The sequence below is a fragment of the Tympanuchus pallidicinctus genome, unplaced genomic scaffold (genome assembly GCF_026119805.1).
Source record: "Tympanuchus pallidicinctus isolate F22 unplaced genomic scaffold, pur_lepc_1.0 scaffold2, whole genome shotgun sequence".
Lineage (NCBI taxonomy): Eukaryota > Metazoa > Chordata > Aves > Galliformes > Phasianidae > Tympanuchus > Tympanuchus pallidicinctus.
The window spans coordinates 6464670-6753027 of NW_026294721.1; the positions used below are offsets into that span (position 1 = coordinate 6464670).

At 41.0% G+C, this 288358-nt stretch overlaps 5 protein-coding genes and 1 long non-coding RNA gene across 12 annotated transcripts; 1 reads left to right on the forward strand and 5 right to left on the reverse strand.

The window, feature by feature from the left end:
* Positions 1 to 55585: 55585 nt before the first annotated feature.
* LOC128080216 (uncharacterized) lies at positions 55586 to 119148 on the reverse strand. The gene is made up of 10 exons (XR_008206549.1): positions 118906 to 119148; positions 116309 to 116386; positions 113593 to 113742; positions 109617 to 109774; positions 108490 to 109064; positions 100250 to 100316; positions 95642 to 95702; positions 88752 to 88866; positions 68328 to 68433; positions 55586 to 60654 (listed from the first exon to the last, which is right to left on the reverse strand). It is a non-coding gene; the product is annotated as an uncharacterized LOC128080216 (long non-coding RNA).
* A 7321-nt stretch (positions 119149 to 126469) lies between these two features.
* On the reverse strand, positions 126470 to 192199 carry FAM53A (family with sequence similarity 53 member A). Of its 3 annotated transcripts, none has more exons than XM_052682191.1 (5): positions 192108 to 192199; positions 173027 to 173281; positions 164839 to 164893; positions 161792 to 162591; positions 126470 to 127683 (listed from the first exon to the last, which is right to left on the reverse strand). In XM_052682191.1, exons 2-5 carry the CDS (start codon positions 173102 to 173104, stop codon positions 127360 to 127362), a joined length of 1257 nt encoding a protein of 418 aa, XP_052538151.1. In that variant the 5' UTR covers positions 173105 to 173281; positions 192108 to 192199; the 3' UTR covers positions 126470 to 127359. The 3 variants fall into 3 exon arrangements, with proteins under 3 accessions (XP_052538151.1, XP_052538152.1, XP_052538153.1); XM_052682192.1 differs by having other exon boundaries at positions 192062 to 192161; XM_052682193.1 differs by lacking the exon at positions 192108 to 192199 and having other exon boundaries at positions 161792 to 162588.
* Positions 192200 to 227634: 35435 nt separating this feature from the next.
* On the reverse strand, positions 227635 to 234024 carry SLBP (stem-loop binding protein). The gene is made up of 8 exons (XM_052682195.1): positions 233633 to 234024; positions 233374 to 233505; positions 232015 to 232119; positions 231430 to 231489; positions 231047 to 231178; positions 230218 to 230367; positions 229348 to 229432; positions 227635 to 228669 (listed from the first exon to the last, which is right to left on the reverse strand). The coding sequence occupies exons 1-8, from the start codon at positions 234007 to 234009 to the stop codon at positions 228553 to 228555; spliced, it is 1158 nt and encodes a 385-aa protein (XP_052538155.1). The 5' UTR covers positions 234010 to 234024; the 3' UTR covers positions 227635 to 228552.
* A 2313-nt stretch (positions 234025 to 236337) lies between these two features.
* LOC128080213 (histone RNA hairpin-binding protein-like) lies at positions 236338 to 248681 on the reverse strand. Its single transcript, XM_052682196.1, has 11 exons — positions 248347 to 248681; positions 246846 to 246962; positions 246381 to 246485; positions 245605 to 245736; positions 243346 to 243495; positions 242157 to 242294; positions 241438 to 241554; positions 240437 to 240544; positions 239932 to 240039; positions 239533 to 239640; positions 236338 to 238859 (listed from the first exon to the last, which is right to left on the reverse strand). The coding sequence occupies exons 1-10, from the start codon at positions 248400 to 248402 to the stop codon at positions 239541 to 239543; spliced, it is 1131 nt and encodes a 376-aa protein (XP_052538156.1). The 5' UTR covers positions 248403 to 248681; the 3' UTR covers positions 236338 to 238859; positions 239533 to 239540.
* A 1875-nt stretch (positions 248682 to 250556) lies between these two features.
* On the reverse strand, positions 250557 to 257524 carry TMEM129 (transmembrane protein 129, E3 ubiquitin ligase). The gene is made up of 4 exons (XM_052682194.1): positions 257253 to 257524; positions 255948 to 256422; positions 253476 to 253635; positions 250557 to 252723 (listed from the first exon to the last, which is right to left on the reverse strand). Exons 1-4 carry the CDS (start codon positions 257455 to 257457, stop codon positions 252475 to 252477), a joined length of 1089 nt encoding a protein of 362 aa, XP_052538154.1. The 5' UTR covers positions 257458 to 257524; the 3' UTR covers positions 250557 to 252474.
* Positions 257525 to 260503: 2979 nt separating this feature from the next.
* TACC3 (transforming acidic coiled-coil containing protein 3) lies at positions 260504 to 279856 on the forward strand. 5 transcript variants are annotated; one of them, XM_052682171.1, is made up of 16 exons: positions 260504 to 260654; positions 264334 to 264505; positions 264652 to 264794; positions 267144 to 268187; positions 269479 to 269575; positions 270019 to 270211; positions 271410 to 271456; positions 272283 to 272419; positions 272510 to 272621; positions 273335 to 273487; positions 276255 to 276331; positions 276418 to 276461; positions 277453 to 277613; positions 278407 to 278513; positions 278687 to 278807; positions 279686 to 279856. In XM_052682171.1, the coding sequence occupies exons 2-16, from the start codon at positions 264335 to 264337 to the stop codon at positions 279752 to 279754; spliced, it is 2676 nt and encodes an 891-aa protein (XP_052538131.1). In that variant the 5' UTR covers positions 260504 to 260654; position 264334; the 3' UTR covers positions 279755 to 279856. The 5 variants fall into 5 exon arrangements, with proteins under 5 accessions (XP_052538131.1, XP_052538132.1, XP_052538134.1 ...); XM_052682172.1 differs by having other exon boundaries at positions 267147 to 268187; XM_052682174.1 differs by lacking the exons at positions 260504 to 260654; positions 264334 to 264505 and adding an exon at positions 265224 to 265279 and having other exon boundaries at positions 264682 to 264794.
* The last annotated feature ends 8502 nt before the right edge of the window (positions 279857 to 288358 follow it).

Genomic DNA, 288358 nt, shown 5'->3' on the forward strand with positions numbered 1-288358 from the left:
TATATGTTCCAGTCAATTGTTTTAATCACCGTGGTCTTGTTAGGTTATTTCCTTGAGAAAACGGCTGCTCCCTTTTTTCCCCTGTAGAATTCTTAGAATAAAAACATCATTTTACTGTCAGCAGTGTGATGTGTTTCAGGGGAAGGAAATAATGACAGGTCACAACTCTCTTCCAGAAGGAAAAACATGCCTTCTTTAAAACACTAAAAGGCAAGTTGATTGCCTATTCACTATCTGGGGGTATTTGCTAAACCCAAAGGAAACGTGGTATGATTGTCATGTTCCTGCAGTCATGGAAATGTAGAGTGTCTTAAAAACAGCGACCTTTTGCTCTCCACCTCCCTCTGAAACAAGCTATAGTAGAGAGCCAAACTGAAGGAAATCAGTGCAGAATTCTCTGTGCCTGATCACTCTCTGCAGTGCTTTAAAGTTGGCTGTTCTACATCTCAGGGATCAAATTGTTCAGATACAATGCTGTGTTTTTTGGCTAATGTTACTTTCGAAGAACAACATTTGCAGCAGCTCCTCTCCCCTACAAACGCACACACATATCAAAATTACCAAGTGCCCAGCACAATCTGACACAACTCATCACACATTTGGCCATCGGAATCAATATATATTTTTTTAAAATGTCACAGCACCTGCATGGTAAAATAACTGAACAAGAGCAGTGACATTTAGACCTGGCTGAAATGCTGATCAGAGATGGTTCTCTGGCCAGTCTAAGTGTAGACTGTTACAGTGCAGGACTCTCATCATGCCAACAGTCCAAACACCTAGATGAAACACAGTCAAATTCTTCCAATAATGTATTTTTGCAATTGGCAGAAGCTGCTGTGAGAAGAGACAGTATGTCTTCCATCTTCCATCTGTTTCTTCTCCCATGGCCACGTGAGTACCAAGGAAGTTCTTTCCTACCTCATTTCACCTCAGAGGCAACAAGCTTGCTCTTGGTGATCTCGTGGCTTCCATCATTGCAGGAGGGAATTTGCTAGGGCTTGGTGGAACAAATGTGAATTGCTCTTATAAAATGCATCCTGCAGATCCAACTTTGAAAAATATGTTCAGATCCAAGTAGCAAGAGGTGATTATAAAAGAATTGCTGCAGTTCAAAAGTGTTTCTGTTATTCTTGGTCCATCTTCAGAAGAAAGCACCTTGTTCAGATTAGAACGGTGTTTGTGTTTAAAAGCTTGACATTATAATTTGATGAGTACACTGTTTCCTCTCATTGAAGAAAATAATGTATGTCTTAGACTGTTAGAGAGTGGAAACACATAACTCAGTTACTTCCAGTCCCTGGTCTCACAGGCAGCGTAAGAGGAGAAATCTCTTCATAACTGGCTAGCTTAGGGAGTGAAAGGGGCAAGCAACCTAGTTTCAACTAGGTGAAACTGGCTTCCGTTGTGCCACCAGGACCCATGTTGTCCCCATGGCAGGCATCCAGTCATCTTGATGTCATCTGCATGTCTGCTGGCCAAGATACTGAGATGAATGCAGAAAGTCCTTACATTCTCCTAGTTCTCACCTTCTTTCCTAAGGGACCCACAGCTGCCCACACACTGCACCCCTGGTGCAAAGGCAAGTCCTGCAGGGATTCTCATGGTGAGAAGCCTGTGGCTTGCAGGGGACAACATCCATCCCTAAAATAGCCTTGATGCAGAACTTGCTGGTGTGATACTGAGCAAGGCAATTTTTTTTTTTCTCGCAGAGCAGTGCAATGAGTTGGGAATACCTCTGACAGCTGTTTGTAAACTCATTCATGCTGGTCAGACTTTCCACTGTGTGACAGAAGGACAGTGTGGATTTTCTTTCTGCTCAAATTCATTTTTTTCTTTTTTTCCTTTCTAATGCTAGAAGTCCTGATCCCTATTACCTAATGTCACATAGCAGGAAATACCTCACGATAATTTATTCATCGTCTTCTTTTGTTTAATATGTATTGACTATTCCATTTTCAGCTGTTGCTGATTTTTTTTTACTGGAGGACTGACCTAAATTTTTCTAAGAAGAAGTTAGATTTAGTGAGTGTGGTAAAAATCATTTTGAAAACAAACAAGCAAACAAACAAAAAAACCCCCAAAAACACAAATAAAGCTCCATTAGTCCAAGGCAGAATTGTCATGAGTTACCACAAACTGGTAAACTTTATCTCCCAATCTAAAGTCTGATTGCTCCATTATCTTAGTATGCAGAAATAAATGAAATTCAAAAGAGAAGAACATTCAGCTCAGATGTTTTTCTGAGTTTCCCAGACTATGCAATTTTCTTACACTCTGCCTTTATGTCTAGCCGAGGCTCAAGTTTTAGTTGATCCTAATCTGTTAATTATTCCAGATTACATGATGGTTATGGATTACGTAATAGAAAAGCAACACATTTCTTCTTGCTAGCTTTGATCTGAACTCAAGTTTCTAGAGGGCATAAATAAGACCAGAGGTAGTCACCTGTTCTCCAAGTTATTATTTTCCTAATTTAGCTATGTATAAAGTATGAGTCTATATCCATGTCTTCTTGGCAATAACATGATAACCTAGAGAAAGCAAACAACCTTCTGTCTGAACAGCTTTTTTGATACAGACATCATTTCTGCAGAAAAATTATATTGATATCCTCTTTGGAAAGGGAAACTCTGTGCATTTTCTTTATGACTTTTCCAAGATTGATTTCTTCCGACTGGCCAGACAGATTGACAAGAAGTCTTGTCCAAAGCTAGCAACCTATCTGTCCCACCGTTAGAAAAGGAAAATGCAGTGACTCAGAAAACCTGCTTTGTTTGGGGGTAATGCAATGGACGTGAAATTCAGATTACACTTTCTGAAGTACTGGCAGAGAAGGCAACCATTTTATTTAATCTAATCTGTTTTGAGCAACTTGGGGGTCACTGAAATGGGAACTTTGAGATTTTGTGTCATCCCAGTTGACATTGAGCAGTTTCTTTGAGGTAGAATTTGAGGGTCAAATCCATCTCTGATTTAACTGCACATTCTTAGCCCACATTCAGGTATTTCGTTATTGAACTCTACCGAAGAGGAAACACTCAGACACACACATGGCAAAATGTAGTGACATGAATGTGTCCCAAAGGCCCTCTGGATATGCCCCATCCTCTAGCTGTCCATCAAGTTGAAAATTTGCCTGAGTAATTTACTCAGAGCAGAGATAGCTAGGGGCCTTCAGCTCGGTGTACTGCAATCCCTCATAACTTCAGTGAATGTTCATAACGTCAGTCTACTTTGTTAGAACAAATGTTGCTGTCCAAAGAATTTTTAATAATGTACATAGCAATGTCTAAGAAAGTATAGCAAGTAGACATGTTTAAACATGTTGGAAGTCTGCTTAAATGAAGTGTTTATATTTCTGTGTGTTCAGTATTGCTGTTCTAAAAAAGATTATATAGAGAAAAAATTGGGGAAAAAATTACCAAATACATGCCTAATATTATTCTTTCTGGAGGAATTACTTTGAAAATATGTTTCTTGTTATGACATCAGGTTTATATAGTGCTTTATAGATTTCTGTGCCTGTCCAACAAACATTTAACTCTGAGGCACTTCCACAGAAGTTGTGTGGATTTCTTCTCTCGTTTTGACAGGACATCTGGTAATATAAAGTCCTTGCCATTTATCCAACATAAAAACATCAACTTTAAAAATACAGACATGCTTCCAAATCCCTGTTGAGAATCATGTTTCTTAGAATGGTTCTCAGAAGCAGGTTTTTTTTCTTTTTCTAAGAATCAAGTTAAAGCTAATTGCAAAAATTCAAGGATAACATTCTAAATGTCCCCAAATTTTTGGTTTTGCTCCCATTCATTTCTCAATTCCCTTTATTTTGTATGATGGCTTTTGGGGGCTCACTCTGTTTTACAGTGTTTCTTCGAAACAAATACTTGATAGTTTGGAAAATAGCAATAGTTATAATAAGTAATGCCTTTTTTGCAAAGTACCACCAGTTCCCACATAAAAAATCTGGCCTTAATGTATGTTTAGAAGAGAATAGTTTAGTTTGGCTAACAGCGTAAATCTTTCTCTTCCAGCATTTATTCCACACACAGAATTTCTCCTTGCTGTTCCTATAAGTTTGCTGATTTCTAGACAAGTCTTGAGGGCTGATGTGACTGGTACATAAACCGTCTGCTCTCTTGTTCACCTACCTTGCAGTTGAAAAATTGGGCCTGCTCTTTTTCATTTCCTCTCTTCTTCTGCACTCTGGGCCCTAGCCTCATAGCCAGCATACATTAATGGAAATAAATAGACAAAGGAACAATAACGGCAGAAGCCAGAGCTGTCGTTTTGTTGCCTGATGTGATTTTGTGCCTTCAGGCTCCTCCCTGCTGCTGCTGTGCATGTGTGTGGCTTGCTCCATCTGTCGGGGACCTGCATCTCCTTTGCTTGGACTTTGTGACAGCAGCAGCCTTAATGATTCAGGTAGGTTTACCTTCATTAGTTGCTACACATGGACGTCAAGGGAGATGGCCTCCCTGTTGCCTTGACCTTGAGGTGGCTGTTTGCAAGAGTGACATTCAGTCCTATGTAAAAGATCATGCCATGACTTACCTCATTCAGATAGCAAACTGATGGATTGTCCAGCTTGTGTGCAAGCTGGTTAAATACCCAAAAGTATTGGTTGAATTACAGGAAATCAAAGCAAAATTTTTATCTCATTCGTATCTTGGGCCTGGTCAGAGCAATAAAAGCTTTTGTTTAATACCATATAATAAGTAACAGCTTATTCTGCTAAGGTTTTTGTACTACATTCAAAAACCTAAGATCTGGAGGGTCTTTATTTAAAACCACTTCAAATTGTTGGCAGAAAACTTTGCATTATTGATTTTAAACATATTTTTGTCTTCTGATAAACACGATGTTTTATTCTTAATGAAGCTTAAAAGCCCAACTAAGCAGACACGCTGCAAACAAATGTTGCTAAAATCATTAAGGAACACACAGATGGCTTATATGTTCCCGTGTCAAAGAGACAGCTTTGAAAATGAAGCATATGTAATAATCATTTATGATTTATTAAAAAAAATGCTCAGGAAACATGCTTACAAAGAAAAACATTGACCAACTCAATTGAGAAATTTAACATCCAAAAAAGCAGTCTAGCCCATATGCTCGGTAGCAGCTGTAACCTTGTGAAAATTGACCTATAACATAGCCACAGGGTTTTTGATTCCAAGAAGAATCTTCCCTTTAAGAAAATTGATTTGCTTTACAAACCTTGACCCTTCACTATTTTTCATCCTCCATCAACCCCTGGGGCCCACTGACCTCACTGCAAGAAGTCACATGTATGAGACAACCCCCTCCAACCAAGTGGAAAGCTTTCCATGTAGGGTTTGTTGGGCCAATGTTCATAGCAACAAATCTTTCCTTGTTCTGCTCCAAGATTAAGTCAAGATGACTGACATAATTGGCAAAACAGTTTTCTAACTGGCTTTTTACTTTTGAGATGACCTCTGTTTCTACCATTCATCTGCTGATTACAGGTCAATAATACTGTCAAGGAGAGATAAAATAATTTTGTCACTTAGAAATATGATAATGGGATAAAACCCCTGGCTTGTCATATCACTAAATTTGAAAAGATAATTGAGCTGTCAATTTAAATATCAACTGAATGTCTCCATGCAAACAATGTTAATAAAACCTGAGGCAGGTAGGTATGAGCTCAGCTGGCAGGTGAAGGGAAAGGGGAGCAAATTTTGGTGCCAGAGAGCTCAGGAGATAGGATAATTCTCTAAATTTGCTCTAAAGTAACCTGATCTTCTTAGTTCTACAAGGCTACACTGGGTGCATTTATTTTTTGCATATCCTTTCATGCAGTCCTTGAACCAGCCATAAGTAGGAGATGATCTTTATTAAGAATGTCGTTTCAGCCTGCCAGCTTCTTCACCTATTAGAAAGTGTGGAGACATTAAAAATAAATTTATGGCCTACTTCTTGTTACCTCTGTCTAGTGAATATTCCTCTCAAAGGTTGCTTGCTTGTTCAGATGTCATTGAGACAGCAATCAGCACATGAATCATAGAATCATAGAATTACAAGGTTGAAAATGACCTGTAAGATCATCTAGTCCAACTGTACTCCCATTACCATTGCTACCACAAGCTACTAAACCATATCTAAAAGCTCCTCGTCCAGACACCTCTTGAACACAGCCAGGGACGGCGACTCCACCACCTCCATTCCCCAGAAGAATACTGTGAGAGACCATGTCAAAGGCTTTGCTGAAATCTAGGTAGACTACATCAGCAGCCTTTCCCTCATCTACCAGTCTGGTCACCCACTTGTAGAAGGAGATGAAGTTGATCAAGTACAACCTGCCATGCTAGCTGGGCCTCATCCTCTGGATGCCACGCACATGCCATATGATCTCACTCAAGATGATTTGCTCCATGACTTTCCCTGGTATCAAGGTCAGGCTGAGAGGCCTGTAGTTCCCCTGATCTTCCTTATGGCTCTTCTTGTAGATGGGAGTCACATTGGCAAGCCTCCAATCCTCTGGGACCCCTCCAGATAACCAGGAGTGCTGGTAGATGCTGAGAGCACCTCAGCAATCACCCCCGCCAGCTCCCTCAGCACCCTAGGATGAAGCCTCTCCGGTCCCAGGGATTTGTGACAGTAATATGTTTTCTTTGTTGCCTACTGTGACGTTTGTATAAGTCAAATTTTTTACCTACTCCTATAGAAATAATTACTGTCAATGGACTAAAGTGACTGCGGTACTGAAGGCCTGAAGAAAAATTTTTGCATTAGGTTTCAGTGGCTGTTTGCTATATTTGCCTTTTTTTTTTGCATTTACTAACTGAATTCTGTGATGTGCTTAGCTCACATTTCTGCTTTTGAATTGCTCTCAGTTCTCTCTGGTAGATCTTGAGAGTTTCACTGGTATAAGTGAGAAAGAATTAACTCAGCTGAGAACATCCTACTGCAGTGAGATCACACAGGGAGCACTCAGATCTTTTTGGATCCAAAGCACCTAGTCTCCACTGGGAAAAAGCACTGCTAGTATCAACCACAATTAATACTGTTCAAAAGTAGGAGCTGTAGGATGAGAACCAGGCTGGCATATTTGAAAATTTTTGTGGCTGCACCCCAAAAGTTTCATAAAAAATAGGAGTGATGGGCTGGCCACAGAGGTAGCAACATAAGCTGGGAAAGAGAGACCAATATGTTTGTCTGTGTGCAGTTGAGGGAGAAGAAGAAGAAATTTACATCAAAGGATAGACAACATTTATAAAGCCAGCAACCAAGTCATAGTTCATATGAATGAGTTATAGCCCATCTGAAGAACAACGTCATTGTGCAGAGCCATGAAAGAAGAGGCTTTTTTTCTTTTCTTTTTTTTTTTTTTTGTGGAAATGGTATCAGGATCTACAACTATGGAGGAACAGATGAAGTCTACGGCATTCGTTTAGGGTTAGTGATGTAGAAATGAGTAAACTCTATAAATCTACATTGTACAAGGTGACTGCAGGCCAAAAATATTCCTGATTAATATTTAATCAAAAGCAGGTTCCTGGGTGTCTTTACATTTGTGAAAATAATCAAATTGGACATTTTCATTGTCAAATTTATCTTCTTCACTTTCATGTTCAATTTTTGATGCTGGCGAAGATTTTAATCAGTGGTTTTACAGGTCTTTGGGTTTTACAGCTCTTTGCAACATAGAGGCTTTTCTATCTGCTCATGGATTTTGTTACACAAAGTTTTCTTTGTACATTGGAAAGCTGGAGAACTGGCTCCATGTGAGCCTTTGAGTTTATAAAACCTGAAAGCACTAAACTCTGTTGGCTTTCCCTGTGAAAATAAATGTGAGTCTGGAAACTCATGATCCTGACTGATACAGAACCCACAGATATATAAAATCTTCTTGACACAGGACTGCCCCCACCAGTGTTCCTTCATGTAACTTAGTGGCAAATACTAAGCATTCAGAAGTCTTAAGTCAGCCCCCAAAATCTTGAAATTATCCTTAAAGTCATGCTGGGCTAAGTAAATAAATAAATAGATGTTTGATTTCTTTGATTGCTTTCTGTTTCTGGGATATGTGTGGCCAGCAGTTTCAAATTCTTATCTTTGGTGAAGAAATATATTCTTTTACAAATGATAGTTGAGTATCTTATAATCAGATGACTCAAGAAGCTGAGGATTTCAAAACCCATGGCATGCCAAGCCTTGCATCTATTCAGATTCACTTACAAAATTTACTCAGGGTGGATGAAAAGCAAATCCTGATCTGCTCAGTCAAATAAATAATCATCTCTTCCTCTCCAGACATAGCTGCTAGTTGGAACAGAGAGCATACACTCTGATGTATGGAGCAGCTTTTGGGCCTGTAATGGTTACCCTTGTAACATATGAAGCTGTTCATCACTGAATCACTCTCAGTGTCTCTGAGAGTTTAAATCTTCTTGAGTGCAGCCGTAGCTGAGGGAGCTGATTAAAACACTTAAAAATTAAAACAGAACTGAAATAGCATTGGTTTTCCATTGTTTCTGCTCATACGTATTTGTGCTCCTTTCATCTACCGGTATATTGATACTGTCATACGATTGGAGGCATTAGAAAGGCTGCAAGGGTGAGGGGTAGAGGGCTGGGCTGTGTCCTGTCATCAGTTCAACAGTAGCATGGGCCTAATATGGCTTCTCAGTAGCCTGACCACTGCAGTTGTGTTGATTTCCTCACTGAAATCAATCCCTCCCTGCTGCTATTTGTGTGCTACTCCCCTCCTGCCCCAACCACCGTTTCAGCCTTTCCAGGGGAGGTTCTAGTTGGATATTAGGAAAAAATTAATCTCAGAAAGAGTGGTGAGACATTGGCACAGGCTCCCCAGGGAGGTGGTGGAGTCACTGTCTCCAGACATGTTCAGGAGCCATGGAGATGTGGCACTGAGGGGCATGGGTTAGTGGGCATGGTGGGCATAGCTCAGGGTTGGACTAGATGATGTTAGAGATCTTTTCCAATCTTAACAATTCTATTATTCTGAGATTGACCAAAACAAGAATGCTTCATTTTATTTTATTTTTCAGTAAATAAAGTATATACAGCCCAGACCCTTTCCCCCTCACCAAGCTTTGTGAATATCTATTTCTAGTCATCTTCTGATCCTTCTGATTTAAGCTGGTTTGTGTGCAGCCAACATAACTGCAAATTTGGCCTCAGAATAGGTGGTAATGGTTTCAAACTTCTGCCTTCCATCTTACGGTTTCTCTTGTACTTCAGTGTGTAGTCACATCTGCCCTACCTTAGAAGAGAAGCCTTTTACCAAGCAAACCACAGAGAAAATTAATTAAATCTAAAAGTCAATCCCCCTATTTTTTTTTTTATTTCAAACCCACTCACATCTTAAAGCTGTGCAGTGAAGTAATTAAATGTTATAGGAGTTGCAGCTTCTTAAATGAAGATTTATCGTATTAAATACAGCAGGGATAAGCATTAATAAGGTATTAGCTTGGCCTGAAGGAGCCATGGGAACCAGCAACCCCTAAATAATTAGCTTGGTTCTAATACTGATGTATTTTGCAGCTGCAGACAAATGTTTTACCTTCTTTGCCTTCATTTTCTCCTCTGTATTATGAATATTGTATCTTCAATATTGCAATGATGGTGTCACATTTTCTTGCCTGCTGTAAGACAGCAGGTTTTAGTGTCTTGGGAAAATTGAAATAATGGTCTGGGAAATAATGAGAAAGATTATTCTTCTAGTGTCAGCTGCTTTTCTGGTGTGGGAAGCTCTTCTGTCACCTCTTCTTCTTACTGTTATTTATTTCCTGCATGTGATCATATGCTGGCCACACTGACTGGAGTCGCTTAACTTTAACCAACTAAAAATGAACTGTCCATCTCAAGTAGATCTCCCAAGCTTTCTTTAATCAAAGGAAAGTGAGAGAGAACTGTGGAAGTTCTGTCTGTTTTAAACACCTCCGGATGAACTGCCCTCTGGAGGTGTTTTTATTTCTCCCTTGGTTTTAGGGGAGATAGACACAACGCCTAGTTTTTAGATGGCCAAAGATCTCATTCTTCGAGTCTATTTGGGAGTTTTTTTGAAGTCTCTAAGCACGGAGCACAATATGTTGCTTTGCCAGAGATGTGAGTGTCTGATCAGGGTCCCTAGTTTCTTTGCTGTGATAAGATACCATTACCTACTCCCAAAGAGCTCGCACTAGTCTGAGGCAGTGCAGAGGGTGTTCCTGGCTTTCTGCACAGGAGCAAGTTTCTTTCACCACAAAATTCAAGTCAAGAATCGATCACATACCCTCGCAAACAAAAACATACCAGCAGAAATAGCCACTACTTTTGCTTTTCTACTGATGAACATTAAGGAGGACTCAGGACAGGGAAAGTCCACAGAGTTGAAGCTCATAACCCATATATCTCAAAGTCAGCAGTTAGTACACACAGCTAAGCTGAGAGGTGGTGACAACTCCCACCAGCTGACAGCTGCTTGGCAGGTTTTGAGAACTGACTCATCAGCCTTGACCCAATTTCTAGCAGACAGGTGCTCTGACCACAAAACCACCATCACAGGTGTCACTGCTGTCAGTAGTTTCAGCAGACAGACCACTGACTGATTGTGTAGCAGTTAAAAAGGTCATGGAGACAAACCCATCTACCAAATATTCCTCTTGAGTAGTTTTACTTACAATTTGCTATGGTTGAGTCTAGTGATTTGTACATCCTTCCTGGCATTTAGCCTGATCCGTTGTCTGTTTCCATAAAGATATTTACTGGATTGTTGGTGTAAACAGTCCTGGAAGGAAACCCCATACTTAGACAAGGAGCCTGTAAGCTTTAGCCTATCAAACTAAGAAAACAGCCTCCATCTTTGGACTACAGTAAGGAGTTGTTTTTCACAGCTCCAGAAATGGATTTTAGGGCTGTTGTATTACTCCCTGAAATGAAGACTTTAATGGTAAGAGCTTTATCTGTGCCTGAGTGCTGGGAATTAAATGACATTTACTCAGAACTCATCTGAAATCTTTGCTTAATGAAAAGCTATTTATCATCACATATTCATCTGCCTGTAGTTGGTCCAGGTTTAATTGCTGTCCGAGCTAGCACAGTCCTACTGAAATCAGTGCCCTTAGTTACAGCCAAAAGTCGAATCCCAAAGTTTTAATGCACAGAGGGACTCTGGCTCTGCTGTCTGAGCTGCCTGGGACTTCACACACAATGAGTACACAGACTACCTTTTCAAAGACAGGCTTTCTAATAAAACAGCCACTGTTGACACAAATTACCCACATCTCTGATTTGCATAACCTTTAGGAAGCTGGATAGCAGAGGAAATAAGCAATAATAGCAATGTAAATGGCCTTAATGAGAGCATATCAGTTACAATGTACCACTTCAGTCTACGAAGTTAGTTTATGCTAGTGGAAAAAATAAGGGGGGACATTATGTCTTCATGAAAGCTTGACCTCAGGTGCTTTGAAAGATAGAAGAGACTGCATTCAAGGCAAAACATGCTTTCTGTGCACAGTTACTCTTCAAGAGGCTTTGCTAGGGTTCACTTACACACACCTCTTGCTTATGGAATGAGAGAGGAAAGGAGCACCTAACAAATGAATGTATGTAGCTCAGCAGCTCCAGCTGGACCAGCTCCCAGTATATTTTGCTTGATAAACAGCTAATCCCCAAGCATAGTGTGCCTTGCATTCCTCCAAACTTATCATTAATCATGGAAAAACCCAAGTTGTCCTTGCACGGTGTTTGCGCCTATGAACAGCTCCTTTGATAAGAGTGTTTTTACATGCCTAGAGGGATTTAGCTTTTTGGACCTCCATCTATAAGTAATAGGCAGACCTTCCTTTGCATGTGAGTCTGCTTTCATTGCTGGGTTTCAAGCCACAGAAACTTAGCAAGGATGTTTAAATGAGAAGTTGTACTGTGCCTCTTTTTCTCCATTGTATTTGTGCTGTTTCATATCTTTGTTGCATGGTGTGGTATTATAACTATGCATTTTCAGCAGCTAGAGAGGCAACAGGGGAACAGAAAGAAAAAGAAATTTCTAAATGGAAAAAGGACAACATTAAATACTGGCTTTCAAGTGGCAAAACACTTAGTCAAAAAATTATGTTTTTTGTTAATACATGAGGTGACTAGATCAAAGTAATAAACTATTTACTGTTTATAGCTGCCCAAGCAATGGGAAAGATAGCTGTGAGTCTTTTCTCCATGTCCATAACAGATGGATTGTCTTTGTAATAGGTAGAATTGAACATAGGCATAAAGTATATCTCTTTTCTCTCCATGACAGTAGTTAATAGCACATATCTATATGGTCTATCAGACATTTTTGAACACTCTGGACTGTGGGCCAGGCTGCTTTATTTCTGCTACCTGGCCTGACCTTGGGCATAGGAAAGAGAAAAATCCTGTCTATGTGATGGAAGGCCAGTGACTTTCAGCTGATACAGCACCTCGTGCCTTGTACAAAGGTGAGTCAGTCCTCATCTGAAATGAGAAAGCATTCACAATCTTAAGTGTGTTCTTTATTAAAAAAAAAAAGCAACAACAACATGAAACTAATTTCTGTTTTGCATTATTTTAACCTCATCTTTCAGTCTGTGATACCTAACCATGACTGAAACAAACAGCTCTCAACAAAGAGATAGTTTTACTTTCGTTGCCTTCCATCTTTCACTTTCTTCACGTTAAACATTTCAGTTCAGATGAATGGTTTAACACATACAACTGCAATAAGCAGTGGTAGACCTGAAGAAAGGACTCTAAGAACTTTAGTAAAATATAGTCAGGTAAGAGTCTTAAATACAGGCAGATTTTGTTTTAAAGATACATACCAGTATCAGAAAACTGACATGCTGATTGCCCAACCTTTACTTGCACAGATGCAAGGAAGAACAGTGAAGTGGCAACTCAGGAAAAGAAGACTCAGGGCATGTTCCCAGTGAACAGCTGCCCCTTCCTGTGCCCTCACACACATGCATGCACTCCTCCATGGGCTATTTGACTTGTGAGCCATGGAGATGTGACAGTACAGCCACAGCTCCCAGCTCCATTCCCACAGTGAGCCTGGAGCAGGACATGAGTGTATCAAGTGAAGTACCAGCGTAACTTTATCCCTCATTGGAAAGGGAGGGAAGCAAACATGATACTGCAGTTGTCTGAGGTCCAAGAGCTACAGCAGTTCCTGAGCAGTGCGAATACAGGCCGACCCTTTCACACGGTCATTCTCTAACAGCACCAGAGGTCTTGGCTGCACATAGACTGTTTAAATAAGAAAACAAGGCTTCTGATTTGCATCTTTTGGAGTCAAAGCAGAGCAGTAGAAGGCAAGGGAATAGGTAGTAAACAGGAAATGGTCACAGAAAAAAAGGTAACATGCTGCATTTCTCCACTGATTATTTCCATATATATAAATATTTGAGGATATTTTTCTTACTGGATTTCTGCAATGAAATTTACATACAGCTTAATGTTTACTGGTGTCATAAATACTGTCCTCTTATCTTTACTTCCTTCTGAATAATTTAAATATAGTTTTATCTCATTTCTTTTAATTTGAGTAAAGAATGTAAAGGGAATTTTGTCAGGTAATGTATGGATAGACCAGAAAAATACTATTTTAGTGAAGCTATAATTGAAACAATCTTTCTAAAAAGGAATATTGAATTGAAAAGAAAATGGATTTTTCAATGCATAATTTCATGTGCTAATTGTAATGGATTTAGTCATTAAAACTGGATGAAAAAAGAAACAAAGTATTCAGAACACCACACTGTAATTTTGAAGCATTTTCCAAATGAGAACTCAGTTATATAGGGAGAAAAGGTCTACAAAGGCTCTGGTGACAGAGACAGACATCCATTTCCAGGCCAACTATCTCTCTGCTCATCTCTCATAAGGTCAATTTCTTCTACTATTGAACTATAGTGACTCCCCTCCTGCCTGGCAGAGTGATGGCTAATGATATTTTCCTAAGATGCTGAAATTCAGGAGGACTTTTTACTCTGATAATTGGTGACACAAACAGAAATGTTTGAGACTATTTATTAACTGTAGTGTTTTCTAATTTGCAGAGCATAAGCCCATATCTATGATAATGGAATGCAAAACTTCACACTCCTTCACTGAGCCACATAATGTAATTATTCCTTCATAATACCAATGTAAATAACAGAGCTGCATTCTTTGCCACAAGAACCATCACTTGCATAAGATAAATCATTTTGAAAAAAAAAAATCTCAACCAAGATGAGAGTCCACTTTGTGCACAACAACAAGCAGATGTGGGCTAATCCCTACTCTCAGTTTCATGGGTTTTGGGCAGTGTTGTCTGCCCTTTTGGAATGAAGTGGACCAGAGTACGTATTTGTTCCTGGGTATCTTGGAAGAAAATAAAGGCACTCTCAGAAGTATCCATTTCCTCTGGATTAATTCCTGAGTCGTGGTAGGCTCCTGTCAGCCAGTTCCAGGCTGGAATGCCATTTAAATTTCTCGTTAATTTTAGAAAGTGCTGGAAGCTAGGACTTGGATAAAACCAGGCCATTTCTTTGATTTGATGTCCAGCAAGTTAGCAAACTTGTTTGGTATTTGTTTGGCTACTTAACAGCTTACTGAGGATAGTTCAGGTACTATTTGTGCTCCTGAAATGTCTGAGAAACAAATGGAAATTCCCACTGCTCACAGTCCTCAGACTCTGGTCTGTGATGGACCAAGAATGACAATCACAGCAAACGCAGGCTCGGATTTGCTGTTGGTGAGCAACTGTCAAGAAGTCCCTATAATATACCACTATTTTTTATCCCAGAGTTCTGCAGGAGAGACTGCAGCACTCCCAGCAGTGCAGAGATATCTTTGGGGGAGGATAAAGGCCTCAAATCATCAGAGTTTATTGACATATCCCTCTTTCCAAGGATAGCTTAAATAGTCTGGATGTGGTTTTATTGTGGTAAGGAAAAGTACTTTTCTTAGCGTTTTATCAAAGCAGTTTCTTTTCCCATATATTTCCACCCACACACAATAAGTTACATGTATATTTTTCATATGTGTGTGTACTCACACATTTTTATGAATGCCCAGAGAAGTGGTGGAGTCACTGTCCCTGGAGGTGTTCAAGAAACATGGAGATGTGGCACTGAGAGGCATGGTCTGTGGGCCTGGTGATGATGGGTTGATGGTTGGACTTGATGATCTTGGAGATCTTTTCCAACCTTAATAACTCTATGCTATGTGTGTATAACACTTGCTTATTGTATCCACAAGCATGTGTGCATGTTCAGTTTGGCTTTCCTCTTAAATATTATCCTTTTAAAAGGTGTCATCAGAAGCAGGTCATACATGAGAAAATTAAATTAATGCAAGTAAACTAGTTAAAATAAAAACACTCAGAACAAATTCTGACTTGGATACTGGAATGGAAATGCAGGCTGAAGTTTAATTGGTGTGCACTAAATTAGTGCCCATATTTCCAAACAGAGGCAGAAGAGAAGCTAATCAAAGGGAACTATGAACAACTGCTTTAGAATGAATTAAATTAATCCAGAAAATAAGTGTATGTTTAAATTAACTGAATTTGCAGAATTTTTTCAGTATTTCATGTTGAAAGGAAATAAATATCAGAAACAATCCCATAGTATATCACTTAATGAACACTCGTATTCCAAATGTCCTTGTAAGTTCAGAAGCTTAGTGTTTATGCTCAGTATTCCAACTATCTACTGTGCATACGGTACATATTAAACTGTGGGACTTGTTGCCATAAGGCATAGCAGGAAATAAACAGTCTCCCAAAAAGGGTTATACAGCCATACAGAGAAACATTCTTAAAATCAGTGAAGCATCCTGTTCCCAGCTGAGGTGCCCTTAAACTCCTATCAACAGAAAATCACTATCTGAAGAGGGTATTGGTGGATATTTAAAATAGTTTCGGATATACAGTTATTTTTGAGTGTATTCTTACTAGCTTTTGTATTTTCACTTTTTCTTCTCTCACTGCTAAATTAAACAGGTCTTTGTAGCATATTTTACCCTTGGCTCCTTTTAGCTGTTGGATGCTGTTGGAGTGCCCCATGTTTACATCTTGTCTCCTACCTGCGTCTAAACTCATGATCAATATTTCATAAATAAATAGCCATGATTGGAAGTTAAAATAAATAATTTATTAAATAAATAGGTGTCTAAATTGAGGCTTCCAAACCTGAATGTTAGCATCCAGATACATGGCCAGCTTTCCAAAAGCCAAGCCCCTGGAAATTTCCAGTAATCACAGTTACCATACCAACGGCTGTCAGCACTCCTGCAAAAACAGGTCATGTATGTAGGTGCCAAAATGCAGCAAGAGGGGTCTAATTTCAGTCTTCACCCCCTTCAGAAAGATCTGGCCAAGAACACTGATAATAACCGAGCACAGTTTCACCTCTGCTGCCACTGTCCAACTGGAGTCATACAACTGCTTTGAGTTAACAGAGATACCCCCCAGTTTGATTTGAGGGCCAGCAGCCAAAGCAGTGCAGAGATCAGTGCAGGCTCATTTCTTTGGACTCTGAAAGCTGGGTGTCACCCAAATCCCTGGATGGGGAAAGGTTTGGTGGCTTTGTGTTGCAATGGGGAGTATGGTGGAGCTGCCACATGAGTGGGTACACAGTTGAATGTTCACCCCTACCTTTATACAATGGTGGACACTTTCCACTTGCAATCCTTCCGCTTTGTTGGGATCATGTACTGCTCTACTTGCTGCTTGCAGCTCCTCTGTGTAGGCACCACTCAAGATGTTAAGATGGCAAGGAGAGGTGTGCCCCAATTTGGCCCTCTGTCTCCCAAGGGCTTTGGGCACAGACCCTGTGCTCCCTCTGCCTCAAGCAAATCATTTAACCTCTCTGTCTTCAAGAGAGAATTAAAGATACTTCCTCCTGCCTGCATTTGTCTTCTTCAGCTCAGGTGTAAGCTCCTAAGGGCAAGATTTGTCTCCTCAGCGAGTTCAATGCCTATCAAAACAGAGCCTTGATCTCAGCTGAAACCTTGAGGCATGACTGCAGCACTATTATTATCATTAATAATGATAATAACAAATGCAATCAGATCAAAGACAGTGACTGTATGAGTCATTTTGAGGGTAAAGTAGTCATTCCAAAGACCAATAGGTATATGTAAACTTCAGCCAATGCCAAGGTTTCTGCTTTTTCCCAGCATTTAAAAATTTGCTCTTGGGAGTATGGGTGAGCAATATGATCCAAAAGGTCTCAGCCCTGCCGGATAGGCACTTGTGCTCACATGTCGACAGTTGCAAGGTTAATGGTGTAACTTGGCTCTGTGTAATTCAGCTACGTAAATACCCTGTGTGGGATTTTTGGATCATAGGTGAAACTGCTTTTCACATCAAGCCTTCCCTGCACACAACGCAATCTTTGTCACTGATTATTATTTGTCACTGATTGCTTTCATCTGGAACTGGACCTTATGAAAACCAGTAGAACTAAATGCCAGAATTATATTTTTCCTGTTTTTTGTTTAATTTTTCAGTTGTTTGGTGTGTTTTTATTTTATTTTATTTTGGTTTTAAGACAATACATTTATCTTGAAAAGAAAAAGAGAACTGATAAGAATGAGTTACTTATTGAAAGCATTAAAGAGGTTTTTCACCCAAGAACAAAAGGCCTGCTGCCAAACAATAGTATTACACAGGTGCAAAATGGGACACAAGAGGGAGCTCATATAATAAATAATAGTGATAAATAAATAACATTTTGAAAACAGTCAAAAACCTATACAGAAATGGAAAAATAATTTAATACATTCTACTTTCCTTCTTTGCTGTTGGTCTTCTCATTATCTCTGCAACTATTGTCACAGGCTACAGGAATATAGTCACAGAAAAGGATCTCAGCACACCAGATTTTGACCACATAGCACAACAGCAGTGCCTGGTTCAAAGAGCCTGGCCCAACTTGGGAGGAGCATAGAAAAGGGATAACCAGGTAGAAAATGACCTGAGTTTAGAGGTGTTCCATGGGTTATTGTTAGATATTCAGTGCACTTTGTCATTTAAAAATGCATTTAAATATATACATCATTTTTGTTTTTCTGAAAATGACTGTTCATATTAGAGACAACCAAGTCTACAGAAAGCCAGAGGGTTTGAAGCTGAGCCAGTAATCTAACAGTTACATTTTATATGTGGGATCAGGAGTTGCATTTCAATGCCTGCAATTTTAGTTCAGCAACTGAATTCCAGATGTCTCATAACTTAAAGAAACCGTTATCTTGTGACAAACTCATCTTCATTTTTAATTCTGATCTGTCAAAACCTTTTGATTCATAAAAATCTTATAAAAATAAGAAAATATGTATTAGTAGCTATATTGATCTTGATATGTTTTCAGAGATGCATGCCCACAGCTGTTGCAATCGGGAGTGTCAGACATATTTCCACTGTGCTGGGCCCTAGACCTTCCATCTTCCTAAGGCTGCAACTGCATGCCCTCAGCACCTTTCCAATAAACTCACATATAAATAGAAGAGCTGGATGCCTGCCCACTAAATTAAGGCCTCCCTATTGCAGCAGATGTGGGCATGCATCTTGAATACCAACTGACAGGATGTTGGATAGTCATCAGAGGACCACTAGTTTGTGGGGATCCACACACAGATATAGAAGATGGACATTATCCTCTGAAATTTATCACCTCTGGACAGGCAAGTGTACCTTTTCCATTACATTGCAAGGGACACAGTCCATATGCTGGTTTTGGTAGAGATCATATAGCTATCTCAAGCATCTCCCTCCAAAATTACAGAGGCAAGTTATGTATTTCTGTCCAGTTCATTTACAGAGATCTGTAATTAACATAATTACAAAGAATGTACCTTCCTTCACACTGCAACTACTCTCTGGTCTTCAGCATCAGTACAGCAGCAGCAAGCCTTAAAGCATGGGTGTCCAACTTTTTGACTGCATATAAAATATGTAACATAGTAAGTGTATATAAGTAACAGAATTTATTTTAAAATACTTCTTTGTTAAAACGTGAAAAATGAGCAACAAATCATATAACTAGTGGGATATTTGAACTTGTTTTTGTGAAACTAATGGATCAGGCTGGTTTGACTGAAGTGGTTGCAATTCTTACTGAGTTCTCAAGGTGCTTGTTAGAGATTTTTGATGTCATTTTACTCTTCCTCTGCTTTGTCCTAGAATTTCATGTTCAAATGTACATGCTGCCAAAAAGCCGTGACATGAATAAGATGTGATTGTGAAGTTAGGGATATCTTTCATTGGTTAAGAGAGGCTTGTAAAAATCTAGTAAAGAGCCATGATCCAATTTTTGAGTTGGATATCTGATTGCAGCTCTATACATTCCACTTGAAAATTTGCAAGTGATGTATTTATGTTGACTGAAAATGAAGTAACAAATATAAATTAAAAAAAAAAAAGTTATTTTTTCAGCAATCTTGAAACATATTCTCAAGTTCATTTATAAAAACAGAAAGCATGGCTGCATATTTTTTTCTGTTTTCAGGATCATGTTTAGCAGTGTATCAAAAAGTATAAAATTATTTGCCATAACTTGATTTAGCACTGCACTGCACCCTCCCCATGTCCAGGTTTCAACCCTGACAGCGCCAACTGCACACCAATGTTTGGTGGCTGCTGAGTGACGGCTGTGTGTCTGAGGCTGGGCTGGGCCACAGTACGAGCTGTGCTGGGCCATGTGCAGTCAGAGGGCTGTCGGTTGGACTTATTTGTCTTACAGGGACAATCTATACCCTTCAACCAAGAGGAAAGATAATTCTTATGCTGTAACCTCTGAATCCATGATGTGAATGTATCCACCCATATCTGCAGTAGCTCCCTTTCGTTCCTCTGCTCCTGTAGTACAAATAGGCTTTTCCAATCAATAGTGCCACTCATGGAGAACTTTGCAACATGTTCAGTTCCTGACAGATGTTTGTCAAACTGCCCACTGAATAGCTCAAGACCAACTGGTGCTGCTTGCAGCGCTGTGTTAGCCTTTGACCATGGATTGTTGTTGACTTTGCAGTGTGGTACCCCTCAAAGACCATCCAGGCACATGCATCAGGAGCACCATAGACAAGAGGGGGGCAAAAGTGAATGTGCAAGGTCTGACAATGGAGTGCTAGCCCTTTAAGTGTAGCCAGTTGGAAGGGACAGTGCTATTGTAGGCATCCTATGTCTACAGAGACCTGTCATATGCACACTGCAGAAGGGAATAAAAGTTTCAGCAATCCAAATAACCAGTTTATACTGACAAGTCTAAATCCTGAGACTCTTCGTTATCATGAGAGTCCAATATACAGTGTTCAGTCTGTAAGGCCACCTTAATCCTGGATACCCCGGGTCTCAACACTGTGAGTTATCTTTCCATTCCTTTGAGCAAAATTGATGAATTCTTCAGCAGGAAGGCTATTCTGCAGCCAGATTCCACAGCTGTGGAATTGTCGAAAGCTGGGCCCTGGATCCTGGGCTGGCAGAGACCTCTCGCACAGTGAACTTGATGCATTTGATCTCTGGAGAGGAAGGAGTACATACCCAGCATGGCATCCTGGCCAGCTGGCTTGGGAGAAGCAATGCTGGCTTTGACTATGTAAGCAGGTGTTTTCTTCCCTTCCCCATCAGATGTAGAGAGTGAAGGAACAGCTGTAAAAGGAGCAAGTTTTTTTTTAAAATGAAATATTTAAGGATTTTTTTTTTTTTTTTTTTAAAGAAAAAACATGTTTTTCAGCTCAATTAAAGAGAAAGTTGTGCAAGTATTTCTGTAGTAAAACAATTGCCTAGTACCAGAGCCACACATTTTTGAGAAGTGAGAATGAGCCATATGTCTCCCATAAAAACACACTGATACAGTTCAGCCTGTTCTTTATACTTTCTGGTTCTTTTTTTAAACAGGCCATGCTTAAAGCAAGCAATATTATTTCTTTGTCAGAGTATTTACAGTGCTGTGTTATCCTCTGTGTCTACCAGTTTTCATTTGTTCTCATTGACACATGGTAAAATAGCTTGAATTATCTCCAGGCTCAAGTACAAGGAGTTTTTATCATTCAATTGGTCCTATTTTACTAGCAGTTTCTAAGCTGTCATAATGAAAATGTTACTCAAGGTTTCTTCTTCCATCCTCCCCCCCCCAACTTTAGATTATAATGAAGACAGCTCACTTGAGTAAATAGTTCCTTTGAAATGTTAATCCACCTCAGATGTGTTTTTTGTTAGATCAGCTGCACTGTTAAAATACTTTCTATTTTCCCATTAGTTTGAATGCAGAATAACACTTATTAGCCATATGGACACAAAGTAGCTCACTGATGAAGACAACTGAATTAAAGCCTCACATTAAACAATGAATTAACTGTGATATAGAATGCAAAAACCACAGTTACACAAAACTGTGTGATTTATCCTTCTCTTACTCTACACAGTGTTTCCTTAAAAGAAGAAATGTATTCCAGACACTGCCCCCAGTGAAAACTAAAATCCATACAAAAGCATACAAAGGAGGGTGAATGTAATAACCTACAGCAAAGGGGCTTATTAAAACATTCTTATTGAACATGTTGTTTTAAGCTAGTCTTTATTTAGCACTTAAAGAATGAAATCCCCAATGAGCAAAACCTTTCCTTCAGAACTGCATGTGGAAGCACATCCTCACTGCAGGGCTGGCTTTGTGATTGCTCTCTGCCTTGGCTCAGGTGTGATCCAGCCCAGCATGAGACCTCACACTTGAGGCTGTTCCTCCCTCCTTCTCTGCCCACAAACATAGTCCGATGAGCTGCTGTGCTCAAATAAAGTAAGCAGGGCTGTGACTATTTCTTGTGGATGAATGTGTAAGTTATCCCTGCAGTGTAGATAAAAATTTAGTTGTAGGCTTTTGTTGTTTAGTTGTTTAGGCTTTCAAATATTACATTACTTGTGCAGGTTGTGTAAGGTTAGTGGAGTGAAAGAAGTGGAGCCAAGGGATGCTAACTCAAACCTCCATGTAAATCTAGTGGCAAGGAGAAAAGCTTTGCTAGATTCAGGTGAGAAGAATCTGCTCTGGAAGACATTCAGGATAATATTAGGTGAGAAATTCAGCTAGTTCTTAGTGAAGATATACCTATATTTCAGTGGACTTCAGTAAATGCACTTTCATTTTGAAACTGCCTGTAATCTCACAACAGGAGACATCATAGAATCACAGAGTCATTAAGGTTGGAAAGACCTCCAAGGTCTTCTGGTCCAACCACCAATACAACCCACCATGCCCACTGACCATGTCCCTCAGTACTACATCTCCATGGCTCTTGAACACCTCTGGAGATGGTGACTCCACCACCTCTGTCAAGATCCTTGGAAAATTTTGAGTCCTAGACTGTAATTCAGTGAAAGCTCAGCACTTCTGAAAATACACCCCTCATTACTGTTTCTTGATTTAAACAATCTGTGTGTCTGAACACGTACGTACAAACAATTAGGCAGTAAAAGCTGGGGTGCGTGAAGCATCAGTTTACACGTACAGCTTTCAGAGTTTCAGGAAGCTGGTATTATTTGCTTAACCAGAACAATGGATCAGTTGCAGCCAGTTGCTTTTCAGCTGGTGTTTCCATTGCTGGCATGGATGGGCTCATCCGCCTTCTCACAGCCTCAACTGCACCCCTACCTGCTCCCTCCTTTTGGCACTCAGTGATGCCTTTTGCAGCAATCAGACAGATTTCCAGATTCCAGCAACTGACAGTGAACAAATTTGCAAATGTGCTGTGCTAACATGATTAGGCCTGCAAACGTGCAAATCCTTTAAATGAATTTTGGTTTTATGCAACTGACGTAAATAAAAAGGATCCTGTTTATATACTGTCTAAACAGCCACTGTACAAACCAGACTGCCAGAGATGATTTCATTCACCTCTTTAGTGAAACATTCATAGAACTACAGTGCTGATGACCCCAGGGTATAATTTTCATGATAATCAAAACACAGACACACTATACAATAGTTCACAACAGTACTGAAGGCAAATATCTAATTCCATGGAAGTAGGGAAGTTTTCATGTGCAGAACATTGTAGTTGCTCACCATACCCCCACAACTACTGCTAAAATAGGCTTTTGGGGAGCAATAGAAGGTCCTTTTCAGATAGATCCAACAGTACTTCCAACACACTGAGGCTGTGACTGAGTTTTGCATTCATACAACTAGGCATACATTGCTCTTGATCTTGTGTTTTGGCTAGGATCAGCACCTGGAAAATTTATCTTTTCATGTATCTTCACTATTTGTTTGACTGATGCATTCTCCATGAGATTTTTCTTTCAGCATCCCATCATGCCTTTGATTTGGGAGCATGGTGTCCTGAGCAGAATGGCTCTTAGACAAACTTGTCCCAGAGAGCACCCCACAAATTACCTTGCTTTGCAGCTTGCTGCAGTGGAAAACAACCAGAGCTTCATTCAGCAAAACCTCACACAGAGATCAATCAGGTTACTCTGGTTAATCCTGACTCTCTCACTTGGCAGCAGATTATAACCTCTCACAAGGCAATTTTTAATTCCTCCTGGAGAAAGTAAGGTGGATTCCAACCACACTTTTGGCACTGGCAACAGCAAACAGAGGACAATGTGCTCAAGTTTTCTGCTGAAAGGCCAAAATATTGTGCTGAAAGTATACTAGGCTATCTACACCACACCATTAATGTGGGCTTGTGACCATTTTACTCGGGAAAAGAGAATGGGGAAGAGGTGTCTTTGAGTGGATGGATACTCTCAGCAATTATGTTATGGATGATGACACGTGGGCCTTATCTAGAAAGCCCTTGATTACACGACAGGGCATTCAAAGAAGTCCTTGGGTAAGTGAGTATTAGCTCTTGATGGTGATAATATAGCTGTTTCTTAGAAATATTTAAGATAAGCTGAGCTAAATTTTTATGGGAGAATAAGAAGCCCAACTTTTCTTTGAAAACCAGGATATCATGAAAACTGAGAGAGATTTAAGCAATAAGAGATTCAGATACCTGAAAATTCTTTTATTCTCACAGTTTACTTTTTCCCCTTGTACTTTTTATTTCCCTCCTTCTTCTGTAGTAGTAGAATGAAAATAGAGGGGAAATAAAAACACTGGGATGGGATAGAAAACCCACATTCAGAATTTTCAGCAAGCAAAATGACAACAGGCCAGCTCACTTCTTAAATCATTTCTTCTCCCTTCTGTGCTTTTGGTGAAGCTCAGGAAGATGTCGTGAACTAACAATGCCCACATATAGAGTCAGATGATTGCACTGATATATCCAAATAAGTATAGCTGAGGTTGAAAGGGACCTTCTGGAGATTGTCTTCTCCAAATCTGGACTGTTCAGAGGAGGGTCAGCTGAAACAGATTGCTCCAACCTCTTTTAAAGTTTTCCTTTAGCTCCTTCTGTCAATCCATGCTTCCATCCCTGGAGGTGCTCAAGGCCAGGTTGCATGGGCCCTGGCAGCTTGATCTGGTGTGGGGCACCCAGCCCATGGCAGGGGTTGGGGCTGGGTGGGCTTTAAGATCCCCTTCAACCCAAACCATTCTATGATTCTATGAACTTTAGCTGGCTTTCTTGTATTTAAAGTACTTTGGTTATGGCCAACAATATTATGTCTTTCATTAGTTCTACATTCTAAGGTAGAAACAGCTGTCTTTTTTTTTTTTACTCTCCGGAGCAAAATACAGCTTTTAAATATCTCGAAATGGCCATTAGAATTTAACATACTTTCTCTCTGAGAGTTCAGCCGTTTCTAAAGGCAAATCTTCAGTTCTGAGCTGATTTAACTGTACAGTTCTTTTGTTGGTTCCAGTGGGATACTTTGAAATTTCCCTAATTTATATTTTAATGTACTGGGCATACTGGTCATTCTTTCAGAGGAGAATAAAGTAGTTATTGTTAATACATAGATCCTGGGTAACAGCAAATGTTTCTGGAGTACTGAGCTTACTGTAATGACATTAAATGAAGAAAAAAATAGGAGATGAAGTAATACTGATCTCTGTGACAGCCTCTGTCTGCAGGACAAGGATTTAATTCAGAATTAAGCCACATTAGTGTTAAAGAAGCCATTACTCATTTGCAAATTCCCACCCCCCAAAACCATTTCATTGCTCAGTGCAATAAGCTGGTACATTTATCCACAAACATTTGATGACTGATGCTTTATTTTGCCTTTGAATGTTTCTTTAATGAAATCTGGATGCTTAAAAATATCCAGTAACATAGTTAACCATTCTGCCTTTACATTAACAGAGCAGTTATTCTATTGGCATTTCTCATTGACTTAGCTTTGAATTGTGACCCTTTTAACAGGAGAAAAAATAATCAGGTTTCAACAAAGATAAAAATCATTTATAGAATTTTACTGAATATAAATAGCTGTGTCTTTTTGTGTAGCTTTTTTGTCCTTTGCTAACAGGCATAAATTTGGTTATGTTTTACATTAGCTACAGAAAACTTCCCTTGAGGTTTATCAAACTGCCTTGTTCTTAGTACGGAGAAACATCTTCCTTCCAAGCTTAGGATGTGCTTTGTTCTCTTTTAAAAGTTATGGTGTAAATTTGCTGAGGGACAGTTAGGCCAGTAATGCTGAGAGTCCAGCAAAACTATTTCTGGGCTAAATGGTTCTCCTCGTCTCCAAGGAGCTTCTGCAGCTGCCAGAAATCCCTGGGACATGTGCACAACCCTTTTTCCCAGGCTGGGCTGTGTTCTAGACCTGCAATGTGTGTATGTGTTGATAAAAGGGAAGATTAATACTACACCAGCTGAACATTGCCTGGCACTAACTGAACCACCCATTCGTGGGTATTAATGCAAAGTGAAACCACCATAACCAGGAGTTCGATTTATGCATCAAACAGACTCAGCAGGCTCTTTCTGAGTTAAAAAGGAGGAAATTTTGTGTGCTGAGCTCCTTCCTTCTGCCCGCCCCCAGAGTGGGGTCACACCTGTCTATCGGGGAGAAATCTGACATGAAGAAAGCTGGAAGAAAAGAAAGGTGCAAGAGAAGAGAGCTGCAGGGCTTTTCCCAGAGGAGCCAAGCAGGCTGATGGAGGGCGGCTGCCACCCGCAGCTCACCTCCCTGCAGCTCTGAGCTCCTGCACCAATGCCTTTCACTATCACCATCGTAGTCCTATTGCATTTGGAGTCCTAGGCCCCAAACCTAGAAGATTTTATTTCCTTGACTCTGATTTCTCCAGAGTACAAACAAGCCAACAATATGTTTCTAAGGAAAAGGTTGCTGCTGTCTTTTAAAAACTATTTTCTACTGATTACTGTCTTCCTCTATAACATTGGCTTCTGCCACCCCCAGTGTTTGTGAGCTCTCTCTCCTCCTGGCACTGAGCAAAAGCCTCACCAAAAAGGCAGAAAGTTTCAGTCCTGGCTCAGCTTGACATCAGGTATCCAGACTCTAGGATTAAATGCTGGAGACTGAGATTTTTTGAGACCTTAGCTAGTTTAGCACTTGGAAATGGGTTCCAAGCACAGTGGAGAATCTGGTTATCTAGATGGGTGTGTGAGAAATGCCATAGGATGGGCAAGATGAGTCATTCACAGGATTCTATTTTCTCAGAACAAGCCCTGGTGGAACTGCACTTTAACCCTTAGTTTTCCATTTCTTAAAGCTCTTTCCTTCCTTAAAGCCTGTTCCTTTCATTTCCCTTAAAGAGGCCCTTTTGTTGTTTCCTTTCCATACATACCATTGGCTTGTTTTTGACTCATGCAGTTCCCTTCCGAGAAACTCCTTCTGGTTTTTAAGGGTTCTTTGCCCTTTGCAGCAACTATGCTCTCTCTGTTGACATGAGCCTTGCAGAGAATTATCACTTGGACATGCACACTGGTGCCAAATGGAGATAATGCCATTTTTTCATAGTGAAGCCTGCCTGTAGGAGTGTTTCCAGTATGATTTTCACAGTCATTACTGCAATTAATCTTATGCTTGGCCTACCCTCCTCTTTATGTAACGTTTCAATAACTCTTTTGGGGTAGGAGAATGCTCAGGGTTTTGCAGTGCTGCATTCACCTTCTTATTCCTTCTTGCCATATTGAGGCTTTTGACCAATGTCCAGGTTAATAGGCAATTTCACCATTTCTGTTATAGTGAAGGAAGTTATCTGACTTTTCCAGCTAAAGAACACTGAGAGAAGGAGGAAACAAGCAGGAGGTGCTGTGTAACACAATGGTCAGTAAGTATGTGGATGTAATTTAGAGGGTTTATTTTTAATCCAGGACCTACGTTGAGAGAATGACATAAATTGAGTGAATCAATCAGGCTGTTGCAAAGCAAGCTTGAAATGAAAGGGCAGTCAAGGAGGAAGCGGTAAATAACATAAAGGACTGATTGCTCCTGGGCACAGCTAGGGCTTTGGGTTTAAAGAGTAATTACCTGGTTACACCTCACCTCTTGCTTGTGTGGGATGTGCAAACTACATGTGGAAAGCCCACAGACGTCAACTGAGAGATTGCCCTTGGCTTTTGACAGCAATTATTTCCTTAGTGAGAGTCAGTTTGCGCCTGATTTCAATGAAGAAACTGGAAAGTATGCAAGTTTTCCCAAGTGTTGTCCACCTGTGAGTTCTAGTCTCCTTGTACCATCAGTGTCCAAGTGCTTCTGATGAAATGAGGGGACAAAGAAAAAGTATCTGGAGAGGTGATGTTATGCTCCTAGATAACCAGGCTCTGTTGGGAGATGAATGTGCTTTGAATATCAGCATCTTTTGAGGCAGAGGTCTTCAGAGATGAGCCAGGAGAGCTGTGCTCTGGTTTTACATTTCCTGTGAATTTTCTCTTTGTTATTAAGCAAACTCATAGCCTGTAATTTTCAAATGAAGCTTCCTTTGGGAAAGCTTCTGATTGTCTTTGTGTTTCTAGCAGGCAACAAATACCAAAATCTCTGTCTCAAACCATCCATAGTGCAGACTGCCCCACCATGACTCTCCTCTATTTCTTTTCCCTTCATCTTCATTATCTGTAGACAATGGGATAGATGTACAGCCTACAGATAGATGCTGCTAGGTCAGCTTATGTATCATCACTCTTGAGAGCACAGTAAATTCTTTTCTTCACTTTCTTTGTTCTCCTTGTTTCAGTGATCATCATAATAATTCTTCACCTGATATTCCTCCATACTCTGTTACAATTCTGCTCATGCAATGTAATGCTGCTACTTGGTTTGGGCCACCTCTATGTGTACGTGCAGGTGGTTGTGCATCTAGAATTACCTCATCTTTAATGTGCATGGTGATTCTGAATAGCTAACTGCACATTGGGCCAAAAGGACTGGATGCCTCACTGAATGCTTGATTGATTGTACATGGGGACATTTGCTTTCATCACACGCAACCGTTTCCTATCTCCTCTGCAAGGCAAGGGACAGGCTGGATGCACACGTCTGGTCCACTGGTTGGGATCAGACTGTCCTCTGGGATGAAAAGCACATCATGACTACAGCCAGTCTCTTTTTTTCCTTTGTATCTCAAAGGAAAAAAAAAAAATTCAAGACAATGGCATTTAAGGGTGAAGGAGAACCATAAAATAACACACATTGGTATATAATAAACAAGGTATTACGTGTACAGAGCATTCTGAGGATCAAACCTAGACCGTTCAGGCTTACTGCTTGTCCTGAAACACCTAAAGATGAAATACAGATTGACCTAAGCATCTCCTGGGGCCACGTAGCAACTATCAGGCAGAATCAGTCTTGGGCACACAGCGAGTAAATGATGATTTCACATCATCCACGTATGTGTGTGATGCATGGATCACATTCACTTTGCTTCTAACTACACTGGGCAATGGGATTTGAATTTGTATTAGGGCTCTCTACTCTGGTATTTGAATCAGTTTTCATCTGCTTTTAATATCACATACCTGGCAAGTGGACTGCAAATGACCTGCACTCTAATTACCCTGCATCAGCATGAGCCTTTCCATATAGAGGTTGACTCATGCCAACCAAGGAAAAGACAAAGTATACATGTTTTCTTAATAAATTTTTCTTAATAAATTCCCCAACTTTCCTTGAGCCTGAGCTAAACCTTCTTATCTAATATCAAGTAGTTTAAGCATTTTTAACATTCTAAAGACAAGTTAATCCTTTTGTATGGTAAAGTCAGAAAATGGGCTTAGAATGACATTTTAACAATGTAGATGGTATTTTAAGCCTATGAAAAATTCTAACAGTGGTCTCAAATGTTTTTGGCTAAAACATAACTGTGATCTTAAAGCACAGGAAAATACAAGCATCATACCAAATTTCTTTGGCCAGTGAGATAAAATATTGCTTATTCTATACAAATTTCTTTTTTTTTTTTCCCCAGTAATTTCAGTTCTCAGACAGGATTTCAGTGACGTGACACGTAGTATGACTCTTAATGTTTATATTGTCTTAGACTTGCATCTGTTTTTCAGCTGTGATCTCTCTTTTTCCCAAGTAAGGTTTGCTGCCAAGTAATGCTTGATTTCTGTATGGTTTTAGAGCCTATATTTCCTTAATTTATTTCTGGTTTTGTGAGAGTGTGTTGATATCAGTGTTTTATACAAAAGATGATTAATGAACAGTCCTGAGTTCCTCTGTTTGTCCAGAGACGAAATAACATAAGGGTTGATTTGTCCAACACATTCCTCAGAAGTTAGAAACATATCTTTCAGGCCTTATTGGAGATGATAACAAAATATAAGAAAAGTTTCCTCATTTTCTATTACTACTTTTACTCAGTGTCCAGAGAGGTATGTAGATTAATATATTTAACAAAGCACTCAAAGAGTGACAAGATGACCTACAGAGCCACCACACAAGCCACCATAGTTTGAGAACAAAGCTGTCCTGGTCATTATTAAACCCATCAAATGATCCAACTTTTAAACATATCTGCTATTTAAACATCCACCAGCATGCATCTATTGTCTGTGCTTGGGAACCACTGATGTGTTTATCAGAATGCTGAGCCTATTCCCAAAAGCCCTCAAGCACCCGCTGGATCATTACCCACACCCTGAGTGCCTCTCCCAAAAGTGCACACCCAAGAGTTCACTATACTTGAATCTGGGTTTGTTTGCTTTCTCCAAGCCTGGTTTGCTTTCTAAGTCTGTCAATGGAAGGAACGTCCTCATGGAGGGATGCAAATGTATGTTCTTCTATGTTCAAACTGAATACAACCTAAGACACCCTGAGATGGACACATGCCTAGGTCAGGCCCTGTAGGAGAACTGTGCCTTCCTAGATATGCTCCATGGGATCTCAACTGGCTCCAACGGCCTGCCTGGTGAAACTGAATGGAGCCCTGGAGTACAGCTTCTGAGTGAAAACAAGCTGTGTGTATCCACTGGATGTAAATGAAAGATGGAGCTAATTCATGTTTGGAAATGAGCAGCTAGCAGTTTACAAGCCTCAAACACAGTCCGTGTTGCTGTCTGGGAACTGATCTTTGCTGTCCTTAAGAGCACAGTCTCTGACCTTGTGGCATGGCAACTTGCAATTGTGGCCTCACTGAAGCTAAAAGGCCGCTTTGGTACATGGGAGAAACCTATGCTGAGTGCTCTTCACACTACTAATAGAATCGTAGAATCACAGAATCATTAAGGTTGGAAAAGACTTCTAACATCATCCAGTCCAACTCCAACCCATCCCCACTAACCCATATCCCTCAGTGCCACATCTCTTCTTGAGCACCTGAAGAGACAGCGATTCCACCACCTCCCTGGGCAGCCTGTGCCAATGTCTCACCATCCTTTCAGAGAACTTTTTCCTCATTTCCAACATGAACCTCCCCTGGTCAGATCTAGCACATCACCCTTATAACCCAAAAGAAGAGAGTAAAAAGGTGAATTAAGTTTGGAGCTGAATATTGCAGCTATGAAATAGAAGTCCCGGTATCTATTCCTTGCTCAGCCAGACTCCTCCTGCAAGATCTGCAGCGGGAGTAACTGAATATATTCCCATTTCAATCTGTCAGAAGTATAGCTCACACTTCCCAATCCTCTGAAGGATCTGTGGAGGAAAAAAATCCTTTCATGATGGAGGGGGGATACTGATGGGAAAGAGGCTAAATAACATGATAAAAAATAGATGACTTCTCAGATCTTCATCTCTTGCAGGAGCACTACCCTAGACTCTCGTGCCTTAGTTTTATGATCAACACATGAGTTCTGGTTTGTGGCATCATGTTTTTCTTATTTTAAATCAAGCAGATAGGATATTCCTAGTTGACAGTTGCAGAAGGGGTAAAAGCATGTCTTAGCACCTTCTACATCACCCACAGGAAAAAGGCAAGAAAACAGCATACAGCAACCCTTCTGCCCAGTGCAGAAATAGCCTGTGGCAATGTGCAGAACAGAGAAATATCTTACATTCAGTCTGTATCATAAACTGCCTTCGGTTTATAAATGATCCTTTCTTTACCATCAAACATGCTGGTAAAAAGTTTGAAGCTCGAGTTCACCTCTTAGTCCCTAAAATTTCAAAGGAGGAGCAGAAAATTGCGGTTATCTACTGAGACCTTTGGTGATTGGCAATGAAAAGCGTTTGATCTCCACCTGACAGTAGCTGAACAGAAGCCATGCTCAGTCTGAACTGCTTAATGAAGGCAGAATTGCAGATCTTTCATTCCCCCACGGTTCAAGATTAGTAGCAGCAAACAGCATTTTCTGTTTGTTTTAACAATAATATCCTGTTTTGTAATCCACAGGAAAAGGAATATGAAAGTCACAGCCTTGGCAGGGAGTGGGGGCCAAGGGCCTGCTGCTAAAATCTCAAAGCTCAGGAACACAAAGGCTGGGAGGAATTTCCACTATAGCAAATGCCAAATGGTAGAGAATGTGTCATGACAATGAGAGTGCAATTACTTATTCACTGTGTAAATGCATCCTTTTTCCAGAGTCATTTTTTTTCTTCTTTGGTGACCAATTGACAGATGGTTACTTCTAACTGCTCTTAAGTTAGCACCTACTGGGTGTTTAAGGATTGATATTATTTTGTTTTTCCCCAAGATGAAACAACTTACTATAATAATGATAGTAATAATAACAATAAAAAATGTGAGACTGTTATTTCAGCCCCAAAAAATGAACAGCTGAAAAATCTGTGAAACGCTAATAGCCAAGCTAAGAGTGATATTGAAGAGGCTAATCTTTAACACATCTGTTCAAGATTTGCATGGTAAACTGATGATTATATGTTTCTTAACAAAAAGTAAATGAGTGAACATATCCTTGCAGTTCTGGTTCAAAGACTGGAAAGAAAAGCAAATTAGGACTAGAGAAGACAATGAAAAAAAAATCCCATTTCTGTCAGAGCACTTTCAAAGGGCTATAAGCTAGAATAAATACTGACACAGTAAGGAAAAAATATACAACAATAGCAATTGTTCAGAGTGGTAACAAGTTCGAAGCCAACAGATCAACACTGACCTAAATAAACCTGGCCAGGGGCCAAGGCCCCAAATTTGAAGTTACTTTCGGATTTTAACTTCCCCTGATTTCAGTATGAACTAGACACAGAAATCCCTTTGTGAATCCTGCTCTGAACTGCTTCTTTTCGACCCACTTCCCAACCACAGTCCTTTCTGCTATGGCAAGGAGAAGCTGAGCAATGAAGGAGATGAGTATTGGCACAGAAGATGTCACAGAGTTTCTCTGGCTCTTCTGTTTGGGGTCTGCGCTCAAGTCCTCGACCTGCATTTGTTTTCTTTTAAGCTCATTACTCCTAATTATGCCCTTTCACGCTTTTCTGAATAGCTTCTGTTAGTTCTTTCTCTGCTCTCTGATCATTTTCTTCTAACAGTTCTCTAAGCATCACCGCTCAGGCAGCATGGAAGCACTGTCCAAGCACATCACCATGGTGGTCCACAGTATTGCTCAGGTTTCACCGGATAGAAATGTGGTCATATACGCAGACTCAAATGCTCAGCAATGATTTTCATTTCAGGTCATTCCCTACACAAAATCTCACTGGTTTTCTCCGTGTCTCCAGCTTTTTTCACTTTCAATTCTCATTAGCCCAATAAACAACTTAATTAATTAATTAGTTAACTTTGGAAACTATTTCAGCCACATTTCTTTGGAATTAAGGTTTCTGACAAAGCACAAAGCAATGAATGCTTCTTTTCTTTGTTCTTTTTTACAAATTTGGTTGAAATAAAAAACCTTCAGTATTTCACTGATGTACTTTTAATGGACTTTATTGGAGCTACTTCTGATTCTCTGTTGATTGTAGGGGAGTTGGACTGAATAACCCTGAAGGGTGTCCTCCAACTCAAACTTTTCCATGATTTTATGAGTCTATGATTCACATAGCCATGTTCACCAGAAGGATCTGGTAAATTTGCCTTAGAAGCAACCCAGTAAAGATCACAAAATGTGGCTAGTTTCTGTTAACATCATGAGATAAGAATTTATGTGGGGTTTTTTTGTTTGTTTGTTTTTAATAAAGTGCTGATTATAATCTGCTGCAATATTAACAATCTGGGCCTAAAATACAGTCACATCAATGGACTTTTAAACTGACACTCATTTCAAAAGCAAATAGATAAACTAGTGGCACAGAAAAATATTTTTAAAAATTATACTATTTTTTCTTATACATTCAAGCAGCTTGATGCAATGAAACAGTATTTACATTTTAAAAGGTTCAAAAGTCTATGACACATTTTGCATTCTGCAGATAAAATGTGTCACCATGATTTTTGATCAACATCTATTGGTCACAGTGCTCAGAGCAAATTCATCAATGTCCTTCTTCAGCAGTGAGGTCGTTTTAATTGTGTTCGTTTAATTGAAGAGAGGAGGAGACAGCATTTCAGATCACTTTGATACTTTTACTGCCAAGCCAAAATGCAAATATGCTTTGGTAGCTGCTAAAAAAGGAGAGGTTTAAGAGTGATGGCGTCACCCAAATGCCTTTTTTACAGCTCAGAGAGGCAGTTCAAGCTATCTTACCAGGACCATATTCTTGTAAAAACCCACTTTTCAAAGGAAAGATTAAGGTGGCAAAAACCTGCCTTCCTTTTCTTGTTTTTACTGACAAAGCTCTTTAAGCGAATTCTTAAGTACCTCTGCAGTCTCACTTTCAGGGATGATTGGGACACTTCAGTGTTTGTTAAGGCCGGATCTACACATAAACATTGTGCAAATAGATAAACTAGTGCACACTCAACTTTGCATGCAGTTACAGTGCTGGCAGACCAGCTTTATTTTAAGAAGAAGCTGCAGTGAACATTTTTAGTACAAATTTGCCCAACTCCAGAGAATAAACTTTACTGATTGAAAAACAAAATTACTGTTTCCCAGAATTGATGCTGCTGTGACAAACCTGTGTGTAGATCTGACGTCTATCCCACCGAAAACTGTTTTTGAGAACGGAACTCAGCAGTAGGTATTAGGTGCCTAAAGATAAATGCTGTCAGATGGGATCCTCAGAGGTGCTTTAGAAGTCATCCAGCAGTTACCCACAATCAGTGTCATTCAGCATGGAGGGTACACTCCAAAATCAAGATTGCAATACACAGGAAAGCAGCAGAAAATAAACAGCGTTCAGGAAAAAGGGGACTTTAAAATCTCCCTCTGTCACAGTGAATAAAAATGCTAGGTTTTTTTCCCTTAATATGTGCCTATCATGGTGTTCATGGTGTCAACTATCCACAGTGTACATGTCAGAGCTGCAGTGAGAAAAACACCAGGCCGGCAGTGCTGGTGACATTTCAACAAAGCTGCATTGTACTGCGTTAGGAAGGGTGGCTTCTTATCTTTCACACACTGCATTCCATGTTCAGATGAGGAGGTACAAACATTGAAATTGAGATTCCTGATAGCCCTCCCTTAAGGGATGTTTTATCCCCTTACCTCTCCCTCCTCCTTACAGGAAAATCTCTGGAGACCAGGAACAAAGTAACACCAAAAAAAAAACAACCAAAAACAAAAACAAAAACCCACAAATAAGTCCACAAGTAACTTTTGTTAAAGGAAATTTCTATTTTTGACACAGGAACATGCCAAGGAATGGCAAAAGAAGGAGGAAACCATCAAGTGTTCATTGATTTTCAAGTGGAAAAGCAGAGGTGCAAATGAGAAGGATGACATGCAAAAGAAACCCTGGCTTAGGGCTGTGTTAGAGTCCTGACCACAAACACAGCACCTGGGGAGAACAGGCTGGTTGTCTCATGGCTCTGTGGTCATGTTGCACCAAGAAGGCTTCCTCAGGGGCAAGGCTGGCTATGTAGGGTGTGTAGTGGTGTGCTTCATAGCAGGTCCAGCACAGGCTGGCAGTCTGACTATGAGTCACAGACATTTAGCAAGGAGCACCCAACACCATCCTACTGCAGTGGTTTGGAAAAGGGAGGTAGAGATTCAAGCAACAGTCTTTACTAATGTTCTGGCCCCACTGTGCCTTTCAAGTTGTCCTGTCATCCCTCACTCTGCAGTGACTGTGCTGAAAAGCAGAATGTTAATTTGAAACCAAAAATATTAATTTATGTTTTTCCTGTTAGGTTCCCTCACTTGAAAATATGGGGCTAAGTATTCTCAGGAACACTGAAGGAATGGTCTGTGTGGACAAGAAAGAGGCCTTGGGATCATGTGTAGCATGGCTGGATATAGCCTAAAAAAACCCCTTCCAACTTTAAATATTATTGTTTTCCTAAATTAACTCTGGGAGATTTTAATCTAGATCTTGAGTCTTTGCCAGGGAACACACACCGCTCCCCACATCCCTGAGAACATTGTGGAGTCCTGTACAGTCAGCTGGCTCAATAATGAAATAGCAGGCAGTTAACCCTATCACTTCTTCATAACGTCGTCTTCTCCAATGTGTTCTTCCTTTAAATCACTGTAGTTCCCCCATTAGCACCCTATGCTGGGAGACATAGGTCCTGTGTTGTCTTTTGAAAGATTTTAAGGAAGGTCACAATACTATTTAGAGAAACTAAAAGGAGGCCTTCATACACCAGATCACTTCCTACAGTTCAAAGGAGTATTCTTTCTTTTGATAATAGTGATCAGCAGCTCAGGCTGGATCAGGAAGGGTTGCTGGGATGTCTTGAGATGCTGCCTAAGAAAGACCCTCAGTGGTGGAAGCAGCAGGGATTTATGGTGACTGGAAAGCTCTAAAAGCACATTGTTTGGGCCTGAATTCAAACAGGGCCACAGCGAAAGGAGACTGGCCAAATACAAAGCGAGTGGAGCGCAAACAAGATGGCCTTCGGGGTATACTCTTGCATTGCATAAAATGAATCCTTGAGTTTCCTTTTTGTCCTGCCCAATTAAAGAAAATGGAGATGTTGCTCATTGCTTATAGATCGCTGTTTTCAGTCCTTGTAAGGGAAAATTGTCCCATGGGATGTAATCTGAATAGAGGAGGGAAGGTAGAGCATGGAGTTTTGCCAGCACCTGGATTAGTTTCCAATGAATCATTGCAGCCATGTAGGGGAAGACAGAGGAATTCCCTCACTTCTTAATCAGTCTATCTGCATTGTAAAACGGGAATATTTTTCACTAAATGCACTGTGCATATCTGGCACTCAGCCTCTTGTTCCTGCCAGCTGTCACTCTGATAATGTGTTATAAATGATGGCACAGCAAGCACACAGGGCTGCAAGCCCATGTGATTGTATTGCATTATCAAAGTGACAACCAGAAAGAAAAAGAGCTCAGACTGCTGAATTGGTCCATAAGTGGATTTTGTGTTGTTGATATTAGTATTTACACACAAAAATAAGGACATAAATGTTTTTAGTATTTTCCCAGCAGGAGCCATAACACTGTTATGGCTTCATTTATGGAGAAATCCAGGATAAGGCACAACATAAAACTTGTTTAAAATTCTGTTTTCATCGACAAATCAGACAAAACAATGATTGCTAATGACAACTTCCTCAAGTATATACTTCTGACTTCACATTTGTAAGCACAGGAATCTTAAGTGATTTAATTCTTAAGTTAACGGGCATCATTCCCTCAGTGAATCTGTGCTCACATTATCAAATGCCTTGAAGATACCCCTATGACCTACAGGTGTTACACAAAGCCATGACTCTTAGGCAATGTATTCATTAGAAGCAATGCATATATATCCACATGTATCCACACATGGAACAAAGTGTTAAAATCTATTGCAGAATCTGATTCAGCGATTCATTCTTGGATTAGTACGGGAAAAATCTTTTTGCCAACTATGGAGAAAGACTTTTGGCTAGTACCAGGAGATTCTGTCACTTTCTAATGCCACAGCCATGTGTGTGATTGTGCACTTCCAGAATGTGTGAATTTTTGATGTGAGTTTTTGTACACGTGGATGAGAGAAAGCCTTTACCAAGCATAACCTGATTCAGCACAAGCTGAAGACTCAAGCCCGCTCTGGTCATGGTCATGTTTTCACACTCTACTGATTTCATCTGCATTTGGAGGAGAAAGTAATAAAGTACTAAAGGAAAGGCTGTTCTTAGGATTTCTCTGTTTGGTTTGCCATGATTGCATATAAAGATATATACATAACGGTATCTCTGGTCTTTTATAGGAAGTCTAAACATAATTACTCTGAATCTTGGGAACTCCTGCAGTTTCTGAGCATTTCACAAGATAAAACAGTCACAGTTTCTTCTGAGAGATATCTACAAGTAACAAAACTGTGGCTTATATGCAACTCTCACAACAGACATTTCTGTATAAAGTTCAAAAAGCCTCAAAGACAAACTCAGAGATATTTATTGCTTTAGCACATAATTCCAGTGATATGTGCAGGATTTGATTATGAGGGATGGAGGAGGAGAATACATAACAGAGGGAAAAAAAAAAATCATAGAGGCAACAATGATCTTAATCCACTCAGAAATGTATTGATGGATGGTAAGACCAGATCACACTACAGGAAGTTCTAGTCTAAAAAAAAAAAAAAAAAAAAAAAAAAAAAGGAAGCAAGCCATGCACTTTTGCCATAGATTAGAGCCATGAACATATTCAACACAATCTATGAACAGAAACTTCTACAAGCTGAATTGACATATTTCCAGGAATTAACACTGCTCATGTCATTTGAAGTAATCACTCTAGAGACAGCTGGAAACAATATTTCAAAACAAATTAATCCTAAGGTTATTAAATGATGCAAATATGTCAAGAGATATAGGCATATCATTGATGTAATTATACCAACAGGGACATTTCTACTGATGAAAATTTACGTAAACTGTAAAGTATCTGTAAGAAAATTTCACAGAAGTTGTTCTGTGAATAAATACTCCCTGCTTCATATCTTTATATGACATTATTGTTATCAGACAATACATTAATTGCTTCTAGTCACTAGATTTGTACTTGGGTATCTGGCTTTGCTGCTTTGGACTTGCACAGGAATGTTGTTTAGTCAATGAATTCAAATAGATTTAGAAATCTTTAGGCTCAGAAGGAGAGGTGATAACCTGTGCTATGAAGTAACTGTAGAAAGCTATTTAGTTATTTTCACAGTGAAAGCAATGATGCTTTTCTATATAATGCATGTAAACTATACTGAGACCACAGTTAAAGGGTGAGGTTGGATGAGTGGATGGTTTGAACTGATCCATGGAGCAATTAACAGTCATGGTTAATTCTGCTAGACAAAAGGAGGTGCAAAGTGCTCCATTATGTTTCAGTGACACAAAGGTGTATCATGTACAAATCAGCTTGTTCTGGTTGTCATTACAGACACTGTTCTAATCCTGAAGCAGTTGTGCAAGTCAAGCATCCCATTCACCTTCAACAAGAAATGCTAAATACTGTCCTTTAGGATCAGCACTGAAAAAAGCACTGAAGAAAGGCATTTAATATGGAAATCTGAGCGAAGAAAAATTCCACTTGATATATAGTCATCAATAGTATCCAGAAGCTTAGGAAAAAAATGGTGCATCATAGAATAACCTAGGTTGAAAAGGATCTTAAAGATCATCTAGTTTCAACTGCCTTGCCTTAGGCAGGGTCACCAACCACCAGACCAGGCTGCCCAGAGCCACATCCATCCTGGCATTGAATGCTTCCAGGATGGGGCATCCACAACCTCTGTGCAACCTGTTCTAGTGTGTCACCACCCTTTGAATATTCATAAAAGCAAAAGCACCTTGCTCCAGTCCTTCATGTAACATACTTCAGTGCTATATGCAATAGTTATCTGGAAGAGCTGTTGACTTCAGCCTCTTCATACTTCTTCTCTAATGCACAGACCACATAGCAACCCATACTTCTGTATCATCACAGATCAGTGCACTGACTAGCAAACACATAATTAATCTGGAAATTACTCTGCCTTAGTCTCGCTGCTTGGATTTTGCGTGAGGCTGTAAGGTGGAGTAAGTCAAGGAACAAATCTTTCCAAGATTAGAAAGACCACTAAGATCATCTACTCCAACGATCAAACTATTAGCACCATACCATTAAATCATGTTGTTCGGTGCCATATCTCCATGTTCCTTGAGCATCTTCTCACAATGCAGCTACTTTGTTTTTCCCAGCTTTTTATTGCTACCCTTATAGCCATACTTGTCATCAACTTATTTTCATAGCAAAATCCACTCTCTGATTTTAGGAGCAACATGTAAGCGCTCAGGCTACAGCAAGTAAAGGCTTGCTCAAATGCAACACCTGTGAGCATAGAAACAAAGAAAATAAATTTCTCACCTTTGGAAGGTCTCAGGTAGAGAGGGATCTCCAGTAAGATATCTTTGCCTCCACTGCCAACCCTTAAATGAGATCTGGGAAGGGGTGGAGATGGATCCTGGCTTCTTCCCTTCCAGTCACTCAGGTGCTTTGCATGCATCGGAGCTCCCCTGGGTTGGTGCTGTCTTCACACCAGGTGCACAATCACTGGTTCAAGCTGTGACTCAGCATTTCTGCTATGCTACCACATATAGCAAATGCTGTTGCCAAGCTATAGCGAAGCCTTGGGATATATTTTTACTCCCAGGATTTTTTTTTTCTCTCTTCTAAATATCTCACCCCTTTCATCCGTAATGATTTTCAAAGTTAAGTAGTTATGCAGAAGTGAATTAGTTTCACAAGTCTTGAGTACCTTAAACACTGTTTATTTAACTGGGATGAACACTGGTGGTGCTCAGTACTTTGAAATATCACCTTTAGAGAAGAGAAGGAATATGCCTTGTACTCAAAGATTGAAAGCATAGGCTTTTCTTAATGCATACATAAATTTGAGATAAATTGTTATATCTTCAATTTAGGTTGTCTACCATTTTTCCTTCTATAGGCCTAGTTTTAGCTACACAGATTTGAAAATGCTAGCATTAACTATAACCTATACTCCCAATCGGTTGATTTTTAACACTAAAGTGATTTTTTTTAGATTTTTTTTAACAGTAAAGTGATTTACTTAGAAAGTACACAGTTGTCAGGGAGAAAACTCATTTTTGGGGAGTAAAAAAAAAAAGCCTTTCTATCTCTGAAAATAATTTAAATGGATTTTTTTCTGCTAAGCTAATCATTTGTAAAAGGTAATAGAGAATGAAGGGTGTGCCTCTATGAAAACATAGGCAAGCTATATAAATTTACTTAGCATCGAAGTCTATTTCATAGTACATAGTCTTTGATACATTAAGCTCTTATTAATTTGTTTGATAAACAAAGGAACAGTATTTTCATTTTTATTGGTCACACTGATTTTTCTCCATGGTCCCCAGATTACCAGCTGGAAACCTCATCAGATTTTTTTTCCAATTGCCAGTTGAAAGTTAGAGGCAACATCATCTCTCTGTTTTCACCTTTTCTTAGGCAGTGTTCAGCATTTCTGATGCCTTTGGGAAGACAGTTGGGATTCAGAGGAACTCTGGATCTTCTGCAAGAGACAGACTCTGGTGGCTTGTGCAGGCTTCTACACACTGGTGCTGGTGGTGGTAAACAGACAATCCCCCGACAATATTTGAAAATTTTCCCTGTGGTTGGATGGCAGCCTCCATGCGTGTGGTTTGCTGATGTTTGGCATCAGGCTTTGCACATTGGATATACCCACACAGGAGGTCTGAAAGCTAGAGAGAAGAGACAATTTGAGGTATGTTACCCAAATAGAATCAATCGGAATGAAAAAAAAATATCTTCAGTCAACAGATTCAGTATCATAAAAATATAATCTGATTTGGGTTAAAATCTAAGGAAAAGAAATATTAAACTTCCCCTCAAGACTACTGATAGTGAGATGATGAGTACTCAGAAAAAAATGAGCAAAAGAGAAACCCTAGATAAGAAGAGCAATGAGTTTTATAACTAGCAGCAAACCATGTCTAGACCTATGATGCATGATTCAGACATGTTCACTGAACTCCTGTGCCTTCACTGGGTGATTTTACTCTTTACTCTGGCTCAGGCCTCCAAATGAAGCAAATCAAATTACTTTAAAGAAAAATGTGGTTCTTACATAAAAGTCAGAGTAGGGTAGTGTGAACTGTCACGCAGTGTTTGCACACACTGCTTTTGCCAAGAGATTATAAGTTCATAGTAACAGTCAGTGCCTTTACAGTTTTCCTGGGGCTTAGTGAGGCAAGTCACAGCTGCATTAAAAATTAAATGGAAAGAACATTTGCAACTTGTAGGCAAACACAATGAGCAATAATGGACTCGCCAAGTCTTTGAGGACATAAATCTTTCCATCTGAGGCAGCTGAAGGACTTTGTAACCGTATGATTAGCGCTGTGTTTTGGTTGGATTGGAATGCAGTTAAGGATGTTGCGGGTTCATGTCCACTTGCTGCAGGTGGTAAAAACCAGAAGGAGCTGGATCCTATGCAGCTCAGAAGCTCTTCTGATAACCACAAAATGGTTACCAGGCTCCTACACTATTACACAAGAAACAAAAGGAGACACAGCTTATAGCTGGAGGCTCAAGTGAAATGGCAGCAAAGGTATTTCTGTATCCACCAGGCTCTGTTTGTATTTCTTCATGTATTCTTGATGTATAATATCCCCCAGCTCACGCTGTGGCTCTTTCTTTAAAATTTGTTTATGGTTGGAAGTATCCCACCAGAGCCAGTATAGGTCCAGCTTGGCTGTAATCCACACAGGAAGTCAGGGGCTGAGGAAAGCAGAACTGGTTTACATCCAGTTTGCTCTTCATGGCTCCAGTTCAATGGCCTGAGGACAACTCTGAACAGCAGTAGCAGGCATGTTAATAAGATCATTGCTAAGAGCTGAGGTAGTGAATGAGAAAGTATAAGTTCTCTTAGGAGGCTTGTAACCAGTTCTTCCTTTGCTCCTTTAATGAGGAGGTGTTTGGTACATCACTAAGTGGATGAATGAGATGGACTTTTCTTATCCTTCTAAGGCACACACTTTAATTTTCAAGTCCTTAAAGATCTAAAACTCTCTATATAAACATGGACAAATTGTGGCCACCAGCATTTCCAGATTAAATTTTCTATGGAGAAAGATATTGTCTACTGTCAACAGAAATTCATAACTAACTGAAAGAAAGCTGTTAAGAAAGTACATAAACTTAAAAATTAATGTTCTGACCAATAGCAGCTGACTGGTATACAACAAGTCATAGCTATCTTCATGCTCTAGGTTAGTAACATATTTTTTTCAAGACTATTTCATGAAATTAGTGTAAGAAAATTTTAACTTACCAGTTAGAAAAATACTATCCCTGCATGTCTATCCCCCATTAAAACCCCAGTCAGAAGATCTGGTAAGAGAATCAGTAGGGATTCTGCTACAGCCAAAGCTGCAGAATAGCAGTTAGCTCATGTCATCTAGAGGCTTCTTTTTCATTTACTTTCCATAATTGCTCCTGGGCATTAGATGACTTGCGGTGCCAGAATTGTATGTGTCCAGACTTATTTAAGACTGAAGATGCTTCAATTCCCAGTTTGACTCAAACCAATATGGTAAGACCTGCAGTGCTTAAGGTACATGAGCTTCCTAGCCAATAGCCCAGTAGGAAGTCTGGAACTAGTATCACCCTTGACTGCCTGCATCTTCCTATCTTGAAGATACATATTTATATGTGGATTGACTGAAGGCGGCCTTCCTTCAGTGGGGGTCTAGAATAAGGCTCAAATTCAGTGTCAAACTGTATTTACACACAACTCTTGTGGGAACCTTTCTTTCATTGAGAGAAATTGCATTTTCTGAGGGTAATTTTATCAGTTGCTTTACCCCAGTCTAATACAGGAAAATATTTTTTCATTAGCGCCTTCATTGCAATAGGTGAAGAGATTCTTAAAACATTCACGTCCCAAGAGTGAGGAGAGATGGGAATTTTATTTCCTCAAAAAGCAAAATGTCATAACACAAAGAGCACAGAGCTCTTTATCTGATCATGCAATCCTGATCTGTCTGTCCAATCTGTCACCCTCAAAGCTCAGTACCACTCCCCACAAGAATCTCTGGCAAGTCTTTGATGTCCAGTATTTCACTAGGTACTGAAAAAATATAGATTGACATCGTAAATTTCCCTAACTCTCTTAATGCTGAAAACCCATCCTATTATATCTGCAGTTGCATGAGAGAGAACTGCAAATGGTTATTGGAGCTCTTTATTGACTGCGTAGCATTCAGATAATGGCAGAAACCAGCCACTTTATCTTCTGAGCTTCAGTGGCTTGACCTCTGGCAGTAGCTTTTATAATCTGGTTATGTTTAGACCTGTTTTTTTCCTCCCTATCTATAAGCTAATGCAGACTCTCCCATGAACTCTGAGTCTCCTTCCAGCTTGACCTCAGGTTCAGAAGCACCTACTCTCCCTGGAGCCATGGGCTCTGGTCTCTGCACACATAAGTTATTATGTTCTTTTGATATTCATCTGACCTCCATGCTTTCTGAGAATCATAGAATCGTCTGAGTTGGAAGGGACCTTTAAAAGCCACCTAATACTATTCTCCAGCAAAGAACAGGGCCACCTACAGCTGAAGATGCACTCAAAGCCCCATCCAGCCTGACCTTGAATGTCTCCTTAGAGAGCAAGACACCACAGCAAGAAAGAGACCACTATTTACCCCACAACCTGTCCTTTCCCATATAATAAAAGGCATCCAATTATCTATGCCTTTTGTCTGTGGTAAGCCAATTCATCCTCCATGGGCAGCACAGAGATATGGGGCTCAACGTCTCCCGTCTCAGCTCTCCAGGGACTTGCTCTAGGGGGTGATAAGGGAGCGTGGGTACTTCCTGGGTGTGGGGAAAGTTGCTGGGTTTGGTCTTTTCATGCAGGTGCTAGAAAGGAGATTCTTGTCTTCTTTGGAGCATAGTGTAGCTGCAGGCACAATGCAACCACTTGTGTGGGGAGTAGTGGGCGATGATCACACGGGCCCTTCACATGGGATGTCCTCTTGCAGTGCAAACAAGTTAGGAGTCAGTTATGCGTAGGGGCTTTCCCTGTACCCTATCAGGAACCATTCCCCCTCCCTCCCAGCTTTGCATGCCTCCTGCTGTGCTGCCTTTCATCCTCCAGCCTCCAGGTAGCTGGATTCCAGCGGTCTTGCCTCTGATACACTTGGAGATGAGAGTCTCTGTGAGATACGGAGACTGATACTGGAATTCACTGCTTCTAGGGAGTCAGTCCAGGTACAGGCTGCTGTGTGTGACAGCAGAATTAGATAATGGTGCTAAAAAGCTTAGGTAGAGAACATCAAGTTCCTGCAGCTTCCTTGAGCAAAAACATTTTGCAAAAGAAAATCTTGCATTTATTATCCTCTCTGGCATGCTCTTGTTTCCTTTTTCATGTGGTACCTGTCAAAAAGTATTTCTGAATGGCTGCTATAACATGCCAAATTTTTTCATATCAGATGCCTTAAGTTTAACTATATTTATCTTGTTTACGAAAGCTGACAAGTGATACAGCCATAATAATGCCAGCAGAAATTGCACACCAATTTTACTCCGGTTCTTTTCAAGTCAGTGGAACTGTTAAATGAGATTAACACACTAGAAGGGTTTATTGTGGCCATGAGAAACCAGATAGACACATATCACAGAGAACCAGTGATAGACTAAGAGGATCACATACAGAGACATTGTGCCAAGGGGGGATTGGCAGGATAATATGAGTGCATCTCTGAGCTCTTCGGGGCTGTGTCTTACTGTATTTCTGATATGGTTCCCCATTCATCCCAACAGCTGTCTTTTCCTTCTCCAACACTTTGTGTATCTTTCCGTACCTTATTCTAACACTGGTCCTCCTTGTTTGGTGAGGTTTGTTAGGAGTTCTGAGGACCTGGGAAGAATGGCCTTTATATTCCCTTTAGAGTAGCCCTGGAAAACCTGTGTTGGTGGCTATTGTTTTCATTTGTAACTTTCCCTTGTAAAGTGCTGTTGTTACATATGTTATGACATACATATTTTTATATACGTGTTTTTATATATACAAGTCCATGTGGCTGCCATCGGGCATTGAACCAGAGACCTCTGGAGCAAAGAGCATTTTGTTCATACTTGCAATCTTAGCAGCAGATGGAAACATAAGCTCCCTTTCTCTCTGGAGCGGACATAACTAACAGAAGATCACATAAGGAATCATTGAGATGTTGCTATGCGGTTCCAGCTGGGATGCAGTGCTTTTGTCCCAAACTGGGTAGGAGCCCAGCTCCTGCTCAGCGTATTTCCTAAAAGCCACTTCCTATGTGTCGTGAAAGTCTATTCACATTTCAGCCCTGGCAAGAGGCAAAGAGCAAAATCCAGAAGTGTGTCCAGCTACCAGGTGGAGCATTCAACTATTCAGCAGAAGAGTACAGACCAATAGATCCCACAATGAAGATGTAAGGAAGGGAGGAGCAGCTGGGCAGTGGACAAGGCTGTGAGCTTTCCAGCTCTCTGGAACATGGCTTGAATTTGTTCCAGCCATTCAAGATGCTCTTTCACTTCTTGGCAGAAGCTCACAAAGTTTTTTAGCTAAGCAAAGAAAGCACAAGTCTTCATTGTGCATGGATAGAGACAGACACTGGTCATTTGATTATTGTTGTTGAGAATATAAATGAGTGCAATGTTGCAAATGCCACTGGAGGAAGTAAGAGACTCCCTCACGAGGCAGCCTTGGATGCTATTTGTATCCAGAAGCATCCTGAGATGAAATCATAATTCTTTGGTGGTGACCGTTCCCGCACTCTTTTGTGTTGTCTTTTAAATGCACTCTGGAGGCTACTGATGAAAGCTAAGCATTTCCTTGCCTCCCTACCAATATGCTTTCCTTCTCTATCTTCAGGGTTTCCTTATGGATATATGTGCTTTCCAATGATCTTGCAAACTTTTCTTTACAGACAAGGTCTGCACCCACACCTAATAAGTTGCTTTCCATACCTCAAATAGCTAACAAACCAAACAGAAGGGGGATTATCCTCCAGACTTTGCAGATGGGGAACAGAGGCACAGATAAACTACACAACTTGCTTGTGGTTATTCTGGAAATCTGTAACAGAGCCAGGCCTTGAACCAAAATTTCTGGTGTCCCTGTTCCAGACTGCAACCACAGTCTGGTCTTTCTCTCTGAATGTACATATTTGTGGAGTTTTAAGGTCAGAGGAATGATCACCTTATCTGGTCTGACCTCCTCAGTGTCAAGTCCAAGAATTTCTTTGATCAAAGCATACATTACAGGATAGTATACAATCTGGATTTGACACCAGGACATAGGGAATAATTTTACAACTTCCTTCTGTACTTTGTTCCAATGGTTAATCATCTTAGCTGCTAACTTATTTTTCATATGAATGGGTCTGGATTTAATTTGGTTCCTGTGATGTTTCTTTTCTGATAGATTAAAGGACCCCCACTATCCATGTTTTCTTCCTCTCCTTTTTTCATGTGTCTGGAAGAAGCGGTCGGGTTGATAAGTTACTTGCTGCTGAATCCCGGGCATGTTTTTCTTTCACCTTGTGTCTGACTACAGTATTTCCCTCTCCTTTCACAATACAAAAATTGGAAACTTTTAAAGAAAACAGAAAGGAGTTGAATGGAGGACATAAGCAAGCAATATTCTTCACTCTTCTTACAGGTGTGGTGTCAAAGCAACAGGATTGACAGCTCTGATGCCAAACAGCGTCCTCACTCATATTTAGAATTGGAGAGTCACAGAGTGGCTTTGCTTCAAAAACTTTAAAGATTACTTAGTCCCAACCCTCTGCTATGGGCAGATCATGTTGATTTAGAGTGATATAATTTGAAATTTGCTTCAGTTTGGTATTGCTACCTGACATTAAGAGGGAATCCCAGCAGAATACATACTACAGAACACTGATTTTGTGGGACTCCAATCCCAGTATTAAAAGCCAGTATTGCAGTGAGGCTTCCCATTCTGTGGCCTAGAATATGCTATGGACTATGTTGGATAAGAAGAAAGTCTCAGGACCACAATTCTCATCCTTTTACTATTTACTGAAGCCTAGATTTGACAACAAACATTGAGTATTACATGGCTAGGCATTTTCTTGTGGGTGTAGTGGTGACCAGATTGGTGGCACTGAAATGATGTGAAACACACAGTTGGGAAAATGCACAGGAAGACTTGTGGAGGTGAAAAAATGTAGAGACTGAATAATAAGTCAAATCTTTTCTTATAAAGAGTGTGTAAAAGTGTCTAGAGCATTAAAGGAATACATTTTCCAACATGAATGTTACTTAGATTGAGGTGATAATCTGTGGTTTGTGTCCATGGAGTTTAACATCTTTTGCTCTGTTCAGAAGTGGATTCTGATCTATAGCTTTCAAGCTCTTCCGCTTTCCTTGTCATACAGAGGCCACCAGTCTGGTGGACTAACAGACCACTAATGCATATAAGGTGTGAATGCAGAGCACAATGGTGAAAGATGAGTCAAAACTGATTGACCACTTTTTTTTTTTTATTTAAAAAGGCATGATGTCATCAAACCTTCAAAGAAAAACATTAGCGGACAGGAAACTCTGGTAGAGTGCTGGTGGAGTGGAGTAGAGTATTGGCCCCTACCTTGACCTTGACATTTTATCTTTCATGTGACTGGCTTCAGCAACACTTCCTGCAGAGGCTGACTGCTTGCACTGAGTAGTCATCATCTCTCCTTTGTCTTATTCTGTTCCACCAAATTGCATGGAGAGCCCTGAACATCAGCCTTCTCCAGAGAATCATCAAGCGCAGGGAGAACAGTGTAGCCACAAAGGAGGCTAATGCTTTTACTTTACACTTATCTAGTGTGCAGCTCTACTTTCATCAGACTTATATTTTCTCCACCATATTTAGCAGAAACATCAGTTATCATTAGACTTTACTAGTGATGTATTTTTAGCCAGGATCTCACCCCAGGAACTCAACTGCTTTCAGCCTCCACCAGCTAACTCATTTCCCCCAGTGGATTGATTCCAGTTTGCTGAGTACATAAGTCAACCCAATATCATCCTCTCAAAAATAAAGGATTTTGTAGCAGCTTCATGCCAGCAACAGAAGGACACAGTTTACAGAGAGTGGGTTGGAACTTGATGATGAGGGCTGGAGCTCAATTATCTTTAAGGTCCCTTTCAACTTAAGCTGTTTTATGATTCTGTGAAGGAACAATACAAAATGCTTGGGAGATGAGTTTTCCTTGTGTTCACTCATCTCCTTGATTTTGCTTCTAAATTGTTTGTAGTATGTTATTCTCAGTGCCAACAATCATCGAGGTTCAAGGTGACACGAACGGTGAGTTTTATGTGCTGCATAAGAACAAGATAAGATCTCTTTTAGGCTATTCAGAACGTTAATGCATTTTATTTTCATCCTGCTGCACTTTCTGATCTCTTTGCTGTTTGCAGGTTGTGGCAAGAAATGCATGTGTGGCAGTTATGAATCTGGATCAAGATTCAGACTGCTGGGCAGGTTTCTTAGAAGACATCTACCCTATGTTACAGCTGTGAGTGCAAGAAGTGAGTGACAGACAAAGCAGGCTTGAAAGCCAAATTTAGCCTCTTGTTTCATTGAGGAAACAGCACAACCATTGGCTGCAGCACTACGGCATCACTCTTGTGATTTTAGTTTGAAAACTTCAATGTTTTAACTTGGTACTTCATGAAACGTGAGCTAATAAACATTCCAAATCAGATTTAGGAACAGATAAGCCAATACCTCGCTGCACAGGAGCTTCTGCAGAGTATGTGACAGTTACAAAAATTGTCACTGTAATGCTGTAATGTGACAGAAAGCACAGCAACGATAGCTGAGTAGGAAAGTCCTAGGCTGCAACAAGTGAGGATATGCCCAAATGCAACAGCCACATATACAGAAACAAAGGAAAAAACTGCATACCCTTAGAAGACCTCAAGTAGGAAGAGATGACTAACAAAATCTACTTGCCTCCACTGCCAACCTTTAAATGAGGTCTGGGAAGGGCTGGATCCTGGTTCCACCCATTCCAGACACTCAGGCACACTGCATGCAGCTGAGCTCCCCTTGGTTGGCCCTGCTTTCCCACCAGGTGCTCAATCACTGTTTCAAGATGTGACTCAGCATTTCTATTGCAGTCACCATTCAGTAATTATTCTTAAATACCAAATTTACTTCTTACAGGCTTAGGTGAGGCTTTTCTTTTTCTATATTGTGTACTTATATAGAAATGACATTTAGAATTCAGGTATCCCAAATGATATACAACCTCTATTTCAAGCACCAAAACAGAAGACCCTCTGCAGAACATACATTGCTGAGAAATCCTTCCATACATTAAGAGACATTACTAATTCAGCTTTTTTTTTTTTTTTCTTCTTCTTCTCTTTTTTTTTTTTTCTCAGAAATTTCAAATCAAATTTGGGTAAAAGTGAGAGTCAAAAGGGAAGATAAACAGAGTACCTTGAAACATTAATGTGAAAACAGTGAAACTATCCACAGCTCTAGAGTGCTCCCAAAGCCCTTAATTTGTTGTATTCTCTAGAAGAACTGTAACCAACAAGAATTTTATTGGCTGAAAATAGGAAAATCATGTCAGGAAAGTCATTATACTGATGGGAGAAATACAAAACAAAATTGAAAGGATACCAGAAAAAAATTCCACTAAAAATGCATTTCTAATCCCATTTCTGCTTCTGTGGTTACTGTGTTATCAGGTAGATGAAATCTCTAATCTGCAGAAACCTGTTTTTTCTTCAGGGGGGAAGTAGATCTCTCCTGATTAGTGTTTTTCAGATATCAAGTGGAAAATACAGTAGGTGCTGCTGTCCTACACTGAAAAACAGGAATTGAGGAGGCATTTCCAGTGTGCGAGAGGAGGCAAAGACACTGGGGACTTTTGGCTTAGATTCAGCAAGATATGTCTTATACTTCAAGCAGAACTTTGACTTCAGTAAGACAACCTCCATGCTTAACACTGGACATACAAAGTCCTCTCTACAGACACTGGAGCTACAGTTTTACCAACCCAGAATTTCAGTATGAAGGCCAAAGGTAAAAATTTAGGATTAAGAGAAGATAGCTATGTGTTCTACTGCAGAAGAAGTAGGGATTACTGGAGACAATAATCTAATAATCCACATTTCTGTAACAGAAACTCAGATCTCGTGCACTTCAGAGCATCTTCCAAGAGTGCAAATGTTTTTTGAAACTTGATTTCACTGCTCCCTGTGAGAAAGAAAGTTTATGGCCATGACCTCACAAATTATAAATAGATTTCAATGCAAGAAGAGGGCTAAGCACAGAGTTGCCATCTAAGGTGTAATTTAAACTTTTGCTGATGCTGACAGAAACTGCTTCTGTTGGGACTTCTTTGGGTGGCACCAATTTGTTCATCCATATGGGAACAGCAGGGAGGGAGGGGAATGCTTCACTGTAACTTATACAAGGCAAAATGGAAAGATGTTTGAGTGTGATAATGGGGGTGAATTTATTATATATATTTACTGAATATTTACCTCTTTGTGAAACTCGTGTCAGTGTCAGCTCTTTCAGATATGGAGGAAATTTACACAAAGAAGATGCTTCCTTCTATCGCAAGTTCACTCTGTTCTGGCAACTCTGCTTTCACTTGGTGAAAGTAGATCAGAATTTACCATGTTAATCAAAAATATATTAGAATCTGACCCACTATCTGCATTGAAGAAACCAACAGTAATAGCCTGTGCGACAGCAGATTCTTAATTAGGCTTCTTATTAATTGCTGTAGTTTTGCTGGGGAGCACAAAATCACATCACAAAATCCTCTAGATAACAAGGCCTTGCAACTCTGTCTGAAGCAGGAAAGGTGAGGTTACAGGAGGACATGGTAAAGCCAAAGGAGGTCATGGAATGAGTCATTCTCTGTCTCAGGTATGTGCAGCTACCATTTCCTGGTTCCCATTACTAGACAACACTTATCTTAATACATTATTCCCAGGTTTCTAAGATTTTATTTTAAAAACCAGAGCACAGACTTCGGATGATCACAGGCTACGAATCATGCTCTCAGAGGCAAAGACTCACACAAGCAGGTGAGCTCACTGCGCACATCCTCTGCCTCCATTCTTTCTCCTTGCTATTAATATGAGTGTGACAGGACACAATGTTAAATGAGATCAGAGTAACAACAGCCATGGGAGGTCAATACATTTGTATAGTATATCATCAAATCTGTGCTTTGAGCAGGTAGAATCTCGCTTTATGAGATCGTGGGAGTTAACTTTCATTTAGCAGAAATAAGTATTCAGCCAACTGAAGCCCTTCTTTTTTACATACAGATAGGCTCCTCTGTAAATCTGCATTCTATAAAGCCTTGTTATTCTTCCATGTTTATCAGATCTGTGCTATCAGGAAGAACAGAAAACGTGTGTGATATCCGCCAGCTGGATTCCATCTGTCTTTTCTCTGCGGAGATGGAGTTTCAAAGGCTACATCCTATCTGCTGTCACACCCTCTCCCAACATGAGAAGCTAAGTGTAAAGTTTGGCCAAAGTGATGGAAAAAAACAATATCTCTTTTGTACATCACAACTATTTCCCTACCTACACAAAAGTGGCATTCTCTTGTTCTGGCATGCATGATGTATTGTTGCGCTGTATTACAACTTTCCTATTAAATAAAAAGAGTCTGGCCAAAGGGATTTCAGAGAAAGTAAGCTTTTTTAAAAATTTAGGACTCTGGGGATCTGTGTGAGCGTGCTGGTTTGTCTACCAGAGCCAGTGCAGGGAAATTATGATTGACAAGTATAAAAAACACTGTTTGATTGCAATAGAGGATATGGCTCCATAGCATTTCTGGAAGGGGAAAAAAAACACCTACCTGAATAATTTTGTTTCTCTTGAAGTGATTGAGGCTTTGCCATTCACCTCACCACAAGCCCTGCAGGTCCGAGGAATTTCAGTTTCTCAGGATAACACCCAGGATGGAGCAAAATTGCAAATCAGCAAGACTCATGTTTTCTTGCCTTAAAATCTAGAGTTCTCTGTTCTTTGAGTCCAGCAGCTTCAACATTTCTGGTAAAGTCCAAACCACATCATACGGGCGCATGAGACATCCCAGTTTTCACCAAGGAGCTGGAGGTGTTGCTCTGACATCCTTTCTTTTCCCAGTGAGCAGTCCAGAATAGCCATCTGTTCCCACTAGATCGACAGAATGCTGTAACATATGAAAGGCTGGAGCTGCTTCCTGAGTTCTCCTTGAGCCTCGTGTTCCTCCTTGCTGTGAGGCAGAGTTATGTGCCCCACAGCTCATGAAGCAGGAAAGCAGCAGGAAGGACAACATGGACATTTGTCTCCAGTCCTCCCCAGCAACTCATATTTCATCATGCTGGAGGATTTTCTAAATATTTTTGAAAAGCTTTTGTTAATTTACCTGCCTATCATTCTTCTATATACTTCAGGGATTAAGGTACTTGTCTTGTGGCTTAGAGGAACAAGGAGTACTCTGACTTTGGTCAGCACATCCGTCTCATTTTAGTGGAAGAATAATTTCATCAGATTATTCTGGGGCACTTGCATTCTTTGACGATTAACTAGGTAGTATGAGGTACATGTCCAGACAAATCTCACAGGAAGCCACTGGACTACATAAAAACACAAAGGCCTCTAGTACCTGTATGCTAGTTATGCATCTATTGACACTGCAAACTCTGTGTTCTGATCTATAACTATAGGAGGTAGCATCTTAGAATATACACCTGGGAAAGTGATGACTGAAGACTGTGAGTGACATTCATTGACTTTTCTACCAACTGCCTGTGCCATTACAGGTTCTTACTGAAAAACCAGGCTTAATTACTAGTGTGAGTGCAAACACAGACATATGGCTTACTTTGAGACCTCAGATAAATCGAAATTACTTTGGCTTTGTTGAATATTGGTTAGGAATTTCTATGCATGCATTTTTCGATCCACAAGCACTTTCTGAAAGGATACACAGGGCTTTCATAGCCTGCCCTTCTATAGTTAGAGTGGGACTGAAATAATTTCAGCCAAGTAGAAATAAACAACAATTCTAAGTGAGCTCCTGGGGTTCCTCATGGAGCCAGAAGCAAGCTATAGCAATACCTTCAGAAGAAATTTCACCCCATCCTGTTATCCTTCTGTGAGGTGTTCATCTCTCTAGACTACTAGATAAGATGAGATGATTTTAGATAGTATTGAGCTAGGTAAATGACTGGGACTAAGCTAACATCTGTAGCTAACTGCATGATCATTTAACTCAAGAGTTGGTTAAGCTTTATCACAATGCTCCTCTGATCTCTCCAGTCCTACTATAACACACTGACATGATATCTGATATATCTCTTGGTGTTAGCCAGACAGCCTGAAGGAATCTTCCAATACCAAGAGAAACCAGAAGTTATTTACTTGTTACTGATCTCAACTTGCTCCATGTGCATAGGAAAGAACTTGCAGTTCTCTAGGCAAATCATTTTTTTTGCTGTGACCCTCATGTAGTCCCAAAAGCAAAGTAAATGTGTCTTGAGTCTTCTGTGGTCAAATGAAGTCTTCAAAGATGCTGGGTTTGGTGTAATTTGTATTCTCCTCCAGTACAGAACTCATGTAGTCCTCTGACACCTAAAAGTAAACTGTCTGATCCTGAAGTCGATTAGACTTGAACCATGAATTGAACTGTGTTGTCAAAAGCAAAGCTTTCTACAAATCTTTTAGGGGAGAGAAATTAAAACAAAAGTCCCAAAAAAGCATAAGGTGTTGAATCATGTATTTGTGGTGGAGGATCAAATGACCTCTTTTGAGGGTTATGTACTGGAAGTACAGGAGGTCAACATAGAGTGTTTGGGAAGGATTCCCACGGGAGCTAGTCTTAGAGGCATAAAAATGCAAACAATCTTTGAAATAAAAGATGAGTCAGACAAGGATGGAAATCAAGCTGACGAGCTCAGATAGCTCATGAGTAGTTTAAGCACATGCCAGGCCCAGAGGCAACTCCTAAGTTGCCAGCACTGTTGCCTGCAGATTTTGCAATAGATCCTACATTTCAGGATGGTTAGAACTCTACCTTGGATATGGATCCTAGGAGAATTACTACCAAAGGAGACTAACTTACAGCAGCCTGAGGCGTAGAAGTGGCATCCAGTCTCCATCAGAATTTGTTCTTAAGTAGATACGCCCTGGCCTGCCAGCCCTAGAGCATGGTATAACAATCTTCTGTGAACAAGCAGAGTGTGAGCACTGGCAAGGCAAGCTCCCAATCTCCCCTTATTTTCTTAAGGCAGCACATCTCAGCGTGCTGAGTTTAGTCTTCCTGCTCATTCAGGCTTTCTCTGCTTGCCAAAGGTTATGATTCTGGTTATGACATCTTTGAGCTCACTCCCCAGAAGTTCCTCGCCTGACAGTGGCCTTTTGATGCAAGCCAAGGCACATCACAAAGATGTTTCCCACCTCAGAGACTTGATAAACGCAATAGGCAACACAAAGAATAGGAGGATAGAAGGATTATTATGAAATGGTGAAGCAGTTTACCCCAAGACTGGCAGATTCTCTCCCAGACTGTGCAGGTAGAATGCAAACAGCTGTGAGCAATGTCCAGAATTTCTGCATCTCTCTCTTGCTCTTTGAACACAAATTACATATTTTCAGTAAAACTAATGGAGCTTCACTAGCAAGGGTTATTAAGGGTATTAAACAGACAACTGACCATTGAATATCAATCAAACAACATTTTTCAGTCATTATAGAACCAAGTTTAATCTCTCATAGCAAACTAGAATAACTAACTGAAGACTGCAGATCCCATTAGGTGGGAAGTGCTGAAGTTTTCCCATTCAAGGCAGTGCTGTACTACCTGAACTAACAAGGAATGGAAGCACAGGCTGACCCAGTTGAATTCCTGAGTGCCTTTTGATACTAGTATACAGTACAAATTAGGTACCACATTAATGGCATTTAAATCTACCATGGGATCTAAAAAAAAATCTATCATGGGTTTCCAAAAAAGGACAATCCTTTAAATACACAGACCATAACTGTTTCTTTTTTTTTTTTTCTTTTTTTTTCTTCTGTGTGTATGTTTAAGTACCCTCAAAACCTTAACCTTTAGGTTAGAGTGACTATAGGCACACAAGACACTTGCAATATAGCCAGGCATGGAGGCCTGATCTTACAAGGTCTGTAGGAAGCTAGAATCACAGGTGTAACCAACCTGTCCTAAACGTTTTTGTATTTGAAATCAAGACAACACCTGTCCCACACTCAAACCCTTACACAGCAGTTTTCCCAATGCAAACTGGATCTCTGTATCCTTAGTTGCTTCTCTAATATAAATAACAATGACTTAAATTTCTAGTCTAGCTACAAGTTAATGGATTGAAGACTTGGGGAAATACATCATCTTATTTATTCCATTATTTTCTTCAAACCACTTTTGTAAACAGTCATAAAACATGCAATAAACAATTACCTTTAGATCCAGAGCCAAATGTTGCATCTTGTAACTCAAACACACCCAGCTCATACAAACAGGCTCTTACAAATTCATGATGCTCTCATTTGACATGCAGTGCCCTTCACCCTTTGCTCATATGGCATTCACCAGCCCCTCAGGTAGCACAAGTCCTTCTCTTAGTTCATGTCTTAGTTCAGTTCAGTTCTAAATAAATTTTCTTTCAGAATATATACAGGTCATGTCACAGCTCAGTCACGTCTTTCTGGAACCCTAGACCATGGTGAGTATCAGTTATTGTAGTGGGTATCACCATTCAACACACCTCAGGAGAAGATCTTGTAGAAACAGTCTATCCTCAACATAAGAGTAAGCCCCTCCAGTTAAAATACCCTAACACAAAGAATGAACTTTTTCAGTTTATTTAGTCTTATTTTGAATAAATGCATACACTGATTTCGTTAAGAGACATCTCTCTCTTGTATTTTGAACATACACAGCAGTCAGTATTTCCTGAGGGATTTCTGTTTTACATTTCTCATTTCCTTACCACTTTTATTTTGTAATGCAGATCCAGTGTTGATCAATGTGATGTCCATAAAGGCATGGAGTACAACATTCCGGTAACATTGGCCATTTTTCTTATATTCCTACACATTAAATTGCTGAGCTCTATCCAAGCATCCCCCAAACAGAAAGGATGTTGAGGTGGGTCCCAGACTTAGGTTACACTTCCCATACAAAGTCAGTAATGGCAATGTTGAAATAATCAACCATAAAGGCAAAGTTAAAATCTGCGTGGTTAATGGCAAGTGTGACCAGTACATGAAAGAATCTTAGGAGTTCAAGTCTGTCCGGTCTTTCCTCAGGAGTGACAATGTCCCTTTTGCTGTGTCCCCAGGAGGATCCAGAATCCTCCACTCCCTTTCTGTCACATTCCCCCATAAGCAGCCTTTCATCCCTCTCCTTGCAAGTGACTGTTCTCTTCTGAAAATCTGGTTTTGCACTATGAAATCCATGGCCTGAACATCAGTGCATAGGCGCAGCCAGAAAAGTACTCCTTCAGAGTGCCTGGCATAGTACTGAAGTTGTTATCATGAGTTAATGTCTCTGTCAGAGTATTTTCATTGCTGGTCTTAACCTGTGCAGTGTGGGTTAAACCAGGAGCAACAAGCCCACATCACTTTTGTTGTGCCAACACTTGTTTAGGAGTCTTTCCAGGAGTCAGGTGTTATACCATTAGGGCACTCCTCTTCCAAATAGGAATAATGAAAAGGAATACTAGAAGAGTTTGGACTGGAGTTTAATTCAGGATAAAAATGCAAATGTTGAAGCTGCAGGGCGAGCTGCCAAGGCCTGTTATAATTGGGTGGGTACGGTGATGTATGTGGGAAGAATGGCATGCCTCAGTTGTAATGCAATGCAGAGCACATTCAGCACACTATTGGCATGGCACTACCCTATGGCTGACATTGTTCCCAGCTCCAGGGTCAGATACAGTGCAGGCGATGTCCTCTGTCTTTAGCCCCAAAGAGTGGGCAATCATGGATTGCAGATGTGCTCAGTTTGTGTCACTGTGTGCTGGGGCGTTGGTTGGTTGCCCTTTGATGTGACTGTCCAAGCAGGTGGCTGCGATGGCTCCTGGCCTGCATTCCTTGCTTCCTTCCTGCTCACAAATGCTCTCCATGACAAAACCTTTCCATGCACAACATAATGGGAGGGGAAAGGAAGAGGGAGAAGGTATTTGGAGAGTTGCAGAGATGGCTGTGGGTCAGCTCTCCATGCACTGGGTTACAACTTCACCTCCAGTTCAGCTGTGAACTACATGCAAAAGTGCCACATCAGGGCACTGGGATTTGAATGGTGCAAACAACAAAATAGGAGGTGGGGGAGAGGCAGGAATGCTATTTAAGGCCAGTAGAAAACTAGAGGGCTGAAGGCACTCACATGGGAAAGTTATTTTATACACAGTACAGGAGTACAGAACACAATGATCCCTCATAGCCTTATGGCCCACATTACTTTTTCTATAACTTTCTTGATCCTGCATGCAAAAGCTTGTTTTCACTGGACCTTGATCCTTCAAGTAAACTCTCATTAGAAGTGACTCCTAGGTTTTGCATAGCAATGACTTGAAAAGCATGGTTTCAGAAGGTCCAAATTACATAAAGTTAGAAGGACCAAACAGATGTAAAGCTTATATAAGGAGGAAAAGTATCTATAACAGGCAGTATAGACTTTATGATTGTTTGGTATTACTTCCTTCATGAACTATAGAATTTTACTCAGTAATTTGTGAGGCCATGGAACACTCTGATAACAAGGATCAGACCATTCCCAGCCCTGACAGCACCAGGTGCCAAAAGAGAGCGAGGCACACCTTCTCCATAAACCTCTTCCCCAGTAACATAGCCCAGAAAATGAGAATTATGGCATCTCATAACCAAAAGTACAGTCGCTCCACTGTTTGTGGCAGAAATGGAAAGCTGGAATAGCAGCCTTGGATATAGCCTTCTCATCTAAAAGTTGCTTCATCTCAGAGAACTAGAAGCACATCTCATAGCTATCCAGAAAGCAGTCACAAGTATTCAGTGCACATGTGTGCTGTTTTCACCTAGCCAAAGCAGCTTTGGTGGGAAGACTAAAAATCTGTGGCTTAAGCTAGGATTTAGTTCAGTCATCCTTAGCTTTCTAGCCTGAACCAGTTATCCAATCTATCTGCAGCCCATGGGAAAGACTGGCAGCAGCTAAAATATTTCTTTTAGGTTAGGATGATTTGTCATCTGGGGGTGTCTGCCCTCATATAACAGGATTATATACGACTAGCTTAGGTTGAAGGCAAATACTTAAATGTGGATAAAGACAGTGAGACAATTTCCTATGGCTGTACCAGTATAAGTTCACACCAGGACCATCAGTGAGATGCATGATATTTTTGAGATTTCAAGTAAGCTAGAGACTAACATAAGACTCCACTCCAGAATGGAATCCTTAGGGCCACAGGTTTCCCTTGAAATCTTGGGAAAGTCAGAAAGTCACGCTATTGAAAATTTTAGGAGGACATCAGATAGGGTCATAACGACATTGTAGTGCAGTTAGTATCAGTCAGCTGCAGAGTACTGCTGTTCCTCTGAGTCAATTCTTCATGGCTGGAGACATCCTGTAGCACTGGGTTTGGGGAATTGCTCTGGAGAGCAACGTCTGTGTCCAGCAGGTTACCCACACATTCAGGGGACTAGGGTCAAGAGAGCACCCCAGCTACGTGCCAGCCAGATTGCCTTTGAGCTAGACCTCATGATCTTGATTGACAGAAGAGAATGGAAGCTGGACTACCTGTCTGGAACACCTATCACAAGGACTATGTACTTTAGACGACTCAATAAACTTACAGGTGGCTCATCACCCTTATTACATTATTTCACTACCTTCTTTTCTGCATATACATTATTTTAATGAGTATTTGGCCTTTGTACTATTTAGAAAGAAAGATTTTCTCAGTCTTCAGCCCATTTAAGTCTGATTTCCCATGTAGATCGCTAATCTGTGATAGAAAACTACACAGACTTTCAGTCTATGTGTCAAAGAACTGAGCTCAAAATGAGACATCTTCAAAGACAGGGGCAGTGTGGGGATAGGAAAATCCCCTTAGGTCTTTGAGCTTACACAGTGTAAGAGAAACTAACTCTATGAAGCCTACCAAATGCATCATACAGAATCTGCATTCCATCTTTAGTTATAGTGTCCGGTTATTTTAGTACTAAGTTCTTTAACTTCATTTGCTACAAGCAACACAGGGTCTCTTTGCTTGCACTGTTTGAAATATATGAAACAAAATGTTCAGCAGGAAATGGAACTAAAATAGCAGAATTAACTTCACAGGTGCTGTGAGCTGTGGGAAGAACACTTTGAATCAAAAAAGCACCAGTAATTCCTGAGTTAGGGCATAAGAAGAGCTCACTGAAAGAAAATACTGATTATTTCCTCTTTTAAAATTATTGTTTCTATCAAAATACATTAAAGTTTTTTGTGTGCTTTAAAAGAGGCAGAATAAGTTAACCTCCTCTGTTTCAGTCTAAGTGGATTTGACACTTGTGGGAGGGGGATCATCGGACGTTTCTAAAACTTTCAGTCTCCCCTGATTATAAATTAAAGATAATACTTCTTCCCTCCCTCCTCTTTTCCTTGATTGCCCCATGCATTTCTCTTTCACCATGTCTGATTTTTGTCATTTGGTGGCTTTCTGTGTTGTCAGTAGCATTTCATTCCACATACATTCAAACAGGTCTAATAATACTGGAGGGTGTTTGTGTCTGCTTTTGAATGCTTTCTTCCCCTCTAAAAGGCCCCGTCTCTGTGATTACCTTCTGCCTGGTCACTGTGTGTAAGCCAAGAGCTCAGCAGTGTGGGAGTGTGACAGTCTTGAGACATTTCCACAGCACCCCAGGGCAGTAAATTAATGCTGACATGACCCACCAAGCACATGGCAGCTCCATTGTCAGGGCTCGTCTAACAGGAGAGATTGAATTTCACACTGCGTTTGATATTAAATCTCTCAATGCACAAGCTGACCTGAACAGATATCCAAGTATCAGCAGTGAGAACTTCAGCAAGGGAAGGTGCTAAATATTAGCTGCCCTCATTCGAAGCATTGCACTGCAATCACTGCCTGATCTCATTGCACAGCTGATATTATGACTATGTCTGCCCTGTCCTTTGCAACCATCCCACAGCAGAACCAGCAGCTCTACCATGTCACTTATCATGTTCCACCTCTTCTCACTGCTGTCTGCATGTCCCTGGGATACCTCCAGCTCCACCAGCCCGACTCTGATCTCCAGTGTTTCCTCACCTTCTACAATCTCCCATTTGTTTTACTTGTTGCTAAGCCAGGAGAAGCACATGCTGTTTTGCTGGCCATCCTGGGCTACATGATCAGCCAGAAGATGCCTGGAAAGCAAGGAGAGGTCACCTTTGAATCAAGTAAACAGTCTAAAATAAGCAAGTTATTCAAAGTCTTCACTGATAATCCAGATAATACTCTTTGGAGTGGATCAGGAGAGTCTTCATATGAGACTGTAAAAGTCAGTGCCCAAAACATTAGACTCAAATCATCCTTTTTAAAACTGAAAGGAAAACTAGACTGAAACTGTCCAATCAGGAACCAGTAGAAAACAATATAAACACATTAATTCACCTTGCACTCTCCTTACAGTCCTCATGAAGGCTACTTTGTAGCCTCTCACATCTCTTCTTAGAAATCCAGAGCTTGATGAGCAGGTTACCTAAATTACATTTAATTAGTAGTTGCTTGATTAGCGGTTTACACTGGATATCAGTCAGTGATTACATCTGGAGATGTGGGGAGCCAGGACACTTGGAAAGCATTTGATGGGTATATGCAGGGTTTCTCTTTCCACTGAATTTGTTGTGCTCTGGCAAGCCAGAAACCAAATCAACCTTTCATAGACATCTTCTTCTATCTGAAGAGATAGATGTGCACTTAGATTCTTTCATGGTTTTCGCCATTGTCAAAGATGATGGAATTTGGGAAAACTCACTAGCCCAAAATGTTCAGACTTGGAACTCAAATGGCTCAGCCTGAAATAGCACAATGTACAATTTTGCTTATAATCTACTAAGGTAAAAAAGACGTGGAGTCAATCTGTATAACCTTTTTCTTTTTTACTTTTTTTCTTTAATCGCAGGACAAGACATTTCTCCCAGTGATCTGATTCCAGGTAAAGAATTTTCATTTGTGCAATACCAAAGTACATCTTTTTTTTTTTAAGAAAGGCCACCAACCTTTGTCTGAAGACAATATGGGATGGAGAAATGGCTGTTTCTCTTGACGTTTTTTTTTCAAAGGTTAAAACTCTTATTTCCTTCTTGGTTTCAAATTGTCTGGCTATTCTCCACAAGCCAAAAGAACATTTTGATGGTACTCTCCCCATGTGGAGGTATGTAGATGTTGTAACCCATTCATTTATATCATTTCCTCTGGATTGGCTGGAGACATAGTACTCTTTCCTGGAAAAGTTCTGCTTCACTACAGCCTATAGATGTCTGGGACCCTCCTTTCCTTGGGTACCGAAAGCAGTCTCTGGTCTATTCACCCCAGACCACCTGAAAAATCATCAAAGAAAGGAAGCTGCAGATGTTCCAGCCCTCTACAGTCTGAGTCTACCTGTCTGCTCAGAGAGCAAATCAAACTCACAGAAGGATAAAATTAGTTGCATATATGGTTTATATGAGCAAAATAACTGCACATAAGTATAAAGAGAAAGAAAAGTGCACATACAAGTATGTACATAGTCTGGCTTAATTCTGTCCTTAAGGGACATTGTCTTCTGATTACTTGCCAAATAGAGGCTATGCTATTCAGTGATTCATTTTTCTACATTTGCAAGTCGTAATCTAGTCTGAATCTCCCCAAGGGTCATACACGAGCACCAGATCATTCGCATTTGCTCAGACAGCAGAAAGTCTTTAGCACACTATGCACAAGAGAACATGCTGAACTGAGGGATCAGAAAGGTTTTCAATAGCTTCCACACTGGGAAGACCAGCATAAAATAGTTACATTTGCTTAAAGCTGATGGAATAAACTACTTGTCATATCTTCATTTGACAGAAATCTGTGGATGTTTGTTGACTTGAAGTAGTTGACTTCGATCAAATTATGCTGATCCAACTGGAGATCTGATCTCTCAAAATAAGAAGATGATTTTTTTCTAGGTTTTTCATATAAGAGCTTAAAGACTCTTAGATCTACTGCAGATCTTAAAGTGTGGTATTGCCTATAGTACAAGATGCAACTCTGACCAGAGATGTAACAAGAAAAGATATGCTTTTTCCAACTGCTAATGCCCAGACATAGCCTAAGAAACTATCAGCAAGTAGAGAATCAGGCAGTTCTATTGCATATGAAGGTAGGTCTACCACATCACTTTCAGGTTCACATTTTACCTGACTGTCAGTAACCCTCTCTGTAAAAACAGTACGGATTTCAAACAACCAATAACAGAGCAATACAGCCATTACTAGTGTAAGTCATAACAATGGGAATATGTTTGCTTGTAAATGGAGTAGGAAGTCTTTGGCTATCTGAATTGATCTGTTTCATTATCTTTCTTGAACAATATTGAGGATCAAAAAGTTTAAAAATCAAGTCTACAAAGTTTTGCTGAGACAGCCTTTGCTTCTCATCTGTAAATTACATCTCCACAAATAAGAAATAGATGCCATTAACTCTGAAAAAGAAGGGGGGAAAAAAAAAAGAAAGCATGAAGGAAAAAAGAAAGAGAAGCTCTTCAGCTAAGAAATCTAGTTTAAGAAATCCAAAATTGCAAGAACAAAAAGTGCTTGGATGAGTGTTTTAGTTCAAGGCAAAGCTGACATGCCAGGTCTAGACTGGGACAAAATTCAGACATTAGTTATTAGCAGTGCCAGTATTCAAGGATGCTAGAATCAGCGTTTTGCTGAGATTTCATTCACAGAAATGCATTTCAAAGTAAGTACCCAGACAACGTGCTGTTGAAAATCAGTGGGCCCACTGTAGATTTTTCACTGAAAGAAGTGAATAACAAAGTACTTGGACAACTGATGAAAATTACTAGAAGCAGTGCAGTTCATGAAGTATCTGACCAAAAAGAAATATTACTGGCAGGAGAAGGTCTTTTAATTTCTAACTGGACTCCTTCAGGCTGGCAGCTCTGTCTGGCTGGGCTTCGTGCAGGTGTTTTTCCACTTCTGGCTGTTCTTTTCCCCATGAAGACAAGGGCCAGAGCTCTTCAACATCACTGGGCACCAGATCAGATCTGAGGGAGCGCATGAGGATGCAGGGGGAGACTTTTATGCAGCCAAGCAAGTTTCTGGACTCCAGCTCTTGAAAAAAAGTTTCCACGCTCTGCCAAGCCCTCCAAACTGCCCAAACACTTCGGAAATTACAACATCCCTTTTTGCTGCCAACTGGGAAATCTGCTTCACTCCATCAACTGGCAGAAAACAAAACACACCTTTTGGGAGGAAGAATATTTTTGCCTCATTATTGCTAAAAGGGCAGTATATGTCTCTTAGTGGCTCGCTTATGTTTCAAAATGGAGCACAGACACCATGATTTTCACATTGGTGTGGTGTGTTGAGGGCAAGGAAATTGTTTTTTCTGCTATTGTTGAAGTGCAGTGACAGACTTAGCCACTGAGCACAGGTGTGGTGTTCCACACAGTATTCCTCATGAGGGTCCTATACCCAGAGGCAGCACGAAGGCACTTCTGTATTTTTGTTTAGGCTGAACATCTATACTTATACCAGCTGTAGGGCTCTGGCTTGTGTCTCCTACCTAAAGCTAGCATTTCCCCCTGATTAGTGTTCTCCTACCAGGGTTATTAATGCAGTCACATTAGGACAGCTGGTTGTCCCATGGCCTGGAGAGCCTATATGCGTCCCAGAATTAAAGCCTTGCAGGCGATAAAATAGTTGGGACCTATGGGATTTCTTGGAAATGTGCTGTGAATGAGCAAACAGAAAAGAAATTAATGCTGTGTTGATACTCTTGGCTCTAAGATCACCTCTGGTTCATTAAAAACTAGCATGAACTAATGGGAAGTTAAACCAGCTATTAAAATGCTTGTGTCACATAATTTCTTCTAATATATCCAGTTAATATTTCCAAGACGATTGTCACAACCAGTGGCTGCCACAATGAGTGTTCTAGGAAGGGAATGAACTGTCACAGACACACTAAAGACACACTGAAGGACATAAAGGACCCATTCTAAGGGAGCAGACTAATTTAAAAGCACTGTTGCTACATGCTGGCCCTTTAGCTAGAGTAGAATGATGGTAAAAATATTTGGACATTAATAAAAGCATCAATAAAACCTTCCCTCCTAAGAGTTGACTGCATGGAGAAGAAGATAGTTATACATACCAAAGATAAGAACCAGCTCTCTAGCCCAGATTCATCTGATCTTGACTTAGGTGTATGCAATACATATGCATCACAATGCACACCCCAGTACAAACCTATCCTCCAAACAAAGCAAATATTTCTCTCTCTAGATGGTAGTTTAGGTCACAAAGGTCTGTGTCGTAGATTTGTCTGTAACTCCATTTATCATAGAGACCCTATGGCAATTTTTTTCCTAACTTACACATTAGCAAGGTGCTAATGTTTATATGGGCATGTATATGGGTTGAAATTATGTTTGGACTATAGCCATGACTCTCAGCCATATAACTGTTTTTCTTGTTCTGAAGAAACAACCAGCAACAATGAAGGTCCTTATCAAAATAAGTTGCAGTTTTCTAAACAAATCACAGTATCTTTTTGCTAACATAACTCTTGAAATGTATAGCCATAACTTTACTCTTTTTTAAATCAATTACAAAATATACAGATTACTTTCTTGGAGGCTAGATGTCACCCATAAACTGCTACACACATGCAACTCCTAGGAGACCATCTCAGTTCAATCATTTCTACTCCTTGGTTTGCAAGTGCTGCTAAGCTCAGAGAAGTCTTTAACAAGCTAACACCTCTGAATGCACATTCCTTCTTCCCTTGCCAAGAGGCTGCTCCCTATCCTTTGGTCCTGTGAAGATAATTTAAGAAACGTGAAGGAAATGGGAGAGAACATCTAGGCCCTGAATGTACCAGTGGATATTTATGTTTTACCCAGGCTCTCCTGGTCCCTTCTTCATACCTCTGCCTGTGGCCCAAGAACCCATTTCAGCTCAGCTTGGTGCCATTAGACCCAGCCCCAGATGCACTGTAAGTAGTTCTTTCTCCAGTCTCATCTCCTTTTGCTCCTGACCGGGCTTTTGAGTGGACAATGGTCTTTGATCCTCTCAGACACCCTCTCCCCAAATGGAGAAGTTGCTTATTTCTCTCCAAGTACATGCAAATGCTGGCAGATCAAGATATGACTCTACAGTTCTATGTTTAGAGTCTTCTGGGATTATAACATGTTACCTAAAATCTGAAATGAATTTGTTTAATTTTGAATTGTTTCTGTGTATTGGCCATTGTATCACTGAAGAACAGAGTAGCAAGAAATTCCTGTTCAGAAATCACTTTGAAGAGAGATCATTCAGTGAATAGAGGGAAGATAGAGAGGGGCTGGCCTCAATCCTTTCCTAAAATTTAGGAATAATGTTGACCTTATGACTGGTTCAATTCTTGGGATCTGAACCAACTACAAGCTGCTGGGTTTATTCTGCTTGATCGTTTGCATGTGTAGGAAGCTTTGTTTCTGGGTTGTATAGGTGAACAAGTATGGGGTATAACATTCTCTGGGAACAGTGATTACCCATTCATCTAGGTACTCAGCCTTGTTCTGATCTGCAGTTCCTTACTGCTGTGTTCTTTGCAGAGAATAGGAGACAAATTCCAAGTTAAGGCAGAAACTGGGTTCCAGAAGGCAATGAAGAGAGAGCTAAAATATGATACCCAGCTCAAAGCCCGTGTCTGTTCTATGAATAATACCATAATATGTCTATGAACTACTGAGTAGGCTGTGCAACCTCGAGAGATACTAACACCTCCCACTATACCATGACCACATTCAAATATTTCCTGTAATTTCTCAGTGTCAGCAGTAAAGTATCTAGTATACACCACCTGAAGTGATTAAACGTGCCTTATAAATGTCAAAACACTTTCCAGCATAAATCTTCAAAGGTCTGCATGAACTCTTGTTCAAAACTGGCTCCCCTCTCTTTTTTTTGCCTGTTGCAGCAGGAAAGGAAAACGGCAGTAGATATTATAGAATTTCAGGCATTTATTTCCACAAATGGTAGAGTACAAAACTACACTGAGATCCTATTTTTTGATATTTTATTTTATATTATATATTTATATATATGATATTTTTATATATTAAAATATTAATATTTTAATATTTGATACATCAAATATTAGTTTCTAATCAGCTCTTGAACATCTATCTGTTAGTAATAACTACTCTGGTAAAAACATCCTGTGGCCTCTGTCAGCTTGGAAAATCCATCTTACTTCTAAAGTCAATTGGAAATTGTATCTGGTAATTCTTGGATGAATTAATCTTAGGTTAATATTTTTCTGCATACAAATAGTCCATCTAGGAAAATATTCTACTCTCCATAGGGCCATTTTCTCCTACAGGTATGAAATATAACTCATTCTTTTATGGGAACAATTGCCTCTCAAAATGTGGATCATTTAAGGGTGATGCCTACAACTTCAGACTTGAGAACATTTACAAGTGTGAAAAGGCCCTGTACTGATAGGTAGTAGCGTGTAATTAAAACAAAGCATATCAAGTCATGCCACCTGTTCCAGCTGAACATGTATTGTGCATGCAGCCCCACTAGCACTGCCTTGTCCTACCCAAGTAACCCATAGAAGTTTGCGTCCTCACAGAGAAGGTGCACGCAGTTCAACCATCAAGCACCAAGCTGTTCGTGATAACCTATCATTTAGTCTAAACTACTCTGCTTTCTCTTCCTTATCATGAAAGGATATAATTTGCACTCCATACTACCCATCCAATTAAGAAAAGACTAGCTTAAATTTTAAAGTTCTTTATAGTTTTCCAAAACTATAAGCAGAGTAAGTTGGTTTACTTGAAGCCTTTTGCAGATTAAGTTGCAGGCAACTCCTCTCACTCAGTCAACCCTTTCCCAGACTAAAGACAAACATTTGGGACTGTTGGTTCAGATGTACCTCTGGCACTGGGTCTGTACATGCTGTGGAAATACATTTGGGTGGGATCAAACACCATACCCTGAGTTGTAATGGAAGTGAACCCGTGTCCAAATAATTTATCATGAAATGTAGATATAACACAGACTGAGAGGGAAAAATCTGTGCTAATAGAGATCTAAACTGCCTTTGGACATAGTTCTGGAGAATATATGTTATGGAAATGACACAAGCAGCTGTAAGAAAGTCTTGAAATAAGTGGTTTCCAACATAGAGTGGCTTCATTTGTACTTTGCAACTCTATGCACATGCAGAAATGGCCATGGAGCCAACATATAACTGCACAGTGAGAGAGACCAGAGAGCTCACTTCCGCCTTCTTCAGGAGTTCACCTTGGATAAGTCAAAAATGTCGATCTACCATCAAAGACTTCAGGGCTTTCCAGCAGCCAGTATATATAATAGCTAACAGTACCAAAGACAAGCCTTGCCTTCAGTGCATGCTTTGTGTTTCAGTTGGTTCATTCTATAGATGTGCCCATATCCAGTTCAGTTTCCACTGAGACGCTGTTGCAATCCCTCAATCATAGAGCATTTGTACAGAAACCTGCTTTCTATAATCAGGAGCCATAAGGAGAGCGAGTTTCACTTTATCACTCTCTGCCTAAATATATAAATAATCCAAAATCTGAAGTGTATGTTGGACAGCACCCTCGGGCTATCATTTTACACCCAGCTGTTATTCTCAGAGGTTTCTCAGTAAATCCAGGAATAGACCCAGCCAGGAGTCGGGAACAGGCTCAGAGGAGAATGTCACCATATGGCAGCTCCTGACTGTTGCATAAATATATTGATTAGTTGAACCAGCTTCAGGATGTCTCTATTGAGGAAAGAAAACTAAAGAAGAGATATAAATTCTCAGAAAGATGAAAAAGTACCTGAATTAGCCACTCCTTTCCACTCAAGTATCTTGTCCAAACTGTGACATCAATCGCTTGAGAAAATTGTCAATTTCAGTTTAAATATGAAGACTGAATTCAATTTCTGAATAAAAATTGAACAGAATAGTCATATATTATTGCTATGACAACCTGGAATAGCACATTAGCAATCCAAATGACAATATTCTTCCCCCCATTGGTGAGAAAAGAAATAACACTGTAGTTTTTAATATGCATTTTCAAAAGGGAAAGATATGATCATATATTAAAACTCACCTTGAAATCCTTGAAGACCATTTTCCTCACATTTTTAAACAGCTAGTGAGTGGGTCTTGAACTCTGTGCATTAAAGCTGAGGGGAAATGGTAATAACTGCTCTCCCATTCACTTTCTATGTGACCTCCAGCAAATCATTTTAACCTCACTGCTTTTAGCATCAGCCCAAAGGGGAAGAAAGCTGAAGACTTCAGCTTTGTCTGGGACCCAGAGGGCTTATTGTGTCCATTTTGATAGCAGGTGGCGTACCTGGAGCAGTGGCTGATACTAGGGGAGGGCTGTGGTGGGTCAAGTGACAGGGACAGAGAACTGGGGTTAAAGCACTGTGCAGCTTTGTACCATGAAGCGACCCCACTTTGCTCTAACAGCAGCACCCGATCGCATGCTGGTCAGGGTGTGAAAAATAGATGCCAGACAATGAAAGCCAAGTGCTTAGAGGGGGCTTGGATGGGGCTGAGATGGTAGAGAGGTAAGAAGGAATGACAGTTCATTATTTTAAAAATGAAACAAACATCAGGCTGTTGGGCATTCCCCAGTCTCTACTAACACAGTTTTCAAGGATCACCAGATACAACTTCCTTTCTCAAAAGGAAGTAGTGCCCTCATCATTACTGCTGTTCCTACCTCATCTGACTGTATAAATCCTGATGGCACTATGCAAAACTGAATTTATCCCTCAGCATTCACAGAGGCAAAGAAAAAAACATTCCACGTATCTATAGCCATGTACCCATCCCTGGCATAGGCCATACTCCACAGGAAAGCTTTAGTATGGTGCCCAGGAATGTACTCACTCAGCTTCCCAATAACAGCAAAATGGTACGTTTTTTCTCCATTTTCAGTGTGCCTGAGTAGTATGCTCATGATAACTTTCTGAGCGTGATGTAGGAAGTTGTTTTTAGGGGTTAGTTTGGGTTGGCCTTCCCTTTTCTGGCACACAGAATGAATATTACAGCATGGCACCAGGGACCTCTATGGTGTGATCAACAACATGCTCCAGATAAGGAGAAAATCCAGATGAAAACCCAGGTTTTCAATAGCTTATGGCTTTAGTTGTTTTGCATTTCTGAAAAGACTGAAGCTAGTTACCAAGAGGCCAAGCCAAATTCATATCTGGATGACAAGTGAAGAAGGATAAAACAGAAAACAAACTCATCCTGAAAAGTTTTCTGTACTGCTTTTTTGGGTTCAAAATGTTTTCAAAGAAAGTTCTGTTAGTTTAGAGCAGTGTTGGCCAAAATGGATACATTTTCCAGGGAAATCAGCCAGTTTTTAAAGGAGGCCAAATCTGTTTCCACATGGAAATTGGCTCATTTTCTGAGTATAGATGAATTCTGCACAAAAATATATTAAATTCCTTTCCCCACCCCAAACTGTATACACTTTCACATATCCTGATGGGAGAACTGCTGTTCCATCAGCAACAGAGAACTGCAATTCAAACAATTGCAGTATTATTCAATTAGAATGACAATCATGTCAACATAGATGAGACAGGGAAAAAACTCTAAAAAACAAAATGTACCCATTTCAGTCAGCTCTTGAAAATGCCTTTTCAATCTGTGCACTCCTAGAAGCTGCACATGGATACAGACAGCTTCCAATTTTTGTTTTAAAAAAATAATAATCAAAGACTAATCAATAGAAAATAGAATTTAAAAAAATGACAGAACTATTAACTAATAAGTGATATATATTGACATTAATTAACAAGAGGCCAATTATACGGGTTGGACAATTGTATTAGCCTTCATCCTGAGTGCATTTGGATAGCAAAAAGGACCATAAAAGGACCAAAAAAGTCCATTAAGGTCCACGCCCTCTTTAAAAAGTGTTGTAGAGAGAAATGTTTTTTAATACATAATGTACCAAAGAACCGAGATGTGTCAAAAAACACATGGCATGTACCACTGAGTGTCTCTGAAGTGTCTGCCATTTGGAATACTGTAATTTAAATACTTTGCCTGTTTAGTCTATTTTGAATGGCTTCATTATAGAACTGGTGGGAAATTCTCCAATGAAACAAAACAAAAAAAAAAAGTGTTTTGGAAATAATTTCAGATTCAAGATTGTCAGAATACCCCTTTTTTACCTTTCTTATAAAAGAAAACGCTCTACTTTCTAACACTACTTCTTTCTGCAACCTGCGATTACTAAAATACACAGTAAATACACAGAATGCATGTGAATATGTATTCTACAGCATGTATCCATCAGATACATGCAAATTAATTGAGATTCTTAGAAATAATAAAAGTAGAAGATTTAAACCAGCGTGCTTTAAATGCTAAAGGATTCAAGTAAAAAAATGTCAAAATCTTAGCAGTTTGCATGGGCTGGAAAACCAAGGCTTGCCCTCCTTTAATCCTACACATCTCAGATCAGTGGTATCTTTAGTAAAGGGCATCCTTCTGCTGTCCATAACTGATTGACAGAAGGGCTTTTACACTACAAGGATGTGTAACCATGGCTCTTGTGACCAGGCTGGGTATCTGGAAGAAAGCTGTGCACACATGTAGGAAGCTTAGTTCAGTTGCCAGCTCATCTCTTATAGTGAAAGGTCATCGTTTCATTCAGGTATTTGCTAAATATAGGAAATGCTCAGGAAGCTGAATGCTTTGATCTTGAAATACTTGTAAGCTTGGTGTGATGAAAGGATGAGGGAAACATTTAAAACAGATCGAGGGAAACAGATGTTTGGCTTCTTCCATCCACTACCACTAAATCAGTCACTGACCCAAACCTGTATTTAGCACAGGTGATTTTCCACAAAGCTAATCCTGCTTTCACTCAGGACATTCTTCTTCCATAAAAATCCATCTGCTTGCATAGCTTCAGAGATCGGCATAAATTGTAGCTCACCCTAATGGGTTTTGCAAGGGGGTCCCTGCACCAAATCTGAGAGCCACATGTTTCTTGGTGAGAAATAGCAGAGATTCTCTCAGTTTGGGCTTTCTGAGTCACCAGCTGATGAGAAACCTGATTTTTTTCTTGATATTTCCTGCTCTTTTTAAAGCAAAACTTAAAAAAAAAACAAAAACAAAAAAAACCCCATAACAATAAATAAAACCTACTGGCAAGCATTTTTTTTTCATTTCAGAGGTACTCACCCCCCCAGTCATGGTTAAATACACCACAAAATCCATTTTCTACTGGATTTTTTTCATTTATTTCTTGTCTGCCTCCTTTCGTGGTTTTTTTTTCCCCACACACTTTAGCATTATCTTCTCCACTTGTGGGTGGCCTGTGAGCACTTAGCTCAACCCCTATAACACCCACAGCAGAGAACTAACAATCACCGCATGCCTCAGCACTTGCACGCACAGCCCCTTAGCCAATGGGATGCTACAGCAAGGTGGCTTTTTCTAAAGGTTGGTGACAGTAGGAGGGTTGGCTTATGAAGTTTCACAACAAAGGCACAATTGGAAATTAAGTCAACTAGGTCACAGAATCATTTGAATTGGAAGGGACCCTGAACAGCCACCTTGTTCAACTCCTCAGCAATGACCAGGGACACCTACAGCTCCCTCAGGTACTCAGCGCTCTGTCCAGCCTGACCTTGAGTGTCTCCAGAGATGTGGCACCATCCCTCTGGGCAACATGTGCCAGTGCCTCACCACTCTGTCATAAGAAACTTTTTCCTTATATGTAAGGCCTTCACCTTGCAATCTCACAGGGTGACCTCAGCCGTAAGTCAGGGCTCAGTGAAGCCTTCTTTGGTCAGTCCATCCTGAATCCCATTTTCATGGCTTTCAGCAGCCTCCTTTTTCTTGATTTCTCAGCAATTTTTCATCTGGCTGGTAAAGCCTGGCAAGCCGTAGAAGCAGATGTTTATGGACCAGTCAATAAGCACAGATAATTGCTTGAACCTCTTAACTCCGTGCAACTGTCCAGACAATTATCTGCTTACGTATTTACATCATTCTTATTAACATTATGTTTCACCAGCATTTTATCCTCTTCATTTTATCCTCTGCAAAACCCCTGCAAATGTCTACCATGATAGAACAATAAGTAATGCTTAAGTTAGCATTTGATCCTCATTTTCTTATAAGTGGCAGATTCTTCTGATCGTCAAAATAGATCTTATCTTGAAAATGCTGGGGAAAAAAACAAACAAACAAACAAAAAAGCTCCCATATTGTCAACAAAAGCAAGTCTGCACTGGAAAGTTTACAAGTTCAACAAAAGTAATTCTGCTGCTTAACAAAACTGTGACTGCAAAAGAACTCAAAACATTTATTCTGCCACAAGTGTAATTTAAGGCTATTTAGTTTTTGCTCAACCTTTTACAAACGAAGTGTTGTTTCACCCTGTGCATCACATCAACCTTCACACTGCAAAATCTAATGAGGGATAAGCAGTCATGAACATTGAAGTTGTACAATACAGCAGTTTTGCAAATAAATGAATACTTTATAGACAGACTTCTGTAATTTTTTTTTCATAAGGGTTTTTTCATAAGGGTTTGCTGTAAGATGTGACAGCAACAGAATGTAAAGTAACTCTTTAAACAATGCAATTCGCCTCAAAGGTCTTTTTACCAGTGTGCCCTATGGTAACATATACTACAGCAAATTAAGCAATAACAAAATAGAACCTCACAGTTGGTGTTTTATTACACAATTCTGAGTTAGACCCAGATTTTCTGTAGCAGCTTAAAGCACTTCTTGTACATGAGGAACCGTATAGAGCATAAACTTCTGCAAGCTCAGTTCGTCAAAGCTTTGTCAGCATGAGAACCTTCAAGCATGTTTCATTTCTATCCAATTCTGAAAGAATTGGTAGATGTAATTCTCCCCACAGATAAGAAAACTCACATCCAATTCGGAGCTTTTCACAGCCCCAGTTAATATATATATATGTATATCAGAGGTCTATAAAATACTTATTTTTGAAATAATGTCTAAATAAAAATCAGCATTGTGATATATGACTGGAACCCAAGTGCTTTCTCAGCTCTGGCTTTCCTTTAGGAAATTCTCTGTTATGTGATCAGTGGCAAAACCAACTGAAATCTTTTCCTTTACCTTATGAATAATACGTGCTGTTCTGTTCCTGGCCTTATGGACTGAAATTGGAGGTGAAAGCTGTTTTGGGTAACAGGAGTATAGGGCTGATGTATTGCTTCCATTTATTATTTGATCTCATTCTATTATGTGTTTCATTATGGCACACTCAATAGGCTGTAATCATGGGGAACAAGATAGAAAGGGTAGGGCAAGTATTTTATTTCCTGCCTTGGCTGCTGCATAATTTTCATTAGAGCTTATTTTGAATCACAACTTTGAGTTAAGTATCAAACAAGAAGGATTACAGATACAGTGTACTGGGATTAAAACTCCATGGTTTTGTGTGTGTGTGTGTGTGTGTTTGTAAGCAGTGTAAAGAGTTAATACACTGTCTTCATTTTTATAGGTGAAATATTTTGAACTTTTGTTTTTTAAAAAAAAAGGAAATGGTACAGTGGTGCTTAAAAAAATTGTTTTTCCAGCTACTTTGGTACAACAATTGTTTGATATAAACTTGCATGACACTGTGAGCTTCCTCTCCCTAATAGCCTAGGCGTTCTTTTTCCAGCAGGAGGAAAATGATTGTGTCCGGGATGAGATCACATCAACTGCTCCATTGCAAGATGCCCCGCTATGGTGCCAAAGAAAGACATGCCCAGTGGAGGGCTGATGGCAAAGACAGAGCCAGCAAGAAGTGTGGGGACAGGCATTCCTGCTCTATTCCCAAGAAAGACTGTTCCCACTGCTGAGACGGACACCCCCAGACACAGACATCCCACCCCTGGCCCTGGGGCTGGGCAAGGCAGAGGGCTGCACATCCCAGCAGTAGGTTCCCAGAGGCCAGAGCTACGCTTTGATCAAGTTGTCTCTGCTGACTTTTGGGAATTAAGCCTGGGGAAGTGAAATAAAACTTTCAGTACAGCCACATGGCTCTTGAAATAATAGAAACCGCTTGAGAAGCAGCAGGTTAGGACAGGTCTGAAGATTTCAAAAGTTTTTGGTGAAATCTTCAACTGCTTATTCAGGCAGCTAGTTGAAGTGGAGATCTTGCCAGGCTGTTACTCACAAAAAAAGCTGAAAGATCCCAGAAAATTCTTGCCTAGAATAGCAGGTTGCATAAACTCAGGCCACCCAACAGCCTCACAGTTTCATCTGATCAGACTGGGGGGTTCCATTACAAGGCCTCAGCTGCACCCTTTACATACATAACATCATAAGTGTAGAACAACAAAATGGACCCAAATCCAAACAAAATCCAGGTCTCTTCAATTACTGTGGTCCAACAGCTCAGGTGGAAACAGGCGTCCTTCCCATCATGGGGACACTGGCAAAGATTTTGCCTGCAAGATTCCTTTTCCAACCTCAGACACTTAATGGCAACCTGCAGCAGGTCCCTCAGGACCCAGAGTCACGACCCTGAGCTCCTTGGGACCAGTCCCACAGCTGGGCTCTGAAGAGCTCTAACACACAGGCCAAGACTCTCTGCTTTCCTCCATGGATAAGCACACCAGTGCTTATCCTGCCTCACAGATGTCCTACAACACCCTGATTTGCCTTCAGTATACCATTATACCACCCCCTGGATTTCTCACTGTGGATGTTATCTAAGACATTTGAAATTTTGCATGCTTTGTCTCAGACCTTTAGCTTCAGTAGCCCTCCGTGGGCTTGTCAGTGCTGATGGGATGGCATAGATAATGCAGAAGCTTTTCTATGCCAGTTGTGCAGCAGTTAATTTAGATGGCAAGAAGCCCACAGTGTCCTGTTCCTGTGTCCTGTCCAAGAGGCGATGACATTTTCTGATTGCAAACATGATCCTACGCACCTCAGAGTCAATTTTAGTCAGAGACGAAATTGTATAAATCTGCTTTCATAGAAGATAAAATCTTCCTCTGTACTTTTCTTTTTTCCATTGCTCAACTAACTATTGTTTTGCTCAGCATGTTTTAATCATAAGTAAGTTCATTAATAAATGTGCTCTTTGGAGCCATGAGGGACTCTGTGATATGATGGCATTAATATTTTTGAATAACATCATTAATATCATTTACTCTAAAAGGCACCCACAGTGGCCTCGAGGCAATTATAAAACTTTGTTTCATGGTACTGGATGAGCTCATCCAAGTAAAATGACTACAATGCATGCCTACATAATATTGCTGCTAGTTGCATCCTATTTATTTATGAGACTCATCAGCCACTATGAGAACTTGTTGTGAGCATATTTGTCCTTTCACTGTAAAGTCCCCATCTCAGCTAGCTCCAACCATTTGGATCTCAGGAGAGCTGTCCTTGAGAAGGGTCAAGAAGAAATAAGAAGCTCCCTTAAATTTGGAAATTTCAGTGGTGGTCTCCAGGGCAAGCTAGGGGTTGTTCTACAGCTAATGGCTTCTCTGGTGGGAAAGCTTCCCACTGAGTTCAACAGGGATGGAGATGCTGTTGAACCCCACTGACATGCCTAACATCATACTGAAACCAAGTCTCTGGGTGAACACGCAGTAGCTAGAAAAGTGAAGGTGCAGTGTCTTGCACTCAGTGAGAAGCCAGATCATGTCTGTTAAGATCCCATATCTTTACATATATCAATACATATCTTCGTATTCTCCATCCTTCCTTCCTGGAGTCAATATTCAAAGAATTTGAGTTTATTTTTTGATCATCTTACTTCCACATAAGTAGAAGAGGTTTTCTCTCCTTTATGAAGCAGGCTGAGAACTATAGATAAAAGTTTCTATACAGAGGCGAGATACCTTGCTTTCTCCATGTGTGCACTGGATAGCTGCTGTATGCTTTGAGCAGAGCAGCAAAGTCTGTGGGTTTGTTTTGTTTGTTCTGACCATATTTGGATGGGAAGAGGCATAGGCAGGAGATGAAAATGGTTCGTATAATAAAACTGGTCTTGGATGAAGCTCAGTAGTATATTACTGTTTCATTTTAGCACTCCTGAAATAGTAAGGCCTTGTCAGATTCAGTCCCAGGGGAGTACATCAGACAGATTTCAGTTTCAGCTTGTGCCATATAGTTGCACTTTGCCATATTTACTCACATTATGGCATATATGTGGGGAGGAAAAGGAGAAGAATTTCCCTGTTTCTAAGCTGTAAAACATCTTTCAACACCTCTGTTCCATATTGAAGCAGCAATATATCATTGCTGGTCACAGAGCAAAGCAATTACATGAGTACAGGTACTCTATCTGCAAACGTGGCAATCCAAAATGTGGATCCAGCTCAAATTTAGGCAGGAGGAATTAATGTTTTATTCTTAAATTCCCACTTGTTTCTCAAGAGAGGGGAAGGAGAAGGGGAAGGGGAAAGGGAAGGGGAAGGGGAAGGGGAAGGGGAAGGGGAAGGGAGAGGGAGAGGGAGAGGGAGAGGGAGAGGGAGAGGGAGAGGGAGAGGGAGAGGGAGAGGGAGAGGGAGAGGGAGAGGGAGAGGGAGAGGAGAGGGAGAGGGAGAGGGAGAGGGAGAGAGAAAGGGAAAGGGAAAGGGAAAGGGAAAGGGAAAGGGAAAGGGAAAGGGAAAGGGAAAGGGAAAGGGAAAGGGAAAGGGAAAGGGAAAGGGAAAGGGAAAGGGAAAGGGAAAGGGAAAGGGAGAGGGAAAGGGAAAGGGAAAGGGAAAGGGAAAGTTTTTTCTGGGAAAACCTCTGTGCTATAAATGCCTCCTCTGTAAAGAGGGAATATTTCCTTTCTCCCATGCCAGGACTGTCCAAGCTAGTTAACTGTTTGGGCTGGATTTCATCTGGCTGCAGCTCTGCAGATAAGTGCACCCAGTGGGAGCTCTGACCTCAGCCAGGCCAACAGGCACAACAACATGACCAAGCAGCAGCAGTGAGCTCACACCCTATGCTCCCAAACAGCTTTCCTAGGGGTTGTTACAGAGTTGTCAGAGTCAGGGATGCTGCTGGACCAGCAAAAGGAGGATGAGTTGGGATTGCATCATGCCTCTTTCCTTGCACACTGCATGGAACGTTACAGAAATAATCCCTCTGCTGCATCTCAGAGCAAATTGCTGATTGCAGATTTGTTGCAGAGAAAGTCGTCTCCTGGCTCTTGAACAGTATATCTTCTTTAAACTTAAATTCTGTGCCATCACCCAAAACTTCCTGCCAAAGCACGGCTCTCTCTGCATATCCAACTCCTCTGTTCCCTCCATCTTTCTTTCCAAAGCCGTGGGAACGGGCTTCATCACTTGAGAAAAATGCCCTGCTCATACCCCCCGCTGTTGCTTGAAGCAGACAAAAAAACTTAGTCTTTTGAGCAGAGAATCTTTGTCAGGACAAGAAATAATACTGACCTCTGTGAAGATGGCATGTGCCGCCAGAGAGGTGGTTCAGGCTGTGTTCCACAACCAGCTGTCTGCCGGACTACAATGCAGGGTAGAGTATATGGAATATAATTTCCCTCCCCATTTGCATTTAATACAATGGCTTTGGACCACACATTATTTAAAAAAAAAAAAAAAAAAAAGAAGTAGTCCAGGCACTTGGCTTTCGCTAATGGCTTGTTACTCCTCAAGCACTGTCTCTTCAGTGCAGAATGACAGCGTGATTTGTGTCTCTCCCAAAGCTTCTATTTGCCTTCCTCCTTATCCTCCCTGAAATTTGCTATTTTTAATAATAATAATACCTCTATGTAACAGTGGGAGGACTGGACCCACATGGGTGGTCTCTTATAATGAAGATAAGGTATCTGGGAACAATATTTTAATGTATTTTGCTTTTAATTGAGTTTTTCCAGTGTTTGGGATAATTATTTCTACCAATTAGCCCACTGGTATTGTTAGCTGGAGGCAACCAGTCCTCCTTCAGGCCTCTGACAGAGGTTTACAGTATGCACAATGGTGCATAGTCCCATTTATGAGAAAAAAATTGCCCCTCTGCTCCCAAAACTATGGGAAAGGACTCCATTGTGAGACAAATATTTCCCATGGAAATTGTTCTGAGAAGCCTGACGAGCGTTCATGTTTCAGATAAAAGCAAGTAGTTGGAGATTCTAAAATGAGGCTCAGAATGAACACAGGGTAGGGGAGGCAGCAGAGACCTGACCAGGCAACTGACAGCGTTGACCATACAGAGATGATAGGCACCAAGCCTCCAAGACCAAGTATATCCCCAACAATGAAGAAACAGATCAAATTTAGTGAAAGTAAATTTGGAGTATATACACTTCAAGACTTTCTTTGCAAACAAGCTGGATGTCAGATGTTTGCTTTTTGTAATAAACTGTATCTGAATGGTGATGCAGCTGTATGAGTGCTGGAGCAGTGGCCCTGGGCATGAGCATGTGGTGTGTTTTTCCTTACATCAGCCTTGAGCAGGAAAGTTTCTAGCATTGTGCAGCAGGAAGCTGTTCATGCTGGGGAGAGAGGACTGGCAAGACTTAAGTGAAAAGATCCTGTGGCAAAAATATGTAATTGTTGTACAGGCAAAGAACAATAAAGAGTAGGATATGACCTGGTAGCACATAAGCACAACATTAAGGAATTACAAGACAAGTCCTGTGGCACCATAATCTATGCCTGGGCAGAATTCAGTGAAGAGAAGCAAGGAAATTTTCAAGTCAAAGATGAATGAGGCCTTTACTTAGCTCAAAATGCAAATGACTTGATGATGGTGGCCATGTAAATATAATTTTTAACCTGCACTAAAAAAAATCTCCCCGGCTTTTTAAGAAAGCAGAACAGAAATTGTGATTATAGATCAGGAATTTATCAGTGAAATCCTTTCCATCAGAAATATCAGAATATGCTCATTCCTGTTTGCCACAGCAGATGAGTCTCAGCAAAAAAAGATTCAGTGTTTAGGATGGAACTCATGGGCTGCCCAAGGTGTTTCACCCTAGGACACCCACAGTCTGCTGGAAATCTCTTGTTTTTAGGCACATTTTTCCATTCCATGAAAACCTAAAATGCCCACTGCTGCATCTGTACAAAGTGGAGCTGCTTCTCTCCAGTGCAGCCCCAAAATGCGATGGAGCTAACAGGGTGCTCAACGGTGGACACTGCCAGAGGGCATCCCAAAGAGACATTTTGCTGGCTTAGGATCTGACACTAATCATTCAACTGCAATCTAATAGTAACATCTTACTAGTTTAGGATCATGGCCCCAGTCATGCAACTGTAGTCTAACAAATCTTATTGCAACATCTGCTGCTGGTAGAGGAAACGTGGAGAGAACACTGACAGAAGCTTGTTGTGAAATCCAGTTATTGGGAAGATTTTTACAAATGTGAACAAAACACTTAATGCTCCTACACCAGAAAAGTAGGTACAGTACAGTGGAAAGGGATTTTGAAGATAAATCCTCCAGAGACAGCACATTTTATGTTAAGCCAAAGCTTTTAAAAATATATATATATTTTTTTCCCTTTTTTTCCTCTCTTTGCCTCTTCACTTTGCTGGGATGGTTTCTGAGTTGTTGGCAGCAGTTTCAGAGCTTTAGCAAAGAAGCAGAGAATCTATTACTGAGATGAAAGTCCCAACCAACCTTTTTAGCATGTGCCAGAAGCCTTGGCAGTGAGTCCTGTACACAGTAAATACCTCCACACAGAGTTAGGAAGGCTGAAACTTCAGCAAGGTCACTCACCTGATGGCTAGGGAGGTGAGGCACACAGATTGCACTGACCTCACTTAGGATTACACAGCTAATTCAAGAAAGTATCAGAAATACAAGTTATTCATACCTACTACCTTTACCATGTCACCTCTTACTTTACTGAAAATTTTATTAAAATGTGTAAAAATTGTACCTTAAAAGACTTTCATCTCTGTTCTATAAAATCTGCAGTGATGGAGATTCTGCAGTACCCCTTGTTAATCATTGTTTCATTTGAAATGTGAGAAAGAAAGGGTAAGTATTGTTAAGGAAGAGCTGGATAAAAAGGAGGTTTTCTAACATGAAAAAAATAGTGCTTGATCTTTCACTCACATTGCTCCTTATCCTATACAGATCAACACTATCTAGTTCTTGGATCTCAGTTTTAACTACCTCTGACCAGCTTGTACTGGCTTTTACAAAAGATAAGAAAGTTCTATTATGACTCCAGGTAGGAGAGGTTTTTACTGAGACCACACTGTAATAAATTGTCTGGTGTCTGTTCTAGCAGAGATTTAGTAACCTTGAAAGATGTAAAAAAGATTAAATCCCAACTACAAAATCTTGAAGCATTTCCTTAAGAAGAGAGGTCTGTCTCAGATTAGAAGAAAGTCCCACTGTGATTTTCCACTAGCTCCTAGAGAGAGACTTAAAATAGTGAATCAGGCAGTAGCCAACAGGGACACCCTGGATCAGTCCTAATGCGCATCCATGCATGCAAGACATTTTTTAACATATAAGCCAGCATCAGAAATCCATGCAGCTGTGGGATAATCTCCCTGCCAGGACAATTTCATCCTAAATCTTTATACTTAAAGACTTAAAACCTAAAGAATGAGTTTTGATAATATTTCCAAATCTCCAGTTTTTGTTAGCTTTAGAATTATAGTTCCCTGTGCACTTACTATCAATTTAAAATGTCCAATTCCTATTTGAACCTAAATCCTTTGCTTCAAAGAGCCTTGGTTTCTACGGTCTATCTATAATTCGTCAGGAAAAGGAAAGAAAAAGAAAAATCTTTGCAAGTGCCTTGGTTATCAGAACCAGCTCCAGGAGAATACAACTCTGGGAAACATAAAGAAGTATAACTTCAAAGGGTCAGAGAACAAATGAATGAAACAGCAGAAGAAAAGCCATCTCTCATCTCATTTAAGATAATCAGCAGAAGAAGAAAAGGTTACCTGCCTCTGCCATGCAAAAGCAGGTTTCCATTGGTAGACATGTTAAACCAAAGCTGTTTAAAAGCACTTCTGCAGCAGATGTTGCCTACATTTGCACACAGGAACTTCAGGAAATGCTTGAGGTGAATGCAAAGAGTCATGAATGTACCTGGAAACACTTTATAAAGTGCTGTAACTTTCCTGCAGGCAATGGAGCTCCATCAGTTGCGCAAGACAAGAATCTGTCCTATTCATTAAAGCTTTCAGATCTCCAGAAAATGAGGTATGTGTTTTGAGTTGGTCTTCATGGCTTCAAATCCCAAGGAGACAGCAGCAGAATGGAGCAGTGCGCGTGAAAATCCTCCAGGTAACAACAGGTGATAGTTCAGAGACATTGTTACAATAACATTCAGTTTTATCAAAGGATAGAACTGTAAAGGGACCTTAATTTTGCACATCTTTTTAGGAGGCAAAGAAGGGCACTGCTGATGAGATATGGGAGCACAGAATCTGCTAAAGATGTGAAATCAATCCTAAATATCTTGGTATAGTAGAAGTTGGTCTAAAGTAGTTAAAATTTTGTTTCGGGAAGTACTGAGATATTTTTAGATTAAACTACACACATTTACTCATTTCTATCTCTGTGCAGAAAATTCTGGGCAAAAATATGGAACAAGACTAAAGGAGATCACCGTAAGCCAGGGCAATGCCTCACTTAGCCCTATGCTCACTAGTATCAGTGCCTTACGGGAACAACATAAAGCACATGTAGGGCAAAGTATTTCTATGATGTACCCTCCCAACCAGCAGTCATCCGGGGATTTGCACAGATGAAGAGCATTACATTTAATAATGGTTCATGGACTCTTCATCCTTGAAAATGCCTTTTTGAACTAATTTATAATTTCAGCCTCCATATTATCCCTAGCAAAGATTTCAGCAATTCCACTGGGTGAAAAATTAGTGCTTTGGTATAATTTATTTTAAAACCTGACAGTTTGGCTGAGTGCCCTTGAGTTTTTGGGTTGTATTCACCTTCTCTTTATTGTTCAAGATTTTCTATGTCTTTACTGTACTACCTTCAGCCGTCTCACTTCTAAGCTGAAGGGTCACAGCTTATGCATGGAAGTTGTTCCATTCTTCTCTGTCCTTTTTGCCTTCCTTTTAATGCTTCTCCTATATTTTTTTTCTGAACACAAGGGTGGCTAGGATTACACTTTATATCCAAACAAGAAAGGCACAGCATTGCATAAATGTCCTCTCTTTTCCACAGAAAAATGCCTTCTAAAATAAGAGAACATAGGATTTGCTGAGATCTCTGTAAAGCCTCATTAATTTTATTGTTTCTTCTCATATGCTCTGCACACTAAACCAATTTTTCAGGAGTGTATCCTCAGATCCTATAGACTTGGCTCTTTTTCTAATAAACTTCAAATCAAAGCCCTCACTTTAGCAAGCCTTCTTGCTTTTGCACTTGAGTTGTATAATTGTTCAGCCAAAACATCCTGCCTCAATGATGCCAGGCACTTTAAAATGAAAATATGCAGAAACTTGGGACAGTTATACAAGTTATTCCAATAATTGTTGGCCTGCCATGCTATGTTTGATACAGTTTTGTGTTGCAGTGAACATCTGGTGTGCCCCTGGATAACTCAGTGCTTTGGTAGGAGCTCTGATTTTGGGCTATGTAGCAGGTTCTGGAGCTGACTGTGACTTGAGACAAAGCTCCCAGGAAATCAGCATTCTGTAGTCACTACTGGAACAGGACTTGTAGGAAAACTGTCATGCAGAGGCACATTTTTCACAGTATTCTTTCCAATGCATTCTCTATGACAGAAGGTCATGCTGGCTCTGAGTTAGTTCATAGAATCATAGAATCATTAAGGTTGGAAACAACCTCATCTCATCAAAGCATCTACCTACCACCAATATTTCCCCATTAACTATGTCCCTCAGTGCCAGATCTTGAACACCTCCAGGGATGATGACTCCACCACCTCCCTGGGCAGCCTCTTCTAATGTATTATTACTCTTTCAGAGAAGTTTCTAATATTCAGACTCATATCCAGCTCATTTCATTCCTAATCTGCCTCATTTCTCCTCACATTGTGTGTTTGGGTTTCAGGATGTAAAGTCTCATGCTGTGTGTGTGACATGCAGCCTTGCTGCCTCGTGGTGGGTGACCTTCCCTTCTTCCCTGCCTGTATCCCACTGGGTTGCTCTGGGCAGATGACTATTTTGCAGTTGTTTTGGGAGCCACTGAGGAAGGACCCAGCCACTGTCCAGGAGATGGTCTGAAACAGGAAACACTGAAAGGTCCTTTGCTAGAGACTTTACAACAGATGCAAAGTGGTGAAAATGATTTCACAGAACCAAAGGTTTGTAGTGTCAATTGTTTTCACAAAACAGAATGGATGGGTTGCATGTGTTCTGCTCCTCTTTATCTGCCCAGCCTCAGGGATTGCGTGGTGAACTCTGGGAGATCCTTAAAATAATTTCAGAGTGATAATTAAGAATTAATTACTGGATATTTACTAACACATCAAGTTGCCATGTTCAACACACCTGGCAAACAACCACCTTCAATTTATGCAGGGTCAAACTTGCTTAATCCATTAATCCTTAAAACGTGTTGAAGCAGCCAGGTTTTATTGTCATTTTTCTGCAGAAGAGAAGAGCTCATGAAGCAAAGCTGGATGACTTTCTTTAGTCACAGAGAAGACCTTTCTTTTAGCTCTTCTTCCTGTTGCCAAAAATCCTACCTTTTCTAAAATAAAAGGCTTAGTTGGAAATGCACTTAAGTCAATGGGAAGACAGGCTGCCTTTGCATCTGTCTGGGTTGAGGAAATGGGGATTTACACCACGAGCTGTGCTGGGATGCCTCTCTGCACCTCTCACATGACAGTCAGTTCTCACGCTCACACCCTTGTTTCATGTCTTTCAGGCAGATTCAACTCCCTCCAAATAACTCCTGGATTAAAAGTGCAAGCTCATGCTCATCCAGTGCTAAATGCCTGTTGTTCCTGCTGCAAGAGGAATGAAGAGTACTCAGCTCAATAAACTGCATAAATTTAGTATAATCTAAAATAGCATTATTCAAAAATAGTTTCAGAGTAATGAGAACCAGCATTTCTTGTAATTGTAATTGCATGTGCACACTACAGAACACCTTTCTTTATAACATCCAGGCTGTAGAGCTTTCTGTTTTGAAGAACACTTATATTTTCAGAAAAATAGGAGATCAATAAAAAGCATTAAACACGGTTCATGGTAACAAGAAACCAATGGAAGTTTATGACCAATCAATCCATTTAATTCTGCCAAAGCAATAAACCATCAGTGTAGTTATGAATTGTTATGCCAAGCTTGGAGGTTTAAAATGTCATCCAAAATCAATTGCTCCCCCAATTAGACCATTAGTTGTCAACAACTTAGTTGAATAATAAGCCAGTGGTTCACATCTGCTTGGGAACAGAGTCAGGGTTCCACTGTTTCCCTGGCTACTTGAGCTGAATTCAGGTCTGTTGGCATTAACATGAGTGTGGGTAGGAAAGCAAAAACTATGCTGGAAATGAAATCAAGTTCTCCTCCCACTGCCCTAATCACATAAATCTTCTAAGTTAATGGTGCCACAGAATAGCTCTGATTGACTTCAGTGGGGGTTGGGGATGCACAAGGAATGTGAGGTCAAGCCCCATGTACTGCTGACCTCTCTTAGGAGGTGTGTTATTGCAGCCTCCACCAAAACTGCTTCCCAATGCCCATCTGACATCATTAGTGTCTATGTATATACAGTGCTGACAGCTACTATAGACCCCCTGCTTTGCTTCATGTCTATGCAAGTAGCAAAGGGAGGAGCTGTGCTGTTAAGAGGGCCTAGAAGGATGTGAAAACCAGCTACTGCCCTTGGCTTTTGGGGTCAGTGGATACCAAACATCAGAGTGGAGACTGCTCCTACACAGGATCAGCTTCATCCTTTCTCATCATGAAGTGAAGTTAGAGACACCACATGGAAGTGGGAAGATGAGACATGAAGTACAGAATCATAGAATCATTAAGGTTGGGGAAGACCATTAAGATCATTTAGTCCAATCATCAAATCATCACCATGCCCACTAAACCATGTCACTCAGTTTGATATCTATCATTTTCTTGAAAATCTCCAGGGATGATGACTACACCAACTCTCTGGGTGGGGAGGTGTAGCGAGACAGAACAAAAATACAAAGAGGAGGAGAGTATTTGGGGGTTCACCAATCCTATGACAGTGGGCCACCACCTAGCATGGCCCACATCAAAGAGAGCCCAATCTACTGGGCATCTTCCTGCAGTATTAGCACCAGTGCTACAACATTCTGGTGCAGCTTGCAACATGCATGGCATCCCACTGTGGTGTCTACTTTCACGGGACAGACAAGAGGACAGACACTGCTATAGGCTGATGTCAACCAATATCTTGTTTTTTCCAGAGGGATCAATAGGAATCAGGCTATTGGCAGAAGGTAAACTTTAAAAATTAAAACTAATAAATACAATCACCATGCCTAATGGAAGTTATTCTCACACAAATTGTATGTCCTGCCATTTTGCTGCTTTTCCCTATGAAGCACATCCTGTCTTCCTGTATGCAGTTATTTATATTTCTGGCAAGCTGTTCTACTTAGCACCCTCCCAGCAGGACCTCTTTGCAGCAACACTGTTTTTAACCCTAGTATTATAATGACCATAATTTAATGCCATTGTATTTCTCCTCTCTTCAGTGTTAAACATTAACATTGGGCCCACCACTGACCGCTGAAGGCATCTGCTGCAATCACATGGGAAATATTGGGCATTATTTGGCTCCTCAGGAGATGAATGCATAGAGTGGTTTGTGCACTGCTGGTTTGGGAATTCTCTGTGGAATTAGTTTTAAAATCAGCCTTTAAATTGGACTTTCATAACTTCTGCTTCCAAAGGTTGGCTCAGCAAAGCACTAAATCTTTTTCACAGCCCTGAGATTCAGAAAGCTCTCCTTGATGATCAGCCTTGTTAGATCCAAGGCCCCATTCTTTTGCAGCCCTTATTGTGTGGCAAGAAGAAAGAAAAAATGAGTTCTTGGAAGTGAAGACCTTCCTTCTGTTCAGGTTTAAATAAAGAAAGGGTCATTGCCCCCGGCGATTGCCTCTCTCTTTTCCTTTTCTTAGACCACATAAATAGTGAAGTAACACCAGCCCATAAGCTGAATACATCAGGTTGTGATCAGTACACTAAAGCTTTTACAACACGTGAAACTCATATATGCTGTCATGTGCACAGTGTGTCACAAGCACTTCAATTCTACATTGGATTAAATGAGCAGAATCTTGTCTTTCTGTGGTGTCTCTTGATGCATAATCCCTGAAAAGCACCATGTCTCTGGAATAAAATCTGAGAATGTTTTGAACATTTTTAAGATCTGAATAGAAGGCTGATGGTAGGATTAGTAGCACAAATGGAGAAAGGACTAGCATTGCAAGTGGGAATTCTAAAGCACACGTCCTTTTCCTTTATTATCTCCTTTATTATCAGAGCTACCTCAGTCCCTTGTTCCTTCTAACTTCATATTGCCTACAAAGTGCTACTCACCAAGTCAGCTGTGGCTTTCAGCATTCCTTTACTTTTTCAGTATTTTGAAAAATTACCATGCTTGAAAACAAGATAAATCCAACCTAGCTATCCTCTGATGCTCCCTCGCACAATTTGCAGCATATTAGAAGCATCCCACAACAAGGTCCTTCAAATGGGTGCATCCAGCTACACGGGGACAGCATCTCTAGATGCAGTTGGGGCCATCTAAGGATCTAATGATGGTCCTGGTTGCAGGCACAGGGCAGCCCAGGACTCAAGCTGTTTATAGACAATGGCGACAAAATCTCTTGTTCTCTGATGTAAAGTGGGATGCATAATGCCAATAGTCACTCCATAGTGAATACAGTGGGTTATCACCATATTGATCCCTAGGTAGGTACAGATACATATATATGTATCTTCTTTATTTCAATGCCTTTGCCATAGGGTGCTGAGGATAAATGCTCTACATAACCCCAGTTACACCCTTCTCTGTTCTCTGAAGACAGAGATATTATCTGCGCCCGTCTTTCTTTGTACTCTGTGGAATATATTCAACAGAGTATGTTTAAGTATGTTCTCCCTTGCTTGTTGTTTTCTTCTTTAGCCTTGTGCCTTACAAAACACAAAAGAATCACAAAGAAACTTTTTTTCTTTTTTCTTTTTTCTTTTTTTTCTTGAAAAAAAAATAAAGCCAAAAGTCATTAAATATGTCGGTCTTCTCTAGGTCATCTGTACCTCTCCTGTTCCTCATTAGGTAATGGGTTTATGCCCGCTGCTGTCTTCACTGTATTTATAGCACCTTTCTCCTTGTTTCCTAACACTCCTCAGTGGTTGTAATTCATTTAGCACAGCAACCTTTCTGCCCTACATGCTTATTTTATTCCTTGATCTCATCCTCAGTAATGTGACCTCATTCTCTTTTTTTAAATTATTCTTCTGGGACTCTTCTATCCTTATCCTACCCTCTGGCTATCTGCAGAGGGTAGAGGTGGCTCTTCCACCATGGGCTTTGTAGCCTGGCTGAAGCGCTTACCACCAATGAATGCAGCTCCTTCTTTCCACTCATGCCAAACAAACCTTCCAGGATGCAGAAACTTGCTCAAATGGGGACAACACAAGTCTTTATCAGTAACATAGCACCTACATCACCCACAGGTAGGGCTCTTCTCCAAATTTAAGCCATACCTGGGATATGACAGATGAAAACCTCTTATCCACATCCCATGTATCTGACATGTTGTGACAGCAATGGGTGGGAAATTGTGGGCTCATTCTTCCCCATTCTCCATTTTTACTAGAAGCTACAGGGAAGAGAAGGGGCACTACAGAAACATCTCAGCCCCTGAGATGTTGTTAGTGAGGGCAAGTCATGGCAATCTGCCCTCAGTTTCAAAGTCTGTTGGACCCCTTAGAGTCAGTTAGAGCCTTATTTAGTCTTATTCCTCAGCAGAGATGAGCATTTGCATTTGCAGAGCCACTGTGGCAAGTTTTAAAAGTTTAAAAGGAAACCGTCTGTTCTCCCCACTTCCTGCTGAACACAGGAACTGGCACCTCCCAAAACCACCTCTAGAAGGTCTGCAGTGAATTAATGAGGCCCTGATAAAATTAAAGCTCCTTTGGCAAAAACATCTGACAGAAAAAAAAAAGCAATTGCGTGGTAAGGATAACCTGAACAGAAGCACAGAGAGTGTTTAGTCTGTCCCACCAGTCCCTGACAAAAAGGAGTTCATGTACATTTGAAGATGAAGATAACATATGAAGACAATAAGTGGTGGTCAGAGCCTTACCTGTTCCTTCCATGACTCAAGCACTGGACCCGCTGCAAGAAAATCCCTATGTTCTTCTGTACCACAATGGGCAGAAATGTCTGTGGAATGATGGGGGAGTCCAGTCCCAGTCACCCTGCCCAAAACAAATCAGACAAAGAGTTGATGGCAACTCCTGTCCAGGTAGGACACCAAGAAAAGCTAATCACCACCCAAATACAGGTAGGACATCAATGACTTTCTGTGTCCAAGTAAAAATAAGAGTAAATCTGCTAAAACCTGACTTGATGTCACCAGGAAGCTTTTCTTATTGGTATCAGATACCAGATAATTTACAACATTCTTGCAATTGCACTGATGCAGGCTGTCTCCTCTGGCTGAGCATTATTTTGTGTGCATTACCTAAATCCCAGAATGCGCCTGCCCAGAATCTTTCCTCTCTGGGATTACAAGAACTTGGCATTACGAAACTGTAGAAATGGAAAGCTATTGTGATTTTGGAACAAGCAGGCCAGAGTATTTCATTCCAATGTACCTGGAAGCCAGCATAGAATCATAGAACTACTTGAGTTGAAAGAAACCCATAAAGGCCATCTAGTCCAACTCCCCTGCAATGAACAGAGACACATACAGCTCCATCAGGTGCTCAGAGCCCCTCCAGCCTAACCTGGAGTGTCTCTAGGGACGGGGCATCCACCACTTCTCTGGGCAAACTGTTCCACTATTTCACTACCTTTACTGTAAAAAACTTTTTTTCTGATATCCAGCCTAAATCAAAACAGCTATGGAAAGGAACATTTCCTTCATTAAAGGCCATAAACAGGGCTGAAAGCAGAAGTCAAGAAGCCTCACAGTTCACTCTTCCAAACTTCCTAGATAAAAATCTGATTTTTAATTATTATGAAGTTCTCTTTTTAGCACTCATTTACCCATATGCCTGGTGCACAAAAACATTGGTTATAATATCAGAGAAGCATTCTCCTGCTGACACGTCTCTAAATGATCCCAAACTTAATCACAGAACAGCATGGGTTGGAAGGGACCTTAAAGATCACCTCACTCCAACACTTGCTGTGGGCAGGGCTGCCACCCACTAGATCAAACTGCCCAGGGTTCCATCCAATCTTTTATCCTTGAGAGGATTTTTTTGTTTAAACCTTAGTAATTTAAATTCATGTAGATTACAAGGAGTTTCCCAAAGCCATCCTGGAACTACCTGCAGTCAGCCTAGGCAGCAGGTGAGTGAGGTTGCTTTGTTTTCCAGGCCTGTCTCACTCCCTGTGACCCCAGCTGAACCAGCAGGACACAGCAGCTTCATATCAGGCTGTGTGAATGCAAACTAAATGCAGTAAGCAGCCCTAATTAATGTTCTTCATGTTTAGTTGAGTCACCAAAGATACACATCAATCTAAATAGTGAATTTCATCGTTGCGTGGGGACCATAGGGCTCAGTTCATTCCCAAATGTGTCCTGGATAGAGCCCAAGATATCTAATACTGTGGGGAAAACACATATTGAGTGTCAAATTAAAGCAACAGCAGCTCTGCTACAAATGGCAACTTCCTTCTGGAGGAGTCAAAGATGCCTGAATGTGCTGCTGCTTTTAAATGTACTTTCAGAGTATTAATAGAGCTGATTTGTTTAGAATAGTTCCTCTCACTCCAGTTCCTGCTTTAACTCATACCCAACTGCTAAGCAGACTGTGGCTGTTCTTTTGTTAATGCACTCCCTCACAAATCACAGCCGTGCACAGGTCCCCTCTCAGTATTTTCAATTTAATGGTTGACAAATGTGTCTGTTTTGCTGACTGCTTAATGAGTCTTAAAGACTTTCCAGGCATGCAATGGGATGCTGCTTATTAGAGCTGCTTATACATTGTTGCATTTGCTTACAGGCTGGGGCAAATCTAACATGTGCATCAGTATATTAGGTTAAAAAAATAGAAACTGCAGTGGGAGTAGTCCCATTTACACTTGACAAGAGTCAGAAACCAGCACATCAAACTGACAAGATGTATACGTAAACAACTGCTTCACTTGCGTAGTTATAGGACAGCTATTGCTCTCTGGCTTCACATTGTGAGCCTCCTCTAGAAACATCAAGACTCCAACCCTGCTAACTTCAGATCTGCTTAATTTCATGCACCTGGGGTTTATTAATGGCTATACATAGAGACTTCCTGTTTTGGTGGCCATGCAAAGGAAATATATCTCTTTGTGGATTTGTACACACATTTTGGGGTTGGATATATTTATTATTTAATTACTTTTAGGGGAACAACACCAACAGCTGCCACCAGCACATAAATGTGGATATTATCACCTGCCTTTCCACCTGCTCTTAGCCACTGGTGGAAAGTGTGGTTTGAGGGACAAAGGAGAATGCAGTAGGGGAGCCCAGGGTAAGGATGTTCAGCGTATGAGAGCAGCTGGAGGAGATGAGGGACAGTCAGGGATGGAGGCATGGGTGGGAGTCGAAGGGCTGTAAACATACAACAAAATTTTGTCTATGGCGTGAGCTGGTTTTCACTGGCAAATCTATTGCCATCTCTCCCTCCATTTCTTCACAAAGGGATGTGTGAGGTGCTGGGATTTGTATGAGCTGTGGGTACGTGGCTGTGCAAAGCGCTTTCAGCAACAAAGAGCCAGATGCAGTGAGATGTACCAGTCAGATGGGGTTTGGGGAAATAAAGCACCCCAAAATAGATGGTCACTGGAATAGAAACAAAAAGAGAAATTGTACATTGACCCTGAGCTCATCTGACCAAGAAAAGGAATAAATCCCTCATTTTTCCAGCATAAAAACCTATGCCATTTTCTAGAGACTCAGAGGCCTTAGATCTCACTGCTTTGTCTTTTCTACTGCTAGTAGGGCATTCAGCCTTAAGAAAACCATTAAGAATATGTTTTCCCAGGGTATCCCAGGCTTTTTACTATTCAATAGCAGGGGGAAAAAATGAATTAATATTATCCTGTTGATTTCACAAACTGAGAGAGGACTAAAGGATTTTCCCCTTTTAGAAGTCTTATTTTGCAAGTCTCAACTGTACTAATATTAGCCACGTTTGCTGCAGAATGACCCCTTTAGAGTTTAGCATGGGTTTGAAATACACGAGCACGCCAGATGAAAACCGTCAGTCTGAAATTAGAGCATCAAGAGAGAAAAACACTAATCTGAGGATCTGAGCCGATCTTCTTGGGCTGGCTACCGTGTGTGCATGCTCTCTGCTTTACTCACAGTGCCCTTGATTTCTCAAGCTGTTTTGAAAGACAAAAAGAAAGTTGGTAATCATACACCAACAGATGGTTCCTGGTTAGCTGCTCTTTATTTAGAGGGAAGCAACTGCGATTCATCAGCTTTTTTTTTTTTTAATATAGCTACATGATGATGAACTTCCAACTCCAAATCTATTTCTAAGAAATACTGAGCAGCAAAAGATCTATTAATAACAAACATTGGGCTGACTGGAGATTTATGTTTTCAACGCACATATTCCATTGTTCATAATGTTCCTAAAGTTTTCCAATTAATGCCATATTACATATATTGCTTTCATGCCTGTAACTAGAAATTAGATATTTCTTACTTTTCTTTAACTTCACCTTAATTGGTAATTGTTAGCAAGTGAGCTATTCTGTGTTTATTTTGATCCTAACCATTTTAGGGGTAAACATTATTTTTGTAACACCTACCCCCATGTGTGTCAAAGTGAAGCTGCATCAGCTAACAGTCTCTTGAATGACAATGTACCACACTCCACACACACTTAAAGTTAAGAATTTCCCCTAGTAACCTAAGTAGTTACTAACCTAACTTGATGGTGGTTTGAACTGAAAATTTAACCCACTGCCTTAAAGATGGGAGAATGTCTCTCTATAGTAAATTATGTTTTACAGTGCAGCTTACGCCTAAGGATGCATTTTCCTTTTGATCTTTTTGTATTGATACCTTTTTTTGCACAGCTTAAACCAACAAGAAAAGCAGTTTTCCCAAGATATTCTAATTAGAGGTAAACTTTAAAAAAAGCAACAAGATGCTTTTCTGGAGCTTCTGTTTCATGTTTCATATTTGTACCTTAGCAGACATCAGCACAGGCCAGCACCAGAATTTGTGAGTGTAAATAAGTGCACAGATGGAGCAGTGTCCAAGTTTTTTTTTAAGAGATGTGGAGGATGCTTTCACTGATATATGTATTTTTCCAACAGCACAAATTGCTCTGAATTGAACTCAGAACTACTCGTTTTTTCATGTACTGAAGTGGGTTGAAATAAAAAGAAAGGTTGCTTGACTTTTTAAAAATTTATCTTAAAGAAAGCATTTGAGACTTGTGAAATAGGGGACTATCTTTATAATTAGTTACCTTAAAGAATTTAATACAGTTGTCATGATTTGTTTTAAAGATTTCCTCTGATTTTTGTGAGGAATAATACCAAAGAGCTCTAACAGCCAAATGCATTTCTTTTGTTCTAAAATATCCCCATCCAAGCCTCCTCCAATTTATTTTTTTTTATATATTTGGGCTAGGTTACTCTCTTACATATCTGTGAAATTCAGGTTTACCTTAAAACCAGTCCCTAGCTGGAAGGATTGGGCCTCAATTCAATACTATTTCCAGGTCTCTGCACTGTGCAAGTTTAAAATTGGAAATTCTTCACTTTTTTCCCAGGTTATTACCATTACAAAATATCTCCCTCAAAGTTCTTACAAGGGAAAACAAAATGAAGAATATATCTTTTGCAGGTTTTTCATGGATGTACCACATTCCTGGCCTTCTCGCCAAAACAGGAGTCTACCAATTTCCTCTGAGGAACACTATGTTGCCAGTATATGCCACTCACTGCTTTGCAAACTGTTGCTTTCTTCATCTTCCTTTTGCAAAAAGCTCTCTTTATTCTTTTTATTTTTCTTCTGTAAGTCAGCAGACAGCTGGGCACTTCTTCTGGTGTTGTATTCCCAGTTGACCAGTCAGGATGTAAGCAAGCCCAAGTGCAGCTGAAATGCACCAGCATGATGCCATGTGTTAAGATGCCACAAGGAGACACAATGACAGGTCCCTTAGACACATTTATCCAAAAGCCTGAACCAGTGATTCCAAAGATGCTTTCCGGGGACATCCTCCCTGCAGGGAAGCTCAAGGTAGGCCCTTTGGCTCAGCCAGGAGCAAAGTCCATCCCTGCATCCCTGCCACGAAGCTAGGCCCATCCTCAGCACCTGGCTGAGATGCACTGCACTGGGGGCACCTCCATCTTCTGCCCTGGCTCTTAGGGTGCCCAGCTGCTACTGTGCTCCTCCTCCTCTCCTCTTTGCCACTGACCTGAAACCCCCCCAGGTCACACAGTGGGCAATGAGATTAGGAGTGGGATTTGTAAAGACGATGCCTTTTTAGACAGCTTAACAAGCCAGATGCTCAACTGAGGATCAGGCCATCTGCTCAAGCCCTACCTGTACCCAACAGGTTATTGTCAGCAGTGCAGTTAGGAGGGGGAGATGATCATAAAACCCAAATCCACATACCCTTGTATGCAGAAGGACCTCTTGACACAGAGCATGTGGAAGAAAAAAACGGGAGATGATGCTCATAACTGATATAGCAAAAGAGAGAAGATCCCAGCTGCTCACACACTGAAGGAATTCTTTCAGCACATATAAAGGAGCCCAAGTGTCAGTAAAAAGCAAGATTATAATAACTTTGAAACACTGCTGGAGTAGTGTGAACTAAGCCTCCCCTATAAATGAGAGTCAGGGCTGGTCTCCAAAGCCAGCTGTTCCTTTAGTGCAATGATCTGTCTCCAGGCTCACTGATAAGCAGTCTGTGCCCCGTGACTTATAATAAAAGGGAATGATGGTCCCTGAACAAACCCAGAGAAGAAGTATTGATTTGCAAATAGTTTAAAAGAATATTCAAGGGTCATGAGTTGACCCTTTTTCAGCACTGACATTTTATATCAGGGAGGATCCTATTGAGATGGGAATTCATATCCTAGACATTGTTTTGTCTTGTTTCATAAATAAGTTGAATAGCTTAATTGATTGACACCCGCTGCACTTTCCCAGCTTCCTCAAGCTCAAAAGTACACTGCTGTTTTCTGCCATAAATAATATGAACTTTCAATCAGCTGCCAGACACAAAAAGGAACTGAAAATTCTTCATACAATAGCTGCAATCTGGCACATGAGGCCCTGCAAATTTAAAAAGGAGAACAATATTTGATATCACCAGGTATTCATTTTCTTGTAGCAGCAATAGCATTTTTCAAACCAAATGACTTAAAGCCTAAACAAGAAATACCCAGGAGCCCCTGCAGTGAAGAAGGCCATTTTGTCTCAGCATTTGTGTGTTCCCAGAGTGGTTGGGGAACTGATTTGCAATTCTGTGAATACAACACAGGAATGGACATACAGATCACCAAATTCAGTCCAGAGGTGCTGGTGCTGCCTCTATCCCCTCTGCCCTCCTCGTCTCTGCTCCCACTCCATCTCAACTCAAGCAATGGTATTTATCCTCAGAATCCATCCTCATCCTCATTTCTCTCAGATTTCAGTCCTGCGGTAGTGATAAACTTCTGAATTTCCAGTCCATGCTAATACATGGTAAAATGAGATCAACATGTTCTCATGGCAGGTTTATTCTTTTAATTGCATATATCTTTTTCTCCCTGAGTATTTATCCTCCATGACAGATTTAGTGTTCATTTCCTCTCCTCAGCCTTGGTTTCACAAAGGGAAATAAAAAAGCTTTAACTTTGACTTTTTGAAAGGCAATTGAATGATCACATCAGCAATCCTGATGACTCTTGCCAAGCTCTTAGGTAAGCTAAAAGCTTAACTTTTCAAAAACTTGGTGCAAAAGTGAGTTTGAAAGTGTCAAAAATTTCCTGTTAAGGGAGAAAGACATGGATGTAAGAGCTTACCTTCAACTGCCCAACTTGGATGAAGTTGGCTTCTAACCTTCCTGCGCTTTAATTTCCTCAACTGTAAAACAGAAAGGACAGCACAGACCTCAAAGGGTAGTAATTAAGGTTTCTAAAGTGCTTCAAGATCTCCAAATGAAAGATTCAGTTCTAAATGCAAAATTATTTAGTCTGTAGTTCTTTCCTTGCTACTTCTTAAGGACTGCAAACCATTGTGACATAATGATGGCACAGAGGTGGAGAGGTGGCACAGAGCCAGATTAAAGCCAGGGGAATTCCTCCCTATTGATTACAGTGGAAACCTTTTGTGCAAGGAGTTTCAGATTGAGTGACTGTCATCAGTGGCTAAGACAGAGAAATAAAAACTGGGAGAGAAGGAATACTGGTGGAAACTATTGCAAAGCCAAATGCTAATGTTAGTATTTTTCTTCTTTGGAAGCAGCAGCAAAAATTTAAGCCTGTTTTTCCTGCTTTCAGATGAAATGTCTCCAAGGACGACCACCATACGCATCCTCATCTGTAATTAATAAACGTTTGGAAGGACACTTTCCCACTCAACATATGAAATTATAGATGATCCCTTAATTCCCTAGACGTTTGCAAGCCTTCTCTTGTCAGAATTGAATTTACTACAGCTGATTACCCTGAGAATGCACTGACCTTCTTAGCTCCTGCTGTGGTCTTTATTTTTTTCCATGGCAGATAATATGGGGACCAGAAACCAGGGACTTGGTAGTAGGGATTATTTGATACTAATGAGACAAAGCGTATTGTTGATGTTAACTGTTATTACCACTAAAAAAAAGTACACGGCTACAGACAGATGGACTTCACTTTGTTACACCAGGAGGGAGCGAATGAATGTTGACAGTAGCAGCATCTATTTAAAATCTGGATCACATCTGGTGCCTCTCCAAGGCAGACCATAACTGATCAATCAGAATTATGGCTTTTCGGTCTCCAGACGAGTTAGAAGAAATTCATTATCTGTTTTGAAGCCTGCTTCTCTTTCATCTATTAAAAGTGAAATAAGATTCATTGTCACTGGATCCATTTAGCTACTGATAAGAAAAAAGAAAAAAAAAAAAGGACAGTAATTAAACTAATTAGCGGGCTCCACATCTGAAGACACGATTAATTCTTTGAAACACTGTGCATGTAGGTACTTGGCCTGCACCAGCCTTCAGCTTCTTAGCTGACAAAATAAATAGCTTAGGATTGTATTTGAGTATCTGATTATTTGGTGATGTATTGGGAACACCCAAACGAATTTCTTCAGGCTCCATCAAAGGTTGGTATCTGCCTTTCAGTCACATTTAGTCCTTGCACTGAACATGGCACATGGGAGATACCATCTTGTGGACAGCAGTGCCCCCGTGGTGCCTCCTGCATCATCCTATGCAGCCCCTCCTAGACCAGCAGTTCCAAATGATGAAAACTGACACTGAAATGCTGGAAATTCTATACACATGAGGGCTGTTGGATTAATACATTCAAAAAGATGAAGAGAGCCTTGGCTTATGAATGTCTAAAAGCACAATACAAAAAGATCTGGTCTGGACCACTTAAATTTCTTCACGTGATTTTTCTGATTACAGAGGGAGTTTTTTCTTATGATTACAACAGTCACATAATCATGAATTAGCCTCTGAAATTCTTGTTGTTGATTCCTTCTTTACTGTGTGCTGTCTGCGAGATCTGCAAGAGCATAGCTCAGAGATGCATTTAAAAAGCAGTGGAGTTTTATTTCTCTCATGCATAACACTTAATAGAAAATGCTGAAAAAATGAGGTGTCATATAGTTACCAAACTTGGAGTTGGTAAAAGAATAAAATAGGATTTCAGGGACAGTGAAATTCAGAGTTCAGTTTCTAGACTATTACTTGTGAAGAACAGCTTAAAATGCTTATCAACAACTGTGAAATACCTCTCAAAACTCAGTCAAAAGTCAGTTTGCTATTTTTGATCTATCTGTGCTAATGAAACCCAGAGAAAACATCTACATTCCTGTGCGGAGTGGAAGCAGTGACCATAAGCTTTCAGCAGGGAATCAGTTGTGCAAAAACGACCTGCACTGTCATTTCCTGTCCAAATACGCATTAGTTTCTTCTGTGGCAGAGACAGCTCAAAAGCAAATGCGTGTGGATCATGTCCAAATGAGTAATGTGCAAAGGGAGTTTATAATAGCCAGCCACCCCAAACTGTTAAACTACCCTCGAAATCAGGTGGGGCAGATTCAAAACCACTTACCTATCATGTACATGAGAATGTTGTGGAAACTTTACTCTGAATGACATATCAGTGATCTCCATCCAGCAGTACTAACTTCTCTGAAATTGCTACAAATTGTGGATGACAATGTTCTAACCAAGAAGTAAAGATTAATGGTAACGAAGGTGGAGATTGGTTTGTATGATTCCCATACAAGTAAGTTAAAAACACAAAGTGTTTCAAGACAGCAAGTCTCAAGAAGCTGTACTCTAGTACAAGCAAGCTATAAGGAAGGACTGAGGACTTAAAATAAGTTGTTTGCATTAAGAACAAGAGTATCCCTGCCTGTACTATTAGCCCATCAACAATATCAGGAGATTCAAAAATAATGAAGAAATCAGAAGTGTTCATAACACATATTCATTCTTTGTCAGGGAGAAAACCACCGGTTGTATTCACATCACAAGGAAAGAAAGGGTATTTTTTCTCTAGTCATAATCAACCAATGTAAAACAGTCACCACTGGATTAATGCTTTAATATCAGTACATCCAAATACTTTCCAGCAGGATTGTCAAAAGAGCAGGTTAGGAAGCTCTTCTAGAGGCTGATTTTAATAACTCAGAAAATAAATATTTGGGGGCTAGGAAGAATTGACACAAAATTCAGTATTATGCTCCTTGAAAAAGCATTTCTTATCAAATTTTGAAGGATGGAGGAGGTCCATTGAAGATTGCGAGCTCTAATCTGTAAATTAGTGGTTGGCTTTGGTGATGCAGTAATAGTTTTTTATCAGTTTTGTGCTACAGTACAAAGGACAAAGCCTTGAAGCAGAGTGGTCCAGAGCAGCTGCAGAAACCCATATTTAATATGAGATATTCTTCTCCCCTCTACTTTTATGCACGCTTAGGTAATTAACCTCCAAAACAAAAAAATAAAGCATCTGTGAAAAAGTAGAAAAGAAGTAGCCAACCTCATCTAATCTTTACCCAAGTCAGGAACAGCCATGAAGTACGGGCACTGTAAATCACTGAACTATCCTTTTCTTTTCCTCCTTTTTTTTTAATCTGTAATTTCTTTGTGAAATAAAGGGTGTTGAATTCCTGGTGAAGAGGTGAAGAGACAAATTCCCATGTTGCCCTAAATTCTCTGAAATACTCAGCACACACTTCCAATCTCCAAACCACCAGTCCTGCTTTAAAACTGTCCCTGTTGGGTTGGGTGGGGTTGAACTCACAGATCAGGACATGGGAATGTAGAGAGGTATCCAAATTCCTGCTGCAGTTGCTGGAAACACAGTCAACACCATCAGTGAAATCTGACCTCCCCACTTCTAAGATGCGTCTCTTGACTCTTTTTAAAAAGGAAGGAAAATGAGAGCATTCCCTCAAATGCTGCATGTGCTTTTCTAGCTCCAGACGGGAAATAGCATTGCATCTGAGCCAGGTTAGCAGGGGATATGGAGCATGACTGTTTTCCCCCGAAATCCACATTATAGCCATCTTAATCTTTCAGCATGGAACTAAGAAATGATCCGCAGGTTTGCTCGGTCTAAGCCTTAACCTTTGGCAGAAATTCCCCCACCTGACAAACAGAGTAGGAACCACACGTGCAGCTTGAGAAACAAAGGTATAAAAGTACATTTTCATCAGATCATAGATGATCAAGATATGCTGCCAAGTGACTATTTATAGGTACTTGCTTGTTGCACATGCTTTGCAGTATTCCAGAATGTACTAAAAACAGACCCCAAATGGAGGCAATACCCTGCAGCACCACCTCTGATAATATTTTCCAGGCTGCCAATTTCACACCCAAACCAGTGCCCGTTAAATAAACACCACGAGGAGAAACAAGGTACTGGCCCTGGAGTTTCATCCACAATTAAAGAAAAGCTGCCAGTTTCTCAGCAATCAGCTATTTTTGTTGGAGGTCCGTCAAACACTTCTGGATGATATATGTTTCTCAGCTGTTCTCATTTGGAACAAGGGTATAATGCAGGTGTACAGTAATTTTAAAAAGCAAGAGAACCTGAGATGTTGGCTGAATTAGGTGGAATCCCATGGTGGAACTCAGGCTCAATATTATCTAGTTTGTACTCACAGTCTAAGTACATTTCCATCCCAGTTTGTCCTTGGGTTTTAGTACAAATGATTTACGGTTAGACAAGACAAGGAGATTTTTAAAGACTGTGTTGACGGTCTTTTTGTTTTGCAAGCCATGCCGTTGTCAGTTATGCCCCTCACAATTTTCAGATCTCCACTCCTGACATTTTTTCTTCAAAGCCTTTTATTTCACATTCCTTGGGTATTCCTCAGAACCCTGCCCAATCCTCCCCCTTGAACGTCACTCACTCACCTTCCCCACATGTCAAGCATTACACCACTTGTTGACTTACTTAACAACACAGCCTTGCAAGATCCCAAGATGCTTGTCATCACAATGTTTGGTAATGTAAATACTCTCTGTCAGAAAAATGAAAGTTTTTATAAATTATTTTTTCGGTTCCCTTTTCTATTGTGCTCTTATGGACATTTTTCCCAAATAAAATTATTAAAACTGAAAGTTATTTTTTTAGCACTTTTATGACTTTCAAAAGAAGCTAGAAAGCTGAAATATATTAAAAAAAAAAAAAAAAAAAAGAAGAAAGAAATAAGTACACTGAACTAGACAGAAAGTGCAAAAAGCCAGTCAAAATTGAGGATCTTGGCATGAGTCAAGGTTCCTCCAGCTGAATTGCAGTAAACTGAGAACTTTTATAAAGCTAATCTGAAATCTTCAGCAGCCAAATCAGCCTAGCAAAGTAGAGCCCCCTCCCCATGGTCCTCCTTGCAGCACTATTTGCCAGCAGCCAAAGACCCAAAAACGCTTCCTGCTCCATCCCAGCCCCTCTGGGAGGTTGTCTGCTTTTTCCCAGCCAGCCAAGTCTACTTGCATTTCCACGCTGACTGCCCAGGGCCATCCCCTTTTAGCCCATGTGCCCACTTGGCATGCCCCCAGCCCTTTCCCCCTGCCTATTTCTCTGTTACTACTGTCTACACATATACAGATTGCAGCCTGATCACCACGTTGGCACTTCAAATGCTCAGCACCTGTTTTGAAGGTTAACAGATAGTGACAAGTATACTCACAGCTTCTGCTAAGTTTTAGCCTGCCAGCCAGTCAATTATTTTAGTATTTCTGGTAGTTTGTTTCTCCTCCCACACAGATACCCCATCACTCTGTAAGCCAGATCAGTAGGCAGTTGCAACACAATCCATTTTGGGAAGATGCCACCTTTTCTTTCTCTTTTCTTTCTTTCCTGGTGGTTGACAGTTTTCAATGCTGTCCTTCACCATGCCTAAGCACTACACCATGACACAGCTCCTAGGTTGATGCTCCTAGGCTTTGTCCACCTGTTGTTGGTAGGTACCACCTCATGAGGAGTGGTTACCCCTGAGGTTCCAGAGTCACTTTTCACTTCCATGTGAGGTGAAATCCATTTGGCTCGATGGCCAAAAGGATTAATAAGCCATACAACTCATGGTTGCACGTTGTAGGCTTGGAGATTTGAGCTGAGGTTACTGAGGGCAAGAAAGGAAGAGATGAGCCATGATGCTAGCTCACATACCCTCATCTAAATGTACCTGTGACCAGAAAATTTGACAGAGGTCTTTGCCCCAGGCAACCTAGGCAAAAGTATTTCTGCAGGGAGGAAAATAGGGAAAAGGGTACTATTTTGCTTTCATTTTAGACCAGAAAGGAGAAACAAGGTCTTCTCCCTTCCTGAAAGATGTAAGCAGGAATATGGTTGTTCAAAGTCCATCTCTGTTACCAAACCTGATGACCCAAGCTAAGCAGCACTGACGTCAAATGACAGTCCTCTTTTCAGGATGCAACGCACTGCAATTGATTAAAGAGGGTAGAAAGCAAACGTCAAACCTGGTGGACACAAACTGGATGGGCAGAGGCAAAAAATGCCAGGTTGTTGCTTCATGAAACAGTCAGCTTTTTAAAAGATACATCATTTTTCCCCTATTAAACTGCGGGGAAAAAAAAAAAAAAAGAAAAAGAAAAAAAAAAGCAGCTGGAAATGCTAAATTAAAGGGTCATCAAGTCTGGACATCCATTGCTCACTTCCCCTGCAGCAAGTATGTGTCCTAAGGTTGCACTACAGCCAATTGAAGGCACATTCCTGCAGATGAATGGTAGGGTTTGATGTGACAGGGACAAGCCTGGAAGTGATGCCAAGATGAGGACAGAGAGAACAAGCCCAGATCCCACCTGCCTTTCCCATGGAGAGGGCTGGCAGAGACCGAGGAGAAGGTGAAGGTGGGACTCGCTCCTGGGCATCACAGAGTGCCTTTGTAGCACTGAAGGTACTGGTTTAGCAGAAGGCAGATCAACCCAACTGGTTTCATCTGTTACCTGGAGTGTAACATGGAGTGTGAAGATACAAATACAGATGATAACAGCTCAGCCAGGGCAGCTCACACAGGTTCATCATCCACTTAGTGGGACATAATCTCCTCCATTTCTCTAGAGCACTGGTACATAAAGGCTGCTCTGGATGCTAAGAAATGACTTACCAAAACAGTTTACAGAAGCAAAAATGTAGTTTAAAGGGTGCTTGCTCAGGCTACACACCAGCAGTGCTCTGTTTGGAGGCGAACAACCCTTATGTGGAAGGAGACAGGCTGAGGTGAGGAGGTGAGTGCCAAGTTCTCATCAGCCCTTTCCAGCCACAACACTGCTGCTAAATTTAAATGAAATCATTTTCAGTCACACCAGGCAACCTGAATTTGATCCACAGCCCAGACTTATTTCTGTTCCCCTGGTGACCACACATCTCTCCAGAACATCCCATGACTTCAAGGTCTGCTGGGGACCCCAGCCATCACTGCATGGAAAAGGCCAGAAAAATGCATGGAAGTTGCTAATGGAGTGAATCCAACATTCCCAGGAAGAACAGGGATTTGCATGCTGTCTAATTATTGCATAACACAAGACAATGTAATTCCTCCAGTACAAATAAGAGCTGAGTTAAAAAAAAAGTTGTTCTCAAAGAGACCTAACTTTACAAACACCTTTTTTTTTTTTCCTGAAAGAAAGCAAATGCTTTTCCCTTCTTGAGACAGGAGAGGAGGACATAGTTGCTCAGAGCTCCTGTGTCCTCAACTACATGACAGATTGAGAGCAATGAAGCAGCCCATTGACCAAGCTTGTACTGTTAAATTCAAACTAATGATGCCACAAGAGTTTTCCCAGTATCATATAATCAAATGAAACCAAAATTTCCATTCCAACTGCACTAATGCCATTGGAATGATGAGTCGGGAAGCACCAGGAAAGGTCATGCTGTAAAATAAGCACTTGGTGCTTAGTTTGCAGATGAGCTTGGATTTCTACATGGCAGTGATCGGGTGTTATTATTCATTTTGATATACTTTTTTTTGGTCATGTTTTAGAAGCAGAGCTTTTAGAAGCCTGAGAAACAATATTTTTGCATAGTGCCTGTAAAAAACACCAAAGTGCCTTTAAAAAATCAAAATACTCTGCAGTATGTTGTTAATCTGATACAAAAAATATCCCAAAAGAGAACAAAGCCATTAGCAAAAAATCATAGGATATATCCTCAGAAAAAGGAAGTGACACAACACACCTATATTCCACAATGACATCCAAAAGTTTCCCATTTGTCAAAGCCAAAATATTGTCATGAGCACAGCATGTCTGAATGTAATCCAAGATGGGTGGGTGAGTGGGAAAATGCCAGAACCTTTCATTTTTTTCCTCAAAAACTTATGAAAGGAAATAGTAATTTCATTTACAACAGCTTTCTCTTTGGAAACATCTATTTAAAAAAAGGAAAAGGAGAAAACACCAACAGCCAATTCTAGCTACATACGATCTTGCCAAAGCAGTCTTTGTAATAATTACTCAAGAGAGATCTGGGCTGAGACTTAAGTTCCCCAGTGTTTATGTGATTAAATACATAACAACATGAAAGAATTTGTTGTTTTTGCCATGGTCAGTTGTGGCCTGGGCTGGAAGCTGTGGTCAAACTACCAGGGTCAGGCCCTGTAACTTTGTTTTTCCGTAAGTAATTCTCTGTAGACTGCATGTGGTCTCCAAACAAAGATATGGCTGATAGCACCCAGCGTCACTGAGCACGACCCACCCCAAAAGCTCCCAGACATGCATCTTGTGCTGTTCATTCCCATTGATGATTCCACCACAGGATTCATCAGTTTCAGCTACTATGTAAAAACAGATACAAAAGAGAGGAAATCTATTGACTTAACATGTTGATGTTGAATTACTCTTTGTGAACCAGCAAATAATATAAAGCAACTATATAAGGCACTTGACCAAAGCCATTAACCCAGAATAATTTAGAAGTAGGCTCAGATTTCTGTTTCAGTATTTGTTTTTACCATAGAGGACTTTTGTCATACAGATTTGGAGACATCCCTGTTTATGATAACTTGTCAATGGGAAAGAAGAGAGCCAAATGAATTAGTCTTTTAGTCCCTGTGTATGAAAATGGGCTGTTGATTTTTAGCCTAAATATCAGCTCAGCATCACATGCATTTTGGACTCTGGAAAATAAAGCCATCTTACCACTTATGCATAACAGAAAACAGTGGACCACATGAAAAACCTCCTTTAAATTTCAGTGGAAGGTCTTATTTGATCTACAAGCAAAGACCTACTCCCTGACATGTGGCTGAGGGGAGTCGCATGCCACTGAGTCATTCCCCATCATCAGCAAAGCTCTGTCCAGGTTTGGTCACCAGGGCTGAAAAAAAGCTGACCCTAGCACAGAAGGCAAAACAGGCAGATCATCTTCTGTCTCAACTCATCCCAACATAGCACTTCACATCTTGAGCACCACAGAGCAACAGTATGGGAGACACCAGCCTTGTGCTGAGTGATTCATCTTCCTTGGTTTTCAGCCATGACTCAGCAGTTGGCAGCACGAGGCACCCCTGCTCTCCCACCTCAAGGACATCATATATATGTTCATTTTAAATATAGGAAGGTGATCCACTGCTCTAGCACTGGTGCTTAGCCAATTAGATTGGTCTGAGCATCCTCAGCATTTAAGCAGATCACTGACAAAAATAGAAAATCAGAAGGACTTGGGAGCTATTTTGGTCTAGGCTTTGACTGTAAAAGGTATGGCTGATAACTGAGACTACTGGCTCCATTACAAATAAATGCTCCATTTAGAGTAGACAGATGAACTGAATCGAATAGATGAGCTTCTGTTTTTACATCTTGATAAATGTTTTACTATGAGAAATACTCTTCACTTGGTCTACATTGCCTTATCACAGTGTCCCCTACAAAGAAAGAAATTATCCCCTACTGTCCCCAAATATCTTCTCTCTTTCACAGATATCCAACTACCACTGCACACAAATATTTTCAGATATTGTCTTTTGATTCAGAGTACCACAATCCACATATGAAAATGCAGCTCATATCTTGCAGCAACTTGAGAGGACTTCAGTTTCCAGTAGATAAGATTGCTGCACTAAACCACATCTCGGAATGCAATATCCAGCCTCTGATCTCCATGTGACCCAATATTTTCCTCCCACTTTAGCATGTGAGAAATGTTAATGATCTTTTTTTTTTCCCAGCTAACACCTGTGAGAGGGAGGGAAGTATCATTATCTGAGTTCTACAGAGGATCATCATTAGCAGAAACAAGCTAAGGTCAAGGTTATCTGAAACGTCTACAACCCAGCCAGAAATAGTTCTTCTGAGGCTTTGACCACACACTGAAAAAGGTAAGAAAGCTGGTCAAAATTGCTCTTGGAAGCCAAACTTCCTGATAGTAGAAAAGCACATAATTCAGCAAAAAGCATCACAAATGCCAGTGGATGAAAGCTGAAACAAAGCACTGAAATAGACTGTATTTTTCATAACTGTCAGGATAACTAATCTTACCATCATCTCCCAAAGATAGGGTGGAATCTTCATCACTGTCAGTACTTCAGTCAAGAGTGGATGCCTTTTTCAAGCTCATTTGGAAGATAAGAGCTTGATGTGAAATGATATCTTATGGTCTGAATTATGTAGGAGGTTAGAGTGAAAGATCATCATAATCTCTTCTAGCTTTAAAATCTATGACAGATTAGTGTCTTTTATGTGGATAGTTCTTGCTCTCAGCAGATGCTGAATTATTTCAGCATTTAAATGTTTTGCTGCTGGCTCTAATAGGATTCACTGTTTCTACCATGCTGCCTTCCAGCTCTTTACCTTCAAAAGAATGCTCTGCTGGTAAGGGCTGACATGAGCTTTGTTTTCCAGTCACCATTTTATTCTTACAAGCACTGAATCCGAAAATGGACTAACAACTCAAGACAGCGGCAGAATATCAGTTCACAACCTCTTTCTTAAGACTGGCATGTCAATTGAACGCTTGGAGGAAATGCTTGAATAGCACTTCCTGTGCTGTTTTGCTCACTTTGCTCCATTATCCATTATTATTATTTTGAGTATCCAAGGATACTTAAAAATACACCTTGGAAATTTTCAAACCATATCTGGAGTGCCAAGATATAGTGGATGATACCTACTGACACGTCACCTTGGACTTCCCTTGAGGAGAAACTTACTAATGGAGTCCAGCCTGACTGCAAAATTATGGAATAACTCAGGTTGGAAGGGGTTTCTGGACACCCCCACTCTAACCTCTGCTCAGAATAGAGGAGACTCAACTTCAGAGCAGTTTGCTCCAGTTGTCAATATTGTCAAGGGTAGTTAGTCTCCAAAAATCAAACTACTTGAAGAAGAGCAATAAATAGTGGAATCAAATTCTTGTTGGCAGTGGTGAAAAGTCAAGAGAGGAACAGTAACAAAGGGTAGAAGAAGAGGTTGCCAGATTGCACTCAGGAAGCTCAGATTGGCCATCAGCACACATTTTTTTTTCAGGAGGTGGATGGTGCAGCTCTGGGACACGTTTCTGGAGGGGAGGTAAAAACTCCACCCTTGGGGGTTTTCAAGACTCAGCCAGACAACAGTAGAGTTGGTCTGGTCTGCTATTGCAACAGTAGTGCTTTCAGTGTGGGACTGGACCAGAAGCCCTGTTCAACAAGTGTATCTGTGTGAAGTAGATAGCTCAATGGATCAGTTGGTCAGTGGAAGTCAACACAGCTTTTATAAAGACAAGCCATACCTCACAAATCCATCAGATATTTCTGGAGAGTTGCCAGACATGAGGGCCAGAGCTGTTTTATTGATTCACTGCACCCAGTTTTTGAAAAACACAGACGGCTGAATTCTCTCTCCCAGTAAAAGTTCTTAAAGAACTTACTGTCATGAAGTATAATAAACTCATTAGAATGAAATACAGGAAGTTACAAATCGGTATAAATAATTATATGTATGCACACATAAATATAATAATGCAGGTACATATGCATGCATATGTTTCTATGTGTACATTTCTCTGTGTGTGTACATGTATAACACATATATAATTAGCTTCTGCGAGAAGAGAGCTCCTGAGAATTTATGCTGGATTTCTTCTGTTTACTACCATCACAGTGATCTGGAAAAGGGATGAGCAATGAAATGATCGAGTGACCAGCTGCCTAAAGTTATCCAGGATTTTCAGATCTAAGTCTGAATATGAGTGACTGTGACATGACGCTGAGTGACCAGGCAATAAAACCACTGGTAAAATGAAAGTGTTAATAAGCACAGGTTAATCTATCTGGGATAAACCACATTAGCCATACATAGAAAGGAAAAGAACTAGAGTCATTGTGAGTAATCGTCTGAAAATTCCAGCTCAATCACTTTGAAAAAGAGAATGACAGGAATAATCAGAGCAGGGCAAAGAAAATAAAAAAGAAATTGGAAATTTTAGACAGCCCTACTCAATTTTCTCAATAAGAAGATAGCAAAAGGCTTGAAATGGCACCCCACTGCCAAGTAGCTGAATCAACAATTCAGGTTAAAAGAAAAAGCTAAGGGATAGATGGGTCTCTGGTTGCAGTGGCACCAGAAATACACTCTTCTATCCGTAGATTTCATTTCCTCCAGTTCTGGCTTAGTTCTTTGCCAAAAGCATGACTGTTCACAACTTCACTACCAATGTGCCCAGATGTCACCTGTAACAAGCACAGAGGACAGGGCAATTAGCAGCCTAAGTATTTCATTCTGAAATGGCCAAATTACATAGAAGTGACAGGATCTACCAGAAACCCACCATTTTGGACTGTAAAGGTAGACTGAGAGAAGGGAAAAAAAAACAGACATACCTCTGACTCACAGGTGTTCAAGTATGATAAGAATAAACAAGAAATGGTTCAAAATGAGCTGCACCATTCACACCCACTGGACCTGTAATGGGACAGTGACAATCATGTATTCTTTGAGTAGCATCAGGAACAGCAGGGATTCTAGTTTAATGCTGTTACTACTTGCTTATAAATAGTATCAGTGGGTGGAAACTCATTTCCAGTTTTGTATGGGAACAAATCATTCTAGAAGCCTCTAGTTTCTCCTAAAATATCAGCATCAAGGGGATGTGACAGGTTCAATAGCTTGTAGAACAAAGTCTGGGTACTGAGAACAGCAGACAGCAAACCGTATTGCATGTGCTGTGTTGGATGTGGTGCACAAAATCTATCTTACCTGTTAGTATCCTCAGGAAATGAGTCCACTGAGGTAATAGCAGTCCACTTCTCTGACCTAGAAGAGATTTCTCCAGGTCTTGACCATATGTGGCTGCAAAGAATAACTGAATCATTTAGGTTGGAAAAGACCACTAAAGTAGTCTAATCCAACTGTCAACCCATCCCCACCATACCCACTAACCATGTCCCTCAGTGCCACATTTACATGTTTCTCCAGGGCACCTGCCAGAGGCTGCAAATGCATTTTCAGAGACAGAAGACAGTACTTTCTAGAGAGACTTTCACACAAGTTACTAAATGCACTGTAGGAGTTACGATGTAGGACATCGAAAACTAGGGTGTAAAAATGGCCTATTTAGTTCCTACACATATTCAAGCCCAGCTTTCCAGACACTGTATATAGACCATAGACCTTGACCATAGAGATCTTTGATGAGCAACATCTAAATGGATTTAGGCTTCTCCTCCTGGCATAATCAGTGTTTATATTACAAATTGGTGCTTCTTAGCAGTAGTAGATTCATTTCATCATCTGACAGAGTTCTAGAACGCTGGTATTCACAATGATGAATCCTGCAAAACAAAGCAAGCTCTGAAATAATACTAAAAGCTTTCAGTTTTTCAAGTTTTCAGCTTTTGACTTTCATTTGTACCTGACGGATTTCAAAAACCAAAACTCAATCACACAAAGTTTTGCAAACAGAGAGTGACAGGAAAGTTGGCCAGCACCCAAGCCCATCCTGACAGGGGAAACTGGCACAGCTGTTTCTGAAAACACCTACACAGTTCACCCATGCACAGAGCAGTTTTACAAGTCAGTCATTAACCACTTCACACCCACTGAGGAGCACACAGGCTATAATAACTTTGTGATGAGCCTGTTGAGTGCCTTTTAGGTGTGTAACAAATGTAAGTCCTCACACACCTCTGTTGGGGTCATGGGGAGGTGTGGAAGGAAGGAGACTTCCATGCTGTTTTCGTTGATGTTTTAGCTGCCAAGGAATCAGGAGGAATGCACCCCATGTGTCAAAGATAAGTTACAAAAAGTCAGCTGAGGCATTAAAGTACCTGAAAATAGCCACTAGAAACTGCACTGCACAGTACTGCTCACTAGCAGCAGCTCACCATGATAGGAGAAATAAAAGTTCCTCCTCCACCTGGAAAGGATTTAACTCCCCATGCTGCAGGAAGGTGACTTAAACAGGGGGATACTGGTGTTATTGGGTCCAGGCTTGTCTTGTGATGTTGACTCAACAGGCAGCACAAAAGCAAGACTCATGGAGCTAGAGAGAAGTGGAGAAAAGTGAATTTTCATAATCTGGGAATACAACAGAGACCTGGCTCCTACTTCTTGCTCCAGCTGGGTGTCCTTATCACTAGGCCATGCCTCCTTTACACAGGACAAAGTGCGTCACACCAGCTCAGTCATCCCTATTTGCAATGGATGTTAAATCCTGAATTAAATGCAATGGGATGTTAAACCCAGGCAAAGAGCCCAAGGTCCTTGTCACTGGCTGGCATCTCTAGGACCTCCCCTTCAGCATGCAGCCCTCCTCAAGTACAGCGGCTGCAGGCCAGGAGCAGGCCCAATAGGTGTCATTTCCACAGCTGCAGGCAGGATGAGGCCATGACCACCCCACTGAGGGCTGCCACCCTCTTGAAGGACAGTTTTACTTCCATATGGCAGTTGTCCGTGCAACAAATCAAACAAGCCATTGTTAGTCTTAAGACAAAAGAGAAGGGGAAGAACAAAAGACAGAGCAGAACTGATTGCTGTCTTGTCATCCTCCCCACAGTGCTCTTTCCTGTTTATGAGAAGTTTGCTGAGGGCTACAAATGACTCTCAGGTCCAACCTCTGTTCCAGACAGCCTCGAGCACCAGGAGGAGGAAATGAGTCTGGGTTTGGTGACACCAGGCCTGACTTTTCTTGCACATCCTGCCTCTCACTTGAGAGCAGACAGCAGACCCTCTCTGGAGGCAGGCAGAGCATTGGTTTTTGTCTGAAGACAAGCACACCCTCAGAGGATGGAGGGCATGCACCAGCCTAGTCAAGGATGTTGTGGTGTCAGCAGCATGTCTAGAAGCACAGTTCTGCTGTTCTGCAGCACAGTGGCCTAGCATGGTGTGGCGACGAGCTGCCAGCCAGGCAGTAACCACATGAGGGGTTTCTTGCACAAGAGGTTCAAAGGGAGCAAGAAGCTGACACTTCTCAGCTGCTGAGCTGCTCGCCATGTTCGCACGTGAAAGCTTTTGGCCTACAAACATCAAACATGCTCCTCAAGAGTCATAGGAAGACTCTCCCCTTTTCACTTGCTGAGGTGCTGGTAGAGCCCTTGTTTCTGCAATATAGGCAAGTGTGTAGGGTGCTGGGTTTGGATTTCTAGAAGTAGGATCAGCTTTAGACACAATCCTAGAACAGCTTAGGTTGGAAGGGACCTTAAAGCTCATTCAGTCCCAACCCCCCTTCCATAGTCTGGATGCCCCCACCAGCTCAGGCTGCCCAAATCCCCATCCAACCTGGCCTTGTGCATCTCCAGGGATGGAGCACCTCCAGTTCTTTAAGCAGCCTGTGCCAGGGCCTCACTACCCCTTGAGTAAAGAATTTCTTCTTAACTTCTAACCTAAATTTCCCTTCTTTTCGTTTAAAGCCGTCCCCCCTTTTTCTGTCACTATCAGACTATCAGTAAAAAGTCAGTTTCCCTCCTGCTTTTAAAGCTCCCCTCAAGAATTGGAAGGCCACAGTGATGTCTCCCTGGAGCCTTTTCTTCTCCAGGCTGAATAAGCCCAACTTCCTCAATCTATCTTCATAAGAGATCCAGCCCTTTGATCATCCCTATGGCCCTCCTCTGGATCCAAATAACCTGCAGAGTTAGATGCACATTCAACAGAGCTTCTGAAAGAACTCTGCTCCATGAGTAGCTCCTTTATTTACTCATCTAGGGAAAGGAGTATGATTTTCTGCTGCTACAGTGAGCAGCCTCACTTCCTGCTTGTCCTCCTACTTGTAAGCTTCTTTTAAGTTCTAGAAGACTGCAGTGAGGTCTCCCCAGAGCCTTCTCTTCTCTGGACTGAACAAGCCCAGCTTCCTCATCCTTTCTTCATAGGAGAGGCACTCCAGTTCTCTGATCAACCTTCCCTATGGCACAATATGGAGAACATCTGTGAGCATCAGTGTTGCTCATTTGACCAACAAGACAACATTTTCCTCCCAGTTGCCCTACAAATGCAGGCTGTGGTCTGAAACCCTTAGTGTGGGCACCTGGTCTATGCCTGGTGCCATTTCAGCTGTAGCTGTGACCCATGCAGGCTGTAGTCCTCCAGTACTCTGCTACCTCTGTTGATGGACACCCTGACAGACATTTCTCCAAGGTTTGCAGTAAACCACCATCCTATTTTCAGCAAATAGGGTGCACGTGACCACAAAGACAGTAAGGCAGCAGAAGGCTGGAGGATTTTGCAAGTCAGTTGTGATTTGTACAGAGATGGCTCCAGGTTTGCACTTAAGCCAGACACAAATAGCCCTATTGTCCATATGCAGGATGTTTTACAAGCTAAGATAAGGAACTGGAGGGGAAGGAATCGGGGCTGCATACTCAAAGGATCTTGCAAAGGCTAGGACAACATGCAAGCTTGCAACCCTGGTACAGGGTTGTCCCTCAGAAAGTGAGTCACAGTTCCATCTCATGAAAGATGACTTTTCCCTTTGCTGCTTTTCAGGCTATTTAAATTAATCTTTTCTCAGCCAGGGGAGTCCAGGGGTTGTTGCTGTGCAGGTTTGTCAGGATCATCCATGCTTGGATCCCGCTCTGGTGGCTGCAGCAGCCTCCATCCAGATCAGCCACATGTGGGGTGCTCTTCATCCCAGTGTTACGCTGTCAGCCACAGGAGGGCTGTTGTTCTCCATAGCAAAGCCCATACACGTCCTCCCCTAAGGGCAATCTGTACCAAAGGACATGCTTGAGCCGGGGTGACACGTCCCACACGGTCAGTGGCCTACACCCCTGCCAGTGCACTGCAGGTGGCCACAACAACTGCAGGCTGTCTTGAAATTGGAGCCTTTTTGACTTGTTAGATAACATATATGGTCCATTAGTTTGGCAGGCCGACAGGCCCTGTTGCCAAAAAGCCCATCTTTACTCAAAAGCGACACTGTTAATGGTAACTCAAGAGGATGCAACAGAAGAAAATAAACAACAGTTGAGGCAGTTGGTGTAATTGGCCAGCAGACAAAAATAAATTTGTGCCAGCTTGTGAATACGGCTGCTGAGCATGATTCAGTGCATAAATCATGTGGTATGGAGCACAGGGCAGGCAGGAATAAAATTAAGTAAAAGACAAAGGCCAGGCTGCCTCTTGGTGAATATCGCAGCCCCAGATGCCTGAGTTTTCCCTTTTAGGCCTGTTTAACTCACATGTGTCTCCTGATGTCATCAATGCATGGGTTTCCCAGCCAGCCATAATGTATTTCTGCTCCTGAGTCACAAACACCAAAATGCCCCAAAACCCAAGAAGAATTTAAAAAAAATAAAGAAAATGTCCACCGAAAATCCCAACCATTTCAAGTGCTCTTTGAGTGCCATACATGAATAACAAAGAGGCGCCTGCCATTTATTCCTTTGCAGATCACTTTTAAGATCAGCTTTTGTTCTGTGCTTTTTAGAGCAGCTCAAGTCCAATGGGCAAAAATTCCATTCCCAGGAGCACACAAGAAAGAACCCAGAGCCCTGGGCTGCACATTTCACCTTTACTTTTTCATTCTATGCTATAGATGTTCAGCGTGGTCTTAACACGCTGAGCCAGCGTCTCCCTTTGTGCAGTCAGCCCAACAGCTTGGAAATTGGGATTCTGCAAGGAGAAAAGTAGGATGGAGGCTAAAGTTGATGTGAAAAAGGCAGACCTTGGCCAGGCCAGATGGGACCCTACTGAATATGAACATAACCAGTGATTTGTAGATGCTGCCTCTGGACCTTACAGGCATCAGTGGAGAAAATCTCCTTTTCCCATCCTGACCTGGATATGCAGAAAACAATTCAGACACCTACTCATCTCCTAGTTTAGCTGCAAACTGCATGCTCTCATCTCTGCTAAGCACCAACCTACCTCTTCAGAACAGCTCCAGTTCTTGCTCACACAAAGGGGGTTTCAAAGGCCGAGGAGCCCCAATGCTCCAATTTTCTCCCACCTTCACAAGATGTTCTGACTCGATGCCAGCTCATGCCCATCCTTCACAGAGAGCTGGGGGTCTCCTTCCTACAGAAAGAGCACAGAAACATCAACAGGCTGTCAGCAAGATCAGGCTTTCATGCTTTTTTTTTCTCTTGAACGGGTGGGCTGTTTGTTTCCCTCACAAATCCTGATTTGTATCACTCCATGTTTTTCAAAAAACAGACAGCTAAGTCACAGTGCAAAGCAGCGAGGTCACTATAAACTCTGAGAAGATCTTATCACTGCAGTCTTAAAATTCCCTCCATCTTTGCTTTGACTGCCTTGTTTTCCTGAGCCATATGGAATGATGCTCTCACTGCTTCTCAGCAAAATATAGATGTGAGAATTCTCAAGGGCTGTGTCTCAGATAACAAAGACATCAGAGCTTCCTCAAAGAGTTGGGATTTTTCCTTTCTTTCAATGACAGAAGAAATATTTGGGCCAGATTTTCAAGGATTAGTTCAAATCTCATTTAGGCACAGCAAATAAATGGCACATTTTCCCCCCAGAACTTAGAAGCAGAGTGCTGAGCTCTTTGAAAAAATCAGGTCATGACAGTCAGAGGGGAGACACTGAAGGCAGAGCTCTCCTACCAAACCTTGCTCCATACAGCTTCCCCTGCCTGCAGCATTACTCCTTTGTGAAGGAGTCCAAGAGAGCTTGAGTAACATCACACTGTCAGCATCAGACAGCTGGAGGAGGTAGGGCCCTCTGACGATGGTGTTGTTGGGTTTGCACTTAAGCAAACACATTTCCAAACTGTGAAAGGATGCACAGATTCACTGAAACTGAGGCCAAGAAGATCCACAGTAGTAATCTACCATGATATCTCATGGCCAATACAGACATCATTTCCTTGTTTGAATATGACAAACGCATCCATAGCATGAACACATCTCCTAGGCATAAGGCAATTCAGTGTAAGTTTAACTATCCATAAATTGTGTTTCTTTCCTATTCGAAACCATGCTGTTCATTTGAGAAAGCTGATTATGACCACATGTGCAGACATGTGGCCGCGCTTGCTGTTGCGTTATGTCTGACAGTGAGAAAACTCCAACGGATATCTCTGTACCTGCAAAGTCATTCATCCCAAGACCTCCAGCTGCCTTGTAAATATTAATTAATGACTCACATGCCAGAGACATGGATAAATATCAACTACCCTATTTGATGGACAGGCCAACTGTTGCATAATGAAAGTTGATTTCATTCAGAAACTAAAACCAAAAGGTCATTTTCTGCTCTAAGTGCTATATCCCATTCCCTGTGTTGCATAATGCTACTTCATGTTATGCAACAATTTTTTCCCAGTATTTAGTGTATTGCTATCTTAAATTTGGCTGGCTTCTCTGATTGTTTGTTCTGCAGCCATAGATAAGTATTCTGCTTCTTTATGAGAGATCTCCCTCACATGCAGGCTCATGTTTTGAGGCCCCCAAAAGTTCGCATCCCTACAAAACAGCATTAATACACAGGTACTAGTGGGGATCAAACGTCAAGACTGCATCTCTTGGACAAGCTGTGAACCACTCAGACTGCTAGTGATTGAACAGACACATCTGAAGTCCTGCAGCAAGGCCAGGTGGCTGGCATAACTGTTCAGGTAACAGCTGGCAAATGTAAGCCATCACTTGAGGTCCATTTTCAGCATTTGACACACAACATCCTCCTCTGTTTGGAGAAACATCATTGATTTTTAACTCGTCAGATTGTCCTGGAGCAGGGGGTGTGTTAAATCACACCTCATACAGTGTGAGAGAAAAGGTGTGATCTCAGGACAGACTGTTACTGGAGTGTGACACAATGGCTGTGGCACATATCTCAGCTACAGGAAAATTTCTGCTCTTAATTTTGGGACTTTCTGCTGCTGCCGCATGTAGTTCCAGATTTCTTATCTCCATGTTCATCTTCTGTTTGCTTTTCTCTTTCTGGCCAAATTTGTGGTAGAGCTGTGCTTGTGATGACAACACTGACTTAAAAAGGCTGGGGAGATAAGCAGCAGGAGATGTATTTCTCTGATGGATAAAAATTAAATACCAAGATATTAACATCAAGCATAAGTTGCAGATTTTTTTCAGTGAGTTCTTTCCCTTTCTTTTCTTTTTTTTTTTTTTTTTTTTTTTTTGAAGGAGGTTCTTGACACAGCTACAATGTAGTAGTGGTGCTACAGGCTGTCCCTTGGCTCTCCTCATTCTGCTCCATTGTCCAAAGAAGGAATGTTTTGGGGAAAGGAAGCAGCTTTGACAAGACTGAGACAAAACATACGACCCAGGAAGATCACCACAGCAGTAGCCAGAAGCAAGTTTTGGCATCAGTACAGGGAGAGCAATGGTTGGCCACCATTCAACCTTCCACCTGCTTCCTTGTCTTGTTCCTCTTGGATACAGAACAGCCTTCACATTGCCTGTGCATCCACAATGCACAATCATGAGCTGGCCTTTCAAATAGCAAGACAAGACACCAAGCAATCTTTAAAAACGTATCATCTTAGTATTTGTTGTTAAAGTACCACGTTCATGACAGTAATACCTGCATTTTTACCTCTGTCTATCAGTCCCACAGCTATGCTGCTGCTTATTGCTCAAACAACATCCTTAGGGCAGCTTACCTTGAGCTTCAATCTGGTTCCCTTTCCTGTGTCTGTCTCAGATCTCCTTTCTAACCCAGTGATGCTGGAGGACTTGACCTAGGAAAAACCACAGTTCAGTTTCACAGAATCACAGAATCTCAGGGGTTGGAAGGGATTTCAAGAGATCACTGAGTCCAGCCCCCCAGCTAGAGCAGGTTCGCACAGGTAGGCTTCCAGCCAGGTCTTCAATATCTCCAAAGATGGAGACTCCACAACCTCTCTGGGCAACCTGTTCCAGTCACCCTCACCATAAAGAAGTTCTACCTCCCTGTAGATATTTATAAATGTTTATCAGATCAGATCCCCTCTTGGTCTTTTTTTCCCCAGGCTGAACAGACCCAGCTTACTCAGCCTTTCCTCACATGGGAGATGCTCCAGGAACCCGATTGGCTCAGAAAGATAAAGAATAAACATCACTTTCCAAAGAATCAGAATATCCTGAGTTGGAAGGGATTCACAAGGACCACTGAGTCCAAATCCTGGCTCCACAAAGAACCACTCTAAATCCAAACCCTATGGCAGAGAGCACTGTCGAAACACTTCTTGAACTCCAGTATGCTTAATGCTGTGACCACTGCCCTTGGGAGCCTGTTCCAGGCCTGCCTCCAGGTCTGAAGTTAAAATACATCTTCCAGGTTCAAAAAAGGACCATCTTACTCTTAGGCAGGCTCTTTAAGTTTCTTTCTTTCTCTTTTTGTAGCACAGAAGGGGAAATGCTAGTTGCTGATTGCTGATTTTTTTCATGGAGTGAAAACCAGTACAGAGGTGAAATAGAAACTTGAAAAAGAATCATGCTCAAACGAATGCCCTATTGTGAAATAAGTTTTTCTTTCAGTGACAAATCAACATAATAATCCATCTGTAACGTTAGATGCATCTGCCTGTATTACAGCAAAGGGCCATCTGCCCATCTGCATATTAGTTCAAAACACTGCTGGGACGACCACGACGGTCTCTTAATGAAAGGCATTCAGCAATTAGTACTTAAGTGAAATAATACCCATGTGTTTCTGAGCCCTCATTTGCCCTTCTAACGCAACAAGTGTCAGTAACTTCTTGTTTGTTTGTTTTGATTCCAGCAATTTTTTTAGAGAGCAGGTGGGCAGAAGTAAGCAAGTTCTGATTGCTGTGACAGCAGGATCCAACCAGAGCTGTTATTGACATATGTCCGGTGTGAGCCTGCATGGCTGCTAACTAAGGGAGTAAACTGCTCATCACTTCCAAAATACCCACCTGCTCAGGGGCCATGCTGCAGCACAGCCATTTGCTGCGTGGCTCCATCTGTCCCACAAACAGGCTGTGGATTTCCTGAGAGCTGAATCGTTTTGCCTCTGTTTACTCCCCTCTCTCTTCCTCTCCTCTCCCCCCTCTTCTAATTGGAGCTTGCTTGAAAGGTGCAGACACCCACAAAAACAATGCAGCACAATGGGGCCCATTAAAACGCTTCAACTGAAATCCATGGCCAGCTCTGTTGTAGGCTCCATTAGTGACTTCAAGGTGCAGCTCTAATGATTAGATGGAGCAGGGGACTCCAGTGCTGACCCTGGGGTGGAAATTGAGCCTCAGAGCAAAGCATAAGTTGTGGAAACTGTGTGCATTGCATAGTACCCAGTCAGGAATCAACAGGAAACACGTCATCTTGGAAGAGGTCTTCCCTTGCCATCCACAGCCCAGAACCATCCTGGCAGTCCTATCATTGGAAAAATGGATATTTCTGTCCCCTGTGTAAGAAAATGATGGCTGGCTTACTCCCAGACTGGACAGCACAGACTGCTGCATGGAGGGTCAAGTCTGGGACATATTATGGTTATCATTAATTTTCTTCATTTGGTCACTTCATTAGGAAAATACTAGATTTCTTCTTTAATGAGACCTCCCATTTTACTATCAAAAGTGAGGGGAAAAAAAAAAAAAAAGGAGAGAACTAATTGTATTTCTAGATATTTTTACCAAAACCTGTGAATAACTTCTACTAGACAGTGAAGACATCCTAGGGAGGCGTATGGTATTTTCCTACTAGCCTGGACCTTCTCCACAGGAATCAGATAAACATTTAGAGGGTATTAAAATTAGACAGTAAGAGCTCTTTGCAAGTTATTATCAGAAGCACCAGCTTTCCAGTGATAGAGTGACAAGTGGAAGATGAGTGTCCAAACACGTGACAAGTTAAGAGCAGCTCACTTCCCTGGGAAAAGCCCTCCTCCCTGCAGTGGCACAGGCTTTCTCTCTGCAGTCACTCCCCAACAGTATCTCTAGGGTGGATGGGAGAAGACTAAGATGTGAGAGAGGCATTCAGTTAACTCAAGTGTTTAGGATGGGAAGAAGATGGGGGAATACACTGCACACCTGCAAGTGCCATCATAACCCACCAGTACTGCTGTTGCCAAATGTGCTAAATTCCTTCACAGGTTATACACAGCTCAAATCTGGTGCAACATCTTAAAAAACAGTTCTCTTTCATTTATTTTTATCCATGATCTGCTGTTTTATTTTGCCACTGAAGATCTATTCACCAATCTGCCCATCCAAGACCATTCCCTCCCCAGCAAACATCTCACTACCACAAGCATACCTACCATGAACCCACACACCTTTTCTCATTTCCCTCCATCTCTCCAAACTGCATAAACGAAGTCCTGAGCTCCACAATTAATACATGTGCTCACAGTTCAAGGTTTACAGGACTTCAATACCCCAGCCTCAGGAACAGCTTCAGGAATGGTCTTCAACTGGATGCGCTGCCAGTCATACTCCTCCCACATCCACCCCAAGGAAGGGCTGTTTTTGCCATTGGCTCCAAAGTGCCAAAGGACACCAGCAGCTGTCTGGAGAGGATAAGAAACTCAACAGATGCCCCAGCTGTGTCTGGCAGTGAGCCTGCAGCAGCTCCAAGACACACAGGCACAGCCAAGGGATGAGCAGTGCTATCGGAGAGCTGCAGGTGCTGCTCTTACCCATCTTCCCTAGCAGCACAACATGCTCCCTCCTGGCCCCTTGTTTTATCATGGTCACTCCTGCTGCTGCTCTACCTCTCTCTCTGCACAGTTGAGGAAGCTCTGGGAATAGCTGTGGAGAAGATAGATGCACTTACGTGAATAGTCTATGGGGCATCTTGAAAAATTTTATGGGGTGTAGGAAGCTGGGGAAATATTCTAAACTCACCTGCTCTGGGATGGGCTTCCAGGTAACTCTAAAAGGTATTTTACTTACTTGTGGTGAGGTATTGGAACAGGCTACTCAAGGAGATGGTGGAGTCACTATCCCTGGAGGCATTCAAGAAAAGAGTGGATGTCACACTGAACAACATGGTCTAGAGCAGTCAGGGGCTTGGGTTGATGTTTAGACTAGAAGATCGATTGCTGTTTCCAACCTTAATGATTCCATGACTCTGTGAAAAGCCTTCAGCTTGAACACTCTGCCTTGATGGCCCCAAGGGACTCACCTGGGACACTTCATCCTCCTCGCAGCCCATGACCTAAGTTCAGCCCAGTCTCAGGCCACCTGTCTCTGCTCCAGCAGTGCTGCTATACAGCTCTACCCAGTTTTGGACAAATCCATCCTTGTTGCAGTGAAGAGATGAAGACTGGGTGCAAGGGGACAGCGTAATGCAAGGGGGGAGATGTTCAGATGGCTTTACAAAGGTCACTTGCACTGACCTTGGGGACTAAGCATTCCCACTACTTTAAATACCATCAAGACTTTGCGTACACCCAAAGTTGAAGTTTCATCTGACAAAGGCAAAGTGCTGCCCCAACAAACTTGGCTATATGCAGCAGCTCATCAAGCAGCCCAGCTAATGAGCCAGCCCCAGTTACAAAGCCCAGCTCACTGCTTGGCTGGGGGCCCAGCTGCCCTGCTGCAGCCCCCCTGCTTGCATAAGCATCCATGGGGAGAGCAGGGCAGCTCAACAGCTGGCCAGTTACAAAATGGATTAAGAAATCTTTTGTCCCCAGGCTTGCTCCACTTGCATATTCAAGCTTTTCCCTAGCCCTAGTGCCTTCTTTGCTGGAGAGCCGTACTTCTGGCTCCAGTTACGTAATGTCAAGTCTACAAGAGACTGGGTGGAAAAATTATATCATATGTGCTAGGGAAGAACTCTTTGAGTGAGAGGAGTTAATCTGAATCCGTAAAAATGAAGTTTGATGCCATGATGGCAACTGACTTTGGAAGAGGCTTAGGTCTGGATGCTGGAGTTCATGAAAACACAGCATTAGATAAATTAGCCAAGAAAAAAAATGTAAAGAGCAGCTCCTTTCCTGTCTGAGAGATGCCAGTGTCACTGCCACCGCTTTAATAGCTCTCACTGTGCAAGGACAGCACGAGCCTGAAGGAGTTCAAGATCTAAGTAGCTTTGGGCATGCACAAACAAGTCTTGCATCTCCAGTCCTTTCCTGCTTATAGATTAAAATTACATTATTTTCTCAAGTTTTAAGAAATTCTTCTTGGCAAATAGGATACAAAGATTCACAGCAGTTCCCACTAGCCCTAAAGTAAACTGGTGGAAATGCTCTCCTTTAGAAGGAATGTCACAGAATCACAGATATGCACAAAAATATATGCAGAGCAGGACAGCTTGCATTTGCTCCAGTTCTGACACTGTGCCATAAACTTTCTGGTTTAAATGATGATATGTATTGAATTTCCTTTTTCCTATTCAAATTTATCTCTATTTCTGTTGATTTCTGTTTCCCCCTCTTGTTTCTCTCCCCATTTTCTCATTCATCCAAGACAGACTCTAATATGACATTTGGAATCAAAAAGAGCCCTGCCCCAGATGACAGTGATCTAAGAACATTTGCCCAACTCTTCAGATTAACCAGCTCTGGACAGGATTGTCCAAATAAGAAGAGCTGGTGGATATAACTCAACAGCATATGTGCTTGGGGAACAGTATGGTCTTGACAGAGGGAAGCAGAAATAACCATATTAAAAAAAAAAAACAAAACAAAAACAGAGTAGAACCTATTTACTGAGACATGACCATTGCTTTCTTGGCAAGTAAAAAAAAACTATAAAGACACATGCAAAGCACGCATCCTATTCCCCTCTGGTGGACCCATGTTACCAGACAGTAAATGAAGTACAAACGCTGTTAGCTTACAGTGGGAATGACTTTGTTGTGCGTCTCCAGATCCCAACAGTGCTGATGATCAAATTAATATGTTTTCACATTTTTTTCCAAGGGAGGAGTTGTACCACAATGTTTTTAAAAATGTATGCTAAAAGGAAATGAAAATTGTGAAGTCTGAATTAGCAAATAGCAGATGTAACGCTGCCTGCAGAATTATAGCTCATTCTCATGCACTATTCAAGATTATCCATTTACATAACCATGTACTCTGTCTTCCAGAGGAACACGTCTTGTTTAGTGAATGGAAAGAACCACTGGGAGGATGAAGCAAGGTCATGCAGCAAAATGGGGTCATCGTGGAGACTGCAGTCTCAAGAGCCACAGAAAAGCAAAAATGGGCATTGCCATAGCTGTTAGCCATGAGTCAGAGCTCTGACACTTTGGGAAATCCATTTAGACCGTGTCTCAGAAACCCCACCTGACATGCAGCAGTAGCAAGTTGAATCAAGGTCAAGAGGAAAGGCAAAAGAAGGCAGCTAGGACAGACAGATGACGCCTCAGCCCATCACTGTTCTGGGATTACTTTCTCCTTCCACATGACTGCAAGGAGGAGCTCAGCCACATCTGCTGTGGTGTGTGGGACACGTGTTCAGGGCTCAACAGAATAACCCCGACTTCAAATTCCCATCATTGCTCCCATCAGATGGGCTTACCAAAATCAGAGCTCTTAGCAAACTGGTAATTGCTGTGCTGACCAGATGGTGGTGGGAGCAGCAGTTTGGATGATGTTCATTACACACAAACTCCAAAACAACTGGTGGCAAAACTCACTTGGAAAACGCACCACCAGAATGGACTGCTAAACATATGGCAGCAACACTCCTCTGAAACCATATTTTGTGTGTGTTAAACAAGATATAAGCTCTACCAAAGGGGCAAGGATAAGCACCTGAAGGTCCCAGGCTGTCTGGCTCTCTGATGCAGGTCTGTTCATTTTGATTCACAGATTGGTGGTGTAAACACCCACAGCTTCAAAAGCAGGTCCTTTGCAGGCTGAAAACATGCAACATGTGCTACCTGCCCAGTCAGCTTTGTCTCATCCAAGGACGAGGCAGAAGCCTTCAAGGAAGTGCCCCAGGCAATCTGAGCTGCAGATATAACTGTATTTAGGTGCACGTAATGTTTTATAATATACAGAATGCACAGTGAAAACAATAGAATGTCCTGAATTGGAAGGATCATCAAGACTGAGAAAAGTTAGGAGATCTGCCAATCAGCACCAGGGACTTCTTGTCAAATCTGTGCGTTTTCAGATGTACTACTGGGGCTACCTTTACACCAACAGCTGATCAGTATCTTTAGATTTATTGCAGATGGTGGCAGCACTCTGCCAGAGTGGACTTGGACACAGTCGGGTACAGATGTAGGCAGTGGTTTCATAAAGATCATTTAGGCCAAGCTGACAAGATAGGGGTAGATTTTCTGGCAAGGGGCAGCTCCTAATAGTATTTCATATTATAGTTTGACCATGCACTGGAAACTCCAGAGTACTTTTCTCACCATGTTACTCTCAGCTCCTCTTCCTCCTGTAGTTATTTACCTTCAGCTTTTAGCCGTGCTTAGAAATACAAGTTGTACAGCTCCAAAAGAAGAAGGATAGCAAAGAGCTGTGGGAAGTCAGCCAGCTTAATCATCTCACTTTGAGGCAAGGAAAACATAGCTATCACTCCTGACAGATGCTCTTTACAGGTCTCCATTTGTAGAAGAGAAGACATCTCTCCATACATCTGCTCCTTAATTTCCTACCTTCATTTTTTATACTAGGTGCCACTTAAGCCCAGTCTACCAAAAGATTTCAATCTCCATTCTTTCTGTGCTCCCTCAAGTGCATTTTCCCATGTCTCAGTACATCACTCACACCACTCTCTCCTGGACTTTGCACAGTGCAGCAAAGAACATCTCAAGTTGTGTACTTAATCCTGTGCTTCCCAGGAGCACCTGCAGCTCGCGAGCCTTATGAAATAAATTGTCGTTTGTGAACCTTAGCCTGAAGCTCATTTTTCTTCTACTAACAGGACCAACTCCCAGCTTCCTTATCAGAAGCACTGTTAACTACGTGGCTCAACGCCGAGCTTAAACCTGTCTAAATTTAGTGCCTTGTTGAAAAGGATCTTGTCTTCCCCCCCAATCTCCTCCCTGTTGCAACCATTTCTACAAGTTGCCAAGACTATTTTAAATTCTAATGCTATCTTATCGTTCACATCTGTCCAACATCCTGTTGACTGCAAATGTAACATGCATACTACTTTGTTAGCCTGGTTGCTAATAAAAATGAGAGATAAGTGACCTAAAACAACTCCCACAGTGCCACGCAGCGCAGCCTTCTGTTCTGACATTGGCTGCAAGACGGAAGGAAACCACTCCCAGCCCAGCACAGCCACTACCAAATACAATTCACACTCAGAAGCATGTTTTCTCTTTTTGTAAACTTGCCCAAAACAGCCACCAGATTTTATTCTATAATCAAGTGTAACAGAAGTGCCAAATTTATCACCCGTGAATTTCTTTTAAGCACATCTCAATATCTTGTGCATGATGCAAGGTCAAAGCCTGCCCCAGCTGAAATAACCTCACACCAGTAATTCCTTTTACTCTTGGTTCGCATGTGGGATTACATGAGGGTCTGTAGACAGAGTGCACAGATTCCTTTCAGTCAATTTCTTCATTCACTGTGTCACTGCACAGCTGTTCAACCACTCATTTTTCTGTCACCAACTAATAAGACTCAGAACTAGATAATTACTACTTCCTACTTTCATGAAGCTTGCTCTTCAGTATCTAAAACCACTCCTGTCTGTCTGTGTCTATGAAAGAGCTATTTAGAGTTTTAACAGCTGGCTGCCATGGGGCTGGAGTCCAGAGCTACCATAAGCAAACATCTGTACCATAACTTGGGAAACCTCTTCCTACCCCAAATACGTGGGTAGGAATGTGACTTTGTGTTGAGTCAAAACAATGCCCCTACAGAAAGAAACTGCAGAACCCTTTGAGACTTGAGATGTAAATTTAAAATCACAGCCAGCCCGTATTTCAGAGCTGGAATATTACCTGCTCTATTCTTGCCTTTTCCCTATTGCTTATTAATAGTTGGAGTTCCTTCTAAAGTGTTTTTTTTCTTGACAAAGCACATCTTACCTCCTTTTATTTGTGTCCTCTGAGGTATTTTCTTCTTTCACTTCTTCCAGAAGCCAGTTTTCCTTGGGAGAGGAAGAGCTAAAATGGATTGCCACATTAGCTTTCTCATTCCATGCCATTACAGTTCTAATCAGAGTGCTTTCAAATAGGCAAATTGGCCTTTAAGTGATCCCAGTAGTACTACAGGTCTTTGCTACAATCCTGCATTAAAGTTTATTCAATTTTACTTACCTCTATTGCTCAGTTAAAAAAAATACACGAAGAGAAATGTGGTTCTGCCACTAGTAATTAAAGTGCAGGAAGCAGCTTTGTTGTCCCATTATCCATGATGACTGATGGCCTGCTACAGTGCAATTCCCATTTATCCACAAGGAAAAATGGCTAGAATTCATTTGATATTTCTTGGAACTTAATTTTCAGTGCAAAAATAGTGACATTCAGTCGCAGAATATTATTTCCAATAGCTTGTGCATGTATGTGGCACTACCTGCAAGCTCTTTGCTACATAGGAGCAAATATCATAGAACAGCTAGGGTTGGAGGGGACCTTTAAGGTCGTCCAGTTCCGACCTCCCCCATGAGCAAAGTTGCCAGCCACTAAAATATGCAGCCCAGGGCCCCATCCAACTTGGTCTTGAGCACCTGCAGGGACAGGACATCTACAGCCTCTTTGGGCAGCCTGTACCAGGGCCTCACCACCCTCTGAGCAAAAAACTTCTTCCTAACTTCTAACCTAAATCTCCCCTCTTTTTGTTTAAATCCATTCCCCCTTCTCCTGTCACTACACGATAGCATAAAAAGTCCCTGTCCTGTTTTTAAAGCTTCCCTCAAGAACTGGAAGGCTGCAATAGAGTCTCCCCAGAGCCTTCTCCAGGCTGAATAAGCCCAACTTCCTCAATCTATCTTCATAGGAGAGGTGCTCCAGCCCTTTGATCATCTTCATGGCCCTCCTCTGGATCCAAATAACCTGCAGAGCGAGATGCACATTTAACAGAGCTTCCGAAAGAACTCTCCTCCATGAGCAGCTCCTTTATTTACTCATCTAGGAAAAGGAGGATGATTTTCTGCTGCTACAATGAGCATGATATATATTAACACTATATATATTAACACATCAAGAGCCTAACAAGTCTTTTCAGTGATCTCACACCTCCATACGCACGTATATTGGTATTGGTATTGCAGACCACTGCTGCCGTTAGTTACATGTGCAGTAGGAGTCATAAAAGCATGAAGAACACTACAGCTTTTTAGTGGCTACCCCAAGCTCAGTTTTGTACAGACAGTAAGCCATGCAAGCTACTTCAGTAATTAAAAGCCTGTTCTTTTTATGCCCAAAGGCTGACCCTAACCACAAGGCTGCAGCCCGAGTCACACCTTATTCTGCCTCTTGTCACATGCCTCCAGATATTAATTTCTCACTTCAATCACATTCCATTAGGTGACTTGGAATGATACTGGATTTTGGTTTTATAGCACAGACTATCATAGGAGTTGGCTCACTTAAGCAGACTAATGAGATGCAATGAAATGCCATAATCTAAGCCTCTCCAGTTCTATCCAATTTAAAATCTCTATTTTGAGATTATTTTCCCTCTTCATCAGGCAAATCCCTATTCCAGCTGAACTAACAAAATATGTGTTGCAATAGTCTGCAGTGAATAGACTATTATATTAAGATTATTATGGTGTATGTAATCACTGCGACACTTCTGGGATCTAGCAGGAATTACTCCTCAGCTCCTCAAACCAATCTGACTTTCTTTTTAGATGACCAGAAGTCTGCCCTCCACCCAACTCTGTACATAAATACCATATTACAGAACATGACCCAGACTGTATTTTCCTCCAACAAAATTCATAAACAGACACAAGTGCAAAGCAAAATGTCATTTTATTTAATTCAAGGACTATTTTCCTTCTAGTATTGCTGAAGGGATCACCTCCTGGGGAACTGATCATTACAAAGTCCCTGTCTAAAAGTTCAAGTGCTCTTGTTGTACATTCTTTTGAACCACAGAAAACATAATGACCAAGTAGGTGGGCAGCTACTTGCAGTTTTATCCCACCTAAATAGCATTGCTTCAGGCTAGAAAACAATTCAAGTAGTAAAATCATGGAAAATGTTAACCTTTAAGGTCACTACCATATTTTGATCAAAAAGTCCTGAATGTATGAAAAGAACATTTGTACATGTTATGAAGTTGTGTTGTTTTTTTTTTTTAATCCAGACACGGTCAGAGATGGCAGTTAAATATTTTGGACCAGTTGCCAACCAGGTATTTAAGAGTTCTATCTGAAGGTTTATTACCAATTTCATTATGCAATTCACTTTTCACATTAAGCTCTTTAACAAAAGCAACATATACCCGCACCAGAATCACTGTAGACAGATTTAGTTTTATAGAATGCCCTTCTGAAAATTCATTTCAAAATAGAGATGCTTTTTCTCCAGAACTGTAAAAGCCATAAAAATGCAAAATATCTGTTAGGAAATTTTTTAATCAAAATTATTCCTTAATGTTCAAAATAACATTTAACCTCCTACTTTTCTGTTGTTGTTGTTGTCATTGTCATCCACATACTGATCAATAGACTAAACAGGTAACAATGGTTCACATTTTTCCCCCACCTGAAACATTTCTTCTAACACAGGCCCAAGATAGGCAATACAGAGATTCAGGGACATGGATTATGCATGGCAAAGGTAATCCTCTATCATTTTAATTTAGAACAACTCTGATTCTAGCACACAACTTTGAGACTCAGTTGTTTTCAATCTGCTCTAAGTCCAAGTCCCCACAGTCTAGAGGAAAGATGCCTTCTTCAGTGCTCTCACAATCACTTGTGTCCTCATCACTTTCACACACTGCAGCTGCTTTCTTATAATCCCTTGTTTTGAAGCTACCTTGGCATGACCCGTGATGCCTTACTTCATCCAGCTGTTCTTTCATTGGACTGGAACCAGGGGTGATGATGTTCATAAGATCATTTGAGTCACATGGGGATGACACAATTGTCTTCATTTGTGTGTCATCATCATCGTCTTCATAATCAAGGGAGCAAAGACTTTTGGAATTTTTTAAAGTCTGTAATTGAAAAAAATATGAATATATTAATGATGAATGTACAGGATGAGCAGAATTGATTCTCGTAAGTATTTCAATGAGGTGAGGAAATGTACTCAAGTTTACAGAAGCATTTATCCAAAGCACAGCTGGAAACAACGTGGGACATGAGGAAAAAGGAAGAAGGGCATTTGTTTACTACTCAACCTGATCGTGCACAGACTTTTTGCCTATGTAGATTCCAGTTAGTGACAAAAATCTAGTAGACTCCTTTTGTATGCAGAAAAGTCTAAAAATCTTACTTAATAGGGAACTACAAGCATCTAGGCTGGTATATTCACCTTCTGGCAAACCCAGAGCACAGCAGTTAGTAACATCAGCATTTAGGTTAGACAGCTGCACTGCAGCCTAGTCAACAACTAATTCTTCCAAGTTCCCAAGCACGTAGATAATAAGCTCTCCAGTCCCACAGGAGTCTGCAGCAAGACAACTGGCACGTTTGGGTAACCTCAAAGCAGCAAGCAGCCAAGCTGTAAGTATCTTTTTCAGAGTCAGCTTAGTTTGTCTTACTTTTGGTACCATTTGAACAAGAGCTCAGGAATTTCAGGGCTATTTAAATGAAAAGTATATTAAAAGGAGAGGGGTGCTAACCCTGATTTAAAAAAGAAATCCTCAGTATCCTAAATAAAGGGAAAAATGCCTGAGTTCCTCATGCAGCTGTAAGGGATCTTTAACTAGAAATCAAAAGCAGCATCTAACAACAGGGCCATACAGACAATGGAAGTTTGATTTTGATAAATGTGAAATTTCTAATCTCTGTCTCTTACAAGCACACAGTGAGCCGAAAGGGTTTCTCTTTGCAGTGGTGAGAATCCAGAGAGTAACACTGTGGTGGCTGCTCTTGATATCTGACTGCAACCTCACATATACATGGCCACAGCTTATTACAAGTAGATCCACAAGGAACAAAACACTTTCACACCCATTTTCAGCTTTCCCCCTCAATTTGTCATTTCTTAAGTATTTCACATTAGTTGATACATGCGCATGGAATACAAACATAGCAACATTCATACTACATCATGTTCCAGATGCTTTCCCAGAGCACTGGACAAATCTTCCTACTCTGCCACTGCATGCTAGCAGCCACATGAACAGTTTACCAGATCTGTTAAGTGGCTTTCAAGCAAAACTTCACAAGTTCAGAGGAAATCTAAGCATGAGCTCATCGTCTGTACAAAATTGGGTAAGTGGGGAGAGTGAAGCCACCCAGTGGTAAAGCTGACCCCTGAGGTCAGTGCTATGTAGAACATCTTGCAGTAAGCCTACTGCCACTCTTCAAGTTGCTACTTGGATATTCTTACATCTAGCCTACACAGAAAAATTACTTGAATTACTTTCTTTACAAGGAGAGTGGTTAGGCCCTGGAACGGGCTGCCCAGGGAGGTTGTGGATGCCCCGTCCTTGGACGTGTTCAAGGCCAGGTTGGACGGGGTCCTGGGCAACCTGATCTGAATGTGTTCGTTTGGTGGCCCTGCTAGGCAGGGGGGTTGGAACTGCATGATCCTTGAGGTCCCTTCCAACCCGGGTGATTCTGTGATTCTGTGTGAAGGAAAACCAAGAAAATAATGCTTTAGTGCTACACCTTCCATTACCTACCAGAGATTTCTTACGCTTATATGGAGCTTTTGCTCAAAATTCCTTTAATATAATATAAAGTAGATCATTAATTAGCAAGTCATAAGTTTAAAGTCAGAAGGATACAATCATAGAACAGTTTGGGTTAGAAGGGATCTTTAAGCACAAGTAGCTCCAACGCCCCTGCTGTAGGCAGGGACATCTCCCACCACACCAGGTTGCTCACAGCCCCATCCAGCCTGGCCTTGAATGCCCCCAGGGAGGACCCATCCACAACCTCTCTGGGCGACCTGTTCCAGTGTCTCACCACCCTCACAGTAAAGCATTTCTTCCTAATATCTAGCATAAATCTACCCATTTGCAGTTTAAAAGCCATTTCCCCTTGCCCTATCACTACATGGCCTTATAAAAGTCCCTCCCCTGCGTTTCTGTAGGCCCCTTCAGGTACTGGAAGGCAACTATATGGTCCCCCCAGAACCTTCTCTTCTCCAGGCTGAAGACCCCAACTCTCTGTCTGTCCTTGTAAGGGAGGCTCCAGCCCTCTGATCATCTTCACTGCCCTCCTCTGGACCCACTCCAACCTGTCCTTGCGTTAGGGGCCTCAGAACTGGATGCAATACCCCAGGTGGGTCTCATGAGAGCAGAGAGGCAGAATCAACCTCCCTCAACCTGCTGGTCACACTTCTCTTGGTGCAATCCGAGATACAGTTGGTCTTCTGAGCTGCAAGTGCACATTGCTGGCTCATGTTGAATCTTTCACCAAATGACTCCCAAATCCTTCTCCTTAGAGCTGTCTTCAAACCATTCTCTGTCCAAACTGTATCTGTTATCACAGTTTACTTGAACAGAATCAAGACTTAATTTAGGAGCTAATTTATAATGCCAAAATAGTATTTGAAGATCAACCTTTAAAATAGAAGCCCGTGACCACCATTTTATCAGTAGGAGTTCACTGAAATCTTTGTTAGCCTTGATTAAAACCCACATCCTATTTCAACACGTAACTAGCTTCAACAAAACTGATAACCTTGCATAATCAAAAAGCTTTCTACTACCAAGTTCCTTTCCCCAGTGAAAAACAGTTTGGGTATAAAACACATTCCTGTTTTCAGAACACATTTCTACATTGCTCACTTACAGCTTACACAAGCACAAACATTTGAGCTCCTTTTTATGACTAAGAGGTGTGAATTTCCCATTTACTTAAAAGCAAATCAGCATATTTTGAAGTAGAAAGTGTTAGAGGATATTTTAATAGCATCCCTTTGCTTCAAAAAAAAGAGCACATTTCCTGTTGTATACCTCCACATAGAGGACACTATTTCCAGTCCTTTAAATCTTACAGTAGACATTGGGAAGGCAAGGGATTAAATAAAAGAAAGCTTTGAAAGATCTGCTTTCATTGTTTAGAAAGGAATTCCCGAGACCTCCTTCAATTTTCTTTTATTCAATTTACTGCTAGAAATTAATCCAACTGCACAGCTGTCTTTCTAGATGGTTTGTATACATAAATGGAAAATTGCCTGTTAGCTGTACTGTGCTGAAACTCCTTGAATAGGAACTTTTAGCTGGTTTCAACACAACAGCAAGTGCATTCAACTGGTTCTTTGTTCGCCCACTTGTCGCAACTGCACCAAACTAAAAATAGGTGGATTTATTATCTCACAGCACAATCCCACTTCTTTCACAAAGCAAAAAGGTAAAAATTGCAATGCATTCAGGCCCTCCAAACTGCAGCTTTCCATGTTCCGTGGTACAGTACCACACCTTGCACGCACAATTGTGCTCAGCAGGGAGCCAACAAGTACTCGCTCAATGGTCCTCATTCCATAAAGGATGCTGGACAACAAGACAAAAGAGTCTGCAGTTGGCAATGGATAGAACTCAATCAGCTAAAAGTACTCTTTTGTATAATGGGGAAAAAAGAAAAAAAAGAAACTTAGAGTTCTAAAAGAAGTGAGGCGATAAAATGTCTGAATATTAAGAAAAAAACTTTGTACTGAAAACAATGGTGGGGAAGGAAATAAAAGAAATCTCTCTAGACCCTTGCCATACAAAGCAAGCACGAAAGCCCAGAGTAGCTTGAAAGGAAGCTAATGCCTGTAGCTCACTAAACCTCAAGTTCAGAAACTGATAATATATCACTTTCCAAATATAAAGAGCAATAGAAAGGTCGGTTTTGTTTTAGTAACAAAACTAGAGCATTTGCTACAGTAGTCAAAAGAAACCCACATCATTTATGTGCACTGAAACTCAGTGCATAACTGGAGCAGCCGTTCTCAAGCTTCTTCCCATGTCCCAGTTCTACCTATTTCCCCCCAGTTTATGCAGAGTGGAGGATGCAGCTGCTCCCAGAGGTACAGCTGCAGCAGCCAACAGAAGGCAGGGCCTGGAGCCACCAGAAGCCCTGAGTCCACCCCTCTGCTTCTCAGGAATGGCAGGCCCCTGAAGCCCCAGACCGAGGGAAAAAGGCAATTTGTCAGACTGATCAGACTAGTGACCTGGTTTGCTTTCTGGCCCATCCTGAGACTTCTGCCTATGGCTGCACAGTGCAAGAGATGCTGCTCTAAGAGATACTGGCACCTTGGGTTTCTTGTTGAGTTCTCCAATAGTGAGAGGAAAGATCTGAGTGACATAAGTTCTCATGCTGAGTCAACTCTGGAATTTCATGGAATATCAGCAACTGATCCAAGTGCAGAGCACAGCAGAGACAGCTTAAGAACAGCAACACAGCTTTTTCTGCTGCTTCTCCACATCTTGCTAACTGATGAAGCTAGACTGGCTTCACACTTTGAGGGCTACGCTCATCCTTGCTTAATTTTCTCAACTTCCAGCTCCTACAGCTGCATCAGATTGGCTCAAAAGCAAATGCCCTGACTGCTGGCCAATCATTTTTAGCTCAGAAGCACCACATATAGCTTTATGTGTTAGCACCTCAGACATCAGCCTATCCCCAAAAAGGTGACAGGTCAGCCCCAGCAATAATGAAACTCAATTACGTTACAAATTCATTACATTCAAGAGACTCAGGAAGATGTAGACTTAAGGACTTCAAATTACAGAAGCTATCACAAAATGCTCCATCCTGTTGAAAACTGCCTTTCAAATACATAATCACCACCATCACACCCTCTCATCACAAATAGGTACAAACAGAGGAGTTTCCCTCCCTAAAGAAGTGCATTTTCCACTTATCCAATTGCTTGTATAGACAGTGCTCAAGTCATAGGCACATACAATGTTGTAAGCCACTGAATTTTGTTAGGAAATATCACTTCATCTTCTACATAAGACGAAGGCCAGAAAGAGAAATGCTTGATTGATATAACAAACCCTACTGTAGAGTATAGCTCTTGTGGTCTGACCAGCTCTTCCGTCTTGCATGGCACTGAGCATTTTGTGAATAGTTATCTTTGAGAACCTGAAGTAAGCCAAGTACATGAAACTGGAGCTATATGATCAAATCCCTTTATGATTCCAGCAAAAACAAAGGTGACAAGGAAAGATTTCTTCCCTGTGCAAATGAGAAATCAAGGTGTAGAAATACATTATGTGTTTGAATTAAAGCATCTAAAAAGTACTCAGAGTGAAGAAAACACTGCAGACTTCTAAGCAAAATGTTTGAAATAAATTAGAAGCATTTTTTCCCTCATTAAGCCATAAAGCCAAGTAGTCAAAAATATTTCTATTTTTGTATTCCACTGAAACAGAACCAAATCCCAAGAAGGTTTCTGACACTTTCATAGGCTGAATCTAATCCTTAACTGGATTCAGTCTGGGGACCAAATATAGAGTTAGCTTTTTGTAGCTCTGCAGTTACTCATTTTCTTGAAAATCTGATGTGTATTCGTATATTCCATTTTGAGTATTTGGAATACTCAAGATCATACCTATTTCACTGTCTATACAAAGGAAGTAGGACAAACAATACCGGATCCGAACAGGGAAGAGAACAAACTACCTCTATCATTTTGCCATGCTATCCAACAACTAAAATAACCATTCTTTTACATTTAAAAAAAATTATTGCTGCAGGTTTCTGTACTCAAAAGCCAGGGACCTAGTTAAGAATCAATACAAACTGACACACAGCAACGTGGCTATGACTTGAAAATGAAAGTTGTTCAGTACTTTGTCTCTGCTGTATCTTCAAAGGTAATTTTAATTTTTTAGATGTAGGTGCCCAGGAAGAGAGTAAACTGACATCAACTCAGTTTCAAATTTCACATCAGATGCTAAATAGCATTGTGAAGTAACAGGCTTTCATCTTCCACTAGCTAGACTGTTCTAGATTTACACATGCTGCTTTCTGGTATAGTCTACCATGAAAGCTGATCTATTTATTGGCCTAGATTTTTATGCTTATTCGAAATTGTGCCATGGTATCCCTGTAAATTTTGTTTATGAGCTGTAATAACTTGTGATTTAATTTGGCCTTTTTATTTAGCATCATGAGTTGGAAAAATATTCTGTTCCAATGAAATAGAAATACTTCTCTGAAATGCCAAGTCTGTCTAATTATACCTGCATCTACAAGGACACAAGGTTACTTATCACACAAAATATCTCACCCAAACCACTGGAATAGTTAAAGGTCTACCAAATGGACAAAGAGTCAGGGAGGAAACATGCTCAATTAACTTTCAACAGATTAAAGAATAGTTTGAGTATGTCAGCCTAAAGGTGTTACTCTGTATCGGATTTAAGCATACAAAGCACTGCTGCCATTTTACATTGTTTTTTATATTGAGTTTTGGGACAGATAAGGACAGTTTAGCAGAGACCTAACAGATGCTTACAGGGAACTCAGGCACAAGAGGTTTGCAGTTGCAACAAGTCCAAGACCTGTCACCATTGATCAACATTTGTTAGGTTTTTTTAAAAGGCAAATTAGAATGAGTTAATGCAATACTTGAATACCTTGATTATATATATACTTGATTATATATACTTGAAATATATAATATACTTATATATACTTGAAATATATAATTCAATAGCAATACTAACATGTAGGAGGTGAATATATATGGCAATGTTCCTCTCATATAAAACCTAGGGCAACATTAAACTGCATTTTTTAAAGTTTACTGTATGGAATTTTGATTAAGATGTTGGCATCTTATGTTTTCCAAGTCTGTGGATTTGTGAACTGCAACCTTTTACCTCTGCTCTTTCACTAAGTATAAATCATGCAGCCTTTTATTATGGGAATGTGGAATTATGTTCTACAAACAGGCATACCTATTTCACCTGCTTGTAATTAAGAAGGGTTGAAACTTTTTTAGTACCAGACCAGCAAGAATAAATATCTACAGATGCTACAAATTATTCCATTAACTAGCATAAAGAGGTTCACACAGTAGGTTTAACTGTTCTAAACTGGCTGATAGTCAATTTGGTGTCAAGCAAAGTGGAACATGACGACATTCACTTTGTTCAGTTGAATAAAGCAGCACAAGACTTTGGCTGGGGAGAAAGAAGATCAAGCCAAACACGACAGCTACTAGATACAGCAGCAGTGTTCATCTGAAACACACCAGTGCTTTAGAACAGAGGTTTCCTCAAAGGGATAAGCTCAAAGGGCAATTGAAGTGGCCAGAACAGGGTTCTAGCTCTTCTTGCAGAGCAGAGCTGCACTCTGGGCTCTCTCACAGCATCAAAGCAAAAGCTCTGCATTAAGGGAAAGTCCCACCTTTGCACTTCTTTACCCAGTTATTTTCCTGCTCCTTGCATGACCCTAAGTACATCCCTAATAGGGGTGGAGCAGAAGAGACAGGCGTTGTGGGATTGGGCCTCAACTGTGTTCAAGCTGCACAGGCCTCAGTTTGGTCAGTTCACATCAAAATGCTTTAATGAGGGATGGGGTGAGGAACAAACAGCTGCACTGTTTGTATTCATGAGGACAAACATCTGGTTTTGTGGTAGAGCAGCACAGAGGGAAACTGTGCAACCATGTGCTCTCTCCATCAGAAGTGATGCATTTTTTGCCAAGGCTTTTTCACCTTTTCTGATTCAAACCTTTATCTTTCACAAAAGAAACACAGAAACAATTTATACTGCATACCACCATCTTTGTTATTAAAACCAAGTCTCTAGAAAGAGATTCTTTCATATCTTCAGTAATGTCCAGTTCATACACAGACTTCAGAGATGCTTTTCGTTTTCTGCAGTATAAGGAAACATGTATCTGCTTATATAGACATGCATCTACACATCTCACTGTTGTACCAGTCAGAGATAACATTCTGAACAAGAATGCTGCTTAAAGAGTACAATTGCTTGCATTATGTTCTCATTCAGTATCCAACTAAAAGACTGCTCTTGGCAGCCAAAGCTTTCCAAATTAGTCCTCTGACAGAGGAATTAAGACTTCACGGCATCAGCTCTGAAACAGAAAATTGCCTAAAAAAACCCAAAAAAAACAAAAAAACCACCAACAACAACCAGGAGTTTTACTGAACATCAGGAATTCTAACTAAATACGTTCCAATGAGAAGATCAAAAGCTGTCTTATGGAAGCACAACTATTCAATCACACAGTGAAGTTACCTTTACCATGCCAAAGCATTCTCAAGTAACTGGGTTTAAGCTGACAGCTAATACCACAGTGTAGCACAGGACAGGATTTGACCCTCCCAGCTTCAAAACATGATGATATTGGCTTCATTTCCTGCCCTTTATGTGTCATCTATTTTTACAGAGACCTTCCATCCTAAGCACTCCAGCCAAGCTCTCATTCCTTCAAGACTTTGCTATGAGCTGCAAACAATTACTCTCACAATTGAATCATACATGCACTAATTTTGAGTACACCCATGCACCCCCTCTCCAAGTTCTGGCACATTCATTTTTCATCCTCAAGTCAAATATTTAAGTTGATACGATGGGTCAAATTTTAAGAAATTAGAGAAGTAAGACTTCAGCCCTAATTTTAAGGCTGCCCTCATTAGTTACTGACAGATGTCAGCCTCACCTATATTATTGGGTTATGCTGGCACTCCATCATAACCAGCATTTTAAGGGATTCTATAATTGGGCCATAAAGCTCACTTCTGGCAGGGAGGGGAGAGAGGGAAGGGGAAACAATCTCAGCTTGGGAACGGTTCCCCCTTCTTCCCATCAGTTTTTCACTACAGAAGTATTTGTCCTAAACAAAGCTTTAAGATCTTGTTACGCAAGGGCACTCAAGGAAACACACATCCAGACAAAATACAAATACTATTTTGTATATATGTATATATAGCATAAGTGCCATTAGGAATATTTAACTCTAGGCAAATCCACAGTTTAACACTGAACTCTCACAGGAACACTGATTCAAATTATAGGTAGACTCTTGCCACTAATTATTTCCAGAGATGAGTTAAGTTGAACACAATGCATTTGTTTAGAAGTTACACAATTAGCACTGCTCATCTTCAATTCCTAGCACATATCGTAATTTCCCTGCTTAGCATCTGATTTTGAACACTTCGAACATTTCTGAAACTGCATGGCTCAAAAGCTGCTCTTGATATTAAGTCTGCTATAGATTTTTAATACTCAGTCTACTTGTGCTAAAACCTCAGTCTGGTAAAGAGTAATACAACTTAGACATTCACTGGATCACATACCACATTGGAAACCGCAGCACTTCAGCAGTGGATGCTCAGCAATTGATATTTTTGTTTGCTTTTTTAAAAAAAATGTTAAGTCTGAAAACACTGCATTCCTTAATCCTTCAGCTGTACAACAAAAGAAAGCAACAAAGTTTGTTTTAAAGTACACAGTACAGATTCAAGGGTAGGAAAGCAACTAATGCAGGAGAATTGACATTCAAAATCCTAAAGCATCATGGTTACACTAAAACTGAGCTCAACCTCTTACTTATTTGACTGCAGAAGCATGTGTCATCTGCAGCACATAAAGAAATGTATAGCTCCAAGGATGTGGAAAGATCAGCTCTGTGGTTATCTGCAGCTAACACCAAGCAATCATCTCTCTGGTCACTTAGACAACATCCAACTGTAGTCCACGAGAGGCTGCTTTTAAACACATTAAACCATCTCTTCAGTTGCATGTACTTGAAAAAGAGAAAGTTAACAAGTAAGGATTTCCTATCCTAAAAATCCAATGGAAGAACAAATTGGTGTCATTAATTAATGGAGATAAATCAGTTTGTTTTCACATGCTTGAGACATCTGTTGGTCACACCTGTGTCCCACTATATACCCACAGCAAGAACCGATCTTTTTAATGAGAGAGTAACAAAAGACAAAGTGACAGTTAAACTTAAGGCTTCCCAAAGTGCTTTTAAGAAACGTCTGAGAAAACCTCAGTTCCAACAATGAGTTTCAAACCTCTTTCAGGAGATGATACACCATGTCAGAAAGTGACTGTCAAGAGCAAGGGAAGCACATCCACCTTATGGTCACGTTTCACAATAGACAGCATTCAGTATTTGAAACACCAAGGCTCAGTTTCAGAATGAAAGTTGTTGTTTCATTCTGCTTTACAGAGATGCACCACGTTATCACAAAAAAAAACAACCCTGGATATTAAGAGGACTGATCTCCTCTCCTAGAATTATCTTAAGTTCAACTCAGAGTTCTCTAATAAATCACGTTACATTGAGATTTATTATTATTGTTATTATTTAAACAGCCCAGCTCCCCAAGATGGAAAAATGTTCCATATCAATGATGAAACACCACTGAGCTCTTCTGCTTGCCACCGTTTTCTTGCAATTTAGAGCAGGGGAAAAATCCTAATCCCCTGACACAACCCAGATGGCAAAAACTGAGAAAAGTGCTCTTACCTCTTTACACCCTCTGATGCAGCTTGGGCACTCTAACTGTGAATATCCTATATACAACACTGAACTCAATATTGTATTGTATTCCAAACACCACCACCAATAGTTTTAGCATAATCCAATTTTATGACAAGCTAAGTAATAATTAAAAAAGAAACTATCCACAGCTGGCCAAAACCTCGCCTGTGAGTTAATAAGATGGCCCCTTTGCTCATGATGTCAAATGCAGCTGGTCTGGTCCTCATTAGCTCTTTCAACAATGAACCCTTACTTGCACATACAGGAACTTGCCAGAAAGGAAAAGTAAATCTGCAGCAGATATTGACCTCCATCCTCTTATTCACACATGGCTTACAGTGGAGCACTGTAAACATAAAGCTAGCTGCAGGTCTGATAAACAGCAACAGCATAGAACAGCTTTGGGAACAGCCAGCTTATTTTTAAGACATTTGTTACAGGATGCCATTTACAAAAGAGTGGGAGAAAACCTTTATCCCTAATGAGATTTCCTTCCCTTCACTAACCCCAAGGCTTATACTTGCTCACTGTCAGCACAGGGAACCTCCAGCACGAGGGCTCACTTTGTTAAGGGCCAGTTCAGGCGTAATTTTGCATTGTGACCCACTCCACTGATGCAAAGCAAGCAAAATGCCAGATGCTCCCTGTGCCTGCTACCTCTGCAGCATTTCATTCACAGCTCCCAAAACCTCCCAGCATCCATTCAACACAAGTACCCCCAGCCCAGGCTGTCCTGTCGCAGCACAAAGTGCTGGCTTGTCTTCAGCTCACTTGATGCTTGACTATCTCCCAGCCCAGCCTACTCCTATCTCCTTTCCTTCTTCCCAAGCATGCTGGAATTTGAACTTTAAATGGATGCCCTCCATGGCAACAATAGATAAAAAAGGAGCCTTTGATTGTTCATGCGTTTCAGAAAAGAAAGGAGGAGATTCATCCTGACTGTGACCTAGCAGGAACTCATCAAGCACAGCTCCCCTTCCATTGCAATGGGATGCCTTTGGCTGTAGCTACTCATTCAAGCTCCCTGTATCTATGCTTCCATTCAAAGAGGATGAATTCTCAGGTTTTCCCCTGTTAAGAAATTAAATGTTGATCCTATGAATGAAGGGCAACACCATGCTTGGAAAGCTGCCAAAGGCTTCTGTAACACTCCACAGTTTGGAGTTAATTCAATATTTATTGATATCTAGTGGGATTTATAGCTGCATTATTTATAAGGAAAGCCATATTTAGACCCCTGCAATAAACTATTTTTACCACCATCTGTTTTTCTAGTTTTCTCCCTTGTTTAGGCAGGAACATGCTTTTACCCAATTCCCTCCTCCTCATCCATTTAAAAGAATCCACAGAGCCTACACCAAAGCATAAGGAATGACTGTGCTGAACATTTACTGTGCAGTGATCCTTCTAATCACGTTTTTGGAAGTGAAAGCTGCTGACTAAGGACAGTCTTGAACTGATGCAACAGGGTATGCTAAGTTACAAAACAGCAGTTTTGTTTTTTGTTTTTTTTTTTTAATTATATAATGCAAGGGGCAATGCTTTTCCCCACAAGGAGGTTACTACCAGGAAAAAAAAAAAGCAACTGATCATTAACCACACTAAACCATCTGAAAAACGCTCCTACTCCTGGCACTGCTTTTCTGGGCAGTAGTTGCCAAGTTTCACCCTCATTAAACCCACAGATACTTTATCACAGGAACATTCAGCCAGGCCCCTGTTAGAGAGGGAAACATGAAGTGCAAGCAGCTGCTGCCAGCACCTTGCCTCTGCAAGATGAGGTGTTTGAGCTGCAGCTGCCACCCAGTCAAAGGCTGCCCCAGACCTCAAATTAACTCTTCAAACTCACATTTACATTCTGCTCCAGGCATAGCACACAACAGCGATGGCCTCTGCAGCACAACTGAAGGGGCTGAGCAGAAGGATTGCTGGCTCCCTCCCTGAATGCTGAGCAAGGCTATGGATCCCTGCATACTGATTGAGTTCTCAGAAACATCTTATAACAGCAATACATTCATCTTATCTTCCTGTCCTACGTAAGTTTGCATTTTAGCTAAAATAGTAACTACTATCTGAAAGTTTTACTATGATAACAGGTTAAGATTTTTTTTCCCCACTCTGGAATAAGGCAGAAAACTCACCTGAAATACAAGCTCATGTAGTTCTCACCCTTTGCAAAGGACAGTAAAGGCTACAAAAACTGGTTTACTAGGTTTGCATTATGAGCCAGGCACTCCTAGCAGGTAGAAGAGATATAGCTGCACTTGGGGATGCCTCCTTCCACTCTACTACTTTATTTCAATGGATGAAATGGAGCACAGCATTTCTAACACACGCAGACTGCCTGGCAGATGGGAAGGCTATGTGGGTACGTAGGACAGTGCCAGGGTGGTGAGGTCTGAGACTCTGCACTCCACAGCAGCACCCATCACATCCCACCTGGCAGACAGTGCTCAGCTGCCTACCCTCTCCCAGAGGGATCTGTCCCCCTCCAGGGGAAAAGCTCCACATGAGCTGTTTGGACAGGACACATTTCAAAGGGCAGCCTGTCTCAACTGAGAGAAGTTTGATAAAACTTGTTCAAAGAAAAGAATCAAGGTCTGCAGTACTTTCAGCGGCCATATAAAACACATGGACAAAAGCCAACTTATACAGTAACTGTCGCAGTAAATTTAGGAGCCATTGCCAAGTATGTTTCAGAATAAAAACTGAGCTCACAACTTGCAATTGAATTCCCTAAGGCAGTTGCATAACCTGCAAATGTTACAACACGAGAACAAATTAACACTGGTGATGTACCAGGAATGTAATCAGAGGGTCTGGAAGTATTCAAAATGCAGCTTGCTGCAAGCATTGTACCAGAGCATCCAAATTTCATGTGGGCAAGGACACTCACTTGTGTACTTGATATCCACCTCTTATATAATCATGCACTTCTACTGACTTGGAAGGCAGGATTTACCTTACTTCTCCTGCAGAGGCTATACTCCATTAGATAGCACTTGCGTGCTTAGTACAATTATTCAGTAAGATATGACTATAGGGACTCATGAATTACAGAGTTGCAGAAAGCAAGTGGTTAAGAAGATAACAAAAGAGCTTGTTGAAAACTGCTCATCCACCCCACCCTTATAAGCCAGATGGCCAATGGAAAGAAAAATCATCCACCCTTAAAACCCAGTTATCAGAAAGAAAGGACTTTGCGATTAGCTCTCAAGTCCATACTTACTTGAGACATGGCCCAAGGGCAGAGAAATGAACAGTGTCAAGTCAGAGAAGTTTATACAAGTTCCATTTTATGTCCTAATCCACATAGGGATCTCTCTCCTTTGTTATCTTTAACCAAATATGTGACTTAAGTTGCATAAAGAAGAGGGTTTTTCTGGTGGTTTTTGTTGTTTTGTGGCTGTTGGTTAAAAAAAAAAAAAAAAACTTAATTGAGTTTGTTACCCCACTTTTCTTTTGAATAGTATTACTCTAGACTTGACAGTGATCACCATTCAGCAACATGCTTCTATGTCGAGGCCTCCAGCAGCAGAGCACGGAGAAAAGGTACAGAAGTCATGTAACATTTGTATGTTAAATTCGTATCTAATGCTCTCTAAGCAGCCACAAACCACTGTCCCTCAATGTGTTCATCCTAGCTCGTTTCAAATCTAGCCTAAAAGGTCACTTTAATTTGTTCAGTGTTAACTCCTAATTTCCAATTCTCACCCTTGACAAAATGCTTCTATTAGGAAAACAGTATCCATGCAAACCATCTTGAGAGTTTCCAATAGTTTCTCTTGTCCTACAGTTGATTTTCAAGAATGTGCTTGTTTACATCCATTCCAAAACTACTGGCAGACACTTTGAACAAGAGTATTGTACTTCAGACAAGCTGTATGTAGAATTCAAAGTCTTTACTTGTTGAGATTTAACAAGTGGATGCAAACTTCAGGTATTGCTAGTATTTACATAAAGATATATCCCCAAACAGAGGAGAACATAACACTTACTAGACCTAAATCTACCTTAAAGTTGATTAAATTTGGTATTGAATCAGACTGCTTCTGGACCAGATAAAACCAAATCACTGTTTCATGAGCAGGTATCCTTTTCACTGAAAGAGGCCAGTTCTGCCTATAAAACTGAAATCTTCCTGCTGGCCACATTTCTAGGGTGAGGACTCCTCCCAAAGAGCTTGAACATCACAATAAAGACATAAGCAAATGTGGATTGAGAACATCAACATTTTATCCCTCCAGAGAGAAGGCGGAAATGAATTACTTTGGAATTCAAAGAACAATTTAATAACTCCTCAAAGAATGGGAACTGGCTAAGTTTTCCAGTTTATTCCACTTAGTATCATCAATTGATCCTTGACTATCTAGGGTCTACTCTCTGCAGTTAAAAACAGCTTGGCTTACTAACAGACAGGAAGGAAAATCCTCACTTCATATAGCGAAGGAATTGAAGGACAGGAGGTATGTCCTCTCTCTAGGAGATAAGGAAGAAGGAATTCAGTTACTTAAATATTATATTCTGCTTTTCATATTTTTCAGCAGAAAGCATACATACTCTTCAGTTATCTATTTGAGGTGAAACTGGAAGTTAAACAGTCCTCTGCAAAGTCGATTATTTCTGTATCATTTTAAATCTCACTAATCCATTCCTACTCACTTGACCTAAAACACCCCACACGTACTAAGTATTAAATTTAACAAGCTTAAGATCAATTTACCAATCCAACTGCTGGCTTGCATGGCCTGAAAACATACCCTTCTATGTCAACGACATGAGCTTTGCAAGGCTTAAGACAACAATATTTTTGCTCTGTGTCATGAAATTTTCAAAAGCCTTGAAAATTTAAACTTTAAGAGATTTCTGGTTCTACAGTAATGCATGCACAAGTTAGCAGAGCTAGCCTATTCAAGCAGTAATTACTTTTTAAATGTTTAACGCATGAGCACCAAACCCTGAACATTTACAGCAGTACACAAATCACTTCAACATCTTGGAGCCCATATTTTGGATTCAGGTTAGTACCTATAACCAGAGTATAGTTAAGTGCCTTCTCAAGAAAAGAAAAACAACCTGCTTTGGCAAGCTTCCATACAAAAGTCAACTCTAACTAAAAACTGAAAGGAAGAAGGGGGAGAAAAAGATTTTAGAGACACAGATAACATCAGGAATCTGTCTCTGGATTGATTTTTATCATTGCGCAGTAATGAAGAACTACCAGTGAGGCTCTGTGCCAACTACACTTCAAGCACAGCTGATCTCTGCCACTCCAAGCAGACAAGACTGCAGTTACTAGTAACCTTGAAACACTACAAAATAGGACATGACAGTTAAGCCACAAGGCACCTGTCATATGCTTTGTAAGATCTTCAGATCTTTCGTACTACTTATAAATCATAACACTACTTCCTACCGCTTATTTTTAACCTACTAATTACATCTAAACATCCTTACAACATACATCATTTAAAAAAGGACAAGTTTAACATAACTAAAAATGCATTTGTCCAGCATTACCCAATTCAGACTTTTCCTCCAACTAAACCACAGCTGACAACATAATATTCTTGTTCAACTACTGCAAAGATGGCAAAGTCCTCCTGTTACTTACAGCCAACCTGCCTTGGTGGATACTGATGAATGTGAAACAAAACTGAAAGATGAGATAGTTAAAATATAACTAAAAAACAACAAAAAGGCAGCTTTATACATTATCAAAAATGAAGCATACTTGCAACCTGCAAAAGCATTTCCCAGAAGGAAAGTACATTTGTAGAGGTCAAGCAGGTTGAGCCCTATCTTAAAGGCATATTGTGCTTACAGAACAAATAAGTGTATTCCATGGTTAAGCAATCACATGCATTTTTTGAGCTATGGCCCTTCAGAGTAAGGCAAGACAATTCCTTTAGACAATTGGAAGCTACAACAGCAATTGAGTGTATTACCAGAAACTCTTGCTTATTTACATTCTTCTGGGTAAGGACAGGACGGAAGAAGGCAAAGAAGAGAATTCCAAGCACAATCCAGAGCAGATATCACCTCACAGAATCATTAAGGTTGGAGAAGACCACTAGGACCATCTAGTCCAAGCCATCACCACTATGCTTGCTAACATTATCCTCCCACTAGAAAAGTACTCCAGCATTCAGCTGAGAGAACAGTGAGCCATGCCCCAGTATCACTGGGAACCCAAGTACCTACTGTAGTGAGACTTACCATTCCCTACTGCCATTTATGCCAACATACACAGCTGGTTGTTGTTCTACTACCCCAAATCCCATGCAAGAAGCATCGTGCCCTTACAAAAATAAACTAAAAGCAAATCCTTTCAGCTGATAAAGCAACTGATGTCAACTTGAAGGCGTTGCTTCCTCTCTCTTATGGCTAGGGGCAGGCAGGCTTCAGAGATGGCAGTTTCTTTACTTTCCAGGTTACATGCGACAGAATCAATCTATATCTGCATCAAAAAATAAAGATTAATAGCTTCTTTAGCTCATCCTTCCAAATTTTCTAACATTGTTCTCTTCCATGTCTTAGACAGTTTAGACTTCCCAATCTTAAAAGTCTAGAAATACTAACATCCAATCATGACACTGCTCTGCTAAGAACAGTTTGTTCCTACAAAATCTTATTATAAATAAATATGAGAGGTCAATAGTTGTAGAATCTATTTTGAGAAGTGAAAGGGTACTAGCCAAGTTATTCAAAACCAACACCTTGCAGAGACCATTAACACTTCCAAGTTTTTCTAGACTTTCATACTCTAATCACAAAAACTTAGTCATCCTAAATGATGTATACTTGTGCAAAAGAGCCAACACAAGAAAATGTGTTTAAAGCCCTCAACACCTTAGTATTTCCAATCAAGACAAACAGTACTTTTTGTGTACAACAAAAAAGAAATGTTTTCAATAGGTCTCAAGAATTTTACATACTCAACATTTACTTAACAATATTCAACATTTTATCTCACAGCATTAAGAAAACAAAGAATAGATTCATCTTTGTGCTAGGAGTGCTTCACATTCAGACACTAGCAGCTGTAACCAAGAATACCCCTTCCCCTTTTTTTTTTTTTTAAACCCATAGGATACTAAGACATACAGCTTCATAAGTTTTACAGGAAAATGGAAATTACTGAGAATTTGCACTTACAGAAGAGCTGATTAAAATGGTCAAATTGAATAAAGGTACCAGGAGCTGAGTATTGCAATCACAGTTATTCCACAGTCATTATGCTTCAAAACCCACAGCCTTTCTCACAAGGTAACTGTGCTATAGAGGCAAGCCTTGACTTACTTGTACACATGCAGGGCCTTGCTACAGTCTGTCCACTTAAAATAGTGGTTGTCAAACTGACAGTATGATTATGGAAAAACAATTTTAAAGACCAAGTTTCCTTTGGCAATGCTGCAAAATCATTCATGTGAAAGAATGTTAATGATGTTTTTAAGTTAAAACTAGAGGGTGTTGCCCTCTTACAAGAGACATTTAACAGTCTAGAGTTATCCTTTATCAAGTTGTCCAGTGTACCCTGTGCTAATTAATCATAACACAACTTAACACACTTAAACACTGAACTCCATGATCCCTGTGGGTCTCTTCCAACTCAGGATACTCTGCAATTGAGTTCACCAGCATTCAAGCATGTAGAAGCTATGGTGCTAGGGCAGAGGAAAACATCTGTCCAAGAAGTAGCAGAAAGTATTCTTCCCCTACTTCTCAAGGTTTGCTTCTCAACATTATAAAAAGAGAGGATGTGAGAATTTTTTTTAAAAAAAACAATTCAAGTGAACTGACAAGAACATCAGCTCCAAAATGTTTTAGTTACATTTAACCAAAATATCACTGAAATCAGGTCTTAGTTCAGATCTACTTAACAGTTTCTATACATGATTTGAGCACTTCGCTATTCAGACACTTAAAGTCTACAAGCTTACAACATTAACCCCAATGCTGGCTGTTTCACATGGAGTTCCACAAGTCAAAACTGTTCCATCTGAAGAACTGAAGCAGCTTAATAATTCTGTTTTTTTTCAGCAACGTGCAGACTGGTGGAAAGACCATTTTGAAAACATCAAGTCAGCTTCTCTAACTATCTTGAAACTGCTACAATTTTAATCAAGCGTAGGTAGATGCAGTGTGTGATACAGTATTGCAACTCTGAAAAATGTAATGCAAAGCAACCTTAGGCTTATGTTTCCTAACAGGTGCTGCACATGAGACTCCAAAAAGCTTGGGCTAAGAAATAAGCTTTTCAAAAATTCAGTCCAAGTACTAGTCATTAGTTGCTAAAATTTCTCAAAAGTCAGTCAGTAAGATGCATCTTTTGACCTAGCAAAACAAAGCTGAATACAGAAGGAAACATGCCACCTACTACTCATCTTGTTGAATTTTTCTGCCTAGAAAATATATTTCATCTCAGATTACCTTCTGCTACACTTCAGAATTAACTGCTTTCCAGGAGCTCCATTTCGTTCTCCATCACTTCGCTATGACAACAGACCTAAACTCCAAAGTACCATCTTTTTTTGCTAGTTAATGCAAATATTTACTTGAGCTATTTAATTGCATATTTAAGCTAGATAGGTGATGCCTGATCAAAGTATTTTCTTGAAAGTCAGACACACAGCATAGCAAATGTGTTCACGTGACAAAGCAACAGCAAAATCTATGGCGTGCTCTCTAGTGCTAGGAACCGTTAAAACCTAGGAGCACCTCAGCTTCTCTCTATGTGAACTGATCTCACAGGAAGTTTCTTGGGTGGGGACATGAAAAAGTTTTAAGATGTCTCTAAGCAGTAGTTGAATCACAAGCATTTGTTCAGTTTTCTGTACATGCCTATTTCTGCTGTCCAAAGCATCAAAGCTAGACCAGAAACAGTTCCTGAGAAAAGCCACTCTCCTGGCACACCTTCAGCCCCTCTGAGTCCATATGATCGCACACAACGCTTAGCACAGCAATGATCTGCAACTCTGCGCATACTTTTTACCCTTGTAGACATAATTAAAGCATATTAATACACTTTTCCATGAATTAGATATGCAAAGCAGCTAAATAATCAGACTTTGGTCCAGGAAGCTCAGAAATGTGTGACTAGTCTTGGAAATGTCTTATCCCAAAAGGAAATGGGTAATTCTTCATAACCACACTGACTTAGCGCTTGGCAGAAAACCTCAAGATATAACCTGTAATAATAATATTAAACAGCAACTAATAACTCATCTACAGAAGACAAACTTACCACTGAACCTTAACTGCTCACTGTACAAAAAACAGAAAAGTTCAGAGCCTAGTGATTGTTTAAACTTTCTCCTTAGCATCTTCCCATTGGACCGAAGCATTGGCATGTTTACCAGCTCAACTCTTATGCCATCTACCTCAATAACCGGTATGGCAAAGGCTGCTGTGATCATCTAGACCAGTCATCAACCCATTCCCACCATATCCTCTAACCATGTCCCTCAGTGTCACCTCTCCATGATTCTTGAACACCTCCAAGGATGGTGACTCCGCCACTTCCCTGGACAGCCTGCTCCAATGCATTACCAACTCCTGCTGAGAATAAATTTTTTCTAATATCCAACCTGAAGTTCCTCAGGAGCAACTAGAGGCCATTCCCTCTCACCCTAAAAACAGATCGTTTTTCCATACACACACACACACACACACACACACACAGTAGCAAGACTAAGAATTTCATAAAGAAGCGAGACCTGATAATAAACAAACTCACAACAATGAGAGTGAACACACATGATCTATCTGAAGACTGGTTAAAAGGCAAGAGATCGCCCAAAAGAGTACATCACACTAGCACAGTTACTGAGCTTAGCTGCATCAGCCACATAAGGGAAGGCTGGAATATTCAAGAACTGGATTCAAATGATCTCATGGGCACATTTATAGAAAAGCACAAGGTCACGCTATCAAACTGCATTATGAAGAATTCATCAGATGGAAGGGTCAGAGCAGGACAAAATACAAGTGACTACAGTCTGCAACACAATCCAGCCTTAAAAGGAGACAGAACAAAGCAAAAGCAGACCAAGGCGGAAGAAAACAGCAGTGTTTCGAGAGCAGAATTTGAAGTAGGAGAGGTTCATGGGAAGACTGCGTCAGAAGAGCTGATTACTTACTCTAGGGGACAAAGGGGCAACGTAACTCTTCTTCTAAATATGCAATAGTTAAAGGATCAATTGGAACTCTAGAGAACATGTTCACGTAAGAGCAAGTGGTACAGAAAGTGCTATAACAACATGAATAAGTTTAAGGGATTTCTCTCCTCATCTGTTTTTTAAGAGTCAACCACAATGGGAACAAACAATGAAATCCAACATCAGTTAGAGCCCACCATTAGCTGGCACTCATGTGCTGTTCTTAAAGAAAAACAGAAGGCATCAGCTTCTGCTTTATATGTGCCTGCTGCAGTGCACTGAAGCCTAAAAAATTGAAATTACTTTCAGCATAATTCGAGTAAGTTTAGCTATAAAGCAGCTCTTACTTTTTTGGAGATTTTGCTGTTGCTACAGCATGCAAGACTAACACAGGAAGTTGCAGAACAGAAACTGTGGTGGAGGGAGAGTTACACAAGAACAACCTTATCACAAATTTCAAAACACATTTAAATTGATCACAAAAATGTTTTGAACGCAAATTGTTCAGTGAAGGGTGAAAGCGGTCTATTACAGAATAAAATAGTCTGAGAGCTGCATTTTAAATACAGTAAAATAAAAAGGAACCAATACTTGAATGGCCTTCGTTGCAGACTAGCACCTCTAGGCAACTTTCCTGTTGAGGGAAAAAAATAAATTGAATCTTAAAAAGGAACCTGTCCAAAAGTTCTCAGAAGCTAACCTTCAAGTGCCTGGAAAGGAACAAGAAGAGAAGAATAACTTAAATAGCTAGGAGCTTGTATATTTTGCTGAGAAATTAGTTTCCTAAAGAACAATAAATCCACGCTAAAACTAGAAAAAACATGGAAGCGAGTGTGAAGCAAAGATATGCAACAGAACTCCTTCACTGGGGAAAAAATTGCACCTATTGACATTCATCCACATTTGATGAACATCTACTGAGACCAAAACAGCAGACACGAGCACAGTGAGACAGCCACGTGAAAGACAAGCTACATTGCAGATGACCATGCACAGCTGTCACAGCATGAAATAAAGAACATCTTGATCAGCTCATACATGCTGATCAGATAATTGTGGTGACTCTGCTGAAAAATAGCATAACGTAGCTGAGAAGGTGCTCTATCAAATAATATTATTACACTCTTTGTGTCTGTTGTAGCTTCCATTGAAATAAATAGAAGGAATTACTTTCAGAGCAACCTACATAAACACTGCTCAGGAGCAAAATCAACAAAAAACATTGCAGGTACAAGTCACAGAACAACATCAGCTCCTTTTATACATCAACTCCCACTTTAACACAGAAGGAATTAATAGAACTCATAGCTTGCAAACAGTTCCAACATGGTTTGTTCTGACAGATTGGAGACTACAAATATGACTCTTTGTCAAAAGAGCATTTCAACACCCTGCCATTCCTCTTTACTTCCTTCTCTGTAACCCTCAGTTTTAGTTTCCAAGCATGAAATTCAAGGATGGTTATTTCTGCTGCATAAAAGATAACACTATTAAGATGTGTTGCAGAGTATTTTCATCACTGAATTGCACTGGAGCCTTTCTCTGAATGAATACCCATCAAATGATCCCCATGGAATGCATGATATTGGATCTGTTCTACGGGAAAGACTTCGCAACAGAAAAACAGTGAGCAAAGAAGATGAAGAAGGCAAGTAGTAGTATTCACAGCACTTCCCATAAGATATCAAAGAAAAAAAGGTTTCTTTTTAATAAACACAGGAGAAATTCATAGCATCCCAAACCTGTCGCTCATTATATTCTACAGACAATGCACTGTAACACTAGATTGAATCCATTCCCTGCATAAGTCAAAATTCCTGCTACCCTCTCAAGTTACTGTGTGGTGTTGTGACATCAGAGGAGTACTTCAAATTGCCACTATTAGATGGAATAGATAAGACAGTTTGTTCATTTTGCTTAGCATGACTGACAACTGCTTCCATCACTGTGTAAGACAACAAGAGTCTGAACTGAAATTACTTCACAGGTGTGCAAGGAACTTCCAAGGCAGATGACATGGCACATATCAGTTACACCTAAAGAAGATCCTTCTGGATGGAAATATGATGGAGGGGCATTTAGCCATACTCAAAACTGGGAGGCACAAACAGTTTTATGTTGTGGGAATCTAGCATTTTGACAGTAAACCACAGTGCCCGTAAAATCCTCAGAGAAAGCAGTAAAGCAAGGCAGAGCAGCAAAGCTCTGTGTAACACAAAGCACACAGCAAAGAGGGACTTCCCCAACAGTAATGTTTGAGAAACAGAATCTGAGGAGTGGTATGCTGTCTGAACTATTTAACTCAGCACATTCATTCTACATCATAAAAAAACCTCATGTGCCCCAGGCTGTACTTGCTCAAGGCCCCTTGCCCAAAAGTGTTCAAAAAAGTTCAAGCACATACTATTTAAAAATGACTAGGCAGAAGAACTGGAAAGAAAATGAACAAAATGCTCTTTTTGGTCAGAAAACTACACCAGCACTTGTTAACAAACTTTATGACCTGTACAACTCTGATCTGGAGAACAGTTATCAGTTCTACTTCAGTGCAGAGAACTTCAAACTGCTCATTTAAAGTGCAAGACTGAAAAACTTTTAGGTTGAGAAATATTAGATTTTAAAAATATTTCTAACTAAATTAAGAACTTGGTTAATCAGCAATTACAGCTTCAAGTTCTCATAATGAAAGAAAACAGGAAACAATCTGGATTATCCAAGCTACGACGCTTCTAAAATGAAGCCTTGGAAGAACTGCATCCCCACACTTATATATTTTATTCTGGTTCATGGCAGGAAAAAGCAGCCAATTTAACCCGTGCATTATTTCTGAAGGTATTGAGACAGCATCTTCTGGTTCCACCCAGAGGTTGCCATTGATACCAACGCTTGCTCCCACAAGTCTGCAACTACACGGCACGACTTGGATGCACCGTAAGGGTTCTTTTTGGAGACGCTTCCTGCTTTAAAACACAGAAATTAATTCTTAGAAGGAAGGCCATTCAGAATGCACAGGAGGTCTATTCCTTGGAAGAATACTGAAATTAACAGCTTCAATGCCAAAATATCATCAGTAGCAAAAAACAAAAACACCACGGAGTTCTTCCTCATTTTACACAGCTCTACATGAACAGCATGAGTTGCCTTAAAACAGTACAGACTCAGAAAACCATTCATGTTTAAGTGCTGAGAGCAAGACTCTCCTATTTAAACAGAGAGAAAAGGCGCTGACTGTGTGCTGCAGACTACTCAAAATAAGGCCAATGCAGCCAACTGAAGACCTCCAACTTGCTGATGCAATTCTTTGTAATGCTTATAAATTAAGTGAAAGCTAATTATCTCAAAAATAATTAGGTGACCCTAACTCTACTTTAGCTTTAAGATGATCCTTAATATAAAGGATATTTTTCCTGCTCTTCTAAATGAAATACGAAACTTGCACTATATGCACAAGAGTAGTTTAGACAAATTTATCGTTTTGTAACCTACAATAATGGCAATTTTTTTCTACATTATTAAACTTTATTCTTCACTGTCTGAGAATAACTGCAAGTTATTCTTTCAAGGTGAAAAAAAGCAATTCCCATTGCTTTTGTATCAATATATAAAGAGGTGGTGTTTAAAACTTCATGTTAGATCAAACTGTATATCAAGTGGTAAAGAGCTGTCCTAAACCATTCCGTAACAAGGCAAAATCCCTATCAGACAGTGAAGCTTAGCAGGAGTGAGACACTATTTACTTTCTACTCTTTATCAATGTCACAAACCCATTATTGCCTCATATGGACAGTTCTTCAGGACTCTTCTTCTGAGAGCTGGCTGCCCAAAAATGATTCACTTGCTTTGAGACAAAATGTTATTAGCAAAATACAGCATCTGTTTCATGCAGACATTGTAATCACTGTTGTATTTTCAAAAGGAAAACAAGGAAAAGGAATTCAGCTTCCTTTCCTTTGAGTTGTATTATACAAAACTCAAACCACAGGGGTGGCAAAGGGAAGGGAGCGAGGAAGGAGAAAAACAAATACTGAATTGCTTTCTATAACTAAAAAAACCTCATTTCAGTGCAGACTGGATGACTGGCTAACACCAACATATGAAGTGACCACGAGGAAGCACACCTTCAGAGAAGATGATGTATCATCACCAATGCCTGCTTGAGAAAGACTCTCTGAAAAAGAAATCGCTGTTCCACTAAGACCATTGCCATTAGAAATACAGCAACTAAGATGCACAAAAAGCATCCTAAAGAGTTTTTATGAACTCAGTGAAACACTAGCAAGCATTTTATATAGCATCCAAAACCTCCATGACTGTTCATCCACTAGCAGAACGAAACTGAACATGCAGCAAAAGGCTTCAGGTGGAAGCTGCTTTTCAGCTGTGAGCAAATCAACTTGCACAATGGCATTTGCTTAAGAATACCACTGAAATACCACCATAAGAATTGGAAGGTTTGGAGAACCTAAACTAAGCATTACACAACAGTGGGTGTGAAAAGAACAAAGTGTTTTACAGTTGACATCTTCTAAGCAACAACACTGATCAACTGAACTAATGCTAATGATAAGGGAGGAGTTGTATTTCAGAAAATGGAAAAACAGCTTTACTCTACAGAACTTGACTTTTTCCAAACAAGTTCGCAATATGAATTGCAGGAGAAGAAAATTACTCAATCTCACCTATAGCTCAAGCTTAAAGAGCATTGGAAAGGAAAGCTGACAAGAACTACAGCTTCACCACCTTTTGTTCTTGAAAAAGGATGTGCTTTCATATAACTATCAGAAAGTTACAGAAATTTATAAAGACATACTAGCAAGGTTTTACTCTGTGAAAGCAGTCACTTTGAGGGTAAAGAAGAAATGCTGAAAATCTCAAAATCCAGATGTGCTTCCTAGTGCAATTTGCTGGACTTGACACACTGTCAAGCAGTGAGGATCCAATCTCAACATCTCTGTCCACCCCTTAACAAGGTCCCCTCTACCACGCTTTTGTAATAACTGCATGCTTCCACTAGCATTACTCTGACAGGAAACCCCTACATCTTACATAGTCTGCTATATTTATTACAAGCATAAAGAAGGGTTCATGAAAACTGTTCGAAAGGAAAGTTAGTTCTACTGGACAGAGACTTGCAGTCACTTCCACAGCACCCTTCTCCCATTTTGAGCTGAGCTGCATTACCTACACGCACTTGGATGGAGGCCTCAATTTTGACACGAGGAGTTTGTTAGGCAAGTCAGTTTGGTAGCTCCATAAGATGCTAAAAGGTATTCTTATGAAATTTACAAAAGCCTTATGAAATTAGTTGTCAAGATGAGCTACAACTTCACTTATCATTCTTATGGCCATGTTTTAGAATGGTTTATACAATGTTTTCCCTCCCTCTGAAAGGAATGATGCAATATAGCTTGCCTCATTTCAGGAACCTAGACTCCTTTCTCACTTCCACAACAATTCATCACAGTACAGTGAAGAACTAAAAATCACACTTAAGCCTACTATTCTACAGCTGCAGAAAAGCTCCCAGTGGGTCACAGCACAAAGGACTAAAGAGACAGTGCTGCTACATAAGTTTTGGTGCTTTGGTACATGAGTAATTTGGATTTCACCTGGTACAGTGCTTAGATGTAACAAGAAGTTAAGTCAATTAGATTGTCATGTTAGTTACTATGCATATACCCAAATAAAAGAAACTCCATTGTTTTTAAGCACTTCATTTAAAAGCCATCTGGAAGGGGACTAGGGAATCTTGTGTTATTCCTAATAACTTGCTTATAAAATAACTTGCTTACAGAGAACTTAAACACCCAAGTCATAAGAACTGCATATAATTACAGATAAGCTCTTTCATTAATGTGTTAACAAAGTTAGTCTTGAAATGGAAAACAATTAGAGGCCTTTCCTACAGTGCTTACACGCAACACGTAGTTCATTTATTTTGATTTAGAAGGATGAAAGAAAGCCATACAACATGTCCAAAATGACAAAATCCAAACTTACCCCTCAGCAAGGATTGTTAGATAGTAACAAAGCCCAGTGGAACAGTTTTTCTAACAATATAAATAAACTCTCTTTAAACTTAAGTGAGCTTCTCAGCTAAAGCGTATGCATTTGTGGCTTTTAAGAACAGTCCATACCTCCCTTAAAGTACCATTGCTTAAACCATAGTTCCTGCTCAAGCAATAGACACAGCAAGAGACATGCCCTAGATGTCACACATCACTACTAAAGAAGTTTAGAAGAATGTTAACAAGTATATTCAAGCTATGCGAATTCAAGCTCAGGAATGAATTCCATGGCTCACAAGATCCAGCATATCACACCCAGAGAAGCAGCACCACAACTAGCAAAAGTAATGAACTGCTTTTCCCAGGTCAGAAACAAACACTGGCTTTTCTGTGTCAAGTTACAGCTAGTTCCACTTGTAGAGAATTTTGTTCAAGAAAACCCACTGCCTCAATCACACACACCTGGTAGCGAGCCCCAACCCCACCCCTCTGCTAATTTGACAGAATAAGATTACTTTTATTTTTAAAGAGCCTTTGTGGAGTTTAAGCCCACTTATTAGCTACACACATCCTCAGTGCAAATAACAGAAACACAGGCTTTATTTTCCTGATGCAACACAGGTTAAGGAATAATATTTTTGCTTTAAGGTTTGAAGACAGCAGATTTGGGTGGTTGGTTTGTTGTGTTTTCTTAAGTTTGGTGGTTTTTTTTTTGTGGGTTTTTTTCTTTTTCTTTTTACATAACTTCAACACAAAGCACCATCTGTATAACACTTCACAAAGAAGAGTAAACAAAACTTAAAAAGACAGAAAATGTTCAAAATAAATATTTTGTGTAAAGTGATGATCAACCTATTTTCCTCGAGTATTTTGAACAGCTTTAAATTATTAAGAAGCAGCTACTAGTGAAATAAATAGTCTCAGTTTTTGACTGGAAACAGAAGTCTACCTGAATATTACCCGTGTCCTCAGAAGACTCCAAGAACTTTCAGTCTTTGACCATTATTTCTTATTGCAAAAACTATGGTATGGCTCTCATGAGAGCATATTCATACCTGACATTATCACTGAACAGAAAAGAATAAATGGACATTGACACCTACTCCCTAGATGCCATATTTAGTGTCTGCTCTCCCGCCTCCTGCAGAAGTTGCTTTCAAATAGACACAAAAGGAGTTCCCATGTTTTTGTTAGCGAGAGGCCCAGGGAACTTAATATTATTTTCATAAAAGGTTATTTGTTATCATGACAGTAGGCAAGAGATCCAAAAATACATGCCATTATTTAAAATGAATCAGATATGTTTCAGAGCTTAAGTAAAACTGCATTTGCTTCCCACAAAATAGTTCTTTATTTGCTATGGAAATCGCATCCCTGGAGGCATTTAAAATGCTAGAGTGGACAGAATACCAGGAAAAGATACTGCAAGAAGTTACTATGCATCAACAGGAGATTATATATGATGATTTAAGACATCTTTCCTCACCCATAATTCCCACATCTGGTTTCTAGAGATTGATAGTAAGCCAAACATAAATACGCGCCCACACAGACTTCAACTTAACTACTGTGCGTTACTTTCCATTTAATTTGAGAGCATGGGAGGCATAGTCAAAATAGATGCGCACTGCTTAACTTCAAAGGAGCCAAAGCAACCTAGAATCCAACTCAAAATATTTGAAGTTTACCAGACATCTGTTATCCAGAGACAGATGCAAAGATTTCAAGAATCTCCACTGTTTTCCCAGTGAGATTGGTGCTGTGACCATCACTGATATTGCCTCAAGGTGTTTTGTTTTTTTTTGTTTTAATTAACGTAGGAGAGTAGCAGCCTGGAAGAACAGTTCCAATCTTTTACATCCCTGTTCCTTTCCAAAGGTCTTCTCCATTTTAGTAATTCTCTAGCTTCCAAGCAATAAATAAAATGGCTCACCAACCTCTAGCAGATTGAGGTTGGCTTGCATTTCATTATTCAAAACCCTGCAGGCATAGCAGTAGTCATATTTCTACTCTACTGAAACTTAGAAAACCTACAAGTACTTTACTGCATCTATTCTCATTTAGACATTAGTCCTCCAAGTCATCAGGTTGCCCTTAAAGACAAAGGCTTCAACATCTCAAAAGCAAATTTGGTCCCTTGCACTTAAGTGAATATTGTACATTCAAATCACATTTTCCTACAGGTCCATTGCTGCATATTTCTTTTCAGTTATAAATTAAACTTATGCATAGAATTACACAATGTGGATTTAACCTGATTTACTTAGCTGGACAATTTTAACATCTCATCTCTTTCCCTTAAATAGGACTACTGACCTCTGAGCTTAGATTCCTTCATGCCTTTTGGAAAATGATAGCTGTTTTCTTCTCTCAAATGTGAAGTTAAAGGCACCTCTAGGAACAAGTACTAAGTTTTCAAGTGACAAACAATTGCATCCCTAGGCTCAATTGTTTCATCCAAAGCTGTTTTCAGGTCTTTTATCTTACACAAATGGAAACCACTAACAAATTAACTAACACGGCATACTTACAGACAGTACCATTCCATTGACCCCAATCAGCCCCAGTCCAATCCCTTACTATACAAAGCTCATCTTGATCCATAAAACATTTTGCAAAAGTAAGGCTGTCTGAGTCAAAAGACGCATCCCATACAGCGCACCCATTTTGTATGGCCACCAGTGGTGTATACCATCATCTCACTGAACTGCAGAGTGCTGCCAGCAGGAAGAATGAGCGAGACATACATTCTGAGCATGAGTGCTTAGACAAGGGTTGCACACATGACACATCTTCCTAAGTCATGCTATGTGGATGCAGCACACCAGGCAGAGAATAGCCTTTGCTGACGTAACTGTATCTAGAAGTAGAAACTACACCCACCCCAGATGATTTTTGTTCCCATTTTGACAGGAGGCTAAAAGAGATGAGCTTTCTGTAAGCAATTCAAACTATTTAAAGCAGCATGCTTGCTACTTTACAAACACAATCTGAATGAATTTAGGTTAAGCCAATACTTAACCTACTTGAGCTGATACAGGCTTGACTTAATGGATAACCTGCTAGCTGTTATGACAACACATTCATGAATAAGATACTGTATTTTCCATGTGTACACTTGAATTCTACTTGTAGCTACTTGTGCAGTCTGACTACAGAGATTATGCTATGACAAAGTGAACTGAACAAGTCCAGAGTAAACATGGCAACAGTGCATACCTGAAAATTTTCTAGATGACAAAAACTAAAAGAATTAAAGAGAAAGTTTCAGATTTTTACTTTTGCTTTTTCAATTTAGCGAAGGGTCAGAACATGGATAATTTATCTACCTGTTCATTTACTGATCATTAGGATGACATTAAAGAGCAATGGAAAACAAAACTAACTGGAAATACTCAGTAACAACCAAAAGTATCTTAACCAAGTAAAATATTTAGTACTACACTTCACTCTTGTGCTTATTCACAATGACTTCTTTAAAACAGCCCACAAAAAGTTCAACGCAAGGAGGTAGATGAAATGCTTCCACAAGAAATATTAAGAATTCAAAAACACGCTGCAGAAAAAGTAGTGGTTACCTCCTATGGTCCCAGCACTCCTGATACATTTTGTCCTTTTTTAAAATAAATATTATCTCCTCATCACTCCCCTTCAAGGAAAGTTATCCACCCCAACCATTTGCCCATACTATACGCACAGTTTTAAGTTGATACAGAAATCACTATGAACCAGTCTTTCTGCTCAGCCTCATAATTCTGGTCTTCAAGTGATACTGGTCTTGTTGCGTTGTTGCTACAGTGGACACATCTTTATGACTTCTCTACTACCTTCTATGAGTCCTCCTTGTTTTGTAGGTCCACAAAGCCACTACATCACTATAGAGTGAAGCACTGATGTGAATAAGCGCAAAATAGATACAATTCAACCTTTAAGAATAAAAATTTATCCAGGAGTTTTGCAGATTCAGAATCATGTTCTCCAAGAAAAAGAAAAACATTAAGTTCCATCTATTCTAATCTTCCCAAGCCCTTCCAAAACAATACTGCTCCCTGTATAAGGAGCTGTAGAAGGGCAGCGAAAAAGTATAGATGCAATTTATCTAAAAACAGTCTTCAAGCAGAACAAACATTCCCAACTGCTACTAAAAAAAAAAAAAGCACATACAATTTCTTAACAGCAGGAGCATAAGCATCTTTGTACTCCTAGCTTGCAGGGCCTGGATTAATTCATGCATGTAAGGAGTGGCCTATGCGTCTGAAATCTTTTAAGGATGAAGCTTGCTTCTAAGTAACTCTAGACCTTAGAGAATTTTAAAACCATCTTCACTCATGTTTGTCAGCAGCTGTTATTTCAACACAGTTACTTAAAAGAAGTAGCACCAATTTCAGCCTGAAGATATTGCCAGAAAACTAACAAAATCAAAACATCAACATTTTACCATACATGAACACATTGTAACTTAACCCTTTACTATTTAATTAGTATCCAGTGTTAATGAATCAGATGCCACCTAACTGAACTGCTGAAACAAGTCCTTAATGCAAAGCAGCTGTTTCTATCCAAGTAACAATTAACACAAACTGAAGACCACTTCAGACAACTCATTAGAAAGGCTTTAAGCAGTATATTTACTTTTTTTTTTTTTTTTGCAACTTCATGCCTATGAATTGGGAAAAGAGGTTACGGGAATGCTGAACACCAGAAAGGCTTCAAATTACAGCGTGTTATTTGATCTGAAACAGAATAAACATCACTATCACAAGAAAACTTGTTTATACACAGAAAAAAATCTGACTGTTCTTTGTCACACCTCTTTCTGTTACTGCTAAAAGGATCAACTGATGCATATCTACATGAAGCTGAACATTTAAGGGCTTAACAGTTTCCTGGGGATGGAAGATATCCTCAGTAAAAAAAAGTTTCTACTTTCCAGCTGCAGCTACCAATCCAAGTACCATCTTAACTTCTTCATGGCAAGAAGCTATTGGCAGCACAAAAGTGAGATTCCAAAGTAGCTCCTCTTTACCTTGTCCAGACATCTGGAAATACCAGGATGATCAGATTCCTGCTGGAGAAAGAAAGGACCAAAAGGAGCCAGTTCCTCATGTAGACTATTGTGAACAAATGCTGAACAGGAATAGATTCAGCACTGAACTTCTACAACCATATAACTGCTATGGCAGGAGACTGAACGAATGCAAAGTCATTTAGAGTCCTCAGGGACTGAAAACAGCTATCACATTTTGTTATCATTTACTACAGTCTTCTCCACTTGTTTTCACAGCTGTCTTCACGTTCTAGCAAGCCTGAAATTGCACAAGTTTTTATTTTCAGCTTTAAATACAGAAGATTATTCCAGAAGTTGGCACCAAGACACGCACAACACCATTCAGGAGCCTGTCTGCTCATATTTTAATCTACTTCTGCATACATGAGTTACTCATTTTACTGAGGGTTTTTTCCCCATGAGAAATTAAGACATCACAGTCTTTTCTAAGAAACAAAAACAGAGGAGATAGTGAAGTGCAGAGGTGTTTGGACAAAATTATCCACGAACACAAAGAGAAGCTGCTTCTAATGCTAAGAGTTGCCTGATTTTTTCTTCTTTTATTTAAAAACACAGAACTGAATGTTAAAGAGGCAATGGTAGAAATAAAAGCACAAACAGGTCTAGAAACTTGTGATGGGTGAACAAACACATCAATAATCTATGAACTGTATTTGGACTAATTTTCTATCACTTATATTTTGCAAGTCAGTAGGGACTGAAGCATCATTAACAGTCTCTTTGCCAGTCAAAGCAAATAAATCCTTTTGTTTTGATAAATACTATTTGAGCAAACTAAAACCTTAGCAATTTTGCTCTCAGAACTAAAAGTGCACCAGGAGAAACAGCTGTGGACCCAAATTCTGCTCTTCGCACAGATGTGACTTCAGAATAGCACTGCTACATTAAGCAGGAGTCTTTCCCCTGGAACATCAACTGTATCATAGCATGGGAAAAATATTCACTGATCTGTTCTTGAAGCAATGTTTGAAAATTTTTAATTTATGAATTTAAGGATTTTTTGTAGAATCACATAATCCTTAGAGTTGGAAGGGGCCTTTAAAGGCCACCTACTCCAATTCTTCTGCAGTGAACAGGGGCATGCAAGATCAGGTTGCCTAGGGCCCCATACAGCTTCACCACAAAAGTCAAAAGATGAGGATGGGGCATCCACATCTCTGGGCAACCTGCGCCAGTGCCTCACCACCCTCAATGTAAAAGACATTTTCCTTATATCCAACCCAAATCTACCCCCTTTTAAGCTTGAAACCATTTCCCCTCATCCTATCACCACAGACCCTGATAAAAAGCCTGTCTCCTCCTTTCCTGTAGTTCCCCTTTAGATACTGAAAGGCTGCTATTAGGTCACCTCAGAGCCTTTTTTCTTTTTTTTTTTTTTTTTTTTTTTTTTTTTTTTTTTTTTAAGCTTAGAGATAAATGTTTAGGACCACAATATAAGTTCCAAAGTATAGACATTTGCTAGGACTTTGGGCACAAGGAGAACACGGGTTATGAAGAAATGTTACGCTTTTATCAATGTAATAGGTTAATAAACTACCATTCTAGAACATATCATTGATTGAAAACTTGATTCAAATTTTACTTCAAGCATTTTCAGCCCTTTCCTAGTTTTAAAACAGATGTATAATCTTTTAAATGAGCTGAACTTCAATGGGGACATTTCCTAACTATATTTTCTTCCCTTCATTTAATACACAGTGTGGAAAGATTATACTGAAACAGTAAGAAATTACTATCAGGTCCTTTCCAGTTGATTCTTTCTTAAGTATAACATATGGACAATATAATATAACACATGAAAGGGTCTCTAGAGCTTGAAGAATGCAAGCAGCTAATGTAGCCTTGAGAAGAGCAACTTCTAAATTTTATACTTAGTTTAAGTGAAGAAATCCTTTTTAGACCACACATGCAATTGAAAAGTAAATCCACTAGTATTTCTGAAATACAGCAATCCCAATCTCAGCAGTGATTAACGCAGCTAATTTAGTCTTATTTAAGTAAGTAAAGTGCATCTTAAACAAAACCTGGAACATTGTCTAGTCATACCGAGAACTCAGCTCGTTACCAAACTTGCCAATGAATACGTCATCCTCTGCAGCTTGACACCTGACTACTTACCCTACAGCTTTATCAAGTCATATTTCTAAAAGAGAACATCCTCTAAGCTATTAAGTAAACTGTCTCACAAAGGTAGATGGACCAATGCTGTCAAACAGACTTTCAGCTAAGTGAAGTGGAAGCAAACCTGCTTGCTCAGCGAGTATTCCACAGAACGTAGTTCAATATTTTACTAGTACTTTTCCTGAAATTTCCCACTGAACTGGGGAAGTTAGTACAGATCAGTATTAAAGACAACTACAAATTAGTTTGATTTATCAAGAAATTACATGTCTGCAACTGTTCCCTTCACACACACTAACTGAGGAAAGTAAAATCTCACCCGTGTCATTTTAAAAAAGTCTAAAGACGGCCTGTTCCATCGTACATCCTCCTCCCGTCTGCGCTTTAGCCGGCTTTTCTTTTCATTCAGAACACAAGGCTGAGAGCGGCACCTCAACAAGCCCTGGCGTCGGCTGAGCTCGGGTGTGGAGGTGGGAGTGCTGTTGGCTGAAGGCAAAAGATTCCCAGTCTCCGTGATGTGCTCCTGGGAGAGGGAGAGGCGACGCCTTGGGTTAAAGTCACAGGGCCCTCCAGAATTCCAGCGCGTACTGGAGCTTGTGCTTCCCTCGCTGCTGTCCACAAACCCGCTGCTGGCAGAGGAAGGTCTGGGTACTGGCGATGTGTTGAAGCTGGTGACGGTGAAGACGTTATTGAGGGACAGTATGTTTTGTGGCAGGCTGATGCTTGTGCTTCTCTGCAAGGTTGCACTTCCATGACTGTTGCAGCGTTGCAAGGTCGCGCTGCCACCGCTGTTGCATCGTCTCTTTGACACGGGAGTCCAAACCTTCGAATTGCCAGGTTTCCAGGGTGAGCGACAGCGAGCCAGCTCATCTGGCTCCGAGAGGGACCTGCAGTGGCGTTTTGTGGGTGGTGCCAAGGGCTGACCCGAGTTTTCGTTGAGGTTTAACTCACTGATCCATCCTGACACCATGGACGTGCTGGAGGGCTCCTGCTGCCACTGCAAAGTGCCATTGGTGGCAGGGCCGGTGCTGAAGGGGCACACTGGGAAAGGGTAGGCAGAATTCCTGGCATCAGTCTGGATTGGACATCCCCCATTTAGAGCTTTCCAAGGACTGTCTTCTAGGAAAAAAAAAAAGAGATAGAGGTGATACATAGGAAGGAAAAGGTTTCTTGCTTTATGTCTGGCTTAATGTAAAGCCATTACTCAACTTAGGCTTAGAAGAGAGCCATAGATACCCAGCTCCACATCAACATTTAAAAATACAATTACAAGGTAGATAGCTCCAAAACCATGAAGACCAAGTATTTCAGGGACAACTCCAGGCATTCCAGTACAAATGTGAGTACCTAGTTAAGTCTTCTTGCTGTATATTGAAAGATAAGAGCTCTATTTCTTCTCTGTGAGCAACAGTAACAGATTCGTTATCTGCTTTTCTAGTGCACACCATACAACAGAAATTAAATCCTGCAGCAGTGAACCAAAAGTATAAAAGTGGATTAACAACCCTTGTGAAACCCTACCAAGGATTTCTATGTTATTTTTTATTTAAAAGAACAAGATAATCTGTTCATAGACAGCTGTCTCTCATTTGGCTGTAATATTTCTCCATTAAGAACACCTTACTATAGGAAAGTTTCAAAGAGATGGGTGTTCGCATTCCATGCTGCGAATAGCTTTAATTTAAATTGGAAACAGTATAAAGTTATTTTAGACTGCATCGTGTTTCCCTTTTTTTTTCGCTCAAATTTCAAGTATCAGAAAAAAAAAAAGTCTTAATTCAATGCATTAAAATAGTGAGGATGCCTTCAGAACCTCCTACAAGTTTTACTGTGAATACAGACATAACGCATAGTGCACAACTTCTCATCTGAAGTGGCAATGCTGGGTTAAAAGAAGTCTGCCAGTGAAGGCTCTCACTCTTTTGTAAAGCATTTCTTTGAGAACATTCTGCACATTTTACAGCTGTTCCTCCACATTATACAATGAAATGTAAGAAGAACTACAGCAGACTTTGGAATTGCAAATTGAAAAGCAGTAAAACTGTTGGCCAGTTAGCAGTGCTTCATGCTTGGTTAGAAAATTTGCTAATTTAAACCAATTAGCCAAGGAAGCTTCACTTATCCTGGACTTAAAAGAATTATTTAAAATATCAAGGGTTTTTGTTTTTTTTTTTTTCATCTCTTTTAAGAGTCTAGAATATAGCCTAAATATTAAATACCTGTGTTTTCTTACAGTTAATTGTCCAAAAAGTTTTTTAGAAGTTTTGCAGAGTAGCTTTAAAAATCCAAATACTTGTACATGTTCCATGCCCAAACTATGTCATGGATTATCCTGCTTATTTGGATCTTATTTAAAGAACACCCTATTGTCTCAAAATCATTTAACTGTGCAGACAGCTGGCCTATTCAAACAACATGTTTTATTAGAATTCCTCTGTCCTTCCTCCTCCATTCTTTCAAATGGGTACAACCACATACTGTGCTTTGCCTTGAGCACGTAAGCTCTTCAAGGCAGAGACCATCCATAATTCAATGCAAGTAAAATAGCCAGCACAATGGGATCCAGATACTGTTTGAAACTCCTTGCATCTATTGTAGGACAAATTTTTAGCTTGGTCTGGCTTGATTTAAAGAAAAAATAAAATAAAATCTTTAGGAAGCCTACTCCTACAATAGAAGATATTTTAAAGTTCGCTGTGAAAAGAAAGTCAAAAGTTGCATATGTACTTTAATCATTCATATGCTATCAAAAAATACTGAGATAAAGTATTATTTCCCTTTGGAACCTCATACAAACCGTGCACCACGATTTAAGGGGAATCACTGAGCAAGTAAGAACTACCCATGCTTTAAAACAACAGAACACTCAACGTTTCAAATCCATCCCTTAATCAAGCAGCATGACATTTCCCTATCAGTTAGCATGCTTTTGATTTTTGGTGATATCTTACTCTTAACAGGATCAAGGGAATATTGATTAGGGAGGGGGAGCTAATGCACTCAAAGCACTGGACATGACTTATGGTTTGCACTGTATATTCTGTGTGGCAAAGCCTGCAAAAAGGTGTGTAAAGAGGTTAGAGATTTCCTCCAACAGAGGAGATGTGCAGGATGAAAACCAGCATTGCTGAGCTTCTGTACACCGTAGCAGATAACATAAAAAGTGTTACCAGGGCTTTTACTATGCAAAGCAGATCACACGTACAAAACTAACAACCAGCTATTCCCAGTATGTTCACAGACCAGCTTAAACCAGCAAGCTCTGCAACTGCATGCTCCATCCCCCTCACCTTATTTACAAAAGAAAGGCTGCTTGCTACACCAATTACCTCAGTAAAACACAGCTAAGGCTTCTGAAGAACTTACCGTTGATTTCGAAAGAGAACAAGCTGCCACTTTTGTTCAACTTCTCAGATGAGTACTGAAATCAATCAGAAAAACAGTTTTAACTGTGTGAAAGAACCAGCATACACCCCAAGGAAAACACATGCAATTTTCAGTTTCCCTCTATGTGCCCCTAACAACCTCCTTAAAGGAATTGGTTTTGCTGGGTATCTTGAAGAAATTCCTGAACAGCAGATCTTCCCGAATGAAAACTCTGAAGCTTAACTATTGGCAATATTAACTGATACACTGTTAAGTATCAAACTGTTGCAACGTCAGCTCATGCAAGCAAACTTCAGAATTAAGAACGATCATTCCCTCAATGAATAAGCTTTGGTTCAATTCTCATTTCAGTGGCGACTGATTTACAATGTGACAACCACATTTCCATGCTCAATCTTAAGGCTAAATAGCAAAATACTTCAACTTGAATGAGGAATAGCTTTAGATACATTAAGCATACAAAGGTCTCCACTAGAAACCTCATATCCAAGACAGGCTTTATTATTTTACATGTTCTTAAATACCAGCACAGCAAAATGTTTCCTTATTTCTTAAGGTATACGAGTCATTAAAAAGTAAATCACGTCCAAAACTCATCTTTTGCATAGTTTTTGAATTCATACAGTTTATTGGCAATAGTTTATTAGTCTGAAACAATGTAAAACCCCTACTTAAAGTTTGTGTGTAAAACCCCTCAGAATTTAAGATTAAGCTTTGTCAGTAGCAACTGCGCAGTAATACAGGCCTATCTATAAGTAAGGCAGTTCCTATTTCTTTAGTGAATTTCACCTAGGAAGAAATATCACTCCATGGCATTGTTAGAGTACAAGTTTCTCAGGCATATAGGATGCTGAACAGCAAGCTGCAAAGAGAGTACTTGCAAATAAAATGGCTTCAGGCCCAGCAGATCCCAAGGATCATTCTTTATTCCTCTACGACAACATCTCAGGATGGAGAGGAAGATTATTTTATATAAGAAGTGTAGCTCTTTTAAACTTGTTTTAGGGTACAGGCAAAAGACATCTGTACTGTACACAGACTTCCTTACCAGACAATTTTTTAAACAAACATCACTGGTCTACAAAGCTTTTGTTTCTTGCTTTATAGCAACACAACTGAATATCGCTGATGCACTTCAATCCTTCAATTCCTCATGTGACATAAATACTAAGCTATGGTAGTATTCCCTTGGTGACTTTGTTTTGGACGTAGGGAATGGATGAACTGCTGGAAAGGACAGACCACAATCAGATTATTAACCTTACTTCATATCAAGGTCAGCATATGAGAGAAGCTATTTGCATCACCTATTTCCTTGCATCTACAAATGCATTTATAGCTTCCTATTCAAGGGAAAACTTTTTAAGCAGAAGAAGTTTGAAACTCCATCCAGCTTGCAACTGATGAGTCCTTCTCAGAAGATTTAAGCCAAACTTAAGAGCAAGAGCTACCACTCTCAATAGCTTGCCTTTCATAATTGTAGTTGTCAGATACATCAAACACACTAATAAAGCTAGTATCAATAATCAATAATTTACTAAACAACTACTAAGATAACATACAGAACACAAGAGTACATTGAGATAACAGCAGTGGCTGTGTTTTATCCATCTCTGAAGGACAAAAAACTTAAACATAAGGTTACCCAAACTCCTTCCTCTCCAGTTTTCTCCAAATCCGATAACAGCATCAATTTATTAACTACCAATTTATAACTAAGGAAAATATATATTGGAATCAAGAGCCACATTGAAGTCTTAAAGCTAATTCATCTCAAGCCACATGCAAAAGGATAGTAATTATTATGGTTGTTTAAGAGATTATATACACAGGCTAAGATCTTGGATACGTAGAAGGATCAGAACCTCAAGGACAATCTAAATCACTAGGTTGCTATTTAGTTTTTGCAAACATTTGACCAAATGCATCTTTCGTAGGGTGCTCTGCACACATGCCTGTTTCATCTGTTACAGTCTAACCACCTTAGGAAGCCTTGCCCATAAAACAGAAACCACTCTACTGCATCTCTGACAGTTGAAAAGAGCATTTTTGAAAGGGACTTGAAAAAACTGGACTACACATACATAGATTATCTGCACTACAGGGAATGGCTGCAGTGTTCTTAACAGCCATCAGTTCTATCCTCAGAGCTATTTCTGAGCAGCTTCTAGGAAAGTCAGTGCTCAGTTCTGTGAGATAAGCACATTACAGCTACAATTCATTCTCTGAAGTGATCATTTATACAGAATCCTGTAAAAATAACAAAAAGTGTCAAATCTTTGGAGATTGAAACCAAAGGGCTCCAAGTGTGACATCTGATACTGAATGCAAGAGAAAGGAAAAAGGGCATCGTTTTCAGTAAAATGCTTGATGCAGTGAAATAAGGGGGTGAAGAACCTCTCTTACATGTACTTGGGATTTCTGTAACTGAAACTAAAAGTATGTGGATGATTTACCTGTTAGTGTATTATAATGATGTCTGTAAGTTCAAACTTGAGTAGAACTTGTAAAGCTGTAAATTGTTTATTGCAGTTAGGATCCTTTTTATCTATAGAGAACATGGCAGATGTCCCACTAGGTTTACTGCAACAAAGCCCTGAACCAGTTTATCAGCTCTCCTGTACTGCCTACATACACTGCTTTCCTCCAGTCAGCCCTTTCATAGGAAGAACTACTTGAAGCTTCCTGAACAAAGAGTCTTGTTATTATTTTATGATTTTACTGGAAAAAAGATAAGCAGAGTTTACAAAACAATGGGGAAGTCTGCTAAGTTCTGTGTGAAGGACGTTTTCTTTAAATAAGGTCAAGTTATTCAATCAGGTCTTTTTCCTGATAGACTCCAGACCTCAAGCATGTCCATCTTCCAACTACTGCTTTTTGAACAAATGCTTAAAGAAAAACAAGAAAACATGTATTTTTACCCTAAAAAGCACATTTCTTAATCCTCACAATCTTAAAATTAACTTGTCAATGCATTTTTTCCAATTCTTAAGCACATTTGGAACTCCTCCAATTAGTTGGCTCTCTTCCCAAACCACAGGAAAGCCAGAGTTTACTATTCTAGTCCTAATTTAACTACCACCATGTAAGTGTGACGTCCATAGTTTGAATAAGTCCCCAAATCAGACTTTCATTTCTACCAAACACCTTCTAATTATGACTAGCTAGAAAACAGCATGGAAAAGTGTTTCATCTGTTATCAGCACATGAAGAAGTGATCAAGCCACATTTTAGACTTGGCCCTCAAGTCTTTCTACCAGTGGCTTTTCATCCAAAGCCAAGACATTCTCAACTATATTTGAAATGTCATGGGAGAAAGCTCAAGTCCCTGCTGACTGGAAAAAGGCAGTATAGCACATATTTTTAAGAAGGGTAGAAAGGGTAATCCAAGGAACTACTGACCAAGCTAGCCTCACCACAGTGCCAGGGTAGAACATGAAGCAGATCCTCCTGGCAGATATGCTAAGGCATATGGAAGAAAGGGGAATGTTACAGGATAACTAGCACAGCTTCACCAAGGGCCGATACTACATGACCAACCTTGTAGTTTAATGCTGGTGTGACTGCATCAGTGAACAAGAGAAGAGCTGTTTATATCATCTACGTGGACCTGAGTACAGCTTTTGACACAGTTCTCTATAACATCCCTCACTCCAAACTGTACAAATATGAATTTGAAGGGTGGATTGTTTGATGGACAAAGAGCTGGTTGTGAGATCATACCCAGTGAGGGATGGTCAATGGCTGAATGTCAGGATGAAGACCAGCAATAAGTGGTGTCCCTCAAGAGTCAGTATTGACTCTGGTGCTCTTTAACATCTTCATCAGTGACATCAACAGTGGAATCAAGCACACCCTCAGCAAGTTTGCAGATGATACCAAGCTGTGCTGTGCAATTCACATGCTCAAGGGATGAGATGCTATTCAGAGAGACTTACAGTCTCGAGCAGCAAGCCCAGTTGTCTTGCACCTGGATTGCCACAACCCCCACTGAGATGGAAGAACATAAGGCTCAACCACAGCTCTACCAAAAAGGGCTTGCGGAGTAGTAGTGAAAGCTGGACATGAGACAGCAATGTGCCCCTGAAGATCAGAAAGCCAACTCTGTCTTGAGTTACACTACTCCCAGAAGAATAGTGGTCAGGGAGACCTCAGAACACTGCTTGAAGAACACCTCGCTTCTGAGATAGCCAACAAAGTATTCTACTGTTCTACTTTGAGCTACAATGGTCACCTGAGATAAAAGTTCAGGATAACCTAACGCCCTAATCAAATCCCTTTCTGCTTCTACAGAAGGAAAAACAATCATGTTTCTTTCAACTCCCACAAAGGCAGGTGTGACATAACTGATAAAATGTGTTATAGTAGCTTGAAAAATTACTATGTTGGTTAACAGAGCAGTAAGAGAAGCTACAGATGATGTACTACAACATACTTAGACAAAAGCAAAGAAATATAATTTGTCATTGTACAGGTTTCACAAATGAAGAAGTACATTATATCCTGTATATGTTATCTTCATACAGAATGGTAGCCATAAGGTAAACCTTAAGTTCTTTACTATGAGAGTGGTGAGGTGCTGGAACAGCTGCCCAGAGAGGCTGTGGATGCCCCATCCCTGGAGGCGTTCAAGGCCAGGTTGGATGGGGCCCTGGGCAGCCTGGTCTGGTATTAAATGGGGAGGTTGGTGGCCCAGTCTATGGTGGGGGGGTTGGAGATTCATGATCCTTGAGGTCCCTTCCAACCAAGGCCATTCTGCAATTCTACAAACGGCTTTCAAAGAGCCATTCCTTTTTCTTTTACAGCCCTAACGTATGATCTGTATGACTTTTCTTTTTTCCCTGCTGGCTGAACAAATGTGGATTTGTTCTTCAGGCTGGTAGATACCTGGGAAAGGCAAGTTTTTATTCTCTGCATGAGCTAGTAAAATATTTTATACAACTAGAAGAGAATTATTCTCTCACAAAGTCTTAACTCATAATGAAAATTCATCTGTAACAGTACCTTTTTCTTCCCTCAAAAATATATGGGAAGAGAGCCATGCCAGAGCCTGAGAAGTCACTCTGATGAGGATGAACAAGAACATGTTCAAATGAAACAACCCCCTTCCTCCAAAACACACTGCTCACTTCCACCCAAGTCAAAGTAGTCCTAATGGCTCTTTCTTGATATTAGCTCTCTACAGAATCATTTTCATGTTCTTCATATTGTGGAGAAAAAAATACAATAAATTCATTGAGTTCTAACTGCTCAAACTGTAACAAATTCTGATTAGCTACCCACAAAAATCTAGAAACTGCTCAAAAAACTACCCACGAATGAAGTAATTCCTCCAGAAAGAAAGAAGTAAAAGCAAAATGGTAAGAAAATCACTCTTGATATCTATAGGAAAAAAACAAAAAAAGTAATTGAAAAGCTTGAATAAAGGAAATTAAGAGAGCTTTTCAAAAAGCATATTTCACACTGCTACATGGGTTCAACAATTAAGCAGGTGTTTTATAAAATATATTTTCTTGTTGACTACACTGACCAACTCAAACTTGTACTTTTATGGAATTGTAATCCAACTCAGACGCCAGCAAACATTGCTTTGCTTAGGAAAACTTAAACAGGACAAGCTTCCTGAACAGCTTCTACACTCCTATGTTTATGATTGAAAAAGCCTGAAGTCTTCTGGGGGGTATTTAAAGGTCTCTGAAACCACTAGAAGCTAAGTGCTTGAAGAAATCCTAGCAGGCTCCCAAAGTTCATGTCTAGACTTCGCTTCAGGGTCAGCATAAAATAGCTAGGGAAAAGAGGAAATGTTGGTTTATCTACTTATGCCAAGACATGCAATTATGCAGATGCACTGTGAGCAGGATCATGAAACCAATAAGACAACATTAATCCAGGCAAGAGAGGTTAGTTGTGATCCTGTCAGCTCATGAGATGATTCACTGCATGGTCCCACAAACTTCTGTCAGCACATGTGAAGGAAAGTGCAGGCAAGACTAAGAACTGTTTCTGCTATTAACAACAGCAATTTGAAAACAGAACATTAAAATGAACTTACCAAAAAGTCTACAAAATATGCTACAGTTGAGTTATGGTGGAGGGAGTTGAATCACTCTTTTCCCTTACTAAAATTTTTAACCCTTGAAAGTGAAAAAGTGTACTCTGACCATTATTAGATTCAAATTTTATTCAGGAAGCCATCACTGATTCTATGAATCCTTTTAAGGGACGGAGCAAGCTAGTTAGTACCTTTCTTCCCACTTGCTTATTCTTCATTTCTACACCTCACCCCATCATTTCCACACTTCAAGCTGTCACTGTCCATAGACAGAACTTATCCCTGATCTCAGAACCCATCTTCCTTCAAGGAGTAGAACATTAACGTAACCAATTACTTGATGGTTCAAAAGGGGGAGGAAGGAAGGAGATCTATGCCCTGACAGGACATCATTTGTCATTTTTATTTTCACACCAGTAATTCTTCTCCTTGTTTCACTTTAAAGACAGATAAGTAAAAGAATAAGAAAACAACAGGAGAGTGGTGGAATCACATTGTGAAACTATTCTTGCATAAAGTCCACGCAGTGTAAAAATAGCAGTACATCCTCCTCTGCTCTAAGAAGTCCATGGTCCAAAAGCTACAGTGACCACCAGTAAAAGGAGGTCTCAATTCCTAAAGTTCTGCAAATTTAAGTGGCTCAAACTACGAATTATAAGCTGCCCACTACATTTTAGCAGCACTACTATTAACTGCAGGTCATCATTTTCCCACATCTAGGCCTACAGTTTAACTAGAAGTGACACAAGATTGCCACTTCATGATGAAAGCAGATTCCCCTACAAAATGCCCATCCCAAGTGCTTCAACATGCTAGCTGAAATAAATGCAAACTAAGTATTTCTATTTTGAGATATCCTATTTCCCACATTTTACATACGCCTTTCAAGAACTGCACATATTTCAGGTGGGGATTCAAAACCATGCAAATTATTAGAAGACCTCTAAAGGGGGCTGTTCAAGTTTAAAAAATAAATATTAAAAATAGTGCACACTACTAGGTATCTTTTTTATCAGGTTGCATGTGTGTAAAACACCTGTGATTGCAAAGAAATGTGGAGGAGTAAAGCACTTCACATATAAGAATTAGAGGTATTTATGCACAAGCTCCACTGTCTGTGACTGACCAGGTTCGTACTTGTGAAGTATATAAGGAAGCTGTTCTGTTACTGAAGTACAGGTTACAACACAGGAAAAAGTCTTACTGCTAAAAGTAACTGAACATGCCTCAGGTTCAATGCTTGCATTACTTAATAATTAAATAACAGAAGCAGAGTTTAACAGTACTTTGACATTTAGTCATTAATTTCCCCTCCCACCCCCTGCTCCATTAGTATCCTAGAATTTCATCTGTAGAATTGCAATTAAAGTCAATGAAACAAAGCTGCGGCGGTGCTATATTGCTTTGCATTAAAGCACAGTATGTATCAGGTCGGCACCCAAGATCAACAGGAGATTAACATGAGACCACTTATCTTTAACTCTCTCTGGAGTAAAGTGAATCTAATCTCACAAATCAGATGTGAAGATAATAGATTCCTTAGTCTGAATATCACACCTGAATTGCCCACAGGCAATAAACAGAAATAAACACTAAATATTACAGAGCTTTTCCAAGCACACCAAACACCTGACACATTGATAAAGCAAGGATCTACTGACATAGATCAATAAGCCAATGATCAGGAATCTTACTTTCAGTTCAGTAGATGGTTATCTTCTTTTCCTCATGCTGACAGCTACCAACAAGTGGCTACTGATATTTATAACTAAACAGCAGTCAGATATCTAGCACATACAAAGCAAAGAAAGTTTCAGATACCAGCATCTGAGATTTCATTGGAGAAAAAAAGAATATTAAGAAGCCTTGATAGTTCTTTTTCTGTCATTAGTATATAGGCTTTCAACTATTTAAGTGAAAACAGAAGGTTAAACGATAATTGCAATAAGAAATTATCTTCTTAAATCAACCACACAAAATTCGCATTGCTTTCCCCCTTAGAACCTCAATCCACATGACAAGGCAGTCTGGCTGACCTACACTCTTGAACACGGTTTTACATTGCTTTTGATTACAAGGTATTTTCATATTTACACAGTTTTGATATATCCTTACCAGATTAATATTGTACGTTTTACACGTCAGATCATCCAAGCTCTGGTTCTGCAGCTTTTCTGTTATTAGTGTTACCATTGTAGTTGTTCCTTTTCTACTGCTCACACAGAAGTGTTGGAGGCTCTTAGGTGTCTTGTTTCAACAATCACAAGCCATTTCTGTTTTGGTTTAAAGTCTTGAGATTTATGCTTCCATCTTACTGCCAAAGTTTATTTCCAAATGCTGTCAGTGTTTCATGTCTGCTTTTCTGTAAAACTGAGACAGAAAAAGGAAGAAGTCAGAAACATTATTGCATACATCATGGTTAGTATTGTCATAACATGACTTGTTTGGACCAGGAAGATGTGAGCACTCCTGCATTTAAACTGCTATACTGAAAATGTATCCAGGTGTACTACAACAGCCTATGAAACATGCAGCTACATGCCATACTCCTGTATGTTCAGCAACAGTTACACCATTTTGTTTCATCGCTAAACCCTTTTTAAAAGAAGAGTGGACCAGTGGAGAGCACTAACCACTTTCCAAACCCTCAGCTACTTTTAATGCATTCCTGTGGTTGTTGGTTTTTTTTTTGTTTTTGTTTTTTTTTTTTTTTTTCTTGAAGGCTATGTAATTGCTGTCTGTCAGCAAACATCAGATCTTAACCTGGTAAGCAGGGGATAACCATACATGTAAAAACATCACTGACAAAAGCTTAGATGTTTGTATTCTGTGAGCAATCATTTGGATCAAGGGCAGATTTGCTCTCTGCCTCCTCTCCTAAGTGTAGAATCATAGGATCTCTAGCTTTCTTCCCTTAACATCAGTAAGCTTTAACTGCTATAGTTCATTCCTTACTGTCTTTCCAACACTCTATATTGGCTTGTTGCTTATACCACAGCAAGTCACTTTCTTCCTTAATTTCACCTAACTCCTCAACAATTCGCAGAGAAAAATGTAACTATTTTCCTTCTTCTATCACAAAGTCATTTAGGTTCAACATGATTCTCAAATCAGCTTCCAATTTTCAAAAGCAAGTTTGCATCAACAGCAATCACAGTTTCTCCATACTACTTCCAAGGAACTTCTTTCAGTAACTCTGCCATACTGGCTTAACCAAAACATCCTTACTAAACTCCTGCTGATGATCCACTACTGTGTGCACTAACCACACTCTTGCTTTTATAACTGAGAAGTGCTGAGTATATATTCCACGACTGTAGTTACCCTTCACAGAATTAAAAATTAAAGTCAAGACATAAGCACTACCAAATTCAAACAAAGCAAAACAAAAACAAAAAACAAACAAACAAAAAAACTTGAGGAAAGAACACAGCCAACTTTTATACCAGAATTTTGTTTTCATTTGCTAGATTTTAAAATTCATGGTGAAAACAAGAGGCAGAAAAACCACCGAAAATTTGTTTGCGTGAAATACTCCATCCTTTCCACAATGTTCCTTATCAGCTGTTTAAGTAACCAGCAGTAGCAAGAGAAAAGTCACTTGAGTCCATGACCAAAGTTAAACCCACTTAAAACTTTAAGGTATTAATTGCCTTGTGCAATTACCTTTGAAACCTGTTACCTATTTGTTAGCTCAAATACGATTTCATATGCTGGTTATGCACTATGTCACCTTCACAGACACCCGTTTTGCCAGTCTCCTAATTAGGCTGAGAGGTGCCAAAAACCCTAACTTCTGACCATCCCTTCATCCCCATCCTCCTATCTAGTTTTATTTGCAACAAGGCAATGCTTACATCAATATATAGTGTTACACAGGTATCTGGATACGTGGAGACATTTCACTGTGTGCCCTATCTTCCAGGAAAGCACCCAAAGATTTGAAATATTTACCATTTCTTGTTCTGAAATCACACCGAGTCAAATATCAATAGTGTTCAAGTTCATATGTTCACTGTAAAGGTTACAGAAACCCTTTCCAAAGTAAGCATCTGCCATGGAAAGAGTGATTCATGAAATAGTGAGCAAGTTTAAGGGCAAACGTGAACTAAGTATTATGTGAAGTAGCATGTTCAAGTGTACTGTAAAGAGACATCTACATCCCTTCTAGCCCTGGCGAAGTTGGAACTAGATCTAGAAAACCAGAACACAAGTAAAAAAACTGACTGGATGGTGTAAGTCATCCGTACTCTGCCTAAAAACATTATGAAAACGAAGGACCTACTAACCAGCACAAAGACTTTCAGATTATTTTGAGGACTAAGATTTCTGCAGCTAAGAGGCTACTATTAAGAAACAGCAGAAAAGTTCAGCAGGTGCTTAATTACTAAGCTAAAGGCTTTTGAGTTTTTGTTTTTTTTTTCTCCCACAAATAGAAGAAAACAAATCCAATAAGGTTATGGGGGGAAAAAAAAAGATGAGCTGCAAGGTTCTAATCTGTAATCATTTAGCTATAGAATGTATTTGTATTTTGCTTAGTCTTCTAATCTTCAAATGCTTCAATGGAAAATTTTAAGTGCACCTAGCACAAAGAAGAAACTAGAAAGGCATTCGTTTTTAGTTAATGGACCGACACATTCAGTTACAGGAGAGGATAATGGGGAGGCACAGCACTTTCACAATCAAACTGAACCACACAACAACCATCCATTTAAACCTTACCTGAAGTTGAAAGTAATACTTCAGTTACAACCATTTAAGCAGTCTCTAATCACGTGCAACTCAAATCTATCTGGTACCACAAGCAAAGTGGAAATTCCAAGAGAATGTTTCTCATGTTGCCAATACAGCTATTAGCAGTTTATTTCAGATGAGACATCAAAAAGCTCTGCTGCTCCCCACATCAGCAAATTCCATTTCTTAGAACCAAGCATGAAGAATGAGTTTTAGTTCAGACTAGAAGGATGCTTTGGGAGGGAATTCCCTCATCCTCTTTTAGCAAACTTTACCTCACATCACAGACCAGCCTCACTCAGAAGTAATTCACTCTGACAATCTGCCATGTAGATTCTCCTCTAATTAGGAATTAGATCCCCCACCCCGTTCCAAAGCAAGGCCTGAACATGCCTAGCTCCTCTTCTCCAATCCATACTCCTATGCTACTAAAATCCAGCAGCACACAGCCAGCTGAAATCAGTCCTGCATCTCAGCACCTTCACTCAGTGACAGAAGTCCCAGCTGCCATGAGCTGAGCTACTCATGCTCTGCAAGGAATTACTTCTCTTGTCTTTCCTAATTCACACTGGCCAATAGAAAATGGGAGGTTTCTAGGAGTCACTCCAGCTTCTCTGTGCAGTTGTCATTTTAAGACTGTAAGGACCAATATGTCCATACTACAGAATTTTTTTTAAGTCTTACAAGATCTTGTCTCTCAACATCACCTAAAAGGAAGTTTCACAGGTTACAAAAACTCTCCATGATATTTTCACTTTTTTTTGTAGTCTTCATTTGCTTCATGATCCTCTGCTGCAGTATGTGCTTAAGGTACCCATATAAATGTTAAAGTCTATGTACTTCTTCCTAATACCTTCTTTCTAGAGTTGTTTCAAGGCAAGTGACTTTCTCTTCCAATCACTCTTCACTCTCATCAAGCTGAATGCCCCTCTTACTGCTTGGTGCTTCAGTCACAGGAGCCCTTTGGCCATCCTTGTTAGGATGGATTCTGCTGCATTTGCATGATTTCAGCAGCCTCACAGTAGGGCTCTTCGTGCCACTAAGTTCTGCCTACTGCTGCAACCACATGCCCTATGCAAGCCACAAGCATATCCCAAAGATACACACCTTTGTTGTCACGAAGGCTCCACGGTCTGTCTGAACTTGCCTTGCTCAGCTGCTGAGATCTCCAAACCTGAAGAAAACAATATCTCTTGGAGATCCAAGTTTGGTGAGGTACTAAAAGATTAGGGCCATCTTTCCCTTAGCACACCATCCTTTATGAAGCCTGATAAGGTCCAAGTGAGAAAGCTGAGGCATCCAAGATAAACACGCATAACAAAAGATGTTAGAGTCTTTGTGCTGGGAGAGGCTTAATCTTGCTAGGATCTCCTTGAACTAGGAGGTGGGGGGTAAAGAAGCTATTTTTATTGCTGAAAGACAGACTAATGAAAAGGAATAACATAAGTGGGATACAAAAAAACCTCCAAGGAACTCCAAACGCAACAGCAAGCCAAAGCTAACATTCCTCACTGATGGAGAATACGCTGTGATGGATATCAGTCTCACCATCATTTCCAAATTTAAACTTTTGTTGTACAACAAATATCCTGAAATTTGAGTATAGGTTTGTAGTTCTACAGTACTAAAGAAAGAGGTTTTACTACAGTATTTGTATACTAAGACTAATGAAAATTCTTATTTCTTAAGAATTTTAGCCACAAGTAGTAATGTCTGTTAACACCTCTGCCAAAACTACGAGTGGAGAAGTGCTCATGTCACAAATTCTGCATCTTCTCTGTGATGTCATTGGGGTTTTTTTGAGAAGACTACTAAAAATATGGATCCTCCTTCCCAGGCAGCGGATGCCAGAGGCTCATCTCATTTGACAACCTGCTTTCAAAGCGATGAAAAGTCTTGATGAAGAATATAAAGCCAATTCAAAAATCTCTTCTTGGCTCCTAGAGAGTAAGGCAGCCAAATTCATTTCCAACACACTCCTACTACTCTGCATCCTGCAGGACACAATGTTCCAGCAACAGTTCTCTTGCTGGGAAAATTTACATTTGTTTGAAACACTTCTAACAATTTCTCCTCTGTCCCTGAAGTTCCATCTTGGATAAAGAAGAAGAGATCACAAGATTTTAGATTATTTGCCCGTAACACTAATGCAGGTGTTTCTGATGATTGCAATTCCACAGTTCTACCTATGGGACTAATACTGCCCACTGAGAAGATTCAAAGTTGTTCTCTTTCCTCTTTCATACTATTTCCTACTCTTTGCTCAGCTAACTACATGCAGCCCTTATTACCAACAATCCCACAAAGACATACTTAGCCAGCTCCCAGCAGAAGAAAAGGATTAGCTAGAGTCAAAATTCCAATTCGGATAAGTAGGTCCTTTAAAATATTATCTCTGCTTCAGCAAGCCAAAGCAGCTAATCACCCCAGCAATACTAACTCCAGATCTAGGTGATTTTGCTACTAGACTTCAGATGAAAGAGGCTGTGATTTTTGCCTCTTGGCACTTCCCGCAGCAACCAGGAAGCATTTCAAAACTGAAACACCATGCAAAACCAATTAAGTTTTAACAAAGCATTGTCCATTCCATCCCAACTTTGCCTTGCTTCAAGCACAACTAGAAGACCAGGCACGGTCTTTTAGTTTTTTTTTGTTTGTTTTGTTTTTAAAAACTTCTAAACTAATACTTTATGACATCTGAAAGAAACGACATAATATCTAGTTTCTCACAACACACAAGTCCAGCTTCCAAATGGAAAGAGAACATGGAAATAGAACACTATTTACCACAGTGCTAAGAAGTTCACAGGGAGGCTAAGCATTCCTTGCAACATAAGACTATTATTACCAACTTTTAGCCCAGAAAGGTTATCAACAGCATGCATTTTAAGAAAATTTGAACTTTCAGTGCTTTTCAGCACTAATCTCCAGAGCAGTTATTTTGAAACATTCCAAAATTCCACATCAAGCCTAAATTGAAGCATTAATTATGAAGTTCTCTGCCACTACAGAACTATTCACCAGTGTTTCACGAGACAGGTATCAGAAGTAGACAGACCCGTGTGTCACACTGTGGGAGCCCTCTCCTTGTACTTAGCTAGTAACTTGTTGTGCTGTTTTCTAAGGTTCTCTGCATTCAGAAAAACATACTGTATTAGAATGACAAAGTTGCTAATCCAAACAGGGTTAAGAAAGTACGGTTAATAACCAGTTCCACAGCTTTAAAGAGTAGTTCTTCACCCTGAAGAGATGCAACACAAAAGGCAAGGCTTAACAAAACCCTCCCTACTGAAAATGAAGCCAGAGAAACTAGCTCCAACATCTGCAGTTGAGAGAGTTTTAAAGACTGGAAAGGTATTTCTTGAGCTACAGACTCTCTCAGCTTTCTCCATGCAATTCTTTCATAAGCCAGTTTTTATTAGAAGAAAGCCTCAACATTATGAGGTGTTCTAGCCTGGATTATGGTTGCCACAACTCCAGCAGAAAATTGCAAGAAAAAGAGACAAGAAAAATGCTGGAAGGCATCTTTTATATTAACTGATGGACACTAGAATCAAGTTTCTCAGATATTCCACTGATTCAGGAAGCGTAAGCAATATAAAGAGCTCAAAACAGTCCACAGAAGAACATACCTCACCTACCATGCAAATAGGACTACATTTCACCATACTAAGTGGAAAAGAAAAAAAAAAGAAAAAAAAGATTTGGGTTGTTATCGCCTCCAGCGATAGAAGAGAACAAATAGAAGATCCACACGCCTCAAATGCAGAGAAATGTCAATGGAGCCCTGAATTTCCCTACATTTTGACCCTAAAGCATCACTAAAGCAGCACCATCTGGTCACTGAGGCAGCTCTGACAAAATATAAACTGTTCACAAAGATAGCATCCTATACATTCCTTTATACTCTAACCCCTACACTTCAGATGCAGAAGCTCCTGCAAAAAAGGAGCAAAGTCTGAACCATCAAACACTTTGGACTATTCCTTAAAATGCAACATGCTTTGGCAAATCCTCTGAACTCAAAGGGAACAAGAAGTACTCCGTTTTCTGATTGAAGAAACAGACCTTGTTCAAAGCCTCCCATGTGAAATGGAAGCTGCAAGCAGAAGAACCAGAATTAAACTAAAACGAATATCCTGGCTGAAGTCTGTGGTTTCCAGTTTGCAAAATTCACAGCCAGATGATGTGCTGGAAAGAACTTAAAGGTGATACTTCAGCATAGAGGTTCTCCTTCATATGCAGAATCCACCCAGCTTGGCTGAAGAACACATACAGAGCAAAAACCTAAACCTGTTTTCATAAAATCTGAATTTAGAAAATGGAAGATTTTAATCTTTTACAGAATTAACTGTTATAAGAAATACTACCCTTAATCTCTAAGGCGGTTTGGGTTCATTTTTAAATCAGGAAGAAAATCTCCTTCCAAAAAGCAGAAGGAAGGGTGAACATAAGGGGTGTTATGAAATACATTTCTTGAAACAATGGAAGCAGTGGTGGAATAAGCTCATGAGACATTTTCCAGGTCATACCCAAATAGGTAATGTATCACCACAGAAATTTAAAGTGAAGAGCTCAACCCAATGCCAAAGGTTAAAGCTTTTATTATTGCCAGCTTTCATCACTATGAAGTCTCAACCCATCTTTCAGACTTGAGGAAAAGTTACCATTCACATCATGGACAAGTCATCCTGCATCTTCTGAAGTATCTGTTCTCCTGTCTGACACAGACGATCTGTGTCTTGTGTCTCATCCTGTATCAGGATACTTTTGTTATTAGTGCTCCTTCCTAAAATAATCCACCACTACTTCAATCACAGGTAAGGATTTCATTAATTTTGCCAAAGGATATAAATATCTACTATGCTCAGACTAGTGCTGATAGCTAACTCTATGATCAGTCACTTCCCCACAATGTGGGAACCTGATTTTTTCCTCCTTCTTCTCAGCATGATTGCAGAAAGTGCAGAAATGCTCCTGTACAGAGTTGAGGAACACAAGTCTGTTCTACTGAGGCTTTTACACACAAACTCCATGCTTTAGCTACACTCATAAACAAAGTGTGCTAACGCTCTATTTCAAGACAGTGCTAGCTTAAGATTAGGTACTCTGGCCCATTTAAATAGTTCAGACCAAAATCTAGCAGGCAATCGTCACTCGAGAGTATTACTTCCACTTGTAGTCTATGACATCACTGACAGACTGAAGACTTACTTTCCCTCTCCACATACTGAGATACAAAATTCACATTCACTGCGAAGTAACTTATACAGGGAATATTTGCTTATGGAGAAACATGTGTACCACCAACCTAAAACTAAAGCAAATGATTCACTTTATACAACACTCACAAGATATTACTTTAAGGCTGTAAAATGTACAAAGATGAACTGGCTCTATTACTGGGACATTTGCCTCACTCCAATTAAAGAAAAGGCAGGAGGAAAACTGAACATAAGCAATAGCGCTTTCCCTTAGTGATTGCACTTAAAATAAGAAGCCATACAGACATGAGCTTTAAAAATAATCAGGGCTGAAAGACACATAGCACTGACCCCTAACTTATATGTGCAGTGAACACTGTCACTAACACACACCCTTACCCCTGTGAAAGGCTGAAACCAGTAGCAGTGCTGTTGTGTTGCCAAACCCTATGGGCCCAGTGTTAAGAGATTATACAAATCCCCCCTATACACCTCATTCCCCAAATACAGCTATTAAGCCTCCTCCTATTTGCCTTCAGGTTCATTCTGAAGAGTTTCAGACATCTGACTGGCTCACTTAGAACAAGAAGTCTAACTAGTAAATTTGTTTTTATGATCCCTAGTGTGAATGTTCAAGCTGTAGGCTTCAAGCCAGGTGAAAAGCATTTGTGTTAAGATGCTACTTCGTGGCATTTCAGAGACCTAACGAGCTGTATAATCTGCACACAGGGAAGTCTCCCAAACTTTAGGCTGTGTATAGGCATGGATGTTAAAAACAAGGAACCTATGGCAGACCAAATATTTTTTCAATAAATAGTACAGCTGGTGAATTAAAGACACCGCTAAATTTAGAACTCAAGAGCTTAGCAGTGTTCTGTAAATATCCAAGCATCGCAGTGCTTGTAATAACACCGAGTACACTCCCCCAGCCTTACTGCCCTAATTCTCCATATTGAGAGCAACATTTCCCTCAGGACACACAGAGCTGCACCCAATTTAGGAAAGTTTCTACCTCTATCTAAAAATTGTAACTCTCCAGAAGATCATTTTGTAATTGTATCAAATGAGCAATTGAGTATACCCTTATTTTAGCCACTTCATTGTTTGGGTATTTCTATATAAAACCCAAAAACTTCAGAAAAGAAAGTTACAGGTAGAACTATGCAATGAAGTCCTCTTCAGACTCGCATGCAGTAGTCCAAGCTTTCTGCTATATCATATCTTGAAAAAGCACAGAACGGCATCGAGCAGATACAAGATATCGTATGTAACAGATGAAACAAATACCCTTTCACAGCCCTAAGATCGTTCGCAATCATGGCTGACCATATGCAATTTCCTACCCAAGAAACTTCAATCTCTCTGGCAGGAGACAACACCTCCAGGACTTCAGGAGGCAACATTCAAGTTTCCTAACACCAATCCAGCTACCTCTTCCATTAGAATTCAGAAGTCTACAGGCCACACAGCTTTGAAGTAGCATAATTTTTTTTAATAACATTGCATTACGATTGCATACTTTGCATTACAAATAGCAAAACCAAATACTAGCTTGAAGCTGTCACTGGTGCTCCTTCTTCTTCTGAACTGCTGTTTGGTGGCTTCCAAGTTCTGTTTCACACACCCCCTAGGTTTTCAAATGTCAAAAATTTCTGAACAGGTCCACACTACACATATACTGCTCTACTATACAGGAACCCACAGAAACAATCCATCAATTCTCAAAGTATGAGTGGACTGTAACTAAAGTTCCCTATAGCAATGGAAAGAAATAAAGAGGACAGCAGTACATACACTGATATCGTGTGGACTTTCAACATTCAACTCAGATGTTGCTCTATGTGTCATCAGGGGCATTCCTCTCACCAGACTTATTCAGCTACTTCAATAAATTCCTTTGAGATACACAGCTTAGGTTCTCCTAGTTCACTAAATCATTCCAGAAGCATGCAACTGCTTTGCTTGCCTGAGCATTCAGCCTATACTAAACAGCTTGATCAGGAAATGCTCTCTTAAAGAACTCAAGACACAAAGTAAGGTGGGTACACAACTGCAGCAGGCATTTAGGAAAAGTTTTTGTAACAATTACAACTAATGGAAAACTCACATGGCAGCAGAAGTTACACCACAAGAGAAGATGACTATGCTACACCAGGAAAAAACAGTTTAAGATGAACTCCCCCAAATTACATTGGTGTTCCTTGCTTTTGAATGCTGAAAATGGATCTTCAGCTTGAAAGAAAATCTCAGCATTTTCAGTGTGCACTACCACAACCCTATCAGATGTTTAATGAATGAGTCACTAAATCTACAAGAAAGGTCTGTGGAGAGATTCATTTGCCGAAGTGGATTATTGAAGTCACCAGGACTCCAAGCCATATTTACTCTCGCCCAGTATAGGGTACATAACCTTAACGCAAAACCATTCTGCTGGATGGGAAGCAAGTGGACACCAGGTGCCAACCAGCACACACGTATCGCAGACTGTGTGTCAGCGCAGTTTTACCTGTGCCCCAAGAACGCCTGACAAGAACTGAAAGTTGGGATGGAGGAAGCTTTTTGTTTTAAATCTTTACTGATCAGAACGTAAGGCTGGGGCTTCAAATGGCGGCAGGTAAATTGCTTGACTAGGAGGTCAAGCACATACACCTGCAGACAAAAATAGTGCAAGAGAGCACAGGACCATGAATGCTTAGACGAGAAATCTGCGCCCCCCCTCCCCCCCTCCCCCCCCCAACTGCGGCAATTATGCTCACAGATGACTGCGTTCTGACAAGATCAGCTCCTGGTAACCAAGTTGAAGGACAAAACAATAAAGATTTTAATCAGATAATGTCAACAGAAAGAGAGATGCAAGCTTGTCCTTTCAGCTCTTCACTTGAAAACTCTCAGCCCTTCAAGAGAAAGATTTCAAATGAAATCTTTCAATACCAATAATAGCGTGCTTTATCTAAACACTCCAAAATAAGCCTCTGAGATTACATCTGAGATTCTGGCATCTTCACTCTAGCAAAGGTTAAACATAGCCTGTAAAGAGCAATAATATGTTTCCTGCTGAAGTTCTGAAACACCAAACCACTGCATTCAAGGGAAGTCAATGGCTCAGCACCTGAACCCAAAGAGAACTTCAGTGATAAACAAGCTTCTGACAACAGCAGGTGCAAAAAGCATTTGCTTCAGTTGGGTTCTGTTTAACAGTTCACCAAGTTTGAAACTTAGAAACTGGTTCTGCGTTATTTGATCCTGCTCAAGCAAGAAATGGGGAGCAGGGAAAGGAAGGTTCAAGCCCCCCACCTTCTCTCACTAGCTCTGCAGTCCTGCTGGAAGCACTGTTCTTAGGGCAGTCAAGATCATTAGTCATATATTATTTTCAAGTAAGTTTATTTGAAATGCTGCTTTGAAGCTTCTCAATAAATCCAATTTATTTAATATAGTCTTATTTAATAAAGACTTTGACAAGCAAGGTACATTAAATTCAATCTCATTTTCAATCCAAGAGCAACTGAAGTATAATGTACGTCTTACTATGACAGAAAAGTGCCATTTGATCTATTTCTAGATCTGGACATCTACCTGTGCAACCTACTGTAGGGAGCCTGCTTTAGCAGAGGGTGGGACTTGATCTTCTGAAGTCCCTTCCAGCCCCTGTGATTCTTCAATATACATTTCATCACCCATCACCATTACGTTTGGCAACACACTGGAGGTCAGAAGTAACCATTAAAGTGCTCTCAGGATTCTACAGACCAACATTAAATGTTTTAAGAAGAGGATTACCACACTTTCTAAGCCTCTACTGAATTTAAGACTGCAGCATGATTGCCAAGGGTAGATGCCTGTCCCCTTGGAGCACACAATGGAAATAAATGGTTACAAGAAATTACACATTGTAGCCAACAGCATTAAAACAGTACTTGACTGCATCTGGGTGATGAGGATCAACTGCTAGATTTGTGTAGATCGTGCACAGTGCAACGATTAGAGCAAAACTGAGGAAATTGCTGGAAAGTGGAGATAAAAGTTTACAGGAGCAGAGGCTGAAAGAACAACAATGAAAAGTATTTCCAGAACTCTGTCAAACAATTCTACCAGAGACAGGGCTTGCAGAAACTCTTCGCTAGAAAGTTCAAGATTTCTTATGTTAATTTAGTTAGTATTTCACCAGGCTGTTACGTGACAGGTTGGAGCCCAGGCAGCAACACACCACTTAAAAGTTTTGGACATGAGTTCCAGAAGTTTCCCTTCCATATCAAAAAGAGTCCGATTCATGTTATTGATGCCCCAAATCTCAGTTTTAAACACTAAAAGATAACAAGGAGATAACACAGGGTTTGGGGACAGGAGAGAAGCCACTGAGGTCACACAATCAAGGTCAATGACTTCTGATGGTGGCAAGCAAGTAAAGGCTCTACAGTGAGAGCAGTTCTTGTTGGATAACCATACCCAGAGAGCAGCTATCAGTGGCACACAGGAGAATACACCAAGCAAGAATCCAGTTCAATTCACCAATTAAATTGTCAGTAACAAATGATGGGAGAAATAGCAGAGAAGTAGAAAAATGCAAAACAATTAAAACTTTGGCATGCTGCAAAACTGTTCTGAATGATATCAGATACAATTCAACCGTGAAAGGTGTGCTTGGGCGGCATTAACCAAGCAAACAGCAAGGTGAGGGCCTCAACAGAAAGCTGCTGGCTGCATTGGAGCAACAAGCTGACCTTGAAACAAGGGTTGAACCCTTGTGGGCAAGTCAAATGTTTGGAGATGCACAAACAAGAACACACAACAACAGCCTTCACTCGATCAGCACAGGAAAGTCAGCTAGAATACAAAGGCTTCAAGCACCACACCTGAAGATCCATGCAAGCTAACTTCGGGATTATAAAAAATAAAAAGGACAATTAGAGCTGAAAACACGACTTCCCATGAAGATACAAATACACTGGCTTTATATAGTCCAAAATCATCACAGGGCTCATGGGGAGGGGCAGGGAAGACATGGAGAGACAAAACATGAGAAAACATGAAGATGACAAAAAACCAGTTCAAATATTTTCTGAAAGATTACTACAGGGATAAGAATAGACATCCCTCGTGCCCACGGGATTAGACAGTAAGCTTGCACTGCAGAAAGGAACATGTCTAGCTCTGTATTCAAAATGAGTTCTAATGCCAAGGACAAGCAAAATGCTGAACTGGGAAAAAGCAGAGCTAGTCAAACTTCTTATGAATCACATTAGATGCACAAATACAGCTGGCCATGAGGCTTACAACCAGCCCACATCCTTTCCAGCCATTTTGGGGGGCTATCTCAATTTGAAGTTACTGTAGTAACTTTGTCTTAGTCTTTGTCTTAGCCTTTGCCCATCATCCAATCAGATATTTTTATTCTGAACGAGCTAGAAATCAGTCTTTTCATCTTTCAGAAAACAACTTCACAATTTCTAGCTTAATGTTTGCTTGCCCAGATGCCTTTGGTGTATGACAACAGAAAACTCATACCTGCCTCATATTTTGCTCATGCAGAAATAAATCAAGTCCAATTATATCTCACAGCAATATGAGAATTTCAGCAGCACTGTTGTATGCTGTTGGCATCCTTCTGCTCTGACCAACAAATTCCAGAATCAGATGCCTTCTAATAACCAAGAAGCACCATTCCAATGATGTAATGGCTTTCACTCTGGTGTCACAAGAGCACATGCACACACCTTTTACTGCAGTTATAGCCTTAGGCATGGCCATAGGAAAACACTGCATGCAAACCAAATACTCCTAAATAAAAACTGACAGATACAGAACCTTGAAGATATGGAGCCAAAGCAGACAGCATTAGCTACAGCCAGTTGAGGAAGTCTGTGCCCAAAATAAGTTATATGTTCACACAGAAAGTGCAAACTTTGAAGTCATTAAACTGGGGAAAAATGAACTAAGAGCTTAAGCATAAATGAGACACCTCAGAAGCATACAATGGACAAAACACTACATATTTTGCCTCCTCTGTAATAGTTCTGGTAATATAAATGGCTTGCCAGATACAAATCTGATCTATAGGTCATCATTCTGAACAGATTTGCAAAAAAAAACAAAAACAAAAACTGGAGTAAGAGCAATAAGCATCCTGTCTCACCTCCAGAGCGCAGCGATTTCTTATTCAAACACTGAAGTGAACAAGCCTGGTCAGGATGCAGTGTTGATGGAAGAAGACATGGCAAACAAGCACACACCCAGCTAAGTTCAAGTGGAAAACGACATCTAGAGAGGTGAGCAGCCCTGAGCTTCAGCTTCATGCCCAGGTTTCAGTGACAGAAATATTCTCTTCTAACCAGGAGCTCTGCTGTTGTTATCTTACCTTTCCAAGCCCTTAGAGCAAGCCACAGCACTTCAGTTCAGCCCAAATTACCCACACTCCTCAAATTCATCAACTTCATTTTATTTCTAACTGTATTTTAAAAAAGCAAATATGAGGTTCTAAGTACTCACTCCTTTGTCCCTTCCCATTAGAAGAAATATGTACCACATTTAGCAAGTTCACTGATTAGCTACTTACCAAATGCTGTTGTCATTACTCCTCTCTCCTCCTCCTCACTAAATATCATGGAACAAATGATGCTGTGATACAGCAGTAGTCTTAGGGCATGCTTACGCAGCACTGTGCTCCATTCCAAGCAGGACATAACAAGTAATTATTTGCCACTGCTATTAAGACTGTGAAAAATTAGCAAGAAAAGTTCTGTTCCAGAGTCATTTGGTCAAGCACATTTCCACTATCCCATGTTTGATTCACATCCTACACCACAGCAGACTCCAAACACACCGGGCTTTTTCACATTCTGCATGTGATTTCTGGAGTCTGGAAGCTGATAAAAGCAGCAGGGTTCGACAGATCCAAATGACATACAACTTCTTTTTTCTTCCTTCAAGTTTTCACCCCTCTAAAATCAGAAGAGGTCAAATCAGAACCCTCAAAGGAATACATCTGTCAGTGGGAAAGTAGGGGGAGTTAAAGGAAGCAGACAAGAATTTGCCCTGTGAGCAAGCTTTGACAAGTAGAATAAAGAACCCAAGTATCCACTAGTAACTGCATGAAGTGCAAAACAGGAATACTGCAAAACGTAAAGCCACAAACAAGATAGCAAGACATAATATGGGTGCAGAGTAGGTGAAGGAAGAACATAGTACCATTTACCTCAACACAAACTGCACAGAAAAGAATTAAACATGCCATAATAATATGAGCTGCCCAATTAGACTGAAAAGCACACATACCATACAAATTTTAAAAACCTCCCAAACCCCTCAAAGGCATTAAAGCTGTTCACAACGTTATTTGAGATGCAAATTAGAGACCTAAAGTTAATATAGCACCAACAGAAGCTCCTATTATTCCTGTTCTTAGCTCTAGGGAAGGTGACAGCAGAAGAGGAGCCACAGCCCTGTCCTATGAGGTCCCATTAGGACAATAATGGTTCTTGTTTGGTTTTAAGAAGTTAACTCACTCTGGCATTAATATAGAAATCTCTGAATTATAGTTGTGATGTTCCACAAACCTGTAAGTTTTAAATGCACTAAGAAGTAGCAGCAAGCCAACTGCCTGGGCTAACAAGGAGAAACAAGTTTTCTTCAGGAAAGAGGAACTCATGTCCCGTCTTCCCAAATCACAAACATCAGCACAAAAGTAAAGGTGCAGACACTGCTGCTGCTGCAGTCATTCCACCAACCCTTTCCCGAACCAGCTGGGTTCCAATTTTAAAGCTCAGCAAAAGCTGCTTTCTTCCATCTCAGATGCCTTTCCTGCAACAACATGCGTTTCCGACTGCTATGAGACAGTTCTGCAAACACTTCTAATGACAGCTCTAGCAAAAGGCAGCTTGGTTTCACACCCTTAGCTCTATCTGTACCCACACACACATCGAAGGGCAATCACCACCTCTGGCATTGGGTGAGGTTCTTTGTGTGCCCCAAAGCTCTGGGCCTGCAATCTGACATACCATGGCAAGTATTCTTCCCTGCACTTAAATACTGGAGGTTCATTTTCACAGGTCTTCAGTCAACGTTGCCATGCCAAATTCAGAGCAATGATGCTAACATTAGGTAATCAGAACCCTTGCTCTTACCACTAGCACCAATAAGCATTACACATGTGACGGACAGGGTTTCAACAACGTAACACAAATACAAGCAGTGCAAAGCCAGCTGCATTATTCTGGTTTTGCAATTCAGTAAGTCTTCTTTACATACAGTAAAGAAACTTTCTGTATATTCTAAAGCGAGATCTTCAGCTGCTTGCATGAAAGAATACTGCTGTCAGGAAACCAAGAGCCATAACCCAGATAACGTATTTAGCAACAGCCCTGCCTGCTGCCTCACCCCAAGCAAGCGATTCACAGAAACACGGCCTTCACAAGTTATTTCTGCCCACTACAGAACACTGACAGTTGTGACTTCCTTGCCAGCTTGTTGATGACATTACTTGCATGAACTGATTGACTCAAGAAAAAAAAAACAACAGTAGAGAAGATTAATATTAGAGTGCTGACAATTCTCTTGATTTTAGGTTTTACACTTGCATAGCCCATGAACAACAGATGACAAATGTAGTAATTTAAAAATAGCCCAAATTTACTTTAGAGAAATAAAAATTTCAAGCAAACAAAGTTTCCTGCTAAAATAAAATGACTTGTATGCTTGCAGGGAAGTGCCTCAGTGCTGCCAAAAGGCAAAATTGCTGTGTATATTATCACCTCCCAACTATGCAAAAAGAAATGTAAACAACAATATAAGAACTAATACTTTCCATTAGAGGTTTAACAAGATTTCTCACTGCTATTTATGCAAATTCAAAGCAAAAACAGAAAGGTCGAATTCTACAAACAAAACTCAAAACCATCATCAAAAAAGTGTGGGAGCAGAAAAAAAGAATCATGTTTGGAAAGTTTTAAGTACACATGTTTCTAAAGGGAATAATCTATCAAACCACAGGAGGTGACTAGAACTGCCATCATCACTGCTAGCACAAAGGAATGCAGATTGGGGGAGGCAATAGAGGAAGGGGGAGAAGGGAGAGAGAAGGGAAAAGGGGTCAGGACTAAAACAAGGGAGCCACAATAATGGTTACCAGACTCTCAAGGAATTCTTATAGGAAAGAATCAGCCCCACATACCATTTTAAAATAAAACAATCAATGTAATAAACTAAAGTAACCTGAAAGCTCAACTTTCCAATTCTCAGCCCAGTGTATTTTCATAAATTCAGCTTTATGCCACGCATTAAGCTTCTAAAGATTTTAACACAAATGTTGCAAATAAAGATATTTCTTCTTTCAGCCTCCTCATTCTTCCTAATCACAGTACCCTGCATTAAACAGCTTTCAAGAGGAAATACTGAAATTTACAATGCCCAATCTAAGACACTTCTTTACAGTCACTTAACTAACTTTAATTTTCAAGTTAAGATACAATAACAGTGAGTTGCACATCGGCAGATACAGGCTGCTGGAGGACAGGCAGATGGCCACAGCACAAGGTGGCCTGGAAGAGTATCATTAGGGAAGAAACTCGTAGATCATTTTCAGTTTGTATCTAATAGCCAGCATGCACTTCCATGTGCCAAAGAGCCTTGCTACTGACTAAAATGAGGGATGATTAAGAATACTGACATTAATAGCATTTCTCAGAAATTCAAAATAAATGAGTAGCAAACATTTTTTAGTTAGCAATTCCACGTTAACCACATGGAAACCACCTGATGTAAAGCTGATCTGGATGCATGCTTTAGCTCCCCAAAAAATTGTTTTTCTGCCTCAGAATGTGCATCTCACAGGCATTTCACAAGCACAATAATTGTAAAGATTCAAGCTCTTATATCACATTCATTGCACCTCCAATAAAGCCAGATCTCAAGTCACATGCTCTGCTTGGAAGTTTCTGCCATTCAGCACACATTGTGCTCCAGATTCCCCAAGCCTGACCCGAAGCAATCAGCCCATTCACAATTAAAACCTATCCAGAAATATTTCAGCTCACCACAGCAGGCAGAAACCTTCTACTTCTTGCCAAAAATGGCCTGGATGGAAACATTTCCTAGCAGTTAGGATATGAATCGGAGGCAGCGTAACCATAAGGGCTGTAACCAGTGTTCTCAGGAGCTAAATTTAATGTAAGCACAGCGAAGCAGAACAGAGCTCAGCTCTGCCTCAGGCCTGAGCTCAGGGCTGAAAGCAGCCTCTTACCCCTACATAACAGCACTGCTACAAAGCACGTGAACTTTCTAAGCACTTATGGGAGACGTGGGCCTCACCTAAAGAGAAAGGCACTCAACTTCCAGTTGTCTGGAATGCCCCATCCCTAGAGGTGTTCAAGGCCAGATTGGATGAGGCCCTGGGCAGCCTGGTCTAGTATTAAATGTGGAGGTTGGTGGCTCTGCATGTGGCAGGGGAGTTGGAGATTCGTCACCCTTGAGATCCCTTCCAACCCTGGCCATTCTGTGATTCTGTCTGCTAAAAGAGAAGTGACGCAATGCCAACCCGGAGGGCTACCTCAAATCCCCAGAAACCACTCTTATGGAATCCTGCGTGCAGGCTGCAGGAGCGTTTGGCAAGCCAAACAACCAGAACAAAGCCCTGAGAAAAGCTGGCACAGCACAAAGAGCCCGTTTAGGAGCGGGTCTGACGCTTCAGCCCGTTACGCTGAGGCCGTCATTCGGAACCGAGCTGCCCGAGGCTGCTTGGGGATGGAAGCAACCCCAGGGAGCAGCCCCACGCCTGCACAAAGGCCTGGAGAGCTCCTAAATACCCGGCCCGCGACCTGATGATTTTAAGCGCCTGCCAAATCCTTGTAGAGATTCCGAACGCCAATGAAGTATTTTAATGAGGATGCTTTTTAAAAAAAAAAATAAAAAAAAAAATTGTTATTACGTATGTTTGCTTGATTTTTTTTTTCTGCTCTTTGCAGGGCTGCTGCCATCCCAACTCTCCCTGTAACGGCGGAAAATGGAGCCAGGCTCAGCTCGAGCCGCAGCCCCACCGCCACACGCGTCCTCACGCAGGAGGCCGCCGCAGGGAAGGGCAGCCCCGGGTGCCCTCCCCGCACACACACAGCCGTTACCGCAGCTCCACGAAGGAGCCTCAGCCTCACCGCCCGCCCCGCTCCCACCGCACGGCAGCTCCCAATCGCTATCGCCGAGGACCGCCGTTTACCCACTGCCCTCTCACCCGGGCCCGCGGCCTCCCCGCCGCCGCCGAACCCAACAGTCGGTACCTGAGCCCGCACGGGCCGCCTCCCCTCCGCGTATGGACTAGGCTTCTCAATGGCAATTGAACAAAACACAGCTGGCTCCGCCCCCGCCCGGCTCCCACACGCTCCCATTGGTTGTAGCACCCGCCCGCCGACCTTTCACCCGCTCTGCTATTGGGCCGCGATGCGCGCTGGCCCCGCCCACAAGAGGCTGGAGGCGGACCCGTGCCCCGCAGGGCCGTACAGCCGTGGGGTCGGGGGGGACGCGGCAGACTACAGCCCCCAGGAGGCGTAGCGCCCGCCTGCTCTCATTGGCGAGCCTGGGGAGCGTACGGAGGCGCGCTTGTGCAGAGAGAGGGTCGCGCTCCTCGCCCGGGGGCGATGACGTCATCGCGTTCCCGGATGGGGCTGCAAGGAGAACGCGGGGCCGTGCGGCCTCGGCCAGTCCCTTCTGGGCGTGCGCAGTAGCGGCAATGAGGGGATTACCTCAGGACGGGCGGAAGGCGCTGTTCTTGCCTAGGCTGTTTGCGGCGGCGGCACGGGGGTCTCACTAAATTGAGAGTTCCTGGGTGCCGGAGTAGGACGCGAACGTGCCACTTAAAGTTCCTCCAGCCCGCCGCCGCGGTTTCCCCTCGCCGGATCCGGCTCTTTTCTTGCCTTCCTCGCAGCCGGCTCTTCCTGGCCGCTCAGGCAGCACAGCGCTGGGGCTGCACTGCCCTCTGTCTGCTCCCCGCCTCGCGCAGGGAGCGCCTCAGGTGCGGCTCCCCGGGGGTCTCGCCTGGCTGGGGCCATCTTCTGCCGTCTCTCAAGATGGAAGCCAGAAAAATAAAATAAAAAAATCAAGCCGCTTGTTATCCTGCAAGAAATATTCCTATGGGAGTTTTTCAAAAGCAGTTATGAGTCAATCGCAGCAAGGAAGTGGGATGTGTTTGGACAGCAATTACGCTGTGCGCTTGTCAGGGCAGAGGCTGCTTTATGTGGGTGCATAATCCTTACCATTCTGAGAAACCAAACCCTGATTTACTGTTGCCTACAGGCCTAACATTGCTGGCTTACGGGTATTTTTTATTAACGGTGACTACTAACGAGCTCTTGGCATCCCTATAACAAGCATCTGTTATTTCAGCCTTCTGCAACCTTGTCCTTTAGATTTTTCATGTCATGTTTCATTTCAACACCTTTCCTATGACACAAAAGGTGGTGTTTTGTTTTTTTTTTTTCAAATGACTTTACCCCGTTATCCTGTAGGGTTTTTTTATAAAGTATGAGACCACATTGCAGTAGGTATCTGAAGCTAGGAATGCAGAATTCAAATCAAAACTGTACTTGTGACATTCTTATTTCAGAGTCATAGAATTGAGTTGGAAGGGACCCATAAAGGCCACCTAGTCCAACTCCCCTGCAATGAACAGGGACACCTGCAGCTCCATCAGGTGCTCAGAGCGCCTCCAGCCTGACCTTGAGTGTCTGCAGGGATGGGGCATCCACCACCTCTCTGGGCAATCTGTGCCAGAGCCTTACCACCCTTGTAGAATTTTAAGTCTAGGAGACCATTACATTACAACCAATTCCACTTGAAACAGCATTGCCAAGTTGTGCTCCTTATTATCCATTATTTTTCTTTTTTCACAACCTCCTTCAATACCCCCTTTTCTTGAGAGCATTTGCAATTTTATTTCGGTGAGCCTTAGTCTGAAATCTTTTCAGATAGTTTTCCAAGATACCTTTCACAAATTATAAAGTGAATATTTAAATTAGCATACTAGTTCTCTGGAATATCAACGCTTACCTCTCTTTGGAAAGATCTTTCAAGAGATTAAAGGTTCGCAGAGAAAGGCACAGCTTTCTCCCATAGTTCAGTCCTGGCTCTTGAAATACTTTCTGCTTGTGCTCATTTTGCTTCTGGCCTTGTTGTGAATTCTAGTGCATGGGAAATTGTAGCTCATCTGCTTTCGCGATCCTACCCGTATCTTTGGCAGAGATTTGGCTCCATTCTGTAATCAGTTTTGTACACAGAATTCACCATGGAAAACAAATTATCCTCCAAGTATTTCATTGCTAAATCCTTATCCAAACTTAGAATTAACAATTTATTATTTTCTTTAAAAAAAAATAAAATCAAGTCACAACAGTTTCATCTTTCACAACTATTATATCTAACTATTCCACTTTTAGTTTAACAGCTGAGGTGAGAGATTTTGATGTAAAATTGGTTTTCCCTTACCTACAAGTTTAACGATTTTCATAGTTGCCCTTACTTAAGACACTTTCCCACAGCCTCCTGTGGTATTTCTGCTGTAAGTAAGGTAAAACCAGACGGATCTTTTGCTTCTGAAACTGAACTGCTTCTTGATTGCAACAGTTTACTTACAGCCAATCATGTGGCCATGGGGGAGGCATGTGAAAGGGGCTACAGCTGCTTTCCCCCAGCAGTCAGCTGGAGACTTTCAACTTAGATAAACCACACAGTAATTAAATTACCTTACAGACTCCAGTATTCTATCCCATCTTCCATAATGCTTTACTGTAATTTGTCCCCTCATTTTTTTTTAATCACCTTCTTTTTTCATTTTTTTCTCCAGCTTCATCAACTGTTCTTCCATTGTGACAATGGCTGATACTCTGTTCTTTTGGGGTGGAGCTGCATTCAGCTCCAACTGTAAAACAGGTGGGAAGTTGAGCCCTAAACTGGTGATATTACAGGGGTGCTAATTACTCTGATCAGTTGGTTGCATCCCAAAACTTACTTCGTGTGCTATTTACATACAACTACAAGGGTCAACAAAACTAGTGGGCTAGCATGGAAGACAGGAGTGGATGATCTTCTCTGAGAGAAGACAGGTGGGAGCTTTAATCAACATCATTCAGTATGAAACTGTAGTCTTTTATACTCAAGAGTAAAGCTCTGTCAAGGATCCAAATCGTCCTTCAGATCGTGGTAAATACTACCTAAATTTCCTTCTCAAGAAGTTCTAATAGTGAGTGTCTTTAGCACTTTAGCACTTTAGAATATCTAATTACAAACATGTTACTACATGTTAAAGTGGCCAGTGTCTGTTCAATCAACTGTGTGTCTCCAGGAAGTGCCATCTGTTTCTAACACAACAGTGGGACACGAATGTAGACATGTTTCTAAATTTAAGAAAACAAAACACCTAAAGCGGTAGTGACACAAAAATAACTTTACAATAAAGTATGGGCCAAAATAAGTGCAGCAAGACAATCAGAATGACCCTTGGGAGAAAGTTTTCACTTGGGGAAACAGATGTGTGGTATGATTGCTCAAGATATCAGTCTGGTGGTTACTTCATGCACCTAAGTGCTAAAGTAAGCATATACAAGTCTTCAGCATATGTACAGATAATAGGTTGAGTTTGGTCCTTTGTGACTTCTATATAGAAATAGGAATAGCAGTTCCTCTTAAGCCCCCATCTTCTAGATCCATCTAGCTTGTAGGACCTGTTATTCAGGAACAAAGGGGAATGTTTTTCCTTTCTTAGTCATAATACACGGGTAGGCACGTGTGGCCCGTTGACTTTGCCTCTCAGGCAAAAACAACTAGACCTTAATGCTATGTATATGTGGTAGTAAGCTCATGCCAATCTAGACAAATTACCATTTGAGTTCAAGAATGGAAATGGAGGAGACTATGCAGCTTAGTTCTTTTTTAAAAATTATTTTTGTTTTGTAATTAGTTGTAGATGAAGAGCCAAGCAACTATTTGGTCTAGATATTGCTTTAAAGAATTAAAGTATGAAAAGTATCTAACACCCTACAGTGCAGAGCTGCTCATAAGGTTAAAATAAACACTTCCAACGCTCTGGTTCAAGTTGGTTGAAAGGTGCTTTGTAAACCAATTTTTACTTAGCGCACCATTACTAAGCCAAAAGTTGGTTTCTTTACTATGTATAGTGATCTTACAAAGAGTTTTAAAAGCAACGCAAAGAAGTAAGTTGGGATACTGATATCAAGTCTCAGGTAAATTTACCCCAAGTCGTGATATTTGTCTTCCTTTAGTAATCACTCTTAGTTATTCATCTGTTTCCACATAAACTATGTAAAACGGAAAAGGGGCCTCTGTCTCAGAATACAAATTTATGAAGGCCTCTCAGAAACATTCCAGATCTAATAAAATCCTTCACTGATCCTGTTTCTATCAGGGTCACTTTCCGTTGACCTCAGGAGCAAGCAGGCAATGTGAATTCCATTTCTCAGCCCATGACATTCCCACACAAGGGAGTAAAGAAGAAAAAACTGGTCTGACTCCAGAGTCCTATGTGGAATAGTTACAGGAGTCGAGGTTCTGAGGTGTCTTGTATGTTTAAAGAGGGTGCTTGAGCATGGCTGATTTTCATCAAAGGTGGAAATACACTTCTCCATTCTCTCTGTTTATGAGTTTCACAGCTGAGCGTACAGATTCTGGGCACAAGAGGAAGTTCAGCCACTAATTGCATGTATCAGTTGGTGGTTTTCACGTTAATCTTGCTCAGACTGCTCTAACAGATCAGTTTTCCGTGTAAGAAACTTTTCCTTATTTATGTTTGTGGGTTCATTATAAATGAGATAAAGCAGTAAGGATGCTAAATAAATAAGCTGGAACTGAGAAGGAAAGGAGTGTTCAGCATCAAAATCGGAAACAAGCAGAGAGCTGACATCCTGGGACATTGGAATCAGGGGTCTCATATACCGCTACAAGTTGGCTAGACATTATGTTCTTTGTGAACTCTTAAAAGGATTTTTAAAATGCTGAGTTAATCATGACCAGATCAGGTTTTATTGGATTTCATGGAAGGGTGACTCCATCCTATGCCCCGTGTATACAGCCGACTTTTCCTATACCAGCCTTTCAGCTCTATTACCTGCTATTGCAGCTACACAGTTGCCTTCCTTTTCTTAAACTGAGCCATCTGGCCAGGATATACTCCATTTTCCAGGGTCTGAATTAGCCGTAGGATTTCAGAAAAGGCAAATCAAGCTCCAAGTACTGAGCTAATATAGCACTGTTTTGCTTTTCACTTCAGTCTCCGAGGAATGGTCCCACTCATGAGAACTCTAAATTGCTAAGAGTTCAGCCAAAGCATCTTCTGCCTACTCAGGTTTCTAGTTCCTCCTACATGAATTTCCAAATGCCTTGTTCTTTTCTTGCAAAACCAATACATGACACTTCCTTCATAGACCTTCCAAGACCATATACTTGCTTGCTTTACAAAATGTCTTACTCACCTCTTGACTGCACCTTTTCTCAGCCCAAAACTTTCCCCCAACTCATTTCTCCTTGAGCAAAGCCAGGGACAGCTAAAATGCAGAAGTTACATGTATCTTGGTGCATATCTGAGAACTGCTAGTGTTCTCTCATACAATTAGAGTATGTTCTGTCAGGGCAGGGTTTACAAATCTGTTGCATACTCTTGTGATTTCCAATATGATGCATAAAGAATGCCAATTGCCAGCACACAAATACGATTACTGAGCATTGTTAGTTAAAGCATACTCTGTGCAACGTATCATACAACATATATAGACATACAGAATTTCTGTAGGAGCCTTTTCCACATTTTTAATGAGTGCATTTGTTTTTGGTGTTTCTATTGCTGTTTTGTTTAGAAGAAGACAGTAGTAAGCACAGTTCTCGTACTTAACTTTTTTTCATTATAACTTATCCAGAAATCTAAGGCAGCAAGTAACAAAGTCATGATCCTTCAGAAACATGCTGGATGACCACTTGCTTAGTGTAAGAATTGTTTATACTTGCATAGTTTTGCATGTTTTGCATGGTTTTCTTATCTTCTACCTCAAAATCTGCCAAGGAGCGGTGGAAGATGTACAGAGGTAGGTAGCATTGTGACAGGCCTTAGTGCCTCTGAGCTGAGACCTTCCAAACATGAAACCTTACTGGAAGACAAAGTGGTCTCAAAACAGTATTTCACTTTATCTCATTCTTCAATCTGTTGTGGTTAAATAAAGAAGGAGTTGTTTTAAGCACCAAATCGAACTAGGGATTTAGGGATACATTTTCATATGCATTTAGCATAGAGCAAAGTGATATATGCCTAGGATTTTAAACATGGATTCTTCACATGAATTTGTGCATGCTAATCATCAGGTATATGGGTTTTCTTCTACATCGTGTATTTCTAGATAATTTCCCTTGCAGATGACAATTCAAATGTGACGTTTCTACTCATACTCCCAGACCTGCCTCCGCTACTCAAACTGAAACTGTAGCCTGTCTCTCAGAAATCCCATCCCCAGTACATAGCTGACAGATTGAGCTCACTGTGACTCAAACAGAACTTTTCATTTTCTCTCCGTTTTTACTTGGCTAATACAATCTTATCATTCATATCCATTCAAAATGGTTCTGCAGTGGTTGTCTGACCACGTCCTTTGGCCACACCAACTTTCTCCTTCCAACTGTCTGTTGTCTTTGTTTTTCTTGTGTCAAATGCATGCTGTCTGTCTTCCATTCAAAGCCCTTTGTAGCCCGTACCACCTCTGTCTATCTTTTACTAAAGCAAAGGCAGCTTTTGCCCCTCAGGCCCCCCAGTCACTGCTCCATGCGATCACCTCGTGTGACCTCTGCTCACCTCAGATCTTTATATTTTAGCAAATAAGCCCATTTATTAAACCTAAAGGTTTCAATTAAACTGAAGTATTTTAATTCTCAGGAGACTAACCTGTGTTTCACAAGCAGAAAACAAGAGTTATCGCTTTTGCCTGAGGCTTTTACGATGGTCTGAATGATTCAGAAGGTCAGCCAGGCCGATGGCTGTAGAGAAAGGGCAGAAAAGAAAAGACAAATGAACCTTCGTGTCTCTGTTCCTCCAGCTGGGAGGGAAATCTCATCCTGACCCACAATGAACCCTGTGCAGGGAAGCAACATACATCCATCAGTCCTGTTGAAAGAGGGGTTTCCCCATCACTTCAAAGCACCCACTTTAACTGTTCTTTGTTTCAAGCTGTGAGCCATCTAGGATGCCTCTGAAGAAGGGAGCAGATAATATTTGAGCTAGTAAACAGGCCTGTTTTAATGAAACCTGGTGTCTTTGGATGTGTTTCAAGGCTGACTGATGAAGATGCAAGTCCTGACTGAATCTTTTTCTGCAGCTGGGATTGGTATAAAACCTCACAAGCTTTTTTTCTGTGTTCTCTATGTCTAATACTGTGGGAGCTGATTATGTAGGTTTATCTTCAGTGGGAACACTTGTGGGGTGTCTTCTGTTCGGTTGGCTACTTCCATAAATTTTCTACAACCTTAATCCTGTTTGAGGCCTCTACCTCTTTACCAAATTCAGATGAAGTTGTCCAACTGGTTTTAAATGTATTACTGTGAATACAGATATGCATGGACAGACACAGATGGTATGCACTGGTGTCTGTACATTGAGAATAGGAAACTGGGAAGCTATTATTTCTCCCTCTTCTCTGATACTATTGGCTAAGGACAGGAGATTTGATTATAGGCATTATTTTAGTGCTGACCCAGGATCATTGCAGGTGTATTGAAGGCTGTGCATAGAGCCTTACTTGCAGAAAGGACTGAGCAGGAAGATTCCTATATAGATACTGGATTGAGGAAGAGCAAAGTGAGATCTTCCAGTCCCAAACATGGAAACCACAGAAGCTCCATGGTGTCTTGAAGCTAATGAAGCTTCTCATGACTTATCTTAAATTGATAGTGAGCACAATGCATTGCTAAATCAGCAGCAATGCATGTTTACAATCACAACTGAAAGAAATGTCTGTGATTTCAAATTGTAATTTATCTAACACAATGAGGGCCACCAGAACCCATAACAAGGATCAGCCACTGAACCTCTGTCTCTTTATTAAGCAATGATTGCACATCTCTTGGCTTTCTCCTGTGGCAGTCTTAGGGCTTCAGAACAACTCCTCTAACCCTGAGGTTAGGGATTTATCTCCTCCCATAACCCCTCCAACTTTGCTCTGACAGAAGCTCGGTGAAGCCTGCAGTGATGTGCTGAAGACACTTCTAACCAAGCTGACCACCATGCACAGTCTTTCCAGTTCTCTGGTGGATGCCTGCCTCATCTTTATTTTGGCACTTCTTCAGGCAAGGACTGTATGTTTAACCTATGCTGTACAGTGTCTAGCATAACTATCCCTGTATTTCCTATACACTGTGATTAGACTGCAAGAAATTGCTTTAGGAGCTTGGAGATGGGGGGAGGGAGACGGGGATGTATTTTCTGTAAACTAAAGATTTTTGCTTGCCAAAAAAAATCAGTTAAAATATTCCACATACAGATCTGCAGATCCAAAATGCAGAGAGGTCACTGTAAACAGCTGAAAGAATTTCCCTCTCCCCAAGAGAGCAATCATCAAGTATGTTCTCTGAGGAAGAAGAAGTGCAGTTTTAGAATCTGTTTCCTGTTTCAGATCATTTTTAATGTTCTGAAGGCAGCAGGTACTTCATTTAAAACGAGTATTTCAAACTTTGTAATTAGGATAGCTGCTCTAATTATTTTTAACAAGTGGTGCATTTTAAAACTAATTATATATATATGTATGTTAAGGCCTCATGTGAAAAAAGAAATGCAAAGCAAACCTCACAACATCAATGTTAAGTCTATGCCTGTTTTTCTCCTGGTTACCAACCTTGTACAAATTAAAAGCACATTAGCCACTTTGAAAGTAAATCTGACTGCAGTTCAACCTTTTCTCTTTGGAGTTTTAGTTTGAAGATAGCAGTGCCATTTCACTGCCTAAGCCACTTGAGTGAATTTCCTGATTTTGCTTGGTCGCTTAATTTCCTGTTGGGCTCATATTTTGCTTAATTCAAGACAAAAAGACCCCTATAAATTGGATGAATGATTGAAAGTGCAGAGCTGGATGTAGTAATTCGATTGCAGTTCAGTATGTGCCTGTCTGAAGAGAGGTAGGATTTCTGAGACATGCATGTAGCTCTAAAAATGTCTTTAATTCAGCATTTTCTCTCATTCTTGAATTACCCCTCTAAATATCCAAATATTTGTTATCAAAGGTCTTCTCTTTGTGTTCAGCTTTTAATGTGTGTCCATGACAAGTTTTACCCTGTTATGACATCGTTCTGAAGTCTCTAAAACAGGACCAAAATAAAACAATAGGAAGTGCCACGGTCTGTTATTCGTAACAGCTCCCCAGCAGTACTTGAGAGTACATTTGAAACAGATCTACTTCTCTGCATTCTCTGCATGATTTTTCCAGTGCTAGGCTTTTCATCTTTTAAATACTCAAGATTGTGAATAGGGCTAAATAATGCTTCAACAAAAGCCTATAAATAATGGATATACAAAATACATACAATATAAATCTCTCATCTGTTTGTTCTACACGTAGTACCTTTATTTATATTGCCTCTCATGCTCTACAAAATTACTCAACTATGATAGCTAAAAGTAAAACTGAGCTTTTTTTTCTGATGTTCCTTCCTCACCCAGAATCACAGAATCATTAAGGGTGGCCACTAAGATCACCAATCCAGCCCCCACCCATCCCCACCATGCCCACTGACCACATCCCTCAGTGCCACATCTCCACAGCTCTTGAACACCTCCAGGGACAGTGACTCCACCACTTCCAAAGAATATTTCCTGTATTCATTTATTTAGAGGTCAGATGAGCGGAAGATGTTATGAACTAAGATACGCACTTTTACAGTGCTTCTGCTGTATCTGAGCACCATCAGCCTGGGCTCCACCTGATCTTTTTTTGGAAGGATTTCCAGATTACTTCCATCTGAGAAGGGAGTTTTTCCACAGCACAAGCAATGCTCCAGGAATTACTCAGCATATCTCCTGCATGGGGCTGGAAGCTTCAGAATTCAAACTCTGCAGTGACTGGATCATAGAATCGTAGGATCACAGAACAGAGTCATATAATATTCTGAGTTGGAAGGGACCAATGAGGATCACTGAGTCTAACTGCTGGCTCCATATGGGACCATCCAAAATTGAGGCTACATGAAAGCTGTGACAACACCCTGTTACAGAATCTACATCTGAAATATCTGTAATTCAAGTTTATTCTCAATCAAGAACTTGATGGGTACCAAATTATCAATTTAAGTGAGCTGAACACTTGTTAAAATAAAAAGCTAGCGTGGCTGTGGATGCCTGGACCGTGATTCGGAAAGGGTGATGTGAACCACATTTCCAGCAGTCTGATTTGCTTCAGACATGGCAGATGGATCCTGCAGGAAATGAAAGTGCTGTGCCTTCTTTTCTGGGAAATATTGTTGTTATTCTTAAGCATAACTCTTGTGTCTTTTTTTTCAGATGGTCTATTAGTAGCAGGGATCTCCCTTGCTTGTACATCTGGTTAATGGCCTAGAACATCACCACTGTTTACAGTTATTTCTAACAGGAACTGAGATCAAAGATCAAGTTAATGGAAGAAAGAACAATGCAAGATGAGAGCCAGTCCTCTGGTAGGAGGGACTATGTTCAGCCCTTGAAGAGCCCTATTTGTTTTTTTTCCATCTCTGACTTCTATAAGCCAGATACTCTGATCTTTATATTGACAAGCTTTGTATTTAAAACTACATCGACTGCATTAAATTGGGGCACATTTTTAACCAACCATCCTTTCGGTTCATCAAAACCCCATTCTACCTGGTGAGGGCTGTAACACTGCCCCCCAAACACTGTGCTTAGGCATCCTTCAGCCGTGAGCTTGGACTTGAGCTGAAGGTTGCATTACCTTCTGTGTTCCTGCAGACAAACAAATAGAGGTTGAAGCAGGGGAAATAATTTCTCATAGGGATCTAACAGCTTCTTGAATCCTTACAGGCTAGGTAGGCTTAGCACTGAGCTCATATTTCTGACTATATGGCAGCAAATTAAAAAATGTGTATCTAACATAAACAGGGCTGAGGTGCAATGACTGATTTGGGTTCTTCTATTTTGCTTTTCTTTTCTTTTACACCAGCCAGGGTTTTAAATTAAACCCATCACTTCCACATATTTGAAGATGGATTTATGGAAGATGCACTTTTCATGACAATTGTGCATGCGCCCATTGAGAATCAACAGTTACAATTAATTTCTGAGCCTACACTGCACCAGTGAAGCAGCACCGTGTCAACACAAATGCATAGAGATACGGTTTTCTATACATTTTTTCAGTGATGTCAAATCCTGGGTGTTGTGAAATGCCTCAGATTTCATTTGCATGCATTTGTCCATGCCAGCGTGAAGGTGCAGGGGACGGCAACGGGTCCAGCAGCACTGGAGACTGTACCCAGAAGTCAGAGCAAACAGAAGCAGCCACTGCTACATTCCACCTGTTATCTCTGGGAGTCAGCATGCTGTCTTCCCCCTCCAGCCTGCCCGCAAGTCCTGGGCAGCACCAAGATAACATTCTGCTTCAGATCTGCTCACACCAGGTTATCGATGAAGTTAGGAGAACGAATACCTTGAAGGGAGTGAGGCTAGATTTCAGTTTGCTTAATTTATGGGCCAAGTCTGGTCTGGCACAGTGCAAGTCCAGCTGTTGGTGTTCTTTGTCATCCAGCTTCAGACAGTGCCATTTTGCTAGGGCAAGCATGAAAGAGGGGGGTAGGAAGACTTTGCAGGCAGGCAACAGTGGCTGACTGCCGCCTTCTCTGGTTACAGCTAACAGCACATTCTCACCAACTCTCTCTGATTCTGTTTGTTCACAGGCCCGGGGCAACCAGAATACCTCTCTTTTGTTCCACACTCCTTCATCACCACAGCAACAAACGGGCAAATATTATTATTTTTTTTTTTCAAGTTTTCAAGACCACACACACACAGAATGCAGATAGTTCAAGTTGCAGGTTGGGCACATTAAAACTCTGGGATTAAGCTGTAACCTTCACCATGGCCCAAGTCCATCCAATGCCCATTGGAAAATATCTCATAGAGTTACATCTGGGGCTGCCCGAGAAGGTGAGTGAGACCAAACATAGAACTATGGAAAGGCTTAGCTTGAAAGAGACCTGAAAGCTCACCCAGTTCCAACCTCCTGCCATGGGCCGGTTGCCTCCCATCATACCAGGCAGCCCAGGGCCCCCTACAACATGGCCTTGAGCACCTCCAGGGATTAGGCACCTGCAGCCCCTCTGGGCAGCCTGTGCCAGGGCCTCATTACAGAGGGTAAAGAATTTCTTCCTAACATCTAACCCGAATCTCCCCTCTTTTAGTTTAAAGCCATTCCTCGTTTTCCTATTAGACCATGTAAAAAGTTGGTCCCCTTCTGCTTATAAGTTCCCTTTAGGTAATGGAAGGCCACAATGAAGTCTCCCTGGAGCCTTCTCTTCTCCATACTGAACAAGCCCATCCCCTCAGCCTTTCTGTATAGGAGAAGTTCTCCATCCCTTTGATACCTTCATGCTCCCCCTCTGTACCCACTCCACAGCTCCACATCCCTCCTTGTAGTGGGAGCCCCAGGCATGGATGCATTACTCCAGAGTAGAGGAGGACAATCTCCTCCCTGTCTCACCGCCACCTTTCTTTTGATTCAACCCAATTGGCCTTTTGAGCTGCAAGAGCACACTGCTGGTTAATGTCCAGCTCTTCTTCCATCAGGACCCCCAAATCCTCTACAGAGCTGTTCTCAGTGAATTCTACTCCCAGTCAGTGGCTATGAAAGTCATGGAAGGAATATTGAGGTCTCTCAAGGACGACCCTGATCTCATCCTAACTGTGCCACTGGTGGAAACAAAGGTCAGCCCTTGTGCAAGAGATTAATAATTGAATGTGCACCCCATGGGGACACACTAACCCACCGTCCCTAAAGACACTGCAGTCAGCAGCAGAAGCAAGTTTCCCAACCCCTTTAATAAAGGTTGGCACCAAATGGGGAGCAAAAAAAGCAACATCAGTGACTCCTATCCTGAGTTCTGCAGGAGGGGATTCACCTCAGACAAGGTGTCTGTGCAAACCAACATCTTTGCATCACTGCTGAGCCCCACTGTGCAGCAGCAACTGCAGCATCAGAGCTACAGACAAACATGGACTACTTGTTGTTGGTTCCAAGTCTGGGAAGGGATCCTTGCCAGCTGCAGCTGCTGGAAGGTACAGCAACTTGGCATGGTTTGTGGGCTGATAGATCATCTGTCTTCGGAGCCAAGGAAGCTTGGACACTCTTATCCACAGCCTCTGGTTCCCGGAGCTCGGCAGAAGGTCTTCAGTTTTTCCTTAATCTGAGATTCGTGAGGCACCCTGAAACATCCGTATCACCAGGGTATTTCATGGGAAAGTTCTTTTTGTTGGTTACGTGTTGCTGCTTGCACATGTTTTTTGTTGTTTTTTTTTTTCCCCTGTATCTCCACCATCTATTCTTTTCAAGTGACAGATACTAAAAGTAGTAATCTGCAAAAACATGTACCACCGGGGTTACAAAGAAAATCTCTTGGGAGACAGTGAAACAAACCGAGCCCCAAACACCCTCCCCATCCCCACGGTGCCAAACCACCTCCTCCCCTTCCTCCCTGCCAACAGCTCCATTCTTCCCCAGTACCCACAGGGAGGTGGTAGCAGATCCAGATCCCAGAACGCCGAGTTCCTCCCTCCTCAAAGCCTCCCGGAGCACATGGAAGGGGAAAGGCTGGCGGTGCCCTGTGCAGGGACAAGCACCTTTTCAGCAGTATAAAATATATTAAATTCCCATCGCCGGAGCCAGTGTTGAAAGATTTCAGCAAGGCCAACACTTGACCTTTAGCAGACAATAGCCACGGCCCTAATTGGCAAGTGCTCATTGTGCATTCTTGTGTGTTGTGAACAGGCGGGTTTCATGCTTATTCCCCTCCAGGCTCAGGTCTGGGGCTGTAAGCGGGACGCAGGGAAGGTTTGGTGGTTTCCGATTGTTCCGGCGGTGCCACCTGCTGACTCGTGGGCGACAGTAGCCAGTGTATCAAAAGTCCTTTCACACAGCCCCGCTTTAAACTTCAGCCCTATTTATATTAATGGGATCATTCAATGCATTTCACTCACGTTTTGATTTAGAGCCGGAGGACAGACCTGAGTTACAAATCCCAAGTGAACACCATGAGAGGTATTGGACGCTGGCTGTACCCGCTCATTGTGCTCCAGCTGCTCTGCAGCTACAGAATGCAGCTACAAAACAGCTCTGAAAAGGTCTTCAGACTCAAAGTACAGAAGTGCCACGTTTAAGGCACCCTGTGCTTTCTCATGCCTGCTCCACACTATGCACCAGCACCACAGTGCATCTACATGCAGTACCCCATAATTAATATCCAATAATTAAATACCCAGCACCCAGAGCAAATCTGGCTGAGGAGCTCCAAGCTGACATGCAGGGGGTGCTTTTCAGAGCAGGAGGAGTTCAATACTCTGCAGCACCGTACAGGCACTGCAAAGTCTTTGCACCACTTTCTTCCTTCTGGCTCTTAAACGGGGTCTAATTTTTGCTCTGGACTCCCACACATTTAATGAAAGATGCACATCCAGGCAGGCTTTGTGCCCAGAACGCAATTAAGCATCCAACTGTCCAATCTGTGTGGCCAAATCCTCAGCGTTCCCGGGGGTTCTCAGGTGCAGGTTCACACTGGTTCATCAGGTTTCCATAGGGGGGAGGAAATGTAATTTAGCTCTTTCAGTCTTAGTCATTGAGAATAAAAGGGGAGTAAGTGAAGCTTGTCTTTGGCGGTAGGAATGGCAAACAAACCAGGCATGATCTTTTATCTTAAAGTGAAATTTGCAAGTGAACAAGGCATTATAATTGATGCAGATTTCAAGATACAAGGTGAGGCTATTCTGTGTTTAGGTTTAAATGACAAACCTTATCTGACTTTTCCCATCCCCTCCCTTCTTCTTCCCTTACACAGCAGAATGCTTTACCATGATTTCTTGAGACCCAGTCCTCAGAGCTGCCATTCTCCAGCAATTTCTGGAGCAGCCCTGAGAAAATTTCCCCCTTCAAACATTCTTCTCGACACCAGCTGACTGCAGACATGCCACAATACCTGACATGAGCAGTTTCCATGTGCTGGGTCATTCTGCAGAGCTAACAAAAATCTTACTTGTGATGAAAAACATAGAAAAACCCCCAGACCTAAAGTCACGACAGAAAATTACTGATGCATTAGCCCACATCAACATGTGGAAGGATATAAAGATATATTTAATGAAGATATATTGAGTCTGTTTAATTTAGGACCTACTTTTAGTGTTCTCTGATGCCAGTTAAGAGGGGAATTCAGAAGACTTTTTGGAAAGGACCTTTCAGGTCCTCAAAGGGGAACTACTGGGGCCTCTGCTGCTGATGTGCTGCTCTGCAAGGGACCTCTGAATGCAAAAAACCACTGAGCTCAAGAACAGGCTGCCCAGAGACTATGGGTGCCCCATTCCTGGAAGCTCTCAAGGCCAGGTTGCATGGGGCCATGAAGCTTGAACTTTAGGGGGCAGCCAGCCCATGGCAGCGAGCTGGGACTGGATGGGCTTTAAAGGTTCCTCTAACCCAAACCATTCTGTGATTCTGTGATTCTATGATTCTGTGACTCTACAATAGCTGTGGTCTGTGCCCAGAAGAACCCTCCCACAGGGTGACTGGCAGGACTTAGGGGATAGCAGGTATTTCTAAGGCTTCACCACCCCAGCTGTTGTATTGCTTTGGATACCTCAAAGTGGAGTGTCTTAGGCCTACAAGGCAAGCAGATGCTCCCAGAAAGGACCACAGTGCCACACAGTCTACATGAGACAGGTTGTATCACCTTCCTTCATGCCAGAAAACAATACCTGCTCCTGTTTTATTTAGCGACATAGATATTGCTAAGGAAGCAAACGTTTTCACCTCCTAAGACTTACCAGGGCAAACTCTTGGGTTCTTCCATTAGTTTAATTAACCCCAAAACACTTAAAAATATAATGGAAGACTTGGTCTCTTCTGTGCACTTAGGAAGTGGGAATTTCCTAAGAAGTTGAAGATGACATGAAATGATTAATGCCAGAAAAAGGTCTAAGATGAATGAAAATGTAAAGCAAAATAGTTTATAATTCCATTACTAAATTACAGAGATTCTTTAGTACCCTAATGCATCATATATTTACTGTGTGAAAGAGGATATTCATCCATCCAGAGATGGATCTGTCCAAAAACAGATTGTAACCTTGATCTCTCTCTACTCTTTTGCTTGGTTTGGACATGGCATTGATTTTGCCCTTCAGCTGTAACTGAGTAAGAAAACATAAATCAGAGGAATAAAATCTGCATGAACACCCAGACTTCAATGCAAAGCAATATATTGGAGCTATAGGTTCTAACATTTTGCTTTGCATTTTCCAACAATTACAGAGCTGTCATTTGACTGAAGGCAATGCTGTCCACTCAAATATTTGACTGCAAAGAGAGACGGATGACCCTTTGGTGAATTAGCCAAGGTGAGAAAGTGGTGCACAAAGCAGGAAATGACACGATGCAGAACATATGGAAGCTAAGCACACCTCTGGCTTAATTCTTAACATTGCTAGATTCATGCAGGAAGAGAAGTAATACTGTGGTCCAGGGAACTCACCCAAGCCACAGCCTTATCTACTCCTCCCCAGCCTACCCTGCTCCTCAATATTGTGCCTGCAACAGAGATCCCAAAACAACCTCAGCCCCACTGTGAGGTTTATTTGGGATAAGAACATTCAGCTTTTCGTGAAAACACAGCTCTAAGCACATCTGCATTGCTGAGAAGCTGAGAAGCCTCAGTGCTCAGCTGAACATTGGCTGTCAAGACTTCCACTTCCTTTAGGACTGCATCCCAAAGAATGAATAGAGCTGTGAATGGCAAGAACTATTTATGAAGGCAGAGCCCATGAAACTTCTTGGCTTCACTTTGGAAGCAAAGAAACAGCAGGCCTGATGTCTGAAGGGTTACAGGGTTATCTTCAATAAATTAAAATATAAGTATTTATATATATATAAGATTTAAAGTAATTCATAAGTGAAAAGTTACCTTTCAAAACTCATAAAAGCTTCTGTGGAGTTATATAGTATTAATTGCCAATCTGTGTGGTACATACTAAGAAGGAACATTTGCTTTAGTCAGCAGATCTCTTCTGAGCAAACCAGAAGGTTGTAGATCTAATGAGGAGTTAGTGCTTAATTATATATTGTTTATTTTATTAGTTATATAGTAGTTATGTCTCAATGTATGAAATGAGAATGAGAAAGAGCAAGAGTAGTTAGCTGAGGAAACTGAATTCTCAAAACACTTTGAAAAAGCAACTGCAGGCATTCTGCCCAGTATTTTTGTTGCTTTCTAAGGTTATTGGTGCAAATTAGAGTAATGCTGATGTTTTCGTTCCAGTTTGGAAATAAACACTGGATGACAAATCTCATTAGAGACTGAAAGTAATTGACTATTTGCTGCAAAAGTGAGATGGGATATCTTTCGAAGAAAATGGGAAGCTTTTAAGGGACAGACTGCTTATTTGTCTGGAGCCTTTGGTTCTGATAATCTTCCCAGCTCCAGATGTGAAGTCTGGCTGGAGCAGAGGGAGGAAGGAATGGGGTCATCAGCAAGGAAACCCAACTGGCTGGTAAAGTTAGAAGGAGCGTGAGGAGGTCACTCCTTCTAGATCGGACTATTGAATTCGGTGCTACAATGCAAAGGAATAAAACTGAACTAAGTGAATTCAGGCACAGCTCCCTCTATTTTCCCCATGATATTTATGTAATATAAATGCTATATAACATATAATACATGCTTAATTGTAATTATTTAATTCAGGCTTCATATGCCTTGGGTATAGGGGCCAATATTTAACATATATGTTATGCCATGATCAGAATAAATGTTGTAACCCAGCGTGGAACAAAGGAAAGAACACTTCTGCAACCAGTGGTCTTTGGTATAATTTTTTTAAATACCTTAATTGCATTCTATTTCTGTTTTAATTCCTGTTACACAAGAAAGAGGAAAAACGTAGATTGGATTGGTCAGCCAGAAGACCAGTGGATACAGCAGTTTCTTGGATGGCTGACAACAAACTCAGGAGTTGTAACAGGAAAGGAAGCATAGCCTTATATCAAACAATCTAGACTTTGGGAGGTTTTCGGTGCTTTGACTCTGATGGCAGTGAACTACCATTATTTGCCAATAAAACTGTGGAAATGATGAGCAAAATGCCTGTCTTTGAAGCCACGTCTTAATGCTGAATGATGCATTATTTGATGGGAATTATGAAAACAGAGCTGGTCCAAGAAGTTGGAAGGAGATAGAATCACCTGTCTATGGACCCACAGCCAGTGCAGCACTACAGGCACTGCTGTGCCTTGGCACAGACGCTGAACTGCAGTCCAGAGAGCCACTCTGAACTTGTCCCATGGATCACTGCCTAACAGCTGCGTGCATCACGTAGTCCAGAACAACAGATGTGGCACCGAGGATGATCGACATAACTCAACAGGAGATGTTGCTTCATTTACAAACATGAGATTTCTATCTCCTTTAAATTAACAATATAGGCCACTGAGAGCAGCAGAATGAGACAATTGACCTTCCTGGAATGTTCATAACAAGCCTTGCTTGATTTTCTTTTTTTTTGAGTTTCAATTGCAATACTGGCTAGAGCTCAAAAGAATTCTAAAACCCTTATATCCTGATATTATTTAACAGGACCAGGACAACGGACGCTGCGTCTTCAGTTCCTTCAGCTATCTTTAAATGTTATCTGAAATGCTTCCCAGATGACTGGGTTTCTGAAAACAGATGTCTTAGGAAGAGTCATAGCAAATGTCCCATTGCATCATTAATGGTGAGGAGAAAAAACAATGTTCCAGCCACTCCAGAGCCATGCTATTCACATCTAGCAGGAAAAAAATATCTGTGGTACAAGTTAAAATACTCCTTTGTTCACACTGCAGTATTAAACAAAGCTTCTGAATTAGTTGAGTATTTAGTTATTGCCCAAAGTAGAGGGCTGGATTTGTCCTATAAGTTACAGGGCAGAACTGAAGCATGGAAAATAGGCCCCGCTATGCCTCTGAACTCCTATGTGACATTGGGCAAACCCATTTCTCTTCTGTGCTGCAGTTTCCCTATCTGTAGTTGGGCCTGATGATAACACCTTCTTGGGGAAGCACTGCTATGTAAAACCACAAATGACCATCACATCGATTTTCTCTGTATCGTAAAAGTTTCTTAAGTCTGTCTATTGGTTGGCCAGGTTCTGCATTTTTCCAAACATCTCCAAAAAGAAGGAGAGCCTTGAGCCTTCGTCCACTTGCACTAGTCCTGCTCGTTTTGCAGGCAGCTCTGGCTGATGCTGTCTGCTGGGATCTTGCACCACAAGTTGCACTTTGATGTGGCATTGGCACAAGGATGTTCCCCTCCAGCAATGCACCCAGCAAAGCCACAAAGTGAAGTGCTGAGCCCAGGCAGGGTCAGGGTGGATTCCACAGCTTTTGTGTTGCTGCCTCTGCCTCCGCTTCAGTTTTCCCTTCCTGTAGCAATTATTGCTCATCAGCACAGATTAACAATTGCACAAGCCAACCCTTGGAACAAATGAATTCAGGGCCAAGGGCCAATCTTAGTGGAGCTGTGCCACTGACTTTAAATGGGCCGGGGATTTAGCCCTGCAGCCTCCCCTGTACTTCCTCCCTTCTCCCATTCATGTGCTGCACATGTGCAGCTTGCTGGCTGCAGGGTGAGGCACTCCCAGGTATGAGCTCCAGAAATTGCTCTCACAATCTCCTGGCATTTCTCCCCACCGCTCCCTGGCCCCATCTTCCTGCTTAGAGCTGTTCCAGCCATTTTATGGTTTCTTTTAAAAGGTAAGACAAAAATAGATCACAAATTCATTCCTACAGGTTTCTGATGGGCTGTGTAGAACTCAGAGGTCCTCTCACCTCATCTCTGGTTTATCTGGTAGCCTCAGGCCTCATCTACATGAAAGAGTTGCACCAATTCAACTCGATGTTAATTTAAACCAATTCATTAAACTAACACTAACCCTGGAGCAAAGCAAAGGAATGGACATTCCTGCAGCGTATTAAAACCAGACTCCTATCGGTTTACTTTAATCTGGTGAGAAACTAAGCCAAAGCAAGGAGCACCCATGGACAGGTTTGCTCTGGTTTTAATGAACATATGGAAAAGAGCAATGCAAATCACTCCATGGAGTTCTCACTCAGCTGAGCTCTGCTTCTCGTTGGCCTGCAGGGACCGTGTTATGACTTGAAACGAATGCATTCCCCTCCAACCCAGCTGCAGTTCTTTGCTTTCCTTTCTTGCAGAAAAGCAGCAATCTGTCACTGTTTTAAGTCTTTACAGAGGATTGTTCGGGGCATTTGAAGTTTTCAAGAACCATGCAGATGTGGCACTGATGGACATGGATTAGTGGGCATGGTGGTGTTGGGTTGATTGTTGGACTAGATGGCTTTAGAGGTCTTTTCCAACTAATGATTCTATGATTCCATAATTTGGGTTTTGCAGGAGGTGGATTGGAAAGTCAGCACAGTGCTGCTGGATGTGTAATAATCTTCTGCGCTACAGGAAACCAACAGGGAGTAGAAGCTTCTTTTACCACACCAGTGAGGTTCTCCAGGGCTTATCTGTCAGTTCCTGGATCCTGGCCTCAAGCTAGGTGAGCTCTGGAAGCACGAAAATATGGCCAGGAACCTTCAACATTCATGACTGCCATAAGCACGTCTCTTGCGATGATATGCATTGTTGAGGTCTTACATGTCTTACCCAACCCAAGGAGCTCTGTTCCAGACCACCTCCTGGCTCCACAAACAACCATCCAAAATTCAAATTCTGTGTCTGAGAGCAGTGTCCAAGTGCTCCTTGAGCTCTGGCTGCTTGTCTAATGTTGAGGTTATCTGTTGTTTGAGTGGGGAGGTATTACCTAGGTGGTCAGTCATCTGGAAGAGAAGGTAAGCAGAAAACTGGGAGACTCTGCAGAGCGGTGCCAGTCAGTGGTGTATAATTCCATAAAGTAACACCAAAGGTTTCCCATCAGGAAAATGCAAGTGGGAAAGTGGAAACCTACCGCGAACATTCCTTGGCAGCCACCTACCTGCTGAGCGGGCCCCACCGAGATGTTTTTACTCCAGGGGACCCATCTAGGCTAGGGAAGCATGTGAAAATGTTTCCTGATGTTGATAATATCAGTTGGCTTTCTCCTGCATTGGTAAGTACTGGGAGTCTGAGTGTAGGTGGCTGCTGGCTGGTCCTGGCACTTTGAGCTACATCAGTGAGACATGTTCTGAGCAGCACTACAGCACGCTGCAGGGACTCTAAGTCATCAGTACATTTCCATCATTGTGAGTATTCGAGGCAGGAAGAGAAACAGAATCTGTGTTCATGTGGGCAAAAGCCATTAGCATGCATAGGGGTAGTGTAAGTATAACAAAGCTCTCAGTATTTAAGGGGAAGAGGAAAAAAAATGAGGGATTGCTTTTCAAGAGATATACAGCTTTTACTGTATTTACAATATTAATTGAATATTTTTACTTTTGGTTATGTTTCAAAATGTATGTTGGCAACCCTGCCCATGGAAGAGGGGGTTGAAACTAGATAATCTTTGAGGTCCTTTTCAACCCAGGCCATTCTATGATTCTATGATTCTATATTTAAGAAGGTTTGAAACTTGTCTTTACAGGAGATTTTCATCATACTGGAGAAATCCTGGTGTTTTCTGCTAGACATGTTTGTGTTCCTGTGGGTCTTTTCATCCAAGGATTTCAAATTATCACTCCAAAGTTTTCATGCATTCAAACGCACAATTAAATAAATTTGCAAGAGGAAAATATGCCAGGTGCTGTGAAAAACAGAAGCATGATCTCTAACTCAGGAAGCCCTTAAGCCACAGCTAGCTGGAAGCTAGTGAACACACCAGAGAAACCTTGGATTGTATGCCTGTTATTACCTTATTTTCTAGCATCCAACAGACGTTACTGGCTACGTGCTGTTTTCATGTTCCTAACTGGTTCCTTATATCTTTGGTCAGAGGAATGTGATGTTGCATCTTCCAGTGGTTTCACTCATCCTCTTATATTCACAGTTATCCCTAACTCACAGAATCACAGAATCACAGAACTCCTTCCTCCCATAAAACAAGACTTGGCAGCCCATCACCTCACAGCCGGGCACATCCCAGAGATGCACACAGGCAGCAAGCAGAGTCCCATTTGATACCACGATAAGGAGTGGGGACAGAGGGACAGGCTGTGTATGCAGTGGCCTAATGCACACCCAGAGCCAATAGGCGACAGGAGGTTACCTCCGCCGTTCTCAGCACCCCTCCCTCACTGACCCTGTGCTAATGTAGATCCCTTTGAGATGCAAACTCTCTTTTGTTCCTTTTGTGGTTTTCTGCCTTCTTGGGAATTGATTCAACATGTGCCAGAACTGGCCAAAGGGAGAGGAAGGGAAAGCACAGCTGGAAGCAGAAGGAAGAAAAGCAAGCTTTTCCCTCTCCATAAACAAGCTGTTAAATTCGTTCTTGCCATAAGAACTTCTGCCTTCAGGCACAGCTCCACCTATCTGAAGATCTTCGGAGCGTCCCTCTTACTTTCTTGGTCCCCTTACATTCTTACACTCTCTGACTCTCTTAGCGATTTTCACAGTGCTAAATCAATGGACTGAACTAGCAGTTGGTTTGGCTTACAGAGGGGTCTGACAACTACAGGAGGTCGCACAAAGTAAGTGGAAGGACCATGTGGCTGGCTGGAGATAAAAGCAGAGCAGAAATAGTAGGAGAAAGCAGGCTCCTCATTTTTGGCAGCAGTTGAACAGCACAAACTCTGGTACACGACTTCATCCTCCCTTACAGGGGTCAGGACTGCAGCAAAGCAGCCCCCTCAAAGCTCTTGCCATTAACAAAGCAGCACTAATTCTTCCAGAAAAATTTGTCTTGAAAACTCCTCACACAAGCTGCATTAAGAGACCAGATGCAATTCCTTCAGACACGTGGTTGGCATGGGTACCATTTAACACTTCCTCATTTGTTCAGGATAGTGGAAACTGACCTACCCTAAGCCTAACAGTATGTGGACCAAAGATGGACAGACTTTGGTCTGTATTAAACCTCCAAACATCATGGACTAACGTGCTACTCATTGAGAGCAACAGAAATCAGCCTGGCTCTAAGCGTAGAAACTCAGTGCAAGAAGTTTGTCAGTAGAAAGATTCTTGTTGCACTTCACCTCATCGGCCTCAGCCCAGCGATCCAGCCTGTCCAGATCCCTCTGTAAGGCCTTCCTATTCCCAGGCAGATCAACACTTCCTCCCAGTTTGATGCCATCAATAAACTTACTGAGGGTAAACTCAATCCCCTCGTCCAGGTCATCAATAAAGATATTGAACAGGACAGGTTCCAGTACCAAACCCTGGGGAACACTTGTGTCTAGTCTCCAGTGCACCCACTGATGCATTTGGGATTAGGAAGAGGTCTGGCAATACCTGCCAGCAATGTGAGGGGTGAAGCTGATCCTACTGGAGGTAAGAGCACATTCTTAAGGACTTCTCCTGTATTGATGCTTGGCATTAACTAGAACTTTTTTCCACTGTTAAATTTGACTCATGTCTTCCACCCCACTCCATAAAACAGATGTTGTTATAAATCAGAGACAGAGTGTAAGTATCAGTGAAGAATAAGAATGCATGAGCAGATAACAGAGTTTAAATTGTTGAGTTGTGACTTATGACAACAATTTTCAAGTTGCTGTGACCTTTGTGTCCTAAGTGGCTGTGCAATGTCTGCTCTGCTGCATTTCTGTGGCAATACAACTGCAAAAGATGAAGGAATGAGTTCCCATTGATGTCACACAGCCTACTAAAAGTCTTTGGATAACTGCTGGGTGAAGCCTCACGGACACCTGATCTTGCCTCTGGCTGTTCGTGGAAGATAATATGGACAATCAGAGCACAGTTGTAGATGAAACAACTCACATCTCACCATCCAGATGACCCAGCTGGGTGTCTGGTTAAGGCTCTGTTTTCAAAAACCATAATCAGTAAGTCCACAACAGAAGCCAACATGAACACATGGTTGTAGATGAGAACTGAGAAATCAGATGAAGGCAGAAAACCTGATGTAATATAATTGGAGCTCCTTATCTATCGCAGGCTGTATTCTGTGGCCTTCCCAAATATCCAGTCTGGGTCATCTACTGTCAGACAGAGGATTTACTGCAACAGATCTCATATCAAACAAGTTATCTCAAGTGTTTATACATTTTGTCAGGCACTGAAGCCCACTGAACTACCTACCAGTTCAAATTTATGCAAGTGCTGAAATTGTTTTCTAAGTAAGATGTCCAGACGTAGCTGAGGGGAGAGGGTGCTTAGAGAAGAAATCTTTCAATGAAATTATTTCTAAAAGTACAAAAATAATCTTTCTATTGCCAGAGAAGGTTCACAATTTATCATATTTTGCTGCACTGAAGGCCAGTTTCTATTTGATTTAAAGTGTTGCATAAAGTTGACAGGAGCTTTAAGAAATTGTACAGAAAGTGGTAGCATAGTTTTTACTGGGCTCATCTTTTGTTTTGTTAAAGAGATTAAGGCTGTGGCAATAGTAAGCTTTTGAAGGTGAAGAAAGTAAATCCTTGGCCACAGGAGATAAAATATCTTTCAGTCATATTTAACACATGCTGTAGTTTTTGCACATTCACAGCTGTGAAATAAAGACAACAAGTGAGAATATGAACAGCCAACAAATGCTGAGCAAAGAAACAAGAACCTGCATCTCATCTTGTTCGGACAGCATGGGAAAAAGGGAGGGGACAGCCAGAGCAGCTGCAAATATCTATGTCTGTTTCAAATTCAGAACAAATCATCTCCTTGCTGTAATTCCTGACAAATAATTTTCTTGTCCAGCAATTTTTATGTTGATCCCACAGGACTGCTAGGATAATCATCCTGACACTGCAGATAACAGGATTGCAATCATAAATCTTAAGATTCAAGTACATTCACCATGGTCGAGTGACCTCCAGCATTTTAAGGGAATGAGAATATTTTTCCTCTGAAAAGACGACAGCGCGAAGGGCACATAAGCAGAAAGTGGAGTCTCTGAATTTGAGAACAATGCATCACTTTTATTTTCAATTTGCCATGCACTCCTTATCGTTTCACCCACGTTCTGCCCACTAATCAAGGCAAGAGGGCTTGGCTGGTGCAACTGGTTCTGGACGGGTCTGTTTGTGGCTGTTGCCATTGGAGCAACAGCAAAACCGCTTTTTTTTTACAGAAGAATCTAGGCTCTGTCCCAGGATACAAGAGACTTTATCTGAGAACAATTATTTTTGTCTACAGAGTGAAAGAACCTTTACTGCAGAGTAGCCCTGTGTGGAGCTTTTCCAGGCAGGCATGTGTAAACAATGAGGGAAGGCATGTCTGTTCTCATTAGTTGGCCCTGCCTGCTGAAACCCTGCCTTTTCCATAAGAAGAGAAATCAGGTATTCAAGAGATATCAATATTATAGAACTGCAGAGCTGTATTTTTCCTTAGGAATAATGAACTTTGCCTTTGAGGCTGGCTGATCTTCTGCAGGCAAAGTGAGGAAAATACAAACTATGAGCAAGTTGTTTATCACCATGAAACACTCCGCTGATAAAAAAGCACTAATCCACAGCCAAACCCTGGTAACAGCCAGCTGACTCATATAAACCACCACCTTACTCTCACTAAAGGGCTTTATGTGTCAATACAGTCAAATCCTGGCCATACCTACCATTGGAGCCAATGGTTAACCGCAGCCCTACGTGTCCACAACAACCAGAAAAACGATCACTTTCCAAAATGTGAGGAGTGTGACGTTAATAAAGGCGTGCATGCCACACCTTGCTGGGCAATATACTAACCTAGCAGGCATGCCACATTGTGCTTCTTGCTAACTAGCTGCAGCATATGGCAAACACACTCACTGGGAAACCAATGAGGGGGCTGCAAGTCTGGATATGCTTTCTTCCCCAAGGACCTCCCTCTCCAGCAGCCAGCATCTTCTTGAATTGCTGTCATGCATTGTGCACAGGTCTTTACCAGTCATACCTGCTACGTCCTGCAATTTCTGTCCTAATGTTGCGAAGTGCTCTCCTCTTCCACACTCTACATTCTCATGTCACTGGTTGTCATTCCCGGGCCACACAAGATACCCTTTTAAAGAGAACACAAACACAGCTAAAACGCAGACGGGGTGGAAGTAAATGGCTCTGAAAAAAAGTAGAACAGGGATAAAGGCTGAACTGCAGCCTTAGCTAACAGGGTCTTACAAAGGGTCCCCTTTGCTTCCATTTTCCCTGTGCTGCAGGCAGCCTTGTAAAGCAAACAGACCTTACAAACAAAGCGCCGCCGCCTCACAAGATGCCCAGGCATTTCTGGAAAAAGTTGGTTAAGTCAATGAGTAAACAGTTTTGTTCGGGTTGCAATGAAAGTGACTTGGAGTGCAGTGAAAGCAAAGCTTCTTACCTTCTTTCTTTGCAATTGCAAAGCTCACGCGACAGGACCCTCACGCTCCTGCTGCATGGTTCATATATTCCCTGTGCGTGGGAGTGCTTATGGATTTGGGAAGGGGGGGGAGGATGAAAAGTCCAAACAAAACATTCAAATGTAATTGCTTTGATGGTGCAGCTGTGAGAGGGCAACTATCTGAGGCCGTTTTGCTATGAGGCTGCATGGCTATAGTGACCTTTATTAAATATGCACCAGAAGCAGCACAGAAATCATGTTTCTGCAGCCAGCCTCTGCTGAAGTCATCTCCCATCCCATAGTGGACCTCCGTTCTACATTCACACACAACAACTGATGCTTCATTTCCTCCCTTTCTTGTGCCCTCATCTACATCCAGCTTCTCTCCTAAGCACTGCTCATGTACAACAGATATTTCCTAAACGCTGCATGAAAAAGTAAGTGTGAGCTCTATCTGCCATGGGAGAAAACTGTACAATATCCCTCAAATGTGTGTCAGGGCATTATCCTTTCCCAGTTCCTTCACATGCCTGTGCATTCCTTTGTGTTTTGCATGATGGGTGCGCCGCTTAATCCCAGTCTCCATAGGCTGCAAGGAGTGTCAGAGGAGAGCTATTCCAGCCAAAGGCAATCCAGCAGCAGCAGAACTTGGAGTCACACGGTGTGATGATGCAGCCACACCACTTCGGGTCCAGGTGATCCTGTGTGCAGTGTTGTGCCCAGATCCCTGCTGGCTCTAACATCCCTCACCCACCTCTGCACCTCCCTACCTGCCCTGTCTCAGGCTCACCTGTCAAATAAGAATGATGGCAGTATGTGACTTTAGGGGGATGCCTTCAGAACAAACATACTGCAGGGCAGTTCCCTTTTCTTCAGTGTTTCATTCTCCTTCTGCAAACCTGCAACCCCTTGCTCCAACTGTTCAACCCCTTGTTGCTGACATTAGTTAAATACAGGAGTGCTACAGGGCCAGGCTGGTGTTAATGGACTGCAGTTTCTCAGATAAATGTGGCCATTTCCATGCATAAAGCAAGAAATTGGCTACATGGTGGTGCCGCAGTGTCTTACTGCAATGGAAATACTGAGGGGGCAGCAGGGCAGGAGAGGTTTTGTGGCCTTCTTTTTGGTTTTATCGTCTGTATTCAGTAGCACTCCTGAGGGTTTTTCAAGCTCGTGTGCAGAAGTCACTCTTCAAAAATAAACACAAGAATCGGGCCTTTCCTGATAGGGCAAAGCCATTCAGAAATGTCACAATCAAACCTAGATACAGAGCAAAAGTCTCCTCAGGCACCACCTCGCTCCCAAGCCATCCTCATCTCCCCAGCCCAGCACCCGGCTCCCTGGCTAAATTTCCCAGTATCTCTGCATCCCTGATATTTGCACCATTACTATCAGGTCTGCACAACCAAGTGATTCCTGTCACACTCTGTACTGCCTCGAACAGCACCCAGAAAGGGGGAGGCGTGGGGAGGGAAAGAGTTACCTAGGAGCTTTGGGATTTTCTCCAATAGACTTGGTTCATTTTCTCTGAAGCTTCTGTGTTTTCTTTTTTCTCCTTTCGTCCCACATCTCTCAATGGTCTGGTGCCCTCAGAGAGTCCAGGAGCAGACACCAGCTGGCCACATCCCCCACTGCCTGTGTTGTTCCCTCCAGCTCAGCTATATGGATCCCTTAATTGCATGCATGTCTTTCAGGCTATTCTCCATGCATGAGCTGTCAGCAAAACCTTGCTGGAAATGCTGGAATTTCACATTTTTCATGGAGATTTTCCATATCAAATGGGCAGTTTTACATTTTCCATGAAATTCCTGATGACTACAAAAAATACAGCCGCGGTGTTCGGAAAGACTCGCTCAGCTTGCCTTCAGGCCCCATTAGAGTGCTAAACGCATGTGTGTGAATTTACTTAGCATATCATTTCAGGGATGGGATTGGGATATTTTTTGTTGCAGATGACAGGGGAGAAGCGTGCATTCAGCCATTCATTCATAAACTCAACTTGTGGTGCTGCACACTGGGGAAGGGATCTTTCGCATCATTTTTAAAACAGAAAGAGTGCAAAGCCCTGTCAACTGACAATATCCATCCAAGCTGTCATTGCCAATCACTTGAATGGACTGCAGCAGAGAGTATTTTCCACAATGAGATACCAATGGGGGTGACCATTAGGTCAGGAATCTTATTTTCTCAGCTCAGCAACCCCTGCAAATAAATTCTCACCAAAAGGAGAGAAAAGCCTCATTGATTTGACAAGCGATCAGACACTGCAGTTGTCATTTTCCCAGCAGTTGCTAGCATATTTTTGCCTGGTGTGCGAGATATGAATTTCCTGACTGAACCTATCAGGCTCTTAAAGGGATCATCCCTTTTTCATCTTCACCCTCGTGAAAAGCAGAGCTCTCAGCAAAAAGTCTGAAAGCGAAACACCAATCTCAGCTTTAATACAATGTTAGTTGGTTTACAGCAGTCAAGTGGAGCCTCTATTTTGCTGTTAAGAGCCAGACATGCTCTACCAGCAAGAATGTGTTTTTTCCCCTTCAATATCCTCTTTACTTTGTAAAATGCATCTTTACAAAATCCATTTGTTTTTCCTTATGAATGCATCACAACCAAACCGAGAGAGGCTACAAAAGCAAGAGAACTGCATTCTTTGATGAAAGTTGTCACATTTTCAGGTCTCTGTGATCTTGGGAATGAGTTTTAGTAACTTTTTATAAACAAATTTTTAAATACTGCACTATTGTGAAAAAAAAAATATATCTTTGTGCTTAATTCCAGCTAAGAACCCAAATTGCACTTATGGTTCTAGTGAAACAGATTGGTGCTGGGAGGAGACATAGTGTACCTCACTCCACACTGCTCAAATCCATTTCACCTCTAAGAGCTACAGAGCGAAAGTCCAACTTGGATTCGTCTGGGAGTTTTTGGAGGGAATATCTTGGCATTATCCCAAGTTAATTCATTAAATGAGATAAAAACATGGACTTTGCCAACAGGAAACTTCTCACAGGAAGTTTTTTTGGGGGTATTTTCTCATCATGAGGAGGGCCTGGTCCCTAATTGAAGAATACTTCTGAATCTGCATGGATGTGACGGTCCTTGCTGTAGCTGCCTTCTCCTCATGAGGCCTTGCTTAGTACACATATGGTTATTAGTCAGAAGAACATAATTCACTAATACTGAGAGCACTATATTAATATTTCAGTTTACTTATGTGCATATATTCACATTTTTATATGTTCATTTATATATATATTCATCCCCAAATGATATATATATATGAAATATAAGTTTATTATTGGGATGAAAATCTGAAGAAGTTAGAATGCTTCTTCAGATTTATTCTGAAGAATGGCCAGAATGTCACAAAAATAGATTACAAGTCATGTAAAGCCTTACCACCACACTGTGCACTTCATGCCATACGGGTCTTGCACAAAGCTTGTTACTGCTAGTTTGGCTTGCTTGAATGGTGCTCTCTAAAAAGAGAAAATGAAGGGAAGGAATTTTACAGTCAGATGTCAGAGAAGCATTGTTAGTTAATCTGGTAAGTTGGTACCAAGTCTACCAAACCATCACCAGGCCACTGCTTATCAGTCAGTAGTGTATATTTTCTTACCTTTTCTTTCAAGTTCCAGAAATTCTGGTTGCATCCTGAGGATTCAACCTGCTTCCACAGGAGTCTGGCTTGCTAAAATTCCCCCTTTTTCTTTCCAGATAAGGGACAGGTGACTACCAGAACATCATTTTATTCCTTGTGCATTAATTAATTTTAGATCTGCCATGTCCATGTATAAAATGTTCAACTACTCAGGCTATGAGCAGCCTCTAGATTAGACTGATGCTTCTGCACTGTTTTCCAGTGTTTTTTCCTCTATGCACTGTATGTGATAGCCCTAGAAACATATTCTTTTCAGTTGCTGCTAATTCCTTACTTTGATTTTACATCCAGCTCTCCTACTACAGGGGATCATTTTTAATTCATACGGCAGTGCTTTTAGAGCACCAACAATTTGGTCAGTGTAAGATAAACATGCTCTGAACAAATGTGTTGAAGAACATAGATTAAATGCTTAGAAAGATCCCAGAAACAATTAACTGTGGACAAAATCCCTAAGTGAGTTTTCCTTCAGAAATCTCAGACCGTTTGGAAATAAAAAAAAGAAATAACTCCTTCATTCTTTGTATAAGGAAAAAAAAAAGATCTTTATAAAGCAATTTAAATAAGCGTTTTCAGATACCTTTCCACTGTGTAGCACTAGGGATTTTAAATACAAGCAGGCCAGTACTATCTGTCAGGTGGACTCCCCCCAGTCCATTTTCCCTCTGGCTGCTGTTAAGTTACCATTATCCTCCATTCCCTCTAATAATGGGCTTAAGATCAAGTGAAACTGGAAATGGAAAGAACAGTGAAAGATGACAGACTTGAAGGGATTTTATTGGAACTATGGGTTGCTCCTAAGGTCAGAATCAGTAAGTATAATTAGATTCCTGGCATTTACAACAAATGTAAAGTAACTCTGAGATTTCTTTTGTGTGCATGTAATTAAACATGCACTTTTACTGCCCTCTGCAGTACCGCAAAGTTACTTTGATTCTAGTGCATGAAAGCTGTTTGAAAGAGCAGACACAAATCTTCATCTCTATATTGCACTCATATTTCTGAAAACAAAGCATTTTTCAGAAGAAATGGAGCAGCCCCTTTCTCATGGAACACAAAAGGGAACGTTGTTTTTACTAATAATTACAGCCTTTTCAGTACCTCCCAGGAACTTTCTCAAAAGAAACTTGAATAGACAGAAAGCTCCCAGCGCAGACAGCTGAACACCACTTTAACCCATGAAGGAAGTTCTAACATTCCACTTCCAGTCATTTTTCCAGTACGAGTACAAATCAGCCCTTTTTGGAGAAATTCTCCTATCATTTAAACACAATCCAAAGGAGGCAAGTGGCAAGCTCAAACTGAAACCAGCGTTGGTAGTCCAAATATACAGTGGGGGGCAGAAGTGACAGATGCTGGATCTCGATCCCTTGCATGTTTTCTATTGTGATGCTGCCTGGATGCTGCAGATTTTCCTGGTCCTAGTATTTCCTTTTTTCCTGTTCTAGTATTGAATGTGGAGGTTGGTGGCCCTGCATGGTGGCAGGGGGGTTGGATTCATGGTCCCTGAGGTCCCTTCCAACCCTGGCCATTCTGTGTCTTAGCAACACAACAGAGCAGATAATCCTGAAAATAACTTCAGTAAATATACATGTGAACAAAATGTTGCTTGAAAGAGTATTTTGACTCAAAAATTGATTCATAGAACAAAGCTGGTTTTAGCTTGGCTTCCTTAAAGAGGCTTAAATCGCTGCATTGTCAAGTTGTTTTCAGAACATCTGTCCCAACATCTCTAATTTTTGGACTAGCTTTCCATTTCCATCTGTACTTAACAAAAGGGTACACGCTTTCCTTTAAGCTTTATGTGACAATAGCAAAATAATGAAGGAAGGCCCCATTAACGTGCAAATGAAGGAAGAGCTGGACAGCTTAGCTCTTATGTGTTCTGCTTGCTGCCTGGTCAGCACTCATTACCAACTACCCAGTCTTAAACAGATGGACCTCTCCATTTGCCAGAGCTAAGTCTACTGTCAGTTAGCCAGGCATGGTATGAAGGATGCAGAAAGAGAACACAAGACTCTTACTGGCCAGGGAGCATGAGGAATATAAAGCAGAAGGCACAGATCTATAAAAAGCAGGGCTGACAGGTTTTGCTGCCCTCCCAACAACCTGCTCATTTTTATTAAAGGAATTTGACCTATTAAGTCTGGTGTTTGGCACAACAGCATTCTCCATCTGAAGCAGACTCCACTGCATGCAATATGCACAATTAAACATATGGATGTTATTTTTCTCTAACGTTATCCTATCAAGCAGACATTAATGCGAGCAAATTGCATTTCCTCCGTTTAACCACCAGAGGGCCTCGTTCCACTGCAAAAAATTTTCCCGATCAGCACTTCGGAAAAAACGTCCTAAATCAGAAAACACGGGAGCTCAACACCGCCCTAGAGGATGCAGTATTTATGGATCCCATGTAAGTGCTTGAAGCAAAGCAGAGCACTTCGTAGGGTTAAAGACACCACTACGGATACCCAGCTGTTTCACAACATACTCAAAATCAGTGCCTGTTTCACCACCAGCTGCAGAACACAGCCCTGCTAAATGAACCTGCCATGTTGAACCAAGAAATGCCTGGCCTGGGTGAGGATGCCTGCTGAGCAGCACATACCTGAACCTAAGGCTGGCTTTTAAGGAAGTCAGGAGAAATAAACCATCCAAGCTTCTGGACAAACCACTGAGAAGTTATTTTGCAGATACTTCACTGTCCCAAGATGTTTGCCAAAGGACAAGTATTTGTTAGGCATTTCTCACAGAAGATTCTCACGGAAGATCCGTAGTCTCAGGTGTTTGCCTAATAACTCCCTACTCTGAATAGGTACCTCAGTTCTTCCTGATGTTTTGTCCACATTCCCCCAAGCCTGTATATTTTAGCACACACCTTTTGTGTTACTTGGTAAAGTTTATCTCAGTCCACACATTTTCATTCTTTCACCTTTCTGATTGTCTCCTCCATCCCACTGTGGGGAGTGAGTAGTCCTTAAGTCTACTGGCTTCTCTTGACTCCAATAGTGTTTCATCCTGGTTCCCCACACACGGCTTAAAATTATTTGCTACAGGTTTAAGGTAGTTCTTTATGACCCACGTTACTCAGGAGATCAGTTTGCATGTATCTGTTAGCATCTCTGGACTAACCTGAACAACTCGAGAATAATGTCAAGTTTTCCATGATATCTGTGGGAAGTTTAGATACAGCACGATGTTAGGAATAAGGTGAAGAAAAGCCAATTCACTGATCACTTAATTCCATCCATAGCCTACACAGTGAGACAACACCAAACTAGACAGTTTGGGTATTACAGCTCACTATGGCAGGTGTACAAGCAGCACAAGCACCTGGTTTCTCCTGCTTACAGACAGCGTAGAAGTGTCAACCACTACCCTGTGGTTTGCAGAGTTGGGCACTTAGGATTATGAATACAGAATAAAGATGAAACAAAGCATTAATTTCCAGCTGTGCTGGAAACGGTTCTCCACAAAAATCTTGCCTTACTATTTAAAAACACCACTTTGTTTAACATTAACCCTTTATTCTTCACGTTGAAACATGTAAACTATTGGATGCTTATTTAAGACACGAAAAGTGTTCTTACTGGCTTCACACTACTCGTTGTTGCTCTTCAACACATACGAAAGTAGCACATTCTCCAAAAATTCACGTGAAAACAGTTTGGTGTCACCAGTTGCTAAGTGGCACAGAGGCAGAACATGAAGTCTTCAGGGGCTGATGCAAATCATATGCATTAACTATTTAAAAAAACATACAAACAATACTGAATAGTAAGTAGTCATATTTGAAACTGTGCTCCCATGCAGCTTTACATGCAATTTTCAGACCTACCGCGCAAGTTAAAAAGTCTGACACACAGAACAGTTACTGAGATACCCAGATAGTCCAGTTGAGAGGCCTTTGCCTTTCAGTTAGCACAAAGAATCCTGCACTGAATCCAGCACTGAATGATTCCAGATAGACATGGACCACCTTATCCCCACAGTGCTGCTTCCTCTTGTATGTTTCCCCATCAGAAAGACAAAAGCTACGTTTACTTTAAGTGTGCCTGAAAAATTAAGATAGCTAGTAGTACTCCTTACAGCTGGGATACTCACCTGAGAGCTAAGACATTTGTCTCCATTAAGCCTGACAGTGCTTAAGTAACACCAACAACCAGAAATCCCAGTCTACAGATCTGATCAGGCAAAGCCCTGTGTAATGGAGCTGGAAGTGCTCATCTGGTTTCTAGCTGTCAACTTGTTACCAGCGGTGTCCCCCAGGGCTCGGTACTGAGGCTCATCCTGTTTAATATCTTTATTGATGACCTAAATGAAGGGATTGAGTGTACCCTGAGTAAGTTTGCAGATGATACCAAGTTGGGAGGTGGTGTTGATCTGCCTGAGAAAGGGAGGCCCTGCAGAGAGATCTAGACAAGCTGGATCACCGGGCTGAGGTGAATGGGATGAGGTTTAACAAGGCCACGTGCGGGATCCTGCACTTTGGCCACAACAACCCCATGCAGCATTACAGGCTTGGGGATGAGTGGTTGGATGACTAAGAGGAAAGGGACCTGGGGGTGTTGGTTGATGCTCAGCTGAACATGAGCCAACAGGTGGCCAAGAGGGCCAACGGCATCCTGGCCTGCATTAGAAATAGTGTGGCCAGCAGGAGCAGGGAGGTGATCATCCCCCTGTACTCAGCACTGGTGAGGCCGCACCTTGAGTACTGTGCTCAGTTTTGGGACCCTCACTACAAGAAAGATATTGAGGCCCTGGAACGTGTCCAGAGAAGGGCAACGAAACTGGTGAGGGGTCTGAAGCACAAACCTTATGAGGAGCGGCTGAGGGAGCTGGGATTGTTCAGTCTGGAGAAGAGGAGGCTCAGGGGAGACCTCATTGCACTCTACAACTTCCTGAAGGGAGGCTGTGATGAGCAGGGGTTTGACATCTCCCAGGCAACAACCAGGACCTCAGGAAATGGCTGCAAGTTATACCAGGGGAGGCTTAAGTTGGACATAAGAAAGAAATTTTTCTCTCAGAGAGTGGTCAGGCACTGGAATGGCTGCACAGGGAGGTGGTGGAGACGCCGTCCCTGGCAGTGCTCAAGAGGCGTCTGGATGAGGAGCTGCGAGACACGGCTTAGTGCTTGTGGTAGCAGTGGTGATGGTAGAGCAGTTGGACAAGATGATCTTGCAGGTCCTTTCCAACCTTGTGATTCTGTGATTCTAGTAGAAGTTCTAAACAACAGACCTTGGCAGGCAGTGAACAGACACCCATCAATCCAAGCGATTTGAAAGAGACTGCAAAAGCCTTATCCAGTACAAACGAACCATGGCAGTCTGCATGCAGATAGCTCCTAAGTCTCCCTCAAAGTCAAAAGAAGGTGCAAAAACCCCCTGTAATATCACAGCCTATTATTATTGTGCCTCAGATATACGACCTTCACTATTTGCATTGTGTTATCCGCAGAACACCCATAGTGGGAAAAGAAGCTTGGGAGTCATAAATAAACGTATATCAATTTATTTTCCAGCAAATCCCATACAAAAGCAGTAGAAACATCAACTGCATTCAGCAGAAAGTCTGTACAGTGTTACCATTTACAAGTTTTACATTTAAAAACAGCAAATTAAAAAGGATTCGTTATTTTCCCTAGACATCTTATGCTCTTGTCTGTATTAACAAGTAGCTCATTACTATTTACAAGTTTCAAATTCAGGTTATAGTTTTTCAAAGTAGTATTACTGCTACCTATGTTTTTCCATTTTGACATCCGACATTAAGTACCTTCTTTCCAGATGTTTCAAAAATGTCTTTGTAAATGAAAAGAATCTGTGGTTTGTTGGCTTTTTTTTGTTTGTTTCTTTGCTTTTAAAAGCTAAGGCAGCTAAAACTGCAGTAACTGCAACAGACAAGTGTCCTTATACTGATCAGCAGTGTGCTTCTGCTAACATCTGCATTACATCCAGGCAGATCTTTGCAGTAGAGACAGAAGGAAAAGCAAAATGACATAAGATGGAAAATATTTCTGTACTCTGCTCTCGATCCGCAGGTGAAACACTGGAATTCAGGATAACCAGGGAAAAATAAAATAGCAAGATCTTGCCCAACTGTTTATAATTACTTGAGGACAGCATTGCCTCCAGCTATTATTTTAAAGTTTTGTAAAAAAAAAATAACAATAATTAAAAAAAAAATTTAAAATCTGATATACATAAATTAAAAGTTAGAAAGAAGTCACACTGTTGAATTTAAACATCAGTTTGGTCTGGACAATAGGCAGACCAACCACAGCTTAAAGAAATTTGTTTTTAACTTTGCTTAAGACTTCTCACTATTGACAGGTAGAAAACACTCAACTGATGAATCAATCTAACATCTCAAATTTAAAACAAACTTCTTCTAAACAATCTGCACAAAACTATTTAACTCACAGTATTTAAATCTTTAAGAGGCTCACTCAAACATGCGTCCAAGTCAAATTCACCTTCTGCTTGATAGTCAATGTGTCTAACTTTGGTGGGAGTGCCAGAACAGGTATCCTGGAATACAAAGTCAGTTAAAAAACAGCAGTTAAGTGCAGGTTTATTGATGCAGTAACTCACATAACTTCTTCTGCAGTTCATTTAGGCCACTCTATAACAGAAACTTACAAACACTTTTTTAAAGACCGTACTAAAACCTAAGGCTAGTCTTAAGACTGACAAGATTTAAATTGAAGACTTCTGCCCATTCTATAATTTCTGGAATGTAGTTTTAAGGATCAGCATATGCTACACCAAGGCATTATACTGATTTACATTCATTGTGAGAGAAAAACAGTAAAAAAAAAGATTAGTGTATCTTTAGAAAAGGCATCTGCTCAGCTATGCTAAGTGCTTCCTGAGTGTAAAAAAAAGCCTTCAAAAAGCCCAACAGTGCCAAGAATATACAAATTACATTCTGTTTTAACATAGTAACATTAGTCTCTAAATCATAACTCACAGGTGACATGCTTTTGACAGATATCTAGCATTCCATAACTGCAGAATCTGTCACTCTAGACTCAGACTATAGGCACAGATTGGTTACAGCTGGGAAATCATTTGGATTTAGAAACTGCTCAGTCTCTAAAAATAGCAGATGATGGAATCTCTTAAGTGTTCAGGCCATTCGGGTTATAATTCTAAGGACTGGACAGATTATTAATAAATATGTAAGCAAATGAGAGGTATTCTTACGTAATTATCTTGACAGCTTGTTTGAGATTCTGTAGAATTGCTTCCTATGGATTCTGTCTCCATCTCACCGAGGTCAACAGGACTACTGTGAAATAATTAAGAAGCAACATCTTAGAGCAAATTGCATTTTTCAGTAGGAGTTCACTTGTGAACGTGATGCCGTAAGAGCAAAGAGACCTACAGAAGGTACAGGGACAGCAAGACAAACTGCTGGGACAGGAGAGAATTGCAGGTTAACTCATACAGCCAAAATGGCCAAAGAATAAATAAAAGCCTTGAGATTGAATGACTAAAGACAACTAACACTCAGGCAATGCCTCAATGCAGAAGACAATTCTTTGCTCTTTTCCTAAGTTATTTCTTCTCTCCACTGATTTGTCAAGATTTAACAGCCTACATACTCCTATGATTCTGTGATTCGACGTACCACTGTTCTTGATCTAGCAAGTGAGAAGGTTGTAAGGCATGTTCTGGCACACTGCACTGGTCTGAGCTCAATATTTATGAGACCAGCCAGTCAATCAGAGCTCTCAGATTGCTCTGCAAAAACCAGCCTGTCTTACCGGTGTGATTTTTCCCTTGATGGAGCACTGTGGTGCTGACTCTGATTTCATCCAGTGGAAATACATTCCAGAAGCAAAGGTTACACACCCTTGCAAAGACAAAGGACAAGTCCATTCCCACCAAGTATGTCCTAAAAGCTGTGACACATTACTGAGAAGGAACTGAGTAGCTCTCAAGAGCACCATCCATGGACAAGTAACTAATGAAAACATTCAGCCATCACTGACTTGTCTCATAAATGGCCATGCTGCTTTATTTTTTAGAACTTTAAAAAATATCTCTCTATCTGGAATATTCCATACGCACATTTCTTGCAGATCACATCCTTCTTCAGTCGGTGGATCCCAGGAATGCAATGCAACTTTCCACAGCTTTATTTGTTGGTCCCATGACCTACGGCTGTACTTCTTAAATTTATTTGGAGTTCTGGGATGAACTCCTGGTATACGATGGCATCTGTTCAGATATTAGACACGAAAAAACAAAAAATTAATGCTTCCCAAACAGACTTATCATACGGCTGAGAAAGTTAAGACAGACTGCCTGCTGTCTAGCAGGCTCATTACAACCTTTTAACCTAGGAAAGTTACTTCACAAAAAGAACTACTGCCCAATCCCAGCACTCTGCTGAAAGGCTGGCATCTACACATGAACATTTTAGTTTTTCTGTCTTTGGGTCAAGTGGGAAAAAAAAGACAATCTTAGATCTAAAAACTTAATCGTGCAGTTTCTGCACATAAAACACAGTCCAAACATAAGAACAACCAGAGTCCATTTTGCTTTTTATTTTACCATTGACAAAGCTGACTGCAAAAAAAAAAAGCAGTTTCATTTCTTCAAGCTGACAAGCACAACCAAAATAGCTTACGCTTTCATTTCTGCAGCAGGAGAAAGTTTGAAGGGGAATTGCTCATGTACAGTTGTTGTAAAATAAATAAAAAAAATCCAAGTCCCACTTGATAGCTTGTTTTACTTAACTGACTAAATAAAAAAAAAAAAAGCTTAATTTGTAAATGCCTTTTATTTCAACGTGCTTCATATACCAAGTTTAGTATGTTCACATGCTTAGAAAGAACAAGCTGGACTTCATTTGAACATTTAGTTTTCCAGAAGCTCAGAAGCTCAAGCACCTTACCTAGGAACTTCTTTAATGTATCTGTCGTATGCAATTGTGTTTTTTCCATAGTTTATCTGTTTTTGTCTTCTCATCAAAACCACCTCATCCGTCTCCAGTTCTACTGTTACAGTGGACTCCTTTGAATCAGAACTGTAAGAAGAGAATGTCATAAACTTGGGAGCACTAGAAAACAAGTGATACTCAAAAAACAAACTGGTACATGGAAGACTCAAAAGAAACATGTAAAGTGCTTTCAAATGGATGCTTGAGATGTGAATGAATTTAAATGTTGGGAGAGAGCTAAGATGTACCACTTCAACTCGAGGGTTTTCAAAAGCAACACTACATTTGAAAAGTCAAATCTACTGCAAAGATTTTCTTCAGCTAAGCTAGAAACCTACCTTCCTGAAGAGGACTTCCTTTCTCTTGAAAACTCATTTACCAGGAGTTTTCTTCTGTATCTGCAAGAGTTCAAGTCAATATTAAGAACACACACACAGAGAACATACATGGCTGCATTGTGACAGCTCAGTCAGTTTTACCTCAAGGCCTTAAAGAAATCCACCTACACACTGTAAATACTTTCCACTATAGAGCAGATGATTCAGTTTTCCCCCAAAAACTAAAGAACACAACACAACCAAGGACTCATCCTAAGTTCACTATAAAACATCTTTAAACAGAAAAAGATATTCAGAAACAGTGAACAACGAGAAGGGACATTGAAAGGAACGTGGATACATTTCTTCCAAAAGGGAGAGATTTAGAGACATACATTCCCTCAGTGTGCTATGGAGTTAAGCTGGACTGAAAAGCAGAACTCTGACTCTGAGGCTAAGACTGAACTCCAATCTTTGTAGACAAGGACTGAACCACGGTCTGAGTCTGACTGAACAACGAAGTTAAAAATACGAGTCAGTACAGATTCTACAAGAAAACTTCCACTTCCCTCCTTTCCCCACTTCATCTTAAACACCCATGAGTACCTTGCAATTTCTTTGTTAACGCTGGTTCTCATTTCATCTTCTTCCACTGCAGTTGCCCAGTCTAAACACCGGGAAATGGGACCAGGGCCTTCTGGTGTTGTAAAACTGAAAGGAAAAAAAAAAGTTGTTCTACTGCATTTTACCCCTTCCCCACCATCTTCCCTGTTTGCAAGTTGGTAGCTGTTTGATGTTGTCAGGTATAGCACTCACAATGGTTGTGAAAATCTTGTATGATTCTATTGAAATTTCAGCATTGTAAAACTGAGCAATTGATGATTCCACTTTGAAGTTGACTGATCTGGGGGTTGGCGTTGATGATCTCTACAGGTCCCTTCCAACCCCTACAATTCTCTGATTTTTTATTTATTGGTATTTTTGTTCTTGTTGTTGTTTTAGTAAAAGTTGTTGAAGATATCTGTGGAAACATATCACTGCAGCAGGTAACCTAGACTACACTTTAAGAACTTTGATGGTTTCCTTCAGAGAACAGCGTGGGAAATATTATCTTTACTCATTTACTCACATAATTTCTCTCCATTAAAGGACTTAACCAGTATTTATTATTTCCTGTTTAGAGACTCAATAGGTATAAGAAAAAAAATAGAACACATAACAATATTGCTCAGCTAATCTAAAAAAAAAGACACTTCATTTTCAGTTGGTTAACTGAGATTTGCAAATGGGATGTAATGACTTCATTGTAGCCTGTTAACATCACGAGAAGATTCAAAACTGGGAAGGGATATTAAAGGCCAGGCTGGATGTGGCTCTGGACAGCCTGGTATTAGTGACTGGCAACTCTGCACATAGCAGGGGGTTGAAACTAGATGATCAACGTGGTCCTTTTCAACCCAGGCCATTCTATGATTCTTATCTCTCTTCCTAAGGCATCAGCTGCTGCCTACATTCAGACTGTTAGTCAAGTTTTCCAGAGCAGTTTCTGTCCTGCTGGTTAATCATCCTAAACCACGAGCTCAGAGCCGTTCCCTGCAGACTAGAGACTTTTCATTAGATCTGGAAGACTTCTGGAAAGTTACTTAAATTGTTTCCTGTTTTTCAGGTCACGTTTGCTTACTGTTCTGCCAACGAAAGAGAACCACGAGCAACCCGATGGCTCGGGAAAACCTCCCGAAGGCCCTGCAGTCCAACCAGCCCTCCAGGCCCACCGACGCGTCCCTCAGCGCCACATCTCCGCCGTTCTTTAACACCTCCAGGAACGCGCCAGGAACTCCACCGCCTCCCCAGGCAGTCCGTGCCAACGCATCGCCGCTCTTCCCGAGAGGAAATTTCTGCCGATGTCCAACCCGAACCTCCCCCGGCACAACCGGAGGCCGTTCCCTCTCACCCCCACTCTCTCACCTGTCGGCCCTGCCGTCCGAGGCCCGGCGCTCGGCGTCCCCGCACATCGCCGCTTCGCCGTCGCTCCGCATCCTCCGCTTCCCGTCGGCGCCGCGCTTCCTTCCCTGGGACCAGCGAGGGGGCGGCTGCGGGCTGCCGGCAGAGACGCGCTCCCTCAGAGACCCGCCGCCCCCGCGGCACAACATGGCGGCCCCTCGCTGAGGGGATCGCCGCCCAGCCGGGACCGACGGCAGCGCCCCGAGCCCTTCGCTCGCCCTACCTGCTCCTGGCCGTGCCGTGCGGGCTCCTCTGGCGGAAGGACATAGCGTGGGACCCTGAGGATGGAAAGACGGATGGAAGGACAGACGGACACACACACACGCAGGAGGCCGTGCGGAACTGCCGCCTTACCACCTGGCTCTTCGCATCTCCCGCCAGCCCGCCCGGCCCCGCCCCCCGCCGGTCGGTCCACTGCGCCGGGTACGGGGTGGAGATCCAGGGGAGCGGAGCGCGGCCGCTGAGGCGCCTCTTCTCCCCAACCACTCCGTGAGCGCGGAGCAACGGCCGGCCAACCCGCCTCGGGACGTGCACGGAACCGAGACACGCGCGGCGCCAGGACAGCAATTCCTCCTGCTTCCCCCCGCGACCCAGCGCCATGGTTCGGCCCGGCCCCGCCCGGGCGCGGCGGGAGATCGGAGCGCGGCTCAGCGCCGTTTTGGCGCGCGCTCCCTGCGCCCGCGGCCGCCAATGGCAGCAGCGCGGGGATCTGAGCTGCACGGCAGCGGTACTCAAGTACCTGCTAATGAGGACGGGACGGGCAGGTAGTTCAGGTCTCGCAGAATCCTTGGGTTGGAAGGGACCTTAAAGATGATCCCGTTCTAAAACCCAGCTCAGTCGTTCAAGGCCTCCGGTTGCAAATTACAGCAGGAGAAATTCACACTATTTCCCAGAAAGGTGCAAATGTTGTTTAAACTCTTAATTGCGTTTGTTTGGGATTTTTTGCAAAGCTGGGCCAGCTTTGATGGGCACATACACCTGCATGAAATCCCAGCAGAACTTCGGCAGTGACAGCCTGCTCGCTGCCAGCTTGCTTTTTGGGAGACGCACCAGGCCAGACCATGCATCTTCAGCCAACTGCAGTATTAAGATTAAGCAGTTTGACATCTCAGCAGAGAGCTGGCTTGCTTTTTTACACCCCATAGACTCCTGGTAAGAATGTATTTAGAAGCATCTTTATCTGTTTAATTATGCTGTTCAGGTGGAGCACTGGCATAGCCAGCACTCCTGTCTGAAACCAGTAATGTTTAGGAAACATGGGAAGGAGAAGCGAGTTCTCTTTCCCTCACCTCCTGCTTTTTTCTCCCTCACATTTTGTACACAGTCCTACACTTTCTCCTCTGCAAGATCTCTGTTATAGAATGTCTCCAGGCTGCCTCCCTCTGTGCACTAACAGGCTGACTTTGTGCTCAGCAGAACACTAAGATTTGAAAGCAGTGCAACTGAAGTTATCTTGGAAATTTCTTTCCCTTTCCTCGCCTTGAGCATTACTGTATCTCTTGTGCAGTATCTGTAAAAGAAATAGCTGTGCTTGCATAAGAATGTTTCTGCTGTGCTACCACTCTCCCACACACTGCCACAGAAAACAGAACTGTACTGGATGAAGGACATGCTTGAAGTTCAGTAGATGTTCAAAACATAGAAATCAAACCTATATTCCCCATCCTTGCTCTGAGTTAATGGCACATTTACCTGAATTCATCCAAGTTGCCCAGCTATAAGCCTGGAAGCCCTACAGCAGCTAGTATAGCAATACAGACACGTTAAATTCAGCTTACTAAGCAGAACTATCTGCTTTAACACAGCTTTAGGATTACACCTGCCTTGCATCATTTATATCTTTGACAGCAAAGAAAATCTGTCACAAACACACTTTCTCAGCTCAGTGGGAACTTTAAGGGAAGGAGGCATCCTCATCAGTGTGACCTCAAAACAACAGTTCAAGAATAAAAAAGCAGAAGCAAAGCACACAACCTGTGGCATTTCAGAACACTACTGAAGAACTGCTTCTGCAAGTACAGATAACACATCTATGAACTGACCCTTCCAGTGGATGCATACCAGTAGGAGATGCATGTCACTTCTCATAAGAAATCTTAAGTGGTAAAGCTTGAAACTTATTTTTGCATACAAACTGGATTTAATTAAAACTGATAACATTAATGAAAAGCTATCAAATAAACTGGAGATGGAATGCTAGATTCAGGCTTTGCTTACCTGAATTATTAATCCTTGAGTCAGATAGCTCTGGGTAGATAAACAACAGATAGATTTAACTGGTCTATTTAGATGGATAAGATTTATTAAGAGGCATTAAAATGGCTCTACATCCAACAGCAGCACTGCGTGGGATGACATCAGTAGACCTCAAACCTTACCTGTTCAGTATCCTTCCTCTTGTCGTGCTAGCACAGTTTGTCCAGATGTATGGAACCTGGATTAGAGAATACTTCTGCCCAAAATAACCACTACAGGAAGACTTAGTTATTCTAAGAATCTTTTAAGAGCTGACAAATTACAAATCCTATGGATTTGCATATGTGTATCTGCTGCAGAAGCCATCCATCCCAGACAAAAGCTTAAGGGCTCTGAAGGCTGAGCTAAAGCATTTCATGACAGCCTATTGCTCCCAGCTGACAGCTCCATCCACTCCACAAGCACACCTTTCTTATGGCAGTGAGTCCTGGGGCCCCAGCTGCTCCCCACCTTCCACTAGGCTACATACAAGCTCATGACAAGATGTCAGAACTGAGGGGTTGGACACAACCTATATTGTACTGTAAACCCCTTCTGAAGAGTATTTCCTACCCCTTTCAGCAGGAGCTAACTCCTACTCCCCAAAAACATAGCCTGAAGCAAACAGAAAGACAACTGAACCCGCATATTCCTTTTATAATAATGACAACACTGAAAGCAGACTAAGAGGCATTTTAAAGGTTAAAGACTTTAATTCCTCTGCATAAAGACAATATGCCAGAAACAAAAAAATCACTCTCACATTTACAGTCATCATAAAACACATGGAAGCATGCATGCTGGAACACCATCACTCTTAAATAGTACTTCAGAAGATGCTGTACAGATTTGTTCCCTGTATGCACATGCCATACTGCAGTATGTGACTGAGCTATCTCGTACTGGGACTCCACTGACCCTTAAGCATAAGCATAGATGGATGAGTCCCAGATGATGTAGGAAATGTAGGGGACAAGCCTCACCAACCTGCAGGCAGCCTCCTTTCACCCCTCAATGGTGGGAAGTTGACTAATCTGACTTCTAGGTACCAGAGGCCTCACCTTCTTCCTATGTCTGGGCAAGCACACAGCCATAAGGACATTCTTACTACTGAGCAGCAGCTGCCATCAATCTAATATACTCCTGTTAAAGCAGCAGCACACATTCCCCTACATATTGAATCTTTTCTTCACTGGGAACTAGCAAACTTGCTAAACATAACCACTGTAGCAATTTCTATACACTTGACAGGCTTTGGTGAAGACAAGCTAATGCTCCAGCTCACTGCAGTAATGCTGTATACAGTTCAAGTTTCCTTGATGCACTGGACAAATGAGAAGTGTATCTGAAAATTTCAAACTAGCACAGAAGTTCTACAAAACTCAGTTGAAAGAAATCTAAGCAACAGTTTGAAGTAATGCTTTGGAAGGGACTGGAAGTAGTTTCCAAGCAGCAGCTTGCTGCTTCAGCAGAACAGTGGATGTCTGGCCCTGGGAGTACCCTGCCAGTCCCACAAGGTCACTGTGCATCATCTCAAGGCCACAGTTCCTGCAGTGGCATTATGAAGAGCCAACTAACAATGGCAGAGCTGAACCACTGTAGAAAGACAACTAATAGCTCTAACAAATGTACGTAGCCCACTACTTAAGTCATAAAGTCTGTAAAGAAAATATATTTTACCTGACACATAGTTCTCATCTAAACTCCATTGGAGTCACAGCCCTTACTTTAATGCTTGGCGCACAGCATAGAAAAGTAAAATAAGGGAGAGTCAACATTATCACAGTTTAGCCAGGACACCCCATGCCCAAGCAGCTCCAAACCTGCAAATACTGCTGCTTCTCATTCATTTCCTGTAACAAGAGTAGCCACTGACCTCATCATCTTATCCCTTCAGCAGTATTGGCTCTTCAGGCCACACACATCAAAAGTGAAATCCAGGTATTCAGACCACATGGCTGCTTATACAGTCTCATCCCCTCAAAGAGAAGATGCTATTTCTGATAATCTCTCCTTCTCCCTTCACACTAGGCAGATGCTAGCTTAATATGTATTACCTCAGAGAATGGAAAATAAGTCAAAAAGATGATCGCGAAAAGCTAAAAGCAATTTGCTTTTGGCAACTGAAGAGCAAACTGGAATTATCTACATTGTTTAGAAGCAGTTCTCCAGGCTGGATACACAATTCTGGTTCAGTAGAGAAAACAAGGTTTAACTCCTTGATTCAGCTGGTGGATTCTTCACTCTGACTCAATACTGGACCAATTCACCAGCAAAATGTTAGTTCACTTTAAGCAGCATGATCTCCAAATGGCAACAGCAATACCCATCCCTGGAAGTAGCCTTTACAACATGATGCATGTCATTTGTCAACAAAGGTAAAGTAGAAATGTCCTCACAAAAGCTTTAAGGAACATCCATCATCATCTTAGGAAAATCTGAATAAAATCAGAGGTTTTACACTCGAGGCAGAGCTTGCAGAAGACAGTCTATCCTTAAAGATCTGGAGAAGCCTAAACAAAGAGACAAACAACAGTATTTTATAAATGTAATGTATCTAGTCATTAATGGCAAAATATTTACTTTCTTAAGCTGTGATGTTACAGATGAGTATTGCACACTGAACTTAAAACCTGGCGTAAAAGATCAAGTCATAATATCCACAGCAAAGAAAGAGTTAAAGACAGCATTAATACTTTGAGAATGTAACTTACAGTAAAAGCAGAGTAAAAACACATTGAACTAAATTACTTGCAAATGACAAAATTAAGAAGTTGAGCCTCTCTTCTGACCCCTTATATCAATCTTCACCTGGACCCTTGTTAATTCACAAAATACATTCCTTTTAATTCTAATTAGCACAATCCTGATTTTTTTTTTTTCCTTTGAAAATCAAGCATACTTTCAACAGGATACACACGTAACTGCAAAGCTGGTAAGTATCAACTGACTATCCCAGAAGACCAGAAAGGTTCTCAATTTCCATTATGGATGCATGCTTTTTCTTTGTTTTTGTTTTTTCACCTGCATGTTTCACCTTGTGTTGACTGCACAAATGCTGACTGTAAATCTCTTCTTCTTTCAGTGCAGAACTTAGGAGACTGCAGCAGTTGTCCAAGGTTTGATCTGCTGATTTCAGACTATATCCTAATCTTCAAATAATTTTCTGTCACAGGAGAAAGTCCTTCTTTGATGCTTCTATATACAAAGACAGACTAAATATTTACAAATATTAAATTAGCACTTTAGAAAAATAACATGTTAAGACTTAATTATATCTAAAGAACTTAAAATCAATTGAGTCAATAGAAAAAATGTTATTAGAGACATCTTTCTGTGAGAGCTCCACCTGCCTTTTCCTCATAGTATTAAAGGAATACAAAATCTAAGTCATGTACAACCAGTTGGGTGCCACATTCCTAGTAATTTTATTATGGAGAATATTCCAGCCAATGACTGTTGAAGACATTTACATCCTATTCCATGTGTCACGTAGATCAAGGACAATCAAATAACATAAAATGCAATGCTCATAAAAAACTCAAGACAGAATCAACCCTATTAATGCATTAGAAATCTATAATTCAGAAGAAAACTTTCAATGAAATCTGTTGCTGCAAACACAGCTGTGACAGCATCACAAAATATTAAGAAGCAGGTGGAGGATAAAAAGCATTATGTTTTCTGGTTGAACAGATAAATATTTCAGTCCACCAAGCCCAATGTATCAGCTCTTTTAAGGCACTGAAATAAATATAAGAGGATGGGATGGAACACTAATCATAGTAACACAACAGAAAAACAAACTGATCTACTTGAACAGAACCACTGAATTCTGTTTAACAGTATTGGATTCTGAATGGGTAAAGGTCATCACCAACAACTCACCATGGTATTTAAATTTTTTTCCTCAATATTCTGTCTTCAGTATTTCCCCATCCCCTTTCAGGATACTCTGACCGATGTCCTTTGAATAAACTGCTACAAAGTTTAAGCCTACAAATAAAAATCCACACATTTTCCTTCTGCGTCTCTATTTCAGTTCAAAACAACTTAATTACAATAATACTTTAATATCAAATACAACATGTGTTTTACTGCAATAATCTACAATAAGAGAACATTAAGGATAGAATTTTACCATACACCACACAAATTGGTGACTAAGACATCCCAAAAAATAACAATAAAAAATTCATTACTATAGAAGTTTGGAGTATGGCAGTAACATAAGCATGCTTCTAACTTAATATATGAAAAAGCCTGATTGACAGCTGTGTTTTATACCTCTGCAGCTGGCAGTCTGACTCTCTGCAAGTTTTGCTATCAGGCAGAAAGATGCTGGTGTTGTTCTGATTGTTCCATCCTGAAGAACAACTGGTGGGAATGGGGTCACTACATAAAAAGAAGTAACTGTTATTGTAATGTCAGCTGCAAAACTGCTTCACTTCTGAGGAGAGAGTTTTCAGTTCCTGGACACAGCAAGTGAGAAGAAAGTAACAATCACAGCCCAGTGTTGCAAAGGGCCATTGTTTTCCATAAGACAGCAGGGGAAAGAGGCTGAGCATTTTGCAGCTTCATGGTGGAAGCAGCAGATGGGGAAATCACACTGGGAAAAGCCAGCTAAATTCTAAGAAGAAAAATAACCAACTATGCTACATGCTGCAGAAAAGAGAAACACAAACAAAACAGTATTAAACTGTGAAGGGAAAACAAGATTGAAAAAAAACAAAAAACAAAAAACAAGGACACTGTGCAAGCAACTAACAAAGATCATCACTATGGTATTTACCTTTTTATTTCTATGTTGTGCTGTACTGTCATTACTTCATCATTTTCACCAATTTTTTCCCAATCTGAGCACTCAGTAAAAGTCTGCTGATGTCCTGACTCTGTAAGACTAGAAAGAAAATGAAAAGGTTGGAAACCATGGAGCTTTGTATCATAGTTTCTCTTAATTCTTCAGAAGATAAGGGAGCTAAGTAAAGAAAAAACACCTGTATTCATATTCTTACTGAGGCTAGGGAGAAGAATCTATAATCTCCCCAGAAGTTAAATCATTTCACTTTACTTGTGGTTGTGACATAACTTTGTCTAGAGCTATGCCACTAAAGCTCTCCTTTAGTTTCAGAGGGCTGGAACACTTCTCCTATCAAGAAAAGTTGAGGGAACTGGGATTGTTTAGCTTGAAGAAGAGAAAGGTCTGGAGAGACCTCACTGAGATCTTCCAGTTCTTGAAGGGAGCACATGCACAGGAGGGGGTGCGACTGTTTTCATAGGTTGATAGTGATAGGACAAGGGAGGAATGGCTTTAAAACTAAAATAGAAGAGATTTATTAGACGTCGGGGAGAAGTTTTTTACTGAGCAAGTGATGAGGAGCTGGAACAAGCAGAGGCTGTGGATGTTCCATTCCTGGAGCTGTTTAAGGCCATGTTGGATTGGACTTTGATCCTGTACTTGATTGGCCAGCAGCCCTGCCTGCAGCAGAGGCACTGCAACTTGATGATCTTTCAGGTCTCTTCCAACCCAAGCTATTCTACGACTCAATATTTGCCCCCAAGTAACCAATGTTGTATCCTCTGACAACAAAGCTTTGTCAGCTCTGCAGTGACATGTGCAACTACACAACTTACTGCTTTTGGCATTACTTCCTGTCCTTATTAAATCACACACATTTTTAAAGAAAATTAAAGCTACTGGCAAGTAGAGAGAAATTCCAGTTATATTCCCAGAGTCAGTTTGTAATATGAGTTACAGCATCACTTTATACCACATGCAGAATCACTTCATACCTTTCCAGTGCATGGTACATATGCACATAATGGTTTTTGCCCTTTGAAACCACAGAGGAGTCAGAATTGTTTCGTTTTCTGCGTTTCCATACTGGTGAAGAATCAGGAGAACAGGGACTACAAAAATAAGATGTGGATTTTACACACAAAGTGTTTTTCATCTGCATTTAAATGCTTATCAGAGTTTTGTAAATTAATGGCATATGGGAAGATTTTGTTTCTTTGGGGTATGATTCTTCAGTCATAATAGAGGAATACTGAAAAAAAAAAAGGCTGAAATTTGGTGACCATTCCACTGTATTTTGAAAACAGAACTGAGTCTCAATCATGCAAGGAACTGCAGAACTATTTTCATCACATATAACTGAGATACATATAAAGTATCTCAGTAGGCAAGTGCACAAGGTGCTTTACTTCTACTCTCCCTGCTCTTGTGTAGACAAACACAATACTGTTAATAAACAGTGAAGCAGAAAGAACACTGCCTTCTTTAGCTATTAACTATGAAGTTCTGTAACAGTGCTAGTTTTTCCTGCATTCAATTGTCTGCAATAGAGATGGACTACATTCTACAATGTAAACACCAAACAGACTCAGCATTAACTGGTCCCCTCATCAGACTTCTCCTACAAAAGAAAAAAAGAAAGAAATACAACCTGACAGCAGCAGCGTGTATTTAGTCATTGCAGTAAGTTAATGACAGAGTTTGTGTCTCATACCTCTCCGACGTGTAGTCTGTCTGGCTGCATTGATCTTCACATTTAATTCTATACTGCTTTTCATCAAATATAGTGGAGCCAGAATCATCACGATCTTTGTAGAACCATTCTTGGGAACTGCCTGAGGGCTCTGTACTCCTAGACACAGGAAAAAAACCTGGATTTAAAAATATTACTTAACTAGCTTACTGCTCTAAAAGAAAACAGTTAAGCTGCGCTGGTTAACAGTTAATCTCAAATAACATCCGAAAGGTGTAAATACCTGCAACTTTCATTGCAGTTCAATCACAGCATAGCTAAAAACTACACTGCAGTTATTAGCAGTGCTAATAAAAGTATATTCACTTATCTCTTCCTTATTTACTAGTCCAAAACTTTCAGGTGGTGTGAGTGAAGCCAGCCTTGTTACACAAATTCAAAAGTATGAGAAGCTTAAGAAGAATAGCAGGACAAGGGGACATGGTTTGAAGTTGAGGGAGGGAAGATTGAGGTTGGATGTCATGGGAAGTTCTTTATAGAGAGAGTGGTGAGGTACTGGAACAGGCTGCCTAGAGAGGCTGTGGATGCCCCGTCCCTGGAGGTTTTCCAGGCCAGATTGGATGGGGCCCTGGGCAGCCTGGTCTAGCATTAAATGGGGAGGTTGGTGGCTCTGCCTGTGGCAAGGGGTTGGAGATTCATGATCCCTGAGGTCCCTTCCAACCCTGGCCATTCTGTGATTCTGAACACAGTTGCCACTCAGGCAGAGAGCACAGAAATATCTTTTATCTTAGAATTCTTGAATTCTTTTATTTACCACTACTACAGCAGAATGGCTTTAGTGACAACAGAAAAAGCAAAGATGGAAAGGTTATCAAAGTCAAGGAAATTAGTGACCAGATTTTTGCCTAAGTCTCTCCCCTTCTTGAGAAATGATTTTTCATTGCACTAACCAGTGTAAACACGTGGTGAAGACAATGTATTACTGCAGATGGATTGAACTTCAAAGTGTCTTACTGGAAATAAATTTAGACTAAATAAAATACCACCTTAGAGATTAATAGAATTCAACCAGGAAAGAAGATTTTCAAGTGATTCTTCCCATTTCTGAGCCTGACATTTTTTTTTCCCCCTGCCCTCCTTGCTCCCAGTTAGTATTGCTCTAACAGTTCTGTGCCATAAGAGGTGTGCTGACTGATTCACCAGAACATACACCGGCTGCAGGTCCCAGTTTTCCTCAGTAGGAGGATCCCATGCATGCAGTGCTATCTTCCACAGCCTGATTTGCTGGTCCCAGGATCTACGGCTGTATTTCTTAAATTTGTTTGGTGTTCTAGGATGAACTCCTGGTATTCTCTGATTCCTGTAAATACACAGTAACATTTACATTTCAAGACACAACTTCTGTCCTTCAAAAAAATCCTGTTTGTCAGATAAAGCAAGCCTCAGTAATTTAATAAATAGCTCTCCTCTTTTTTAACACCTAAACTAAAATAGGCACACTCTAGAGCATTGTTTACAACGGACAAAAGATATGATACAGACTGGATGGTCATCCAGTCTAGCAAGATGTCAAAGCATTGTGTTTCAGATGTATGTTTAAACAGTGTTGGTAAAACACTAATATTTTGACTACTGTTGAAGGTTGCTTCAAGACTTTCTGATCTAACCTCACTTTGCTGAGCTCCCTCCTGCAGCCATTAACGTGAAGGCAGGCAAGAAGCTGGGATGAAAAAATAGCTGTGACAAAAGCAGTATTCCATAGTATATAACATGATGCTTGGCTATTAAAAAGTGACAGTTTAAGAAGGGGAGGCATCTTACAAAGTAAGCACCATTCAGAGCATGGCAAGGCATCAGCCTATTTGTGAGAGGCAGAAAATGACTGCCTTTGTATCCACCATCTCCCCTATTCCCTTCACCTGTTAAATTTCACTCTTCTCAATCCACTCTCCATCCCACTGGAAAAGAAGTGCAGAAGTTGTGTGGGTACCTGGCTGCTGGCAGGGGTCAACCTCCAAGTACCTCCAGCACAAAATAATACCATTTCTAGTCCCACCATACTGGAGTTGACTTTATGATTTGGGGGGGGGGAACATATTACAATCATGCTTTAAATCAAACAAAGCACTGTAAGTGGATTTTCATAACAGCTTCACAGACTGATACACTTAGCCATATTAGTTTTGCTATCATTCTGTAAGAGAAACAGGTCCCTGCTAAGAAATAGTCTTATTAACTACTCTTTTAAATGCTATCCAGATTTACTGTTTTTAAACAGTGTACCCGTGTTTATTTTCCTGAACACTGTCTCACCTTTTCTATTCCTCACCTGTAATTTAACTTAATGGAAGATACAACCGTGGTATTGTGAAATATCTGTGATAATTTACAATACCTGTTGTTGATTTTTACTCACTGTAGTGGAAATGCTAAGTCACAGCTTGAATCAATGTCTGAGCACCTGGTGGGAAGGCCAGGCCAACCCAGGGGAACTCAGGTGCATGCAATGTATCTGAGTGACCAGAAGGGACAGAGCCAGGATCCATCCTTTCCCAGACCTCATTTAAGGGGTGGCAGTGGAGATGAGGGCATCTCTTGTTGATTCCCATCTCTTGAGGTTCACATTTACAAGAGCTCTCTAGAAGTAAGTAGCTCTTTTTCTTCGTTTTTGTGTCTGCAGCTGCTGCGTTTCGGCTTATCCTTATTTGTTGTAGCCAAAGACTTTGCCATCCCACTATTACTATGGTACTTTTCATCTGTTATAGCGTTACAGTCATCTAGTTTCATCTTTCAACTTTTGATCAACAGGAAGCTTACAGAGCTCCCTGCATTGCTTGGCAATATTCATGATAGACTCTTAGAGGCTGAACCCAGAGAAAGTTGGGCAGCTCTAAGTAGCAAGTTGTTAAAAAAGTAAAAACAACACCTCTATAAAACAATCCCCAAAACAAACAACAAACACAGAAGCATGTTCACATGTTACTGCTGAGTAGCTTCTGAATTCTAGTAGGTTTGCAGTAAGAAGAGGGGGCTGACTGCAAAGTCTTCATTTTAAGTTCCAGAATTCACAATGTTAACTCCTGAGCAAGAATGACTGAAAGCATAAAATCCAAATTCTGATTTCAATTAGTTACTGACTAACCACTAATTGGTTACCATTTAAATGCGAGGCTTAATTAATTCCTTATTGAAGTGTCTTTTCTTATAATCCATTAACTTTGTATTGGCCTAGCAGCAGGCACCAGAAAGGTTAAAGGGAGCAGATGAATACCAAATTTAAAGAATGTTTGCTATTATAGGAACAGCAATGCACAAGTGCAGCATTTAGCTATAAAACTTCCTTAAGTAAGTAACTTCTATGCAAAAAAGCCCAGCCTCTTTTTGAGGAAAACAAACTACAGCTGCGTGTTGGCCTGCAGATACATCAAGGAAAGGAAAAAGGAAGTTCACCTGGAAACGTGCAACTTACTTTGGAACTTCTTTAATATATCTGTCATAAGCAAGTGTGTTCTTTCCAAAATTTATCTGTTTCTGTCTTCTCCTCAGAACCACTTCATCTGTTTCTCTTTCAGATGGGGTAGCAGATTCATTTGAAACGCAACTTAAAAACAAAAGTTAGAATGAAGTTGAGAAGCGCCTTTTAATAGCTGTACAAGTCACATAAAAACATAACTGCAGGTACTCTGACAGAACAGCAATGTTTACTTCAGTAGTTTACAGAGCTGAAAATTGTGCTAACCAAACCAACCATTAAAACCAATGAGGTTTCTAAGTTTATGCAATTGTTCACACCCGTAATAAGTAAACATACGTTTATGCTGCCCTACAAGGAGCTTACAGATAGTGCCACAACAGGGAAATAAAGCAGTGCATGATCATTGGCACACATCTGTAGGAAACTATTGTATATTTTTTAAAAATTTCAACTCCACAAAAATGGATAATATAAAGGCTTGAATGATTACATGGCTGTTTCTCTTTCTAAGCCTAGAAGGTTGCTTTTTGTTTTTCCTTTCACTGTTTTCTGTTATGGAAAGCTGTAATGAACATGCAATTTAAAACCAAAAAGAAAGAGTCTGAAATCATCACATGAACAGCTTTGTAGATGAAACTTCTCATTGCTATTCTCTCCTTTAGGTTTCCTCAGGCTTGATGTGAGACAACCTGGTTGCATTTCAAATTGTCATTAATGCATGCGAAGTAGCTGAAGATCACAAAACAGTGACTTAATTATTCAATACCTACTTCGTCATTTTTTTAGTAGATGTCCTCATTGCTTTCCCTTCTCTAATTTCACCTTCCCAGTTGGGGCAACTAGTAAGAGGCCTAGGATCTCCTGGTGTTATAGAGCTGGAAAATAAGAAACTTGTATGAGCTTCTGTCGCTCATAACATGAACTTCAGCAGAAGACAAACAACTTCCACCACAAGTGTAATGCCCTGAGTGTACTTCCACCTCATTTCAGTTCAAATTCAAGCAAAAATTCAAGCAAATCATTTCAGCTTAAGTTACCTTCTGCAGTGATAACTCACTTCATTTTGTGGAATAAGGAAACAGTCACAAGGAGAACTTTACATCAGAACACAGACCTGACAATCTCTTACATATAACAACTTAGCCACTGCAAGTGCTTCCTTGTACTGCAACTCCATCAAAGACAACAACAAAGGGAAATACACAATTTAAACAAACCTCCCATGTATTCCTTACCTCTCCAGCCAGTGGTCTAAATGGCCATATTGATATTTGTCAAATGTCAAAGAACCTGAATCATTCCAACTTCTACATTTCTGCTCTTGATGCCAACACTGTGGATGCTGCGCAGAACTGGAAAATAACCATTTTTATCAGGAATCAAGCCATAAGGAGTCATGCAATACTGTCTTTGAAAACTACATATAAGTATCATCATTCACAGTTACAAAATACTGATTAATTTTGGTATAGAAATATGTGACTTTGTGCCAAGCTACTCATTCAAGTAACAGGAACTTAGAAAATGTGTTAGACAACGCAGCTACTGCAAAAGTGTTTTTCACACTGCTGCAGTTAAGACACCCAAATTATAAAATAAACTTAATTTCTGGAAAAGCAGAACTACCTTTTCTGTTTGTAATAAGGGTCAGCAGTATTTACGGAACTGCTGACGTGCCAATATTCAGACAGGCCTATGTCACCACTATATTAGCTTCATTTACGCAATATTGCACACATCACTAAAGTCTTGAAGAGGCAAACTTAGAGAATTGTCAGTTTTGACACGGGAAATGGTGTGATTAAGGAGAAATAGGTCAAACAGCTACAGAAAAACATGCCGATATTGGAAATTCTTCATCAGACACTACACGGAGCCCTCACAAGTAAGCACTAGAGCTAGTAGGGAGTGCTTGAAATACACTGAAAGGACAGCCAAGGATTGCTTAAGGATTAAGTCTGCTGTGTTCTCCTTGCCTTCCTACTCAACTCAGGCAGTTCTGTTGTCTTAAAAGATCACTGACTACATACAGTATCTCTGCAGCACCTACTGACACCAGACCCATCTCACAGCAGAAGAACTGCAATGGTGAGTGAGCCTGAGAGGGGCGTCTGTGCTGTCAGCTCAGGAGAGGGTTGGGTTGGATATCAGGGGACGTTTAACCAGCTCCCCAGGGCAGTGGGCACAGCCCCAAGCTGACAAGAGATCAAGGAGCATTTGGACACTCAAGACACAGAGTTAGGATTTTGGTGCGGTGATGTGGAGCCTTCCAAATCAGAAAACGCAGCCATTTCCACGCTGCTCTGCGCACGCCATCCCTGCCGGGTCTCTGCGCTTCCTGGAGCCAAGGAGCGGGAGGAAGAAAGGATTTTGTCTCTTTAACCCTGGATCAGCGCTCTGGGTTTGTTTTCTCTCCTGGCTCACTCCGGCAGCTTGCTGCTCTGCCTACACCAAGCACTTTACTCATAATCCAGGCAAAAGGACATCTTCCGAAACGCTCACATTTTGTGAAGGCAATTAAAGGACAAAGCCCTTCCCCGGTCACCCACAACAGTCAACCACTCGATCTCCCAGCCGCGCTGCTCCCCTCAGCCCACGCGCCCATTTCCCTCGACATCCCCCACATATCCCCGGCCCGGAGCAGGCGAAGCCCTACGGACCCGACGCAGGACCCACGCGCCCTGAGAGAGCGAAGCCCGCACCTCAGCACACCCGGCCCCCCGCGGCAGCGCTCACCTGCGCGGCCCGCCCAGCTCGCCGCCGGCGGAACGGCCCTGCTGCGCGCCGAACATGGCTGAGCCGAGCGCCCCCACCGCCGCCGCGGAACATGGCTGCAGGCTCGGCGCGGTGCGCAAGCGCGGCTCCACCCTCCGAAGCAGCGCGCACAGCGCGATACAGGGCGGTGTTTCCCTCAGACTGGGGAGAGGGCGTGGGTGCCAGTGGGGGCACGGGGTTGTTATTGAGCAAGGGGTGAGGTTGGAACGCCGGTTGGTAACCCGTTTCTGAGTTACAAAACGCTGTCTTTCAACAGTCACCACCGTTAGCAAGGCGCTTCCATTAGCGATGTGCAGCTCTGTTCCACACCTTTGCTTCAAAAGCTGTTTTCTTAGAGTGCCCCTCTGCTGCTGTCTGTCACACAGCAGTACGGTGTAAGGAACATCGTGGGAAAGATTCGGCCTCTCCTGCTGTGCCACCATCATCTGTCTCTGAGGATGTGGGCCACGTCATGAAACAGGAGGCATTACTTTCAGAGCACCATCATGGTTTTATCCATTTCATAGAATCATAGAATGGCTTGGGTTGGAAGGGACCCCGAAGACATCAAGTTCCAACCCCCTGCCTTTGGCAGGGCCACCAACCTCCAGATGTGGCACCAGACCAGGCTGCCCAGGGCTCCATCCAACCTGGCCTTGAACACCTCCACGGACACAGCACCCACAGCCTGTGCCAGCACTTCACCACTGCTCTGATCATGCGGGGGGAATATACAAGTAATAATTGCTTACATTTCATAATCCAAGCACTCTAAAGCTGGATTTACAGAGGATGTGCATTACACCTACATTCATACGCTTTTTCTCAGAATTTGTTAATTTGTCAATTTGCATTTAAGTGGCTGCTTTTTTGCGTGTGAAAAGAAGTTAAATGATGATAAAATCTAAAACAAAATACAAGAATAAAACGATATATAGTTCAAAATCATTGAGCTAATGTATATTTAACAAAATTAATAAAATTAGGACTAGTATATATTTCACAACTAGAAATAATTGTAAAACATTCTCATACAAGCCAGGCTTTACAACTTCAGAAAGGGTAGTAAATATAAAATTGGTAAAAAATGACAGATCGATAGGCCTTCTGAATGCAGGCTAGTGGAGTATCATCTACTAATAACCAATGAAACGTGGGTGTGTAATATGAGAATTTTTTTGTGTAATTTTGGGAAGGGTAAAAATGACCCACTTCATCTGCAGTGTCTGCAGTCAATATTTTAAAATAGGTGTTAACAGCTGTAGTATAGAAAGTACAAAACTGTAAAAAATGCCTTTTTTTGCGCATTACGTTGTTGTAGTACAGGAAGAGTAAAAGTAGTTCAGAAATCTCTGAAATGTGTCTTGAGAACTAAGAATTGCAACTGCTTCCATCGAACCAGACGTAGATGTGTTACACAAAAGCAAGGTCAAATGTTCCACCAGTTCTTTGTTTTTGTTACCCTTTTAAAATTGTGTTTTAATAAAAAATGTATAAAAATAAAAATTCTTGTCATTTAAATTCCTTGACTATATACTTTATATAGAACACAAGACAATTTCTGTTCATTCAATGTGGCCTGAGTGAACCAAAGGGATGGAAGCCCACATGCTAGAGAAACATCCCCAAATTCATACCATTAATTAAACACATTGTTCTTTTATTGCCTTTCTAAAAATCTCCCCCTCTGATTTCATGATATCCTGTGCTACTCTTTTTTCTTTTGTTTTCCTCTGAGACAAATGCACTAATTGTTTTCATGTTTTCTTTTATGTAGCCCTCTACATTCAGCTTATAGTAGGAAAATTTACAAAAGGAATAAATTTCACGTTTGGTGAATTATAAGATAACAGATGACCTGTGCTCAGAAATGTGTCATGGTTTTGCCTTCTTCAGTCTGTATGAAGAGAATATCATGGAGATTTTTAACAAGTTCATTCTGTAACATTGGCTTTTAAAAGCTTAAAAACTTCATAGGCATGCCAGACTACTATGAGAATTTAAACTTAGAAAAAATGCTTATTTTAAGGAATATAAGCCAGGCACTATTATTAACATAATTCATCATTTTATTTTGGTAATTATTACTAAAGTCGAGGCACTTCTGTGGAAAGAGCACAACCATCAAAAGATTCAAGAGTACTGTACATTTATGACTATTACCTTGTTTTACTGTCATGTTGGCAAAAGAAATAAGATGGGTAAAAGCAAAGTTCCACTGAAATAGAAACTTCAATTCAAAGATGATAGATTTCCCTAAAGAAAAACTGTACTGCACAAGCAATTGGGAATCTAAAGCTTTTACTCCATGCAATATTATGGGCAATCGAGTCTTTTTTTTTTTAATAAGAATATTTGCAATTACATGTGCTATAATCCAAAAGTCTCAAGGTTTTTATGATCTTCATAGATCTTTAAAATATCTTTATTCCAAACTGAAAAAGAGATGTACAAGTTGAATGACTGTCAGTGACAAAGTCCAAAGTTATGCATTCCCTTCTACAACTATTTGAATTACCACATCCTTTATATCTGTGCCATATTATGCAAACTTACCGTAAGTAAACGTTTTTTGTAAAGTCTGGTGTATAGTGAGAAGATGCATAGCAGACAACCCCACCTGGCCCTGCAGGATTCTTCTAAAGGTTAAAAAATGTTGCCAGCAATTTCTGCTCAAAGCAGTCTTTCTTCTCAAGGCAGTCTAGAGGTGCCAGTTAAGCACTGCCATGTCACTTGTGCTTTTGATTTATAATTAAGATCCTTCTGATTATGGGAAGTATCAAGGCTTTCATTCTCCTGGACCAAAGCATTAAAATACACCTTTCTCATCATCTGGCCCACTTGTTTCTGGAAGTTACTGCACCGTAAGAAAAACCACCTGGGTAAGCAAACATTTGCTTCTCAGCCACTGCAGTGCATAAAGCAATGCAAGAACCCACACATTCTCCAGCAGCTTGAAGCTTTTCACCAAGAAGCGTGCCAAGTAACTATTTATTGAAGTGTCTGATGGACAGATGAAATGGTAAGCACTGCATTTGGGTCCAGGAGAATGGCTCCTTATAGAAAATGCTTTGATTTGAATTTACAAATGATTTGGATGCACACTGCAACTGGAAGTATGCACTGGTACCCTACAAATGCTAAAACAATGTCTGTTCCTTATGATCAGGCTTTGAAGTGCAAGCCTGAAAAATTTTCATTAGGGAAATGATGATTGGCCATTCTCGGGTGCCTAGCACAGCAACTTCAATCTCTGCGATCCTGACATCTATTTCAGAGAAAAGGCAGTCCTTCAGGAGAAAAAAATTAACAACAACAACAAAAAGTAAAGTCTTTGAAGTAGTCGAGCATTCTTTCAGGTAATTCAGTTAATTTGGATATTTGAAATATAGGAAAAAAGCCATCATCTAGAAAACTCTAAAACCTTAAGCAATGCAGCTCTATAGATTTAATACTGCACAGCAATAGCAGTGCAAGTAAGCAGGATATAGTTCTAAATCCTTCTGTTTGAAATAAAAAAGTCCATCAAAAAATAAACTGAAGGCAGATTAATGGAATAAAAGGTCCCTGTGGAAATTATGTAACTTCAGGAATTCAATTCCTTTGTCTACAGAAACCAATCTCCTTTATCAATGGAGGGGACCAGCAGAAGGAGAACAACTGGTATTCTTGTTTGGTGTACACTTGCAAAGATGAATAAGAACTTTGCAGATGGTTTAAAGAATAAACAAAAGTATCAGTGAAGTATAACCAAAGTAATTTTCTCAGCCCTTTATGAAAGAGTCAGAAATACCTAGGTTAAAAAGAGAACAGTATTGCAAACATGGATAGGATGATTTTATACCATCCAAGACATAGAAAGCAAAATTTTACTAAATGTTTCAAGCAACATTTTTCAGAAATTGACATCTGATGTGTAAAAACCAAAGACAAAAGGTAAAAATTGAGAAGAACTGAGCAAACGTACATCCATTTTCAATGCTGTAAAACAGAGCTCTGGAGCTTGCACTCCTGTGTAATGCAAAGTCTAAGAAACAATGTTAATGGGCCTTTTGACCAAAACCACTATGAAATACAAATTTAAAAAGTTAGAACATACCCAAATGTTATTCATCGTATTATGCAAACATCTAAAATGCAAAATTTGGCTCTGCAAGTTGGACAAGGCACGTGGCTTGACAGCCATGTCTCTGGGTGCTGCTGGTCCTGTCGGCTGGCAAACCATTTGCCCATGCAGGTGAGGCACCACATTGGACGACAGTAGCATTGCTGACATTCCCCTTCGTTTGGCTCTTGGCAGTTCTTGATGAGCTTGATGTTTGCAATAGTCTGCATGCATCCTATGCATGGCTCCAGCTCCTAAAAGAGAAAAATGCCACGACTATGAACTGCAGAGAATGCCTTCTGTTATTGCTCTCTAAAAGGCTTTTGGTAAACAGTCTGCACAGAAGCATAACAGGAAGCTGAGTTGGACAGAACCTCAAGGCAGAACTGCCTCATTTCCTCCAGTCAGGTTCACCAAAGACAAAAGCTTAGAATCATAGAACCATGAAGATTGGAAAAGTCCTCTAAGATCTTCTAGTACAACTATCAGTCCATCCCCACATGCCCCCTAATCGTGTCCTCAGTGCCACATACAAATTCTTCTTGAACATCTCCAGGGATGGTGATTCCACCACCTCCCTGGCAGTCTGTTGCAGCACCTGACTACTGACTACACTTAAAGCAAGTCCCAGTTAAGAATTATTAATTTATTACAGGAGAAGATCCAGCAAAACAGGGCTGTCTAGAAAAACAAGCTGTTTAAAGCACAGGAACAGCAGCTGTTACTCCATAAACTCTCTGGAAATGCAACATCACCATGTCCAAATGTTTTAAAGTTTTAAGAAACAACTTCTGCTCTGCTATTTCTCATGTCTCAAAAATATGGCGTTCACAATACAGTTCATTTTCTAGAGGAAACAGAAGCAGCAGCTCGATCTACGTTTATTACATGTTTACTGAAATGGGAGGTGAACTCAAAGTAAACAAAATTACCAGTTACAATAATTGCGGGCTCAGCTATATTGTAAAATAAATGATTACAGTTTCACATGGATAGAAAGTCTCACCTGAGTGCTTGGAACAGAATATGTCTGGTTCATTTCCACTAGAGATGTAAAGGTTTCTAGAAATAAATCACTAAGGCTCTGGTGGATCACAACATTAGCTGCATTGCTGATGGGAGCACGTAGCTTCTCTCGGAGCTCCCCATACTCTGTGGAGTTCAGCCTTGAAAAAGATGGAATAAAATGTTACCTCAATTATCCATTCAAATACCTCGATAGTACCTCACAGAGGTTAAACACAGAAAAGTGAGTACACAGAAGAACCAACTGTTCTGCTGGGCTTGTTTTGTCTGGTTTCTTTTCTGTTTGTATTTTTTCCTTGATATTTCTTGGAATATGCAGTTCTCCTGCCCGGATCCCAGCCTGCACATATAAGCAAGTTCAGGCTTCATGTCCAGACAGTCAATTCAATAACATGAGTAAAAATACATAATGTATCATGAATTATCTATAAAATACTGCATGAACAGTTTCTGTCTACCTTTTCAATGCCTGTTTCCTTATACCATAAGTTAATTATAGTAATATATATAGTTAACCATAGTACATTAACCCCAGAGGACAGAAATTAGAGTTACTGTATGACTGTATTACACAATGAGGCACGTATCATGTATTCTGATATGTATTTTGATACATGTAAGAATCAGAAGAAAGTCAGTATTAATTTCTGGTTCTCTCATGTGCTTATAGATTAAAACTGAAATTTCAAAAGGCTGCAAATGCCTGCTAAATGTGACATGCTCTCATTTCAGGTAGCAACAGGTCATGCTTCACACTAGTTTGCTGCTAGTAAAAGAAGTCTCCCTGAGTCCAACAGACCTCACGTGGCACATAAGACCTTGTACAGATCCTGCAGTGACACATTATTGTTGTTACCCTTCAAAACACAACACTCTGAACTCCCCAACTTTGTGTTTCCCTCATTAAGCAGCTTTTATGGAGGAGCCCTGGGAACGTCGCCCTGAAATACCTCAGTCTTTCTGCCCCAGCTGAGGTTCCTGCAGCACAGCACAACGCAGTGCTCATCTTTAATTCCTGGTGGTCTCCATTGTTTTAACTGCTGAAGGATAATAGAGTTTGCTGACTGTGAAAATAACACAGACCTTTATACCCAGATAAAGAACTCTCACTGTGCACATGGGGAAACGAGGCCTGCCTACACAGAAGCACTTTTCTTTCAGAAACATCCCTACTTCTGATTCTGGAAATACACAGTGGTCCTACATTCTTAAAAAGTGAATTCTGTTCTATGGCACTTTTTTTGAACACTGTATGACTGCATTCCAGAATACTTGCTACTTTTGATGCATCTTACAAGAACTTCTAAAAACTCTTCTTGATGCTGTTTTGGTTAACCATAAAATTTTGGGATTTGGATTTCTTTTCCCTAAAAGAAACTGTCAAGGATCTCGTGCTTTTCCCAGTATGATGGGATGCATTTTTATCACTTAGAGAAGAAGATAATTAGTTGTTTAATATTTATTTGATCACTACTCTCACAGGTCTATAGAAGTCTCTACTTAGGATCCTATAATGCTTACCTTAACCCCTCAGTCTGAGCATATCACCCAATTTCTGACACCTCATCTCTATGTCGTCCTCATGCCTGCCAGGAGCCCTCTGGAACCCCACCTACAAGCCTGCCTGCTTTTCATTATCTGGTAAATAAAAGCTGCTGATATTTACAACAACACTCAAATACCTTTTCAAATATATAACTGCAGGAGCACAAATTCCCTTTCACGACACAAGAACAAGGCAGATTTAGTATCATTCTGATCAGCGTTGAGGGTTTCTGCAGAACTTGTACTTTTGCTCAGCTACATAGGAAGACTGCTAAAAAACAGCTGAAGCCCTTGGAAAATAAGGCCTAATTGTTCACAGCACATTAACTATCATTTACTGCTATTACAACTCATCAATCAGAAATGGGTTGGAATTACTTCCTAGCTTTAAGGGCAGCTGGCTTGCAGTAGAGCAGTGAGAATTCTTTTGAGCAATGACAAAATCAGGAGGCTTGTGCAGAGGAAGGGGTAAAAATATGAGTGAACAACAGCCAAGTTTAGAAATATCACTATTTCTTCACCACCAAATTTGTAAGACCAAAGACTTGAAGATTCTCTTTCTTATTCTCCATTGCTTCTTATTGCTCTCTTCCAGTACCTCTCATTGAAGTTTTTCCAGCTACTTCTTTCTGCATCCAGCACAACCCTTTTCCTAAGAGAGGACCAAATAGGGCAGTCCCTCTGTTTCTGTTTAACCACTGTGCATTTATTATTGTGGGCACATGAATCTTTTTAAACTTTTTTTCACTGCACTGCATGGTAGAACTGTGCATACAGCATCTCTGAGCACCGGGCAGGGAGAGAGAAGCGAAAGTCATTGAGCTTTCAGATTTGCTCCAAGAACACTTCACGAACGCCATCGTATATCATATATATGTCATAATTGTAAAGTGTTATTTTGTTTTACCGGATATCAAATGCCTTCACATAGGGATTAACACTGGCAACACGGATGGTGAGGAACTGCACGGGCATGTTTGAGTCCGGTGTGAGTTCGTGCTGTCTGGAGTCAGTCACAGTCAAATGAATGTCCTGCTGCTGGGCGACATGTAGGCAGTAGGTGGTTACCTTGATCACCCATGTGTCTGTAACAATCACCCTCGCTCCTGGGGCTCCGGTGGCAAATTTGTCAATTCTCCTAAATTCTGTATTGATGGAAGAAGCCACTGCCCTCCAACCTGACTGTGGCAGAGCATAAACAGCGAGTGTCCGGGCCAACGGGTGGTTATTCCAACCTTTCCGTGACCAGTAATACGCCAGGGTGCTACTGACTGCTGGAAGGAGAACAGCAAAGAAGAAGAAGATTTTCCATTCTTTTGAGGCCAGGTAGAAGAAGCAAAGGTGTTTCTCAGGTGCAGCAAAGCACATACCAAGGTAATAACCTGCAGGGAAAAGGAAGCAATTAAGTGCAATGGCTTTAACCATTAGAGGATAAGAAGTGTGAGGAGCAGCCAAGGTCCCTCAGCTTGTTCAGCCCGGCACAGAGGAGCTGAGGGAAGGCCTCATGGCAGATGCAGCTCCTCACAGGGAGTGGAGTGGGAGAACTGAGCTCTGCCCTCTGTGACAGGGCGCGAGGGAATGGCACGGAGCTGTGTCAGGGGAGGGGCAGCTGGGGGTTAGGGAAAGGATCTGCACCCAGAGGATGGTGGGCATGGAACGGGCTGCTTGGGACAATGAGCACAGCCCTGAGCTGCTGGAGTTCCAGGAGTGTTTGGACACTACTCTCAGCCATATGTTCTGATTTGGGTGGATGGTGGGACTGGATGGTCTTAGTGGTCTTGCCAATCTAAATAATCCTATGATTTTGGAGTGGTTTCACATGGAGACGCGAGTGTTATACAAATCTTATCAGTCCAACTTGCAATCTTCTATGATTCTCTAATTTTAAGTACATCAATCAACGCAGACTCCTGGTTAACCTATCCACTGTGCTCACTGATGTGCACCTGAATAATTCTTAGCCAGGTCAAGAATACATTCGGTACTTCATATCCATACCCATCGCTGATTTCTACCTGAAATACATTGCCAAAGGAAGCCGATTTGAACTTCCAAATTAAAGAAAACATTATTCCTTTGCAACTCCACGTGTTGGCGACAAAGATAAGCGTGTATACCACCAAGAACCCTGGCAGATAGGGCACGGCAGCACACCGTGCCCGCTGCCCGCACCGAGGCAGGAAGGCAGCCCACCCCCCGGCCCGCCGCTCACCCAGGGGCAGCAGGGAGTGCGCCAGCAGCGTGCCGGTGCTGCGCCGCAGGTGGTACTGCACGAAGGCCGCGTCCTCGCTGCCCAGCCAGGCGGCCAGCAGGCTCTGCACCGTCAGGCCGGCCGAGCGCACCTCGTCGGGCGGGAAGACGAAGCAGACGGCGAATACCAGGTAAGCCAAGGTGAAGGTCACCGCCGGACTCTCCATCCTGCGCCGTGAACCCCGCTCCCGCCGCCCAGCCACCCGTCCACGGGGGCACGGCCCGGCGCGGCGCCGCGCGGCTCCCTGGGAGCGGTAGTTCACTCCGCCCCTGCGCCGGCTGTACATTAAATGGGAATGGGTGCTTCCGCTGCTGCCGCCTTCCGCAGGGTTGAGCCGTTCCCTGCCTCCTGGTGCGTCAGAAACGCGTAACTTCGTGCTTAACGGCTCTGGTGAATGAAATTAATTGGAGTTCTGAGCTTCGAAGAGTTCTGTGTGAAAGTAACATCCTTCTGAAGTAGGTCAGTGGGGTTTTGCTTGAGGCTCTAAAGTAAAAACAACACTTTTCCTTCGGTTTCTTGGTGTATTTTATTATGTAATACTTTCTTTAGAGACTGATCAGAGACTTGAGTCCTTAAAGGGAGAGAAATTTTAAGATATGTTTCACAGAATCGTTTGAGTTGGAAGGGACCCATAAAGGCCACCTAGTCCAACTCCCCTGCAGTGAACAGGGGCACCTGCAGCTCCATCAGGTGCTCAGAGCCCCTCCAGCCTGACCTTGAGTGTCTGCAGGGATGGGGCATCCACCACCTCTCTGGGCAACTTGTGCCAGAACCTCATCGCTCCTACTGTAAAGAACTTCTTCCTTATATCTAGTCAAAATCTCCCCTCTTTTTTTGTGGCCTGAGGGATATTTGACCTATTTTAATTTGTGGAATGAAGATCAATAATAAAAATCAGGTTATGAGGCTGCAAGCCTTCTTTTTGTATTGTTTTTTATTGTTACTATTATTTATTCAGAAGATGATTGAATCAGAATAGCTGAAATGCCATGAACGTACGTGAGGCTAGAGGGGGCTGAGCATATCCAAAACAAAGGATCTCTGGTTCCTACTGACATAGAAATATCAGAATTGTCATCATAGAATCATATCATAGAAGGGCTTGGGTTGGAAAAGCATCTCAAAGATCATCTAGTTTCAAATCCCTGCCATGGGCAGGGTCACCAACCACTAATTTGTCTTATAAAGAAAAGGGAAATTGCATAACAGGAGGAGCATAGCAAAGAAGGACTGGTGCAACTGAGAGGGAACTAAAAAGGAAATGCAGTCTCCACAGTATGAAGTCTTATGCTGGCAGGTTGCAGTGTTACTGACGTGGACAGAGGTCAGGAATTCAGTTATCTGGTGATTTTTGAGTTAAGAGTGTTATATCAATAAAATTACATTTGGGTTGCAGGCATCTTGTTTCATTCTCAAGGATGCTATTGTTACCAAGTTTATTGTTTTATCAGTCATGTTGTTATTGCTAAGAACTGCAAGAACTGTTGTAGTTGGTAGAATGAAGATTAATAATAAAAATCAGGTTGTGAAGCAGCAAGCTTTCATTCTGTTTTATTCTAAGCAGAATAGCAGAGATACTGTAAAGATACTTGGGGTAGAGGGGACTAAAGGTTTTGTGTTGCAGGAGGGAAAGAGGCAAAATGCTGTCATGTGAAACAGCTGTGCAAAGGGCCTGAAGATGATGGATCACAATCACAAGGATTTCTTAACCAGCATAGATCACTGAACAGATCCCAAGCTTAAAAGCGGATCTAAAGGTTTTCCAACTTAAGAGCTGATCCTGTATTAACTTTTATATTGCCAAGTTTCATTTTTTTCAAAGGGCCCTGATGATAAAAGCCTAATGAAATGCCTAGTGGTATTTCATGACCTTGATTTGAAGAGGTAGGCCACAATACATTCTGTAATGTGTTTTTAGAAATAGCTGATTTCAAAAAGTAGATACACCATATATTTTAGTAGCATATTTTTAGAAATACAGTTGTTGAATTGTTGTATTACGTGATTAGTTCTTGCCTGCAAAACTGCAATGGCTTTTAGATGTTGCAAATAGTTATGGGTTATAGGCTAGAAAGCATGTGATAAGTCTGTTAAGTTTTAACAAAAGACTTTCAGCAAAAGAAATACAATAATGAAACAATATGGGTAGGCTTATCAAACATCAAAAGAAGCCAGGGCCTCCACACAAAGCTGAATTGTCTCACTCTGGGAGTAGGCTGGGATGCAATAGGCAGATGTCAAGACACTCCCCTCTATCCTCCTTATCTTCCAGCGACCCAGTATATTATCATTAAAAGACATGTTCCCAAGCTCATCTCTATCCAAGGACAAGCAGATGTCCAGAAATAATGGCCAAGTGCTGAGAGAGCAAATGTTTTGATTTTGGTACCTATAAATTACTTATAATAGGCATTCTCCTGCTGAGCATGTATCAGTGAATAAAATTTACATAGAAGGGTGAGAGAGGAAGGACCACTGGACAAAGTAAAAGGCTGTTAACTGGACTGTCACTGTCATGATGCTAGAAGGATCCTGACAGTAGAAGAGACCATGGAATAGCAGACTGTAAATCTCATGAATCGCTACCTGAGATAGGCATGTATATGTTAATAAATTATCTCACAGGTGATTGATGAGTATGGATTATCTGTGGAAATAAAATGGACCCTGAATTGTGTAATCTCTGAAGCGCTTATGGGGAAAACATCCCCCCTGCTTCCCAGAGCTGCTAATAAGGAATACCCGCCTTAACAGTAACAGCGCTTTGCTGTGAAACTTCTGCACTTGATTTCTTTGATTCAAACACATCATGGGAATGAGGCTGAAGGGACACTGTGTTCACTGACAGCGACATCTCACAAAGCCAGCCCCGCTGCAGGCACCCACAAGGAGAACGCTGGGCTGTGCCTCACTTTCTCACTCAGTTCTGCTCTGCGTGGAAAGCGGGGTAGCACTTCTAAAAAACATCCAACGTGGAGCCTTTGTTGCTGTTTTTTTTTTTTGTTTTTTTTTTTTTCTTTTTCTTTTTTCCTCAGAACCATTCGGTGCTTCCCCTAGGGCGGGTCTAAAGGCGCAACCACTTGGCCGCCAACCCGCTCCCGCCTCCCCCTCAGCCCGCCGCCACTGCACAGCTCCGCAGCCAGCGCTTCCCAGCGCGCCTCCCCCGAGGCAGCTCCGCTCCGTGAGATCCTATTGGCGGAAGGCCTCGAAAATCCCCGCCCTTCCGCAGGACGCTTTCCGGATTGGAGACCGCCTTCCGAATGCCGCTTTCTCATTGGTCGGCTGAAGGTGCCGTTGAAGTTTGAAATCCTGAGGCGGTTGTGGCGGAGCGCGTTGCTCTGCGGGTTTGGTGCTTGCCGGCAGGTAGGAAGGGAGCCGCTCTAGTGATCATCCTGCTTGATTTGGGTGTACGGAGAGTTGCTGGGGAGGGGTTTCGTGGTCTGGGAGAAGGGTAGGCTGAGGTGGGTGCTGGGGGAGCGCTGTGGGCTTGGAGCTGGGGGGTGTTCATGCTGAAGGGCATTGTGAGCCTGCTTGGGGCTTGGGGCTACAGGACAAAGCTGGAGGGGTGATGTGGGGCTCAGGAGAGCCCTAGGGACGTCTCCGTGTTTTGAGGGCAGTGTCGGGCTCGGGGAGGTTGCCTCAGTATGAGGGTTTTGTAGGGCTGAACCGGGGTAAGAACGGGGTGCAGGAGGTGTGGCACTGTGTCCATGTAGGATCACAGAATTGGAATCAGAATTGGAATAAAAAAGGACTCGGGTTGAAAGGAACTTCAAGGATCATTAATCTCCAGCACCCTCCCTCCCACCGCTGGGCTGCTCAGGGCCCCATCCAACCCGGCCTTGTACACCTCCAGGGATGGGGCCTGGTGGGCATCTCCATTATTTGAGATGATGAGGGGCAGCAGAAGAAACCCTAGTGAGTTTCATGGTGGGTGATGTGGGGTTGAAGGGTTCCTCATGGTCTAGGATGGATCAAGAGCATTGTGGGGCACCTTGGAGGACTGTGGGGATAGAGGAGTCCCTTTTTGCCTATCCTCCCTCCTTAAAGCCTTCTCAAGGACTGCTGCCTCCAGTTCAAAGCCATCTTTTGTTCCCTACCCCAAACTGCAGACAGGGGACAGCAGAGCCCCCAGGGCTGCAGCTCTGTTTCTGCTTCCACCCTGGCCTGTTTTTGGCTACAGGTGCTGCAACTTTTCCTTCCTGAAATGATTTGAAAGCAAGTTGTCCTCTAGAGTTACTGACTTCCGAGTTGCAATTAACACATGGAATCTAGCTTGACACACAGAGCATGCTTTGGTTCATACTAAGTTGCTCTGTGTGGAGCTGGTGCTCTGTCTCAGATGCTGGAGAACTTAAAAAGGGCAATTCAATAGAGAGGAATGTCTGTTTTTGTCCTATGAATTTGGTGGCTTTCTCTAGTGTCTGAGATCATATTGGTGTTTTGGCTGTTGTGCTCCACTGACCAACAGACAACAGTAGCTGTCAGGAAGTCCTCAATTTGTCAGTGATGGTTACCTGGGGTTTACTTGATGTCTCTGAGCTAATGTTCATTCACAAGTCCAGAACGGAAGACTGCCACTTGTACCTATTTAAATAGTCTTCAGAGACCTTAAGCAGTTTCATTCTGTGGATGGCAAGCTGGACATGAGACAGCAGTGTTCTCTTGCATCCCAGAAAGTCAACTGTATCTGGACTACAACAAAAGAAGCATGGTGAACAGGGTGTGGGAGGTGATCCTGCTTCTCTACTCTGTGCTGGTGAGACCTCACCTGGAGTATTGTGTCCAGTTGTCCTCAGTGCAGGAGAGACAGAGACCTGTTGGAGTGTGTCCAGAAGAGGGCCACAAAAATAATGCAAGGGATGGTACAATTTCCCTGGGAGAGCTGGGTTCTGGGGAGACCTGATAGTCACCCTTCAGTATCTGAAGGGGGCCTATAAAAAAGAAGGGGACAGACTATGTAGTAGGATCTGCTGTGATAGCATGAGGGGAAATGGTTTCAAACTGAAAGAGGGGAGGTTTAGATTGCATGCAAGAATTTTATTAGTTTTTACGATAAGGGTAGTGAAGCACTGGAACGGATTAGTGGAATCCTCATCTCTGGAGACATTCAAGGTCAGGCTGGATGGGACTCTGAGCACCTGATTGTGCTGTATATGTCTCTGGTCATTGCAGGGGAGTTGGGCTAGATGACCTCTAAGGGTCCCTTTCAACTCAAACAGTTCTATGATTCTACGATCTTTGAGTGGCTGTGGTAGAGGGGGAACTTAGTGCCTTTTAAAAACAAAACTAAAACTTGTATGCGTTGGCTTGAGTGCATTGACAAAACTGCTGTCTCTAAATGAGTGTTCCCTGCTTATAAAGCTTGTCTTAGATGATGGCTTTGTTTTTAAACAAATTGTTTAAACTGAACAATTACAATCTTCAACAATTCAGTTGATCTGTTATATTAATTATCATTCCTAATGAAGGGATGCAAGGAATTTCTTTACATTGAGTTCTATGATTTAATGTATGTTTATTTTTTTAAAATTACTTGTAAAATCATTTGTGGTGAAAGCTAAAGAAACGAAGAGACAACAAATGGAGGTGTACTTTGCTTGCCATTGCTACTGTATTGTTTGCATTCAATTGCTGATTAAAATTGTCAGTGTTGCAGTCAAAGCAGTAGAGTTCAGTGGAAAGTAGGGAGCAGACTTTCTCATAAGGATTAATGTAAGAGTAGGAAAGAATGCAGAGACTTTGAAATTTGAATAAACGAGGACACTGAGATTGAAAACATGACAAGGTTTTCAGTGGGAGATGCTTCTTACCTCTTTATGATAATGAAAACAATCAGAGTCTAATTTTATTGACTACATGACAGCTAATAATCAGTTGCTTGTTCACATCAACCATTTGAGATCATTTGGAATGGTTGTCCCCATTGCAGAAAGCCAGCTTTCTTATCTGAGGATCCTGATTCCCTTGCCTAGGTCCTGTATGTATCTCATTTAACACCTCCGTTCTCCTGAAAGAAATTGATTTGCTGGTGACTTGTCAGATAAATACTTCTCAGGAGTTGACCATGGTGGGCATTGGTTATGCCCAGATCTTGCTTAAGATGCCTTCTATGTTCTGGTCCTTTTTTGCTTTTAGCTTGTTTATAGCAGTAGCATCAAGGAGTATTGTTTCTTTAATGCTTTAAAAGAAATGTGATCCTGATGGGAATAAAAAGTAGACAGAGTTCATGTATGCAAAATTTATTAGCTTACCTGGGCCACTTGTCTATTTCTAACTTATTTTGTGAGCTTTAGTTTCAAGTCCTTCATGTTTAGACTTATCTGATTTTATAGTACTTTGCAGTCTGGTAAAGCTTCTGTGCATGTCTAATGTAAGAGCAGAATTTAAGAATTACCTACTTATATTATTATTTTTTCCCCACCAGGTTTGCATACTAGTAATGTGTGTACAACAAAGGATTCTTAAGTGCCTAGTGCTTCAAAAAAGCAGCATATGTTCAGACAGTGCAAGAAAAATCTGAATTAATCTTAATTCGGAACCCTGATCCTAAACACATCCTAACTAAACACATTTGTTTTGCTTTTCGCTGATCAACAATGCAGAAATGACAGTCATTTCTCTGATTCACATGATCTCATCCTATTACATGAGATGTGACTGCCTCTACTGATTTTAAGGGGTTTGGAATGAAGAAAATAGAGCTCCCTGTAAAGGATGGACTTAATTAGTAGGGTTGTATGTTAAGTAGAGAGCATAATATCAGCAATTAACTTGCTAGACCTCTAGCAAAAGCGGAGGGGCCGGTCAGGTGCTGTGTTTGGGTGCTTGAAGAGTCTTGAGATGCACCTTTTCATGGGAGGATCTTGAATACTTTTAAGATTGCTTTGAAGTGGTGGTGTTTGTGTTTGGTGGGTGGTGGGTTGTTTTTTTTGTTTTTTTTGCTATCCAGTGCCAGGCTTCCGACTTCTTCAGCTATCTGAAAGTACATCTGGCTGACCACACCCTCTCATTCTTGCCCTGATGTTGTGTGCTGATATTGTAGAATGAGTCTGCAGATCTTAAATGCAGAAAATGGAGAAAACGTCAGTGATGATCTAACAGCGGAAGACTGTGGCTTTTACTTTGCACTACCGGAACCTACAGGGAGACCTTCTATTCTGCGCCTGTCCCAGAAAGAAAACTTGCCACCAAAAAGTGTGGCAAGAGCTATGAAGGTAAAATTCTGCTTTCGTATTTAAGTATATTCTTCTATGATCTGCAGTACTCAGTATATACAGTACTGGTATTTGGAGCTTGACAATATTCTGGTATTCATGTCCTTCCTTTTTCCTTCCCTTGCCCTCTTGTCCCTTTCTTAAAGGTAACCTTTCAAACTCCTCTAAGAGATCCTCAGTCTCGAAAAATATTAAGTCCCACTATGACAGACAAACTTGAGTCTACTTTCACGCTTGATGATTGCAGTGAAGCCTTACAGGATGATCTCTCTGTGCCCATCAGCGCTGTGTAAGTAATGTATTCACTGCTTGTAGCATTAGTAATGTGGGACATAATCAAGTTAATTTTCCCCCATTATAAACGTGTTTATTTACATTCTAAGGTTGTATAACAAGATGAAAGCTGCATGAAGGAACCTAAATCAGTGCTGACTTTGATAAGCAAATTTCTTTCACAGCTAATTAATTGCTTTTAAGAAAGCATTGTCTTGGTTGTGATATTGAATACTGAACTGTGTTTCTAAGTGATTTATTAACTGATTTCCTGGAAGTGTGTTATGTTATGGGTAAATAATTTTGTAGAAAAGAGCCATGCTAGGCATGGAATACAGAACTGCTTCATTCAGTGAGGTTTTCATGGATTAACAGAATCTAGAGTTAATTGAACAAGAGATGAGATGTTAAGGCTTGTATGTGAAGTACTATTTTATCTCTTCAGACTTTCTTCTCAGAAGTGTCATTTGAATGGTTTGCTGGAATTGACACCTTGAGTCAGTAAGTGCTAAAATTGATGTGATAGTACAGTGAATATAACATCAATCCCAAGGATAATCTATTAGCCTGGATCTCAAGGAAGCTCCTGGAATCTGTCTGGAGAAGAGCACAAGTTCTGCAGTATTACTCCTTTATAAAAATATTGCTGTAATGGCATAACGATCCTGTAGTATGATTGCTGTTTAAATTGGTGGGCCTCAATGAATGTTTTACTTATGATTTTTTTTTCCCACCCTTCCTTAAACTTCTGCAAACATCTGGCATCTGTAGTGCCCAGTGGCAAGAAGGCTTTGACCTTAGTTTTGTTGCCTCCAAGGAAGTATATCCGGTTCTTTCAACTACCCTGTATTCTTTCCCAATGTCTTGCATTTGGGGCAGGAAGAAGAGAAAAAGATTGGAGCACTTACGTGTGCCTTAAATGTTTACATTTGCTTCAGCTATTAATTTGTATGTATACTCTAGTTCAGAAAAGTATCTCTAAGCCAGCCACCATAATTTTTAAGTAATATTGTGTTCATTTCAGACATAGTATTTAAATGAATTAATGAAGTACATGTGAAGTACACATGGCTCAAGCATGTTAAAAAGGCATCTAATTGGCTTTAGGTGCATAAATGTGTGTCAAGATATTGCATTTACTGCGTATCATTTCTACTTGTAAACTATATGGATTTACTTGTAACAAGTAAACTGAAGGACTTAGCGTTGCTGAAGGATGGCACTTCTAACTAACCAAGTAATTAAAGCTTTTAGCTGATGTCTTGCTCTTGACTGGCATTTATTAGGTTAAGCACTGAGGGAGAATGGGAGGAGCCTTTAGTAGTTGAACAAGTCTGGGGCTGAGCTATTGCAGGGAAGAGGCTCTCAAACCGGGTGAGAAGAGCTTTGTGAACTCTGTCTCCTGCTTTTACTTTCGGGTTTATCGAAGTACTGTTTTTACTGAGTGGCTCTTAATTGTGTTTTGCTCTACAGGAGATATGAATGGCACATAGAAATATCTATTTTGTCCAGGGACAAAACAATGGGAGGAAATCCTGTTTCAGGAAGTAATGGCTTAACTCTCTGTGGTCTGAGGCATAGCCTCAGAAGTTGAGTTTGGGGAAATAACACGGGCAGCAATAACTTGTAAAATACCCGATGGTAGAGAATACTCAAACTTGTTCTTTAACCAGTTGAATCTGCCGGTGAATCTTACACTTTCTTTTTTCTTCTCCTTACTGTAGTGATCTCTTATGTGTGTCTCTTCAGCTTTTGCTGTTGCATGCAGTTTAGAGTTCCGAAGTTCGGAATCTGTTTGGGTATATACATGGCTGATATGATGGTGTATGCTTTAAGTGGGGAAAAACATCTTCTAGAATGACCAAACAAAATAATGACTAGAATGGGAGAATTTGAGTCATGATTCATTTTGGTCCTAGTCTTGTGAGTCTGTCATGACTCATGGATGAATTTACTGAAAAATGTACTACTTGTTGTGCTGGTATTCAAACTGCTTGTTGCTAATAACTCATAAGCAGTGTATATTTCACACTGCTTAGTGAAATGGAAATATCTGTATGTTGTTGTGAGGACTGGCACAAGGTAACATAGCTGTGTGCAGAAACGATAGCTTAAGAATATTGAATGCCTTCAAGGATTGATCTTCCTGTAGTTCAGTCTGTGCTGGTTCGTGATTTCAGACTATTAGGTAATAACTGATTTTTTTGTTGTCAGGGTATTCTTTTGTTGTCTGCTCTCTTATTATATTAAAAAAAGAAAATCTTAGAAAAGCTGCTTGAATATGATATGAATGCTATCTTAAGAAACAAAAAACAAAAACAATATAATGTGATCTGACTTTTTTTTTTTTTTTTTTTTTTTAAAGTAGCACAAGTCAACAGAAGACTGAAGCTGAAGCAAGTGATACGGAGATAAATAAACAAATGCCAGAGAAAGTCAGTGCTGCTCCTTACCCAGATGATGAGATGCCAGTGAAGAGCCGAGGTTCCTACAGTCTTGATTTTGATAACTTAGATGACATCAATCCCTTTCAGAGTTCAATGCAGCTGCAGAACTCTCCTGGAAACCTGCAAAAGTCTCCTGTAAGGGTATCTAGCAGCCCTGAGAAAACTTCTGAGAAAAGTAGCAATTCTCTTCCACTGGATCATGCAGCTTCTCCTTCAACAACTACAAGTACGGAATATTCCAGTAAACAGGATAATACTACTTTCTCTGGAAAAAAGTCTGTTCAGTTAGAGTCCAATAAACCTGATCTGTTCCCAAAGCATGCTATCAGTGGCTCTCTGCAGGATTCCCCTTCCACAGAAGTAAGCCAAATCAGTAAGTCTGGCAATTTGGATCTTATTAATTCTGATGTGACCCATTCCTCCAAAACTGGAGAACCGAAACCTCAAACTGTTCCAGTACCAGAAAAAGCTTCAACAGAAAAGTTGAAGACTTTAGAAGAGCCTGCCATTTCCAAAGGGGAACCTGCAGAAAAGCCTGGTGTCACCAAGGCTGGACCAGTAAAACTGGAATTTGACTTTGATAACACCAGTGTTAAAAAACCACCTCCTAAGAAACTAGGTAAAAGACTTGGAATTAAACCACCTTCCAAAAAAACTTTTAGTACCAAACTGAAAACAGAGAATACTGAAGTGGAAAATAAAAGTAATGTGGAAGACGAAGCTCCTGTTCCTAGAGCATCCTATAAGTTTGACTGGGACAAACTTGATGATCCAAACTTTAATCCTTTTGGAGGAGGTTCTAAAGTTTCCACCTCACCCAAGTGTTCTGAGCCCAGCTCTCAGAAAGTTCCCCAGCAAGAAGAGCAGGATAGTGCATCACCAACAAGGGAGCATCTTCCATTGGAGCAGGATAACAGACCAACTAGCTGTGAAAATCTTGAGAAAAAAGAACCAAGAAGTCCGTAAGTAATTCTGTGTAACCAAATGTAAAGGTACCTTGTGCAAAGGAAGATAGACTGTATCTGTCTTACAACAATTGGGCTTGACTTCCTCCCTTGAAGGATGGCTGGCTTGTATTGCACACTGTAATCTTTAATGCAGCGTGTTGCAGCAAAGGCCTTACTGGAGAAACCATCTCTAGGTGGCTAGCTGTAGGCAAAATGTATTCTTAATCTGGAGGGGTGAGGGAGTCAAGCTTACATGGGAAGACTAAACAACTTGGTCTCTCCATAAGTGGCTCTATCCATAATCCGGGACTGGAGTAAAATGAAAGTAGTAGTGGTTAACTACTGACAGTAGTGTTGGTTAACTACTGTTACCTCAAAAAAATCAGTAGGCAGTATTGCATATCATGCAGCTTGTGTAGGAAGCAGGCAGTTTTGTTCTGTGCTTTGTGTCCTGACTGAGCTCTGAGATGCTGTTTCTTTGCAGCAGAATTCTATTTGCAAAAAAAGTGCTTGTCACAAAAGTTACACTTTGGCAGCAGGTGAAACAAGTTTTTATACTTGAAAATGGGAGATGTTGTACTGCCTTTCCTAGGAAGCTTAATTACTAAAATGGCAGCATTACATAAACCAGTTGCTTACCTGAAGAGGACTGACAAGAGATGCTAACTTGACAGAAGTGTTTGCTCTTTTCATAGAATCATAGAATCACCAAGGTTGGAAAAGACCTAAAAGATCATCCAGTCCAGCCATTTTGCTTCCAGCGTACCGTGATCAGCTACTGTTTGCCAAGTGAAAAGTTATGGTTATGCTATTATCAGTAACTGAAGTATTGGACCTCTCTAGTGAAGTTAGGTGGCTTAAATCAGTAATCATAGCATTATGTTAGTGGGAAGAGTAGCGGGATGCTTGCAATTCTACTCTTAATTAAACAAAAGCTTAACTTAAAAAAAAACAAACAAACAAAAAAAAACAAAAAAAAAAAACTACAGCAAATTTCAGGCTTCTCAAATGGAAATGAGAAGAATGTTAAGTGAATAGGAAGAAGTGATACTGCTGTGATTTTCCTGCTTCCCATGTAAGGCTGCTACTTATGGAAAGAGAGCTTCCTGTCATTTGAGTTGTCACCAGGCAAGACAGAACTTACATCTTTACCTTTCTGGACGCTTCCTGTACCTGGCAATAGAAACTCTCAAATAAGCTTATTTTGTTCAACATCTGATTTAAAAATAAGTAAAAATTCAAACCAATCTGTGACTGGGACTTTGATTTTTATTTTTTAATATTTTTTTTCTCTTCACCTTCCAAGAGAAATCCACAAACAAAATGTAGAAGATGAGCCACGAAAGCAAGAAGACAAGCCAGAAGTTCAAGGACAGGCTGATCTTCCAAAAGAGCTATCCATGGTAAGGCATGGAAAAGATTCTCTCCAAGCTGTCCATGAAACAAAGTTCTTTGCCACTTAAATATGGGTTTGACAAGGTTGGTGTTTTATTAGAATTTTTTTCCATGAGTTTAGCGCAGTTCTTGAGGGAATGTAAACTGTGCAGGCTTCTCTTTTGAAGGTAACATCAGAAGACAGACAATTGGTACCTTGGTATGTGGTATCTTTTTTCATCAGCAGTTGCATACAAGGACAAATGCAAGGGTGTGGATTCTTAGAATGTGATTCCTGTAGTTTAGTGTTGGTACTGTTTACTTTCTGTCTGTGAATTACTGAGGCTTATTATGCTGGCTGCTGAGATAATTTGTGGCAAACCAATCTGATCATTATTGTGATTTCCATGTTGCATTTAAATCATTTAAATTATTATTTTAACAGTAAAGAGGATTGTTCTTTTCTCTCCAGGAGAAACAAATAAGCCCATCTAAAGTGTCTCCAACAATTGTCCCCTCAAAAGATAATTTAGTTTCTGCTGACACTGGAAAAAAGTCAATGTCTGCAGAAGAAATTAAACCTACTTCTCACAGAAATGAAATAACAGCAGACCAGCAGATGGCTGGCGCTGAACCTGAAGAGCTCTTCAGACCATCATCAGAAGGTAAGGGCAGTCCTCCAGTGTAAACTGGGAAAACATTGTAGAATCATAAAATGGCCTGGGTTGAAACGAACCATAATGACCATACAGTTTCAACCCCCCTGGGATGTGCAGGGTCCCCAGTCACCAGACCAGGCTGCCCAGAGCCACATCCAGCCTGGCCTCGAATGCCTCCAGGGATGGGGCATCCAAAACCTTTCTGGGCAATGTGTTACAATGTATCACTATGCTCTGAGTGGCCATTGTCACCATAACTTCTGTGTATATATTTCTTTTTGGTTTTGACATTGATTCTAGCTTTTATTGTATTCCATTTTACTCTTTCGGAAGGAGTAAATGCAGCAACTATCAGGATGGGAAACTGAAGTATACTCATAAATTTCTCTGGATTAAGCTAAATTCAGATGGCTAGTAGTGGTCAGCTGTCAGCAAAAATGAGTTTTTGTCTGGTATTGAAACGACCTTCTGGAGCTTCAGTGGCAGTTCTCTGTTTTTAAGGACAAAGCTTTCATTCTTAAAAACAAAACAACAAAAAACCAACTGTCTGTCCTTGAAAACACATTGTGGTATTTCTGGTATTAAGGGCTTTTCAGATTGAGAGCACTAGAGCTATGCAACTACCTGTCACTGAGTTGTGTAGGTTATTCCAAGGGCTCGCAGTACTGATTAATCATTGCAATGTGAATGGTCTTCCTGAAGTTACATGTGTGTCTTGAATGGTTACCATATGGCTGTTAAACACCTGGAAATAGTATTCCTTGTAGGACTGTTGTGTGGAAGGATGAGCAAATGACTGAAGTACAGTCTGACACTTATATTAATACTTCAGTGAGATCAGTACATTGAGAAATAGCTTCATTGTCCAGCTTAACCTTTTTACTAATTTTAATGATGTGATTAAGAGTCTTACTGTTTTATGGGGCGTTGTATAAAAGAGTAAAATGTCTGAGTATGCTCGAGGCTTCAACTGTGGAACAGCAAAAGTCCTTGCAGGTATCTGGGGGCTAATAGTGGCTATAAATTTAGTTTAGAAAACTGTCAAATATTTTATTTTCCAGTTTGAGTTAGTTTTCCATCTGTTAAAATAAAAACACCTTGTGAGTCTGGAGTTGTGTTTACTGTATGCATAAGATATCTGCTTCAGTCTGTGGATGTTTCTGTGAAATACAGTGAAGGTGCAGTCATATAATTTATTTTCCAGTTCTCGGGATGGGCATAGACTATCTGGAGCAATTTGGAACTTCATCTGTAAGTATGGTATTGAAATGCTTTGTTTACCTCCCTGGCTGAGGAAGAAGGAAATTGTCAGGCCTTAAATGTTCTCATGAAGTAGCTTGACTTTGAACTTGTTCACAGAAATACAGGTTCTATTTCACAGGAATGTGTCTATAAGGCATGCAGTGGTGGTGAGGAAATGTGGTTATAAGTAATTTTGCCTAAGTATGGGAGGTGCTGTGTTTCCTATTTGCAGAGGTGCTTTTTTTTTTCCTTACAGTGGTGAAGGTCAGATGGATGGTATTCCCATTGCTGGTTGCTAAAACAAGAAGAGAATGAAAGAGCATTGTTTTGAAAAGTTTTAAGCTCCTCTGTTTTATGGGCATTTTCAAGAAATCTGTCTCTAAATTGGGCATGTCATATTTCCATCCGCTCAGCTCTGTGGTTTTTCCCCTGCTTTGAGCCAGAGTAGGTGTGGCTTTGAGTATAGATTGAATACACTGAGCTGAAAGTGTTTTTTACTTCTGTGTTTGTCCTGAGACTGCTTGTTCAGCTTACAGTGCCACCTTTATCTTTTAGCATCTTCTGTTAATTTTGAATAGTTAATATAAACTTGTCCTTTTGGTTTTATCTATGAACAGAGGACTGAGGTCACTTGATGTTACGTAAGGACTTAAGAACTCAGTGCCCACAAGCTTAAGTATTTTTCTCCAGCAAACAATGCTCTGTCCACACAGGAATAGACTCACCCTCCCTCTGGAGGGCTATTTATATGTGGGGAGGGTGGGACAGGGTGAGGGGGGGGGGGGGGCTTATCTACAAAGCAGCAAATCTGCCACTTTATGCCTTTTCTTCTCAGTTCAAAGAATCTGCTTTGAGGAAGCAGTCATTGTATTTGAAGTTTGATCCTCTGTTGAGAGACAGTCCCAGAAAGCAACCAATTTTTGGTGCTACTGAAGCAAACACGAGTATCATGACTGCTCCACTTCAGTGTGGGTAGGTATTGATTTAATCTAGCCTGTAGTGCATCGCTTTGCAAGGAAAGGCAGCGCTTGAATATAATCGTGTATGTTTGTTCATTTTTAGCCCTGCTTCTGATTTAAACAAACTGCTTGAAGAAACTGAGAATCCTGCATCAAGTCTTCAAAATGAGGAAAAACCGAAAGGACTAGATCTTCTAGGAACATTTACAACTTCTGTAAGGATGTCTGCAGTTGATGTGAAGTTTCACATTGATAATTTGGGGCAGGGATCAGCCAGAATATGGAGTTAAGACTTATGCAAAACTTCTAAGGATTGCAGAGTACTTAATGCTTATTTAAACTGTCATCTTAAAAAAGGTTGGATACCCACTATATAAGGTTGAACTTTTGATGTACTTAATATTGTTGTATAATTTTTTGTTTGTTTGTTTGAAGCTGGTGGTATTGCACATGGTCTAGGAGAATTTGAGCTGTTCTTAAGAATACTTTAATCAAGCAAACCTTTGTATGCAGCTGAAGCCACAGAAATAAGACAAGCTTCTGTTTTAATAGCACTGCTGAGATGAAAAGCACTTCTTTGATTAAATTTGATGCCATACAGTGTAAAAGTTACAGCAATGAAACCCTTTATATGAAGTGATCTGTGCAGTTTCTAATCCTGAAAGGCTGTTTACTGGTGGGGAATAGCATGCTGTCTGTCCTGTTTCTGATTGTTAGAACTGGTGGATAGCACTTAATTACACATTTATTATGTAGTTCTACAAAATACCAGCAAGGTAGGAAAGCTATGGTAACTAAGTTCATAGAAGTATTTTGGGACAAGGATTCTTAATAAAAATGTATGGATTTATTATTGAGTAATCTACAAGCAGCTAATGACTGCATGAAAATTAGAATCACTGAGAACTCAATTTTTGTCACCTTACAGGACGCTGGTCTCATAATTCCAGACTCCCTGGCATGTGATGTTTCTCCACTCCCTTTTACTACTTCCACAAACACTGCAGTGGATGCTATTATAGATGTGCTGAAATACAGTCAAAAAGATATGGATGCAGCAGTTGAACTAGTTAAAAAAGAGGTAAGGTGACCCCTGACCCTGTGTTGCCCTGAAAAATCTCAAAAGTTTACAAAAGTTTAGATTACCTTTTGTAGATTTCTACACTTGGCAATTTTATCCATCATACTTGACATCAACATCTCATCCAAAAAAGCTTGCTAATGCTTAGCAATAGGTATAGAACTCCTCAGAGCCAGCATCTAAGGACACGTGGCAGATTTAATTTTCAATGCTGTTCTGCTTTAGGGCTCGTCAGTATTAAAAAGCACCTGTTATCAAATTGATATTAAGTCCCAAATCATTCTGTTATCAAAACACTTTTTATTAAATTACCTAGGAGAAATCTGTTCTTGCCAGTGGGAAGGAGGGGCTTATTTTCTTACCATTATTTCTGTAAAACAAGAAAAATCTTTAACAGTAATTCAGTGTAGTGGTTGTGGTGATTGGTTGGTTTTGTTTGTGTAATGGGGAAGCATGTCAATATGTGCAGCTAATAAGTGAAAACATCTAACTTACTCTCCACTGTTATTAGTAGAAGGTGAAGGGGAGGAATAGGTGGGATTTTTAACTTAAAGTCACGGAATAGCTGCGGTTGGCAAGGATCTCTGAAAGCCATGTTGTCCAACTTCGTTACTGAAACAGAATCTCATATAGAGCAGGTTGCCTTTGAATATATTCAAATGGTTTATGAAGGTTTCCAAAGAGACGCTTCACAACTTTTCACAGCACTGGAATGGGTTGCCCAGCCATTTACCTGGTACAGAAGTCCTCACTGATGTGTGGAGGCGCTTCCTGTGCTCTGGTTTGTGTCCAGTGTCCCTGGTCTTGGCACTGGGCACCACTGACCAGAGCCTGCCTCTGTCTTGTCTGAGCCCTCCCTTCATGTATTTATGGATATTGGTGAGATGCCCCCGAGCCTGCTCTTAAATTGCTGAATAATGTAAGACCAGTACTTAAGCATAAATTTCCTTAAAGCTAGTTATCACTTCAAAATTACCTTAGGAAAACAGCATTCTGAATTCCTGGCCAACTTAGTGTGGCAGCTAGTCATACTAAGAACACTAAATACCCTTAATGATGGTAATGATGATGACCTGTGGCCCTTTGCTGCTTTACAGTTTTAATTTTACCTTTAGAGTAAACAAAGCAAAATAAATAACAAAAAACAAACTTCTCTGTGGGTAACTTTAAATTGCTTTCTGTTTCTTACTTAAGAGGATGCTTTAACCAGCATGTTGTCCAGTACACGAAATGGTAAATTTCTGGCTCTGATAAGGATCAGATCTAGAATGGAGTTTAGATAAGAACAGAGAGTAAAGCCTGTAGTATTTTAAACTTGGTAGTCTCATCTCTCACTTCACAAAACTATTCTAAGCATGTAAACTTAGTTGCAGCAAGAAAAGTGTGACTGTTTATCCAACTGTTGTGGCATTTCAGAATGGATAGAATTATCTAGCACTGATGAGGCCACACCTTGAGTAATGTGTTCAGTTTTGGGACTCTCACTACTAGGAAGACATTGAGGCCCTGGAGCATGTATGGAGACGGGCAATGAAACTGTGAGGGGTCTGGAGCACAAAAGAGCAGCTGAGGGAGCTGGGATTGTTTAGTCTGGAGAAGAGGAGGCTCAGGGGAGACCTTATTGCTCTCTGTAACTATATGAAGGGAGGTTGTAGTGAGGTGGGGATCAACCTCTTCTCTCATGTAGCTGGTGACAGTACCAGAGGGAATGGCCTCAAACTGTACCAGGGAGTTTCAGGCTGAACTTTAGGAAATGCTGCTTTTCTGAGAGTGATGTCACACTATCAACACAGTTATTAATAAAAAGCTGGAGTTTGCACAAAATTGTGAGCTCTGCTTTAATTCAATCTGATGTGAAATAAGTGTGGTTGTTTTTAAGATTAACTGAATTATCTTAAATTTGAGAACGTGTTAAGGGGAGGATTGAATATATTCCAGACATCAAGTTGATTTTGACCAACGCTGCATTTCAGTATTTGTTTTTTTCCTGTGTTTGTGATTTCTTCTATCTGCCTTGTAGATAAAAGGAAATATTTGTACTTGAGAAGATATTACTAGGCAGGCTATTACTTACTTGCCAGGGAACAGTGACCTTCATGTAGCATGAGTAAGAGTAGCCAAGTAAAATAAACTGAGCTGACTCTCATCTTGACTTTTGTGAGATTGATAACAATGAGTGGCAAACAAGAATTTTGATATCTACTTTTGGGTACTTCATCATCGTATTTACACATTTGTAATAAGACATTTCATTTTGAATCTGTTAGTTGGAACTTGGAATTTGACATGGGAAATTTAGGTATCACAGAATGGCCAGGGTTGGAAGGGACCTCAAGGATGATAAATCTCCAACTCCTTGCCACAGGCAGGGCCACCAACCTCCCCATTTAATGCTAGACCAGACTGCCCAGGGCCCCATCCAATCTGGCCTGGAAAACCTCCAGGGACGGGGCATCCACAACCTCTCTGGGCAGCTGTTCCACCACCTCACCACTCTCTCTGTAAAGAACTTCCCACGACATCCAACCTAAATCTTCCCTCCCTTAACTTCAAACCATTTCCCCTTGTCTTGCAGTTATCTACCCTTTACCCCTCCTGTTTGTAGGCTCCCTTTAGGTACCGAAAGGCTGCAGTGAGGTCACCCCGCAGCCTTCTTCAGGCAAAAAGAAAAAGGTATCACTAGGCTATGCTTTAGGCTCTACTGAGTAACAACCCTTGTATCACTTCTTGTTCAAGAAATAAATGTTTATTACTTTTCACTTTAAAGGTTCAAGAGAAAGAGTTGGAGACTCTTGAATGGAAAAAGAAGTACAACAAGCTCCATGTGGAATACAAGGAAATGGGGTGAGCATTTGACTTGGCCTGCTTATTCATTCCAGCTGCTTTTTCTACCTTATGGTCTAACTTTTTTCTTTTTCTTTCTTTTTTAGAAAAGTAGTTGCAGAGTTTGAAGGTACAATAACCCAAATGATGGGTAAGTTCAGTATCTACACTTTAAAACGTTTTGGGGCCTGTGCTTAGCCTGAAGTTAGTGCTCTTTTACTTCTGCTGTAATTAACTTTTCAAGTGCTTTCAGGGTGAGTGTAAGGCTTCAAACAAGGTACTTATATGCATAGAACTGTAATCATCCAGGCATTGCTATATACTGATATTATTTGGTAGCTAATGCTGATGTTGTCAAGTCAGGCATGAGCATATCTGACCTTTTTTGCCTCTCCAGTGAACTGTGAACTACCAGTTTATTAAAACTGGCTGATCCAGTTGTCTTTAGCTTGGTTGGTGGTTCGTTATCTGACCTTAAATATGTGATGGGTTGTCAGTGGGAGTTCTTGCTGGACAGATCTGGCCTTTGCTTCAGTCAAGTTTGTGGTTTCAAAGTTAAAAAGATATTAGATGGAACATGTATAGGTACATTGTTCTGTCTGGAAGCTGAATTATCCAAATCTGGTCCTTAATTTTTTTTTAATGAGGTGACTAGCATGTTAGGTTCTATTAGCCTATAGAATACATGGTTTGGGTGTGCTAGCAAAAGCATGTCTTAGAAGGGTTTGCCATATCAAGTAGGCTTGTTATCTCAGGTCTTTTCCAGGTCTTGCAGCTATTGTGCATATTTAATGAAAACAAATGTTTTTAGATTTTTTGCTACCATGAGGTTTGATGCTCCTGTTATGATGGGCTCATGTACAGGGTTTGGACTGTGCTGGAGGAAAATCCATATTTGGTTAAGCAATTTATGATCACAACTTTCAGTGTTGTAAAGTAGCAAATTAAGAGAGTATTATCATTTTCTTAAAAGCAAGGATACAACTTTTTTTTTTTTTTTTTTTTTTTTTTTTTTTTGAGGGGTTACATTATGAAACTCTTTGCCTAAAAGGACAAGTTGAAGGTGTGAGGGTCATGTCTGTACTACTAGCTTTATACTAATTTAGTAACTGTTTTAAACCTGTTACCTCTGCTTTCTTTAGAGGATTCTCAGAAACAGAAGGAGCTTTCGAAGAAAGAAATACAGAGGATGGTAGAAGAAAAGCAGCAAGTTATTTCAGATCTGAACTCTATGGAGACATCTTTCTCTGAACTCTTCAAGCGTTTTGAAAAACAGAAAGAAGTGCTGGAGGGTTATCGCAAAGTAAGATGCTGTAGAGCAAATGATATTCTTTTAAGACAAATAAGCCTTATGATCTTCTGCAAGTGGAAAGAAAATTACTAATTTCTACTGCAGCCATTAATTAAATACTGCGGCACTACCAGTAAAACAAGTTGTCTGCTTTAAAGATTAAAAAATGATCTGTTCTATTTAGTGGTTGGCTTAAAGTATGATGATGATCGTTCTGTTAGAAGCCAAAATTTCTTCAAACAAGATGAGCCTTTTCTTTTTGTATGCGTATAATTTTTCTGTTAATCGTGGAGAATAAATCCAGTGTAACTACTTGTTGCATAATGGCAGCTTGTTTTCCCATAGATAGCATTGAATAGATGCTGCAGAAGGCTTTCTATAAGTCAAACTCATACACTTTACTGGATTGTTTAGCCTAAACTGGTAGGCATATCCATGGACTGGAATAATGGAGCAACAAGGATCCCAAGCTATGGTTCCTTGTATGAAATGCATAAGCTTATTCAACATAAAACTATGCATCACTTCCTTTATCTTGCATCCCTTCTATTGCTATATTTGGAATTCGGAAGCCACTTCCTTATCACAGAACTAAAGCATCTCTTGGAGACGGTGAATTGCTAAGTTCAAGAGCTGGAATTAGTAGGGAGACTTGCACTTGTTTCTGTGCTTTTATGGAACTTGATAATTGTATTTTGAGCAAATGCTGTTATTTTGGTATAGTTAAGTAGCTGATTTGTGAAATGGAGGCAGACTTTTCCACCTACTAGTACATAAAAGCTAACTAAACTTGTTTCTGGGTCAGAATGAAGAGGCTTTGAAAAAATGTGCTGAAGAATATCTGGCTAGAATTAAGAAAGAGGAACAGAGATACCAGGCACTAAAGGCACATGCTGAAGAAAAGCTGCATCAGTAAGTACTATGTCAAAAAGCTAATTGCTGCAAAACGTGGCTCATTAATGCCAAATCATGGCTTAAAATATTTTTCTATTAATGTTCAAGCACAATAAACTAGTGAGATTCTATGAACAGTTCTGCTGTGCTGTCTGAAAGGAATGTAAACACCTGTATTTCTTCAATTCTAGAGCAAATGAGGAAATTGCCCAGGTACGAAACAAAGCTAAATCAGAAATTGCAGCCCTACAAGCCAGTCTCCGCAAAGAACAAATGAGAATCCAGTCTCTAGAGAGGAGCCTCGAACAAAAGGTTTGTCAAAGTGCTGTGAGTTTCTTTAGTCTATTGCCTTAGACTACCTCAGGAGATCTTGTACCAGTACTAGAAGTAGTCCCACTAAGTGTGCTGGTTTTGATGACTGCTCTCTAGGTAGGCTTTGGAAAATAAGCATTGAAGCTTAAGGCAGAAATCAATTATGTCAAGACTCTCCTTATATATACAGATCTTTTTTTGGAACAGAAAGGCTTATTCCTGTAGATGAGTCACAGAATTGATTAGTCTAGGTCGCTGCATCAGGAGGTTATCTAACTACTGATGGAGATGGTGTTCTAAAACTTACACGTCTCCAAGAGCAGAAGCTGTGAATGATCTTGAGTAACTGTCTAATTAGCACATCTGTAAGCATTTAATTTATAAGCCATTAGTACTGGTACAAACTCTCATATTGTATTGTCTGGACTTTTCAATATTGTTTGGCCCTAAATCCTTGTATTGGATTGCAGTCTTCATACAGCATAGATGAAGTCTCAAAATGCTTTGTAAAGGCATTTTGCTTTCATTTGCTGGAATAAATAAATGGGAACATTCTACAGAGAGGTCTGTGTTGTGAGGATTGAAATCTAAATTGTTGCTGTCATCTCAAATATCAGTATATCTAACAAAAGGAATGTGTCTGAAAAACCTCATGTACCTATAATCTTTATAGACAACTTATTCTAAGGAAATCTAGAAGCAGAGACAGTACAGGAATTTAGCTCACTTCTTGAGAATTTTTACAAAGTAGACTCTCCTTTAGGTTAAGCCTGTATTGGTTGCTAGCATGTAAGTGAACTTTCTGTTGGGAAAGATCACTGCTTGCCTGTAAAATAGCTTACATGTACCTGCAACTCTTCTTTTTCTGTCTTTAACAGACAAAAGAAAATGATGAACTAACGAAGATCTGTGATGACTTGATTTTGAAGATGGGAAAAAATGGATAGCTCAGTTATCTCTGTAAATATGTCTAGTTTCTGTGATTTCCTGTCCTGTGTTCACTCATGATTTTAATTATGTGGAGAAAAAAATAAAATGCTTGATTTACACTCCTCTTGTCTATCTCTTGCAGGAAATGTCAACTTACTGACAAGTTCACTTGCTTTTGGTATCAATATCTTGTGTAGCATTTTGACATTGTCACTCAAAAGAAAAACTTTTAATCATATCCTGTCTCTTCTCTGAGTTAGAGCCCACCATTTCTGTATTATGACCAGGCTCTGCTGATAAAGGTCAGCAAAGGCTGTGTCTGTATCTTGCACTTTGTTCTAATTTCAGTCAAAACATCCCAAAGATACAGGACTGTAACAGAACTTGACCTGTTAGCAGATGCTACAAAGAACTGAAAGTTTATGCAGGAATTCTGTTCTGTCAGTTGTGACTTAAATTCCCTCATTCTAACAGACATTGCTTTTTGGTGAGAAGCTTCACCAGGCTTTTTCAATGTTTGCAGGAAACCAGGCTAATCTTGATAGTGAATAATGAGCAGAATGTATAGAACTGTTTTGTACTTTGTGCACTCACAACCTGTTTGTTGTGAACTTTGGGATGGGATGATTCATTCAGTGCTGTGAAAACTTACACCTTCTGCTTTTTTTTTTTTGTTTTATATTTGTCTGTTTGTGCATACTTGTACCTATAAGTGAGCTGAAGTGAGCTTGTTTTCACAAAAGCTAAGCAGCCAAGGAACTGGATAACAGTACAGAGTTGCTTTCTACTCTATTGGAAAATATCATGGCAAGTCATCAGTCTGATGCTATTGACTTGCTAATCACCCATCCAGAGCTCATACTTGCCTCGTGGAACAGCTTGTAGAATTGCAGTAGGCTGCAGGTTACAGGTCATGATGAAGTCAGCTTTAATTAGGACATTAGCAGACGCTTCAGGTAAGCTGTTATTACCTAACAGACCACAGGCTACAGCTTTGTTGTAGTATTACTGAGAAGTCATTCTCTTACTTGCTTAACTAGGGGTTGCACACTTTTCTCTCAGAAGGGTGTTGCTGCTGGGTGTGTTCTTAAATACACTTGGAGCCCTTTCATTATATGTTAAGGATACTCTGCCAAGGTAGGAGGAAGAACTGAACAGCAGTACTTAAGAGATCTGGGATCTACTCTTCAGCCAGGTACCTACTGATGAGTATATCAGTATGTGTCCTGGAAGCACTATGGCTGGAGTACTCCATAGAATGGAGCAGGCCTATAGTTAATTAACACACTTCAAGTTCATAGTGTGTTTTCTCTGTGGTTTCCATGTTAATCTGGGAATGTCAGTGCGAAATCAATAGCAGCAATATTGAATACTGATCCCCTGCAGAAACTGCCTTGCTATATCTTCTTTTCATATTGCTTAGGAAGTGTTAGATAGAAGTGGAGAAGAAATAAGTCTCTGACCACGAAAACAAAGCTTCAGCCAGATAACAGGGATAACCCCAGGCTGTGTTTTGTGTTATTCCTTTGCAATAGACTTATACAGAACCAAGAATTGATGCTTGGTTGAATTTATGAACTGTCTTGCTAACGTTTTTAATAATGGAAGCAAATTCTGTTGATGTTCTTACTGAATATTGAGGCTGTTTGTTGATGTTCATCTACAGTTAAATAAGATAAAGCATGCAGCCACCAAGAGTAGGTCTGCTCTTTCCTTTCTGGTGTTGGATCATCACTGTGGTCAAGTGACCCAGGCAGATTTGGTTTAGGGGAAAGGGTGTTAGAAGAAACTGTTTTGCAGGTGGTTATTGTGCTGTACAGGTTAACTAGCTCGCTTCAGTAGAATCCCTGGCTGGATGAATGCAAAGCTGAGTTTGCTTTGTTAACTTCATATAGGAATAAACCTGCAGTGTTAAATCTTTCCACAAGGTGTAGCTGCTGTTCTTTGAAATACTGGCTGTAATTGACAGGGTTGTGCATCAGCACACTGCAAAGATGGAAATGTCCATCTCTAGTGATTGATGTGACTGTTGTTCTGGTAGATTCCCATTGGGCAGGATGAAGAGCAGCAAAGTGATACATGCCAACAGACTGTATAAGTAGTGACAGTGCTGTCTGGAGCTTTAGTGCAACAGCTATCAAAGTAGTATGATACCACTGATTAACATAATTGAGCTCTTTAGAGAGGATTGGAAGATGGAGTTGATGTTATAAGTTCAGCTCTCGTGCTCTATGGATGGTGTTACTGAAGAGAGTACTGGAATCTTCCTTACCTTCCTTTATTTCTTCAGCGTAAAACAATCCAGAGTCTCCCTCTGGCTTTATTCCAACTGCATATACAGAATGTCTCTGGTCCAGTATTTCCTTAAGAAAAGGGAGGAGAGCCTTTCAACTTGTTTCAACTGTTACTTGAATATAGTGGTGTTGCATATTCCACGTTCCCTTGTCTGATTGAGGTGGATGCATATTAGTCCCTCAGCCAGCATACCAGGTACGGTTTTCATTTGGTCTGTTATGATGTTATCAAGAATCATACCCTGTGTGGTTGGTTGTATATTCATATTAAGTAGTGGAAACTGCTCTTCAATTAGATGTTGAATGATAGCACACCATATGCTTCTACTGTAATTTATGACCACTGTTGTGAAATCTGCCCAGCTCTTCCATTTACTGGTTGTTGATATGTAGAAGATGGCTGTTTGTGACAACCACCACTTGAATGGAGATGGCTATAAACACCAGCACACTGAAGAGCATGAGTGTGCAGTTTTTGAATGAATTACCAAAGCTCAGTATCAAGGTAATACTTTATTGTTCTCCAGGCTGGAAGATTTTGGTTGTCAAAAGCTGTGGCTGACACTTTGCCCTTTGACCTCAGCATTTTAAACAGGTTGGAGGGGTTGGCTTAATGTTCTCTGTGGATGCAACGTATACCTCCAACTTAACATTCACACAATTATTTTTTTAATCTATTTTATAATTCCTAGTTGAAGAGTGCTGCTTAAATGTCATCTTCCCTATTTCAAAGCATCCTTCTTTTTAAATCATTCCTCTAATATTCAACGGTCCTCATAAAAAGTCAATGTACAGTACAGAAATACAAGCTGCTGTATGTAATGTACACGTGTTTTAGTGGGATAAGGTCAGCATATGCTTATTCTGAGATATGCATCGAGCTTTCTGGTTTATTACTTATTCCACCTGATGTGAATTAGCCTCTCTCTGCAAGCAGATAATAGGGAAATAGGATACTGCCTGGTGCCCCTGTGCTCACTTGGTTTTCCTTATACTAACAATTGCAAGGTACTATAGGAACAGAGGGTGACTGTTGTTCCAGACAGCCTCTTTCTGACACAATATCCATGATGAGGTTGGTATTTTATTTTAGAGCTGATCAGGGTTGAATCAAATGTACTGATCAACTTTGTTTCTGACGCTTCAGTTCTTACCTCCAAAGACCTCCAAAGCAGAGGTAACTCATTTTTTTTGCTTCCCATTGTGAACAAACAAACACAAACCACCATTGCCAAAAGTAATTAACAAACAACCTTAAATGGCACAGAAAAAAAACTAAGCAAGGAATGAAACATCTATTTTTCCTTAGACTGGATGAAGGATGTATTACCTGAACCAGTAAAAGTTTAAAAGCAGAAAAAGAAAATGAATTCTGTTCTTTTTTCCATTAGAAATCAGATGTACAAAGCAGTTAGCTTCAGCATGCTCTCTTGGGCTCTCAGCCTTGTCCGAAGTTGCTAGATCACGACACGCAAGTGATCTTAACATGCTTTCAAGTGATATGTGTGATTTGGACTTGACAAATGGCTCAGTCACAGCATCTATTTTCTTTTCCCGTGCACCTAGTGCAGACAAATGAAATACTGCACAGGAGTGAAGGGGAAGGAAGTTCCTTGCAAATTTCATCCTACTTCTGGTTATGCAAATTCCAGCAAAATGTACTGCCATTTACATCAGATATTTATTCTCCAGTGCTGGCTGACAGGTTTTGCTGGTGTTGTCTTGCTCATAGAATTCCTCTCTAGCCATTTGTGGGCTTGGAATATCGTTCTGTACGACCCCAGTTTTTCTGTCTGCTGGGAGAGTTTCCCAATGGAGAAATCCTGCTAGGGCTGTGTAATTTTATCAATCTCCATGGAGCCCCTCCTGGCTCTTAGTGTGCAAGAGAGGAGAGCAAGGCTGAGTACAGCCTGGTGCTGGTATTACCTGCAGAGCACTGCTGGAGCTGGAGGTCAAGTCTCAAGAGTCCTAGAAGCAGCTGTGACAGTTTAACAGGGTTAATGTGTGTCATGGGTTACAACAGAATACTGAGTATGCTTGCATGTGTCCTGTGTCTCGTTAGGCTTGAGGAAAGAGCAGTTTGTGACACAGATGTGCTGAATCTTCCTCCACAGAATCACAGAATCACAGAATCACCTGGGTTGGAAGGGACCTCAAGGATCATGTAGTTCCAACCCCCATCCATTCCTCCGTCTATCTCTAACTCACTTAGTCCTGCAGTGTGCAACTGGGAGAAAGATCTTCAGACTCTTCTACTGCTCCTGTATTGCCTTAGTCCCAAACGTGGTTACTGGTGCTCCTACACAAAGTCAGGGTAGGCTACAGTACTTGCAGAGGAAATCTGGTAGGTTGGAGTGGAGCTACTTAACGACAATTTGAAGTTAGGAACTGGACTCTATCCTTATGGCTACCTTGCAATTCAGGACATTCTATGATTCTTAAGTTTTACTTCAATCTACGTGTTAAGCTTGCTGAGCAGTATTGCATCCTTAAGCCAGCTTTGCTTTTTTCTTATTCCTTTGTTTTGCTGTCTTAGACAACAGAAAGCAATTTTATTTTCCATTTAACTTGTTCCCCAAAGAAACAGTTTTTCTGAGTTGCTGTACTTTTTTTGTTTTTCCAAAATCAAGAGCCTACATTCCTTTCTCCCAGCTCAAGAAAATGTTATGCTTTTCAAATTCCATCAACTCCCTTCCTTGTATAGGTGTTCTCCAAGCTGCTCCCCTGTTATTCTTCCACATATAGCTAGAAGCAAACAAAACTACCAGAAAACTACCGTGTCTTCAGGAACTAAACCATTTATATTAAATTGTGACTGGGTTGTGCATCCTGGGGTGTGGGAGGATGTCAGCTGGACAAAAGCAGTGAGGGAATCCAAATGTTTATCATGAATTTCTGGTCAGGGCTTTGTCCCCAGTTTAAATGAACAGATGCCATTAAGATAAAAATAGCGTTGAGGGGTAGACCTAGGAAAGAGAAGATGTTACTGGGGAATTTAGTTATGCAAGTTCCATCACGTGGAAAGTTCCACCACTTGTCTTTCCTCGACATCTAAGCCAACAAATGACTGCTTTTTTTCTTTTTTTTTTTTTCATTAGCACATCCAGCAAGGCTATATTTGGGAAGCGAGTGATAAGCGTTGCCCTGGCTTGCACTGAGGAGCTGGTGCCCAACAGCTGATCGTTTCTTTTACAATTACTCTGCCGTGATCTGTCATTCCCTTTGAAAGCATCATCAGTATTATAAGAGAGAATTATGTTTGGGTTGGAAGAGATAGATGTTGGTCTAAAAATAGATGCTCAGCCTGGCTCCTAAGTGCTTTGAGCAAACTTAAGGAGATGGAGGTGCGAGGGCTGTTCTGTTTTCCCAATCACAGCATCATCTGCTGCTCGTATGCTTATTGCTGCTTATTGCATGGCCCCAGAGCCTAGAGGCAAAATATCATTGAATATAATTCATAACATGAATCAATGATATTTATTGAGTCTTGCAGTAAAGAAGGGATTTAGTTTGTTGCAGGCTATAATCCATCCCTGGAGATGCTCGAGGCCAGGTTAGATGGGGCCCTGGGCAGCCTGATTTGGTGGATGGCAACCAGCCTACAGCAGGGGATTGGAGCTCAGTGATCTGTAAGGCCCCCTCCAACCTCAGCTGTTCTATCATTCTATAATGGTATAATCAGCAAGGACCTGAATGTGAGTGCTGGGATCTCAGTGCTGCGTAGTAGCATGCTCTTGGAGAGACCACTTTGGTCTCTATGCCTCTGTTTCTAAAGTGGTAGACGGAGATTAACATCTGCTGCTTTTACACAATGCTCTTGGAGATTTTCTGTTCCAAACACTGAGCGTGTTGGGCAGCCTGGAGCTAGTACTTCAAATTCAGCTGCCCAGATCTTGTGATAGCAAAGCTGTTGTTCAAATGAATGAACTAATTAACAATGAAGCATCACATCTGGTAGAAAAATCTCTGCTGTAGTTTCTATGGAGATTTTTGTAAACAAATAAGCTCCTTTCCAAAACATTGTTTTGATCAGCAGTTTTTTTTCCAAACAATGGAACTTATATCTGGGTCTCCAATCTGAGGTCTCCAGCTGAGATCTTGTCTGCTTGGAATCCAGGACAGCAGGGCTAGCTGTGGATTTAACAATTTAACAGAGGTGACATCTGTTCAAAAGAATAAAACAAAAAAGATGTTAGATCTCATTGTGCTGTTTGTGTTATCTGTGGCTGCTGTTTGTGGAGAAGTAGGAGCCATCTGACTGTACATCGGTGGTGCTCTACCTGACAGCCTGGCACAGCTCACAGGCTGTGCTTAGTAGTATTAGTGAAGTGATGTGTGAGAAACTTTGAATGAGAAAAATGTACTACTTCTGAATGAAAATGCAATCAGACCCATATTTTCTTTAAAATTAAGGCTTTTAAAGAGTTTATCAGTGAGGGCCACTACTAGAACAAGGCAGAGGTGCCTTGTGAGCATTCTGGAGGCTGGGCAACAGCAAAGCCTGCAGCAGCTGGTGCTTTATCACATGCTGTTTATTTAGCTGGCACTGACAAAGCCATTGCTCAAAGCCCTGACATTTCAATGCTTGGAGTGGCTCAACATAAGTACGAAGTGTTATTAACCTCGTTCTGGTGCCCAAGGTCCTCCGAGTGACAATTATGCGAGGCAGAGCCTGGAGTCGCTTTGTCTGCTTGGGATCTGTAACTCATTCCTCTGAGCACTGCTCTCATCTTCTACCATAAATCCTATCTGAGGCACTCTGGGAAAGAACTGTGCTTTTGGCGTTAGGTACTGACAGACATTAGAGACCAAAGGAGGATGCTGGTGGGGACACCTTGTTGTTTCTATACAGACTGAGAATGTTAACATCAAGACTGCAGGGAAAAGAGTTAGAAAATACCAGCATGTATGTGAAAGTAAATACTGCAATTGGGAATGTTGGCATATTCATCTTCTATTCATCTGCATATATATATATATGCAGGTACATGGGTGTGTACATGTATGTTCATCTCTGTGAGTGTCGTTCCTTGCTGTCTGATCAAAGCTTCCTGAAATAGCAGCAGCAGGATTGATGATCATAGCGTCACAGAGTTATTTACGTTGGAAGGAGACATTTAGAGGTCATCCAATCTGACTCCTCTGCAATGAACAGGGACACCTACAGTTCGATCAGATGCTTAATGCCCCATCCAGCCTGACCTCGAAAGTTTATGGGGATGGTGGGGTATCCACCACCTCTCTGGGCAGCCTGCGCCAGTGCTTCACTACCCTTGACATATATATATATTTTTTCCTTATGTCCAGTCTTAATCTCCCATCTTTCAGTTAGAAATCATGATGTGTGTATATGCCCGCTGGGAGATATACAGCTAAAGGCTGTTTTAATCTTCGTCTACTCATTTTCAATCCACTTGCTGAAATGCTGTGGTGTTATGTGGAGCTAAATGTCCCGGGTGTCCTTGCTGGAGATCTACGAGGACAAGGCCAGCTGCAGAGAACTGTCTATTCTTTATTGTACAAGATGCTTGACTCACTCGAAAGACAGATCCATATGTGAGAAGTAGGCACAAAATTTCAATTGCTTTGCAATTAGAATCAGCCCAACCACCTTCTGAGCCATGCATCCAACCTGCTAGTAGTTTTTTAGTTGTTTTCCTTTTTTTTTTTTTTTTGCCTTTTCTTTATGTTTTAATAAAACAAAACAACAAAAAAAGGAGTTCTGTTACTTCTATACATTCACAATATTACATGTTCTATACGCAGCCCATATGACCCAGACAAGCCAAAAGTTTGGACAGCCAAGTATCTGGGTTTATACAGGGAGCCAAGCTTTTTGCCCCCCTTTCTGTTGTGCAGCCCCACAACACAGAGCAGAAGTGCAGTTGTGGTTCTTGACCAGCTCTGCACCACAATCAGATACCTCTGCCTCAGATACATCTTTGAATAGGGATTTTTTTTTTCCTGTAAGTAATTGCTCCATGACAGTTGTGTGACTGAACTAAGAAGGAGCTTGTCTCCATGCCAGAAAACCTGTAGGTGAGGGTCTTGTGTCCCTTCTATATTAAGATGTGGTTCAGGATCTTACCAGCTTGGAGAAGTCTTGCCATGCCTAAACAAGAGTTCTCACCAGCTGAAAAGTGCTTTGCACAGCTGCCATGTGATTTTCAGCTGAATTGTGTGGATGGCAGGGAGAAAAGCAGCTTCGCGCCTGTCCAGGTATGAAACTTGTGCAGTTAATTACTTGCTTTGCTCACAGTAATATTTGGTTTCCCAGCTTTGTAAGGAATATAATTTATGGGAGCTTTTATACTCCTGGCAACCAAC

What these genes read in the sequence shown, in the direction of transcription:
- FAM53A (XM_052682191.1), bottom strand. Translation starts at nt 173,104, where the DNA reads ATGGTAACACTAATAACAGAAAAGCTGCAGAACCAGAGCTTGGATGAT. An exon ending in GTTCTCTTTCGAAATCAACG is followed by an intron (nt 162,592 to 164,838) that starts GTAAGTTCTTCA and finishes TTTTTTTCCTAG; the next exon opens with AAGACAGTCCTTGGAAAGCT. An exon ending in ACTTTTTTAAAATGACACGG is followed by an intron (nt 127,684 to 161,791) that starts GTGAGATTTTAC and finishes TTTCAATTACAG; the next exon opens with ACTTTAAAAAATTCCAAAAG.
- TACC3 (XM_052682171.1), top strand. Translation starts at nt 264,335, where the DNA reads ATGAGTCTGCAGATCTTAAATGCAGAAAATGGAGAAAACGTCAGTGAT. An exon ending in GTGTGGCAAGAGCTATGAAG is followed by an intron (nt 264,506 to 264,651) that starts GTAAAATTCTGC and finishes CCTTTCTTAAAG; the next exon opens with GTAACCTTTCAAACTCCTCT. An exon ending in TTCCAAAAGAGCTATCCATG is followed by an intron (nt 269,576 to 270,018) that starts GTAAGGCATGGA and finishes TTTTCTCTCCAG; the next exon opens with GAGAAACAAATAAGCCCATC.
- LOC128080213 (XM_052682196.1), bottom strand. Translation starts at nt 248,402, where the DNA reads ATGTTCGGCGCGCAGCAGGGCCGTTCCGCCGGCGGCGAGCTGGGCGGG. An exon ending in ACAGACTACACGTCGGAGAG is followed by an intron (nt 241,555 to 242,156) that starts GTATGAGACACA and finishes TTATTTTTGTAG; the next exon opens with TCCCTGTTCTCCTGATTCTT. An exon ending in CACAACATAGAAATAAAAAG is followed by an intron (nt 240,040 to 240,436) that starts GTAAATACCATA and finishes CTTTTTATGTAG; the next exon opens with TGACCCCATTCCCACCAGTT.
- SLBP (XM_052682195.1), bottom strand. Translation starts at nt 234,009, where the DNA reads ATGGCGCTGGGTCGCGGGGGGAAGCAGGAGGAATTGCTGTCCTGGCGC. An exon ending in TCGGACGGCAGGGCCGACAG is followed by an intron (nt 232,120 to 233,373) that starts GTGAGAGAGTGG and finishes TTTTCCTTTCAG; the next exon opens with TTTTACAACACCAGAAGGCC. An exon ending in TACATTAAAGAAGTTCCTAG is followed by an intron (nt 230,368 to 231,046) that starts GTAAGGTGCTTG and finishes ATATCTGAACAG; the next exon opens with ATGCCATCGTATACCAGGAG.
- TMEM129 (XM_052682194.1), bottom strand. Translation starts at nt 257,457, where the DNA reads ATGGAGAGTCCGGCGGTGACCTTCACCTTGGCTTACCTGGTATTCGCC. An exon ending in GCACTCCCTGCTGCCCCTGG is followed by an intron (nt 256,423 to 257,252) that starts GTGAGCGGCGGG and finishes TTTTCCCTGCAG; the next exon opens with GTTATTACCTTGGTATGTGC. An exon ending in GTGAAGGCATTTGATATCCG is followed by an intron (nt 253,636 to 255,947) that starts GTAAAACAAAAT and finishes ATCTTTTTCAAG; the next exon opens with GCTGAACTCCACAGAGTATG.